The sequence below is a fragment of the Melanotaenia boesemani genome, chromosome 10 (genome assembly GCF_017639745.1).
Source record: "Melanotaenia boesemani isolate fMelBoe1 chromosome 10, fMelBoe1.pri, whole genome shotgun sequence".
NCBI lineage: Eukaryota > Metazoa > Chordata > Actinopteri > Atheriniformes > Melanotaeniidae > Melanotaenia > Melanotaenia boesemani.
In genome coordinates, this window is record NC_055691.1 from 21,827,198 (window position 1) to 22,045,309 (window position 218,112).

Consider the following 218,112-nt stretch of genomic DNA (forward strand, 5'->3'; position numbering starts at 1 on the left):
ATGTCTCCTTGCGAAGCAGTCTGGTTCTGGTCTGCTGGCTGCACTAATTTGAAGTATGTTTTGTGTAGTCTGAGCTTTTTTTAGGTGTAGGTGTAGATTTACAAAGACAATAGTGCAATCTGTATCAAGACTGCACACCTGTCTGCTAAAATACATGCACAAGGAGGTTGGAGGATTGTGGTTATTTTCTCCCCATCAGTCAATGAGCTAGATTTAAATGAGCTAGAAGCTGTTGTATTTTATGTGAAATAGTTTAGAGTTAAAATGGTATATTTGAGAGCAGGTGAGGTGATGATGTGGAGCAGTCAGACTGAAGCAAGCAGCAGCCTTGTGAGTGTTAGGGGGATTTGGAAAAAGTGCTACAGCCACCTGGGATCAAACTTATCACACCGGCCATATGCTTGGAATGATAAGCTACTAAATCATGGCAAAAAGAGAATATCTCTGTCTTTTGTTCTCTCTGTGAGCTGATTTTACTGAATGGCTGTTTTGACCCACCTGAAACTGAGAACCTATATCTGATTGATTTGTTCTGACCTAATCCAAGAAGAGAGTGTTATCAATTTACCTTGCATCTGTTTGATACATGATAGGAGACAAAATTTTAACAGCTGTTTCCCTAAAAAAAAAAAAAAGAGCTGGGCTTATCGGTAATGGAGGACAGACTGAAACACTATCTCTGACACATATATATAGGTGCTGGTTTTGGTGAAAAATGGCTTACAGATGGAAAAATGAGTGCAGATGGGAGAGGGGTATCAACACATACAATTACTACTTGTTGCGTTTGGTGTGTGAGAGCTGCTATAACGATTTAGAACAAAAACAATCCTAAATTGCATCTTTCTAACAGATGTTTTGTTCCCAAGACATTAACGATTTATACAATTTTTTTTTATTATTTTGTAGCAGCAACTTAATACCTCAATTCTTCAGTAAACAACAAACAACTCTGTGTGTGGGAACTGAGACCAATTGCTGTAGTTTTGAAAGCAAAAGCATCATTTTTGCTTGATATATAGTTTCCAGCTGCTCGACAGTTTTAGGGTTATGTTTTCATGTTTTGTTTTCTTTTTTTTATAATTCTCCAAATGTTTTCAGAGTGACATGTTAAGGGCTGCAGCCAGGCCAGTTTAGCACTCAGACATTTTTTCTGTTAAACTATGCTGTTGCAATGGTCCCTCTTTGTTTTTGCTCAGACGATGTAACATCCATGATTTCCAAAGCAGAAATTCATATTTTGATTTTATAGGCTTTAGAAGAGCTGTTTTTTTTCTTCTTCTTCTTCGTTTATATATATGGTAGAATTGCAAGCTGTATTTATGAATATAGCATCAAACTGTGATCACTAGTGGTGATTTCCATCACAGAATCCTGTCTGTTTTTATTACTGTGTTACCTAAAATCCAGGGATTGCAGCCATTTATCTCTGGCCTTTTAGTATTCTCTGCATTTTATAAATCTTTGAATGATGCTCTGTAAAATATGAAATCCTAAATTCTTCATAATCTCCTGTTGAAAAACATCCTTCTTGAATTGTTGATCTCACACAACAAATGTCTCAGCTTCTCTGGGATGCTCCCAACATTATTACTCCCAATATTATTACTAGTAGCAAGTTGCCATTTCTTTATCTGAAAGTTTGTTGCTACGCATACCAATGAATGATGATTTGTTTTTAATTACAATATTCAGGGTATTGCAAATTAAGTATATGAAGAGCTTTAAAAACATGATATAAAACTAAAGACAAAACTGAGCTGTAGAATTTAAGAAATAAATCTATACTTGTTTGGTTTATCTCTGGCTCAAGTTGTAAAAAATCCATTTTATCTGGAGTCTATTTTTAATATGAATACCTTTACCTTTGATCCTAACCCACCTGTACAATGCTTTAAAAAAATTAAGTCCAACTTTGGTCTCATAGTAAGGTATTTTGTAGTTCTTTTACTAGAGAAAAAACAATATTTAAAAATAATCTTTTGTATTGCTGACTTCCAGTGCTCAGATGGAAGTGCTTTGAACCCAACACAGTTTTGGGTTACTGTGATATAAACATATTTCTGCAAACCTCCCCCCCTCACATGGATCACTTGATGGAAAAGTTGCTGCACAAAACAAGAAAATAAACAGCAGCTCAATATAATAGTTAACTACACCTTTTATTGTTTCTTGTTCAGCCAATGAGAGATTTCAGTTTTATCCCTCATATATGTCACTCATATCCAGCGAAGTTCTGAATTCCAGCAGACAGCCAGACATGCTGCCACAACCACCACTGATGCCATCAGATGCCAAGCATCAAGTGCACACGAGACAACATGATCATCTTTTTTTTTAACTTGACTGAGTGAGATTCCTTTAGCCAGCTGAAGATTTTCTCCCCTCCAACAGACTTCCCATGAGATGACTGGTTTAACAAAGCTTAACAGCTAATGCACACATTAGTCTAAGGTCTACTCTGTCTCTGACATAAAGGGATGCCACTCAGGAATGGAATGTATTTCATAAGACTCTGACATGTTGCTATGATGTTGGTTTTGTTGCAAAATAATGCACCACTTTGTCTCCAATTTCATGCATGTTATGTTGAGCCATTGCTTCATCCAAAATGTCTAAGTTCAAGGCATTCATGCATTTGGCAACTTTTTTTTTAATGATTTCTGGCATGAAGATTAACTGGGAAAAGCACTTTGTGGTGGAGACTGATACTGTCACAATGCAGAAGCATGACTAGCATCACTCATACATGAAATGACCCAGAGGAACTCAAATCGCAGCATTTGTTCCTCAATTAGAGAGAAATAAACTTTAAAACTGTCCAGCTAGAAATGGGTCAAGAGGACATACAAATATAATAAAAGCAATGAAAAATGACAACAATTGAAAATGTCCATATAACTCTGATCATATGTTAATAAAAAGACAAAAATAATGAATCTGAAACAACATTATGAGCTTTGGATGAACTCTTACAGCTGATATGGATGGCTTTGCTCACTTTTTGCTTATATTAAATCACAAAAAAGGAAATATACAAGATTCCTGTTACAGGAGCTCAACAAACTGTCTTATTAGAAAATATGAAGTAGCCACAGATTAATCAGACATTGCACAATTATTCAAGAGCATGAGCGTCGCTACTGTTTACTGTTACTGTTAATAGTGACTCTCACACAACATCATCCACAAGAAAAAACAAAAAATAAATGAAACAGTTTACATCAAATGAAATGCCAACATTCTTTACAAAGCACCGGCTGGTACCACTGAGGTCCTATGATACAGTCAAAACAAAGCAGGCTTAGTTTAGGTTTGTGTTTCAGTTTTCAAAATTAAATCTTGTGGCAAAGCTTTGATAACTGCACAAATAATACCAAAGACTGTAAGCAATCAATATAACCCCTGTCAGCTGTAGGTTTAACATGTTTCCGGTTAAATTCCAAATGCTTTGCTTCAGGTTCAAGTTTAAACCAAATATGCATGTGCCAAACACCCAAATATTTAACACTTTACTTTAATGTAACAACGTCAACATGCAGTTTGGAAGTGGCATTAATACAGCTTATGTTATGGTTTGGAAATAAGCACTGATTGTGGGTTAAACCGGTGTGCTTTTCTTTCTCTCTATATATAGATATCATTATAAGTATATTAAATGTTAAAACAATATCAGTTATTGAACATTGCAGCATGACATAAATTGCTCTCATCTCTATGGTTGTTAAAAAAAAATCAAGAATCCAAGAGGTTGATATTTGCTTTGACTGTATCTCTGTAAGACAGGATTTGCTTGATTAACAAAAAATCCACTAAACTGCAAGAAAAAGAAAGACATGAAGTTATTTTTATAAACTCATACACTTGCCCTTCACAGCCACTTGTTTACCTTACACTATGGAATGCACTGAAAGATTGATTTTCCAAAACATCACAGATTATATGAAGCCTATATTGTTGAAAACACAGCATCTTTGTATCAGGAAGGTCTGCTTTGAAACGTACAAAGACTGGAGAGGTGAACTATGCAAACTGTAACATTTACACTCTCAGTCATGATCCACTTTAAAACAAGAAACTGTGAAAGATAAGAGCAATCATTTATATAAGGCATTTTAAGTTGACAGAACTCCCTAGACACTCCTTCAGAGGCTTCTTGTGGATAAATAAGGAATGTCTTTGTCCATTTCCAATTTTTCCATTTCTGTGTCCATTTCCACGAACATATTCCAGAGGGAAGAGCCAGAAAGTGACATCCCAGATTACAGGGCGGAACCAAAATATTGTGGAAAGAGGCCCAATTCCTTTCAGGCGTGAACCTTAAGCAACCACAGAAGTCTCCTTCATGGGAAGTCAAGACAAGGGTGGCGCTACATTCAGAGGTTCACGTAGAGGAGTACTACTGGGAGCAAAGAGAGTACGCTGAAAGACGAGGCGACCATGACACTTCCACCTGAAAGAAAAAACAAATCAAATTTTTTTTTACATCACAAGAACAGAGACATTAGTTATCTCTCCCAGGGCTGTGGGAAGAAGTTTAAGTAACGTTTTTTCTCACAGCCATGTTTTGGAGTTCTCACAGCTTGTTATTAAAACATCATCTGGGCACAACTTTTTAGACATGTTTTGTTCCCAAGCAGGGGTGTAGCACGAAATTGTGGGCCTTGTGTATAAACAATCTTGGTGGGCCCCCATGTTCAATCAATATCTCTCATATGCATATTAGTATAAAACAGGGATAATAAAGATGATCTCACTTCCAATTTGAGAAAATGCCTAATAGCCAGCATAATACAAGTCAAATTACCAGACCAATCACCTTCCTTCTTGTTTTTAATTTTCCCTGCTTTCTCTTCTGTCCTCGCTACTCACTAACTTCAGAGCAACTTTCATCTTACTTTTCTTCAGTTCCAACATCCTCTTACTCATCTTTTATCTCTCTCTGTTACAAGGACAGGCCACATACCAAGCAAAATGGATACAGAATTACGTTAACCTGCTTATAGCTTAAATACAATAAAAAAAATTTAAAAAAAAGATAACTGATTTATATATTGCTAAGATCCTTTCAGATGAATCAGCAATTAAAAACTGAACTGCCTCCATGAGCTCACTTAGTCTCACGTCCTCAGTTCTGCTACTGCGGTGGTGGTGGTGGCTAAAAACTGAGGGCCACGTGGTTCATGATGCTTTGCTAATGTTGATATTTACCATAAAAAATTCTTATATTCTGAATGAAAGGGAGCAGAAAGTAGAATAATCCTACACACTCTGTCCCTTTGTTGAAATAATTATTTTACAAAAGCATTGTATTACTGACAAAAACTAAAGCAAAACAAACAAATGTATAAATATAAAAACCAACACCAAAAGCTAAAATCACTGCAAGCTAACATAATCTTTCACATTTCTTTCTTAAGCACTGCCTAGAAAACATATCAGCTAACACAGTTCATCATCTTTCCTTGTCATGTTGCTGTTTTTTTTCTCTTAAATGCAGTAGTAAACTTTTATTACCTTGTATGGATTGTTCTGTAGATCAATTCCTCCCACAGAGATGCAATGTTCCTTGAGTTTAGTCCTGACTCTAGATAATTTTTATATTTCTGTTCCTTACCTGCCTAATGTTGTAAGGACTCTCTCATTTTTCAAAAGAATTTTGATGTCCCTTGGTAATGCTTTACTGTGAGCTGTGAACATAATTAGTATAATCAACCAGCTTACAAACTTTAAACAATTTCTTTTTCAACCTCATTCATCATCTGTGTTAAATCTAACCCAGAGTAAAATAAAGTTTCATCATCATAAATTTCAGAAGTTTGGATACATTAACCAAATTGTTTATATACAAAATAAACAGCTTTGGCCTGAATACCAAACCCTGAAGAAAGTAAATTTATATTATGTGATCCTTATTTTACTATATTTAACTGCACATATTGCTTTCAAAAGCTTAGTAAAACCCACTGATGCACCAGCATTGTGGTACCATATTTTCCTAGTTTATTAAAAATCATGGTATGATCTGTGGTATCAAAAGCCCCTTTGAGGTAAATTAAAATGCTTACTAAACATTTTTTAATCTAATTCTGTTAATTCAATGGAATAATTCCATAAGTGGATGTGAGCAGAGTAATTTAAAAACCACAATGACCATTTAAAATATTGTATTTATCTATGAATTTGTCTGATAAAGTATTTCTTTAATATTTTTGAAAATTGCAGAAGCATAGACACTGTTCTGTAGTTAGTGAAGACGTGTTTATCTCTATTTTAACACCCTGGCTTTTTCTTTCAGCTGGTAACAAATTATTCAACCCCAACTGATGCAATGAGGAGCTTCTCATTTCTTATTCAGCCGTGCTGAAAGACATCCTGTGGTCGTGGAAAAGATGTTGGTCTGTTTACGAAGGGTCAAATCATTGGCATGCATCAAGCACAGAAAACATCTAAGGAGATTGCAGAAACTAGAAAAAATCAGGTTAAGAACTGTCCAACACGTTATGAAAAACTGGAAGAACAGTTTTTCATTTCAAGAAATGTGATCAAAAAAACATCTTGAATGATGGTGATCATTTAAATTTTTGATGTAATCAAATAGAGGAGAAACACCAGTAAAAGTCCGGGCTTTGTTTAATAGTAAAAGTAAGAACATTTTCACATGAACAATGTGAAGGGAACTCAAGGGATGGAAACTCAGCAGCTGTGTAGCAATAAGAAAACCACTAATCAGTGAGGTTAACTGGAGAAAAAAGCTTCAGTGTGCTAGGAGGGATGTGATTGGGATGTAGCAAGATTGGACTCTGGAGTTATGGGAGAAAGTCATGTGGTCTGATGAGTCTAGATTTACCCTGTTCCAGAGCGATGGGTGCCTCAGGGTAAGAAGAAAGGCAGATGAAGGGAAGAGCCATCATGCCTAGTGTGTACTGGACAAGCCTGTGGGGGCAGTCTATGATCTGGGGTCAGCGACTACCTGAATACACTGAATGAGCAGGTTATTCCATCAATGGATTTTTTCTTCCCTGATGGCACGGCCATATTCTAAGATGACAATGCATGGATTCAGGCTCAGATGGTGAAAACGTGGTTCAGGGAGAATGAGACATCATTTTCACACATAAACTAGCCACCACAGAGTCTAGACCCTAACCCTATTGAGAATCTTTGGGATGTGCTGGAGAAGGCTTTTCCCAGTGGTTGGAATCTCCCATCATCAATATAAAACCTTGGTGAAAAATTAATGCAAATCTGGGTGGAAATAAATCTTGACATTGCAGAAGCTTAATAAAAGAATTCCACAGTGAATGCTGCTATTCAATAAAATATTCCAGTGTGACCTTTTTCTTTTAAGGCAACGTTTTGGGTCAGGCAGTGTATATAACATTTTCTTCAACAAAATAGTTTAGCAAAGTTGGTTTTATTACACTATTAATTATTTCCCACATAGTCCTCATATAGATTTTACTTATATTTAATAATTTGATGTAGTATTGTTTTATATTCTGTCTATCTTCTGCCTTTGTTATCCTTTCTTATAACCATATGCTAGGCTATGGCAACACAAACACGAGTCATGGTTTGTATTGTACCTATTGTCTTACTGTGAACTTTTTCTGCTCTGTATATTATAACCACATGCACAATGGGAGCCTCTCTGATTCATGGTACTCCCTGAGGACCATTTTTCTAGATAATGTGCTGAATTAAGTAGTCAAGTGGTAATAATAAGAGAGCCCTTTTTAAAGATGAAATACAGTTGTATTTTTAAGGCATTAAATCTGACTCAAATGCACCTACAGTGAAGGTCATATAACTACACTCTGCCTTAGTCACTGTTCATAATGGCCTAAAATTTGGTATATTCACTTCCTCTGTTTGATTTGCTCAATTTTAACCCTTTGTAAAGTGATGGCTGACCATTTTATACTAACATTACTGTTCCGGTTCGTTTTTCAGCTTGACAATGGCACAGTCCTGAGATTACAAGTTATCCATTGATACTAAATAGCATATGTCATGATCCATCACTGAGAAAGGGCTGAAATATTGATAGGAAGTTTACTGTTTTCACAGTGGGGTCTGCAACATCTTAGTGTCAATTGACTAGCAGTGATAACTTTAAAGCTGGTGAATTTATGAATAATTTATGGTTAATTGATTTATGTTGTCAAAGTAAGGCCTGATGTGCTGCTTTCAGTCTGAGACAACTAATACTGATATCAGCTCACGCTGTGTATTGTGCTGCTCATCAGATTTTAAAGAAATTAGGAAGCAGCTGCTTCCCCTCACTTAAATTTCCCAGCCTCTCCTTTCTTTCTTTACTTTTTGTTGCCTGGTTTACCTACTTTATCCTGCCTCCTGCTCCTCTGGTTGCCAAATCATTCTATAAGACATCTGAATGAAGGTGTGAACTAAAACATTTTTGCACATTTTTAAAGGGGTGATAGAGACAAAGAACATCCATCATCATTGTTAATACAAAATTCTGTCTCTCAACATCATTCAGCCAGGGTAAATTTAATTTTGGTAGTAAACAGATATTTTAAAAACATGCAACACGAACTTTTTATTCCAGGCTTCCTCATGCCCCCTCCCTGCAGAGGACCCTTGGTTGACATGGGGATGACCATTGTTGACATGGTGGTGTACCCTAATATGAAGTAAACCATCTTTGTGACACTGAAACCCATGGTTGCAAATGAAGTCAATTCATCACTTTTTCAGCTTCATTGTGTCCCTGGTGAGCTGAACCTCATTAAAGACCGGAGTCAGCCCACCACACCCTACAGAAATGGGCCAACAAAACTTCTTGCATTATTTGGTCTTTTTAAGTACTATATATATTATACATTACAGAAATACACCTCCCACCAATTCTCATCCATCAAACGTAACATAACATTTGATATGGCAAGTGTGACATACCCCAGCTGGGGTGGAGATCGCCTTAAATGCCCCTCCATTTGTCAATGCCCAGCGTTTGAATTCCCTCATGATTTAAATTCCTGGTCTGTGAAATCAAGCTGTCAGGTAGGGTCTGGACTGAATGATAAGGGATATGGAAAACCACAGGAGGGGTTTCCTCTTCTCATCAAGATCAATTACAGAGGCTTAAGGCCTCCTCTATCCAGTCAGCCTGTCAGTCCATTAGCCAATGAGAGGCTCCAGTCAGTGGGCTATCGAGGCTTTAGTCACGGGCCATCTCATTTCTCCAATCTGAGGTATGAAACCTGAAGTGACAGCCCTTCTCTGGCCCATGGGAACCCTTTAGCTTTGACAAATGATAACCTACTGCTAGCTCTGAGCCTTGTCTAATCCCACAAATGAATGGCTGGTCAGAATGAATAGACACATTGTTTCACATTAAACAGTATAGATTTAAAATGTCAGTAGGTGACTGAAGTCTTTATTTGTATTCCACTGATCTGGAACTAAGCCTGAGAGAAGATAGCAAAATACTTTTCACCGGAGATTACTCTCAGTCAATAAACTTGATTTAATTAATGAGATATTGCTTTATCACACCGTATCACTCAAATGACATATAGTGTAACTTTTGTAATGTTAAACCTTTTCTCAGATCTTTACCCAGCTTGGATAAAGCCCATTAAGACATGAATGCATGTTTGGTGAAAAGAAAGAAACAGCTCAGAGACTTTTTATCCACAATCAGCACAGGGAAAAACTTACTGTGTGTCATAGGTGGGATGTAGATTTGTGCCACAGTCCCATCTCCTCCTTCTGTGTGCGCCCGGACCTCCACCACATATTCTCCATTTGACTGCCGGGGAAGCTCTATCTGTTGCTTATCAGTCGTATACAGAGTGCCTGTAGAGTTGCCCTTCCGCTTGTACAGCACCTTGTAATGCATTACATATTTCAGTATGAGGGATATCAGTTGCCCAGCAACTAAAGTTTAATATTAGAAATTAAATAAAAATGTAACGATACTCACTCGGTACCCATTTATTGATGATTCATTGACTAATGGTTTTACATGTTCCCAGGCAATATTTACAAATTGGCCCCTTAACTTTGTACGTATTATTTTTGGGGGTCGATCTGGAGCTGTAAAAGACAAATAACATTCAGGAACAGTTCTATAATAAAAACATAATTGTAATTTGTAGTTGTACAGCTGTGAAATGTGTGGTTTTACATTCAGATTTCTGAAACTCAATGTTTAAATGATTGATAGTGCAACATACGAGGTTTCTTGGTTTGGATCTTGAAGTGCTTGCTGGGTGGGCCGCATCCCGCAGAGTTGCAGCCTCGAATCTCAATAAGGTAGTTGGAAAAGGGTTCCAGGCCATCAAGTTTAGTGTGGTTCTCCCTGCTGGACACTGCAACTCTTCTGGCTCTCCCTTCACCGTCTTCATGGTTTCTCCAGTATTTCACCTGGGACACAGAAACAGAGGTCAGATGGCAAAGATTCAGTTTGTTTGGCAGACACATAGCTCAAGCAATGTGCACGATTAGGGCACTAATAGCATGCTGCTGGAGTTAAATAGAAGTCTCAACATTTTGGGAAATGCATAGTAGTTTTTGCTTTCTAGAGTTGAGTTAAATGAGAAACCACTCTCATGCCTAACTGTTGATTATAAACCCACAAGTGTAGTGGAAAGTTACTTTAGTACTTTAAGTGCTTTCTATGGATATTATTTTGAGGTCCTTGTACTTTGTATCTATTTTATGCTACTATATATTTTATAATCTATGCTACTACACTATATTTAGTTGACAGATTTTGTTACATTTATAATGATGATTTTAAGTAATTAATAATGTAACAAGGTTTTAAATGATGACACACTGTTTCCACAAGCAGTTTCCAACATTTTGACATCTTAAACATAGCAGTGTGTGGAACTGATTTTTCTCCTTTTAGCTTCTCCTGTGATTTCTTTTTTTATTATTATTATTAATATTAATAATGCAACAGCTTTTGCATAGTTGAAGTTGAAGAGTGGTTTTGTGTCTTGCATTAAAATGCTAGTTCAGCCCCCTGGTTTCTCCAGACCACATGCTGTAGTGTCTTTGGGCAAAAATCGAATGTATCGTTGCTGTGTATCCAGAAAATGCACAGCATAACCTCTATGAAATAAAAAGTGGTGTATGATTGTGTGTACATAGGTGAATGTTGCGTATAATGTAAAAGAGCTTTGAGAGGTCAACAAGACTAGACAAGTGTTAAAAGATGAAGACATATAGTCCTTTCAGCAAAGCAATACCTCTTCACATGAACTGATAACTGTTCCAAAAACTTAAAACCTAGTATAAAATCTTTGTTTTTTTCCCCAATTTCTCATATCTCAGATTTATCCATTGACCCTATGTATAAAATCATTTATAATGGTGTACTATTTATAGAATATTTCCAAACCACAATATTTCCAAATGAACAAATACACAGTTGTACTTTAAAACTTTAATTAAATTTTGCCTATAGTATTTGTATTTGTATATTTGTAATATGAAAGTATTTTTCAGGATATTCCCCCTTCCAATGGATAAGTAGTATGTTTCTGTACCTGTACTTTTACTCAAGTAAATGGTCTGAATACTATGTAACACACTGGGCTATACAGTCAGCCAGTAGTTTAAAGTTTAGAAGCACCTGATATGAGGACAACCTGGTAGGAAATGGGATTTTTCAAGCTTCATATTGCAATGACCTTCTCACCAGATATGATACTAACTGTCCTAAAAGATGTAAATAGTCTAGGCTTTACAACCGAATCCAGCAGGACTAACAGTTCTGCTAATGACTGGTTTAATATGTGGAGAGAAAATTATCCTGGAAATACTATAATAATATTTATTAGCCATCGAGAGAGAGAGAGAGAGAACAAATGCGCTCACATTAATTATATGTGCACAAGATACATTTTATTCACTCTTCCTTTTTTTTCATATTCTTGAAGATTAAGTCACTTGTGCACATGACAAGGACTGAAATACACAGAGAGAACTTTTTAGGTTGTGTCTTAAATATTTATACATTACCAATATTGTTTAGTGTCTCTTTGTTTTATGGATTATTTAAAATCAACAGTAACAGTTGAAACTGTTCCTCATGATGTGTACTACTGTTTTCCTGTTCATTATATATTCTTACTCTTAGACCCTGCTCCAGTCAGACTCTCATACCCTGTTCCAGTAGATGGGAATGCTGTCTGTACCTTCTCTATCTGGATTGAAAGCAGAAAGAACAGTCTTAATGAGCTTGCTTTACACACCTCTTTTTGCAAACTGTGGGTGAAACACTGTGAATACCTTGATTAACAAATGTAGACCTAGTTAATTAATGCTTTCTGAAATGGTGACAGTTTATTTGTGTTTAGAGGCTTTGTCCATACTGCATCAGCTATTATGGATTTTGTGGTGTATTCTGTTACTTTTTCTCTCCCCTCACCCAGCAAAACAGAGCCTTTATGGATGATTTCCTTTTCTTTTTGCACAATCCTTGAAAAATTTAAATGCAGGATAAAAATAGCATACTGTCAATAACAGCACCCTCAACGATTTACATATGAAGCACAGAGTGAGACTCACTGTAGCACTGTGCAGGCACACAAGGCATGGAGAGCACAGTGTCAAGAAAGAGACAGAAAGAGGCAGTTTTCTAAGCAAACTCTTCATGGCTGATTGTACTCATGAAACATAATCTGTCAACATTTTAAACACCCTCCAAAAATTCACACATCATATGTTTAAAGAAGCTTATGTCTTTTTAAGAGCGGCCCGGGTTTCTTGAGAAAGGCTGCTCTTCTGTGCTAATTCTGTGTTGAAACTTAGATGTACTTCATTCATCTATTGATCCCACACTGGCAAACTGCAGAAATTGCATTCACTCCTCCTGTTTCCTAAATAATTAAAACACATAAATAAAATAAAACATAATATAACATGTTCAACTAACCTGGTACCCATCTATATTTTTCTGGGAGAGTGAATTCCAAGAGACAGTGGCCATCGTGGCTGACAACGCTCTGCCTTCAAGAATTACAGGAGCTTCAGAAGGAGCTAAGATGATACACAGAATACAAGGTGGTAAATAAGTTATAGCAATAAAATATGTTTTTATGTATGCATCATTGAAGGCAATTGTTACATATTTTACTATAAATATAAACAGTATATAGTCTAAGGAACAGTAATGGATCTATTACACTAACTACATATTAATGGTTTGTTTTTTATGTTGGATTCTATTATACTTTCTGTTTTCACAATGGTGTATTTTAGTAACGTAGATTAACAACAATAAATAATCAATGAAGGGACAGATATTTTTCTTGGTTCACATTCCTTCACTGGATCATAAGACTCTTTTCCATGGCTAATGTGACAGTTACACACTCTTTATGGGCTATTATAACCCAGAAACTGTCCTGTAATGTTAAATTGTCATGCTAGCATTGTGTTGAAATAGACAAAAAAAAAAAAAAAAAGATACAAAAAGATCTAATACAGTGTAACTATCACACATAAACATAGAAATAATCACTGATTTCTTTGGCGACGGGGCATTTTGCATAACTGCAAAGTCATATGTATACCTTCCTATGGCAAATGTTCCGTAAGCGTGTTTCCATGGCAGCAGGGTATCTCTGTTACCCTTCATGTCTGGTTTGCCAGTGGTTATCTCAACTGTCTGTCACTGGAAGTTAATAACCAGGATAAGTACTTCACATCCCTAGGCGAATTATCAGCTTTCTGGTTCATGCTACACAGATCATTATAATCCCCCCACAAGGAAAGAGAGCGATAGAAGATGGGTTCACTTTCAAGGGTTATTAAAATTCCTCATAACAATATATGGGAACTAATACTAAACGGGTCCCACTGCATAGAAAACCATGGTAGTACTAAGTAGCTGACAATGACAGATTGAAATAACAGTGTTGGCATACTAAAAGATTCCTTATTCTCTGACATTGACCAGGTTGATCTTTTATTTTGTTTTGAAAAGATTTTTGCATGTTCGCCCTTTAATAATTTTGAGTGTATAGCTGTGAATGTCTTCGCTGCTCACCATCCTGTGCAGAATGAATGATGGCTGTTAAGCTGTAGGGTCCCTCTCCTTGGTTGTTGAACGCTTTAACTTTGACTTCAAACTCTGTCAAAGGAGGAATGTTGGAGTCTTTGTGGACATAGCGTCTGGCAAGGGCATCAGGTATTTCCACCCTTTTCCACTCATTTTCTCCACGAGGTTTGAAGGCCACAATGTAGCCAAATAAGGGCCCAAAGTGGTACTGTGGATGTACTGGCTAAAGAAAAAAAAAGTACTTTATTAAGCATCTTAAAAATGGATCAGTTGTATGAATTAAATGACAAGCATGGCATCAATTAAAATCTCATGTCATGACAAATAGAAGAACTCCACCCTCTAATTCATGACACTGTGATTGTTGATCTATCTCGATGTGTCTTTACAGGGATGTCACCTTATGTTCAGAGTTTAAACATCTGTCTGAAAATGGGGAAACTTTCAATAGCAAAGACTCACAAAAGTCTTTACCATTACTGACTATGTACATGTACAAGGTTGTTTCAGATGATTAGTAGTTGAGATTGGAAAAAGAGCTCTACTATTAGCTTACTTTGTTGAATTCTCTCTTGACATTGTTGTAAAAGAAGCTAATAGTGTTTTATTTGTTATGAAGGAGGAGGAAATTAGCAATTCAAGCCATCCTGAGAGAACATCACTATACCGAAGTATTTGTAAGGCATGTTTGGAGGTATTTTAGATTTTACAATATGGTAAAATAACAACAAAAGGGCTCTTCGTCAGCCCTTTGTTACTGTTATTGATTAGGACTTTCGAGAACTTATTTGAATGCATTTAAAGAAACTAAGTTTAATTTACAATCAGTTTGAAGTATTTTTTTAACTGGTTCTCTTACATCTTATTTTCTTCAATCCTTCATGAAGATGTGGACTTTTTGCTGTTTGTCTTTTTGTTTTTTCCCAATATTAGGGAGGATTTTTTTTAATTTCGTGAAACTTAGTGGAGAGATGATATAATGGCAAAAGACAAAATCCATCCGGCTTTGTTGCTGGTACAGAGAATTATGTTGAAATAATAATACAATTTCTCTTTAACCAGGAAAACTGGCATTTGTTTAGGCAGAGGATGCTCTCCAGAAGTGTCCCTCTAGTTGACACAGTCTTGTCTATTTTCTTTAACAATATATGTAAATTATGTCCTGAAAATGTTCTTTTGCTTAAATACTGATATTTCAACTTTGAACTAGTAGGTCTATATGACTGTGTGCTTACTTACGGTATTTTTATCTATATGCACTAAAACGTCATCATTACACATTAACCTAGAAATCGAAGAACGTCTTGTGAGCTTTTACATGCACTTGAAATATTTCTTTCCACTTTACCCCATGGAAAGTCCCAACTTACCGTCCATGTGATGGTCAGTTCTCTGCTGGCCCCTCCACCCCCGCCGACATCTGAGGGCGCCACCACAGGAACTACAATGAGACAGCAACAGCAAAACTCTGAGCCCACATGCTATGAATCCACACAAACAAAGCCAAGCCACACAGGCTGTAACCTAGCTGTGGCTACGCAACTGAAACATCCTTCCTTTGCAAACACAGTATCAGTGTCTTCTCCTGCGCCAAACTCAACACCTTAATGTGCATGTGGGAAACTTGCCAGCCAGAGACACAGAGGGACAGGTTCTCTTGTTTTGCCTCGAGTTTAGGAGCTTGCTTTCAACTGATGGTTGTTTTTCTAGAAGAGGTCACTGTAAGTCTGTGATTCCCATTTTATAATTGAATTTCAGCATATCGTTTCACCAAAGTGCTCATTTGTAGTGGCTTGTGTGGTGAGTTTGGCAGCATGGTTGTGCTTTGGGAAGCGGCAGCATGATGCAAATTCTGCTGACTCATTTCTACAGCGATACTTAACATAAGTAAACAGTGAAAAAAATAGAATGACGATGTATAAATTACAGAATGGAAAGCTGGACTGGATTTATTTTCCTTCTGTTTCATGACCTTTAAAATTACTGTGTTACTCTGTTTTATAAAGGAAATGGACAGTGTTCAGATCCAAAATCAGGACACAAGTTACCTGATTCCAAGGTTCTTTCTTTAGGTGATGGTTTGCTTGGATCTCCTGTCCCAAGAGTGTTGGTGGCAATGACCCTGAACTCATATTCTGTCCAGGGAAAAAGATTTACCACCGTAGCTGTCTCTGCATTCCCCTCAACATCAGCCGGAGCTACAGATAAATGCACATTTTAGTCTCATAGCACAGTGTGAAATATACAGCACAGGTTGTGTTATCCCATTATTTAACACAAATAACCTTTAACACCATGGCGTTCTGTTTTTATTTTTTTTTTAACTTCCAACAGCTTCAGTCACTGAGGTATAAATAAGTGATGTTTTAGACATTAACCAGCATGTTGGTCTGCAGTATCAGTGTGTGGCATGACCAAAATTCCTTCAACACCAGTCTCTGCTCAGCATATAGGTAGCAATGTTTATTTGACCAGCTAGCACGTTGGAGCTTACATGTAGTGGCATTCTTCCAGACATCTGTCGAGAACTCATCTCTGTACTGAATTGTATATTTGGAGATTGGGCTGCGGTTGTCTGCTCCACGGCTCCACTGCAATATCACAGTCTTGTCAGTTTGGTTTACTATTCGCACCCCACCTGGGGCTCCTGGGGGACCTAAGATGAAGAGAAGATTAACAGACAAGGTTAAAGTCTTACTCCATATGTGAACAACACAGATGTGGCCACAGGTTTGAGCAGAGAAGTAACACTTGTGTTCACATTTTTAAAAGGCCACTTTCATGCTACGCTGAGCCTCACACTTGTGTGCAAGCTGTTGACAACGAGATACACTATGAGAGTGATGTTATTGGGAGAGCTTCAAGCTCAAGGGGGTAATCTTGGCAAAAGCCTCACAGCAATACACTTTAGCATCAGCATATGAAACGCAATACATCAAAACCCATACAATTTTAGTGTCTTCAAAAAAATTGTGGTTTGAAATGATAAATGGATTCAGGCGTTAAGGTTTAGGATGCAATGACATATATGAACTAAAGCTTAAGCAAGGGCTTTGGAATGCAGTGCTTCTCTTGGTCCTCATGATTCTTCCATTACAACTGAATAAAAAATCCAAACAGCATCAGGGCTAGCCTTCCTAGTGCACAGCCTCAGAAATCAGCCAAAATGAACTTTTTCCAAACCATGAGCATGAGCAAAGATAAATGAAATGATTAGACGGAGCCACTAAGCTTATAATCGCCTCTAGTAAAGACAGAGAAGTTTAAATAAGAAACTGAAACTTAGGTACTTAGGGATTTTATTTGTTTTGCATTGTACAGCACTTTGGTGACTGAGGTTGTTTTTTCAATGTGTTTTACAAATAAACTTGACTTGAAACACAACATTATTTCATATATAGGTACTGTGAAACCTCAGAGCAATGTAGGATAACAAGTAATAGTGTTAGACATTTTTCCAATACACATCCCAAATTTCAATAAACCCTTAAATAGTTTTCACAGTTCCCATATATTGAAATTAACAGCCACTTTTCAGCAGTGTGCAAAAGCCTGTAACTATACACTACAAAAGCACTCCCACAACATATAAAAACAACTTCTCACCCTGTCTCAGATCACTCCTAATAACAAGCTACAGGTGCAGAGCTGTGTTTTTAGCTTAGACAATCTCCTGACGCAGATCTACTTCCTCATCTGCCGTGATAAATGGCTGTCTTTCATCTGTTCCTCGTTGCGCCCCAGGCTGCTGGCATTTGGCGCTCCATTAGGAGCAGCCTGGGATGGACGTGTGCTTTGGTTACACTTTGAGAAACGTCACACTCGGCCGCTGTGCGTTCACCTGGCCATCTGTCAACACCTGCTCTGAGAGCAGCAGCAGCAGCAGCACGCCCAGGACACAACAGGGATCACTGGAAACCAGATCGCAGCTAGAATTCCTGGGTGCCTATCTGAAGAGATCCTTTGTCTGCCGACACTGAGCCTGTTTCATGACCTGAGAAGGGGGCTGTAAGGCAAACTCTCAGTCATCAGGAAGCGCAAACAAACCCTGATGAATCATCCAAGAACTGCAATACAGTAGAGACAAGGCACTGCAGGAGAGTTGCAGTGTTTACTCTGTGTGTATTGATATCAAGCATTAAAATCAGCAGCTGTCCGTGTCAAAATACTGTGGAGAGATAGAAATCTATGACTCATAGCATACTCATCACATGGCATTCACTCAAAATAATGAAAACAGATGGGAACTGGCACAATTTTAAAAAATGTCTTACTGACAGCACTGCTTGTCTCATTCAGTTAAAACAACTACTGTAACTGTGCAACCACAGCAACAACTTGTTGTCAAAACTCACTACAAATTAAGAAAACTTACATTTTCCAGGCTCCTTTTCCAGGATGGACAGGACAAGCTTCCTGGATAAATACACCCTTATGTTCCAACATAAAGTGACTGTCTCTAACCCACACAGAAGGAACCACCAAATAAGTGCTTGACTGGACGTTTTTGAAAAATATTCACATTTTTTGCGCATGTTTAGTTTATTGATGTATAGTTTAACTTTTTTCTCCCGTATACCTCTGCCTTATACTGGAGGATACAAGACATTTCCTTCCAAAGCGTTTTCCAACACTTTCCCTCTTAGTTTCATTTACTTGGAGTCTCGGGGTTGACAGATTAGCTGGCAAAAAGAAGTTATAGTCTGGTTACTCTGGAGAGATTTACTTCTCCTCAGACATGCACTGCAGAAGAAAAAGCACTTGTGCTTTATCATTTTTTCTCTCTCTTTTCAGAGCCCCCCCCCCCACACACACACACATACATTCTTTCTGTACACAGCAACTGCAGGAGCATTTAAATGAGCATTCTAAGGGTATATGGTTGATGAACTGTGGGATTTTTTTCATTGGTTTAATAAGCACTGAAGACTTTAAGCTGATGTTACTTCTAATCTTATTTTCAATGTATAATGCTATGTATAAAATTCATGAATAAAAAGTGTGTGCTAAATATGTATTTATATCTATTATTAGTTTAGCTCTTTAGCTATTCTGACCCATTGGTACTGACAAAACATTTACACTCTTTGTGGTCCTTGTGACGCATGCCACACGGACCCACACCTGTGTGTATAACAGAGTCATATCTGTTGGTCTGTGCTGATGTGGAAGCCATTAGAATGAGGGAACTGTAAAAGGGCCTCTGAGACAGGATTGCGTCAGGCAGCAGATCTGAGGATGTCACGGTCAGCGGATTGTTGATATGAGTTCCGCTCCATCATGGACCTGCCCCTGTTTAAGGCAAGTGTACTATATTTTTATTCTTGTTTTTATCTCTGTCCAGCACTTTAATCCACTGTGGTCGCTTTTAAGGGCTTTATAAATACAAATTGTTGGAGTAATTGATGTTATTTGTTTCTTTCCTTTAATTTTTGAGTGCTGGATTTCAGTTTTTCTTTAAAAGCTATACCACTGTTTTATTTAGAAGCAGTTTCTTCTTTATGTAATCTATATATATATATATATATGTGTGTGTGTGTATGTTAGAAGATGGGCGTTATACAAACCAGCAAAGAAAAAGATTTATTTTTACTGCTTTGGTCATAAAACTAAACACAGTTTAATGCATCTAATTATAATATGTAACTAAAACTTTGCAAACTAAACTTTGCTAACTTATGTAACTAAAACTTATGTAACTTAGCACGGCGTGGCTCAATAGGTAGAAGCTTTTTCAGAGTGTTTAAGATCTAAGGCTTTGGACTACAACACATTTCCCTGCTGAGCCTTAGATATTTCTCAGCAAAAAAGGAGCAGACAAGAGACAGAATGTAACGTAATGTCAAAAAGCTAAACCTCTGATCCATTAAAAGAAAATTATGAGTTAATTGCTTTCTTTAAAAATACAGTACATTGCTTATAACCTACCTCTGACAACCAGACGAGCAGAGGCCGTTACATTGTCCACCGTTGTCTGTGCAGTGCAGGTGTAGCTTCCAGCATGTTTCAGCTGAGTGTTCTTAATCAGCAGCTCACCATTTGAACTTCCGTTCTGCACGAGACAATACAAGAGACAACACTTAATTCAAGCTCAGAAATCGTATTATGAAAAATTATATCTAGCTTCTTTTTTTTGTTTGTTTTTTACTCATTTTTTTTATTTTATAGTAATATACCTGTATTTCTGTCTGAATTCTGTACATGTTTAAACAAATCACAAGAGCGAGCCATGTACACATGGCACAACCGAAGGCTTAAACAACAAATATTTTCCTATGAAGTAACGTCAGGTCAACGTTTCTGAAAGTTAAAACATCAGTGAAAAAAAAAAGAAATACTTCACAGCTCTAAAATTGGGGCTAAAGAGTCAAATTGGTTTTGCTAATACCACACAAACAGCAGTGAAACCAAACCCTGATTTTACGAGGGGAAAATCCTTCCACACAAAAATAGGGCTTCATCAATCACAGTCATAATAAGGTGGTCGCTAAGTAGGCCGACTGACAAATGAAAAACCAGAAGCTTATGGTGAGAACTGCACTTGGAGAAAGTGAAGGTTATGTAAATAATAACCAACTGCAGCAGACATTGCCACTAAACTCATTGAAAACATACTATTCCTGTCAGGGAGGGAATTTGAAATGCATTTTAGAGTCATAGCCATTTACCATTTTTTCCATTTTAAGTATTCCAATGAAAATAACATTAACATCAGCCTGGCTTTAAATATGACCATGATGTTAATGAACTTTTTTGGCAAGCTAAAGTGATACATTTATGCTTGGTTCTTTTAGAAAAAAACAAAAAAGCAAAAAACCAATATGATATCTCACTAGGGTGCGTTCATAATGTTGGCTGTCCTTGTGTAAGTCAATGACTCGTCCATCAAGGGACCAGATGAAGGTGATGTCCAGTGAAGGGTCATGTGATGCTGCACACTGCATCCTTGCATTCTCCCCGGCTTTGACATCAGCAGAGGATGGAGCCAAGGTGATCTTTGTGGACTCTGAGAAAAAAAACACAAGGTGGGTTATTGAATACCAGAGATGAGAATTAATCTAGTCTAGTGCTGAATTACACAATAATTGTATTAAGCAGTTCAAGAAATTATGTTGGTAAAAAAAAAAAAAATCATTATGTACAAATGTCCAGAAGAGGGCAGAAATGAGCTGTGCATCCAGCACCACCAGAGATCATCAGCAGAGAACTAAATGCTTGACAGCTGAGACCACATGCAGTAAAAAGCAAAAGATCAAATACTCATTTGTTTTTCAGTCGAAAAATCTCAGCTGATCTCAAATTCTTTTCTTCTTTTTTTTTTCACTGAACAGTGTGAGGGCTAAGTCCCTGTCTTCTCACAGTGAATCTAAAGCAGCCCCCTCATGCATCTGCCCTTGGGGAAATGACTGAACAACCAGCAGTAGCGTGTATACTGTCTCTCTGTTCAAAGGGCTATAATTCAACAGCACTAGACATTTGGAGGTTGAGAGACTTTGGTAGCTCTGAGAGTGACAAGAACGATTATAAGCTAATGCTGGTTTCCATCAAAATGACATCATCTGTCCAAGAAGCATCAGATACATTAAAGGCACTATTAATCAAATGTTTCACTTTAGCTGGAACTTGCCTGTGACCAGCAGAGAGCCTGTGCTGTTGGCCTTGCCCCGGTTATTCTCTGCAAAGCAGGTGTACCGGCCTTCATCTGCTTGCGTCACATTCAGGATCTCCAAACTCCCATCCTCCCAGATGAACACCCTGAGGATGAACCAGAGTGAAATCCTCACAAACACTAAAGAAAAGGAGCATTTTGGCATAAAATATTCAGCACAAATATAAAAGGTCAAATGTTCAGTATTAGTTATTCCACAAACATGTGGATGATGACAAATTGATGAAACTGGTGAAACTGCATATCAATTAGAGCACTAATAATTACGCAGTCTTCAAAAGAAAAAGAAATGCATAGACTTGAAACTAGTCAGCAAGAAGCAACATTTATCTGCGCTAAAAGCAATAATATTTTATTTGTTTGTCTGCACATCTAATACTCATGCATGACAAATAGCATGCCAGCTGCACCATCACCACTCCACACCCGCTCCTGCAAAGACAGTAGCCATAGAAAGAATTAGAATTGCCTGCTGCTCTGCCTCTACAGTATGTGACTGGCACTGCGGGAGATTGGGGGTGTGTAGCATCGGGGGGGTGCAGCACTCTCAGATTAGACTTTTTTTTTGTCAGTCAGGAAGACATGGCATGGTTTTACACACCAATCTGTCTGCACTGATTTTCAAATTAAGCTTAACGTCAACAACTGAAAGACAGCAAAGCTCTGCTCAGCAGTCACAAACAACAACATTAAAGAGTTTTTCTGGCATGTGTAATATGTCTTGGAGATCTAGAGCTTATTTAGATTCCCCAAATCAACAGACTGAGTAGTACTTGTGTAGCAACTACAGTTTCCCTTCAAAAATACTTTCCTTATGACCCAGATGTGTCTCACAGTGACAGATAACAGTTGATGAATATTGGCATTGGAAACAATAGAAAACTTAAACTTGATAAACCAAACTAATGATTAAGTATTCATCAAATGTTCACTGATTAGAGAAACCAAAAGAAAGATCTTATCATCAAAGACGTACCTGCTGGAGTTGGAGAGCAGCTCAGTGTCTTTGCTCCAAAAAAAGCTCGGTTTTGGGGCCGCTTTGGGTCGACATTCAATCACCACACGACCATTTTTGGCTGCCTGAACTGTCTTTACTGGATTGTGTTCAAATGTGGGAGCACAGGCTGGAAAGTGACAGAATAGGTTACATATGAATTTCTGTAGCTGATTATACAAGAAGTTAGTACAGTATGTCCTAATAAGCTTCAATTAGTCAGCTCGAGATGTAGCCTTTTAATCTCGGGCACAGCCATTTGTCATGCAACTACTGCTAAAGTTTGACTCACCAAACACACGCAGCTCTGCGTTGGCATAAATAACTCCATGGCGATTCTCTGCTATGCACTGGTACATCCCTGAATCGTCAAATGTCAACCTTCTGAACCGCATCTCTTTTCTGTCAATCTGCAGCAAACAACATGGTCCATTAATGCATTTTCATTACACTTCATAAGATTTCAATTCCATTAAAAAAGCAAAGGACCTCAACTAAAACTGATGCTGACATTTACAGAAATAACAATGAGAACTACCTGGGTGAGGACTTCATTAGTACATAATGATGGATCCCACAACCTCCCCCACTTTACTTTTACTAGCTGCTGGTCTCTTGGGTATTTCTGGCAGTTGTTTCTAGGGAGCGTTACACAACGCACACTGGCAACTGCTGAATAACAACAGGTACTTTCTCCTGTCATGATGTGTACCCACAGTGCCAACTTCCTGTCTCTGCAAAGCCACAGTAACAACACATGGCTGCATACTGAATAGACAGGAGACCTTACAAAGCTGCCCAGTGGACTAATTATGCTATAACTGCTCAGGTTTAGGACAACTAAAAATTATTAGCTTCAACTTTACCGGTTTTCCATTCTTCAGCCAGCGGATTAGTGGTTTAGGTATACCACTGGCTATGCAGGACATAGTGTAGTCACTATGGAGGTCTTTCTCTGTGCTGCTGATGTGTTCCAGCCACTCAGGATGAGCTAAAATTGAGGATAGTCAGAATTACAATGTTTGAGAGGACTTCAAGAAAACAACAAAGCTGCAGAAAGCTAGATGAAGTGATATTTCAGTTACACAAATAAAATAAGTAAACAAAACATTTTGTAAAACTTACACTTATCACACAAGTGGAGTTACTGTTGTGAGCTTTACAAAAGGGAAAACATGACATTCAAAATTCCTCTTACCCTCCACAGACACATGAGCAGTGTGGACGTCCTCTCCTTTTGAACTATTTGCCTTACACGCATAAGTACCGCTGTCTTCAATCTGAACATTGTACAGATGCAGCTGAGCACCAGCCATCCGCACTTCGTGGCTGCGTGGCATCTCTCCACCGACTCTTTTCCAGGTAATGCCAGGTACTGGACTGGGAGGGACATGCATAAGACAGGCTTTAACTTCCAACTTTTATGAAATATGTTTCAAACCTATTTCTCCCTTTTGTCCATTGATTTCAATATCTTGCCAAACGATGCTTCAACATATGGACCAGGAAAGTTAGGCATTACAGTGACAACCCTCTGATTGAAGGATGGCCACTCAAAATCCTGAGCTGAACTTATACAGAAAAGCCTCACAAATTAAAATTATCCTTGATACTAACACAAAGGTAACAACCAGTCTCTCATACTTACTTCCCCAAAGCAAAGCATTCCAGGGTAACATTTTGTCCCACTAGAGCGGTGGTGTCCGGGAACTTAACTCTGAGGTCAGCGGGGTATTTCTTGTTGGAAACTGGGCAGAAAGATCAACAGATTAAAATTCAAGCAATGTAACAGACCCACATACAGGTTTAGCACTAAAAATACACCAGGTTAAATAGAGGCCATATAATACCCAAAAGACTTAATATACTGTGATAAACATCTGCTTCTGATGACTCAAACGACTACTTAGCTCTGCTCCAAAGCTCCTTAGAGGAACAAAGTATTCTAGCTTGTAATAAAACTTCTATCCAAGATGTGGCCATGGGAAGATGACAATGAAAGTGAAAATTTTATGAAATCCAGGAAATAACCAAAGAAAAATTTCTTAGTATTAAACTTGTTTAATTACATTTGAACAATTCACAGATCCTGAATAAATAAAGTACAGCTACAATGTGATTGAGGGTCTGCTTTGTTTTCCTACCCCAACTCGATGGCACAAGTGAGAAGGCCCAGATTGGTACTATTTTTGAGAATTTGTGGAGAATATCATAAAATATTACGTATCATAAAGATTGTAAATAACATAATCAGTCTGGTAAAAGGTAATTAAACCAACTTGGATAATGATTCTGGTTTTTATGCACATTTGCTTAGATTGCTGCCTTTAAAATGAAAGAAACTAAAGGTAGTCAAGAAGCTGAGCAGTAGTAGGTACAGAAACACTTACTTCCAGTCTGAGGCTCGAGGGTTATGTAATTAGAAAACACACTCTTAGAAATGGACGGGCTTGATGCAATGCAGGAGTAGTTGCCTCTGTCTGACAAGTCCACCTTGGAGATATATAAGTTGCCCGTTATCTGGGAAACAAATCGCCGCTTGTCCAGCGGGATGAAGGTGGGGAATTCATTGAGGATCCATCGAAATGACAGCTCGGCTGCACAGAAAAAGACATGTTAAAACACTGCCTGTCAATCAAGGGTCTAGATACATAGCAACGGCTTCAAAAACTGCCAAGAGGAGTGCATGTGAGGCTGGCACTCTTAATAACCTAAATACATGCAAAACAAAAAATAGAACAATGATGTAGTGCTGAGGGGATTTATGATTCAAGCATCCATTGACCTTTCAGATGAAATCTTTTAATTCTTTCAGCAGAGATGCATAATAGGGGTGGGCTGTAGGCACATTGTGTGTGCTGTGGTAATTGTCATGCTGTTGAGAGTTAGTGCTGTCACACTGAATGGATGGAAGCAGATTTGCATCAGCATAAATATTTAAAATGTGCGTACAGTTTTTTGGGGGGTGATGGCTGGATATCAGCAATGCTAATGGCAACAGGGAAACAGTTTTGCTAATTAATTTTAAAGCTCAGAAATGACAAGAAGGAGGTTCAATTAAAAATAACAAAAAATGGACAAGTCCAGGCAAGTCAGATGCTAATGTTACACGATGAGGGGATATTATCTTGTCTTAATATCTCAGCAGAAAATGACATGGCTGTCACATGCTGTACCTGGATAATGTGGCGGGGGAGCACAGAGCAGCACTGCTCCCTGACCCTCTTTGACTTTCACTGTCATTCTCTCCTCGGATGAAAAAAGATCAAGGTCTGAGAAAGTGAGATATAAAATGTTCAGTTTTATTTGAGGTAATCATTTGATTTAGTTCCATAAGATTTGCACTCAAAGTGAGTGTATAATGTTAAATAATATTACATTTTAACATATTGGCTGTACTGTCATCATAAAGTTAAACATGTATAAATCAGACTTTGCATACAGCTGAATTTATCCTGAGCTGCATGTGAGATTCCAGTTTTACATTATATCCATGAAATTACAGATCCAAGGCAGCTGTTTAACATCTGCATGGGGCTGTACATTCCATCCCATGGGAGTTCCCAAGCGAGTGACTTACATCCGAACTGGACAGAGGCCTCTTGACTGATGACTGTGCCAAACATGTTGGTGGCCAAGCAGGTGTATTTTCCCACATGTTTTGTTCTGATGGGGTTGCTGATGACCAGGTTGCCTCCTATTAATCTGTAGTGGCTGTCCTGTTCATTCAAGTCGATTTCTGTGTTGTTCTGCATCCATCTGCGTGAAAGACAACTTGGGTCAGTACAGTAATAGAATCTGTCATTAGCAAATGATATGGAAGTATGAAACTACATCTTCATTTACATTTTTTAAAAACGTTTTGTTTTCCAAGAACACGAAGCACCCTTAACATAGTTTATCAGCAGAATTTTGTTATAGAATGTGGCAATAATTTTTAGTTCTTAAAGGAAGGGAAAAATCTGACCAAACACTTCCTCCTCTACCGCTATTGTTACCAACACAAAACCAAAATGTCAGATGCATATATCTACAAAGGTTTACATGTAAATTAGAATGGACAATGCAAAACGCTGCAAAATTAAGTGTACACACAATATTGTGAGCTACAATTCCTGCAACAAGAAATTGATGTGTGTTTGGAAGCATTAACTGTAGAAAGCACAGTGTGGAGTAATGAGACTGGGCTCATGGGAACATATGTTACTTGTATGTGGCAGGTGGGTTGGCTCGAGCTCGGCAGTTCATGGTAATTTTGGCCTCGGGTGACTCCTCAGGGTAGATGGTGTCCGCCGGCTGCTCCTCAAACACTGGTCCGAAACCTGTGGCTTCATCCGCTGATAACAAACAAAGCAGAGCAAGGTTAATAATAGCTAGCTGAGTCAGATTATCCCACTCACTTACACCTAATATTTAGTAGCTGAGTATTAGGCTTCTGCTTTATTCCAAATTGCAATATCACACTACTTATGGTGTACTCACTCAGGTGCCAAATCATAGTGACACACTACTCTGTAGCAGGTTAATATGATATTCATGTGAGCTAATAAACAGTCTCAAACCTGAAAAGCCAACACAGCTTTGTAAAATCCTAACCTTTTCCATGCATGTGTCCTCTGAAAGCTGTAATTTTGAGAAAACTTTAAAGAGAGAAGTCTCCTTGATAAAAATGCCTTTTGAGCTTCAATCTGCTTTTTACATGATCAACACACGTCCAATTACCCCCAATTAATCATTAAACAGACAGACATCATGAGCAGTGGCATGAATAAGACATAAACACAATGCCAGGCTATGAATAAGCAATGAGGCGGAGTGTTCCCAAACGCTGATTATTCTCAAAGATCAAGAGTGTGCGTAGGTGATTGCAGGATCTCAGATGTGAAGCATGTGTCAATGTGTGTGCACAGATGTGTTATTCCCCTGCGTCTCTGGGATTTTGAGAATGCGCAGCTGATACCTCAGTGGGGATAAGCTTGTTCTTTCACTGAGTAATATCCTACTCCTTCTTCCATCCCTCAAACCAGGCTAATGCTTGGGATTCACTCACTCTGAAAATGTCATATCAACAGTCCTAAACCAGAGGCAATTATATTTATAATATCATTCCACCTGAAAATGCAGTTTCACCACTTTTAACAACCACAAAAGCAGCAAGATCATTTCTGTAGAAAGATAAGACTTGAACATCAAACATTCCCCTGCAGCTGAGTATGTGTGGCCATTTAATACAGTAAAGCACAGAAAAATCTGGGCAATATACAGTTTTCATGATTTGGTCACTGCATGACACCACAAAATGAAACAACTGAGATGTAATTAAAGTGCAGACTTTTAGGTTTAATTCAAGAGGTTGAAAAACTATCCTATGAAGCATTTAGGAATTGCAAACATTTTTATGCAAAGTCTCCTCATTTCAAGGGCTGGACAGTGAACATTACTGTAGATAAAATGCTTATTTTTAAAAATTAGTTGAGAATCCATTGCAGGCAATGACTGCTTTCAGTCTGGAATCCATGAACATCACTTAACACAAGGTTTCCTCCTTTGTGATCCGTTGCTCGACCTTAAGCAACAACTGATGACAGCTGCAGTAGTTTGTGGGTCTTTCTGCCCACACCCTCTCTGAAATTCATGGTCATGGTTGGGTTGAGATCTGATGACTGACTCAGCCATGGCAGAATATTCCACTTATCTGCCTTAAAGACTCATGGGTTGCTTTTGCAGTATTTTTTGGGATTGTTGTTCATCTGTACTGTGATGTGATATTCAATCAACTTTGCTGAATCTGAGCAGAAAGTAAATCTCTATAATTTCAGATTTCATCTGGTGGATTCTGTCTGCTGTCACATCATCAATAAACACCAGTGACCCAGAGCTGTTTGAAGCCATACATGCCCATACCATCTCACTGCCTCCACCGTGCTTTACAGAAGATGTGTATTTTGGATAATGAGCTGTTCCAAGCCTCCGCCATAGTTTATACACCCATCATTGTTAGTACAGGTTGATCTTATTTTAATCTGTCTAAAGAATGCTGTTCCACAACTGAGCTGGTTTCCTTAGAAGGGTTTGTGGTAAAGTCTAATCTGGACTAATCTGGTATTCTTGAGTGACTAATGGTTTGCACCTTGATGTGAACCTTCTGTATTTGCCCTCATGAAGTCTTCTCTTTATGGTAGACTTAGATACTGGTTCACCTACTTTCTGGAGAATGTTCTTCACTTGGGTGGATGTTGTGAAGGCGTTTTTCATCACTATGGAAAGGCTCCTGCAAACATCTTCCATGGAAGTTAAGGCACTCTGTCTCAAACTGCTCATTTAGTTACTCTTAACATTTCAACTATCTCCAACTAAAATGAATTTCTTCATTGATTCAGCCAAACGAGGTCTGTTTCACATTCACTGAGAGCTACTTTGCATGTTGTGGGTTCACAGCAACAGAGTACAAATGCAAATACCACACCTGAAATTACCTACTCGGTTGATGATGGATGCATGAGGGAATAGCCCACGAAGCCCACAAAATAGCTTTTGGTCCCTTGAAAAAAAGGCAACTACATATTAAAGAGCTGTAATTTCTAAACCTTTCCTCCAATATGGATGTGAATACACTCAAGTTAAAGCTGAGAGTCTGCACTTTGCACAGGTATTGATTAAGTAACTGTATATTGAATAGTTAAAATAATAAACTTGTGTCTATCTACAAATATATGTCTGACTGTATATGTTTAACAGCAGCAAACTTGATTTATCTCTCTCTTCTCTAAATAACTAAAGGAAATTTAAAAAGCAATGATCATAAACAAGAGCAGTTAAGGCTTGTAATCACATGAACAAGTTAGCTGTACCCTGTGAAGTGAACCAGGGGGCTGCAATTAAGATGCTGAAGAATCAAGTCCCATTCACATTCTAGCAGCCAACCATGTGAGATTACTTGACATTGATGCAAATCCCAAGGACTATGACTTACTGCTGGCTGTGAAGGAAATTAAACATTCTAAAAATGGGTCAGTGTGAGGTTGACAGAGGGGAAATTAAGTGAGAATCTATGTTTCTGGGAATGAGGGAAAGGAGAGAAAAGACCAACGAAAAAAAACAGTAGTTAAAGGAACACAAAACTCTGGGTGATAAGTAGAGTAAAGGGAATATAGTGACCCTTTTCTGCTGTTAGGCTTAAGCTGGCCTACATAAGTGTCAAATAAATTCTTTACATGTAAAAATGAAAAATAAATGTTAGACAGCCTGGTGGGGGGCAGTTGCTGAGGTTGGGGCGCAGTGCTGAAAAAGCAGTTGGAGTGTAACTCAAAGAGATGAGCACTGGTGCCATTCCCATCCTTTTTTCTGTAATGTGGGATGTGACAGATGGTGGAAGGGGGTGTTAAAGGAGACCATATACATCGCCTGGAGACACAGGCAGGCCTTTTACATTTTCTCTGGCCTGTTTTACTTTCTGTGTCTGTCTCTAACTCTCCCTGCCTTGCCTCAGCCCTTCCTCCGCCTCTCTAATGAAAGTAAACAAGACAAAGGAGATAAATTGGGATTATAGAGGGACCAGGAATAAGCCAAATACCATTTAAATAAAAAGGCAAAGGTGTGGCAGAGGGCTCCAAATACCTGGGTGTTCACCTGTGTGACAGACTGGATTGGAAATGCAATACAGAGGTTGTCTACAAGAAGAGACGAAGCTTAAGTCCATCAAACAACACAAAGTTACATAACTTCTATAAGAAACTGTGTTCACCAGTGAAGTTCTCTTTGTAGTTGTCTGTCCAGGCAATAGCATCAGAGCCAGTAACTCAAAGACACTGAACAAACTAATGAAGAGGGTTGTGAGGGAAACTCTGGATCCCCTGGGGCTGCTAAATATGAATAACACTGCACATCCTCTATTGATCAAACTTGAGTGACTTCAGTCAGAGGCCTCTTCAGCTCTGCTGCACTAAACAGGAGGCCATTCCTGTCTGAAGCCTTAAATGATGACTTTACAATTACTATTTAATTAATAATGACTACATCCTATTGTTCTTTTTAGTTATTTATCTGTTTATTTAATAGATAATTGTTTTATATCAGTCATTATTCACTATACTGCATAAACATAATTCCCCCTTTGGAGAACAATAAAGTCATATTTTATTGTATTCTAATAACTAATCATTAACCAAGCCATTTGTTTTAGTATCATTTATCCAGTATTAGTATAAACTTGCAGTTTCAGTCAGGATGTACCTTGAAAACATCAGGATGTTAGCAGTGTAATAGCAATATTAGCATATAAAAGGTGCATATGTGTCTGCAGCAATCCTAATAAAAATTTTAGTAAACCTTGGTTTAGTGCTTTCAGGCATTGCTGAGGTGCAACAGCAAGCCCACTGCTTTTGAAGGATCCACATTGTGCACACATTCCAACTTAAAAACATGTAAAAGCAGGACTTACATTCATTTTTAAGAAATGGTAGCAACAAGGGCACAAGACTGCACAATAACCTTATCTTTTACCTTAAAGCACATAGCTACAGCTTCCTAGTAGCAAACCCTAGCAGATTTGAAAACTCAAATCTCCAATCATCACTCCCTCTCTGAGACTCCCACTCTCATTCCAAAAATATCAGATATGTTTTGTCCAAAATAGTCCATCTCTTTTTGACTCCTCAGTCATTCAGTCTGCTTATTATTGGGTTTCCTAATCTGTAAGACCCACAATCTCTCCTTCTCTCCCTGCATATGACCCTTTTTTTCTTTCCTCTTTTGGCAATGTACTACGCTGCATTGACCTTTTTAATAAGCAACTAATTATTTACACCATAAACCATTGAGGTTCCTCCTACTCAAATACACAAAGAGAGTAAGATGGACAGTCATTCTCAGGAAAAACCATGTCAATACCAAGAGTACACACACAGGCAGGTGGTCTCCAGGGTGTGCTGGAAGTGATCTTCCACTGGACAGACTTCAATTTCAAACAAAGACAACCCATTCAGGATGACAGCAGGTAAGTTAGACTCATTTAAAATTGAAATATCACGGCAGGTTATTTTTGGAGCCTGTTATCTTCTCTAACATGGATTACTAACACAACATTGATTATTCATTGAGGTTTCAGAATTATTTTCGGTGCATTGTGATGACTTTTCTTTTCTTGAAGTGGCAGAATACTATGTAGCATAAAACCAAAACTCACACTTCTTAATGTTTTTGTATTATTGTTGAATATGTTTTAATGTGTTTTACTTGTTGCTGCCCCAATGTTGGATTTGATTCACGTCTAAATAGTCCCAAAATTCTTTAAAATCCCAAAGGAAACTTGTTGGAATTCTCTGGTGAGTTTTACTTTAATTACAGTGGTGTTTTAATGCATCTGCAGCCTGTTTGTGTGCATGACCAGGAGAGGGTCCAAGTGGGACAGATAGCATATTGTATCCTTGAGGCACCGTGCGCACAGTGTAGCAATAATTTCCCAAAAGCCCCCGAGCCATATAATGATGCACAGTGGCAAACTAAATTACCCCTGGAGGAAATCATCAAAAAAAAAATTTTAATTCTATGTGAAATGATATTTAATTATTCTGCCTCACTGCAGGGCTAATTATTTGTCGGGTTATGTGCTGGATGCTAAATGTGGTGACGGTTGAGATGTGGTAGATCTAACCTATTCAAACAATGAATTTGAGTCCAGTGATATTCACAGACCATTAACCTGAAACATATTTGTTCTGGTAATATAGAATGCCAAATGGTTAGTCACTGTAATCATGTATTATTGTACAGTCCACCAATAATCCAACAACAATCAGTATGCATAGTATCAAACATTTAATGCTTTGCAGCCATGTTGTTAAAATGTTTGTCCCACATGGCTTCACAGCTAAGAGTTGATTTGTGAAGTAGATATCGACATTTGTGAATGCCATGAAAAACTGAAGTCCTTTCAGAGCCCCCCTTAAAAGCCTGTAACCTTGGTACCAAAGAGCCAGACTTCAGGTGAGCTTTAGTAGGGCTTTAACACCAGAGTGATGAGTATTAATATTTCGGTGAGCTAAAGAAAAAGGACTTCATTTTTACAGAAAAAAGATGGTTCCTGTAGTGAAGCTAGAAAGCCACCTACGCAAAGTTCTGACCTTTGACGGGCTTGGTATCAATTCTGCCTCCTTCAATGACTGAACTGTCATCTTTGCCCAGATTTGGCAAAGAATTGAAATCCTGAGCAGCATTTTCTACCTTTTAATTTTAGACCACAAAGGTGCATCATGTTTCTGCAGAAAAATATAGTCCAGGAATCTTTGTCTCATGGTAAAGGGAAGAGAATAAATAGGTGAATAAAATAGCAGCAGAAAACAAAAGAGACCATCAGAAAAATAGATTACTCACTCCATCCACAAATCAATACATGCAACATTATGCTCTTGCTCCAAAGCAACAAATTAGAGAGATTTGCTTTGTCCAATTTATGCTTGTTGATAGTCTGGCTAACACCACAGAATAAAGCAACTGATAAACACCTTATGCATACAGCAAGCACTATAGTCTGATTAATCGCAATGCCTTTACATGTCATAAATTACACATAACCAAGAATATATTTTAAAAGATGTATATTTTGGAGGCCTGAAGAGTAACACATTTTTAGACTGAGAAAAAATCCTCTTGCTAACCAATAGACTTAAAGAAACTCCTATATTCAGGAAATAAAATTAAATCTCTTGACAAGATAATGAACACTTACACACATAGAATAAAACATTTCTGTTTCTGGTTTCAGCTGGTTCATAATGAGACATGCTGTCAGAGTGTGTTCAGCTTTTACTGCCCTCTCCATGCAACTTGCATATCGGTGAAGCTGTACGAGTAAAATGCTTTGGGGTTTTTTATTAAAATAAAAAAAAGCTAGAGAAAACACATTTAAGGGGATATTGATCTTTTTTAATCACTCTTCTTTTCTTAAGTATATATTTGGCTGTCTGAAATAACATTTTAGTTCAATTGTGTCTCTTTATTTGGAGGTGCTCACATTTGAAAACATGTCATTGTGTGAGCTGCTCCCATTTGAAGGGTACCATTATGGATACATCTCAGAGTAGAATTATTCCATTTTCTCATCTTTATTTCCTTCCATCCCCAACAACAAATTATGCAGCATTGTAACTTGGAAATGGGAAGTCAAAAATCTTTTTTTGTTTTTCTTACTGACATTTTATTGTTTCTGAGTTCATTGGTGGATATTTCATATGTAATGCAGTATCAACAATGTATGATCACAACAGTGTAACTCACATATTGCCAAAACTAATTTGTGAACTTTGATGAAAGCAACCTACAAGCAACAGTTGTTAACGTTAGCTTTTGACTGACTGTGAAGCTCAGTGTTTATGTAGAGAACATACAACAGAGGAATTACAACAGAATTCTTGACTGGTCTTCTGTTCTGAATGACGATAATGTGCCTCAAGCGTTATTAAAGTGTCATTTTTGTTTATATATACATTTGTATTGTGCACAAAGATGTGACACCAGTCTCATTTTTGCAGAACAGAGGAAGCTCGGCTGCGGTCAATAAAGTTGTAAACATGTTGCTGAAAAGTGAATAGTTGTGCTGTATCTTTGTGGTAGTTTGACCAAAGCATATAATTTAATTTTGACCTCAGGGAAGTGCATTAACTTATGAAAAAGGATGTATTATTAATTAAGATGTTTGATTAGATACAAAAGAACATTATCTCTCTTTCTAATCTTTATGCCATGTTCATTGTGGAAGCTATGAAAGTGTAACTGTTTTCAAACTTTTTGCAATAAATTTACTAACTTTACTAACAAAGAAAATAGTAAGTATACATATATGTATAATGTATATATGTCTTCCTCCTCTATTTCATGTATTACTCTCAAAAAACTGCACTAATGTGGAAGGTTGATAGGGTTTTCTAGCTTCACTGATCATACCACATCCAAATGGTCAGTCCACAAAAATCTGCTAATAGAAGAAATCCGGAGTGAGCAACAGTGGAAAGATACTTCTGTTGTTAAACAGAAGAAAAAAGCAAATAGTTTCTCACTCCTGAACAAGTGAATTCCTGCAACAAAATGCCATTGTATTTTCTACTTCATAACAGCCATGGTGTGGTTGTTGTGTAGCAGTAATACAGCAGAGGTGTGGCAGAGCCTTGACAACCCATTTTCACCTAGAAAGTTCTTTGTAAATGGATAGAATAAAACACGGATGAATAGTAAGTGTGTTTAACCCTTTCATTTCTATAATCTATTATTCAAAGAGGAGAGTGATATATATATATATATATATATACATATCTACCTATATCTATATCTATCTATCTATCTATCTATCTATATATATATATATATATATATATACAGAGAGAGAGAGAGAGAGAGAGAGAGAGAGAGAGAGAGAGAGAGAGAGTTCTCTTGAACTTTGAACCCTATCTGAAGCTGAATAAATTTTGGAAAAATCACTGAGCATCTGCCCATCAGGAGCCTTGACCTTAACAATGAGTCATAGCTTTCTCCAAGGCTACAGCCTCATCACAGTAAACATGAGCTATTACTGGGCCTGTTCAGTAAACTATAAATCAAGGAGAAACAACCCTGTAAATGTTGTTACTGTTCTACTAACCTATTTTTATTACCTCCGCCGGAGGTCATGTATTTGGCGGCATTGGTTTGTCTGTCTGTCTGTTAGCAACACAATTCAAAAAGAAAAATTGTGAGGAAATTACACAAATGGAATAAGGAACAAGTGATCAGATTCTGGTGGTGATCCGGAGCACCGCCAGTACTGTGTTAAAGTAACACAGAGAAATAACATTGTCTTATAGGTGAATAAAAGTGTGTTGGAATAACACTGAAAGTCATGAACAAATCTACAACTCTAATTACAAAAAATGGCCACAGTGTAAAGTAAAAATACCAAAAGAATGCAGTGATTACCAAATACAATAGACTAAAACTTTACTCATAACAAAACATAGAAAACATTTTGAACATGAGACTTTTCATGAAAAAAATATCAACTCACCTTTAATTTAATGGCAGCAACACATCCCAAAAACTTTAAACAGCCATGTGTATCACTTTTACCATCATATCTCCTTTAAAAACCAATAACCTATAAACATCTGGTAAATTTGACCTCTGTTAGAGGAATATTGTCCTATTTCTGTCTCATATAGCATTCTGGTTGCTCAGTTGTTTTGAGTCTCAAACTTCTGCCATGAATCCAAACTGCTGTAAAAGATGCAGTGTAGCATTGCTTCAATATGTTCGTTCTTCTCTGAAAAATAAAAGGCATAGAAACTAATGCACCCCCACCAGAGATTAATTGACTTATCCAATCACAAAACAATTTCACTTTGCCTCAGTCCATTTTAGCTCCACTTTGGCCCAAAGAAGTCTGTGGTGTTTCTGGATCATGCTCCTATTCGGGTTCTGTGTCACATAATAGAGCTTTAATCTGCTTTTATGGATAAGATGGCGAACTGTGCTCATCGACAACGATTCTGAAAATGTTTCTCAGCCCATGTAGTGATTTCCATGATTGAATCAAGTATTTCTTTTCACCACAGTGCAGCCTGAGGATCTAAAGATCACAGGTATCCAATATTGATTTTTGTCATGTCCCATGAATAATTTTAGGTTCTCCAAATCTTTGATGATATTATGTACTTTAGATTATGAAACCCGTAGTCTTTGCAATTTCACATTGAGGAAAACTATTCAGAAATTCCTCTTCAGTTTATAGAAACAGTTTTTAACGATTGTTGTATCACCATCTTTATTTACGAGAGGCTCTGCCTCTTTAAGGTGTTCTTTTTATACCAACAATGCTTCTTACCTGTTGTCAATTATTCAAATTAATTTTGAATAATTGCTTATTTTTATAATAGCTTACTTTTCCAGCCTTTGTTGTTCCAACTTTTTTGGCAAATGTTTTTGCAAACCATTGCATTCTGTTAGATTTATATTGTACACATCCTCCCAACTGTTTTGGAAATGGGATCATATGAGATAATACTGTGTATTGTATCACTCCACTCATATTTTCTCACAGCACAGATGTTTTTGTTTTTTGTTCCTGACACTGAATGAGAATTATTTTTGGCACTGAAACCAGTCTTACCTCCATAAAAAGCAGGCACACCCACATGGACTGATGCATCTGTAATAAAAAAAAAAAAGTCATGTCAATACATAAAATCGAGATGCAGCAAAAAACATACCAACAACATTTAAATCCTGTGCATACTATATTGAAGTTATATTTCTGTCACGACTAATGGTAAAAAAAGAAGAAGAAATTATCAAAGCAAATCATGTTCTCATCATATATTATAATGTAATTTTGTTTAGAGAGTTTTGCTGCTAAGAATGTGACAAATGAGTCTAAAGTCAGCCTTGAGCTGAAACACTACATTTGCCTGAAAGCTATCCATGTGACAACCACAGCATCCTGATTTTAATGAGTTAATGATAATCCAATGTTGCAGTGTTAGCCTTCAGAAAATGTGGGTTTAACGTCTCTGTTATGCTGTATTTATATGGTCCCCACAGTTCTATCAAGCATATAATTAAATAATAGCTCTTTAACACTATAGATGTGTGATGGTGTATTCTTGACATTTGCTTAGCTGCCACTGCATTAATGTCAAATTAACCATCAAACCTTTGTTCATGTTGGAGCTAAGACTATTTCATCCCAGTGCCCTCAATCTCCAGTGAAGGCCAGAGATTGCTGCCTGGCTGCTGTCTCTTTAGATAAAAGCAACAATATAAACCTGTATTAAGCTGTATGTATCCAGTGTGTAGTCATGTGAAAAAAAGAACACTCCTTGTAATTCACAGATTTTGCTTATCAGGATGTATGAAAAAAATTATCTCCCTCTTATCTGGTCTAAACTCCATAATGTTGTATGTATCATATTTGAAACAAATACTTTCTGAGACCTTTTGCACCATTTTATGGTAAAAACATAGCTCAAAACCCTGTTGTTTACACAATCTGATGCTTGTCTTCTGCCTGCTGGTGGATACAATAATAATACAATAATGCACTACAATAATTTTGACATCACATGCAAAAAATATTTTTGTCGATTTCTTTTTTTACATTTTGTTAAAACGCTAATTAAAGACTTTAGATTAAAAAATGTAACTTTCTCCCTATTATTTAAATGGTTAAAATACGGTAAATGTGACCTCAGATGAGCAACAAAATGGGATATATAACATTGTGTCCTTTATCAACAAAAACTAAGCCAAGATGCAGAAACAGTGTGAAGAAGAAGCCGAGACTTGGTGAGGACCAGATGATTTTTATTATTTTCTGATAGGTAGAACCTTGAAAATTAAAGGGGTTCTGTTTCCTTTTTCACATGACCATATGCACAGACAAATAGTGTGTTGGGTATTTATGCATCCTTTCTCTTTGTGAAGTGTAGTGTGACCATATTTTCAGCAGGATGTTTTTCAGCTTTAAAAAGAAAAGCCTCGTGTGTATGCATTTTTAGTGTTACAAATATCTTCCTCAGTAAACAAGACAAAAAATATAGATAAACAATATATTCGTAAGAAATATGCAGAGTGAAATCAAACTGCGACAAGTGTGAATTGCCCAAGGTATGGGAACATGGAGGGGGTTGTTTCCTTTTTCAGACAGGTCATTTTCAGGCTTGCTGTTTTCTGTCCACTTTGTTTTGTTTCCAACATAGCTGACTGCACAGCAGCATCCTGCATGGACCCCTGCAAGCTCTAAGCCCTCAAAGGCACGCAGCTCTCCCACTTGGAGATAAACAGTATCTTATATGACAATTGGTGCTTATTTTAGTCATCCCTTCGCAAGTGTACGTATCTAAAATTGACCCAACTCTGACCACATCATTACATTTTTACTGTGCTTATTAAAATCACATTTCTATTTTTGAAGCATTCCTCACAGCCAGTGTCTTCATGTTTATACTCTATCATTAAAAGCTGGCAGTTAGTTGCTTTTTCACACTTCTTTTTTATTCATAGGTGAAATAAGAACCTATTTTCAACAAGAGTGCTGCTATCCAAGCACCCTACCACCTGTCTGATGTTTGTGAAGAATTTTTTTCCATTTCATTTAGATGGTGACACTTGAAGGATGAAGGCCAGACAAGTAGCACTCAAAATACCTAAAGCCTTTGGAATTATAAGTGTTTTTTCCAAGTAATTTTTTAAAAGCAGGCTGCAAACTGCAATTAATGATCTAATTACATTTCTGGAAACCATTGCTACTGCAGTGCCAAATCTGAGTCTAAAGCATGATGTTTGTGTTGGTATTCATCTGACAAAAATAATTCAGAATCCCTATTTAGGTAATTCTGTGATTTAGTTTTGTGTTTTCCTTTGAGCTGAATGTGAAACAGACCTGCAGGAGAAAGTGAGAGGACCAGGAGATGGAGGAGCAGGACGAGGTGCAGCATGGTGTTGAAGTGAGAACCACCTGGTGGGGTTACAGCCAGAAACTCAGCTAATGAAACATTAGCAGGACCTCTTGGTTTTCCCTAAATGGTAAAAAAGAAAGAAAAGAGAAGCAGTTATAATCGGCACATAAGACAATTATTTGAGGGTTAGTACTATGCATTTTATGAGAAATTCTAAAACTGTGCCAATAGTGTTCAGCTTTAAGGAAAAAATACTGGCCAACTACACCATTAATGTTCTTATACAAGTGAACAATTGAACAATGTGGCCTCTTTTGATCCAAACTACACATAAATAAGAAATGAGAGTACTAAAGCTATACAGAAAGCAGGATTTGCTTGTGGACATCCTTTGTGAATTGTATATTTTATTTGCAACATAAGACCAAAGTAAAGTCAAAAATAATAAATAATTCTTAAATATACCCATTTACAAAACTACAAACTAGTGGATGTAATGTGTGTGAACACAGGTGGGCTGCAACCAGTGTGTGTCATAGTAATCACATGTCTATGATCATTGCAGCAGACATCATGTGACAGCATAGCAACATGTGTACATGGGAACTGTACCAGGATCAACCTGAAGCCCATGACAAGCTTCACCAACCAGTCCCAGTTTTCATGTGCACCAGAAGCAGACATGTATCTGCTTCCTGTCAGCCTCCAAGGCACTAGTTTCTTCATCGGCTGATGCCTGATGATTGACATTTGGATGAATGCATGAATATACCAAAAGGAGGCATACTCACATCCTCCAAGTTTTTAAAAGCACACCACCCAGCACGACACCAGCTCTCAGCCTTATTATCCAATAACACAGGATGAAAAGTAACTAAACCCAGTAAATAAACCCAGTGGAAGGAGGTAGATATAAGAGTAATTATAACATCTCTATAAAATCTGACAATATTTTAAAAGTTAAATTGTCAAAGAATGTTCTTTAGAGGGAGAAATATTCACACTGAAGGTAACTGTTGTATTAGTTTTAGAAAGGAAGTCTGAGTGAACTCTCAAACTAAGCACAATTTGAAAATCATGCTTGAATGATGTCATTGTCAATCCCACTTTCCTTTGATGAAACCTCATGGGAAATTATGTGGAGATAAAGTGGATCAGTTACATAAAAACAACAATCTTGGTATAAAATCTTTCCATTAACAACAGTCAGTTAAGAAGTGTCCCCAACCTGATTTTTTTTTTTTTTTTTTTTTTTGACACTGTGAAATTTATATTCATGTAGTGTCACAACACCTAACATCACATCAGGAACAGCAGGCCTGTCCTTTTTTCCCAGGCCAGGCTGGATTGGTAAGTGCTGATCAGAGTGTAATTGAACATGAGGGAAAGACAACTGATTATTTGTGACCACCCTGAGGTGCCAACTGGTAGACACTAGGAGGTCTGATGGTAGGATATAGAGCTCAGATCTCACAAGACAAATAAAGTCTTACTACAGAAAATGGATTATTACAGAAGAGGGAGTGCCTGCAACATGCCATCTTTGCATGACACAAGCAAAAACCTTCAAGTAACATGAGGCTAAACATCTATACACACATTTTGACAGGTGGAGGAGGAAAAGCCAGGCAACCTGAATCCTGCATCAAGTGTCCAGTACGGTGGACATTCAGTAATGCATGAGATGTGAAGATGTAAGAAAACCATACAGAGGGGAATTCATCTCTATGTGGGACTGTATCCTAGCAACACCTTTTAAAAGCAGCAGTTTGTGTGCTGCAGGGGGTCTTTTGTGACCAGCAATGAAACTATGCAAACATTCATTTAAATCTAGAACAACACTGCTGTTGTGGACGGAAGACGTGCGGTGCTGTGTTCATCTACAGTATTAAATATATTCATTTCTTGAAGCCAGACAAAGCTGTGAAAACATATATTAGTTGTTAATAACTCAGTCCTCCTAATTCTGCAGCTGTGCTGCTGCTGTAAGTACTGTGTCTGCTCTTTATGAATCATAAATGTTCTTAATAGATGCATTTAGGAGAATAAGGACAGAAAACAAAACCTCATTATAGCGCCATCTTTGTGAAAGAGCTAATTCCATCTCTGCCATTACGTACTGTCATTGATAAACTGCAAAATCCCACCAGACTTGCACCACACATAAAAGTAGCAAGCTCCTAAAATCAGTATTAATGCTGCCTTCTACTTCATTGGTCTTATGTCAGCAGCCTGAAAGCACGTGATGAAAGCACTCCAGCTATCCCTGTAAATCACCTGGCCCAGTCGTGAAAGCCCTCAAACAAGGCCGTTTCTTCTCTCCCATAAATCACACTCAGGATGCTGCCAGAGCTATTACTGCTGTGGGTTTGATTCTGGTGATTTCTTTTCTTTTCTTTTTTGTCAATCTTTTTTCTATCGTATGCTTTGCTTCTCTGAAATTCATTCTCTTTCCACGTCCTTCCTTCGCCTAGACTGTCCGGTCTTATTGCTCTGAAAACCCCACATCATATTACATCCAGTAGAGCTTTCCTGGGTCAGATTCTGAAATTCAACTGCTGCAGTCCTATGATCGATACTGCCGTAAGTGCTTTTTATCATGACCCCAAAACTTCCTAAAGGCTTTTCTGTGTTTGGCCCAATGGGAGTCGCATAATTGAGTGGGTAACTTAAGAGAAATGTCTTCCCTCCTGAGTTGTGCAGATTCAGCGATGTGGGGGAGGTGACGAGAGCTCAGAGTGGAGGAGAGGATGGTGGAGGGGTCAGAGTGGTAGACTTCAAAAACAAGACGTTGCTCTAGCAACCCCATCCCCCCTACCATCACCACAATCAGTCATTACCAGAAGATTTGCTGTAATCCTACAAGGAGAAGCCAAACTGGGTTTAACACTGGATTGGTCTTAATCAGTTTTAGAGAGGAAAACGAGCACTGACAGACAAGTGTCATCTCCAGTTGCATCTTGGTCATGTCAGCCTACATCAGGATGTTAGTCAAATATAAAAGCATGCAGTGAAAGGTGCTCAGTATCTCTAGTACCACAGTGATGACATAGTGATGGTTTATGACAAGCCTGCATTTAATGTCAAACCCTGCTTTGTTTTCTCTGAACCCTAACCAGATTTTCTATTTTATAAATCTAAACGAGTGATTTTGTTGCATAAACTGTACAGAACTAAAGAAAAGAGAAAGGAAGTGAAGTTAAAGGGAGGAGGAGGAAGAGTGGAAAATGTAATGGCAACATATCTTCCTGGTGACGGGGTTGATTGAAAAGGTGGAGAACTCTTTCAGAAAATTTCAGTACAAATCTGATTATTATTTTTAATCTTATTTGCTCTTATAGTTGCAGGTGGTCAGTCATTACCGACTCTAAGAAAATGTGTTGGCTATAACTTACCTATGAGATTATCATTGATCTTCTGGTTCTCAAAAAATCCTAATAAATATATTTTCTATGCTATCTGGTTCCCCTGTCCTGCTTTTAGTGTTGTTTTTTTTCCTTAATATAACCCCCAACCTTTCCAGATGATGTATTCCTCCTTATAAGGAGGCATGCAATATGTGATATGGAATCCAATATTTCAGAAAAACCATATCTGGAGACTAATCGTAAAATCTAAACATTAATAATGCTGCATGAGATTTAGCATCTTTGCCAAATCCTGCTGGGAGAAAAAACAAGTGATAAAGAGAAAGAGAGGAACATTGGCTGAGATTAAATTAAGATGAAACAGTGAGACATTGAGTCTGACATCAGCTGTGAGAGGCAGCTGGGTCTCGGTCTGCTGTGAAGGGTATGTTCAATCTCTTTAGAGTAATTTATCCAGAACCTGTGGAGCTGTTTTTCCTGACACACCTTTGTTAGGTCATACAAAACCCTGTCTGACAAGTATCCTGTAAATCCATAATGGGAGTCCACTGAAGCTGCTGGGTTATTTGACAGTAATTTTCCAGTCACTGGACGTTTCCTGGCCATGAGCACAGTTCTCTTTCTTCCAGCTAAAGTCTATGTTTAGAAGCAAAGATCAGCTTTGATATCACTAACAAATCAGTTCTCCACAGTTTCTTTGTTTTTTTCTAATATATTCTGTTATTGTAAATCATGCTCAGTTAAAAAGTGGGAAAGGCTATTAAAATAATAATTATGGAGTCCGAATTGGGCCGGTTTTTTGTTAAATAGAGTACAAAGACAAAAAGAAAGAAAGAAAAATCCTCTGATGACATCATACACCTGATACGACTACTCACAGCTTTTAACATAATTCCCAGAATTAGTCACGTGATCCATTTCTTTTTATAGGCTGAATCAGTTCTATTTTACCACAAAGAAGTGGGAATGCAATTCATCTAACCTATGAATTATTCATGACAAAATCATTGATCATACATGCACAAGTAAGCCATTGTCAGCCTGTTCGCTTTAACCTTAGCTCTGAAAGATCTACTTTAAACATAGAATGTACTGCAGCACCGCACTTGGTGACATGTAAACATGATTTTATCTCTCAAAAGACCAACAGAAAGACTCAGTTAAGAACAGGATATGCTCATTGGTTATCTAAGCCTATTCTATGGTAGATAAAGCAATAACCCCAAGACACACAGAAGATAAAAATGCTTTGTGTTCACAGATCTCCTGCTGATAGGTAGAAACTGGTTCAGTACTTGACAAAAAAGAGCTTTATTTCTCTTTGATGTCTTATGCAGCTAAAATTTACTTTTTACTTTTGTCTATTGAGTAATCTGAGCCAAAGTCACTGAAAACTGTAGTTATTTTCAGGAGCTCACATGTTTATTAATGAAACAAAGGTAAATTTAACACTTAAACTAAGGTTTAATTTACTGCAGCAGCTTTAACGCAAAAATACTACTTACTAATATTTGGTGTTTGCAGGGTTGGCAACCAAGTCTGAATTCATTTAGAGGTAGTTATCTTAAATTTAAATAGCTTTAGACTGTAATTATTTTTCTTTATCCACGGGAAAAATCCTTTACAACCCTGACAAACTTTTGTAGAGAATTCTTCATGATGTAATTAAGCTGCAGATGATGCAGCTATGGCTCTTTCACTGTGTCACCCTGTCTCGCTTCCTCTGCCGTCTTCTCTCTATCTCAGTCTCTCACTCGATAGAAACAGCCATGCTAATGTAAGCTATTTATCCCAACCCCTGCCGTCAACACAAAACCCCCCGGGGCCACCGCTTCAGCAAACTCAGCTGGCCTGAATATCAATGACACCAGTCATTCAACCCATGAGCACTGAAGCTGGACCCCTGTGTGCATAAAATTAACCTAAAATCAAGAGGTGTCTGTAAATTAATGCAAAATTGCCCTATAAACATGGTAATAATAATAATAAAAAAAAGGGTCCCTTTCCCCTTCAGTCACTGACAAGCAACAAGGTGGTCATTATTTTTGAAGCAGCAGCCTTCTGCATCCAAACTTAAACCCTGCACCAACTTTGCTCTCATCATTAACCTGACAGCAAGCCAGACACATCATCATCATCATCATCGCCACTGCCCAGGAAAAACTAAGCTGTAGAGAGCAAAAACAAGACATTCTTTGTAAAAAGAAAAAAAGAAAAAAAAAACACTTCAATAGAAACCCTTCGAGAGACTTCAGCTCCACCTGAACAAAAGCACATGCAAACAAAACAGTGATATGCTATACTCGTATAGAACCATTCTTTGTCTATACATAATCAAATCCAGATAATCCAATTCAGGGTTGCAACAAGGTAGGAGCCTTTTTCAGGCAAGATGCAGGGTACAGAGACAAATAACCAAACCTAGATCAATATAGACTCGGCAATTAACCTAATACTTGTGTTTTTGTGGGAAGAAGATACATATGCATGGGGAAAACATGCTAATTTAACACAGAAAGACTGCAGTCAAGATTGGAGCCGGTAATCTACTTGCTGTGATGCAGGGATGCTACACTTTGCCATAATACAGATCTAGATGGGGAAATTAATATAATAATGACAAATTAACTTTGTAACTTCTCAAAACAATGAACAAATAATGATTTGTTTCTACATTATAACACAACACCACAACAAAAGGAAAAACACTGATTTAAAGCCAACTGTGAACAACAGTTCCTGACAATTTATACAGCCTACTACATCTCAACCCTTAGTTTTTACATGTAACACAACTTCTGCTAAAGGGCATAATAGGCTTGCAGAGCATCTTTATGGTAATGAAACACAGAAAAACACTGACCTTTCAGTGCAACAGCCTTGGAAGAGTGTGACACATTCAACGACGCAACAATGCTCAAGAGAAAGCCTGCACATATGTGATTCCAAGTATGGAAAGTGTGTCACATCATTTATGATAAATTGTGTCATAAAGTCAAAGGTCAGAAGAGGCTTACACTCAATCAAGAAAAGAGTGCTCTGCTTAATTACTTCATGCCACATCTGTCTAATAACGATATTGACTAAGTTGTTTCACCAAGAGAGCAGTGACATGCTTTAAAAGCTACACGTCCCAGTGTCCATTCACAAATAGAGCCCACTGCCATAAATAATTGTAATTAGTACATGACAGGGTGCAGCTTATTCTTGATGCGAAGCTGTAACGATAAAGAAGAAAATTCATGGACAAGAGGACAATTGCTGTCTTGACTTATGCCATGAAAAGCTATCAATAGCTTTATATTGCTAGAAGTAAAGAAGAAAAAAAAGGGCAAGGAGAGTGTGGTGTACCTCAGCTTATTGCTTACCTTGCAGTGTAGAGCTATCATGGCAGTAGCTATGTGACAGGACAAGCTACTTAGCAGCCCATGTCCCCCATCCCCTTCAACATGCCTACCCTGCCAAGTGTCCTAAATACGCAGCTCTATTGTCTGCCTCAGAAAGAAGCAATGCCGCTGGATGCAGGGACTCTCTCTACAAGGTGCAAAGGAGGAGGGAGAGACGATGGGAAAAGAAAAGGACAATTCCCCTGACTGGACAGGGAGCCATGCAAATGGGATGCCAGTGAGGGAGCTTCCCTGCAGCGAAAAAGCCCCATAGAGGGATCATCCAACTGTGGTCGCAGTTTAATCTCTTAAGCTCTCCTGTCCCACTCACGCACATGGAGAAAACAGCCCCCCACACCAAAAATACAAACTGAAACCATGCTCACAGACACACAGTATCCAAACTTCAACCCTGCCTTATCTCGGTTCTCATCATTAACCGTGCAGCAAGCCAGACGTATCATCAACACTGTCAGTGTCAACAACTTCTCTGCTGCTGTCACAAAGAGAGCAACTTTTCCCAGAGCAGATGACCAAAACAGACCAAATATAAGACATATAAGACAAGACAAGAAAAATATTCCAGAGATCATGTTCCAAAACTTCCCCTAATCCTATATCTGTACATCAAAAGGTTTACCCCATGCAAAAGGAAGAACATAATAACCCCAAACCATCTTAGATTTATATTAAACTCTTCACCTTGAAACATGGTTAGTTGAGTGAGATCTATTTAGCTTTTACGTACATTAACAAAACAAATCAAATGTAGACATATAACCAGTCTATATACATATATATTACATATATATAGATATATCTATATATCTATTTATAGATATATAGATATATATGTTTTATTTATTTATAAACATTTATATATATATATATAGTTCAGGTCAAACTGTGGCAGCCTTGCTCAGAGGTCCACAGTGGTTTGCTTCCATACCCAGTCTGGGGTCTTGAACCTGGGACCCTCAGATCTAGGTATGCCTCTCTAACTGCTACCATTTCCCCATACAGTACCAAATATAATGTAACTGCTATAATCATCTTTCATCATTTCACAGATTTATGAGTGTTTATCTCTATAATTAAAACCAAAGCAGAGGAAGTTTAAATACTTCAATAATTGCTAAATCAACATGTTGCCATAAAAGATTATTAGTAAAGCATGGAAAAAACCTACAACCCTGAAAAGTATACAGTCAGGCCCAGACATATTTGGACAAAACGACTATTTTTATGATTTTGGCTCTGTATGCCACCATGTTGGATTGTAAATTAAACAACTGATGTAACTGAAGTGCAGACTATGGTTTAATTCAAACAGCTGAGCAAAAATAACCAATACAGCATTAAGGAATAGCAATAATTTTGATGCAAAGTCTCCTCATTTTAAGGGCTGAAAACATTAAACAAAAACATTAGACAATCAACATTACTGTAGATAAAATGTTTATTTTTAATACTTTGTTGAGAATTCTTTGCAGGCAATGACTGCTTTAAGTCTGGGACCCATGAAGCTTGGAGGTGGGAAGACAACAATGAAAAAAAAAAGCATTGAACTGATTATGACATGTTTATGTCTCACATATTTACGTGAATCATAATAGACCTTCATTCACAGTGGGAGTCTTAAACTGGGTTTGGGACTGGGAATAACACAAACAGGATGCGGAAAAATACAATAAAAAGAGAATGTTTTCGTAACACAAGAGGCTTCATGTAAAAAAAGCGTCATCACTCATTCAAGTGATTACAAGAAACAACAGTGGATGTTAAAAGGTAAGAGCACCCTGTTTAGGTGATAAAGGATAATGCATCCATGCTAGAATGTACCCCGTAAGGTCATGAATTGACAAAGTGTCTGCACTTAACCTTTGAGCCATTACCGCTAATGGATGGGGTCAAGAGACTTACAGTTGAAGCTTGAGACCAAATCAAGTTTGATGGCTGTTATTTAGATCTACCAGGCAGGAGAATTATGCAAAGAAGCACAAATTCTTCCTTATAGCGGGCACTCTACTGCTATTCATAAAGCATGAACTCGCTGGCTAATCAAAACCAGCTCAAATGGTTTCAGAATATGCAGCATGTGGAGCAAGGCAGATTGCAATGGCAGAACATCGCTGGCCTTGTGGCTTTGAGGTTTTTCTTCCCTTCAGATTTTTCCAAGACTTCTGACTCAGTACAATCACACTAATCCAAATAAGGATGGCTTTCTCTTATTGGTGCATGTAATGAGAGGTGCAGAACATTTAGTTTCTTCTCAAAGTTCCCTCTGAACACAGCGGACAAACTAAGTGTTTGCATGCGTGCCAGCAAAACACTTAGCAAAAAGCTCTGATAACACACCTGATGCATGTGAGGAATTTTCAATCAACACCGTGACTTTCTGCTCAATAAATTTGGCAGATTTGAATACAGAAAGTCAAAATAAAAGACATCAGCCATTCTCCAGTCATTTATCCAGACTGTTTATCAGCACATTAGGATCAGCAGATGACTGATGGTGCAGATAATTGTGCAAACTAATATAACTCTTAACTCTGCTCTCATAAACATTATAAATAAACTAGATCTTCTGGTGACAACATGGATTTATTTTTTCTTAGCAACTGCAGGTACATTAGTACTATTTGTGATTTGCCTTTTTTGCTGCCATCCTCTCAGTTTCTGCTCCTTCTCACCACATGATATGGAGCTCCATCAGCATGCAATGAGACTTGAAGAAAACATGTTAGCAACTCAAATGGCTATATTCTGAGCTCTTATGAAAATCAGAATTCATTTTGTTGAATTTAACCAGCATTCATCAACAAGGGTCAATCAATCAAGGGTCCTCAACACCTATTTCTGCAATCATTCCTCAGCTTCTTTTGAGTTTTATGTATGTATCAGTGGGTGTGTAATCAGCTCCATCTTGCTTAGCATGTATAGTGTTATCTCATGTACCACAGGTTAAGAACAGGTCAGTGAAAAACAAATAGCTTGCCTCCCATATACATGATTTAAGGGGCATAACGCTAATAACATTTTGCTGCTCCTTTTTATGGTTGATTGATAATTGAACAGGCAGAACTACTGTCTCTTAAATGTTTTCGTTTAAGCCAAAGTAAATTGCCACTGATTGCCCAGATCTGATTCTTCCCTTTATCACTGCTCAGTGAGTCAGCTGAAAAGAAGAGAGGCACAATGAAGTAACCAAGCTGTGACTTAGGAGCAGAGACCAACTGGACCCAGTGTCCTAGAAAGCGCTTTTGTGTGCATGTTAATGTGAGCAGAGCCAAGAGGTTTGGGTAAAACAGGGACCTTGAAAGGCAATCAGTCCTTATTACAAATGCAAGGCGGTTGCTATGAAATAAATAGAAAAATAAGACAAAAATATTGATAAGTTATCAGTTTTACCATGTGTGATCCACGTCTGAAAAAATATTCCTAGATAAACCTTTTTACAGGTACACCACATTATGTGACTTCTTCTCTCTCAGAGCTAGTTCTTGTGGCTTTTTGTCCAGCTGGTGTTTATTGTGAACACAGCCACATTAAGGGAGAAGTGCCTTGTTCCCCTCCAACCTCTGCACAGTTGGCTGAACATTTTAGTAAATGTCAGGATTGAGGCCCCATACTCAAAAATATGGAATACATGTTTAGCAGGAGCATCAGGTTTATCTTTGTCTTTTAATAAAAATGTTCAGTAGCCTGGCAACCAATCTCTGATCAACCTCACATGTTAGATTTGCCCTGGCTGGTCAAGTTTAAGTGAGGCCTTGCCTTGTTGAACCACAGGAAAAAATCATTTAAAAACAAATAAAATTAATTAATTATTTAACATCTTTTGTAATATTTCCCATAAGATGTTGGGCAATTATTTACATGCACTATTAACAAATCCAAGTCTTTATTCACCTATAGCTGCCATTTTATTTACTTCCTCTGCTACATTTTGAACGATTTTTTGAACTTGATTAATTAATAATTTTGTCCATTTTTTTGACCATTTGCATACATAGTCTTGGCTTCCATTTGAAGATGTGGAAAGTGACCCTGAATTCAAAGCAGAAACATGTTATGCTGCTGTTGGGCTAAGTGATGTAAAATCATATATACATGAAATCTTTGTTGTGATTTATTTTACAGTAACAGTGTTTTACAGGCCCTTTTATGTCCAGTTGGAGCATGCTCTGTACAGTATTACTTCACCTCTGGTTTTTGGATTCTTTAATGGAAATTGTTCTTTTTAGACTTTTGTACAACATTTTGAGTTTAATTTCCGGGACTCCTGCTATCCAAAGATAACCACTTTATTATGAACATGATACATTTTCACAAGACATTTGATGATGAACATGGTCTTTTATTTGCCCTAATATGAGCTACACGCTGGTAATGGAACAAATGCATCAAAGGAAGCATTGATATAAACAAGTCACACCCTGAATGTGCAGGGATATGTCCTACAGTAATCACACATGAAAAATAAGCTATGAATGTTTAATGAACGGGTGCCTCTGTGATTAAAACATATGCAATACATCAGAAGAGGAAAAAAATGCAAGCATTTTTGCATGCTGACCTTGGAGGGAATACATAGATATAGATAATGTTGTAATACACATCCCCAGTATTCTTATAATAATTTACAAAGAAAAAGGCACACATACATGTACTGTACACAAATCCAGACCCACATACATAATGCTTGAATAGGCTGAGCCTTTGGCTGTGCAACACTGCAGTGTTGGGTAGAATGCTTCATTCTGAGGGGTAGATATTGAGCCATTCCCTTTACAGAGGGCAGAATCCTAAAGCCAGCAGACATATGTGGGGCCAGAGAATCTACACACACAAACACATTTGCTCACAATAACCAAAGAAAAGAAGGAGTGTTTTCCAACCTTGCACTGCATACAAACCAAAATGTGAAGCCTCTCGTTCACCCATATGTGCTCCCTCGCAAAAACCTCAGAAGTTTTCACAGATGCACTTCGACAAGCTTTCAGACACGGTCAAGTTAGAGTTGACTTGGCTGCAGGGAAACCAGCTGTTTATCACTCCGCCACAGTGGGCTTCAGGATAAAGTGTTAGTCTGTTGCTGGTTAGTGGCCGCTGTCACGGCATCCGTTCTGTGACGAGGACTGTGGCACACATGAATGTAACCACATATAAATGTTTAGCTGTCAAATTACAGGGTTACCCAGCTGTAACCTCACATCATAGCAGAGGAGGAGGAGGTGAGGAGGAGGAGGTTTTCCAGGAATACAGGGGTACCTCCAGTCCATCAGCTGGTAAAAAAAAACCAAAATCATTTCAACAAAGGGAGAACAGTCGAAATTACATACATGAAGGCAGCTACACAAGAACCAAAAGAAAAAAGACAAACAGCTGTAAGACTCACTGTCCTGCCACAATTTCCAGCTTCTTCTATTTCCACTAATCTTCTGCTCATATCCTCTAACTTTATCCTTCCTCATCTCTCCTTCCAATCTTTCCAACCTTTTATCCCTCTCATCTATCCTTTTATTCCGTTTTTCTCTTTTGACTGCTGTCTTTTGTTCATTCTTTCATTTCTCTTCTCATCTATAATGGATCATTTGGAGATAGCCTCTTCCTGTAGTGGGTCTGTGGCCCTGGAGCCAGTCAGGCTGTATTGATTCCTGCACCAGAGGAGTCATCAAGGCATAGATAATAAGGTTTAGAGTCACACTGAATTTTCTGCATCCTTCCCTTCCCCCTTGGGAAGTTGGTCCATATTCTCCTGTCATCTACTGTCTGCCCTGTCCAACATGCATCCAAATTGGCTTTGTTGGTTTGGAACTGAACATCATTCGGAGGTATACCACATAGTATTTATGTGAGGAATACTGAGCAACAGAAAGACGGTACAATGAAGAGAATAAACTTGTGCCAGAGAGAGAAAGAGCCTGTGTCTGTGCATGTGTGAAGGTTTTCATGCATGTCATTCCCATTCAGAAGGCAGTGGTCTGTACACGCACAAATACAGCAAAACAAAACTGTCTCAGCTTGAAGAGGTTCCACCAAAATCTTCCTCTTGGCTCGATTCTGTGTGCCAGAGTTTGACACATGTCACATTACTGGATGCTACATTTAGGCTAATAAGACAAGATATCTACCCTCTGCTCTAGCTAGTATTTTACTCCTTTGACCTATGCCTTCATATATAGGTCACTGTTGGCCTTAAAGTGACTGATATATGTCACAGACACAATGCTGCTCTTTTTAGGACTGGAACAACAATCACTTACACCCTGCAGCACTGGATCATGACAATCTACAGTACAATGGGGGATTATCCAGAAATGCAGAGTAAAATCTGTTGTTCACTTAAAGCTGCACCTTCTATGGAGTTAGGAGCTCTTAGAGGAAGAGTCATTGAGTATTGAGTTGTTCTTGGTGCTTCAAGAGGCATTGCATCTGGAGAGACATTGCAGAGCATCATAAATGGGGCAATTTTCATGCTGGCTGAACAAAACACGCATAATGTACACTAGGTGGCTTGATGCATAGAGACAAGGGGAAATATGTCTAGAAAACAACTTTTCAAGCAGATATGATCTAAACTGACTGTGATATGAAGGCAAAGATTGATGTTAACAGAAATAAATGACACAATCAGCTATTTTTAAAGGAATCTCAAATAGAGTGTGTAAGAAAGGGCTCAGTGACATGGATACAGTGATCATCCTTTGCTGTATTTATTGAAAATCAAGTAATATCCACCCCACCCATCCACCCCCCCACACAGAAAAATTTGTATTTCTGCGCCTTCTGGCAATCCAAGCCCTAAGATACGAGCTTTTTTTCTGGACTGGAAAAATAGGTCTGACACTTAATTAGCAAACAAGGTCATAGAACATGACCCAGGTCCCATGTTTGTGTCACCAAGTGCTGAGGCAATTTGACATTCTTCCTCTCTCTCTCTCTCTCTCTCTCTCTCGTCCTCTCCTCACGACACTTGAATGCAAACAAACAATGTCTTTCCTACACTTACATAGTGGGGTACTGAGCAATGAAATTCATTCCTTGAGATAATTATTCCTGTGCGTCAAACTGGTAATCTCAATAGCAAAAATCAATGTCCTTCACCAGCCAACCACATCCACTGTCCATTCATTTTGTATGTATAATCCCATAAATCAGTTTTCTCTATAATAACTTGACACGCTGTAAAAACAGCAGCCCTTGGATCTGTGTATTGTTTAATTTCAGCATTTGACTTCAGCAAAATCTGACAACTCAAACCTGAGTGTGTGTGGGTGGATGTGTGTGAACAAGTGTGAGTGCACTGCACTTAAAGTGAAGTCAGCTGAGGAGTACCATATTAACTCACATTAATGCACCAGGGGATTTTTTTTCACTGCCAGCGTAAAAGTCGTAGAAAAAGAGACGTGTATAACTTAGTAGCCTTTGTGACGGTCACAATTCAATCAAGGTGCTTTTCTCGATATGAAAACTACAACAAAAGCTACAGATATGTCTTTGTGGTTGTGGGTTAGATATTCATTAAACATTCATTCAATCAGGAACGTGAGAAACAGAATCCAATACGGATGAGTCTCACAGTATTGACTTATTAATACGACACTGATATTTCTGTATGACTGGACCAATCAATCAAAGATGTTTACTGAGAACACCCTGGTTAAAGTGCTGCTGCTTCTAAACATCTTTATCTAGCTATTTCTCAGAGATCCATGAGGAAGCTCGGCGGGGACAGAGCCTTCTCTGTTGCTGTGGAATAACCTGGCCTTGCACATTAGAAAGGCCCCTTCACTGACCACTTTTAAAACTTGTCTTAATACCCAAGAAAAACACCAAATACCTTCTGTTTCACCTTCATATCATAAGACAGTTTGTTTCATTTTCACAAACCCTTATTTCATAAAATTATGTTCTTTTGTCCATAGAAAGCAATGTAAGTTAGCACTCTATGGCCTCAAACTAACACAGTATAGCAACTTGTCATGCTCTAGCAATATTTTGTCTTGGGATTATTTCCCAGAAAGAAATGTTACCAAAGCTGAAACATCTGGGGTTCCACTGCTGATTGAGATGTCAGCATGACATGTAACTATATCTGCAAACAGGGATTTGTTTATTTGTTTTCTCTGCATAATATATCCCTTTAGGAAACCTGTACCAACAGTTTTACTCCCTTTCTTCTGTCAAACTTCACAGCCACAGCATATTGCAAAATAATGACTGAAAACATGAAAGTCAAGCAGGGTCTGTAGGTGCTTAAACTTTGGGAATTAATTCAATGATTCCATTGCTGCATCCAGTGTTACTTTTGCTTTGATGCAACAGCAATCCCTACGCCAAGGGTAGCATTGCACAATTTCCAGCTTCATACATCAAATCCTGCAGAAATTTGTTTACTTTTGTTGTTTCCTATTTCCATATTTTTCTGCGAGGCAGATGTGGCCAGATGACAGTTTATTCCAGGAAATGAAAAAGAGAAACAAATCCCTTGCCACTCACTGTCTGAACGGCAGTGGCGCCCGTTTGTCTGGACTTCTACTTAGTAAAAGAGGTTTTAGAGAACACACTAGCAGGCATTTTAAAAGATCTCTAGTGTACATTACACATGCTGAGTTGTTTACTTTGGTAACTCATAACTAACTGCTTCATTAAACCAACTTAGAGTCAGTGAATCCCCAAGGAAAAAATATTATAATTCCAAATTTGAGCATGAATGCATAAGTTCTATAATCCTACGGATAAATAAGTAATTAATGTGTGAGGGAATGTATTCAATGCATATTATAGCATTCCAAATGATAAGATCTGAGATTTCTCTCCCTGAAATTTCTCCAATGGCAATTTAGGGCTGTGCAGTTCAAACAAGACACTCAGACACCTCCTCCAGAGTTGAAAGTAGACAAGACAAAGCTCTGCTTTGTGAATCAATTGACTGCCATACTGTATTAGTCCGAGGCAGTGCTTTAAAGCAGCAGCATGCATATTCATGCATACCCATCAGGAAGCCTTTATGCCCCTGCAGGCTCTGCAGTGTCTCTATTTGGGTGCATTTATGTGTAAAATAATATTCTCTTTTTATTTAGCACGCATGTACTCCTTCTATGAAAGGCTGCATATGCTGATAAAAACAGTCAGTGTGAGCTCTTATTTTAATAGCCAGAAATCTGAGAATAACAGCTGAGAAACAGTGATGTCTCCTGATGTATTAAGGTATGAACACATTATCCATGCCTTTTCATTTTAGTCTTTTAGATGTTTTCTGGCCGTTAATCTTTGAATCAATGAACCATCACCACCCCCATACATTAACGTGTGGAACACAGTGTCCATGCAAACTGAGTCTGTTACTGGAGTTTACCAGTGAGCACATGGCCACAGTCAGACAGCCTATTGGACAGCATAGTGCACGCCGCCTAACAACAAGAACAGTCTGGGCAAAGACCTGAGTCATCTAGTGCATCTTAGCCAAGTCACACCGTGTGATCATGGCTCACAACATAGAACAGGTGCCAATAAAAAAAAAGGAGGAAAAAAGAAGAACAGAAAGAGTTTTTTTGTTTCTTCCCACCAGGTGAACAATTCCACATGGTTACCTTTTAAGTAAAGTCTTAAAATACACAATTAGTTCATCGTAAGTACAAGAACCTCCAGATGTGTGGGAGGGTTCTGGCATTCAGATCATAAGATTTTCCCTTTACATAAGGAAATTGAGTTTACTGTTATGAAGCTGTTTGTATTCAGGCCAAGTGCTGTTAACACACAGCTCAGACAACCCACACAGATACACTACTCAACTAATTTCTAAAGATGAACTTCCCTTACTGCCTTCAGTAGCAGAATGAAATCTAAATCAGGTTAAAAGACAATTTGTAGTTCGATTCTTCAAATAAATATTTTGTGTTCCATTTACAGGACTCTTCTGTTTATATATGTTTTGTGGGGTTTTATTCATTGCAGTTGGACAGTAAGAACAACAAAGAACTGTTGCTCATTACCTTTAAATCAGCTTCCCAATGTATAGTATTTATCTCATGACTTTTACTGACTAATTAAACTTTTACTCATCCTTTCAAATGGCTTCTTTTAGTAGCAGTTTCCATCCACCTCACTATAAATTCAGCCATTTCTTCTCTTTTTTTATCTAAATTTGGATCATGATGGCATAGCCTATCGTAAGCAACACTTTTCACATCTTACTATGTCTTCCCAGGCTGTCACCAGTCTCGATAGGATGTAAACCCTTTCTGGGGTTTTTTATTGGCCTGCCTGGAAAATCGCTAATGGAAGGTACACATGAACAATCTTAATCAGATGCTTAAAGACAGAGCAGACACAAGAGGGGAAACCCAGATGAGCAATACAACAAACAGGCATGATGGAGAGAATAATGAAGAAACTACAGTCTACAAGGACATGATGAATCCATCTAACTTTGCTTAGATAGATTCTTTGCATTTTTTATCTTTCAGTTGAAATGATTTGAGTAAAGCTTTAGGGTTCTTTTGTTTCATGAAAATCTATGAGATGAAATGGGCAAATGAGCTGTGTTAGAGAAATTCTTTTAACCGATTAACCCCCCAAAATTACATTTGGCAAATGGGCTCTATTCTAATCAAAGATGTGCATTAAACACAAAAAACATCAAAATCCCTGCCAATTTTAAACATTTCTTAATAATCTTTCATCCACACACACACACACATCTATATGCACACAAACTCAAAAGAACATGTTTATTTCAGCACAGCATGTGTTATAAAGACTAATTGTTCTATACATCAGTGAACATTGTGCTTTTGGTGTTTCACCTGGCAGAGTTTTCTTGCACTGAATCTAAAATTTTATTTTTTACTTTTTGAAATAGCTCCATACAGAACTTTTTGGCTGTGGTTTTTTGGGGGTTGTTTTTCTTACTTGTACAACACTGCATCTAAGCGCTCAGCGCCACATGTGTCATTTTGGATCCTGGGAATAGAAATGAATCACTCTGTTGTTGTTCCATGGAACTTGGTAAAAACAGCTGGGTGCTTTGCCTCCACTCAGTGCTGGTTAAAATAAAATTGCTCCAGATCAAAGAGAATAGTTGGATAAATTTCCCATCCTTTATTTTTACTGAACATAAGAAAGAAACATGCTTCTGCATACTCTCATGGACATGCATGACGCTTAGCATTACCAAAAACAATGGCAAGAAACCTTAAGGATGGTCATGTCATGTATGCTTAGTGCAGAACATTGCAATGGAAGTAAATTTGTATAGTGTTAAAACATTCTTTGGATTCCTACACTGGCTGGTCATGGGTTAAAATAAATAATACAATGAACTCCGACAGTCTGTCTCACCAAAATCATTTCCATCCTCCACAGTCATATAAGAAGTCTAATGTTTGGTTGCATCTTGCTGTGCTGTATTGTAAGTGAATTAAGAGAAGTGCAACCCATCCTCTTTTTTATCAAATGTCCTTCTGAGCATGTGTTTAACAGTGCGTATGGAAGGTTGTATGTGTGCTTGCCATGCTGTGACGCTGTCTGTCCCCCACACACACTAGAGTCCTGTGCATGCAGCATGAGTAGAGCTGTGTGTTGCAGATAAGAGTCAGAGTGTTATAAGGAAGAGGGGGAGGCATGTGTGAAAGGGCACTGGAAAGAAAAGGATTCGGCGCTCTTTCTCCCAGTCAGATTCACCTCTGGATGCCCTTTCCTCCACTCACTGCCATTACACCATCTTCATGAATAATCCATCCACTGATACTAGCTGGTACACTGACATATTTCTCCACAAGGTCCACATATAAAGTATGGAAGCTGTTTGCTATTGTGTTCCTCTGAACTCTGTATGCATGCCTGACTTAAAGTTCCCTGTGATGTGAGGAGTATTTTCATTTAGGCAGGGGATTTCTGTTGTAATCGCTGGCACATCCCTCAGTCCAGACAGCAAGTAATGACAGGTGTCTCCCTGTTTATATAGTCCATTGCAGTACAGCTTAAATGCATAAAGAGAAAATTAGTCATTTAGAAGCTAGCTTCCACAATTAACAGTTTTTTACCTCTCTCTTGGACTTACTAAAACTGCACGTTGATTCATGATCATTATAACACAAAGATAGTGCACACTTTGACTGCATGTGTTGTTTTTTATACAGAGTAGTATCAAGCACTTCCTCTTTGGGACATATTGTTGTTGCTAAGTAAAAATCAGGAAATGACGTCAGCAGAATGAATTAGCAAACTGCAACAGAAGCTCCCGCAGCCACAAACTCAGCCAAGGAAAAAAAATCTGAAGCATAATTAGTGCACAAATCTCGTGCATAAGTCACACAGATTCCCCGGAATGCTGGATTCAGACCTGAATAATGACATGCCAACACAAAAGAACAACTTCTGTTGAGGGACATTTTATGAGAGTTTGTCAGAAGCCCTCAGTGCTGGTGTATCGTCCCAATTGCAGTTTGAGAAACATGACGCAGGTCGTTACATCACCTTGCATGCTGCAGAGCCAAATGTGACAATGTCGCGCCAGCTAAAAAGTGCTGCCCTGATGTGTCAGTTGGCACGGTGAGCATATCTACAAAGAGTATTCTCCTTGGCTGAGGAAGGCTACGTTAAGAACTCTTTGACCTCTTTTTTTCATGCTCATTAGCTTAGCAACAAGAGGGCTGATTTAGGAGGATCCAGTGAGAACAGGTTCGTTAGTGTGAAATGGAAAACCAACCTGTTTGTCATGCTTGTCTATACTGAATGTTAATGTTGTCCACATCAATGGGCTCTTCATGTTTAGATGAGACTGAGGACCCAGCAGCTCGGAGGCTGACTACTGAAACACAAATTCACCGGTGGCACAGCAGATGAGCCAGGAGAGAACAGCGGCGGCCCACAGCCTGCAACAGCACCAGCTTTTATTTCTGGTTACACTGATCTGAGGAATGAAGGGAGAGCTCCAAATGTTTTGTTCTTTTCTGGTTCTTATAATACCGCCAACCCTCCCCCTCCTCTTCTTTCTCTCCCTGCCTTTTTTCCATTGCTATAGAGCTGGACTGACAAAACAACAGGCGTTTTTTTGTTTTTTTTTCAATGAAGTCTTGAATCGTTACACACAAGTTGCAGCCAGGCTCAAGTCACCACATGGCAATAATATACAATCAGCTGGTCTAGAAGAGATCACAGCATAAGGTTATAACTTTCAGCTGATACTGGTGGTGGAGATCTCTTAGCGAAAGGCAGCCTCATTGACAGCAATCAATGAATACATATTTTGAATAAGGTATTTTTTAAAATATGTAACTATGGGAATATTATGGAGTATTCGTAACTGTGTGGCAAAGAAAATGTAAATAAAAAAGCAAAATTAGATTACTGTTGTAAAATGAGTGTGGGTGGCCTCAGCAGAAACACTGCAGGTAAACAAACAGGAAGACTGAATAATGGTCAATGCAATAGCATTTGCTGAGGCTCCGAGTGCTTTGTTTCCCATCTCTGCCAAGGGTAATGGGATTTCTTGGGCCTAAATGCACTTCACTTACTGTGTGGAGCCAATAGGAAGCTAAACTATTGATCCACAAACAATTTAGCTGTCCAGCTGTCCAGAGAAAGGGAAAACAGGACGCCCCTAAATGTATAATGAGGCTTCCCAAGAGCTCAACTTTCTCAGTATTCACTCCACGTGCAGGAAGCCTTTGCCTCTGGGCAATTAGCCTCCCCATGCACTTCCACCATCACTCAGCCAGAAGTCCAGGGATCAGTCAGTTAAGGAGCAAGCACACCTCTCACTGTTTCATTAATGTAAGAATCCCAGCAGACTCTCTTATATCATCATATTTAACACACCTCTGTAAGGGGACTTTATAACTGCAGTTTTATATGCTATCCAGGTAACTGGGCTGGGTTTAAATTTAAATATATCATTTGTTATTGCCATGGCCAAACATAGAATCAGTTAGCATGAAAAGCAAAACTCCAGATATACGAAATATGGTAAAACAAAGCAGAATTAGGCTTGAAAGTATAATTAAACTTATCTGCGAGCTGAACTAGCATGTGGAGATATTTTGTGTTCTCCTGTTCGTCACATGCTCCCAACTCCATAGCAACAGGCCCTTTTCTAAGGCTCCATGATCAGCTTGGCCCCACTGAGAAAGTCACTTTCATACCTAATTGGATAGTTCCTTCCATCACTAAGCTTGTTTTTTATCCCCAGCTTTAAAAGGTAACAGTACAAGCAGTTAAGGAAAGTAAGCCCTACATGCTCATAATGAACACTGAATAAACAGGATTAAGTTCAAAACAATGCATCCCATTACAAAGACTTTAAGTGAAGGAGTATGATATTTTAAATAATGCTGAATTATAGCTATTGGGTGTAAATTATAGAATAAAACATATCAGAGGGAAATCCCACCTTTCAGTTATTAAAGACTGCTGTTGTGCTCTAAAGGTATCACAACCTCACAAACATTGTTTGGTGATTATGAAAATCTGGACTTTATGATTTGTAATGTTGCCAAAGATATCAAAATATATAACCACAAGTAATTGAAGTAATTTATTTAGATTGCAACCCTGGTAAAATCCCAGGGAACATATCAGACACACTCTGCTAACTTTCTAATTGCATAGCACTGAAAACCATTTCTTACAGAATCAAAATAACATGTAGCCTGACTGTGCAGCTTCTCTGCAGCCTCGTAAACAACTTTTTTTTTTTTTACTGCACCTACGAAGGTGCAAAAACAGATGGCTCAAGACTCCCATATGAGAAATCAGTCCATGGCATACAACAAAACATTTCGGTTCAGTGAATTGCTAAACTAATGCACAAGAGGGAATCTGACACTTTAATAATATGTTTAATGAAGACCTATTCACATTTAGGTGATTAAAATTGATGTAATTCTTTAAGTTAAGTTCACAGTGAAGCCAGATGAGATTTGTTTTGGCTAATAAGCAAGTGATTTTTCTGGCGAAGGAAGGCAAATATCAGATTGAATTTTAAAGGCTGATGCTGTTAATACATCTTACGTAGTGGAAGGTCACACATTTGTAATGTCCTTCTAATTGAGTCTATGAATCCCAGAGGGTTTACTTTGATTGTGAAGTCTAAAGATATCTCAGAGAAAAGCAAGTAAAAGATCAGAGAAAAGACACTGAATTTTTTTAGATCTGACCTAATTACTGTTTTGTAACAGTTGTAGCTAAAATGTAGCTAAAATTGCTCCCTTAAATCCAATTTCACCACACACATTAGGAAGGTCTGGACCGATATATGTGAGACTTAAATAGCAGAATTTGTTTCACAGCAAAACACCAATTAGATTGAAATATTTAATCTGATTTGAGTCTACAAATATGATTTATTTGTTTTGACTATGTGTTTTTTTTTCAAGATACAACTAAAAATATCTTTATAAAGTAGCACAAAGTCAAAGCATTTTTAAAATTCGTCCCATCTAAGAGGCAAAAAAGTCCACAACTCGAAATTGGAGGATTGAACTACACCTAACAGACAAGTGAGAAAGTCAAGCTTGAGTCCCACTATGATCATTATGACCACACTGTCACAATCAAGAGCCCATCAGACTTAATATCCCCATCTCCAACCCTAAACTGGATAAAGTGGTTATGGAACATTAAAGAATAATCCTCAAACTTTTATCCACTGTATAACACTGCAGTAACCTTTAGCACCATCATCCCATTTTTTCTGACCATGGGAGACAACATGCAATTTCCAAACCCTTCTAGCTTGTTCAGTCCACATTATTTTAATATAAATTGAGTTATCTGATTTTTACTGATACAACACTTTGGCAGACAGACAATCCAGAGTAACTGCATGAGTCACAGAGGATGCTCTGCATTTTTATCAACAGACAAAATCACACTGATAAGGAAAAGAACAGATAAAAGACACTTAAAGTTAGGCCTATATCTCAAGGATATTTGATGTTTTTACAAGTAATCCAGTTCCTCAAAACTTAGTTGTTTCCCTATATTGTACTCTGAGACCTTTAATACTATAAAAAGACAAAAAGAAAAATACCTAGTAGTCGATATCAAATACATCTGTTTTCTCTTTGATTTCTTCATTTGATCCTGGTGAGACACAAGTTAAATCATTTCTATAAAAGCTGGCTGAATAATTGTTCAAATGAGATATAAAAATAAAGTGGCAAGTGGCCTCCTGAGGTTTCAGGACCTATTATTTTAGTTAAGATCCACGAGTGAAACATTGGCTCTAGAAATATCAGCCTAAGCAAACCTATCCTTTCTCAATCAAAGTGAATGATTTAGGAGGAAAGCTCCAATACTGATAGGCTGGTAGTGGTACAAAATATGCAAGTCTTACTTTAAGTGCAAGTTGCATGTGTTGTTTCTGGTTATTGGTTTTTGCATAAAGTAACAGAAAATTATTATGAAAGCCCAAACAGATATCTTCAGATTAAATTATTTTGTCCCCATCACAGTCTAAAACCAACAACGGGGCAACTCTGGTCCTCGAAGGCCACAGTCCTGTAGGTCCTGTTCCAACACACCTACAAATCTAAGAGCAATAATGTATTTATCACAAGAGGCCAAACATAGCAATCACAAAACACCGTTAAGTAGTTAATGTTATTTTCTTTTTAATCTTTGTTTTACAAGATGGTAACAGAAAATTTTAGTTTAGATTTATAACACCGCACACCTCAGATACAAGATCAACAGGTGGGAAACAAATGAGTGCAGTGAACATGAGCGTTTGCCAGTTGGGTCTGTATCTCTACACATGATCTGGGGTGGTGAATGCATGCACAGAGCAGGGAGTAGACTACACTGGAATAATCAATGTAATGCCTGGTGCAAACTGTACGGTATTGTAGACAGCAAGAGAGGACAGATGAGGACTGAAGCTCTTTCTCCTCCTCATGCATGAACAGAGGAGAGGTCTGTCTCCAGGCAAACACAGAAGACGTCATGTGTGTGCTCCTCTGCCGTGCCAGAAGTGCATCTCGCTATTGATCGCTGCTGTGTAAATTGCTGAGCAATCCACTTGAAGCATCAACACGAGAGCATTGCATTTTTTATTGTCAGCAGAACACAAGCAAGCACTTATACAGACAGCGACGAGTGTTGCAGCAATAAAGACTCATGTCTGCGCATGTGTTTCTGCATACAATGTTCATCTGCATAGACTGTCCCTGTATTCCCTCCAGCGTGACTGAACCACACTCAGTATAACAGAGAAAACATTGTCTAACAATCTTGCCCTGCTGTTGCCAAATGCACACACTGCCAATCAGTTTAGATTCATTTAGAAATCACTCACAAAATCTGTCTAACTCTGGACGGCTAATTCTTTGACTCTTTGTCCAAGAATTCCTCACCCAAGACCAGGAAGGACATCTGGAACAAATCTAATCTCCTGCAAGGACTCTAAAGTTCCTGTAATCTAAGGTGGCAACCACCCAAGGATTTCTTTTTTGTTTGAACTGAGACATTGAGGTTAGCATGCTTATATCACTAAGTGACAGAAGCGACTAAAACTTCCAACCAAAGCAAAAGCATTCTTACGTTGTGATATTTGACTGGCGTAGAGGATGAGGCTAAAACACATCACAGAACAGCATCATCTTACAAAATGCTGAGTTATGCAAGAAGGTCCACGTCAGCCAGCTTCACCAATATGCGGCCAGGGAACAGCTTACTACAAAATTCAAAACACTATATTGAGTCTGAGATTGCTGTAAAATATGTATATATACTAGATCATTTCTCTGCACACAAAGCAGGTTAGCCTACTTCTAAGCACAGTAAATTCATTCACTTAGGATGAAGGAGGTTTGTCCTCAGGGTGTACACAGGCCAGTGCCGTTTGCATTAGCAGAAGTGAAGCTCATAAGATTTATAACGCATCACCTAACAGACGGCCATGGATTTCTCTGACATTTTGTGCCACATTATTGCGCTGAGTTAGTCAGGAGACACACTGGGTACTGACCAAAAGAATGAGGCCAAAAATTGAAATGTGGATGAAAAGTATGGGTGAAAGACAAGTACCCAGAAACATTTCTGTTGAAACTCATAGTGTATAAAGTCAAAGGAAGATAGGCCTGTTCTGTGGCATCACAAGACTTCTGTGGATCCATTAATACCAAACACTTATTTGCTTTTATTGATTATATCATAAATCACAATGGAAAGCTCACACAGAACTAAGAACTTCAGATATGTAGTTTTGCTTTCCTAAACCTCAACCCATTAGGCTATACTAGGCTGTTCAGTGATAGAGATTGAATTTGGTGATAGATATAGCAGGCAAACTTCAGACAGTCTTCTTAGTGTTTACTGGAAATATGCTGCTATTTAGTAACATTGACATGAGTGGCACAAAATTACAATCCACAGTGTTGATATTGAGGCATAGTATACTCACATAGCAGAAAAGACAAAAGAATAAAATACTAAATAAATAAAAATAAAGAAAGATAATAAAGAAATTAGTGAGATGTACACAGATTATTGCTCGGTCCAGGTGATATGTGAGATATTAAACATAATTATAATTAAGGTTATTGCACATTATATTGCAGCATGTTGTACGAGGTGGAATTATGCAGATTGTTGACCTGATGACTGAGTTGAATAGTATAATATAATATAATGAGCCTCAAACGGATGCAGAGCTCCAGTGAGACATCTTCCATGCAAATGTTCTGGCATATTTGAATCTACAAAGTATGCCTTCAACAGATTGCAAAAAGGGATAGCTCTTGAAAAGTATGCAATGGAGGCTTGAAGATTGTTGCTTTGTTTCCAGTTTTTACAGGTATCATAATAAAAAGAAACTGCCCATTTGATATTCTTCTCTATGCACTGTTCTTTTGAGCTTTACAAACAAAATCTGCGGATGGCATTACAGATGGCATGGTGTTTGCTTCCAAAAAAGCCTCATATTTAACTGAAACTTTTCATCTCTTCAGTCAAATGTTTCCTGTATTGTTCCCTGAATACAGACTCTCTCCTGTGTCTAACAGATGGAGAGGTGTCCTTTCCCTGAGACTCTGCATCCTTATTTTTCCTTCAAACATAATTCTGTTCATTGTCCATGTTTGATGACTCTTTCACGAAGGCCTTCTTTGTGCAGGTGTAGTTATTAGGAATGCACCTACCGGAAAGTGCTTTGCAATCTTCTCCATGCTTTCTCTTCTTTTGTGGGCATCAATTATTCTAATTCTCAGAATGCTTCAAGAGTAGCTGGGAAAAGGTTTGAGAAGTAGGAGTCCAAAAAGCTTTGGCATATGCTTAAACTGGTCTTTATGATGAATTTGAAAAAGCCAATTAACATTTGAAATGTAGGTTAAAGTTACCTGTGAGTTTGGGGTGCCATTTATGCTGCTCAAAATGATAAAAAAAAATGATTTAATTTAAAGTAAACGCCACTAGCTCATTAAATACCCGCTTATTCACAAAAATAACAGAAACTCTGACCACAGGTGTCACTGTAAAACCAAAAGAAACACATCTGGGTTTTTTGTAATATTCTAAGCAAATGCATATCTTTCTTTAAATATGAGACCGCCTCATCTTTATGTACTGCATGTTATCAGTGTATTAAATAAAACAAATTCCACATTTTGCCATATTTTGACGACTATCATGGAAATCCTACTAGGACCACTAAAAGTCTTTAGGCTTGACTTGGCCAACATGTAGCAGGAGCAGTTTCTTTTCACTGAAGCCTAGTCTGGCGAGTCAGGACGCGCCCATGGCACCCCTCTCCAGCACCTCAGATCCTGGAGAATAACCCTGCAATGGTCCATTACTAAGCATGCGGCTCAATCTCCCAGTAAACATGACAAAGCCGAGCCTTACGCCTCAATCAATCACGATTCAACCACTGGGACATGCGTTTTAGTTCCCTCCCAAATCAAAGTGTTTACAGTGCAGGGTGCATCTTAATCTCTTGGCTCGCTCCAAGGCAGGGAGCACTTTGAATTATCGGTATGTGGGGCGCTGTTAGGCTATGGCCTCTGGCGTGTTTTAATTCATTCTGACTTTAAAACTCTGATTTGGTGCTACAGAACACATATGAAGAGATGAGAAATATCACAAAAATAATTGCCAGCTCTGTGCATAGACTATGTTTTGGGAGGGAAGTGCCTGTCAGGATGTGCACATACACCATCCTCCCCACCACGCCGAGATAATGTTGCGCACACAGCATCTTTCAAGGCAGTAAAATGCTAAAAATAAAGATATAATTTTTTTAAAAAAATCAGTTCCTTCGAACCCAAATCGTCCACATTTCTGCAATGCGGAAGGCTACACAAGCTCCATCCCATCCGCGTATCCCACTCATCCTGGTGTAAACAAGGCTGTTTCCCAGCTGTCAAAATGCAGCGCCCGGCTTCTCCAGAAATCATCTCAAACATTCTGATTTTACTTCATCGGTGCAGCGCTGTGCTTCTCCTTACCTTCCGTAGCGGGCCAGTGCGTAGGTCCGTGTGTCCTTCACGATGCTCAGAACCTGCTCAGCTCCGCATCGCCGAGCGCTCAAGAGCAAAGAAGGAAACTGAGGGAGCCGCGGTCCTGTCCCCGTGGATTGGATGAGGGGTTATGGCTGTTAACTTAGGGGGGCGCTAGACCTACTTGCGCCACATGATCATGGAACAGTGGCGTCCAATGTGGTGTCAGGTTCACTCCAGAGCATCATCTCCAGTCCTTGTACTAAAAAGACACAATTTGATGCAGAAGATGTCCTGTTTTCTGCTGGTGGCAGTCCAGCTCTGACTGTCTTTGCCAAGGCAGAATCTTCATGTTACTCATCAAAAAGGTCTGTATGTCTTTACTTTAGGGATGTCATAATGAGACAGCAGAATTCATGTTTCATGCTGGCATTAACGTTTTCTCGTTTTCTCCAAAGAATGTAAATAAATAGCCCTCTTTGACATCTAGTAATGCTAGATATGGAAGACTTTCCTTCTTTCTTTCGTTCTTTCTTTCTTTCTTTCTAGATATAAATAACTGTAGAAATAAAACAAGAAGGAGAAATGAACATATGAATAAATGTGAATAAATGTAGAAATAAATTAATAGATAAAAATATAAATTTCAGAATTAATTACACTAATAATCTGTTGGACCACCTCTTGCTTTGATTACAGCAGCATTCGCTGTGGCATTGATTTGATGAGCTTTTGCAATGTCACAAGATTTATTTTCATCCAGTGTTGCATTCATGTTTCACCAAGATCTTGTATTGATGATGAAAAAAGTCCGACCACTGTGCAAAGCCTTCTCCAGCACATCCCAAAGATTCTCCATGGGGTTCAGGTCTGGACTCTGTGGTGACCAATCCATGTGTGAAAATGATCTTTCATGCTCCCTGAACCACTCTTTCACAATTTGAGCCCAGTATGGCCATGCCATCAGGGAAGAAAAAAATTCATTGAAGGAATAACCTGCTCATTCAGTGTATTCAGGTATTCGCTGACCTCATTCTTTGGGCACATAATGTTACTGAACCTGACCTGACCAACTGCAGCAACCCCAGATCATAGACTGTCCCCACAGGCTTGTCCAGTACACACTAGACATAATGGCTGCATCCCTTCGTCTGCCTTTCTTCTTACCCTGATGCTCACATCACTCTGGAACAGGGTAAATCTGGACTCATCAGACCACATGACCTTCTTCCATTGCTCCAGAGTCCAATCTTTGTGCTTTCTAGCAAACTGAAGCCTTTATTTCTGTTTAGCCTCACTGATTAGTGGTTTTCCCATGGCTACACAGCTGCTCAGTCTCAATCCATTGAGTTCCCTTAACATTATTCATGTGGAAATGTTCTTACTTTTACTATTAAACACAGTCCTGAGTTCCACTGTTGTTTTTCTTCTCTTTGATTTTACCAAATGTTTAAATGATCAACGATCACCATCATTCAAACTATTTTTCTGACCATATTTCTTCTAGGAAGACGACGCTTCCCCACTCCAGATTTTCATAATGTGTTGGACCTGATTTTAGTAGTTTCTGCAATCTCCTTAGATTTTTTCTCTGCTTGATGCGGGTCAATAATTTGACCCTTTTTAAACAAGCTAACATCTTTTCCACGACCACAAGATGCGTCTTTCCACATGGTTGTTTAAATGTAGGGTCGGAGATGTTTTCCAGGAGCAAGGCTTGGAGAAGTTGTAGAGGCAACAAATCGAGAGCTAGCTTACTACATCAAATTACAGCAGTGTAATAAACATACTTTAATAAATGCTTGATCATTTCTATTTTTCATTGAAAATATCTATTTACTTATGTCTGCTTATGGCATTTTAGTGCTCTATAGAGAAATGGCAATTTGAGGACATCTTTTCCTGGCAACCATATGAAGGCCATATAGTTTAATATTCACCCTAATTTAGGTTCTGATTTAAGCTCTTCTAGTACCACTAATGGTTGGATCTGTCAGCAATGTTTATTTCTTTCCACTAACTTTTTTTGCCTTAGGTATAGCCTGTATACAAAGAATTATTTATAACTGCATACAGTCTATGGCCCCGAAGTTCTGGGTAGAGTGCTGGGTAGACAGTAAACTAAAAGTTTAATCCTAATGAAGAAATAGTGTAAGAGATGCTGAAACAGCTATATGGCAACAAATGTGATGTCAAAAAGTAAAAACCACTGGAGGACAAAAAGGCTTATTAAGCTGCAGAGTTTGGTATTTATTTTCTATAATTTGACCATTTTGCTTTTGTGTTGTTCAGTATTGTGTGTTTTAATGGGGGCATAGTGTACACTAAAAACTAAAACTGCATCTTTTTTTCCACCATTTAACAGAGAAAACATTTATACAGCCTCAAAGACAATCTGTGGACTTTTCTCCACAAATATGTCTTCTTTCACAAATTAATTCCAATGCAGCATTGACAAAAAAAAAGATTTAATCTAATTAATCTCTTCTTACGTATATTTTTCTTGTTGCTCCTGCTTTTAATTGACCTTTCTGATCCCTCTGTGTTTTTCCTGCCTGACTGCCTTTACTGTAGAAAATGTGGATTAGTAAAGACAGTTATTGCCCTTCAGTGTTATTGTTGTAAAGTGTCAATGCTACATAATTTTTTCCCAGCATCATAAAACTGCATTTTAAGATGTGTCAGCAATAACTGCACTGGACTGGCCACACAAACATTGAAACATAGCCCAATGCAACCCAGTGTGGACCAGCATGTGTAAGAAATGCTTTGGTCCACAGAGCAAAATGTAACAGTTTCTCATGAAGACTTAAAACTGTAAAGTGCTACACTTTCTGGGGCATAAGATCATTATTTGTCAAATCAATGTTTTAAATTACATGGAACTGTCACCCATGCTGAAGTAGAATAAAAATATTAAAAAATTGTAAATAAAAAATGAAAAGGGGTACTTTCGTTTACATTGCCCTCTCCAAAGTCTGCACTTCGTAGTGCCACCTTTTGCAGCAATTACAGGTGCAAGTCTTTTAGGGAATGTTTCTATGAGCTTGGCACATCTAGGCACCTCATTGGAGGTAGATGGGTTCTACTAATGTACAGTAATCTAAGTCATGCCATATATTCTCATTTGGTTTGATGGACAGTATGCTCAGGGTCATTGTCTAGCTGGAGGATGAACCTCTGTCCCAGTTTCAAATCTCTGGTAGACAAAAACAGATTTTCCTCTAGATTTTCCCTGTATTCAGCTCTGTTCATCATTCAGTCGATTCTGACCAGCTTCCCAGTCTGTTCCTTTATAAAACATTCCTGCAGCATGATATCTACTATGCTTCACTGTAGATGGTGTATGTGGAGCTTTGGTGGAGTTTTTGGATTTTCAAAGTTTCATATATTGTTTTGTCACCCAACCCTGATTTGTTTTTCTCCACAACTTAGTTGCTGTCCTGTTTGGAGAGCTTATTGGTCTTCACGTATTTGCCTGCTTGGTGGTGTAGTCTCGATTGGTGGTTTTGCAATACTTTTCAGAGCAGATGTTTAGAAATTGAGATTGTGGGACACTGAGATTATACACAGGAGGATCTCATTTAATCTAAATATGTGACCTTTGAAAGTAACTGGTTGGACCCTACCATTTTGGACTATTTTTTTTTTAATTTTACACAAAGAAAAATTTAAATAATCTATTTACGTAGTATGTTGTAATCCAAAAGAATAGGAAAACTGCATACTATAAGGAGATGGGAGGGAAAGAATGACATGACATTACAGATTGTTCCAATAGAGAACAAAGCTTGAAATCTACCCAACCCAAATAATGTCCATCTGCTTTTACTACTACTACTGTTTCACTGTCAGTCAAGTTTGTTTAGGATTAGTCACACAAATTACACAGGGATAAAATCACATGACGAGGCAAGTAGGTTTATTTGTATAGTACACTCGATGTACAGTATAACACAACTCAAAGTGCTTTACATAAGGCATTAAAACCATGCAGAAAGGTGCAAAATTAAATAGGAGAATCAAAGTAAACAAAAAAATAATAAAAGGAATAAAAGTAAGTCTTTATATTGGCCTAAATACTATCATGTGTGCATGTTGTTCTTGACATATGTGCTTTAGATGCCACAAATTAAACGTCATTTCATAGACTTGGTGCAGCGGCAACATTTTCCAAGGCAAATATCTTCAGTCTCTGGCAAATAAATTGAGCCACATGTCTATGCACCAGCAGGATGAGAAACGAGTCTCCATACAGTATTAACTGTCAGCCTGCTTTTCATTAGACAGATATCAAAAGGGCACCTTTGCTAATTACAACGCCTTGTGCATGTGTCAGTCCAAACATGAGGCTATCTCAGTCCCCTGGGATTAGATTGAAATCTTCAGTGTAAACACCAAACAGCCAAATAATAATCTGCTGTGGCAGAGCCCATAAATAATGCAAGGACCTTTGAGAAAGAGCAGTCTAGAATTAATTGAAGGACTTAGCCTCGTCAAATGAATTTTAGGGAGCATATCAAAGAAGTTCACAATTTATGTGATCAGAAACTGATTTACCATTGAGGTTGCAGCCTTATATCAAGCTGAGTGGGGATGCTTTGTTCCTTGGAGGTTATTATTCAGACTTAAAAAAAAAAAACTCTTGTTACCACTGAGATTGGAATTATTGTTAATACGCAAGAAAAAAGACATTATCTTCAGCCCAGAGGGATCAGAAAAAAATATGGCACTCCACAGAAAATCAGCTAACCAAAGGGATTCAGTAACAGAGGAAAATTCATCACATCTAAATAGAGCATCATAATACACAGCCCAAAAGGATGTTATTTTGTGTGTGGGTTATCTAAGCTCTACATGTATTCAACCCTCAGACAAACACTTTTGTTCCTCTTACAACATGGCAGTGCAAATAGAGACGGATCCTGCTGGTGAATAACACTGTTACAAGGTTGGTCTCTGGGGTGGATAAGAGGAACAGCAAACACCCTGCTGTCTAGAGAAAAGAATAGGTGGCTGTCATGTATCTGCCTGGCAGAGGAGGAGGAGGAGAGACATGGCAGAGGCATGGGAGGGAAGGCAGGAAGGAGGGAGAGTAAATGTGATTTAGCCCCAGTAATCTCCATGGGGCCTCATGCAAAGGTATAACCCCCCCCCACCAATCAACCCAAACACACATGGGATATAATGGGGGTGCATCGGGAATAAAAATCCGAGTGTGGAAAGGTTATTATCTTGGTGCTATCTTTATCAAAATGGGGGAGGGGGATTTTTGTAAGGGATTGATGTTAGATCAATAAGACAACACCTTCTTTTTTTTGCACTTTTGTGCAATAAAAAAAATGCCATTATCAGAGCTCGCTGCCCCCTTGAGATGGACCCGGCTGCTTGGGTTAATAGAAACAGTAGTGCAGGAAAGGGTGATGTCCCTCCTAGTCATGTGGTTTTCCATTTCAGGCCAACGAAACTTACCATTCAGGCTCCAAACAGTCTTGTCTTGACAGATGTATGCATGTGTGTGTTTGTGAGTGTGTGTGTGTGTGTGTGTGTGTGTGTGTGTGTGTGTGTGTGTGTGTGTGTGTGTGTGTGTGTGTGTGTGTGTGTAAGTTGGTCTGTATGTTGGCAAACCGTTCATCAGCCATATGGAAATGTCACAGACTAATCATAAACAATTATCTTTGCCAGCTCTCAGAGCATCAGAATAGGGCAAATTTACATAAAGAGACACAAAGACTAACTACAGCACACACTTATAAGAAACTGAACTGAGATATACCAGTATCTGATATGCTTGACTGAACATTTTGTCTTCCAGAGAAAGTTTGTGGACTCTCATCCCCCTCACTCTTGCACCCTGCATATAATTTCTGCACTTTAAAGCTGGTTGTTTAGCTGAGACCATGTAATGATCTTTTTCCCCACTGCATGCAAGGTTGAGTTTGACTTAAAACCAGCTGTAAATCAATTCAAACCAGGGCTTTCTGCCCAGCAGTAACTGAAAGACCAGGACACAGAGGAGCTGGGAATAGTTAATGGATGCTGTGGCAGATGCACAGCTGACGCAGAATAAATTCACTGATGAGTGGAAGAGGATAGAGAAGATGGAGGGAGGGGTTGATGTGGGCTGGCAGGAAAGGGTGTGGGTGGAGTTCAGAAGTGTAATGGGGCAGCTGCTTGTTTGGTGGCAATGATCACCAGTTGAAAGATAATGTGATTCTGCTGTTGTGGGGGGAAAAAAATAGCAAAGCCTCTTACAGGAAGCCTGAACAACTGATAACGTCAGAAGGACAAATTCAGAGCTTTGCTGACTGACCTCTAAAATATAAAATCACTATATTATGTGTTTTTAAAACCCCCAGAATCTGCAGTCTATATAATGCTCATTATTTCTAAAGGTTGAAATTTAATCATAACCTATTTTATCTACAGTTTGGGTTGTGTACATATTTATTTTTCAGTTTTTAACAGCCTGTTGCTCAGTTCTTTCTTTCAGTTAACTGCCTCACAACAGTAGATGGCAGTAAAGCCAAGAGCTGAAATCTGTTAAACACATAAAAACTGAAGCATAAACCAGTAACTGAAGGTTGAGAAGTCATTGAGATAAATGCTCTGGAGGATATGTTCAGCCTGTTTAAACACAATGGTGCTCCAGCCAGTTGTAGCTCACACTGATGCACTCCTCCTTTTGGAAATACTTCTTAGAAACAGGCTTCCTTTTGGAAAGCAGCAATTCATAAATGTTTCACGTGTGCAACACACCCAGTTTAGTCAGTGCCATTATCAACTTCAAAAGCTCTCCAGAAAACTCCTCAAACAACTGCAAAAGGAATTAGTGTACCTGAACAAACAGAAGGCAAAGAAATCCTTGCCAGAGGGTATTTCCAAGACAGCAGACTTCCTTGCTTCCTGATACCGGTGCTGTGTGATAATGCACCAGATGGCAGGCTGCTCTCTCCCTATTACCCTGACAATATGACTGTAATGGAAGAAGAAGTGCCTCAAGTGAGCTCCAAAAAGCTGAAGCCCGACTGTCATGTTGTATAAGGCCTTTGAACAGATGTTTGACATTGAGGAGATTTAGGCAGGTGTAGTCATCCATATTTACAAATCCTTCACTTTCTCCTCACTCTGTACTTGAAGTATTAATATGTTTGTGCATCTGTGTCTGTAGGTTGAGGCTATTTTGGGTTTGGAGCCTTAATATTTTAATAAATAAGTACAATTCAGAAGGCAAAGCTGTTGATTATCATTATTATTATTATCATTATTTCACAACAATAATTTAAGGTATTGTTATAATTGTAATTCCTTACAAAAGACTAATTAAATGTTTCCAAGAGTTTTTGGGTTATGATATTTTCCTAAAGAAGGCTGACTGGGAGAACTTGCCTCCAGTCGGATAGCTGACTACTCTGTTGCAGTTACTGAGTCTGTTGCTGTCTTGGTGAAAAATTGTATTAATTTCTCCTTTCTATTGTGAAAGAAATTGCTGCGGTGGAGCATACTAATCAGTACATCTTTTAGTTTTATGGGGTATCATTGTCAAAGAGTGAATGTTTCATGGCTCCATTAGGAGGACTTAACATGCACAGACTGAGTAACGACATTCATACAAATCATATGAGTCAAACTCCATTCATCATCTCTACCCAGGAAAGGCTGTTATGAGTGAAGAGTCTGAAACCTTAAAGCAGATCATTATTTATTCATCCATTATATTTCCCGGAGCTTGAATTTCTTACTTACACTAAAAAGAAAGAAAATTTAAATAAACAAAAAAAAAGGGGTGGGTATCTGTTAGTACATGTCTTTCTTAAATATAAAATCATTTGCAATACTGTCACGAAAGCATCAGATTAAATGTATGATGGAAGTAAGTAAAACCATTACAAATCAGAATATACTATAAGTCCAGGTATCATAATATTGTTGCTGAATGATACCAGAGTTATGTAAATCAACAGCAAGAAAAGAAAAGGATATCTGTAGATATATTCATATAGTCTCTACATGTCTATATTTAATGGAGTTAAGCCATATCATGCACAATATTGCCACTCACAGGCTGCCATAAAAGCTGCTTGTCCCTGTACAATCAATTACGTTATTTACAAATTCAACAAATATTCTACATGTCTTTAAAAAAAAAATAAAACTTGATGCAAGTTAAGAGAAAAGAAATCTTGATCCCATCCAAAGGACCTCAAGCTTAGTTAGTACATTTGAACAGCTTCGGCCAAAACAGAACTGAATAAATTGAATAATAATGTTCCACACACACACACACACACACACACACACACACACACACACACACGGATCTCCATACATTAATACACTGCAGAAATATAATCATGCATACTACATAATGACTACAGACCTTATGCACCAGAAGAGATTTTAACTGTTTTGGTCAGATACATTGTGGTTGTTTAACTTCCTGGAGGTCAATCAAAGTCAGTCCTATGCGTCTAAGCATTGGCAGGAGCGAGTGTATGAATCATCCCTTTATCCAACGTGTCCTCAAGTTTATCTTATCCATCCTGGGATGCGACTTCTGCAATCTTATCTTACTGTTCCAGTCGACTTTAGTACTGAATCACTTTGAGAAAAAGGCACTACCTGCCAAAAGGAGCCCTGCAGGGATTGAGGTCACACTCTCTGCCTTCCTTCTGGCCTTCAAATTGAGCTGAATGGATGGAGGTAACATGCATGCAAAAGTCACAAGGTCATGTGACATGCCATGCAGCACATCAGTTTCCCCCTTTACAGGTGGGCTCTAACACAGCAGAGAAAAATGAGGACGTATTAGTGCAGCCATTCAAAACGTTCTGCATGCTGCCAAAACTCAGGTACATGTAGACTGTACACGATCTCCTGTGTGGTCTGTAATATATTTGTTATGATTTACATTATTACACTTTCCAGTATAAGTTTCTGTGTTGGAAAAGTATGTGGATTGATAGGTATTTACTGTAGACACTGAACACACTGTGAAAATAGCAGATTACATAGAACTAATTACATAAACAAAAATATAGTCCAGGAAAGCACTGCATTGTTTGTGGGAGACTGTTGGTAAGGATGCAACATTTGTTAATACCATTGTGTTAATAATATACAGATTAAGTTAATATCACTTATTTTATGGATGGTAAAAATCAAAGTCATGGATGAGCCGACATCCTCTTTGTATTCTGCTAAGTCTGTCAACGTAACACAAAACCTTTTTTTTTCTTCTTTATGGAAGAAGATGTATGATCATAAAGCCATGCAGCAGTGGGAGAGCCCTTTAAAAGACATGTTAGGATTGAGGAGATGCAGGTAGTCTGTGCAGCACCTCATACCGGTCTGTTAGGACTGATTTGCTACACAAAAGAGTTCAAGGAGTTCATGGCATTAATAGGGGATGGGGCCTCTGAACTCTCATGGCCCTCAGCTGTGTCCCTGCTTGCACTCTTTCCACTATACTGGCCGATAAAGGAGCCATCTTCGTTGAACTGTCCATCTCCTCCTTCCCCGTAGTCAACTAAACTGTCGTCGCTGTCGTCTCGCTTAACTGTCCCATTAGATGGTGTGCGGCTCCCTTTTAATGGTTTATGGTCCTCATTGTCACTGAAGGAGAAAATAACATGCAGGTGTTACAGGCGAGATGAAGAGGCAGATACAACAAAATTAGTCATCTTTTTTTTTTCTTTTTTTTAGATGGAGCATCAAGGACCAATTATTACTTTTACCATGACCTACAGAGTGTAGTAGATCAAGGCAAAATCATTGTAGAAATATGCAGTAGCAAACATTTTTTAATTACATTTGAATTTGGCTCGCTCCATGCCTAAAAAATGGAAGCTATGAATGAATTGTTGGTTTCCATCAGGCAACAGGGGAATAAAGCCCAAGCAATCATACTCTATTCAAATTCCCCCCTGAAACCAAATATGAGGTGAAAAAATGTGTTGTTTGATCAAAGCACACCCGAACCCCCTCCCCCCAGGACAGAGGCTGTGATGAAAAACAGAAAATCCAATGCAATGAGGTGAATAAAGGTTTCAGCCAAACATCCCCCAAAGCAAGCATGGTTAAAATCACAACTCTGCAAAATGCATGAGGAGTCTGCAAAGAAAGTTTTCTTTGGATATCAGATACTTGAAAACATTCCACATACATGAGTTGAACATTAATGAGATGCGATCACAAAGCCATCATAATGCTGAGAAGTTGTGCAATTCAAATGCAAAAGTGAGTAATCAGTATGCAGAAGCATTTAAGGGAGAAGAGTAGCAGGGTAAAGCTTCATGACCAGAATGGTTTTAATAAGCGCTGAACATGATGAAGGCTTTATGAACAAATATTAAACTAGATGACAGTGAGCATTTTTCTCCACAGTGACTTAAATCTCTATTGTCTCCACATACAACCCCATTGCCCTTACCTTCCTGAGACCTACACACCCGTGATCAGATGAGGAGATCCAGCTGAGATCCCATACAAACACCATTCTTAGACATTGTTGCGTACTGTATGCAACACACTTGAAATGATTTTCGATATACACAGCACTGTATTTAAACTTGAAGTATCTTCTTCTATAGTCAAACAAGAACAGTACAGCTGAGTTAAGTTATGCCTTTATTGACATATTGTAAGGTTTCCAGCTGAACAAAATGAAGCAGCATGGATAGAAAGAATTCTCTCACAAAGGCACTATGATATTTATACACTTTGCCTTGTGATCTGTCTACTCTGTTTTGGGTTTTTTTTTTTTTTTTTTATTGGTCTCCACTGGATTCCTCCACTGGAAATATTTTAGGTGGGATTCAGATTTTTTTTTTTCATTCTTCAAAAAAGATCAAAACCAAAAACCACTTCTGTCTGCATTAAATGAACATAATCCCTGCTAATAAGCTAATCCCATGTTTTCCATCTTGGTTTTTTTTCTACAAATATACTGTTTAACATGTCTAATACAGCAGAGCCTGCTAGTTTCAGAAGATATTAAGGCTTTTTTGAAAGCAAAATTACTTTGTTATTAAATATTGAGGACTTCAATGGGAACATGAAGTTAGAGAGTTAGAGAGGGACAAGAGAAGCTGGAGAGTAAGAGATGAACAGTGCAGAGAGATGAGCTACAACAGTCTTGGTTTTGATCTTTTTCAATAAAAAAAAAAAGAAAATAAATGCATAATATTAGGCATTTTGTCCTCTAAGAATTACTATAGGTACAGAATGGCTACAGATCTTTTAGAAACAGTATTTGCCATCACCTATACACTCATCACCGCTTCCTTCAAACATGCTTTTCATTTAATATATGTATGCATATGCATCTGTATATTTATATAAAAATAATAAATCCATTCAACACGTTATTGCCAACAGTGACATGTCAAACAGTATATCAGATTTTATAACCATGCATATCACATTATATATATATATATATATATATATATATATATATATATATATATATATATATATATATATATATATAGATATAGATATATATAATCTTCATAATCCATAGAACATATTTCTGATAATACAAAAATTAATATAAAATTTAATAGCATAACAATCTTATAAACTGACTTATAAAAAAAAGAGAACAATTACTCAAAAATGCTAGATATACAGACTTAAAGTGCTTCATTTTCCTTGATTCTGCGTGCGATTGGAGAAACCACCAACAAAGACGATGCTGGCCAGTATAGCTGGATAACTCCTGGAAGTGAGAAGTTTCTCGTAGTTTCATTCCTATCAGGGTCATGTAGCAATACACTAGGCAAAGTGTTAATACTTTACTGTACATACAATTTTTTTTTTACAAATAGCTTATTAGTTGGAGTGGGATTCAATGATGGGGATTGGTTCAGAATGCATTTCAGCTGAATGCAACTTTTCTTTAAACTTTTCATAACAATCTCACTTGATCTTTTAAAACACTGAAATCCCTCAAACCTGAAGAATCTTGTTACTCAAACAGCACAACAATGCCATGTCAAGCACATACAACAGAGTCCAACACAAGTAGAATCCAAAATGTCCCACAAACCAGGGAAAAAAAGAAAAGAAAAATCTTGTCCTCCAGGGTGGCAGAAGTTCAGACTGGGAGTGGGGCACTTCCCCGTGCAGTTGTGACTGTTATTGGTAGTTCTGGGTCATTTACTGTTCAGCTGTAAGGATGAAGAAGAAGGAAGGAGTGCGGAGCTCCAGCCCAGCCATAGAGAGAAGATCTGGGCCGGAAGCAGGTACAGAGCAAGGGTTGGTGGGTAAAACGGGCTCTGGGGGCTCCAGAAGCCAGGATTCATTCTCTCACCTGTATTCGACAAAAGTACAGTCATCATCTTTCATGGGCTGGAACTCTGGGTCTGTGTGTGCATCCTCCTTCTCTTTGACTGGAAAGACAGAGTTTAATTAGACAAACTCACCTTATCGGTAATTAAAAAGGTTGACTTAGCTGTGTTATTTCACAAAACAGATGTGTGCAGGGAGAATGAGAAAAAAGAGTGATATTACAACAAGAAAATACTTGTAAAAATGTGGCAAAGATGTAATTTAAATTAGAATATTCCTATAACAAAACAGTACACAGTTATTGAAGCAGAAATCTACCTCACAGCTTTGTCTGATTACTAAGCCTTGAGAGCAAAAATGGCCAAAAGTCTCATGTTAGAGCTGTTAAAGCTAGTACATACATTGCATTGTGAATTTATATCTGCATGGTGATATTCGTGTAAGTGCTCACCAGGATATTTCCCGCCTTTATTCCTCTGAATAAAGCAGATGATGAGAAGGATCAGGATGAGCAGAGCAATGGCGCACATCAGGCCGATGAACCATCCCTGAGTGGCGATGTCCACCTGTCTGCTTGCCACCGCTGGCCAGAGGAGGAAAAGACTTCACATTTATGACAGCACTCTTTTCCCATCTCTTCCCAGTACAAAGAAAATGATCCATAATTATGTGCCGAATGGGTCACTCATAGTTTGGCTGGCGAAACATTTTATTAGTTAACAGAATCAGTTCATGAGTGGCTCATTATTACTTATATGTTAGATGAGTTAGAAATCTCTTGGATTATATTAGAATGAGTTGAAGTGCATCAGTAGTAGAGCACAATCTGAGAACTCAAGTGGACACACAATAACAAACATATAGACGGTTACAATTACACACAAACACACAGCTTTACAGGGGGTGACATTAGGTTGGATATTATAACTACACACATACCGAACTTCTATATTAGAATATCTGATCTGTGTGATTCACAACTCTACAAAATAATCCTGACATTAACTGATACAACTCTAAACCATGAAATCATGCATATGATGTCTCTACATGCCTTATGTACTTTACAGAGTGACAGCAACAAGTCTGTTAAAACCATGCTTGACTAAATACAACACAATGGCACAAACTACTACACGCTCTACACGTCACAGTGTGAGGCCCGGTTCAACCAGGCTAAGGGGGAGGCCCTACGGCGCAGGAACTGCCTCACCTGGGACCGTGACCAATAGCTCCTTGGAGAAGTGGAGCGGCTGGTCGTGGTGACCATTGGCCACCACACGCACCCTATAGGAGAGGCCGACCTTTAAGTCTTTCAGCTTAACGTTCTGAGAGCCATTCACAAGCTCTTTCTGCCACTCTTCACTTTCACCTGCAGGAGGGGGGTGTTCATGGAGAAAAGTATGTTTGAGGGAGCAAACACAGCTTCATATGGGCCATGGAGATCATGACATTATGGAAGATATGTGGCTGATAAAAAACATCTACTGGTATGACATTACACTGCAGGCAACCATAATATATTCATGGCGTTCTAAAAATGTATTAAGTGAATTATTGTGGTGGCCCTCAAAGCTCGATGCACCGCCACTGCAAAAAGCCCAACTCAAATGTGTTTAGCATTTTAAAACAATGAATTGGAAAACAGCACAAGAAGATTACATGTGGTGTAGAACACACTGGAAATGAGGCACAAATAACATCATCCAGTAAGAAAGAGACAATAAAGAATGTAAAAGACCATCTCATATCTTACTATTGGTGCCAAATTATCTTTTTCTTTTGTTTGGTTAAAAATGGCCAGTTGCAGGGGAATTTCTCAGCAGGAGAAAATTAGGCAAGATCCCCCTGCAAAAGCTGAGCTTGTTCTTTTCTGCCTTTTTTGTATTAAAGTACATGAATAAAAAAAACTATTTATTTCAAATGCAAAGAACAGATACGTTCAACATTTGATTGTGAGAAGAAGAATCCAGATACAATTTTAGACACTAATCCTACAGTTTGGGGTCTGTTATCTCAGAGAGCTGGATTACAATATTGTGTCTAAACAAACTGAATTGTGACATCAACTTCACATTCTCTACTCACTTGCTCATTTAATCTCTGTTGCAGCATTTGTGTATTTGTATGGGGTTTCTCCATACTTCTAATCATGCTAGCAGAACTGCTTCTGGGCTTTTGCTTTGACTGAGGTGCAAATAACATCTCAATACAGATTCTACCAGATGCATCACTATGGATTGTGGAATAGACTTCCCGCATGTTGTGGTGATCCACTTCTAAATTTATTTGAATTCCACAAGAGGTTATATATGAGTTAGAAATGGTATATTTATTTATTTAATTTTTTTAAAGACTTATAATTCATTCCATTTAGTTGTGGGTCTATTTATTAAGCCAGCAGATATTTGAAGGACAGATAAACAGTCTTCATGTTGGTACTAGCTTAGTAGAAGAACTGATTTCAATCTGTCCTTTCCATGATGAACTGCCATGATACTGGTAATTACTCCCATTTTGCTCCAGTATCATGTCAAACCTAAACATGGCCAAATTACTTCAAAACTTTCTAGCCCTGCCACTGAGAACATGTAACAAACTGAACTTTAGATCAAAGATAAAGACTCCTTCTCTAAAAGATGTAAATGGTGGTGATGATTTCTCCTCCATTTCATTTTGGTCTTTTTTTTTGCATCTGGGCTGTCAGGGCCACCACACACACACACACACACACACACACACACACACACTCGTAATGAGCTAAATATAACGTGTGTTGTGACTAGTGATTACAGAATTATAATTTAACATTTCTATATTTTCTAAACTACTGGGTTCTATAATAATGGTTTTCCCTAACTGAATGCATAAAACAGTAGGTGTGAGAGAATCATACTACAGTGCTTTTCATCCTCACTGCAGGTGCATAAAAACAGTGGGGAGCTCTTCAGCTGAACTTGGCCAGCATAAAAATGTTTGAGCTGCTTTTGTAATGTTTATCTGCACATGTTCCATCCTCATGGACACTGGAAATGAGCACAGCTCTAGTCAATATCACCACTGAGCAATTAGAAATTCAATCACAGAAAGCCTCATTTATCACATCTGGGACTGCACTGGCAGGACCCAGAATTAACACGAGTGCCAATATTTCTATTCACCTGCAAAAGCCAATAATGAAGTAGGAGTCTCTTGCCACCTGTGCATGAAACTGAGAGAGACATTGGTGCTTTGCTTTGCTTACTGTTGTCTACTATGTATTCTACGTATACATTTTTCTCTGGGCCCCAGTACTCCCAACTGATCAGGGCCCCGTCTTCTCCAACCGAGGAACTAAGATTCGCGAAAGGACTCACAGGCCCCACTGCGCACACAAGAAAAAAAAGACAACCATCAAGACTGGTCTGTTGGTCAAAGGCCAAGCAATCAAATGCTTTGCTTTAATAATAGTTCCACTGCATGCTCTTATGGTAGAATGAGTGAATCTAGACCAACAATGACAACAACTGGGACACTATACCATAAAAAACACAATACACTATTCAGACATGCACTTTGCTAAGATGACAGCAGAGTCTGTACCCTTGTGGGTTGGATGACGTGGAGGAGACCGTGCAATGGGATGAGAGGTTTGTAGGTTCCCTGTAAACAACATCAAGAAGGGTAAAGACGGTACCACACACAATGCACACACACGGGCAAAACACACAAAGACAATTTTCACAAGGAAAGACATAACAGACAGAGTCATTATACACAGAGCACACAATTCATTAGCATGCCAAGCGAACTCTCGCCATGCAGCAGAAAAGCAGCACCAGCAACCACCGTGGTAGAGAAACGAGAGTAACAACAAGAAAGTAAAATTAAAGCAGCAGAGCACTTCATCATGTGGAGCTGAAAAGGCACATATAACATAACAACTTTATCTAAGATGCTTTGAACTTAATTAAACATTAAGTTTGTCAGAATATCTGAAAAAGGCAAAAATAAGAAGGGCATGCTTTAGCTGCCATGATGGAATCAAGGTAGTAATATTCCCTGAAACATGCATATCAACCAGTGATATTACTGGAAATGTTAAGGAGATAAACTGGACATGAAGAAACAAGGGGGACAGGGGTTGCAGTGGGCTGACCACATCCCTCTAAAACTGTCACTTTTGCATCAGCATGAGCTTTATGTGCTCTGCTATCAGCAAAGGACTTTTATAATAGCATAAGCCATGTGATGCAACAACAGGAGCTATGCAGCTAAAAATGGATGAGGGGAAAAATGTATGTTTATCATGCCATGTATAATTTTGGGGAACAAAGGAAAATGCATTCAAAGACCAGAAAACTAAATACTGAACAAAAAGAACCTTCGGATTCAACAGTAGGGTGGCAACAAGCTGTGTTCATAATCAGCTATTTTTAAACTTTATAACACAAGCCATAAAATAACACAAAGTGGTAGAATGTAAATTAAAAAGTCTAACATTATGTTTATCTGAGCAGAATTCCAGACCGTAAACTACTCCATTAAATATTAAAAATATAAAAGCAACACAGTTTTCAATTTGAAATGTTGAAAACAACAAATAATTGGCATTTTTTTATTGAAATTTGTTGCTGAATTGCCAACTGATGTTCAACTAATCAAAACTATTTTCTTAAGAAAGAAAAGAAAAAAGGTCACTCTTTCCTTATGGTAAAAAAAACATCATATTAGAGCATGTTTTTTTATTTTAAAGCAACAATCTGAAATCACACACAGCAGGGGAGTTTGAGCTTTCACAATCAAAACATGCTGAAAATCTCTCCTCAAGTAAACAGGAATTTATTCAGCAAACATTTTTGCCTCAATTTGGGTCATTTCTAGGGCACAGACTGAACATATGGAATGAATCTACTCTTCAGGGGGCAGATTTACTATAATTTTGTGCTTGTCGTAAACTCTGGAGTAATAGCTGTATCTGACGAATGAGCAGTAAGCTGCAGTGACAGCTGACTCTTTAGCCAAAAGTGTGGACGCACTTGCCCACTAAAAGTCACAAGTTTGTCAAAAAGATTTTTATTGTTTACTTGTTATTTAATGAAATGTTGGCACTCCTCACTCCAGTGTGCTGTTTGGTCCTGAACATAAAAAGCAACAGTTTTTGAACGCAGTTCAACTGAGAGGTGATGTCTGAAGACTATAATGTGAAAATATTATTTTCTTTTCTCCTTTTTTCCCCCCAAAGTCAGTCTAATATACCGTTTTTGTTTGTTTTGTTTTGTTTATTTCAACTGAACAGATAATGAGGTTAATGGCTTATGTTATCAAAAAAATAAATAAATAAAACAAGCTGGGCCTGTGTAACTGCTAAGTTACACCTCCCTGATTATTAACAGATGTGTTTATTTGCAGCTCTACTTTACTTTGTGCTGATGTAATTTGCTGGCCAGTGTTTGTAAACCAGTGCTGTTATAGGTCATTCCCATGTCTGGTTTGCAACCACACAATAATTCCCCAGTTTAGCTCTCAGGCCTCAAAGAAGAAGCCTTCAACCTTCATCTGACCTCATTCTTTTTTCCCTAGTTGGAATTAAATCAAATTGTATAAATGTTTATAAAAAAGGAAAAAAAACGGTCCAACGAGTTTATAGTCTCAGTTGCAAGTTTTAAATAATCTTCAAAACAGCATGATTCTTAATTTATAAAATATGGTTCCACTTATTTGTGTTTTAGGGTGTAGCCCCTGAGTGATACTGTCACTGTATCAGCAAGCCAGGCGTCTATGGTAGCCTTCAAGGCTTTAAAACAACATTCAACCATTACCCAAGATAGACAAACATGTTTTGTGAATAATGAGAAGTTTAGCGAAGTGTTTTCCTATTTACGATGGGGATTAATAAGAACCAAATATCTGGAAGTGATGTTTTGTTTTTTCCATGGGGAGGGATACTACAACCTAATTTTCGCTGTTAATCACCTGAAATAATCATTGTCTTCTACTTGTCTGTATTTGATGACTTACCTTCCTCCACGATGGTGACTGCTTCCTGAGTAATGGCTGGGCCTGGTCCAGCGATTGTTTTCGCATTCAAATAAAACTTGTAGCGTGTGCTGTACTTGAGGTTTGGCAAAGTAACTGAGGTCTCATTGGCAGCCAGGGCCAGCTCCTCCGTTGTGCCCAGTTCATTGGAGTTATTGACTACAGGGGTGAGGGATGGATGACAAGAACGATGGGATTGGAAAGGAAGTTGGGAAGCAGTGAAGTGAGTTGAATAAAGAAATGAGGGGGAGGCGGGTTGTAGATGGAGTGTCAATGATGAGAAAGGTGGAAATGGAAGGATTTGGATGGAGGTGGAGAGGTGGAGGGTTCAGAAATAGAAGGTAGGAGTGACCAAAGTTGACTTGTTAATTTGTGTTGCTGGAATTAAAATACAATGCTATTAAGCTAATTTAGCCTTTTCTCATTATCTATCTAACAGACTGAGCAGAATGGCATTACAAGACATGAAAAAGAGACACAAACAAAACTACATTCTACATGAAGGAGGGTGATATTTGCCATGGATATAAAATCCTTATTGTTGTCTCATAGGAAACAGAAGAACTCACCTGGCTGAAAACGGAGGGTGTAGCCAGTGATGTGCCCGTTATGTTCATGAGGAGGACTCCATTCAAGGGTTAGAGAATCCAGGTTTGTGTTAGTAACAACCAGGGAGGTTGGTGGACCAGGCACTGCAGCAAGGCATAATATGAATACAATATATATATAAAAAAGTGAATGAATAGAAAGAGACAGTGTGTAATATAGGGTCTTTGAAATTTTATGGTCTTCAAATAGTGGGAAATACTTGATTTCCTGTTCATTTTAAATCTAATTGTTGCAATTTGCAGCTTTACCACTAGATGTCACTAAATCCTAAGCTCTGATTCACTGAATAAATAGATGAAAACAAAACATATTGATAGATTTTTTAAAATGTTTAAAAAAAAAAGTAATTTCTGACATGTGGCACAATATTGTTCTAAACAAATAAATGCCTTCCTTTTCTTACCTCCCTCAGGTGTTCTGAAATGCTGTGTTGGGCTTGGGGGTCCGTCTCCTTTGCCATTAAACACTTGCACATGGAAGTAGTAGAGACTAAAAGGATGCAGACCAGGCAGCATGCCGTGTGTGTGATTCCCGCTAAAGATGAGGGTCTCATGGTTGTGTTTGTGGTCACTGTGCTTTCTCCAGTAAGACACCTGCAAAATTCAATTAACACACATGCTGAATGTGTATTTATCTTCATACATGTTGGTTAGAGGGACAGGTGTACATCTTACACTGCATGTGATCCACCAAATTATACCTTATATCCTCTGAGATGTCCTCGAACCGAATGAGGGGACACAGGATCCCAGTGTACTTCAGCCAGAGTGCTGTTTATTACTACAGCCTGCACATTTTCTGGAGCTGTTTGTGGAACTGCAGAGTTCACAAGGAATACACCACGCAAAAACAAGGAAATATGCTGAGAAAATGTCATCGGTTACGCAACCAAATACACCACCCCACATCATTGCTTTGTAAGAGACTAAAAGAGGTTACAGAGTTGGTAAGACTCACGGTCCTCTCCTGAGTAGCCGAGGGAAGTAGCCGGCTCAGGTCCATGTCCATGGTCGTTTATAGCCTGAACCTTTAGCTCATACGGAACAAATGTGGGCGTTCCAGAAACAACAAACTTGGAATTGTTGGCCACAGTCACTTGAGTCCAGTCGCTGCCTGGTCTCTGCTGCCTCCACATCACTTTATAGTGAAGCCCTGGGCCATTTGACTGGAGGCCAGACAGGGGCTACGCAGGAGAAAGTAAGAAATTAACATTTTTATTTAAAAAACTAAACATATCATAAATAAAATAAAAAATATACAGTAAAATGAACACAATAAATAAATATTTTTAAGGTCATAAAAACATATTAAGATGTGTTGAGAAAAGACAAAAAGAAAGATATAAGTTGAACAATAAATAAATGTAATAATGTGACAAAATGAGAGTACAAAGCTATTAAATAGATTATAAAAAGAAAAATAATAAATGTGGCAAAATACTTCTTGTAGAACAGTAAACAATGCTATTTATGATTTTAATGAATACCAATGATAGATTGAATTATAAAAGTAACTTTATAAGATGAGATGACAAAATCACATTTTACAAAAATAGTTTTTTTATTCTGAGAATCAGTATTTTCTGGGGCAAAATGGTTGTCTTCCTGCTTCTTTATTACCTTCCATGAGATAACAAGATTGTTATGATCTGTCCCAAATCCCTGTACACCTGTTGGGTTTTCATCTGGAGCTGGAAAATAGATTATTGAAGACAAATTAACAGATTTCCAATGAAAAAATATACCCCGTGGCTCACATTTGCCTACTGATTATAACAGAAATAAAGCAGTAGGCAACAACTTAGAATACAATCAAGCTCCCAAATAGTTTTTAATTTCTCAAAAATGTTAATTCAATTTCATTTGGATGAATTATTCATAAAACCAAACAAACAAACAAACAAAAAAGGCAGTGATGTGGAATTAATTAACAAATGAAACTCCACATAATGAAGTCAGAAATAACAGAGGCTTTACCTGCAGGATCAGTTTTGTACATTCTGGAGGGGGAGCTGGGTTCACTGAGCCCCACCTCATTGAGGGCCAAAACTCTGAAGGTGTAGTGAACGTAGGGTGACAGTTTGAGGTGAGCTGTTGTTTTGGTTCCAGGAACCTCTGTGAGGTTATGCCAATGACCTCGATGATGAAGTGAGTCCTGATACTTTATCAGAAATTCTGCGTTAAGAAAAAAGAAAGCAAAACAATTATTTTACACTTTTATTAAAGCCTGATATGTAACAGAATTAGATCAGAGAATTTTATTTGTATATTTTTTTCCAAAACACTGATTTAGAAATGTGAAGAAGATTAGTTTACTATTATTATTATTATTCTTTTTCACTGACCTAAAAGAGGAAAGCTATTGGTGGATTTTATCTTGAATTAATGGAGCGCTTCCTGTGAGGTAGTATGGCTAGTCAGCTGGAACCGCACTACTGCCTCATACTCCACAGGCCATAAATCAAACACACCCTCATATATCTGGGTTGGCTATCTAAGCTGCAAAATTCCAACCTCGCCTTCTGCCATATCTGTGTCACTATTGCAGCATCCACCTACATGCTCTGTTTTTTTCTATATCAATACATTAATGTATATATTTATTTATTTAGTTAGTTTCTTCAAGATCAATCTACAGTATATGAGGGAAAAACCTATACACTAGAGCCATGAGAAATTAATCATGTTGAATTGTAATATGTCTTCATAGTAATTAATTTAAATCTTTAATAAGATCAAAAGTGCAACTATATTTTGAGCTTTAATCATGAAATAAAAGGTGGGACACTCCATGCAGGACAGTGTTTTTATAACATGGGTCACTTTTGAGATTTTGAGGTACTGTGCTTTGGCCACTAATATAAATAAATCACAAAATGGCTCATTTTATGGTAGAAGGTGATCATAGGAATGCATTTATGATATTATTTAATCGGTTTATTTTCTAACTTTTATAAAATTGTTTTTAAAAAATAAATTAATGCATTTAAATAACACATTTACTAATGTTGGCCACATCAGCCTAAATAGTAAATCTTTAATATACATGTATATTTATTGAGTGAATGTTTGAAATTTGCCCGAATTATAACTGTGTCTGTGTTTGTTTATTGACTTGAAATCTGACAGAGCTGGGTAAAAATGGCTGTAACTCCTTAAACAACTCATCTAATGTTCAGGATTCAGCATATAGATTCATCTTCTACCATAAAAAGCTGCATGACATCAAATATTTGTGGTCAGAACCTCTGGCTGAATATCAAAATAGATCAAACAGGTTAAGAAAGGCGCAAAACACACAGTCAGCCAAACACAACACACACACACACTTACTCTGAATAGGACTGTTGTGTTCATCCCCAGGGATCCAAGTGAGCTGAACACTCCTCTTTTTCTGGTCTGTCAGCTCCAGGTCAGTTGGGGGGTCGGGTCGCTCTGGGAGGGAAAACAGCAAAAGCAGCAACATCAACACATCCGCCAGGGATTACTCACCGTCTGCCTTCATTCTACAGTTACTGAATATGAAGGGTTCATGCTGCGGCAAGATGAAGCCAAAGCAAATAAAGTAACTTAGGTCAAGTTTCGGAGATGCTAGGACCACATAAATACCAGGTTTGATGCTTAAACTCAGTGATTGTTTCAGCTACATGTTTACTTCTCAACATTTTCCATGCAAACGCTGCATCATGCCAATGAAATGACTGAGAATCTCCAACACTTCTCAATAATAATGTCTTTGACTCACTCACAGACTAAAATAATGCTCCATTTTTTAATCATGATGATGACTTGGAATAAATGAGTGGATTTTTTACATATCCTAAGCAACGTAAAGACCAGAGTTCTGCTGTGAAAATGTCCTGGTTTCATGCGTTAGAGAAAATTTCTCACTCTGGTTTGAAATTGACAAAAAGTAAAAGGACTTCCACATTTTACATAAAGAAGGAATCAATGCTGATAAGTCAAAATGAACAAATGACACAATATTGTATGAATGTCCAATACAAAAAAATAAATAAAAATTAAAAAAGGCCTCCTCAGGCACCAACATGCTGAATTTAACTGAAATATTCAACAGACAACACAAGCCCATGCTAGCAGAGCACATGTGGGTTCACACGTGTGCTGCAGGTTTACCGTAGACAACAGCTGGGGTTGGCGTGGCCTCTGCCAGTTAGGAGGACAGGAGTGAAATAGGGAGTTTAGTGATCAGTCACCCATATAAAAAGCAGAGATTATCTGTATGGCTGAGAAGGCAGTAATCAAATATTCATGCTGCTGACGTGATCACTGACTGAATCTACCCTGACTCTCTGGTAAACTCTCATCTAATTAACCTTGAAGAACTGATATGCACTCTGTTTTGTGAACTTATAGCACAGATTTAATTATCTAGGAGATCCTGAGATGGAAAGAAGTTGCATTTTAATAATTTACCAGTTTATTTATAAGTGTGTGATAATGAGTTCCTTCAAGGAGCTGCGTACCGACAACAGTGAGCTCAGCGCTGGCCGAATCCTGGTCCAGAGTGGTGTTCATGATGCAGGTGTAGACTCCTGCATCGTTCTCTGTCACATCTGTGATAGTGAGACTGTCAGAGTCTACGATTAATCTGTAAAAAATATTATCACAGATTGTTAATCTGATTATGTGCAATCAAACTTGAAATCGAATCTTATTTTACAACCAGGGAAGTCATTCTGTGGACAGAAATTTCTAGCAGCACAAGACAGAGATTTAAGGACAACACTGCTGATGAAAAATCTTCAAACATAAAATAAAAGCTCTAACCGCTCATCATCAGGCAACTCTCCATCGTCTTTGAGCCAGGTCATGGTGGGAATGAGCGTTGTGTCGTGTTTTACTTTGCACTCAAACACCACAGACCTGCCTCTCTGGACCACTTTGTACTCGGGCTGCTTTAGGATTCGGGTGGGCTCTGATGGGAAGAGCAGAGTGTTGATTTGGGACTGTAAAAACTTAACAAGGTAAATAACAAATCAATGAGCCTCATCAATATTCTACATGCACAAGTTGAAAAATGAAAAAAGGTTTACTCTCTAAAAGGTTAAATAAATAAAACACTGACATGTTAAAAAAATAATGACTAAATTGCATATTTGGTGAGCAACTTTAAGAAAAATGCAAGTAATTACAAATGCAATATTTATTACTACATAAATGCTGAAAAAATGCCAAACGTTAGAAGCAGTGTTTGTAAAACTATACACAGCTCTAATCCAAGTAGCAGCCAGGCTGTGCAAATCAAATTCACCTACTTAACTGATCATTGGTAGGTTTGATCAACTATAAAAACAGAAGTTTTTGCAGAGTGCTGCTCTGAAATATTCAACTGTTAAGCTAATTTAGACACTGAGACAACTCAAGCCTGGCTGAAACTAGGACATGAAAACTATGAAAACAATAAGCAGATCAGCAATTCTACATCAGACTGGGTGAAAAAGAAAAGAATCCAAGTGTTGCAATAGTGTTGCAGTGTGGGTGCTTATTGCCTAATGTCATTCAGGCAACAATTATTTCAGGTTATTGCTGATAAAGTCAATTTTTAAATCTACTGAATCATGTGGTGTACTTAGTACTTTTGCATTTGCAGACTGATCATTTTAACACAAAAACTCACCTTTGACCTCCAGGTAGACATGATTCTCATAAATACCAAGGATGTTCCTGGCCACGCACGTGTATTTGCCGCTATTTTGGGTTTGAGCTACACGAATCTCCAAAGTGCCGTTGTCATGCAGAATGAAAGGGTCTCCATCCAGGGTGCTAGAGCGACTGTCTTTAAACCTGAGACAGAGTTTAATGCTTTGAGCTTCTGAAGAAACATAATGTGACACTTTCCTCATTTAAAGGCTCATTAACTCACCAGGTAATTTTTGGGATGGGTGACCCAAAGGACGAGCAGTCCATCAGGGCCTGGTGATTTTTGATGACTTGGTAGACTTTGTTGGCTACTGTCAGCACTCTGGGTGGCTCCGCTGCAGTAAGGCAGCAGGAAATACTGTCATGTTTTTATCCTCCAAAAATCAGTAGAAACAGAAGATAGCTTTCAAATACAAATGATGAGCTTACAGAGGACATTGATGAAAGCGTTGGACAGGAGGTAGCCATAATCGTTTGAGATATTACACTGGTACACAGCACTGGATCCAATCTGTACATCAGTGAAGATGATTGTATCATCTTCCACTTTTCTGCTCAGATCTCCGGGTGAATCTGTTTAAAAGTAACAGAGAGGTTATAGATATTCGTATAAATCAGATTACAAATACATTATTATCTTTGTAAGATGTCTGTGGCAGTGCGGTACAAATAAAAGACAGCTAACTTTTCATTATGGCCTAATGTTAGAACCGAAAGAGCTGGGCATTTATATAAAAAAAAACATTACCGCTAGATTAAACTAGTCAGCAGCTAATTAGCTGTCACAGAGATTAGAAATGGGGGTAAACAATCACCCTGTTTACTCCCAAAAAGCAGCATTTTTAAAGTTAACAATTTAACATAACACTACTATCATTTAATACAAAAAAACAAATAGTACAGCTGACATGTTTTGGTTATTTATAGGAAGTTATGTGCTGACACTATTTCCTGCCTTGGTGCAGTGACATGGGGTGTGCTGGTAGATGTCTGGCCACTTCACAATCACAACACAACTTCCACTTAGGCATACAATGATTTGTTCTGGTACTGGTATCATAATTTATTTTCTCTCATAGGAGGAAAAGTCTAGAACAAAAGCATCTAAAAATGAATTTAGCCATTAATCAGCTGTTAAATAGCATCTAACAACCATTTATAGTGGTAATTTATACATTTCTCTCCTATGAAAATATTAGATAGGATGCTGACAACTTTATATTAATATCAAATATAGTAAAAAATAAAGACTTTAAGTGTGTATCAGTCCTTCGATGAGATTTTATAATGTGGCATCTTTGAAATGTAGATGTTATAGATCCTACCTTGACTTTAAGATGAACCAGATAATTGTATGTATGAAATGTGACAAAGACCACATACAGACAGCTTTGTAAATCCACGTGAGAAGCAGGTTGTACTTACTCTCTATGAGGATGCCATTCATAAACCATCTGATAGAGGGTTTAGGTGTGCCACTGGCCCTGCAGGTCAGCACACCATTCTCTCCTGGAGCTAGAACAAGATTCCTGGGAGCACCACCAATCCAGTAAGGAGCAGCTGTAAGAAAAGAAGAGTGCAGCAGCAGGTTGGAGAATTAATTACTGAACACTCTGCCCTCTTGGCATCTATGCATAAATTAAATCAAATGTGAAAGAGAAAGAGGGCAAAGGAAGAGACAAAACGAAATAGAGACTATGCTGCCTCATAGTACTACACTACCGCCTCAAGTACTGCAAATTTCATCACAAACTCACCTTTGACCGTGACATGAATGGTGTGGTGCACAGAGTCGATCTGGTTTTTGGCCATGCAGCGGTAATCTCCTGCATCTGATTCTGACACATTTATGATACGCAGGGTCTTGTTGTAATTCAGAAAAAACGTGCGCCTGGCAGGGAGATCGCCACTCACTTTGCTCCAGGAGATATCAGGTGTGGGACTGGATTCAATAAGAGAGATAGGGAAAGAGACTAACACAGCTGATCCAGGTGGTTGGCACTTGAAACATTAGGTCATGCAACAATAGACTTACAGTCCTTCTGCAATGCACTCTATCTCCAATACTTGTCCTCTCAACACCATCTTGGAGCTGGAGGGACCAGATGGGATAAGAAAGGTTGGCTTCCTCTCATCTACTGGGGCCTCTGTGAATAACACAAACACATACAGAATCAAAACAGCAGAGGAATTACCATCTTCTCTCCATCGGTTCATGGGGAAAAGACGGATTTTAGGTAAAATAGGGTCCTTCATGTTGACTAAGTCCCCTCTATTATACACAGTAATGAAATGACTGTGTTAGTCTGCAGTATGAAGACACTGTCAATTGACTGCCTGCAAATGCTCATGTTTTATGGTTTAATGTAAATTTTATTGCCATGTTCTATTTTAATAGGTTGCTGACAGTGGGTGTTTATTGCCAGTGAGTTGCCATCCAAACAGTAATGACCAAAATTAACTTAATATACAATTTAGAAATGATATAAAGAACTCCTTTTTTGTTAGAACTGGCAATTGGAATTACAATAAAATTATCCTTTTTTATATTAATATAAAAAAATAGAGTAAACATTTATATAGTGTTGATTATCATTAATTTGATGAGAGTGAAGGTCTTTGAAAGAACGTGATTTGGTGTGTGGGATGGCTTTGATAATGAGGCTAAATGAAGATATTCAAGGCAATGAAGAGTGAAATAAGAAGAAAATTAGTAGTGATAGAGAGATTAAGAAGTTGGTGCTTAAATCAAGTAGGGAAGCATGGAGAGTTTATTTTAGAAATTAATATGGCAGCTGCTTGTTTGACAAGAGATCATTTTAACAATTTACACTTGACTGAGTTAGATTAGGATAAAAATGTGTTGTTAATCACCCACAAAATCCTATTTTAATGTATTTATGTATTTAATGTATGATTATCTAACCACTTAAAGTCATGTTTGATCAATCTATAGTTTTTTCAAAGCTCTGTTTTGATTTTAAAGTCACATTTCATCGTCAGATAAATATACAGTAAAATATGCATGCAGGGCTTATTTAAGCATTTTATTAGAGGAAGTCAACAGTTAAGAGAAGGGTTTTGATTGGACAGAGCAGGAGAGAATAAAGGGCAAGGAATTAAGTTGGACTGTATGGGTTGATGGGTAGTGTTAGTGGGGAAGCTACAGATCAGAGCTCGATGTTAGGTTTAACCACTAGAGGGTGCCAGATATTGCCCCAAATAAACCAGTGAGCCTGTGAAAAGTCCCAGGGATGTAGGGTTGAAGGATCAGTGTTAATAGGTAAAAGCTAGAGTTTGGAGCTCTAGTTCGGGGAAGATTAGACATTAAACACTAGAGGGTGCCAAAACTCACCACTAAATAAATCAGTGTCATTGTAAAAAGCTGCCATTGTGTCATTGATAGCATCCACTGTAACACAACAGAAAAAAAAATCACACACGCCACAAGTTGAAATCATCATGACATTAAAAAAGAAACAACTTAAAATGAGTGTTCAAAATAATAGCAACACAACTGGAGATGACTCAAAAGTTAAGGATGAGGAATGATCAGCATCAGGATCTGTTGTGAACAGCCTGTTATCATGTCGACTGGAAACGCTACAGTGATGAGAGCAGTCTTTGTTGGTGCTGGAGAATGTGTTCTGACAACGTCACGTAGAAGTGACAGTGAACGCCTGTTTGGCAGATAGTGCAGAGAGCCATGAGAGCTCTGACAATATGTCTTTTCAGTGGGACGACGACCACTGGCGTCTCTGAGGATGGGATCTGAGATAGGAAACACTGTTTGCCTCCCACACAGTCATGCTAGCACATATTGTACTTCTGCCAATGAATTGCCTCTCATACACACACATTACACGCAAACACTCCGGCTCTCTTTTTGTGTCATGTGAAAGTTCATTACACCTTAAGTGAATTTTGCTATCTTTATCTCTGTTTCACGCTCAGAGGGGAACTTACGGTTGAGAACCCTGACAGTGATGGGCTGTTTCTGCTGGATGGTTTGCGTGTGTGGGAAGCGGGCGTAGCAGATGTAGTCGTCCCTCGAGTCCTCTCGATGTACATTGGAAAAGTAAAGGTCACCGTTCAGGGACTGGGACACCCTCCTGTTCTGAGGCAGCTTCTGAAAGTCTGAAATGTTTGGTTATTTAAGCACACTTATATCACAGTTACATGAAATATACAAAGCAAAGTGTTTGAGGGAGGCTATAGATGACAGAGGCATTATGCGTCGGTTTTTATATTTCCAATAAAATCTTTTCTGAAGACATGAATGTATTAAATCACAGCAGAATATTCTTTAAAAGTTCTAAATATCGAAAAGCTTGGCTTAGAAAATAACATAAAGTACATATTATTTGTTGTAAATGAGCTAATATAAAATCACTAACGATACATAAACTTTAGACTAAAGAAACAACGGCATTATAAGGAATCACATGAGACTGATTTGCTTACTATTGTCCATCCAGAATATGATAGGAGGAGGTAGGCCTGCAGGAGGTCGACACTCAAGCACCAAGGAAACGCCTTCCTGAACTATGATTGGCTTGATTCTTTCTTTTGACCACAAGGGGGATCCTGGATTATTTGTATAAGGACATAGACATCAGAGGATGAGGAGAGTCATAATTTCATATGAAATAGTGGCCATTATTGGACTGTCACGGACATGATAACAGAGTGGATGAGGCATGATGCCTAGCAGAATAACAGTATGCTAAAAGGGAAAATACAGCAGGACATAGGACTCTCTCCACTAGCGCATCCTATATAATAAAACATGCATCTTCCTACATGCAACCTTTACCTTCCAGGAGAGGTTTAAAGATGGCAAATGAGACTTAATTAATGAGAAAAAGAAAAGAAAAGAAAAGAGATCATTTTCATATGGTGTGAAGTATTTACTGTTTTAATAGAATGGAAGACAATGAAAATGACCTGTTGAAACAACACACCAGGATGCACTTACTTGACTGTCGTACGACTATATTGTTGGAAACAGCAGTTCCATGTTTGTTCCTGGCTGTGCACTGATACACCCCCTCATACTGATCCACCCTTTCCCTGCTGATGTCCACCTCAAGAGTGCCAGAGTGGGGTCTCATGTTCACATTGGGGTCCTCGTCAATGTCGAAGTGGGTCCCATCTCTCGTCCAGGAGAAACTGAGAAAACAGCAGACCATTATCTCAAGAATGTGACTAAAATTAAATGGCACTAAACTCTCCTCAAACATGAAATAGTAGAAGAAATTACAAAAAGCTATTTTCTTCAGCTACAGTAGGGGTAATAGTGATGAATATACACACATAATTTTATACCAAGGTTCTTTAGTTGTATTAAACTTAGAGAAAATAACATTAAATTTGATTGATGCTAATTTAGTCCTGAATTTTTAATGTATGACATTAGTTTTAGATTAAAATTGATCTTAAAGGGGTGTCACGATGTACTATGTCAGTGAGGTTCCTTCCAATTAAAGCAGTGAAAACGTTTGTGTTAGCGCCAGAAAATTAATAAAGTGTTACACCAATTTAAAGGATTCAAAAAGCTTCTGTCAAGAGGAACGTGCCTATAATGAAAAACCATTTAATTTATTTCATATTTTGGATAAACCAGCACTTTAAAAAGCTGTTCTTTAGACTCAGTACAAATAAACCTGCTGTCAACTAATACCTCACACTTTTTTTTTTAACCGGTAGAGGATAAATCCCAAACCGGGATATCGTTTCTTTACCAAACAGCATCACAAATATTAAACCACAGGTGACTTATTCCTACCTAGGATGCGGCTTCCCCTTGGCTTCACAGTGAATTACAATATTTTCTCGTGGGTCGATGATGTAATCCTTGGGGGATTGGTGAGTTATTGTGGGTGGCTGTGGCACTAAAAGCAATCAGAGAGAGGGCGATATTAAATCATGACCTTTACTGCATAACTAAGGCTTTTTTTGCTGTCATATTGACCACACAAGCAGTCATTATCAAACACACAGAGACTAACCATGCTGCCTGAAACCAGACAGTGGTGCTGACATGCATAAAAAAAATTGAAAGCTCTCACAACATGTGCAACAGCAAAACGGCATGCAGAACACTCAGGTGCATTTCCATTTACTGCAATTATTCAATACATAATGTATTCCTGTCAGTGTTGGGGAGAAAACTAATGGACTATGGCAACAAATAATAGAATAACTCAGACTGTTTGCAGTTTTGCACTATGGAAATTATTCTACCGCTGCTGGAAGACAGAACAAAAACAGCAAACAGTGAAATCAACGCATGCAGAACGCCAAAACCACTCCAACTCACACTCAGCATCAACAAAGAACATATTAAATATAAATAAAAAAGCAGCTAGATCAAACATAACACACAAAAAAGGTGTTCCAGCAAACTCTTGCCAGAAAATTCACATCCATTTGAGACTTACATCCTTTAAGAACTTTTAGTGTTTTTCCCCAAGTATCAGCAAACAAGAGAACAATGTGACAGTGGAGAGAACCAGACATTAGTGATGAAAAATACCTTCTTGCATTATTTCTGCTTTACTGCCATGTTTCAACAATGCCAGTTCCCCACTGAGGACTGGCAGTCTCCAATGGTCAACATTTCCAACAAAATAACAAGTTGGTACATGGAAAATAATGACAATATATCAGGAACCACAGTATCGTCAGTCAGAGGAGCGAAGAGTCAGGATGACCTTGCCTTTTCTTTTTCATATTAGTCCTTCTGGTTAGAGAGGAAACAGTTCGATTGTTAGATGATGAGCCAAACATTTGCTTGTTCTAGCAGCTTAAAGGGGAATATTTCATGTTTTTATGTGTGTGGTAAATAATAGTATGCTTTCGCTGTTTAGACTAGACTAATTGTAATTGGTTCTGAAATGTATGATAAAGTTTTCATGAAATTAATTAAGAAATATTCAGTGGATGATTTAGCAAAAAAAAAGAAAAGAAAAGAAAAGAAAGAAAAGAAAAAAGAAAGAAAGAAAAAAGAAACTGGTCATTGGTCATTAAAAATAAAAAATAAAAAGATGACTTGTGGTGAAACCACTGATTAGCCATACATAGCACAGCTGAACTTTACTAGGTTGAACATAGTTTGTTTTTAGTCACTCTGGCCATGAATTCTCTCATTCAAATAAATCTAATGACAAAAACAATTAAAAATAAAAAAAAATCTTTGCTTTTCCATTAAAAAACAAGTTTTGGATTAAGTTGCTTCTAAAGATGAAGCTTTTGACTGTAACCTGGTAAAAGACCCCTCCTTTTCCTATTGTGATGACATTTAGCCATTATTTCATCATAAAAACTAGACCGTCCTTATTTTTTTATTTTTTGTTTATTTAAAGCTATTGTAGATTTATGGCAGCACAACATGAGCTTTGCATAGGTGGACCCTTAGAAGGACTCAGTCTAAGTTACCGATACTGCACCTGACTGTAAATTCTACATACTGGCCCTTTTAAATCACAGTTTGACTACCTGTCCAAAACCCAACAGATATAGATTTCTCAGTGTTTTGTTTAATTAATTGATTATTAGAGTGGTTGACTGACTAATATTTCAATCAACAGTCTAAATTACCTACAAATCTGATGCCAGAAATAAGGTAACATTCACAAGGATTTTTACATGCTGGGTGGGTGTGTGATCTATCGCCTTACGGTCAAGTGGGACTTCCAGTGCAGTGGCGAGGTGCCCCAGAAACAGTACTAGCAGTGCTGCATCCATCCTCCTTCTCCCCTCCATCATCAGCGCGTGACACAGTCTGTCCCCCAAACAAAGCGACGTCCCGCCTCTCTGCCACTCAGTCACACTGTTTGAGGACACCTGCACAAGGAGAGCAGAAAGAAAAACTGAGCTTTAGAGACAAGACTGTAGAAGCAAGAACAGAAATGACCATGCTGCATAGCACATCCAGTGGCTGCTGCTATCAACTGTAAAACAGAGTTTGTTCCATTTTCTGCTCATCGGGGGTCAGATGGTGAATGAGAAAGGCATATACTGAAACAATAGCCGTAGATCGATGCTAGTTGCCATGTGCTGCATTTGGCTGGAAGCTATCTGTTTGATCCAGTGCAGTCCAATAGAGATCGACAGAACCCACATGGGCTCGTTTTGCTCCACTCATCACTTCTGCTGTCAAGATGCCATTAGGCACTGCTGCCATGTCAATTTCATCAGCCAGCAGATGAGATGCCAAGGTTCAAGACAAGAGGGCACACTTTACATTTTATTCTCAGTTTTAGTGGTTTGAGTGACTGACAGAGTGACCCAGTAGCAATGAGGTCAGACTTCAGAAACTGAACTATCACTCTTTTATATGACTGCTGTGATGGGAAATGTCAGGCGTGACTGGACAGATCTTAGATCTCTGACTTGTCTGGTAAATGCAGACAGATGATACACATACAACAAGATGCTCAGGGAAACCTGAGGTCACTTGTTTATATGTTTGAACACAATGGTGAAAGGTTTCTTAGCTATTGATTTAATATAATTTTTCTTTGTTTCACAATATTGTCTAAATATGTCTTCATCAAAGCATTTATGATGGATGGTAAACTGTACTTGGCCAGAGAGCGCAACAAAATGGATGTACTCATGGATCATGCTAGACGTTTTTCACCAGGGAGCCTAGTGTTGCCAAATCACACTTTACTCCAACAAAAGCAATTTCTCTTTTAGACAAAGCTGACTATAATAGAATAATAGAAAGCTGAAAATGTTGACATATCAGTTAAAAACAGAATGTGGAACGAGCTTCAGAAAATGATAAGAGGCACTGAAGTCAAACTGTCCTTGCTCAGTTTTGTTCCTACTGACATCATTCAGTGCTGTCACAAAGACGTTCTCAATATTTTGTATTAACGAAAGCACAGCTCTCAGATGATGAGTGAAAAGAATGAATAAAGTGAATTTAAAAGGGGCCTTTTTTTCTCTTTTTTTAATGACTGACCTGTTTTTATCTTGCCTTCCTGCCCGTCTTACCCGAGGCATCCACTGGTGCTATATTAAAATGTCACAGCTTCATTTAGTCTAGGCAGTCTAATTTGCTGCATTATATCAAAAGCACATTATCAAATTTGGTATATTAATGCTGGGTAGAGTATGAAAGAATAAAATAGAGGAAAGAGCTGCAGATGTGGATTGCTGCCTTTAGGCATGAGGCAGGTCAAGGCTGCAAATGTAATGGTGGAAGTTGTGTCTGGGACCAGAGGCTAAACAGCTGGGCAATCAGACCTGGTTCTCTTTGGGGAGCTGATGTATTTGTTAGTGCTGCATCGGGGTCATTATACAGTTCTGGCCCCAAAGCAGGTATCTAGTAGCATGGGAAGAGATCAGGGCTAATGTCTGCTGCCCCCAGCTTCAGCTACACCTCTCTTGGGGAGGCCTGTATTGTTCGCCCACGGCAGCCAATCACACTGCTGTGTACACCAAAAGGCAGGTCTGGCTTGGGATTTGACACACAAAGATCCGGGAGTTCGTATCAACAAGCTCATTTGAAAGCTTCAGGCTGATGTGCAGAAATTGAAAACACTCTTTCCTTTACGTTTTATTTTTAACAAACTATATGTTAAAAAATAGAGCCCATTAAAGTAAAATCCACTCGTGGCTATGACTGTACTTCAGCTATTCAAATACCACCTCAGTGCTGTTAGCAAAAATTAATGTCAAAATTACTACATTTGTTTTTTTTAGAAACATACAATGCAGCTTAAACTGAGAGTAAACCGTCATGGATAAAGATAAAAACAGCAGCCAGTGACAGCAAGAGAGTAAATGTGCTAATTAGAAATTTTATGGTGTATCCCCAAAAGCCTGGAGATTCTTATCTGAAATGGAGCCAAGGCTTCATTCAGGATTCATTTCCCAATTTAATGAGGTGTAGCAGCTTATCTCCAGCCGGACAGCACGTGTGTCTCCATGTGTGTAGTGTGTATGCCGGCGACTGTATTCACTTGAGCATGCGAACACGTACAGCATGTGGGTCTGTGTGTGTGTGTGTTATAATTATCTCTGTGCACTGCAGAAATATGGGGCCAACCGCTTGCATTCTTCTCACAGCAGGATGACAGTAGAGATTCAATTGGAGCTCTTAAGACCAACAAACCAACCACCTGAATAAAAGTTTAAACAAATTATTGGAGTATTCAATGTCTTAATTCAAACATCTTCACTTTGTCAATGCTGCTTACAGCAAAGAGAGTGGTTTTATAGCTAAAGCTTTAGTAGTAAGTCATTTCTTATTTGGGTACTATTCTTCAAGGACACACAAAAATCTGTCTCTAGTGCTGAACCCTCAAATGCATCCTTTGCTGACAGAGACGGAAAAGCCAATAAAGCTCCCTTGCTGAGGTCTAGATAAATTTGAAGTACTGGTTGGAGTGCTGTGCCAAAAACTGTCAGACAGCAGATAAAATCGAATAGGAAATGGCCTCTTGGAGATAAACATGATAGCTTGGCAACGACACATCCAGTAAGGGTTTTCTTGATCTTTTCTTTTTTTGTTGTTGTTATTGTTCAAGTTGATAAGGCTGGGAGGATAATAAACTTTGTCATCATTGCTTTTGAAACTAAATAATTATTTTATGGATAATTATCTCATAACGACTACTGTCAGAGTACTCAAAGCACCCATGAAATTGTTTACATTCAAGTGTTTTTATATGACAGAATTATCAAAATCATTGATATACACTGATATACAATTACTCATATACGGCGGTGATGTTGTCCAGTAGGGCAGGAAGTAGCAGATGATTTTATGGGCTGTTTTCATCACCCCACAATCAGCTTTCCGGTCTGCAGCTGAAAAGCCAGTACACCACACCATAAAGCAGTATGCCAAAGCATTCTCAGTGGGTAAAAGGCAACCACACTGTTTTTCTGTGCTGCATCCTATAGAAATATAATTGGTGCCAGGCGGCTCTGCCTGCTTGGTCTGCAGGGTTGCTGTTGGAGCAATTGACCTGTCTGGCTGGGGTCCTGCACTGCAGCACTATGGCTATGGTGGGGATCCAGGCCTGATGTGATTGGGTGGTTACTGTGGTGTCACCCGCTGTGGTCATGGGTCCTGGTGTAGATGAATTCTCCAGAATATTGTTTCCTCACAGCAGCGTCAAGCCAGGTGTTTATTATGTTTATTTTTATACCTACATTTAGTTAAGAGACAGATAAATAGGGGTTACACGTCTAGTTTTGGTAAAATAGTGCAGGATGGATAAATTAGAGAAATTAGTGTGTGGCTACTTGCATTATGTGTGTGTGTGTGTGTGTGTGTGTGTGTGTGTGTGTGTGTGTGTGTGTGTGTGTGTGTGTGTGTGTGTGTGTGTACACGTCTGTAACTGCGTAAAAGAAAAACTAGAAAATTTTTAAATAGCTTGTTTTATTTTAATATTCATATATTTTTATTATGTAAAACACTTTATGTTGCTTTTTTGCATGAAAAGGCCTTATAAATAAAATTTGATTTGATTTGATTTGATTTGAGAGCGGACAACCTCTTTACACAGTCATCATTAGTGTACAATGGGGTATGATCTCCTCAGTTTTGCTGGTTTGGAGCATCATGTTGTTCACTGAGCAACACTGCATGCTTGTAGACCTCCTCTCTTTACACCAACTTGTCCCCTCCAGCAATAAGTCCCACCATGTAAAAATTTCATATTGGTGCTGGTTGGGTACACAATCAGGTGTGCGGGGCATACAGGAAAGTACTCAACACACACTCTGAAGACCTTCTACTTTCATTGTTTGCGGACAGTTGGTGGGGATGTCCTTGTTCGAGGGGCTTTTGTTCAGTTTTTAAATCTGGATGTCCAAGATAATTGTGTTGAAGCAAAACTGTAGTCAATGAAGCGCATCTGGATTTAGTTACCTGGTTGTTCCAAATGGCTCTCAGTAGGACAGCAGTGATGAATCTGATGGATGCATAAGAAAACTGGCTGGTTCAAATTGTGAGCAGAGGCAGGTTTTAATGTACACGTTTTATTATTACTGATGGTAGTGTTATAAGTCTGTAGTTATTGAGGCAGTTTATGTTGGTTTTCATGGGGAGAGAGATTGTGGTGGCTGAATTATCAGTACGTTTCTTAATGTACAATAGGACAGTTTCTGTAATCTCCTGAAGCTCCACATGTTCAAATCAGTAAGCTATAACCCATTAAAGAAAGTAAATCAATGTTCAATAGCACAAATAATGATTAAATTCCAATTAACAATATAATTGTAATTACTGATATGATGTTAATTCCACAAGCCTTGCTTTTCATTTGGCCTGTGGAGAAAAGACTGCTCTGTCAAAGCTGCATTGAGCTGCCTGGCCTCTCTTTCAAACAGTCTCTTCAATTACTCCATTGTCATTTTCCCATCGCCAGCCACTTCACCATCCCAAAACTAATTGGTTTTGTACACATGTCAGAAATGCACACACATGCACCCACACGCACAAATACACAGAGAGTAAGGCACATTCACACAGGCCATCCACAGGACATGAGGATCGGGACATGTCTGAGCGCAGAGATGGAGGTGACAAGGGCACAACGACTGAGAATAAAAGCCCATTGCAGGGTAAATGAAAAGCAATCATCAGGTAAAAACCCCATGAGTTCCTCTTCCCACAGCAGATAATACTACATCTTATGATTTATGCTAACCCTTAGCAAAGATAATGCTCTTGTCTAAACCAACAGCAGTGATGCAATATTGCAACCCCATCAGAATCAGTTCTATTGCATCAGTGCTGTACAGTTTTAACATCTTTGATGAAAGACAAGCCTTTCTCTCATGCTGGGTACCCTAATTAACTCACATAATCAGTGCAATTGATGGCTCACGCAATCAGGGTTTTGTGAGGCCTTGTATGGCCTTGATGGAGCAGCAGGGATCCCCTACAGGCGAATGAATAGGGGGTGTAGTGATAACAAGGGCTACATACTCAGAAAGGCGGAGATTAGAAAATGGATATGGTTAGAAGAGTATTTTTCTGAAACTGCCTGGTTATTACACCTAAGGCTGCATGCATTTAACTGTGCCATAACTAAGTGGAAAGCAAATTTGCTTAAAAAAGCTTTTCTTTGGAAGATGAAGAGACAATCCTTCATGAGCTTATCAAAATTAAGAAAATCATAATTACGAGTATTAAAATAGAGTGAGCTATTTCATCGCTGTAGGGAATAAAACATTAAATGTGCTTAATTTAACAGATTACTTTGCTTCTTTGAGCTTTAGATTCATGGCTAATTTATTGTTCAAGTGTAAGCGCCATATTAGTTTTAGCCATATGTTTGCTGTCTTTGACGGAAACCTCTCACAGGTCTTTTCATGATCACAATGGAAATTCCATGGTCTGGCTTCAGTGTGCATTTCTCCTAATCTCTTCATTAGCCTTTATAATTGGGGGACCGCATGCAAATAATTGGTATGGTTAACGTATGAGTTGGCATCCTGTTGTTCATGGAAATCCCACAGCTCAAAAACAAACCCGAGTCATTCATCGGCACAAAACAATAACAGACAATAAGACATCACCAGTCATCAGCTCCCCTGTAAATACTGTATATTGTTTGTAGTCTCCTCTTTCAACTCTTTCTTGCTGGATGAACAATGCTGTCCAAAACTGCAGAGGCTTTGATCTATTAAAATTCTACCTACCTTGTTTGTAAATCTAAGCTTTTGTCCATGAGCAGTTCATTACTAATAATACACCCTCATGTATGATGTGGGCTCCAGCAATCATACAGTTTGGGCTTACAGACTACAAAACCTTCAAAGGAAGCTTTTAAACTGCAGGAATAGACTTTTGTCACAGCAGGCACAGGTGTCTCCTTGATGGCAACGTACCATTTGGGAGAGGTCCTGCTGGTGTGCATGCTGCTTCGCTGCTGTAATTTACTGGAACACATACTGCAAACTGAACCATCATTAATGTCATTAATGAAAAGTTAATATGTCTATTAACATTTGTATTGTGGGAAGTGTATGCTTTAAGCTTCTGACAATTCAATTTTCTGCTTCTCCTACAAGAATTTTACTATTCTTCTTTTAAAACGCTAATGCTAGCTAGCTTCATGGAAGTGTTATGTTAAATCTCTGAGGTACACCTCTATTAAAAACCTTCTCCAGATATGCAGCAACTCTTAACTCTAATTGACATCTACTGCTAATGCAACATGTCCGGTGATTTGTTTAGTTTCCCTCATTTCACAGTACATCACATTGGCATTCACGAAGCTTCCTTCACATACACGCCAACAACACTCCGGGATTTGCTCTCTGTCCCCTCTCTCCAAATGCTAATCAGTTATGGCGCCGGCACTCCTGAGAGCTGCTTCCTCTTTAGCATGCAGATAGAAGCAGCACCTCTAGATGAGATGGTGGTGTTAGCGAGGGAATCCCAGCTGGTTCAGCCTGGAAGGGACCAAATAATATTTTGCTTTCATCCTGTCACTGGTGACCAGAAATATGACATGTAGTTGTCAAATCATGCCCTCAGATTAGACTCCCACCAAGAGGCTTTTTATGACTACAGGTGCATGACACCATTCTCAGAATCGTATGCCTTTGAGCTTATCTGTTTCTTATCGATGTGGGCAAGTGCTGACAGTGCGTAAAGACTGCAAATTAGTAGCATAACATATAGATCTAGATGTGTTGTCATGAAAAAGGAATCATGGCAGAGAAAAAGAAGAAGCGGTTTAACGTATAGCAATGTTTCACTAACAAAGGTGATATCAATGCTAGCGTTCATGTCTGCAAAATTATTGCTTCAAGTCAGTGGAGGACCACCAACAGGGAGTACTAAAGTTAAAAGATCTTGTATACTGACAACTACAGGATAACGCTGTACAACTTTGCAGCAGCACTACTGCTGCTATTTACCAACTTAATGGATCGTCTCCAAAAGACTGTAAATATTCATACATACTACGTATGCCTTTTTCTTCTGATTTTAATAAAGGAAGCCCAAATGAAAAGAATATTATCTCATTTCCCCCAGTTTAGATATTTATGGACACAGTGATGTGACAGTTAACATTGAACTACCACCAGAAATGTTAAACTTGACACTTGCTATACAAGCAAGAAAAGTAGTAAATAAAATTTTAAAAAAGGTGAAACAAGTGTTACTGTACTGTCACAGCTGTTGTTATAAAAAGCTCACACCCTTTCTCAGCAGACCTCCATATCTGGTCAGTATGGTCACACAGCCCTCCATAACCTGATATAAAAATAAGATGTTCAGAAAGTACAGTTTTATGACAAGCTTTAAAACTCTCAAGTGGCCTGTTAATATATTCTAATCAGTTAAGTTATCTTATTTATATTCTCTGTGCAAAATTTACTAAACACTAGATTTTATTCTGTTTGGGATTTCAGACAGTAAGCAGTTATGTTGTCAGTGAGTGCCTATGCTCTGTACTTGCTTTTATACAAACACAAGACTAGGTAAAAAATCATGTATGTATCTTGCAACAAGGGGAATGTAACACTACTCAGAGTCCAGATGTAAATATGCCAGAATGAAATGCAAGACAAACTAAAAATAGTAGAATAATAACAGTAACATCAATATCTATAACCATAATAAAATCATAATCTTAGTTGTCATAGGAATAATAATATTGGCAATAAATAATTAATATATATAATAAATATGTAATATAAATAAGGGAAAGGAGAAAGTCAAACAGGAAGTAGAAGGCTAATAGTAATAATAATGATCAGAAGAATCATAAAAATAACAATTAGCGTAAAACTATGGTAGGTGTGGAAGGTGCATGGCTTCACTTCCTTAAAAGTTTTTGCTTTTGAATGATAGTGCATTTACATCTATTTGTATCTGCCTGGTTTATGGTTTTTCTCACTCTGGGTCAATACAGGACATCATGGACAGAGGTTGAGTTTGCTTGCCCTGACACGTGAGAGTGTCATTGGTGCGGCCATTCATATGCTGAGCAGACGTTCTTTGTGCAAATGCAGGAGAGTGAGAGGAATGCATGGTGACTAGCTTCTTAAATAGCTAAAGGGGCTCTCAAACTCCTTAGCATACAACATCACAAGACGCACTTTTACAACTGAAACACGGCAGCTTTCAAAAACGTAATCAACATAAAACCAATCTCCTGTGGGAAGACATGCAAATCCTATGAGACAGCAAATAACAACTATGCATACATACTGCACAATCTAATTTGCAACACAATCCAGCTTCATAGCCCAGCAAATGATGGAAAATGTAGGAACTCATACACTTTTTTTTTAGTGAAGGCACTCAAAATTACACTCCAAAGAGCACTGTGTATCCATGGCAATCCCCCAATGCTCTTATATCTCTATGCTAACAAAAAGATGTCAACTTCCTCATCAAACAATGACATATAAAAAAAAGTAAGCGGAACAAAGAGTCAGACAGCCATTTGTCTTCTCAGAAATAACATTGAAGCTGTACACTGGACATCTGCTTGGCCATAAAGAACCTCTCAACCTCCACTGAGCTTAACAAAAGAGGCATGATTAGAATCTCAGTCAGGCACTGTCCACCCCGGATGGCTTACTCCACATGTAAAGGGTCTCTCAAGATGGAGCCAATATGTGGAGTTTATGTTCAGCTTAGGGCTAGAGTACAACAGAAAGAGTCTGTGTGAGCCAGAGAGTGCCGGAAGTGCTTACCTTGGACTCACACAAACTGGAAGCTGTGATGTTTTGTTGCAAATGAATTGCTGTGGACCATGTCAGCCATGGTCACACAATGAAACTGTGTCTAAATTGCTATGAGTCAACAGTTGATGTGGCCAGGCCTTTCTAGAACAACGCAACTGTATAATAATAAACACTCTTCTAATGGATTCTGAATTGTGCTGATACAGTATTCAGGCATGCAGGGAGAGATTGGCCATTTAAAGCTGTCTGTGTGGTACCATTCATTCTAGCAAAATCTGCAGACAACATCAGATAACAAAGCGTGAGCAGTGACTGTGAGCTGGAACAATCTGTTACCACAGCATGTTACCAGCATATGTAATTTTAAACTGAGAAAGCAGCAGGGAGACAGTTAAGTCTACTCTTATTGAACTGAACCTTCATCCAGTGGCCACTTTAACACTCAGACTACAAAGCAGGCTGAAAAATATTCAGAACAATGCAATCAATTACTTTCTAAACAAGTCCTGAAGTAGATACCTGACATTTTAAATATTATGAATAGCACACCACCATGCTTTTGAAATTTGCTGATTTACTGTCACCTATTCACTGTTACACATATAAACTGAAATTCAAGTTTCAAACTTTGGTCACATGTATAGTGTTTTTACATATTTTGAGAGCATTAAGCAGCCCCCACAGCTGTGGATTCCCTCCTTGGACAGTATATCACTGATTAGCCAGGGTTTGATATGTCACTAACATGAAGAATTAACCCATCAACTTCTGCGGTGGTGTTAATGCTGCTTTCAGTCTCCTCCAGACACAGAACTCAGAGCTGGAAATAACATAATACCTAAGTTGACAGGGGTGGTGATGTTCCTCCCACTTTCCAAGCCTGAAATCTGACTTAGGGGTGTTCTAGCTATTTTTCTTCCTAGCTGGGAAGCTACAGTTTAAATGCAGTGAATCATAACTGATATATTTTGGGAGTAAGGTTCATCTGATGCATTTAGCAAGTTGTTATTAACTGTGAACTATCTTATTGCATTATGAACCTTTGTAATGACATCAAAGGGTAATTTGATTCATTTAGTTAATTTCTATTCAGTGTTTAACTGCTCTCCTTCTATTCCATGTGTGTTTTATCAGCTCTGATGTGTGTTATCATGGGAAAGGCAAAGTCGAATAGTGTTGACATAAACATGGCATAGGGAACAAGACAGTCATGTATAGGTTAACAGAACTTAAGATTATATTACTGTACCAAGTGCTTTACATAAAGTTTTAACCAAACAAAAGTTTGTTTTGGTCTTTTTTTCCAGCTATTACCTGAATGTGCTGCAAGCACTGTAGATCTTTTGATGGATGGTGTGAGTTTTTTCTCCTCCGACCCACTGCAGAGGAACTCTTTCTTTATTCCAGGACCTCCTGATTTACAAATTCAGCAGAGGGTTTAGCTTTTGTGCTTGACAAAACACACACTGTAGCAGTGTTGGCAGTATTTCCCTCCTTGAAACGGGTAAACAAGTGACTGAGTAAGGGTCAGAGTTCCTCACATGTACATAAGGAGATGGAGGTCTTATTTGTATATGTTTATATGTCTGTATAATAACTTAAATAAAGGCATAACAGTCAGTCAGTCTATCTTGATGGGGATCTGTGGGCCACAAGGCCAATCAATAGAGGGAAATGCACATAGAGGTTGAGTGGAACCACTCCTCATTGATCAGTACCTATTGTACTTGTTTTTATTACAATATAATGGTTTTAATGGTATCATTTTAAAATCCTAACATGCCTGTTTGGTAGCAGGAAAACTCATTCCATCATGCAAGTAAAAAACAATTCCCCATTTCTTTAAACAAATCCCTCAAAATTACCATCATAAATCTTGTAACTGTTCAACAGAACAACATAAGGGAACCAGTAAGTCATGGGACTATGGAAACCATACAACATGCCATCATTCAGTAATTATCAGGAGCAGTGGATCCGACAGACTGTTGCTGCCATTGCCAGGGGCATCCTGTTGGTGTGGCCAAAAGAAAGCACGCTGTGATAGCATGTCTATCAAAATCTACTAACAGAACCAGAGAGGCGTGAACACCATGCGCTCAAAGAATCTGTTGCCTCTGCGTGTTACCAGAACATGTCATTTTAAAGTGAGACAAACAAGTTGTGAGAAAAGTAAAGTGTGAGAAACTGGCTGCAGGTGGATGGACGCGGTGAGCTCTTGTGTTGTTGAGAGCCACCTCTATATTCACACATCACAATAGAACTCTCCTACAGTTCTCTCCTCCTCCTCCTCCTCCTTCTTCAACAGCTCTTTCCACCTGTGTTTGTGAAAGGTCAGCACAGAGGAGGGTCTCTACCCCCCCTCCCTCAATGCACAGCTCTCACTCCACAATCATCCCCAACACAGGAGCCCAGTGCCAGGAAACTCAATCAAAGAAGGGCTTCAGAGGGCTAGAGACCTCTCAAAACCCTCCATTGTCTTCAGAAGGTTTCCCCACACTGCTGCAAGTCTATATGTAACACTGTAAGAGGAGTTGCTCATTACTGCCCGTCCCCAGTTTCACTTTGTCTCTTTTGTGTTACAGACAGAGGAATCCAGTTGCCCAGCTGGGCTAATAAAAGAGAGTGCAGCTCCATAAAAAAGACAAAGAGAAAAGGAATTAATTTGCACAACGATGATAAAATATACCATGTGCATGAGATGTTTGTGCATTTGCTTTGGTAGTTTGACATAAAAAAAAACACACACACACCATGCAACAATGTTACCTGCTATGTCAGTGCAAGACACTTAAAAGTCATGTGTTTAAAATTCGGCATTCTTCTCACAAGCCTGAGTATTGACTGATAGACACACCACATCACAATGTGTGTGAATGTCAGAGCAATCCATTATCACATAAAGGAAGCACTATGTAACAGCTCCCTTTCTGTCTCGCTGCCCCTCCTCGGCCCTATTCAGATACGGCAGGTGAATACAAATCATTTCCCCTCCGCTGCTTCCCAAAAGGACTCACCATCCAATTTCAGATGTAGGGGAGACAAACAATAGTCCTTTCAAAGTGTGAGAAAATCAAATCATGGTCTTTTTTTTAATCAAAGGAAACAATCAGGAGTTATACCCTCCAAAATGGAGAACTAGTGAAAATCAGATCATATGAGTTGTAAATGTTACATTTTAAAATTTAGATCAATGAATGGCCTAAATGAATTATCCATTAACAAAACTTTAACATTTTTTAAAGTAACTAGCCAGTTAGAATAGTTGTTTAGTTTCTCTTACCTTATTTTTATTTTTACTGACCTCTCATTACATTCTTTGTTTCTAAAATTATTGCTTAGTTACAGTTTTAGCTTCATTTTAGTCATTTACAGTCTGAAGATTTAAATAATGCATCAAGTCATCAGTCACATTTATTTTGAGGTTGGTTATCTCTACATTAATTCTATACATACACTCGTAGGTTATTTAACAAACCAGTCAGCGTATGAAACCTGAATTATACACAAAACCATCTGCATGAGAAACCAGCATCACTTAAAAACGCCACAAGACATGCAGATGTGTACTCACTGGGCCCTTTCATTTTACACCTTACACTTTGCTATTTCTAAGGTGGACCTCCTTTTGTCTTCAGAACTGCCTATATTTTTCATAGTATGGATTCAATAAGGTGCTGTGAATATACCTTAGAGATTTTGCTCCATATTGGCATGATAGCTTCACACAGTTACTGCAGATTTGCAGCTGTCCATGACGTTCCACCACATTTTAAAAGAGCTCTACTGGATTAAGATCTGGTGGCTGGGGAGGCCACTGGAGTACAGTGAATTCATTGTCATGTTCAAGAAAACAGTTTTAGATAATTTGATCTTTATGATATGGTGCATTATCCTGCTGGACGTAGTCATCAGAAGACAGTTATAATGGGATAGACATGGTGGGCAACAATACTCAGGTAGACTGTGGTGTCAGTTGGTACTAAAGGGCCCAAAGTGTGTCAAGAAAAAATGCCCCACACCATAACACCACCACCAGCCTGAGCTGTTGACACAAGGTAGGATGGATCCAGGTTTTCATGCTGTCTACCCCAAATTCTGACCCTACCATCTGGATGTCTCAACTGAATTGGAGACCTATCAGACCAGGCAAGGTTTTTCCAGTCTTTAATTGTCCAACTTTGGTGAGTCTGTGTGAACTGTAGCCTCCATTTCATGTTCTTAGCTGACAGGAGTTGAACCCTGTGTGGTCTTCTGTTGCTGGTGCCCATCTGCTTCAAGGTTGGTCGTGTCGTGCTTTCGAAGAGGGTATTTTGCATACCTTGGTTGTAACCCGCTGTTGTTTGAGTTACAGTTGCCTTTCTCTCTCTAACCAGTCTGCCCATTGTACACTTACGTCTGACATCAAGAAGGCATTGTGATCAAGATAACTGCCGTTTACTGGATATTTTCTCTATGTTGGACCATTCTCTGTAAACCCTACATAAGTTTGTGTATGAAAATCCCAGTAAATCAGCAGTTTCTAACATATTCAGCCTAATATGTCTGTTAGCAACAACCATGCCATGTTAAAAATCAATTAAATCTCTTTTCTTCCCCATTCTGATGCTCAGTTTGAACTTCATCAAGTCATCTTGACCATGTCTACATGCTTAAATGCACTGAGTTGTTGCTGTATGATTGACTGGTTAGCTATTTGTGTCAACGAGCAACTGAACAGGTAGACATAATAAAGTGGTTGGTGAGTGTAGCTTAAAGTAACCTTATAGATGTAAACTCTGAATGAGTTTTGATTACACTGGCCTCCACTACTGCCACTCCATTTCAGGAGTCAGGTTTTTATAATTCTAGTAGAAGCAAACAAATCCCAAAAGACATTCCTGAGTGGGGTCTTCTGATTGAATTGATTTGAACAAAAAAGCAGTGACATGAATTTTGATTTTAAATTCCCTTTCCACAGGCTTTGATCCAATTAATTTCTGTGGCTGAGAAACTTGTGATAGTTGACCAAAAATTAAACAACAGGGAAAGATAACAGCTCCCTTAAAAGGATGGGAGTATTTTTGCCAGGAAGTAATTGGGTGACCCCATTTTTTTATGAATCATTGGATTTATGAAATGAAAGAGAGACTTTTGGAGATTAAAAATCCCTGGTGGCGAGTAACTGATGGAGTCTGCTGGCGCCTTACCAAAGGCTCAAAGTGAACAAGTTTCTGTTTGTCTCGGGGGTGTGGGTGACTGAAATGTTAGCTAATGAGCACTGATCATACTAAAGATGGATTTAGCTTTCTCATAAATTAAGTTTCTTTATTTTCTTTGAAACTTCTCACACCAGAGACTCAACAGAAGTTTTTTCCCCTACTGTGGTATTGTTTTTCTTGTATTATAAGATTTCTCCTATTACATCCATCATTCGGGGAGTTTGAGTGTATTTTGAGTAAATTTGGTGTTTTGCCCATAGAGTGTTGCTACTAGACAAATAGTGCTCCACTTCTACAGATCATCTGGTCCTGTCAGAAATAATCTTCCCAGAAAGAAATGCTTCATCAGCCCTTATCTGTCAAACATGATTCTAGAGGAAGCATCGCTCCTATTTAATGCTAACAGTCCACCCAGCTTCCACTAAGAGTCTCTGCCCTGTGTCTGCATTTAAAGGGATGAGACTAATGCAGGAAAAGTGTCTGTTGAGAGTTGGTTAATGGCTGGGTGAGGCTTTTGAGGAGCTTTTTGTCTGACTGCCTCTCTTAGTGCAGGTACTGTACAGAAAAAGGCTGACATTGGAAGTGCTGCCGGACATGGTGCATGTGACTTGCTTTCAGGGAAGGAAACCAGAGGGGTTTGAGTTTGTTTACAACCCCATAACAGGAACGAGCTGCTGCCAGGGCACATAATGAATCATTTAAATCTCTGTGCACAACCACCTCAATCCCCTGTCTACACGTAAAGAACAAATAATTGCATTTCATGATGACCTATGTGTAGTTCATGGATATTTTTATACAGTATCCGGTATTGTTATGTAACATTTAAAACAAGAACATTACATAACAATGCAGAAAAGTATTTAATGTTAATGCTCAAGGTAGCTACACAAGAACTTGTAAAGCTTATTGAATTTCCTACATTGGAAGATGCAAATGTGGTGTAATTTACCATGCAGTGGAAATTCAAAGAGAAAAGTGTGTTTACTGCTTGCGATTGGAGTTTGTTGTTTCTTTTATTGTCAGTTTCACAGCAGGTGCATACAGAGATTTCTCATTAGAATCAGCTGAGATGCAGGTGAGCTTGAGGTTACATCTAAATTCAGGCATTTGTATTCCACTGCAACACCCGGGGAGGCGACTGTTTATCGTGATGAGCAGATAGACTTGGCCTTGAACCAGGACCCCTAGCTTACCAGTCACATAAATCATTTGGTTTCTCAGATGCTATTCCAAACACACAGATCCCACCAGATTTAGACAAAGTAAGGACAATCTCCTCTGTGCTGAAGCCACATCGATATGTAGACTCAAATAAATTTGGAGAGTGAAAAAAAAGAATCCCAGGCAGAAAGAAAAAGAATGAAAACGATGAACAGAAAGATTTTCAATCATGCTGTCAATTATGGAGCGAGCAGTGACTATTGCTTGGCCTCAAATTTTCCCTACAGCTTTCCATCTAATTGAAGAATAAAAACTCTAAAATAGAGTGGATGCACCTTCTTCTAAAGCAAGCCTTAGAAATGAAGCTACCTGAGATCTTCCCATTAAAGAGATTTAGACACATATTAAGTATGTATACAAAATCTTTGCAATGAGGTGATTTACTGAACCAAGCATAAAGACTGGAAGTAGGGAAATCAGCTGGCCTGACTGTGTCCCTCAGGTAATCTGCTATTTTTTTTTTTTTTTTTTTTTTAATTTTAGTAGGTACCTACATAAAGGGAAAGAAGTGAGGGTAGAACAAGGCCTGGGGGAAGGGTGAGGAGGTGAAAAGAATAGAGAAGGCAAAGACACAACTGCAGCACAGACTCTGCAGGCTGCTGGCTAAGCAGTTCGATTCAATTGTGGGCAAAGCAAACTTTTTCACATCTGTAAAAAAAGGAGAACAGATGCATCTCAGGAGAGGCCTTACAAAACCACTTTCTCACTGCCCTGCCTGTTTCTTCCCCTAACGTTATTTGTTTTTATCTATTTGTTTATTCATGTTTTGCTTGGTACACTTGCTATTTCCCCTGCATCTCCCACTCCGCCTGTTATTCTCCCACAACCACGAGCACACAGAAAAAGGCACAAATCCACACTTAACATTCTCACATGCAGTAGACATGACATGAACGGACTCTGACAAAAATAGTCAAGCTTGTGTCAAAAAGAAACCTTAGAAATATCTTGGCATGTTCATCTGAAACTATGTGCATCAAGAATAGCCCTGGGGCACTCTTCAAAAGTATGAATCCCAGTACCCATCTTCAGCTCCTCTGATCTCTGAACTGGTGCCATAATACACCACACGTGATAAAAAAAATTTTTTTTTAAATTCTCCCCTCTCAGTAAAAAGCAACATAGTGCACGAACATGAGCACTGGTACAAAAACACCTTAAAACTTGCTGATGGTTTAGCTTATACAGCACAGTAAATACAGAAGATCACAGTAAAAAATCAGGTAAAAATTACTATAAAATTTATTGTGGCAACATTGTTTAACAGAAATGTTACAATCAAATCAAATAAAAAAATCACAGATTACATTATCCTTATATCTATCCTTATATGACGACATGAAGTCCAGGTTAACAGGTTACTAGCCATTCTTCCTGTCATTCTGCCAAGCCTGCACTGCAGCCATCTGCAGGAGGTTTTGCCCCAGCCTCGTCTTGAAACACATGATCAGCTGTGGCAAAGTCAAATGTCTTGATTCAGAAAATAAAAACTATATAAAGCTCATTGGAGGGATTTTTTTATTGCCAGTATTTGGTATTTTGCAGCACTCTGCTATAAAAATAGTTACTGTTCATCAAAAGTGCAAAATGCAACTAATGAGTGAGAAGACTAAAGCTTGCAGGATAGCAATTTAACCACAGTGAGAGCCACAACACCTTATTGATTTTTACCATCATTATTTAAACATCTGCCATATTCCGCTAACAAAGCTCAACAATATCCAATCAGAGGCAGAAAAGGGATTTGATTGATCAAGCAGGGAGGAGAGTGACTGCAGCAGAGGGAAGCATCTGATGAGGTTCAGGTATTTAACAGATTTACAAAACCTTCAAATTTACTTGCTTGATTTTTCTTTGTTCTGGTCCAGACATTTGTATTAAACATGATTCCTTTTCATTCTGTAAAATGTACTGAAATAAGTCATTATGTGTTCATTAATTTTACCAGTGAGAAATATGTCTGGCTGAATAATTTCATTCATCGCAGCTCTCTTGATTGGTGTTATTAAAATTTAGGCAGGGCTCTTGATTTGTTCTGAGTTCAAATAAAACAAATACCTTCTGATTTTACTTGATGAAGGTATCAGGTTGTAAAAGATCATATAAAGCATCTTGTTTTTTGTTGTTTTCTTTTTTAAATAAAACATCTTGGATGGTTGGTCTTTTCCCCACCCGACCCTATTTGGCATCAAAACACCTAAACAATAATAACACACACTGCCTGACAGCCATGTGAGAGAAACTGGTGAGAGACAGCAGCATGGAGGTAAACAGAAACCTCTGCGGCCTTCTATTCGAGGGCCTGGGCCCTGAATGCAATGATTCACAATAGACACTTCACGCCTCGCTGTGTTTCAAACCGCAAATTCAGTCTGCGGCTCCTAAGTGTGGCCCTCTGTGACTCGGGCCATTCAAAACTGTAGACTCAGCCTCTCTAGCTCACAGCACACATTTACAACAAGCGACCGCCTCAGAGCAATGACAAGGGAAAAACAGAAAGAATTCAACACCAAACAGGTCAATAGAAAGGCAGAGGCAACGAGGAGGTTTGAAACAGGCATGTAAATGAATAATCTGGGAGCGAGTGTGCACCCCCCCTGCTGACAAAAATAAAACAACTGTAGCGTCAACAGAAGAGGCAGATGAGCTTCAAACTGTCAGAGTCCCTTAACTCTCCGCTCAGCCGCCTTCGCCTGACGTGGCATGCTGCAAGGCCGAGGTGGAACCCTTCCTTCACACTCCAGTGGACGGTGGACAGGCATCACTCTGTGTCATGTCCACTCACAGGGCATTAGATCAACTCTCTGCTGGATCATAGACACACTTTCAGCACAATCCAATGAGGGAGTGAGCCAAAGGTCATCAAGGGTTGTTTTAAAACCAATTCTCTGAGCTGTAATGCATCCCGAGACCTGATGCTTTAGAGACCTGCTTTAGCTTTCAATTCTGCAAATGCCATTAGGGAACTTTTCTACCTCTGCAAGCTCCATTATGACACTTTATGTGTCAATAAGAGAGAGAGAGGCACCAATCCAATTCTAGGCTCTAAGTGCTATTTTGTGATTTTTAAGTATTGACGCCCACTGTCACAGCAGTGGGTGAGAATAAAGAGGGTTTTGTTACCTTGACAACTATATGCATCAAAAGGCCACTCTGAGCCTAGAAAACAGTGCTTTGTTTTAATTCCTTGCCAAATATTCCTGCCAAAATGGATGCTGACACAAAAATACTTTGCCAATGGATAAATGGCAGTCAAGCAAGTGGTGGCCTTTGCTCCACAGCTTGAAAAAAAAAAAAAAAACAGAGATTCACCACAACCAACAGCAAAAGGAAAGATAAAGGTGGGACAATAGGTAGAGGATGCATGAGCTTTGCTTATGAGAAATTGTTAATATTAACAACTTCACAATTTTGCAGTATAACAAATAAAGATGCCTAGACTGAGGAAACTTGCCAGGCATGCCAACAGACTGACATCTGTGTGTGTTTGCATCCTGAGGGAGCGGAAATGCCTCTGAGAAGAACGTTTGATTGTGAAAGGCTGGAAGTTCACACTGTTTTGGAAACTGATGATATCAGAGGAGATGAGATGGAAAAAAAAACAGAAAAAAGGATTTAATGTCACAAAGAAATGTTTTCAACTTACCAGAGAGACCTAAATCTCCTCTCTGTTCTTCCTCCTTGGCTTGTCTGCTTCTTCGTCTATAGTTTTCTTCAGTCTGTTTAAACAAAAATGGAACAAGTAACATTTAGATTTCTCACTTTGCTTTAGGAAAAATGCCAAGATTTTACACCAGCTAGAAAATAAAATCGAATCTTTGTAAGACATGTTTCACAGTATTCACATATTCCTCCACAATTGGTTTGCATCTCTATATTGGGTTTGTCATATAATCTGCTAAAAATTCTTTTCATAGTTGACGTCTCCTGCTCAGTCATCATCACGCCAATGGATGCTCCAACATGAAATCTCTCTTCATCAAAGGCTCGGTCTTACAAAAGTGAGTTTTTGACATGTATAATCATCCGTGAGTGTGCAAGCTCTTTGGAAATGCACTTAAAACACTCCCAACTGTGACACGATTTGGAAAGAAAAGAAAGCAAACACCCAAGCAAGCTGTGTAAACCAGAGTGTGATCGTGGATTTTCAGAAGCAACAGTGTGTAATCCAAGCTGATAGACATGAAGGCCTGTAGCTGAGAGCTGGAGGAGAGACACATCTCCTCCCCTCATCTCGCCCCTTGTCTTGTTTCATCTTCATGATCGCTTCTTCCCTTAACCTCTCTATTTCTCTTATTTCCTTTACCCTTCCTTTCCCTTCTACTTCTTCCTCCTCCATTCCTATCATCCTCACTCATGCCCTCTTTCTACTCAGAAAGTCGCCCTTTCAATCTTCTCCATTTTTTTTATACTGTCTAAATTTTCCTCCTCTCTTCTCAATGTCCCCAGTGTCATCTCCTGCTCTCTAACCTGCCATAACCAATCCTGTTTTCTTCCTTCATGACAGCCTTAAAGTTAAGACTCTATGTAGGGCCACATACTGTGCAGAAAGTCATGTTAGATATGCCCAAAGATAAAATAAAGACTATCTTTAACATTTCATGTTCTTCCAGATCATGAAGCTTTGGGATGATTCTTTGATGATTCCATTGCCTTTTCATTTAAATTCAAGGCAGCATGCAGGCATAATTTCAATGAGATTTTAAGATATGATAGATAAATTAAAAGAAATGTCTGTTTTTTCCATTTTTGATCTGGAAAACAGACTCACAGTTTACAAAAGGCTTTGACACCCAAGTTATAAAATGTCTTGCATCATCTCTTTTTTCTCCTCCTGCCATGGCTCGCACAAACATCATATCTTCATCCTCCTTCATATCTGCCCTCTCCTTCTAATTCTTTTGTTCTTGCAGTGCAAACACTCCTGTGAGACAATATTTAAATATGTTTTGATATTTAAAAAAGAAGAAGAGGTGCATTGTAAATGTTAATGTTGGGTCACAGGTCAGAAAAGCCTCCCATCTTTTGTCTTTCTCTTCTCCAATAGTCTCTGTATTTATTCTCTCTCAGCTTTTGTTTTATATCCAAACCTATTTTCTTTTTTCCTTAAACCGTGTCACAGTGAACACAGACACACCCAAAGGAATTGACAGGCAAAATGATTGAAGAAGCCAATCCAATTTGCTTCTAGCGAAGGCTTATCGACTTCAGTCTGCTGCTGAAAATAGGAATCTGGAAGCCCCACAGAGAGAAGCCACCGTTTCCACTTGGTTAAATAGGAACACTGCTTTCGGCACCACTTTGCAGATACAATTGTCAACTACAGGTTTACTTTAGCTATCTTACACACAAGTAACCAGTGTGTTTCTTCAGTGCAATTCTTTATCTTGCTGAATAACATTCCTGCAGCCTCAGTGTGTCCAGAACATGTTTTTTCATACTGCTGTACCAAAGTCGACATTGTTTATTTCTACTATTTGTGCAATCCATACATTTTAAAAACTGCCCCTCTGCACATAGTCAATACATTTCTTCTTACAAAATATCACAACAGAAATCTGGTCCTCCCACAGCTCTGAATTTAGGAGGATTCTGACCCAGATTTACAAACACTGACACAGATGTGATTCCCTCACATCAGATTACATTAATGCCGACACCTGTCCTGCAGAAAGCTCTACAGCTCCACTCTTGATCAGCTTTTGCACTTCAGCCTCACAAGACCAAACTCCTTTTCAGCTACTCTATACATTCCCAAAACTGCAGAGAAACAGCTGATTGTAGCTGAGATTTCTGAATAAGACACAACAGAGTGACCTTTCCACATCCTGTTTGAATGATTTGAGTCCTGATCCCATCAAAAGCAGCCTCACCCCATGACACTGCGCCAGCCACCCAATCGCCCCAACCCTACCCTCAGACACCACAGAGTCAGTCCAGATCAGCTGCCATGGTGATAAGAAGAGGGACGGAGGATTGAGATTGAAAATAGTCTAATACGATGCCAATGGTGGGCAACAAGCATGAGTACAAAACACCTCGCAGCAAGAGGCACAAAGTATCTCCAGTACCTCAGGGCACACTCGTGCCATTCAAAGTACTCATGTCACAAGAAATACAAAGCCTTATCTGTGATGATTGACAGTATGACATCTTACAATTGAAATAAATAAGTGGTTAGAGCAAATCATCAAATGTATCACCATTAACGAGAGGGATCAGCTTTCAGTTCATAGGTTTTATGTCCATTGTTAAATCTATTTATGCTTTTGCTGGCATCCTTTAACAATCACTAAACCCCAAACTAATTATGTCAGATTATACAGTAACATTTAAAAGACAGAAAATTCCTAAGGGAGTTTGTGAATACCTGAACAAAGCTACAAGAAAAGTCAAGAGTGATATTATGTACATCACATGGTTGAAAAATTGAATTCAAACCCATAACTATAATGTTTCTCCATATTTGTATAATGTTTGAATAATCAGTATAATAAGTTAATGTTTTGGTTACAACTCATCCTGCTGCCACCAAGAATCCATCATGTGAGTAAAGTTGTCCAACTGTGGAAACAACACAATAATACAAATATTCAGAGTTATCTAAACAAGTATGCACAGTTTTTATGGAGTTATGTTAAGGTCCTGATTTAATACTATTACATTTAGCAACAATGGTGAAGTAAACATAGAAATTCAGCTAAAGATGGCAAAAACACAAATTTAAGTTACTAAAAACACTGAAGTACGGACCAAATTGATCTCAAATTTTCACCTTGTCCACTAGTGAAAATCTTCCTCTAAGTGCACCAGTTTACTTTCCATTTGTCCTCTCGTATAAAATATAACAAAGGTAAAAGTGAGATGTCAACAGGTCAAGCAAGCATGGCTCAATGCAGATAATGCCAAGTAGTGTGGTCTCTAATGAGGTTGGTTTTCTCCTCCAGGCTGTCTTGTCATGATGCGCGTGCATATGTGTATGTGTGTGTGTGTCAGATAGTGGAAGGGGGCTCAACACCAGTGAAGCAGCCTGTGGGTTTAATTTTAGTCTTGCCTAATGAGAGGCTGAGCATAGCTATAGATGATACCGCTCTCCCAATGAAGCACAATTACTGCAGAAGAGGGAAGAAATAATTAGAGTAGAAACACACTCTTTCTTTCCTTATGAGGAATTTCCATCAGACGACATGGTTTGTTAGGACAGAGATGTGCTGTTTTTTTGTTACACACTGAAGATAAGCTCATCCTCAACAGAGTAAACAGCAGAATAAAGAGGATTTGTTAATGTGCATATTTTGAAAAAGTGCAAACGATTAATTCCACAGCAGACTGTCAGAGGCGACAAGCTTCTGGATGTCTCGCTGCAAACACATACTTAAAGCCTCAACAATAACTGATGATTATCATCTTGTTGTTTACAGTTTAAATTAAAGTAATGAATAAATAAATCTCAATGTGAGCCATTCCTTTAATTTAGGACAGTTGTGAAGCTCAAATTGGGAATGCTTAATAATTCAATCTATATAAACATAAAAAAATGTTGGTAAGTGACCATCACACAGTCTAAAAGCTACAAATAAAGCACTGCCTAATGCATTTTGTTTGCTGAGCAAAAATCTTAAAAATCTAAATATCTAATTCACAATTACATAAAATAAAAAAGACAAATGCATTTTAATAACAGCAATGTTTGAACAGTGTTGTTCCTTTTCTGTTTTTCATTATATAAATGATAACATACTAATCAAATAAAGAATATGTTTTTATCTTGCTTAATCTATGGACGAATTGTGTCAGCCCTGTAAGTATCCAGGAGGTTTAAACACATTAAACAAACACATTAATGAGATATAACAAGAAGTTTGTCTGGGTGACCACCTGCAGCTAGTAGAGAACATTAAAAAAAAATAAATTAAAACCATCTATGTGGCCTTTAGAAAAAAAAGAAAGTACACCTCACCTTTTTTTCCTGTATGTATCATTAAGAACAAATCCCCTCAGCTTGTACATTTGTTGCATGAGAGAAGCTCAGCTGTCATAATCCCACTGGCTGTGTGTTCCTCGATGCATCTGCTGTGACCGAATGACAGTAAAGAGAGGAGCTGATTCCCTCACAAAATCAGCCCCCCACCCACTAACACACCCACAACCCCCCCTCCCTCCCACAAACCCTCCCCTCCCCTCTCACACTGGGATTAAAACAACCTTTTGTCTCTCCACAATAGGGGTTAAACATTTCCTGGTATCACATGAACAGCTACCAGAATCCACAAAGTTACCAGGTTGGGTTTTTTTGTGTACATGTTAGCGCAAGAGCATGAAACATTCAGAAAGTTGTTTGTTTTAGATCAGACGCATCCATCTGCAGAATAAGGAGAGGACAGAGTGTTAACATCCGGCTGTTTGAACTTGGCACAACATAAAAGCAAAACTGACACCATAATTTCATGTTAAATCCAACAGCTGCCAGAATACAGCAAAATGACTGTCAGCTGTGCTGATTGTGCTCCAGTCAATGCAGCCTTCTGGATGTTCAATAGAGGGTGGAGATGGAGGAGAGAACGGGAAGCTACGTGAATAAAAAGAAACAGCCTCAAGGCACATCCTAAGGACTTCCTTTCCCATACAGTAAGAAACCAAAGTGCTCACCTACACTCCACAGATGTCCCCATACAATCTAATCTAGTTGACTCAGTGAGGGGAAGCTTATTTATTGCCGACTCCTCACTGGTATTATTGGAGCCCTTTTCAAAAGAATGGATGTGGAAAGTCTTTTGGCATCTGTTAGCTGTGGTTGCAGAGGGCAACAATGGTTTCAAAGAGTGGCTTTTCTCTGCACCCAGCCTTAAATAACACTCCTCTCCTGACAAAAGCACAGAAAATGTAACATTATCTGCATCAAAGAACACTGTCCGTCCCACCCAACAATGACTGAGACTCCTATATCCAAAAAGAACATTTATTCACATCGTTCCCTCTCAATTGTAACTATGTTATGGACATTTACGTCTACATTTCAGTAGTAATTTAGAGTATAATGTATGTCCATTTTATTGCAAATGAAATGGTTACTTTTCAGCTGCTGTTAAAAGTTACCATTTAGAATTAGTTTTAACAGCAAATGATTGATTCTCATCCTAAAATTCTTTGTAAATGTTAAAATGATGCAATGACTTGTGAAAAAAGGTATAAAGTTATTCAAATTAAGGTTTGTGTTGCTGAATTCCATTTTTCCACCTCTTAAGACCCAAAAAAATCCTCATAAAAATACCACAGATTCAGACCCTTTAAAGGGACTTCAACCCTTGTTTAGGAATCACTGAAGTGACACTTTTTAAGATGAAGTGCATGTTGTACATCCCCTTAGAAAAAGTTTAAAAATAGCACTGCACTCATTACAGCGTCTCACTTATTTTTGTTAAATTCCTGGACAGAATCTTAATTATTTTTTTAATAATCCCATACACACTTTGCGAGTGAGCCAAGGTAACACACTTTGCTGATGGACATAACCAGATGGTACTAAATACATCAATGATCAGCCTTGAGGTATTTATTGGTTTCTAACTAGCAATCAAATTTCCCAGAACTAATGAATCTAAGGTCTCATTCTTTCTTTTGACATCTGTTTTTTTGTTGTTGTTTTTTTTTCACTTGCATTCACTGAGCCTCCCCTGAAACAGTCTCGAGTCCATTCAGGAAGGTCTCTGATCTTAAGTACAGAGACAGAATTTGAATTCACAGGTGGATGGGCTGCTAGCATCAGCTGCCAAAATTTCCTTCAATCCACCATGGGTGTTTCTGTTTGGGACAATAGTTGTTTTACACTTTTTGTTCAGTGATTAATTAAATTTAGTTTTCAGACCCCTCTAAACTCTAAAAAAATAAAGACAAAAGTGGCTAGCGACAAAAACTACCCTGGCTTAATGTCAGATTTTAATGTCTATTAATGTAAACTGCAGACAAAAACATTTAGAGTTAATCTTTTTCATTAATTAATATAGTTAAAAAAAACTAGATCATCCTAACAAGTTTCTTTGTTCAATTGTTTACTGTATCTGTTCTCAAGTATTGTGAAGAAAAGGACACTTGTACAGTGATGTACAAAGGTGGCGATTTAAGTGGGTCCCTGAGAAATTCAATGGATTCCCAATTTTAAAAAATGTATTCCTTTTTATTTTTTTTTATATTCTTCTATTTCTTAAGTTGTATTGTTAAACTCCTTTGTAGGTGGTATGGTATGACATGGTTATAATTAACACACATATTCAAGTATGTATGTGAACAAATAAAATTCCAAATCTGAAAAGTTTATTACAAAACAACTCTCATGGTCACGCCAACAGTCTGCTGACCAGCAATAGGTTTTTTCTTTTTGCTTCTGTTGCATTTTTGCATTCTCCTTTTCTTGCTTACACGAGAAAAACGGGATCTCGTCAGAAGCGGGATGTATGTGTAGACGCCGCCTGAGCATAACAAAATGGCGGCCGCCATTCAAAGTATTATTCATCACAGCCACCTAGAGTATGTTTTATTTATTTCATTAAACATGTCCCCTAAACACTAAAACATCAACATGGATGAGCTGATCACAGAGGAGTAGAAACATGAGTTTACTTACCATAAAGTTTGTGTCTTTAATTGTTGAAATGAAATATGCGGTGACTTGCTAACTGTTTTGGTAGTGACTAAACTAGCATGTCGCACACTGTGTGTACAGGGATCACGTCTGTGCATTTTTTAGATGTGCAGAGGGTTGACTAGTTACTGTTCCTTTAAACACCAATTGTTGATCACAATGTTTATCAGAAGAAAAATGAGCTGCTTTCAGATTTTAATGAATAGAGATGCAGGACATGTAGGCCTACCTGGCAACAACACTGCTTGTAAATAAGTTCACTAACTAGCGGTTGAAGTTTTTTTTGTTTAGTATTTTTGGCACAACAAACAGAAGAGAAGAGCTTTGAAATAATGCATTTATTTCACAATGTTAATGTCGTTTCTAATATCTGTTCATATATTTTTATTGTATTGTTTAGGTTTTTTTGTTTTTGATTTCGAAGATCTCTTCCCCATCTACAGTACTGAAAATGGTATTGAGTACTGAGCACCATCCTCAATATTGGTATCGACTTTGAAACTTTAGTATCGTGACAAGCCTATCCTACACTGAGTCGGACATCAAGCTACGAGGCTCATGACGCTGGCAGGTGACTCATAATGCTTCTTCTATTTCACTTCCACATGATTTTTATGTATCACTCCATTTTCTAACTTGTATTTAAATGTCTCAGTGAATCTTCAATCACTGCTCGATTGTTTGCATGTTTTTTAAATGAAAAAACATTTAATAATCCTACAAATTTGCATGAAACCTGTCTGCAAGTTTCAGTAATGAATCCTTCAGCCTACAGGCTGTTAAAGTCCATCTGTGCTATAATTTCACTTTCATTCAGTAATGAACAGCTTCAGATATTCTATATGTAAACATAACTCAGCATGTAAAGCTTTCTCAGGGTCTAACTTCACCCCATGAAGCAGCATTCATTTAAAAAAATGGATCATAAATAAAAGAAGCAGGCATCTTTCAAAGACATGATGGATAGTGCTGGAGTGTATGGATTATAGTATGAAATGAGTGAAAGGGCTATATTTCTCTGAAGGAGAGGCGTGATTGACCAAGTCTAATGGGCATTATTTCTGCACACTGACTCTGTAGGGCAGAGACACTGGGCGATCCCCACTGGCCCATTGCTCCTTCAGACACACACTGAGACGGGACCGCCGCCCTCCCTGCTCTTTGTCACGACACCAATAGAAGAACAATATTTCAATGGCAACTTTTAACAGAGCAAAGTTCGTGCAGCAGTCTACACCGGGCCCTCCTAACTGGAGCTGCAAACTGCACACATTTGTGTGTGTGTGTGTGTGTGTGTGTGTGTGTGTGCGTGCGTGAGTGCATTGGTGGGTGGATGTGTGGGTGGATGTGGCAAAAACTTCTTTTGAGTTTCCCATTCAGAAATGTGAATGGGAGTGAAATATGATTGGCTCAGGGTGAGAATAAGGGGCTGGGTTCACGAGGCTATCAAGGCAGGGTGGGGTGGGGGGGGGGTCACTGGTGAAATACCTCAACAAAATAAGAAGACAAGCATGGATGATTTAGTGCTCTAAAGTTTGCTACTAGCACATCCTTCAAGTAATCTCTTTACGGTTGTTTGTTTAGGCACAACTTCTACAATATGGTGTTCTGTCTTGTTTTCAGGTCACGATGAGTAAACAACTTTTTCAATTTCAATTCTTCTCTATAGTGTAATAAGATGTGACAATGGCTTGATACAACAGGACAACAGTGTCCTCTGGCAATCACTCTGCTTTGTCCTCATCCATGTCTGAATCAATTTTAGTCTTGTTAACTCTGCCTGAACTCATTACAACACAATAACGGCGAGGAGGTCAGGAGTCCTGAGGTATCACATAGTAAGACGGTCATTGTGATGTCTGGTATCCAGTTAACTATCAAAGCAGATACATGTCAGTGAAGGAATTTCACTTTATGAAAATAAGGTTTTGCATCAAGCTGCACTGATCAAACAGGCATCAGTTTCAGCTCAGAGGACGATAAGGAAAACAAAGCGGACGGGGTCTTAAGGGAATTTACATGAATTACAGCAAGACGCCCATGGGGACGGCCACGACCTCTCCTCAGCTTTTTGAAACTAAACAACAACCCAGTCCCACCCATCGACACACACACTCTCACACAGGCACAAAGACACACTGGTGGAGAATGGTGTGACTGGTTTCCATGGTGCCATGAGGCTCTCTGACAGGGCTGGAGTGTTAACATGCTCAAAGACAACAGAGAAGATGATGGAGAGAGAAAGAAAAGGACAGACGGAGAGAGAGAGAGGCAGAGAGAGAGCAGTAAAAAAAACAAAGCAAGTGTAGTATAGGATAGATTTACCACACAGGCAGCAGACCATCCCTTAGGTTAAGGACCTGTAGGCATCATATTTCTTTTTCACTCAAAGAGTCTCACTGACAACTGAAAACACACAAGAGTTCAACTTAACAGACGCCAAAGTGGCGACAGGCGTTTTGTTTCTTACCCTTCATGTTTACAGCTTTGCTCTGGGTGACTGTAGTCTAAATTATTAAGGAAAAACTCCCCTTCATTTACATTTTTCCCACTATAAATAGCTTGTATTAAGTAGTAACATGTATAACAATGTTGTACCCAACAGACTCAACAACAGAAACCTGGGAAAGCAGACCTTTATTTCCTCTAAGGATGATCACAAGTTTTAAAGAAAGCATTCAGTAAGTAAATCCAACTTCTCAGACTAAAAAATTTAAAGGCAGAGTTACATTGACTACAGGAAAACAGTCTTAAAACCCTTGATTGCCAGATGTGCACACTATGAATTCACTTTATATTCCCAAACCAGGGAGGATGAAAATGGTTTGTAACACAAACAATAATCAGAAACAAAATATGCATTATTCTGGATGACAATGAGATGGTGACAGCATGGATGCAGAAACATGACTATGCTTAATGTCCACAGGAACTGTTGGATCAAACAGTTTCAAGGACTTTAGGTTAGCTGGAGACTTAAGTATTGGAGTAAATCCATACAAACAAAATTGTCCTCCTTTAGCTACATTTCATTCAGATTTGTTGACATCTGCTCTATAGCAGTGTGTTCTGCAAAGCTGTTTCTAAGGACTTTAAAATATTGAGGACATTAAAGATTCAAAGAGACAAAAACATCTGCAGCCCTTAATAATCAAGGCTGTTAAGAAGCAGACAAGGTTATAAAATCTACAACTTATTTTAGAGGCAACCTGAAGTCAGCACATATTAGTTCTAATAAAGTCCCTTCTTCCTCAGGAAAACTATCAGACAAGTTATAATTAACTATTTTCTCATTTTAAGTTCTAACCCAGTGGACATCACAAGCTTTGTACGCATCACTGTTTGCATTACTGTGCTTTCTAATAAGCACACAGTAAAGCGCTTGCTGTTAACACTGGTTCTGTTTATATGTAGTATTCCCAGAAGCCTCTTTATGTTTGCTTTTACCATCACTGTTTTTGTTTGTTATGTTGCACAGCTTCTCTGTGGAATGAGAAAATATTTTAATATTATTCTGTTATTTTTCAGTCGATCTTTTTAAACTATGTCCAGGCTGAATGTCTGATCAAGAAATTATACTGCAACATTACTGTTGTTTGACATGCACAATTTTATAAGAAACTGGGCAAAAACCTCTCTCATTGTTAGCTAACCATATTTAAGCCAATGACTTTGAGCAACTTGCCAACAGCAACCATAAAGCATACAGCAATATGCAACCATTCATGTGCTAATGAAGCAGGAGAGGAAGCTATGCAGCCTGCTTTGACACAATGTGCATATGGGGCTTGCCTCCAACTGCAGAGCATTCCAGCTAAGGACATGAGAGGAGGTGGAAGATATCCAAGAGTTTTCTGCAGCAGAGAAAAAAAGAGAGGCCCACTGTGCAGGTCTCCTCCTCTATATGCTCCGTACTGTCACCCATAAGAAGATCATCCTCAGCCCAGTGAGCAGCGAGCATTCGCAAGTGTCAATAAGCACACACACACTCTCTGTCTCTCTCTCTCTCTCTCCCAGTATGTATGAGTGCTGATCTCTACGTCCATATGTGTCCACAGAAGGCATAAGCATGTGTGCCCCTCCTTTGCTTTCCCACCAGGACCAATTTCCATCCGCCGTCTGTGTGAGAGTGCGCGATCGATGCTGCGCGGGGTGCTTCATCCAGGCTGTTCATTACAGTTGGCAACGCTATGGACATAAGCAAAAACAACCTGCCCTACTGATGCATTACACACAAGCCAGAGCTGGATGGATGGACAGCAGTAACTCTTTAGTTCACAAGCAGCTGCAGGAAAAACCAGAACATGCTTCACGACTGTCAGTGGTGATCTACTTTCATTAGTCCTCATTAGTTTCACTAGCCAACCACAACAGCTGAAGAAGCTTGGTCTCCAGAAGTCATCTTTGAAGTGCATGTTTATGGCAGCAGGAGGGGAATGAGATTTCTCATCTTGCCTCCTTCTTCTTGTTGTCTTCATCCTCACCCACGCTGTGTGCCCATCTCACATACCACCTGTCAACTCAACGCAAACCCAACCTCTAAAGACAGTACAAACACGTAAACAAATACAGATTCAGTTTGACATAAAAGTTTCATTCGTAGAAAATAAATCCAAACAAATACGTGTGTCATGTTAGCTAAAAAGTTATAATATACGCAATAAGAATGTCTAACTTTCAGGGAGTCAGGGCATGATAGGACAAAAGCCAATAAATAACAGGCATATAGCTTAATGTGTGTGCCACCCTCCTTGAGTATGAAGCTCTTTCAAGCCTTGCATTACACTGGCAGGCTGCAGTGAATGAGCACAAAAAGGTAACAGAGACTAGTTCTACACACTGAATAAAAGCTTCATCTCATACACACAAATCCACGCCTGTGCAGAGAACAGATGGCAAAGCAAAAGCTAAGACAAAAAATACTGGAACCAACTGCAAATACTTAATCTTCAGCTGTTTTTAACCATCAGCACAAAGACAAAATTAGCAGCTTTTTATTGATTCCAAAAACTGACAATGTGATCTTTTCCTCCTCTAAAATAAAATCTATATGGTGCTCAATGTCTCAACAGAAAAAAGAGAGTCAGAGAAAAGAACAACTTCTGTTCACTTTGTCAGAGCATGCAGAATTTTTTTTATTTTTTAATAAACAGCTTTGATATCAGTCAAACAAGCTGTGGATAGCTGGTGGGATGGGAGTGTCAGTGATATGCAGAGGTGTTCTGTGGTGAAGGAGACACCATGAAGGGTTTAATCAGCCTCTCCAATAGCAGACTGTTTCAAACACATACACACACACACACATCTGTCATGTTGCTGCAGGTGCTGAGAAAAATTGTGAAGGGGGAGAGGTAGAAAGATGGGAAATATAGGAGAGATAAGGTGTGCCAAAGGCTGGAGAAAATGAAAGGAGTTAAAGTAAAAAGGAAAGTGAAGGTGTGGAGATTTTGGCAAGGTTGCTTTTGTGTGTTTGTGTGTGTGTGTGTGTCTAGGTGGTAGTATGTATTCATGTGTGTATAATCGAGAGGGAAAAAGGGAAAAAGATGTGCACATTACTGCATGAGGCTGTCTCTGGATGGCATAGGAGTACACTGTGCACTGAAAGTTCAATCCCCTTTTATATGTGTGTGTGTCTGTGTATTATAAATTCTCAAACACTGGGATATACACCACCTGGATTTAATAAAACTATCAAAAGCATTTCACTGGAAAAGTGCTGTTAATATGTTTCAGCTGGAAACAATTTATCTAACTCTAACTGCTGTGGTGAGAATCTTCTTACTCATTAAACAACCGAGTCAGTCTTCTGGTTGTGGAAGAGATGCTACTCTGTATATATGGAGACGACCAAAACAACTAAAATTGTGTCAAGATTATTAAATCTGAAAGGATCGTAGTGAGCTGTAATCTTGGAAAAACATATCTAGTCAAAAAAAAAATCCTAGATGATCTGAGATTAATTTTCGGTGACATCAAATCACAGAAAATCGTCTCATCAGTAGAACTCGTGACCGTGTTTAATGGTGAAATTTCAAGCATTTCCACACAAAAAGCGAAGACAGCTCAGTGTATGTCCACTAAAGATCTATATCCCCTCGAGAAAATCACTCAAATGAGTCTTCAGTTTGCTGTGGGAGGACAAAAATTGGGCAATTTAAAAAGGTCATGAGGCCTGATGTGTCCACACTTAGCCTGTTCCAGTGAAACAGGTGCGTCAAGGTATATGACGTGCTGCTCCCGTTTTACCTAGTGCCTTCTGTACAAACCTGTGGGGGCAGCATTATGAGCTGGGGTTACTTTAGTTGGTCATCGGTCTACATTAGAGGGGCAATAAGCAGAAAATCTTCATTTCTAGATTGAAGGAATTAAAAAATCACTATGTGAACAACTAGAGGTGTAATTTCATCTGAAGTATAACTGTCTGTCTATCTTGATCTAGTCCCGTGTTTACAAGCCAGTCGTTGACCATGTATGTTCAAGTGAATCAGCGTCTCTCCTATCGGAGCCCTTGTTCCTCCCTCCCTACAAAAAGCTTCAGCAAGCAAGCAATGGCAGCTTATATTTTAAAATCAAAATGGTGTAGAGTGGAACGAAACATTCGCCTGCAGATGACCATGACTCGATATTACTCTAAAAGAACTACAGTTGTTGGGGAAGAAGTTGTCGGATAAAGACAGGGACATAACCCGAATTAATATTGGCCACTGTTTCCAAAGTGGAGAGCACTGCGAGAGCTAAAGAGGCTACATTTTGACTAGAGAGCTACCGCTTCTATTAGACAGTAAGAAACAACATAAATGTTATGTTACTTTGACATGTTCCACAAAATGGTGATAATGTTTTGCTGACCCATTGCACATTCATTCTCAGACAAGGCGAGTTGAGGGTGGAGGAAGAGGTGGAGGGAGGTGTGGCTCACGAGACTTTGTTTAAAAAGTGTGTAAGACTTTTTTTTCGTCAATAGATTTGTTTCTTCCTGATGGCACAGCCATATTCCAGGATGCCATTGCAAGGATTCATTAGGCTCAAACTGTGGAAGATTTGTGACCATGAGACATCACTTTAACTTACAGATTGTACCTCACAGAGTCCAGACCTTAAACCCACTGGGAACCTCTGGGATGTGGTGGAGAAGATTTTATCCAATTCCCTCATCATTTAAACAAGATCCTGAAATTACTGCAACTCTGAACATGAAAGCAATCTGACGTTGCATAAGCTTGTCCAATGATGCAAAGTGAACGTGTGTCATAATCTAAGCTATAAATGGACTCGGAGAATTTTTTTCTGTGTGTATATGTAGTGTTTGTTCAGAACAAACTAATAGAGGCCAGGTAAAAACACAGAGGTGAAATTAGCTGTAAAATATCTTGTCTGTTGTTGATTTTGACAATAATTTCCTGTGTTACTTGTGTGTTGCTGCAGTACTGAGGATTATGTACAAAGACAGTCTACTCTTACATTAGTTTTCATTCAGACTTTTCATCCAGCTATACTTCACCACTTCTGTTTTCCCACGCTTTTAAACTTGCCTTGATCTTAATTCTGTCATCACTGCTGGTCCAGTGGTCTTTTTGCTTGATACTTTTCGTGCCAATCAGTCTGATCCCCCTTTTTTTTTAACTCTCTTGTGTTTCGTTATTCTCCCTCCTGGGTGACTTTTGTGCAGCCCACCTCATCTCCATCGTAACATTTTCCTGATGTGCGATGAGACTAACTCATCATGTATAACGGGATCCAATCCCCTTCCTTTGTTCCTGCCACAGCTTCTCTGAGACTATACATCATATCATATATCTAACTGCCAAACAAAATAAATATTTTAAATTGCTTGTTTTTAAAGCAACCAGAAAGAGATGTTTTCCAACAGCCTTTACATCCAGCTAAACCCAATAAAAATATTATCAGGCCAGTCTGTTGATCTGGTAGTCAGTCCCCATATACTTTTGTTTTTATTATATGCCTCTGCTTGACAGGAGGACATGAACTTTCTGCTCAGTTCATTTACATGCAAATTTGAATTATCATTCATGGCATACAGCATGCCTTAAATCTCATAACAGTATCAATCCATGGCCACCTTCTAACATATTTAGGCTGTCAGTGCCTACCATCAGATATGGCTCATATTGTTTATTACAAACTGCACTGCTGACAGATCATCAAACAACAATATTTTTAATAAATCACTTATATTCTAAAAGAAACAAAGGTTTGTCTCTAACATAGGGTTGTTTATCTAACAGTGTGAGGTAAATACAGAATCAAACTCTCATTTCCTTTGTGTAAAACAGTAAATAACCAAAACCAGATATTTTGGTTGCCCTATGTTTGCAGAAGCCTGTGTTTTCTAATTGGCCACACAGTCCTCCATCCCTCCCAGGACTCCTCTATCCCTCCCTCACCCTCTGCCTTCATCCTCCACCTCCCTCTTTCTCCTTCATCTACCTCTCTTTTCCTTCACTGTCTTTCCCTTCCCATAGCCCTTGTTCTTTGGTGCAGGTGACATCACAGGGACAATGGGATGATATCACTGGTCGACTCCAAGCAGCTTGTCTGCCTTCTGCACAATAACAGAATGCAGCAGCTTGAGTGAGGCATGCTGCAATGTTTTGGTGACAGAAAGAGAAGAAGAGTGAGAAAAGAAAGGAAGGCAGAGGGAGAGAAAACGACAAGATGACCTGCTCAAATAATTGAGAAAAAGGGAGAGGAGACATGGAGGAAACAGATGCAGCCTTCATCTTATGGTCAACGTGTGTGTGGAAGGTATATGCTGAGCTTGTAGCCTGTGTTCCTGTACTGTAGCTGTGTGTGGGCAGTATTGCAGACTGTGCTGCCTTTTAATTACAGCACTACTCTCTCCTCTTCCTCCTCCTGCCTGACAGTCAGACAGACACAGACAACAAACAGCACATGCCACACCTGCCATGAAGCAGATTGGATTTACACTGCATTAATAATTCAACCTTACAGAAATCCCAGAAAACACACACAAACACATCAAACATGGTTACATTTAGAAGAGGCCAAAAAGAGGTCAAAAACTGTAGAACCACACAGTAATACTGAGAGAGGCAGAAATATTAGCTGTTTAATGCGTCTGCCTGCATCCTTACAGCACAAACTACCTAGCTGATCAAACCAGGTATAAGCTTTGTAAACACAAACAATACGAAGACCTTTGGCAGTGAAGCTGTTCTATTCTTAGAAACACAGACTAAAAACATCTCTCAGCTTCTTATTCTCAAAAAACCTGAAGCAGGTTGAGCTCTGGGCACACTGACGGGGAGAAGCTTTCATCTTCAGCATAGTGCTACACGTGAGCCAGAATTTCAGCCGGCCTTTATGTAGCAGCTGAGTACGAGATGCAAATGTGCTTTTGCTTTTGGTTGTTAATTTCCACAATCAGTCAGGATTTATCCTTCAGATGTGATGATATGTGGACAGATATTAGCGCTGAAGAATTCTCCACCCTGCATTTTGACCAAGATGTGATGTACGTTTGAAGGAAATATTTTATTAATTAAACAGTCAGTTTCATGGTGATTACCTTTGACTTTAACATGGTTTTAACATGATATACATTATCAGCTGGAAGCTGTGTGAGATTGGCTGCAATAACTGTAGTTACATGTAACTGAAATACAAAGGAAATGCAGCTCTTAACTGCAGTTAATATAAATATTAGTGATTAAAAATGCCAGTCCCATTCAGTAAAACGCTTACATGTAAAAGTGTTGTCACTGTGCAGGACAGCATTCTTTTGGCAAGTTTTTAAGCAGTATAGGTCAGCTGTGGGGACAAACTGGAGTGTAACACCATCAACAGTTGGTTAATTTATGAGGAGCTGCCTCTGAATATGGACGGTAAACGGTTGGTTCTCTTGTTCGAACTTGTTCATCTTGCAAACAAAAAAACACTTTGCTCCAAACAACCTCGGTCTATGCGGACATGTAACAAGCTAAACGTGCCAGGGCAGGCGGGCAAGTTCAGAAAACAGACGCTATTAAAAATGCTTATCAGGTGTTATGATGAAGGTAGTTGGTAAAAAGCCACAAGCTACCAATAAAGTTTTATTCAGACATGTTAGAATCTGTCAAAATAACTTCTCTTGTAAATATGATGTTACAAATTTCATGAGAATCCAACAGTGTTTCAGTGTAAGGGGAATGTCTTCATGTTTAATAAATAGCACTGACTTGTCCTACAGCATAATGTTGGGCTCACTGGATATTACCTGGCATAACTATAATAACTTTATTTTTCCAACTATAATACAAGGTCATTGTTTTCACAGAAGGAGATCATTCCATTAAAATAAACCTGAGTTCAGGATTCAACACTCATACAGATCTGACTGTAACTCCAATGGCTCCTGGATTAAAGTGATCACTTAATGGATTCAAATACCCTTGTATAAATGTGTTTAGCAACCTTTGGTATATACAGTGGAAAAGCTTATATATTGATCAAATGATCCCATTAGCATTTTCAGCCAAGCCTTTATTGGAAACACTTTAAAAATGTTTTTGAGAAAATGGATCCTCTGCACTGCCAGCATGGGATAATGCACTCACAGAGGATACATGCTTCCATTAGATGCAAACATAAACAAAATGTGTAACCTTGGGGAGTACAGTCTAAATATCTGGACATGTGTACCGCATTACACTGCTGTTCTTTGTGAATTCTTATGATGGGGATGTGAAATTTTTCTTGGTTGGAGTAATTTATTCACTTGGATGTTAAGCACAGAAGGGGGGCAAGAATTTTAAGGAGTGAGTAACAATCAGGCTTTTCTTTCCACTGAACTGCATAATTATTGGGGTTAATTCAACTCTAGCTTGAAAACTATTGTCTTTGAATATAGCTGCCACCGTTTAAATAAATAAATTAGTGACAAAACGAAGCTTTGCCTGAATGCACAATGTTGGAGGCACTGGCTTTGAGGATAAGAAGAAGCTCGGAAGAAAAAGCCTTCACTTGATTTGCTGGAGACAACAGCTTTGTCATTTACAGGCATTTGGGCCTGAGTTGACTCAGTGATGTGACTTCTCTGGTATCTGTACTACATGCTCAATTATTCCCGACCTAGAGGGATTTCACATAGTTTTCACTGCTTGTGGGAAAGTCTCGGTGGTCTGTATTCATTGTGACCCTTGATAAGCAAAACTAACAGTTTCTACAGTTGTGACAAGATAACTTTTGCCCTTCAGGGAAATAATATAACAAAATGAAACAGATGGTAAAATATGTAAGACGGCAGCACTCTGTCACATGATAAGAAAGGCAATGCAATGTTTTATGATGAATAGATCAAAAGTTGACTGGAGAGGATTTGTTAGGAGATGGGTGTTTTGACAGAATGTGTTTTGCCTCTTACTTAAACACAGCATACATCTTTTAAGAGAAATATGAAGTTAGTGTAAAATAGGGTTCTCTGGCATAAAGAATGAGATGTGACTTTCACTTTTTTTCCCACTTTGTTCACAATGTCAAAACTCAATCGCAACATCAAGTTACATAAATTTCCTCATTCTGATTGTGCCGATACTTTATATTAGCCTGTTTAGCGTTTATCATAAATGTTATTTTTTGTTATTTTAGAAATACTAGAAGTCTTCAAATGTCAGAAAGTTAAAAGGACATTATAGAAGTTCTACAAAATTGTGCTAAATTGAGCTAAGAGTGCTAGCAAGCCCATAATTACAAACCTCTCATGGTCTCAGGGTTTTGGTTTAGGTTTTTGTAGTCTTGTCATGTTTAGTTCTGCTTCCTTGTCTTATTTTGTAGGTATTTCATTGGGTGTTCTGTTTTTTTGTATTCTGCTTGTGTCTTTAGTTCACCTGGCTTGATTTTGTTCATTCACTTCACCAGTTCCTTATTAGTCCATCTGCGTTGCATACCCTTGGTTTTCTTTTCACTTTGCCAGTTCATGTTACCGTCTTGTTTCCACAGTTTCGTCCTTGTAAGTCATTTGGTTCTTTTTTCATTAAAACCTTGTTCCTGCACCCATCTGCCTCCTGTCTTGTCAGTCAGCATTTGGGTCCTCACATTTCACGCATGGTTACAACCAGCTATTGCTAATGGTTAGCAGGCTTGATGTTTTAGGTAAAGTTAATGAAAAAAGTTGGCATATTATAAGACTGCCTCAATTAGAATGTACTTTTTCAGGTTTTAGCATTACTTATTGAGAAAACTAACTCCTTATGTAGTCTTTTGCTACCAAAACAGAACATTACCTTAGCATTTTTTTTAGTGTTTCATTGTGCAGCTAGCATTTAGCCATGCCATTTTTGACATGTTGCTGACTGGGCTAGGTTGCAAGTTCATCTCCATTTTGAAACAGACCATAACCTTAAAAATCTGACATATATAATAACTTGTCAAATATTTGGAGCTCTATTAAAAAAGTGACACCACAAAGCAAGAGAAAGAAAAGAAGTAAAGATGGAGACTCTTGGAACAGATCACACAGCAGACAGGAGGAAACCTCTGGTTGTTCATCTCAAACGGGACAACAGCTGCTGTATCTTTATTACACCTTTCCCGACCTTTCCCTGACATCCATCTCTTCCTCCTTTCTTCATTTCCTGCTTCCAAACCTTTCTCCAGATCTACCATTGACATGCCTCACCCAATTCTCCTCTTCAACACCCCTGGTAATTTCATCTATACTTCATCTCCTCACCCTGAAACCCACCTGTCCACTCCTTTACCTTCATTCTATCACTTCTCACCCTCTTCTTCAGCCTTGTGAATGCAGCAATGTGGCTCAGTGATTAGCTCCACAATCTTGCTTCTGACAACCAGGTGTTCTTTGTGTCTCTCGGTACAGTTTTAAGTTCCAGGGTTGTAGCACGAACTTTGTTCAGAAGATTTCTGTCCAGGTTTCCCCCTACAAAACCAACACCCTTAACCTTGGATAATTAAAAATTCTATCCTATCATTATATTTCTACATGTGTCTGCTCTTCCAAATAAACATATAAAAAGCCAACACACCACAACGTCACTGGTTAATATTCAAAATGAGCTAAATTCTAACAATAATATTACAATCAGAAAACACATAGTGTAAGAAATGAAATGGTTGAGATGTTACAGCCTGAACTAAAGTTGTGCTCCTTGGAGCCATGCTGCTAAAAACGAGCAAGATAAATTGTATTTACTTAAAAATCTAATAGAAGCTCTGCAGCAGCACTAATCGAGTGGGTTCAGTTTCACATTCACCAAACAGCAACCACAGCTGAAATCATTTTAATCAAATGGTTCATACTTCCTATTAACATCCTGCGGTGAATCATCATCTGAGGTTGAACTAAGGTGTTCCCATGTGGGCTCCTGTGTGTGTCATTGTTTTTTTCTTTTCCAAGGCTCTCAACATTAACGATGTGTGTCCTTGACATGACTGATGACCAGTCGGAGGCCTCAGAGAGCTCTTGTCAGGAAGGATAATCCCTCTGAGTGGTGCTGAGGGGCCAAAGAGACCTTGGGTTCAGGAGTAGCTCTGAGTGTTCTCTGTCTCCAGCATGCCCCTTAAAGGCCTTCATTTCATCTGATGGGGCATGAGTCTGACTGTGAGAAGTGACTGACCAACCATCCAGTCTGCTTGGTTCCATCTGGCCTTTCATGGTCTCTCTCTGCATGAGAGCTTAGTTAGCAACTAAGAACATTCCCAACAGACAACCATGACGTCTGACAACAGGGCGATTTAACACTGCTGCAGTTGTTCCTTAAAGCTGGGGATGCAAAGTTGCATCACATAAAAAGGCCAGGGGGCAGAAAACTTTGAACAAGGGGAGTCTTTTTAAATTACAGCCAACAAACAGTAACTTCAGATAAGATAGGTACCAAACACGCAAAGAAAGCCAATCATTTAACTGCAGGGCTTGTCTGTTGCACCAGATAAGCCTCCATCAGTCAAGCCTTTCTCAGTTACTGTCTTTAGATCTTGATTAGTGTCAGAAATAGGTTTCAAAAGATCATTGGCCTTATCTGAGATGAAACCTGCCAGAACTTTATAGGTCAATGACTGGTAGTGCAAGAAATGCACTGAAATTAGTTTTACAGTAATACATGGCTCAGATTTCGATCTTTTTCTGCAAGAATTTAAACTGCACAAACATGGGTCCAACTGCTGACAAGCTCATTTGGTGTCACAGTAATCACTGTATTCAAAAAGTATAAAAAGCCCCGGCCTTGGAAGAATAGCCTGGATCAGCACTTTATTCTGCATTTCCTCTCTCCATGCAGTGATCACAATACCAGTTAAAGAAGTCCACTCCTTTTCCTTCCAGTGTATACTCATTATGGAGTGGCAAGTCAAAAAGCCCCACACAGTGGCAGGCATCCTGATCCCGGTGTGCCTTTCACATGGTAAACAGTTTCAGATGGGCCCAGTATTGTGCCGCTATAATACAGCATCTGCTTTATGGCATGGAAAAAATGCATTGTGACCGAGTGGCATTGAATGAGCCACTGAGGGACAGCCTGGGCCTCACCGAATTGCTGAGGCTTTGACAGTGACACAGGCGGGTGGGTGGTGGTCAGCGACCTGCATACTGGTCGGGCGCTACAGTTGTGAAGAAGAGAGCCATGCCAGAAAATGAAATATAGGTGCACACGACTTAATAGACAAAGAGCCTTTGTAGTCTGGCCAAGTTTGAGAAGACTCTACTGTAAAAACTGCACAGCATAACTTGAGTGGAGCTAGAAAGTCTCCAATGAATGTATCCATTCTCAGTCCTGCAGCATAGTGGGACAGAGTACTGCAGTGAGCACTGGAGCTTGGCCAGGCAGGAATGAGACACTATACAGACTGAGACAGAAGATGCCCCTTATCCCTTAACTCTCCATTAAACATTTAGAGCAGTACTCCTGCACTCTGCACAGCTAAGAGCTGCTACTGTGTGATATGTGGGAAAACTTTTCAGTATCACAGAAGTGTTGGTGGGTGTCACATCTACCGACACTATCATAAATCATCCAGCACAATGAACGTTTCTGTTAAATGTTTAGATGCATTTTTCATTCTGCCTTAGGAAAGCCTGAGAAAGTCCTGAGTAGGAGACAAGGTGAAGGAAATGGGGAGAATGAAGAGCATGATACCATGACAAAGGACATGTAAAACTAGGGCTTAGGAAGTAATAAGATGTTATTTTGTGTCATGGTTAATCCAGACCGTGCTATTGGCATGGTGAGAATGACTGGGCCAAACTACACCAATCTGTGATCAAAGCTGAACAAATTAGTCCTTGTCTAAAGAAATACCATAAGAGCCAATAGGCACCCACACATATAGGCCAGAGCTGGACGATGCAACATATCACGGTTTTGCGACTTTTAAATTATCCATTAAATTATCAGTTTTTAATTGTTTACAATTCTTTTGCCTTTGAATAAAGTCACAGTTTTCCATATGTGAGGATTGCATCTTAAAATATCCAAATATGCAGCTTGGCATGCTTTAAGCAGGGAAATCTTCATGTTTTATGAACTACAGGAAACAAACAGTCTGTATTTTACATATGACAAAAAAAAAAAGAAATCAGAAAGATCTAAACCAAAAGAGAAAGTGAGAAAAATGTCTGAAAGCATAGCAATTAGCTGTTTTATCCAACAACCCCTCCCTCCTCAATGCAAGGACTTTTGGCTTCTTAAATGATAGAATTGACAATGAAGTCTCCCCTGAAGTGGAAATGCTTTTATGAGGCTTATTTCCCTCATGCCATTTGTTGGGCAGTGCTTAATAGGATAGAATTATAAGTTGTATTTAAGAGTATGGTTAAATAACAAATGTTTTGACAAACTGTTTCATTTGAGCACTTGTTGGTTGGAACTCGCTGGAACTAAACCAAGACAAGTAAGCTAACTCCATGTTACAAATCCACTGAGATAAGGCTGAAAGTTCAGCTGATGATGAACCCATTTTTTGAGGTCAAGAATCAACCTTCTCTTACCAGTACCGAAAACTTACCATATAAGAATATATTTATACAAAATTTCTCATTCCTCTGCTAATCGAATTTAAGCTGAGCTTTAGATGTTAGAACAGTTACAAATACTCATACACAATTGTTTTGCCCCATTACCATATCAAGCGCATGCCTCAGATTCTGCTAATTTTAGCATCACAAAACAGCAAAATCTTGAGGTTGCTCCAGTTTGAATCAGTGGAGGCCCAGTTTGAATAAAAGAGGTTAACCATGCAGTTGTCCAATGTTATGTAAAAAAGCCACTCTTATACCATTTTACCCTGTCTGATGTGAAAAAAGAGGAGGTATGTCAATCAAATCGAAGCGCTACAACGAGCTCTTCTGGCTGGAACCTCTGTGTCCACCTTCTCCATTATACTTTAATTTCACACAATACGAGTCACCAAAAGGCATAATGGTAAAAGATGGAACTTGGTCATGCTGATTATTTAGTTTAGTGACAGGTTTTATTCAAGACTCTTTCTTTTCATTCCTTAAACCTGCCATTTGGAAGGACTTACTCCAACGGGGCGGTCAAAAAACATGGCACTGCCACCATGGCCATTGCTCTGTCTCTACTCGCAATTTATATCCAAAGTCTTATTTCGAGTGAATCACAGCTTAGATGAGCTGGCAGGGGTTTTTGTTACAAGGCAAAATGAGCATTTTCAGCTCTCACCCTGGCTGCTATTTCTTGTTAGTATGTGAAAAAAACAACTCACAAACAATCAAATCCCTGAGAGTGGGAGCTGAAATGACAAGCTCTTGTAACTTCCGTACATTTGTGGTCATACAGAAAAAAAGAAAATTGCTTGTGTAAAACCATAAGCCCTTTTCACATACACACACTTGATACCTTGGCGACATGGGGAAAGATGCATGAGGACAGGACAGGTCATCAGGCTTCCAGCAGGTGCATTGTTTCCAAGATTAAAAGAAGACAGCTATATTTCAGCTGTATCCTGGTGAAAGAGAAAGCATGTCCTGGTCACTTGCACTCCCTCGTCTCTCTCTCTTTCCCTATCCTGACCCCTCATCCTCTCCCACCTCCACCACCCTCCATCCCTGCTTCCTTTAAACAAACACCTAATCAATAATGGTCTCCTGTTGTGAGCACTTTAAAGACTGTTAAGAGGCAATGACCACAGTAAACATGCACTTTCACTCCAAAGGACACAAGAGAGTGAGTGAAAAGAAAAACCCTAAAATTGAGAAAGGACATCAACCCCACATCCTAAAGTTGGGACAAAAGAGGGGAAATTTCTCTGGGTTTTAGTTTGTCTCAAAAGCCAGATTTGAGTAGGAGGAGGAAGGGGCTTAAAAGTGCTTTCAAGGCATGTTTTCAGTTCTCTAATCTGTCTGTGTTTCCACCCATACAGACACACTTCTAATTTGACTTCAAAGCTTAGGGGGTGGGGGGGTTGTGAACGATACGGATGAAACTCTGCATGAAATCAGTTCTTCTAACATTATCTTGCTGAAACACACTTCAGCTGTATGCACACGTCCCTGCTGCGATGTTTAACACAAACTCTACTTTAGTAAATCTCAAACTGTGATGTTTGATTTGAACTTCATTCACCTGAAATGTCTTGACTCCTCTCAGGACAAAGTGGCTGATATGTTGAAGCCATCGGTGTCAGCCACCCCTGCAGTTGGATGGGTAGATTCAGTAGGAATAGATTTCATCACTGCCGCCCCCCTCTAGTCCTCCCCAGCTTCGGATTATGGGAGTCTGGTTATCACACTCTCCCAGGGTTGGGTTTTGGGTGCAAGGCCAGGGTAATCCTGGGGACTCTGACTTGGGATGCCTAAGGCTTAATTAGATCTTTTTTTTCACAACATATGACTGTGAAGAATCCAAATCAATCTGACCTCCATGTAGTTGCTCAATTCTGGACTGATTTTACACTTTATCTCTAAAGAGGGATTTAAAGGCAATGGTGGAACAAGGAAAACCATAAATTCATATATCTAAGGACACAAATACAGCCACTAATTTGTCTCAGACCATTACAAACATGGGAGCTCCATGTTTGATCCACCCTAAGCTTGGCCTAGATGACGGTAGACAACAAGAACGTTTCTGGGATAACCACAAGGGAAATCAGGGTGACAACACTGGTGGTCAACAAGAGTTAAGGTTAGCAAATGTAGATATGAGAAAGATTTAAAGTGATGTTGAAACGAGAGTGTGAGGAAAGAAATGAAATAATGAGATGAACAGAAAGAGGACTAAGACAGGGAGACAGACAGAGATCAGAGTATAATCTGCTCCCTGTGCATTGACTGCTCCTATTTTCACATAGGTTTTAATAATTCCTTAAGCTCTGCGCATTTCATGATCTCAGAGACTGGCTTTGGAAATGAAACTACAGTTTTAATCGTTATCCTTCAATCGGGGAAAATTACGATTTTCATTCAGATAGTAATTTTAACAATTATTTAAAAAGCCTGGATGTGTACAGCTTGGATAGCTGACAAGTGCTTATAAATAGCTGCCTCTGAGTACATTTACAATTGAATCCATTATTCCAAACCCAACACATTTCATGCAAGCAGCGGAGAACATCTAAAGAATGGCTTTTGCCTTCTGCATATCCCAAAATGTCAACTACAATCGAGATACTGACATCAAAACCAGGAGCTATATGAATTCCACCTCAGTTACACATTACAAATGAGCAATGGTTAAAGTGTCCTATTTTTCTCTCACAAGATCTGTGGAGGCGTGTGCCCTGTCACGCAGTTAGCCCTTTGAATAACACGTCCACCATGGTAGAGATGTGGTCATTGTACCCTGAGCCCTGAGAGGCCCAAAATCAGCCAACCTTGAAGAACCAAGCATTAGGTCAGCCCCAAACCAGAGTCTTTTCAGCTTCCAACATCACAATACTAACAAAGTCCAACTGAAGGAAGGACATTCATTCTAAGGTCTAAATATACAATGATGTGATGGTGTCAAAATGTAAAGAAAATTATTAAAAAGATTATTTTCTTTGAGACTTTGCATAAGGCTCTTAACACCACAGGGCTTTGGTGATCAACAGTGGCACACTGACAAAGACCCACTGATATTTCCACATGGACTCATTGATATTTCCACATAGACAGAGGGACAGACACAGTGAAATAGCCCAGTGTGGACTAGAAAAGCTCTCAGCCACAGCAGACATTTGATTGGGTTATCAGGCCGGCCAGCCTCAGAGGAGATTCTAATAAATGAAGTTGCCATTTGTCCACTGTCCCTTCATCACAGCAGACCGAGCGATCCCACAGCGAGGAATTATCTCAGTGACAATTAGACTTTTCCAGGCCAAAAAGATGCCAAGCACTGAGAAACCAGCAGAGGACAAAAACAAGGAGATTTAATTGATTGCTTTTGCATTGTTGCATTGCTTGATCGTAAATAGCTTTGGTTCAAAGCCTTTACACAGACCAACCATGGCATCCTGAGGTTTTTTTTAACCAATTAAATATACAAGCAGTCTCCCTTTCATTATAGTTAATGGTGGTAAACATTATGCTGTTATATGATTTGAAAAGGATTTAAAAATGCTTCTATTTGTTTAGTGGTATGTACGCGTCTCTCTGTACTTCCTCCTTCTGTGGTTCCAGATTACCAGGAAATAATCTCAGTTATGTTTTATATTAGTTTGCTCCTAACTTCGTTTTAGTCTTTATTGGACAAACATCAGTAAATAATGTTCAGCAAAACTATACAAAATACAGACATTTTTAGTTTAAAGTGACAAAACAGTTTACATGTTTTCAGTTCGGAAACCAAATGTTTTTACATTTATTCTGCAATGTGTCAAAATGTAGCCCGAGACAACAGTGCAGCTGGCATATTTCATACCTAATGTTTAAATATAGAGGCGTATACAAGCCTCACATTACAGGAAAATAGTAATTATCTTATACAGAACTTAACTGTTCCTGGAGTTAACTGCACACCAAAGTGGGATAGTATTTTTAAGAGAACTTATTGTAAAGTGCCTCTTCTGGTAAACATGCAATGCTAATTGATCTTTAACATGAACTACACATTTGAACCTGTGTAAACATGTGATCTCTGAATGGCTCAGCTGATTGGTTTATAAGAAGAAAGAGGGATTTGGTGTGAATGCTGCACTAAATTTTATGATTCTAATGGCTCTCTGACCTCAATCTTCCCTAATCATTTTGAGGCCTGGACAAAGATTATGCGGGCGTAGATTATGTTTTTAACACAAAATGTGGCCCCAGGACAAAAAAAAAAATGTTTGAAAATGTTTTTAAAAAAGAGTAGCCCAAGTCACCATTGTAGCATCGGCTCTTGGCATATGAAAGGATGTGCACATCTATCTTCTGCTGAATGGAGGAATCTCAGATCCACTCTTAGATTTGTTTACCATCCGATTTCTTTGTCTCCCTCGGGACAGTTTTTTTTTTTTTTTTTTCCCAGGATTCCCGAGGTTGTGTTTGGGGGGTTTAAGGGATGAAAAAGAGGGAAAGAAAAGCCCATTGGTCTCAGCGCCACAGAAACAGCATCTAGAGCCAAGCTGTCATCCCACTTGGATTAAGGGCCCTTCAGTGGTGGCTGCTGAACTGCTAACATGGTATCTTAACCAGAGATAGGTTGTGGGAGGGAGTAGAGGGTGGAGCAGAGGGTAAGGGCATTAGAAGGCCTGGCCTAAATAAGACCTTGAGGTCAGCGAGAGACGTGAACCACAGCAAATTTGTGTTTCCATGTCAACTTCATTCATGAGCTGACAGCTAAGTGTCACACTTTTTCCTGTTGATTCACTGTAGCATCATGTGCTTGGGCGACACGTATAATCTACGCCTTTGCTCAGCTTATCTCTGCAGACCTCTATTCTACGAGTTTACAGCATGTAGCATTCAGCAACATTAATCTTGATTTTTATGAGTAAAGAGCTCTGGCGATGTATTTGCTGAGCTATTAGACAACACAAGCGGGCTGCATCTCTGCCAAGAGCGAGTGGGATGTGGGGAACAGTTTGTCTTAAGCTCTATGCAAATAGGAGGAAGATGGAAGCTTGAGAAGCACCATTCAAGTGCACACTTTTTCCTGAATTCCCTGTAAATTTGGCAAGCCTACACCCTGCCGGCAGAGCAATGCCCACCTCCTCTTGTTCGTAGGGCAGGAAAGGGAAGCATGTTGTTATGTGTTACCACCAGGCCACCAACAACCTCTCCAACATCTGCTGCCCATCGAAAGCTGGGCAGAGCTTCAACAGGCCCGAAGCTGTCAGTGTCAGAGACTGCCTCTTCATCCATCTCCTGCAGCAACAACTGTGTGTTCAAAGAGAGGCACCAACACCCAAGTTTCTATTGTGGATATCCTCCAGCATAACCCTTGCGTCACCCCTCCCACACGCACACACACTCACACACACGCACTGCAAAGAAGAGGCAAGGAAAAAGCCCCCCGCCATTACAGACAGAGAAAACAGACCCCCTTTGTTCCCTTAGCCCCTTCTCAGCATCGGTGGTGGTACATGATCCACCCCTCCTCCCTGGAACCCTGAAAACTTCAAAACACCCACTTTTACCTCCTCCTTCTCCCTTCACTTCTTCTAGTGAGTGGCAAAAGCAGCATTCAAAAAAGTTCTAAGAGTGTACTCTGAACACATATTTAAGGCCCCTTCTCCATTCGCTCAATATCCCACCTCTAAACTTTAGCTTGGCTAAATCAAGTTTAGCTGTAAATGCAACAAATTTACCAGGAACTCCTTTGTGGCCAAAGAGGAAACATAAAACCCAGAACATTACATTCAATTATCCCACTGTCCCAATTCAAAAGAAAGTTGGATTGCTGTGGCCTCCTGGCCGTTGGTCTGGACAAAAAAAGAACATCTTTACATGTTTTGTATTCACTAAAGGGTGTAATAACCTGACATGGGTGATAATAGCGTTCCCTTGGCAACCTTGAGTGATTGGGCTTGATGACTGTCATGCTGTAAAGCTCTGGTGTAATTATTTGGTCACAGTGGGCCGTCTTGTGATGTCTGCACTGACCTCTGCTCACCCACCATCTGCCCAAAAGTAACAGGCTAATGAAACAATAAAATAACTCTAACACAGCATTAAAGAATTTCAGATTATCAAAGCCTGGGATCAGGATTTGATAAGCCTGACAATAATTATCCTCATTTTGTCACAAAAAACACCAAATGATATTCATTTTACTTCTGTAGATAGCAAATATTGCGTATATCAAGCTAGAAATGGAGGTATCTTGGTATTTCTGCATTAGGAACAACTTACTAACTAACCACTAAGTAAAAATAATTTTTTTTATCATTTTTTTCTTAGTTATGTGCCACTGTCTCTTGACACTATAACACAGGTTTTGGATGCAAGCATCAACAGTTGTGGTTGTGTGGAGTGGATTCCTGTGTCAATCTCAATTAGAGCTACTGCCTAACTTACTGTGAAACTAATTGCACCCATAGGCTTACATTCTACTCAAGGAGAGAGCTAGACAGAAAGTGAGATTTGTGTTTATATAATGAACATGTATGTATTGAATGCTCCTCTTTGGATGTATGCATACGCCCCTACATGTATTTGTCAAAATTACAACCAAGGAAAGCATTCAAGCAGCTGTGCAGCGAGGTGAGGAGGCATTCACTCCCTCTGCTCTCCTCTAATGAGGTGCTCATCAGTCCCAATGTGAAATGAACATGCTTGTGACAAGGAGGTCCAGGGTATGTCAGCGTGCTGAACTGCTGTGTGTGACTGGTCCACTGGGAAGAAACACCCAGGCTGCAGTGACACTAATGGATAGGCATGGACCTCCATGAGTCCCTGGAGATGTAGCCTCATCACAGCTGAGCAGCACAGCCCCCTTTTTATAACGGCTGCTGGATCGTCTAAGTCTCCCCAGAGCACATTCAATCATTCAGTCAATCAGCAGGAGTGACGTATGATTTTGAATTATTAAATTGGTGCTGTGCAATTTTTCATGACAAAGAAAATCTTACAGCCCTTCAATGAGGGATAATTGTGGCTTTCTTCCATAGACTGTGAGGAAATGATGCACACTTCCACCATGATGTGACTCTCTGGTGTGTAGACTATTTTCAAGCTTGAACTTGTCAGTTGGCTGCTGCCATTTTAGGATTGTGGAGCCAGCAGTGATGTACAGAAGATGGATATGACTGAAAACCTGAGGACACTAGAGCTTTAGGTAGCAGCCAATGCACTCACCTGTCACTCAAAGCAGCCATACCCTAAATTATGTATAACTTTAGGTCTTAACACAATTTAAACTGTCAGTTGAGGTAAAAATCAACCCCTCCATACAGATGCAATGACAAAGCATTGACACAGCCTGGAAACCTGTACATCTTGCAATTAATTTGCTTCTTTTATGTCTATGAATGCTACCTTGTTTTTATAGGAAGTCACAAGTGGCTATTAGAGAAAGAGTTGTTTTGTCACTTCTACATTTGCTTCCTTTTTTAGCTGCAGAGATATCAGCCATTCTCCTTCAACAATGACTCAAGCTTTACAATTTTGACCATAATTTTTACCATAAATAGTATTCTGTACTTTAAGGTACATGCAGACATCAGGAAATGTGGTATAGATCCTAAAAATAAGCTCCAAGAAAGAAATGTACTAATACAGGTTTCCCAATTAAACTTCATTCGAATTTTAATGTATTTAAACGATATAGATAAAGAAAGCAAAACTCAATAATAAATCTTAGGTTAGCACCAAGTATATTCTCATATGGTAACAAATCATATTGTAAAAGCAAATTTTAACAGTATTGTGTTTTTCCTAATAGCCCAAGTGCAACATTATGATCAACCCAGCCTCAGCAGAAAACGTATAATGTAAGAACTTGTAGCATTACAATCCATGGCTGTGAAGTGTGAGATGGTAACATATCCTCACTGTTGGTTGTACAAAACAGCAGCCACGTGGCAGGAATTGTAAATAGTCTAAAAGGTCTAAAAGTTATGTCGTATTAATTTAAACTTTTAGTTGAGAAATTATTTTGTGGTCAATCCGAAACTCTTACACTTCTAGCTGTACATAGTTCAAGGTTAAAAGACGATGTTAGATAGTCTAACAGACTGTTGTCTCAGGCTGGGGTGTTGAACCTGTGATGCTTGCCATATGGCTAACACAAAAAAAATCCTGGTCATGCTTCATAGTTTGTTAAAAACTCTGTTGAGCATTCTTATTTTAAGTTGGACTTTTCGAAGTGCCTTTTAAACCATGGAGGGAATATTATGGATATTGTGGGGAAGATGAAGAAATCGCATTATCTTTTTAAATACCTTCATTTTCCTGCCATTTCAGAGGAAGACTTTGAAGTTTGTTTTTTGTTTGTTTTGATATGTCATCAATAGTGTTGAGGAAAATGTTATGCACTGAAAAAGAGTAAATAAAGGATCCTTTTAAATCACTCTAAGTCCTAACCAAATGCAACGCGCAGTAGATAGGTGAGACATTGTGATTAAAAACTACAAGGACTGCAGAAAACACAACAACACAAGATATTTGCAAAAAAATACAAAATAAATAAATAAAAATAGCAAACTACAGTCTATGGACATTCAGAAATTTTTCTTAAAATCATGAACTGTTTAGCGTATTTGTGGCAGTGTTGATTTACTTATACTCTTTGTATTTTGCTGAGAGCTAAATTTAGAGAGCGCTATCAGGCTATAATAACAAATGTAAATTGAAGCAACCTTCAAAATGTTAACTCTGTCGCTAGTTCCTCTTTTGAAATGTCTGCTGACATGAAAATTTTCCCCATTTTAATTTCAAATTCAGTTTTTTGGGTCATTTTAGTACTTTCGATTTTCTACAGCTTACGGGAACATTTCTTCTACATAAATGAGTGTACTTGTGGAGATAAACACCAAGCGAAAGGCTCCCAGGTTTAGACCAGTTCCTCAAAGAGATGATGTCATTGTCATTGCTAGAAGTGACACAGAATGACACTCTCTATCTGTGAGGCACTTTGTTCCATCCCGCGGTTGGCGGCATCCACAAGGCCACAGACGGCTGTTCACTTGTCAGAGAATAGTCTGCGTGTTTCTTCATCCCACAGAATGAAATTGGTGGCATTTTCCCTCCAACACCCAAGCTTTTCCCACAGCCCCCGGAGCAGAGCTGCACAGCCGTCCCTGGTTTTAGGTCAGCAGTCTGACTTAGACTGTTGCTTCCTCAATAACTCTGGCCAACGTGTGTCATGATAATCCCTTAGTTATGCAAATCTCCCCGCGTAGTGCCATTTGTGCTGATGGTGAAAGTAAGGATGGCAGAACAATGTAGGTCACTATCTTGTCCCCCCGGTTTCTCTCAATTTATCAAATGAGCCTGAAAGTTCATGTTAGCATATCTCCAGGAGCTTTAGACCAATGCCACTCAGAGCTTGAGCTACTTCCTGGTCAAGAGACCATCAGCGTGGAACATTAAAGTAGTATCATGCATTTTGCCGCTTGATTCTGCATTAATGCAAACAAGACATAAGGTTGGGACAGAGGGATATTGTTATGTTCTTAAACAGATTAACTGTAGTCTGCTTGGAGTGAATAAACATTACTAGAAAGTGTGTCAGCCTTTTCAGAGCGCAGCGCAGCTTCAGACAATAAAGCAGAGGTCATTAGCATTGTATTAATTTGGCCAAGTGAGCAGAGAGCGAAAGTGTACACTCAAGGCATGTGTGTTTGGCTGTGCATATGAGCGAGGGTGTCTGGGGATGAGCAGAGGAGAGGAATAGGTGGGGGTTGCATGATGGTGAGCTCCCCCTTGACTGAAGCTTTGATTGAGGGGCAGACATAGGGAGAAGGGGGGGGAGAAAGCAGGGGATTGGGTGAGATTGTGGGGTTATTTTTTGTTTGTATTATATCAGAATTGCATGACAAGTTAAATAAATGCTGAGATGTAATTGCTGAAATCTCAGGGGAGAATATTATTACCACGTTGAGTGTGATGAAGGGAAATTAAACAATCTAACTGTTCAGACAAAACAAGAGTTGTGATATGAGCATGGCAGGAATTAAACAAGCAAATCAGCTTAGAGACATGTGGGATTTTGTGACAGCAATTTCATCATAGGACAAAAAAACAGCGGTCAGCCACAATGGAGCTTTCTTTCTATGGAGCTATACTGTACATTTAGTACAACACATGACCACTTCAGAAAATAGAGCACATCAAAAGACGAGAATGGAAGTGGCATCTTTTAAGCAGTGCACTTCTACCAGCCTCGCTTTGACAGTCTTTGACATCCACACCTGCTCTTGTGTCGCCCAGATGACCCAAAGTTATATCACTGACACGTCAATGTGGAATCCCGTAAAGTGCCGCGTGTTTCTAATGCTAAACCACTCCTGTAAAATTGATGTAAGAGCTGCAAAGACCACAGTTAATATTCCACTGGCAGCCATACAGCATCCAGCTTAATGTGGTTGCGCTGCTTCTCTCTCCACAAACTCCTGACAGGGTACTGTAAGCTACACCGCACGTGTCTATATATGGTATCATTTAGTTCACCTTACCAGTTTCCTCGGCGATGCGACACACGAAGTCCACTCCGTCTCCTCTGGCCCCCCGCGCGACACAGCGATACTGCGTGCTGTTTATTTACGTGGAGTCCCGTTCAGCGCCGAGCCTCTTCCACTTGCCTCCTCTGTCTCAGTCACTGGTCCTCTCCTCTCCTCTCTCCCCCACTACCAGTTCACAGACACACATACAAACACTCACACAGGCGGGGGCGCGCAGCGGTTCTATGAGGCGTGCGCAAGCCCGCTGTGCGCGCTGCAGCGCTGCCGCTGATGCGTGGTGGCCTGGAGGCTCTCAACCATTCCAGCAAAAAGGATACACAAATAGACTGGGTAGGTAATAGTACACTTCAGCCTGCTGCGACGCTGAAAAATCACAGATGGACAACAGCTGGTGAATTATATTATATATTTATTTTTGGGCCTAAATAACATTAAACAAATCCAAAGTTCTCATTTAAAAGCTCAGCGATGTCAATTTTCGGTTATTTAACAGCAGGGAGCTGCTTTTTCATTTATGGTGGTTGCATTTAATAACAGCGACAATGTAACAAGTAAAATAATATTCAACATTAATAACGTCAAGCATTAAATGCTTAAAATGCCTAACATTTTTATTTTCCTTTGTGCATAAAAGAGATTAAACCAAAACAAACAAACAAAAAAGTATATTAACACACACAAAAAAAACCCATTAAATCCAGATTTTAGTCAAGTATGAGTCCTTTCACCTAGACGGTGGACTCCATTTCAGCTTTTCTGGGCATTAACTGCTTAAAGCCATTTCTGTACTTTGTCACTGAGATTGCACCAATAATCACAGACTGTGGGATCAACCTTGACTATGTTGGATGTGATCATGTGACGCTAAAAGCACATTTCCTCTTAGTTCAGTCCTCTTCCAGCCATACCCTCCTCTCCCACTGACTGTAACACACACCATTATCTTAGGCTTAGCCATCTGCAGCCATAGAATCAAACATCGAGAGCAAGTGAAGCTATTACTGTAAGCTGGGTTTTGCAAAAGAGGCAGGGGTTTTTTTGTGATTTGAGAAGCCATCCAGAAGGTGGTTCACAGAGATAAGCTACAATTAGGCAGAGATATGAAGCAAGATGATAATGAGTTTGTACTGTACAAAAGAAATTATAAGGAAGTAAGTAAAACTGCACATCATAAGATGATGTAGTAGCTAAAAACAATTTTTAAAAGGGCAAATACATGCAATGTGTGATTTATTGTCTTTTTTTAATAACCGTGTTAAAAGTAAAAGTGACACAAAATTGAGAAAGTAGTTCAAATGAAAGTAATTTTACCAGAGCCATTATCATGGGGGGACCTGGGGATTCTCACCCACATGTTCCTTCTCACCGCCACACAGGTGGATGTCCCTGCAACTCATTTCAAATTGCCTCCAGACATATCTGCATATGTCTTGAATCTCATTATGATATTCACATAATTTCCTCCATCATATTATCTGTAAAATACTCAGAGGGATTTTCTTAAGTTCAAGGATACCAAGGTGATTACGTGTGGGACTTTGCAAGTTGCTGAATTAATGTCATTGGGGCTTTGAGCCAATATGCAAGGAAAAAAAACAGAAGCAAAGACATTATCTCTACCTCACTGGTTTCCCCAGCTTTTGAACCTATTACTTCAGCCGATCTTTGAAGTCATCTGCTTGCTGAGATGCAACATTTCATGCATGCCAGGGCTACTGTGCAGAAGAGACAGTCAGGTCTTGGCCTGTGATGATGAACTGCCACAGATTCATCACAGATCAAGGAACAAAAACAAATATGCTCTCATTTTGTGACTGTTTTCAATGAGCTGCAAATACAGTTACATAAATTTGACAAAGACAGAGCACCACATTATTCATTAGCTGTTCAATCTAAGAATAAACTTTTCACTGATTTATTTTGGTTATATATTAGAAAGAAACTCAATAAATGATCTCAGTTTCAGTTGAGCCCTGCAAAACTAATTTAGTGATAATGATAATGTTTTTATTTGCTGCTGCTAAATGGGAGGTGCAAATGAGGAGCAGTCACCCTGAGGATAAAACAGTTGTTGCATAAAAACAAAGGTAAGAGATCACACTGTGTATCAAAACTGCCTTGACACACGATTCCAGGATGAACCGGAGAGACATGTTTACGTTTGTGGTGTGAAGATTTTGCCAAAGGTGCAAATTACTGATGTGATTACTGCTGGGGGACAGGCTCGTGAGTCGGATCAGTTCACATCAAAGGTGGGGGTGCATTTTCTCTTTCACTGTGTAATTATATTATGTGTTCTCCATATTGAGTGGGGACAGCCTTTACCAGCTGCATAACCACGTTAACTCACAGGGGGCAAATTCTGAGAGGAATTGACTTAATACAGCACAACAACAACTGGTGGATCACCAGCACCTCAGTCAGTGGTGATGAAGTTTAATCCTTAAAACTACACTGTTTCTTAGGTATGCAAATTTTTGAGAAAAAGTAATAATGTAAAGTGACTAAAACAGAAAACATGTCACGTGTGGCTTTTTTTTCCTGTTATCATTTCATTAGGTTTTTATTACTCATGTATTTATTAAAACTCAAAGTTTTAATGTTTTGTTTAGGTGCAACTCATTTTAAATTTTGTTTCAACTGCAACTGATGACCACTGTATTATGGAGCAACCTGCTAATTACCTTCTAAACTTAGCACAAAAAGTAAGGCAAAGTGGGTTTGGTGAATTATTTGTCCCCTTTACTAAAACCAGTTGTGTTGTACTATACATTGTTGGAAAGCCTGATTGGTCACCTTTAAAACAAAGTATAAACTTGTAAGGATTGTGCATGCATGGAAAGAGCAACACAGCTAAATATGTAGGTAGTCTTGCAATATCCTCTAATTTATGTTGGTATTCACTCTTGTTTTGAGCTTCAAGAGCTTCTGAATGTGTGCAAATCTTGGACTTCCTGAAACTCTGTCTTAGAAGATAACAAAGCTCTGCCCCACAGGACCAGGATCACCCCAGAGTACCTCCAGGATTTGGGAGTGGAGAGGATGGATTTGCCTGACGGGAGTCTAGATCTCAACTTCACTGAATACTTGCAGGATCAGCTTGGGCGTACGTGCTAAAGTGACTAACACAGCCACACTTGGTTGACCATCAACAACTCTGGATTGAGGAATGGGATACCATTCCACAGCAAAATGCACACAGGCAGGTGACCGGCATGAGTAGGAAGCTCTAAGCTGTTGTGGCTGCATGCAGAGCTTCCCCAGAATACTGAGGTCCCTGACAGTGTATAACAAATTAAGTTTCAAAATTGTATTTTTTTCCTTATTGTTGTATGAAAATGCAATCGTCCAATTCATCAAGCAACTCAAAACAAGAGTGAATACCAACAGGAGGATATTTAAGGGGATTTCAACACTTTTTGGGGGGCACTACCCACACATTTAGCTGTGCTACTCATTTCACAGAATCAGTCATCACAAGTTTTCCTTCATTGTAAAGGTAATCAGGTTTATCTACTATGTATAATACAACACTAACTGGAATTATTAAAGGGGAGAAATAATTGATTAAATCCTTTGTTGTGCTAAGTTTATTGTTATTGATTGGTTTTAAGAATACTGACACAAACAAGAAGAGCTGATTTTTTTCTAACAATTGAAACCAAGTTTTCTTTTTACTCATTTGACCAATTAATGCATTAATTCACTTGAGCTGTTCCTCCTCTGTCAGTTCAATCCATTACAAAACAATTCAAGAGATTTTCAAAAGTTGTGAGAAAGAAAAATCTTGACTTATAAATAGATAAGCGTTCATACAAGACACCCCTCTGAGATTTTGAAGAAAATGTCAAGTGTGCTGAAAAAAAAGACGTAAGAATGGCTTTTGTATAAAACTTGAGTAATATATGTACTGGGTGACATTACACCACTGATTGCATTTATTTTCATGTTAAATTCAGGTAAATATGAAGCAGGTTTCTTTCCAAATATAGATTATGCTGTGTGTATTTCAGATTTCTTTGTTTTGTTCCACATCTTCTCTTGTAGCTATCAATTCACAACCAAGTTGATTTTTTACTATAAGTGCTTTTCTCAGCTTCATGTGAGCATAATTTGTATAAAAAACCAAGGCTGTATTCTCTACTTTGTAATCAACACAGAGGACAAAAAGGTGCTGTTGCAGCTTGTTATCTAGTTTTTTTTTCCAGACAGCTATCAAAGATAACATATATGAGAACCAGCATATGACCACATGACTAAACTAGTAGGAGCAATGGCATTCTCTAAATAGGACAACCCTATTCTAAGTTAAAGCCACCGTCCTTATTTGGGTACCATGGAAATGCATTTTGCTAACACTAAAGGAAATCAATTTTTAATCTATTTAATACTATTCAGGAAATTCTTTTTTTTATTCTATGTTGAGCCAGTGTCAAATTATATTGCTATGTACTGCTATGAACAGCCAACATCCAGCCATGTTTCCTCCTCCGAGCACAGTTCATGCTGTTTGTTGCATCCTCTGCCTTCTTAAGCCATCTTGGTGTTTTCATGTGTATAAGCAGTTGGTGGAGAGCTGTGTCAGTGCAGAGTGTTTATGCTGGAGGGAAATGTGATCCATCACTGGCCAGAGCTATTATGCAGGTGCCTGAGCACAGCCTTGCACAGTCGTCTTGTCTCACCTTACTCCCTTTTCTGACAGGCAGCTCAAGGATGGGCTTTGAAATTAAATTCCCCTGACAAACACAGCCCTACCTTTACAACATATATTTGAGTTTAGATGGATAAAAATTGACTCGCAAGGACTACTGAGATGTCTGGGTATATTATGTGGCTGTTGTAGGGATTCTACAAATGAGAATTTGCTAATCAAGATGCTGAACACCTTGGATGCTGTACTGAAGATGGTAGTAGGTACAGGGATAGGGTGTGCCAGTCTAAATGGAATAATCCAGCAGTTGTGATTGAAAATGATAAACTTAATAGCTGCACTTTTCCTCTTCTGGAGATGATCCACAGACTGTGTCAGAAACTGCAGCTTTACATGGATCACAATCAACTTATCTTCAAATAATTTGCAGGCAGGATGCAGCAAGGTTCAGAGAAGGGTTTTATAATTACACTCTCAAACAGACTTTACACAGGACCAACAGGAGAACACTGGAATTACATTAATCTGGCTGATATCAGTAACCATTTTACTTCAGGTCCCCCTGGGAGTAACTCACAGATCATTGTGTCCGTTATACAGTACTTGACTTGGTTAGGCATTGAAATAGATCTCTGCAGTGCATGTAGCAGCAAATGAAGACCTTTTTTTCCCCCCACCTTTCTAACTCAACACAAGCAAGCTATTTTAATAAAATCCTTCAAATATAACCTGCATGCATAGCACAGAAGAGTGGCAAGTAAAAAATGCTGCTAAAGGTGGGAAAGGGTGAAAGAGGCTTTCGAGAAAAGGCATCAAAGGAAAGAAGGGCACACCAAAGACAGAGCAGAAGATGTGAATGGCCTGCAGGGAAACCATAAAACCAAACAATCAAGCAGACATAAAAGCATCTGAAACAAGTGAACTTAACAATACAGCATCCTCATGACAGATTCCATTTAGATCCTTTCATATGTCATACATATTATTTAAAAATTGCTATGTATGTATGTTAGAATTACACATAATACTTTAATGCCTGAAGTGGGCCCTCATCTAATAATCTTACTCAGTTACAGTTTAAAATTAGCTGCATTATTAAATGTGCAAATTATAGTAATTTCAGCTGAAACATGTTACATGCACTTTAGGTGCTCAATTCAGTCTTGATTGGAACATTTACATTCAGTACAGTTTTGTTTTACAATGCTGCAGCTTGGTATCTCAGCTTAACAAATATACATTTTAATAACACACATTGTATAGTCCAACTTTGAATTATTAGTGATTAGAAACACAGGTTTGTGAGGATATAATGGTTGTATTTTCTCTCTTTTTTTTTTTTTTTTTAAAAAAAAGCTTTTAAAGAAAAGCTAATGATTAAAAAGTGCTGACTTGTTAAAAAAAAAAACAACAAAAAAAACAAAACAAAACAAAAAAAAAACTTGTAACGCCATTGTACAATATTTTGTTGTTTATGGTTCCCTTCTGAAAGAACAACACGAGAAGATATTTATTATAAAGTACTATCAGAACTCTAACTTATTAACATGGTTAAGTATGGAGTTGGTGCCAGCAGTAGGTTAGCTTCATTTAGCTTTAGGTCAATGGCAGTTTCTGCCTTGTTGTTCCTCTAATTCCAGTCTTTACTCTAAGCAAAGCCAGCGTTCTGCTGGCTCTGACTTCAGATTTACCATGCAACAACTGCACTGATCTGGGCAAGAAAGTGGTGAAGCATATTGCCCCAAATTGTGAACTCTTCCCGTCAATGCATTTGGCAGCTGATGTTTAGCTGATATTAATCTTCCGTTTCAGGAGTTTGAAATCTAGAGGTTATTTAAACTTTTTTAAAATTAAGCTAAGTTGAATATTAAATCAATATCAAGGTAAATGCTTTTGGTAAATGCTTCCAAAGTAGTTTGCAGTGGAAATTGCTAATGTGGTAAATGCCAAAGCGGTTGGCACATTACCATTAAAAATATCTGCTAATGTGGATAAACAGGGTAACATTTGGCATGTTAGATGCATTTACACAATGTTTTTTTTTTTTTTTTTAGAGCTACTGGTCACAAAGACATCAACTATGACACATGAACCAAGGCTGCATGACCTTTTTTTTTTTTTTTTGTAAATTTTGAACAAGGACGGAGTTTTGTGTAAATACAGGCAAATGAAATGTACTGGATCTAAAACTTAGAGGATAGACCATTATACATGTCAACCCTGAGCCTGGCCCAGTCAGCCATCCTCTGGATGGAGCTTTTCTCTTGAGTAAGGATGCGAGCAACCTTGTTTAGTTTTTCCTCATTCCTATCCAAATAACGGATGCCGTCTGCCTGCAGCTGGTTGAGCTTCTCCTGTCGGCTCTCGTCCATGGAGATATCTTCGTTCAGGAAGGGGTTGAAGCGGAAGTAAGTGTCTGCAGGGAGGAAGGCGTCAAGCATAGCGTGAACCTCTGGGGGGACAAAATAAAGGTGAGAGTGAGGCCACACAAGTAACAAATTCATACAAACACAATTACCTTCCCAATGGCTCCAATATATACAAACATTTATTTCAGTGTTTGGAAGGAAAAGGGCATGTGAAATGAAACCTTATGCGTCAGCACTATGAAAGCATCACATGTGACACTGAGTGTGTGTGTTGGGCTGAAAGTGTGAGGTAGCTGTGAGAAAAAGAAACAAAAAAACGTCTAGTTGTCTATCATGGCTGTTTTCGTTTGCTTTGCATGAGTGCTTTAAAAATCAACATGCAAATGCACACAAGCACGCCTCGGTTAACAAAACAGTGTAAATGTGCCTGGTGGATCCAAAAAAGGTTCCCACAGTAAGTCAGGGTTAACATAGATGTTACCTAAATTATCTGCCTCAGGCTTTGCAAGACTAGTCATTTAAAGGAGGGTATCTGGAGAGTTTTATTGATTGTCTTAATTATATCATAGTGAACAAATAAACCCAGAAAAGTAACCGCAGCTGCAAAAACACTAAGAAAATCTGGATTTTGAAGGTGCAAGGTTCATTTTAGAGTGAACTGAACAACAATATATTGTGTATATTTGTGGCTTTGAACTGCATTTATGAACAAGACATGGTTTGGAAAAACTAGTGTGCCATGATGGCATCCACAGGTGGGTTAACCATTGTGTAAATAGCTGCTATGGACTTAGTGATGTTGAAAACTGCTTAAACCCCATAAATTTCTCATATACAGAAACACTGACAAGGTAAGCATTAGGATATTATGAAGCACATAGCCAAACATGCGTTTAACGCCTGTAGCTATACATAAAAACCTCCATAACCCCACCTCTGTAATCAGGATAGCCAAGGATGGAGAATAAAATAATTACACAAGGACTCCAGGATGATTTTATTTTTGTCACAGGTGTTTACTGCACCTCAATAGACACCCACAGCACAAAAAAACAACTCCAACTGGCTCCAAGGAGTACGCTTTTAGCATCCCAATGAGTAAAACAACACATTACCTGCACAGTGTTTGAGCACTCACCAAGATTTTGTAGAAGGTTGAGACTGTGCAGCTGTTTCATGACAGAACTTACCCAAGGTCATATTCCCAAAGCACATTTTTAACATTCAGAGTAATGCTACTCCAGGCTCACACATAGTGTATGACTGCCTGTTCAACTAAAAGTTTCATGCCAATTCCATAAAAAGCTTTGTTTGCATCTAAACCCCCATTTTAGCCTTATCAGTCCATAACAAGAAACCAAGCTCCAATGATACACCCAAGACAAAGAACAGACAGCTTTTGAAAAACAGAAAATCTGTGATAAAGACTCTGACTTATCTGCTGTTACTAAACAACAAAGCCCACTACAGAGCTGGGGAGGGCTTAATCCCGAATACAGGAGGAACAAGTGCAGAGAAGCATTTAGGTCACACAATCCACCACATAAGCAACAGGGAGGGGAGAGGACCAAATTCAAGTGCAGCAGAAGTGCCCACGACGAGAGGTGATAAGGAGACGAAGAGGGCACCACCACACAGGGACACAACAGGCTGCATCTAAGATGAAGTTAACTACAACTGTAGTATTTTCAGCACTGATGATATGAAACCCCCAGGAGGTATACATAAACAAGGACTTATATACTTAGAATTCATTGTGTGCGTTCATTTTCATCTTCAAGTATAGACAAACAAAATGCAGCTAACCCAAATTTTCAGATTTTCCTTGTTGACATTTTTATCTTCCATTCATCAATATATTATCTTACACATGCATGTTTTGGGGTAAGAACTACACTAGATGTACAAGATACAAGAAAAAGAACCTGATGTAAATTAGACAAGATAAAGTGTACATTTCAAGTCAAACAAAGCCAACAATTAAACACTCTGCAGTGTGACTTACCCTCAGTGTCTGTGGCGCTGCTGATGACATTTGTGAGTTTGGTTTTCAGACTCGTATACGTGGTGCTGTTCTTCCCAGGAGTTTCAAAACGGCCTGTACCGAGTGAGACCACACACTCCAAGGGCGTGTTGGGCCACAAGCACTTACACTCATGGATTGCAAGAGCAGTGGGGTTGTTAATCAGCAGACCTCCATCCTGTGCACAAAACGGAAGAAATACCACGTTAAAGACCATATTCACAGGTTGTGCACAATGTTTTATGCCAAGACCCTGGGCAGCAAAACCAATTAATTAATGTTTATAACCTAAAATCTTTCACAGATGTTAACAGTCAATAGATGATATTTTTGAAAAAACATCTTAAGAGGATAGAAAAAAAAAAAAACAAAAAACAAAATGAAAAACAAGTTAATAAGCAGTTTCAGAGCTATTTGTATGTCTACAAAGAACAGAGCTAAATTGTTGTATTTTTTCCCCCCATTTCCCCCTTTTCTCACAGTCAGACTTGCTTTGATATCAAACAACCACCCAGAAGTGCCTTTGCTTTGGATCCATATTGTACTGGAGGCGGTGGGGGAGTAACTGGAGATGCTGTGGGGATTGTTGAATAGGCATGAGGCTGAGGGGCCGCAGGGTTGCGAGCTGGCAGCAGGATCAAACACACAGGGGCCAGTCCTCATTAAAGGAGGCCAGGCTGGGTAAGAGGAACCGCAGAGACCCGAGTGTCTTGGGACACCGCAGGGGGGGAAGACTACTTGTTTATGTGACTGTGCGTATGCGGATGCTTGATTGATATCGCATTCTTGCCCTGAGTCAATGCATCTAATAGCGTGGGTGTAACTGCAGTGAATGTCACATGGATTTACACGTTGGAGAGAGGGGTGGGAATAACCCAGCCTTTCACACTCTGGTACAGTTGTAGCCAAACAGTTATTCATTACAAGTTTGTAGGAATCCATAAAGTGAGAAATAATATGAAGCCAATATTATTTGCATCAATCCAAAACCCAGGAAAATAAAACTGCAAGTGCTACTGGCTACTGTATACTGGAGACGCAGCGCTGCAAGGAAACACGCTCATGACAGCAAAGGCTTTGTGAAAATGCTTAATATTGTTGTTTTCTCTGGAAAACAAATTGTGTGACAAAGATGGTACATTAAGAAAAAAAAATACATAAGATAATAATTAAACACTGAGAGGCTGCAAATACACTTGCAGCTGTATTAAAGCTGATACAGGCACAGAGGTAGATGGGCCATTTGTTGCCGTCTGCATGCTGACATTCTCATTATAATAATGATACAGATTCTAGTAACACAATGATAATGGCTCAGATTCAGCAAGTATGATGTTTACAGTCTGTGTTTCATATATTTCATTAATTCATCCAATCTGTCTGTGAAATTCAGTTTCCGTTTTAGGTTTGAGTCTAAATGAAAAATGTTTTTGGTAAACAAACAAAGCAAACCAAAAAACGGGGCATGGTTCAGTCTTTGTGCTGTGTGAGGTCGCTGCTTGTATTCATTATGTGCACAAGCAGAAAGAGAGCCCACCTAGAGGAAAAACAATCATCAAAAGCCTGACTGTATTCTGGTTTTTTTAATAGAAAAAAATGTTTATGAGAGACCTGGTTCAGCAGCGTATACAACAGCCATTAGCCTGTGAAATAAATAGCCTGTGTAGAGGCGTTCATTGGTCAGAAATAACAACAGTACTGTGACGAATCATCTACAATTACAGACGTTACTTCAACCAGTATCAGCTTTAACGGTAAAGAAAAATTTAACATTGAGTTCACCATCTTACATAAAATCCTGCTAATAGAAAACTTCTGAATTTTTAGTATTTATTGTATTTCAGTATAAATTATTGTATTACGCCTGTTGAAACTGTCTTATTCCAGCATCTTAAATATCTGAAATGTCTTTTTTCTTTACTTTATGGCAGCAGTCTCAATATTGGTGGGTCTGAAAGCATCACCTCAGACATTTTACCATCACTTAGTTGAGAAAATTGTGAAGCCATGATCTCACCACACAAAAAATTTCGGAAACAAAAAAGTGGTCAGTTCATCCCTTTATTACCTTCAGCATTAATTTAAAATCAGTCATGCCCAATAATATTAAAATGAATCACTAGAATCCACCATTTGAGCCCCAAATTAATAAAATTACATTACAAATGATTTAATAATCTCATAGCAATACAATCCATTAGTTAAAATATTTTTCTAAAACAAAATGTCTGACAGACTTGCAGACTGTCAGCCATGCTACCATCCACTGAGCTGGCAGCATGACTAAAAGTGAGGAAATGTGATTTATTAACAAGTGAAACGTCTTCTTAAATCATGTATGAACTCCATGAGTTAAAAAAAACAATCTGTTATAATGTATAGACAATTCCTGAATCAGCCTACAAGTTAGTTATTACATTAGTAAAATGAGAGTCAGAACCTCAAAGTGCACCTATCTAAATAAATGTGAGGGAAGACACAAAAAGAGGGTTTCACTCACAAAGCACAGAAGAACTGCTGAGGTAGCCGTTTGTCCAAAGCACATCATTATGCACCAGCAGGGTGTCTGGCAGAGCACGAAATGAATCAGAATAAGGGAGAAAAAGCTTCGATTGGACATCGTCCTAATAAAGACTTAGAGGGGACTTACAGCAGTGGGCACCAGACAAACCCAGCTGGAAACCAAACAACTAAGCAGTTTTCTTATCATTTACACCAGTGTGTGAGGCTCCATTTTCTGAACTCAGTGGCAATTATGGCAACAGCCCAGGCCCAGTTATGGCCTCTTTGTACCTAAAACTGAGGGCAAGTTTCACAGGAATAGTGACCGGCCTGTAGCATTATGAATCAACTGTGCAATGGTCTCATGAGCCGGGGACTGAACCTTATAAGATTTCATTACCTGCTCGGTCAATTCAGAGCTGGTGAACACAGTCGACACCTTCAAGGAAATCTGGTTTTTGATAGTGAATATATGAAAGCGTCTTGATTATTTTAAGAACTTTAAGTGTAGAGGCAAATTTCAATCAGTCTTCTTTATCCTCACACATCACTAAAAAGAGCACCTTAGAGAGGAAAAGTCTCTTAAAAGTAATACAAAATCACATTTACGGAAAAAAATTAAAAATAATTTTCTTCAATCTAAAACTGCAAAGACTTGGAATATCCCACCATCACCATCAACAACTCATAATATCACAGACTCTCAAATCATCCCTGTGCACAAGGGACATGGCTGAAAATCAATGTTAGATGCCTATCGGGTCCCTCGGCTGCACTACAGAAAAAAAAAATCTTGATTCTGTCATGGAAATCACTGCATGGAGAGGGACCATCTGGCTTGTTAGCAGCAGGTTCCAAAGCTGCATGTCTGATATATCATGGGGTGCCTTGAAGCCTATGGAACTGGCAACACGAACATCTGGAAAAACAGCATTATTACTGAAAGGTATATAAAGACATCAGAGCAACATAAATTCAAATTCCGATAACATCTTTTTCAGATTTTAGCAAGACTATGCTGAATTGGTGAAAAGAGTTTGATCGATAGAGAAGCTGCATCAGTAGCACCCCGGCTCTTTAAAGCTACTATTCAGTGCGATTTCCATTCTTGGCCCACTGCCACACTCACACAAAGGTTTCTTGAGACCAAAGTATATTTGGACACACACTGAAGTTAGAAACAATGATCTACTTAAGGCAAACTGCAAATAAGCTTTGCATACAAAAATTCCAAACTCAAGCTGTCTGTCAAACACGCAGCATGATGTGAAGCAAAGGTTGTCTCTATTTATATGGATCTAGAGGGCTAATACCACTCAAACTGTAATGTGCCATGTATCAACAGATAAACATCCTAATAGGACACAGTTTTATCTGATGTAGCCCTCTGACCAATGTTAAATTTCCATGATGGAGAGGAATTTTCACCTTCAGGCTTCCAAGAAGACTCAGTGCTTTCCTTTGACACTGTTTCCTGATTCTGGTAGAAGTTAGTTTATATTGTGGAGTATCAGAGATCATCTGGCCTCAACTTTGCCCTTTAACAACTAAATGTTTTATTATTTTTTCAATTTCAGTTTGTTCTAAAATATGACTTTTTTTTTTAGGCCCCATGGAAACTATATGAGCTGCAACGAATTCACAAAAGGAGGAAAAGTATGGACACCCCCTGTCAATTTTTTTCTTAGTGGGGATACCGATGTAAATACCAGATAACCTGAATTCAAGATAAAACATTTTTAATGAATATAATTAACAGAACATTATTTAAATAAGATTTTATGCAAGATTATCTTGTTATTTTGGTCTTTAACAGCTTTAAAGTAATGAATGCAGCCTTTAGCTTGGTGCACCCTGCATGGTTAGTACTAAGTTATGCCCAATCTAGCATTTTTACAGTTACGTAACACCCTTTCTGCTCTTGCTTTGTGGATTTTTTGTAACATCTTTGAATCATCATGCATGCTGTGATCATTTGGAGATCTGTCCACACATTTTCAATGCATTGGTCAGGAAACTGAAAAGGGCAACAAATACTTCAGCTCACATCTCTTGTGAGCTTGTCAGTCAATCGCTAGTTTTAAACAGTGTTTAGGACCAAAATTCTGTTGTAGCAGCCATTTTCTCCAGCTTCTTTCTTTTCAGTGATATTTGCATTAAATTATGCATCAGTTTTCCCCCAAACTTACTTGAGGCCATTAACCTTTTTTAATCAAACACAAGCACTTAAAAAAAAAAATCCTCCTCTTCAAGGCATCAGCTTGACCTCCACTGTTCTACATCGCCTTTAAATGATTGCTTTCTCCTTTTGACATTAATTATTAAAATGTCCACTTTGCAGACAGAGAAACAAACAGCTAATGCTTGTTGGGGGAAAAGGTTCAATGAGTACTTATAAAGCTCTGAAATTTGCTTCTTCTACTCTTTCCTAACAATGACTGTGAGCAAACCATGGTCCTAACAAGTTCATATCTAAGTCAAATAACATAGACACACACACACACACACACACACACACAAATCAAGGTGACTTTCTAACTCTGCTTACTGGCTACACTTCTTTCATTTATGGCAAAATCTCCAATACAATCATTATCAGAACCAGTAGAAGTCATTTCAATCCCCAAGTTAAATCGGCTCCAATTAGCAAAAGCAAACCCCGTCCCCTTTAGTCAGCCTCTGCGTCTCTCCATGTGTAAACTGTGGGTGAACACTAATAATCACCAAGGCTTGTGTCATTTTGAGCTGCTTCAACAACAACAAAAAAAAAAAAAAAGAAGAAGAAGAAAATACCTAAATGAGGTGAGACATCAGCTTACATCTGGTGTGGCATTCACGTCACAGCTCCACAGAGCAGCTGCAGTCATTACCCATTCTTCTCTCATGACAAGAGTTCAGAGCTCCAGAGGTCTTTTACAGGATTGGACTGGGCACTGAGCTCTGTCATGATTTATAATGAAGCTCTGCAAATGAGCCTCCTTTTTCTCTTATAATTAGTTAAGGAAGTGTTACATAAGTCATGAACATCTGACTATGTCTGACACAATAACTGGACTGTTTGCCACAGATGGCTGTTCAATATACGAGTAGATAATTGGGCTGTTTAAAGACAGAAAGACTTGCCTCTGTGCTCTTATTACTTTTCACATATCTTGCAAACCAATTAATGCTGTTTGCACATAAAATGTTTATAATCCGTCTTCAAGTAATGAGAAAAAGAAATCTGCTCAATAAGGAAAATCAATTGTCTAAATGGCATCCAATCCAAATAAAAGACACTATTGTGAAAAGCAAGGATGAGAGTGGGACCGGTGTGAATGCTGCTCCTATGTGGTGGCCAGGTCAAGTCAGAGGTCTTCATGGCATATTATATGATTACGTCAACTAGTTCCTCACTTGGCCTTTTAGCTTCACAGAGCTCAAAGGTCGCAGTGAGGTTCAAATCATCTTCCCAAGCTGTAAACAGAACAGGAGCACGTCTGTAAGAAGGCCAACTTCGCTCCAGGCAGGCAAAACTGAGACATACTTCAGATCGTTACCTTTTCCCACACGTTCTGCAAACTCATGACCACACTTGAACAAGCAGTATTAAAACTATTAATCATCGCTGTTGGCTGTAGCCACTGAAATTAAACTGCCACAGCTCACGGAGTGATATAAATTGGTACGGAAACCTTCATTTATATTTACTCAGTCAAGAATTTGGGGTTTCAGAGAACATTGAATTAAAAGGTGAAATTTGAGGATTTGTCTACTGGAGGTGGACAATAATCTGCAACACAAGATTTACAGCTGTTTTTATTCACAAGAGTGACATCTGGAGGCACTGCAGTAAAAAACAAAACAAAAACAAAACTGCAAAATAGTGTGAGAAGTGTTAGAGGCAAAGGAAGATATGGGCAAACTATTACACTGCAGTCAGTGAGCATATTCAGAGAGTCAGCCTAATCCCCGAACAAGTGTGCCTGTTCAATCAAGTGTTTGTGCATGTGCAAAAACATATGTATTCAACAGAGCAAAAAGAGAGGTCAGCTGGGGAAACAGAAGTAATGTGATAAAGGGACAATAACTGCGTGTGTCTCTAGGGTCCCGATACATACAAAGATAAAAAAAAATCCCCACCCCTTCCCCAAGTTTCATCACCAATTAATCCCAACATAAATCATATTCATCCAAGTCAGTTTCACTAGTCGTCTTCTCCCTTGATGAAGCTGTCTGCAGTGGGGCTAAAATGTCTGAGCTCCATCCTTTAATAATCTGTAGGGTCTGAGCTGTTTTTAGGGTTAACACAAGAGAGGATAAGAAAGTGACTAAAAGGTTAGACTGATCCTTCATTGACTTACTGAATCTACCACATCTCTTCTCTAACAACACTGTGGTGCTGAATAAGTAATTTGTCACCAATAACTTTGTCTCAAAATGCTTTAAGAGGATTAAAAGTAAAAATACAACAGAAATCCAAAAGGTTGAGATTTCTAAAAATGCACTTTATTATGTGACAGGCGCTGCTTCTTTCTCCTCAAAGCTGCCAAATTTACTGTCTTCTTGGACTAATGTATGAAATTAGAGAAGAAAAGAAAGAAGCATGAGTGTTGATCTGACCTACTCCATTTGCGGCTGTGTGAAGTCTTTCAGCTGAGCATGGCTATGTTGGGGCTCTCATGGGGTTGCAGTGGGGGTGGTGGCCCACTGGTTTAATGCCTCCTATCAAATGCTGGCAAGGGTGGGCACAGAACAAGCTCCCCATTCCTCCCTATCGCCTCAAAAGACACCATGGCAACGAGGGGAAAAAACTGTGCCCTCCTATCCATTCCACACATGCCCTGCTATCCTCTGTGAAACGTCTGAGGTCCTCTACTGCTGTGTACTTTAGAGCTGAGATAACCGTGAGAGCTTTAATGTGGAACATACACCACCTCCCCCTCTTCATCTTCTCCGTTTCTCACTATTTTGTTTTCGTTCTTTGTTTCCCATCGTTTAAGTATCCTCTCCAAGGCTACTGCAGCTACCATTGCGCTTGAGTAATGTGATGGTTGCTCCGCTACAAAGGTCTTGCTCCAAGTTATAATTTTCCTCAATGTTGCGTCTAAATCTACGCTGATTTCCATTCCAGCCCAAAGAATCACAGAAACGCTGACGAACAAGTCAACTGTCTTCAAACAGGGCTCGAGCACGGCGAGGCAACTTGCGAACGCGGAACAAAAGGGAGATTGTTCTGAGCTTGGATTAAGTGGAGAAATCTGTGGGTGTTTGTGGAAAAGACTGAGATGACTCTCTCTTTAGGGAATCCTGACATCATACAGATAGCATGTTGTGTTCGCCACTGGTTTCAAACAGTAAATAAAGTCATCAGACAGGGTGGCCTTTTGAAGACGGTCAAGCATTGATATGGATGTGAAACTGTAACAAAGGGAATGAATTATAAAGGCTGCTAAAAGCTAATTAAAGTGCACCTTGCAATTAGTGAGTTACGCTGTATATTCAACCTATTTATAAGTTAGATTTATTAATACAAAAAAATAAAACAAAACCAAGAAAAGTCCTCCTAACTTTAACACCGCAAAGTTGTCCGAGCAAGCACAAATAAATTTGTTTTTCTTTTCAATTCTGCAAGTTTAAAGCCCAACAATAGAGCTCTGATATTACCTGGGACAGCAGAGCAGAGCAAACAAATGCAGACAAAATTACTTTGAGTATGGCAAATAAAATTAAACACAGAACCCAGGGTAAACTGAGATTTTTTTTTTTTAATGAAAAACTGTTTAAGGCTAAAATATGGGCTCAATATTAAGTCATAAAGATTTTGCACTTGTAAATGAATGTTTGCAAGTGTGCAGAAAAGAGTTTTCTTGGTTGTAAAAAAGATTTGTATTTGTTGGGGGGCGGGTTCTTTTGCGAAAACCCTGTTCACAGCTGCAAAGCAAAACACTGTGTGAGACTCTGAAGTTTTGGTTGTGAATATTGTTCATATCTTTACACTTCTATCTGATTGGATAGTTTGAATTGTCACCATCCAATCAGATAGAAATGTAGAAATACTTCAGATTCTCTTTATTTACATAATGCAAACTCTGAAATTTTTTGCTAACATTCATTTAACAACTGCAAAATATTTATAACTTAATATTGAGTCCATAGTAAAGGACAACTTAAATATTATCTTGTGATTTATGAGCCCAAAAGAAGAATTCTTTTAATATTTACACTGAAACTTTTTTCTAATTTTAGTCCAATTTTTTTTAAATAAAAAAAATGGGAGCAAAACTAAAATGATTTAATGTCAAATGTGTTAAACACATTAAACTACTGATGACGTCTTATCCTCTCACAGTATGAGAGAAGGGGAACTAACTGAGCTTTGAAAGCAATTCCATAATTAGAAAGTCTGTTTCTCCAGTCTAACGAAGCAGATGGAACAGGCAAATAGCTAAGTGCGTGAAGAGGGAAGCACTGATTGAGATAATTTATGCATCTCAAGGCAGAAGGAGACCTGCTAGACGGCATGCTGGGAAAATCTCCCTCCATAGGTGGGTTTTCATCAGCTAGTCCCTTTTATTCTCTCCCCCTGCTCCTTCTCGTTCACATACACAATGAACACCACTTCCAATTAACAGTGGTGGATCCTGCCGACGGTGGATATTCCCTTTGATGTAAACACAACCCCACTCATGTATTCTTAGTTGAGTTTGTCAAGAGTCTGTACAGTACATTTGCATTTTAAATGACAGTTTGATGAGATATTGACATCCAAATATGGCAGGTTTAACACAGGTTAAGTGGAAAACAGTGATTAGCCTCTCTGCTTTTTATCCCTTCTACCAACATTACTTACATTTACCATTTAAAAAATTTAAAAATGAGTACTCATTATCTTGAATGTCTTCACTCATGTTCTTTGAGCTTTTTGAGCTCAGAGCATGTACCATATTGATCTATAAAATGCTAAAGTAGCCTGCTGCTAGCTTTCTGATGGCTAATGCATACCAGTTTACTGGTGGTGGATTAAAGTGTGTCTCAATGACTCTACCCCTCACTCTGCAGTCAAAATGTAGCTGACTGGAAATGAACACTGACAAAAAGGACATGGAGTCCCTCCCTCCCACTTGTGCAGAATTTTTCTCATTAGGCTTTGTGAAATCCTTCAAACTCTCCCCCATCAACAGTGACTGCACAAGGCATTTTAATCCAGCGGACTGACAATAAACCCTGCAGTATGACGCAGAGGACTGCCGTTAAACGGTCACACAGCATGTGGATACTGTATTTTGTGTGCAAGTGAAAGGAAAGTTGGATAAATAAAATAAATAAATAGGTAAAGCAACAGGCGTTCAAAGGAGCAAGAAATAAATATTAAATATGAGAGAAAAATAAGGCCAATCATAGTGGACACATTGAACTGCAGGGATGACTTAAGCGTTATTGTATGCATTGTTTTGTAACAGTTACTGACTAGATGTTATTGAATAAGTACCAGGACTGCTTTGCAGGAGAAAGTATGTTTTGTTTTTTTTCTGCTCATGTGAAAACAGGTGTTATTATCTGAAACCAATAAAAATATGTCAGTGAAAATCACAGGGGAGCCATTGATCTTAAATAATATGAGCCAATAGGTGAAACAATTTCAAAATTAATTATGTACTTCTGTACTTAAAGAGACCAAATGTGATTACTATCAGGATTTAAACAACTGTTAGGTTATGTTTCTTTTTGTTCTTGTATATTTTCCCGGGAGAAATGTTGCCTTGTACCAGCTGTTAATGTGACTGACCTGGTGGAGATCATCTCCTAGTGCAAACTCCTGGAAATACCCAGGAGCTGCTGATGTGGCACGGACCGCCTGCCACAGCTGGTGCTGGCATCCCCCCATGTAGTGTGAGCGCACCCCAGGCAGCAGATTGTAGTTCCTGAACACGTAGGCCTTCAGAGGAAGGCCCCTGTTCACAATGGTGCTCACAGCTGTCACCTATAAGTAGAGAAAATGGCATTTAGGAGGACTTTCTCGTTTAGTATGACACAGCATTTTACAAGGAAATGGGTGGAAAATGCAGGACTGATATCTTGTGTGACACTCTGACAGATCAGTTTATCAAACCTCTGCTCCCTGAGCCTCAGAGGAGTCTGATGACATCTGAAAACACTCAGATTTCTTTTGACACACTGCCAGAAAAACAAAAGAAGAGAGGATTAAAAAACCTAAATAAAAAAAGTCACCTTAGGACATTCAGGGTTTCTTGATGTCTCCACCAAAAGTTGAGAGCCCATTTTCTCCCTGTTGATGCAGAGAAATGATATTCTTTAGTTTAATATGTTTACAGTGATTGAGAGAAAACTTTCATCTCTTAATATTTCACATTTAACATTATGTTTGCTTATACGCTTAACTACATGCTGTTGTTACACGTTACTCTAAAAATACACGCTGAATTTCAACCCATTTCTTTCAACTATCAGGTTTATGAAAATAAACCTGAAAAATAACTACTTTTACTGCATTCAGACACGACTCTGGAAAGTCTTTTCACAGCAATGTAAAAAAAACAAAAAAAAAACAGGGAAACTGACTTGAGGATGTTCTCCCAGGCTTCGCTGTCATAAAAAGCATGGCTCCAGCCCATCTTGACCGTGCCTACAATCACGTTCTGCTTGAAAACATCTGCACCTAGCTTCCGGTAAAGATCGTCACACTCTTTCACAGGGATTTGGTGCACACCGAGCATGAACCCTAGGACAGCACCTGAGGGAAAAACACACACAAACAGCCAGAAATAGAAAGCGGCCGAGATGCTGCTGTTATAAGGAAGTATATGAGCTTTATTTACTCATTTGGGAATGCAACAAGGTCATCTGTGCAGCTAACAAAGCAGCACACTGGTGCAGTGCAGCTTGTTGCTGTGCTCTCCCTGAGACTATGTGGAACATAACACTTTTGCCTGGCTGGAACTTATAACTGGCTGAAGCTGATTGTCTGTAAGGAATAACATTACCCACTGATGAGCCAATTAAAGGAAATAAAACAGTTCTGATATAATCATTAGGCGTCTCAGTGTTATAATGTTTGTTCTCTTATGAGTAAGGATTGCTAACACAATTAGAAAAGCAAAGCACTGCTGTGAGAGCAGAGATTGGTCTACTTGAATAAGGTGGGTAATCAAACTTGACAGATGCTGCCATTGTAGATTTTAAATGTGTGAATGCTGTTTGATCCAGCAGGCAGATTCCTTTACTGTTTAACAGCATTAATTAAATCTGAGAATAAAGTTCCTACACCAGCTGGTGGAGCTTAAGCCTGAGAAAACTTCAGACAAAGAAACTCCTATTAGTCTTTACAATGATATGTGCTGTGCAAATAAAAATGCAAATTTCAACCTGCTGCTACATGAAACATTTTGAGGATGGTCCACAGCCCCCCCTTGTGGTAATTCTCCTTTCTGAAGGGCAGTGTAAATCTAACCGGCTACAATAGATCAATAAGACTTTTTATAATCTATCAATTTTTAAAACCAAATGTACTTTAAAAATAAAAAATAGTGAAATTGTACTGCTATTATATTTGCTTTGGCCCGGTTTGAGTACAAAGTAGAATGATTGCTGTGTGCGGTGCTGCTGGTGAAATTGAGGTCAAAACAAGAGCAGAGCAACAAATGGGTCAGTGAGTGATCTGTGCACCCAGTCCAGCCTGCGCTGTTTTCAGTGCTGCCCTTTGCTCTGATAATTCACATACATGCCTCTGTCCATACACACACATACACACAGAAGTAGGGCAGGAGGACGACATACCTGTGCTGACACCACAAATATAGTCAAACAGTTTGTAAATAGGTTTGCCAGTCAGGGATTCCAGCTTGTGTAAAGTCTGAAGAGCAAGAAGTCCCCTAAAAGAAAAATGTCAGACATGCACGTCCATCAACACAAACATGGTGACATTAGGAAGTGAATGTTTGAGCAAATGACAATAATGCATTCACTAACTGCTCCAACTTGTGCGAGAAACACTGTATTGTGCTTTTCTTTGCAAAACATTCAAACGTGGACCTTGGCACAGCTAACATTCTGATCCAGACATGAAATGAGTAACTTATATTTAAAAGTTAAGACAAGAAAAAAAAGCAGAGCTGAAAATGCACCTTAAACCTCCTCCATCGATGGATAAAATCCGTACGCCTCTGCCTCTAACAGGTTTATGATGGCCAACCAGTGCCAGGGCTTCTCTGACGGCTGCCCTTAAGCCCGGGTCGGTGGCCTGCTTCAGGCGGAGGAGGCAAGGGACAACCTTCTCCTGCAGAACACAAGCATGCAGCAGTCAGTAGTAGAAAAATAAAATGCTATGAAATAAATAAATAAAATAATAAATTTACTTCTACAAAGTGGTTGTATTAAAGTAAGATAGAAAATAATAGAAATAATGGAAATGGAAAAACTACATGAGATAAAACTCTTTTTATTTCCATAGCCTTTTGTAAAGCTTGTATTCTTCCAACATTATGTTGAGCCAAAACATTTTGCTGTGTTCCATAAATAACAATGGCCTTGGAATAAAATACTGAAGCTCAGTACAGAAAAATATCCTGACATTATCACAGATAAGACTGTGACATACACCACAGTTCGCAGTTTACATCTAGCTACCTAACATGGACTTTATAGAGCTATCTGCACACGACATGTTTCCATTGCTGTCATTAAGATATCTTTCCCAGACACAAGCAAAATGCTGAGACCTGTATTATTCACATGCTATAGCTGCTGAAGAAAATACACGAGATAGCGCATCATTTATATGGAACAAACATGAAAAGCAGGTTAGCAAATAATCTTTAAGTTTAGCTAGGAGGTATGTGGAGGTATATATGGGGCAAGCGACCCTTTTTAATTCAGTGTTTAAATGAGAATCAATTCTTAGTTGTCAGCAGTCAATTGCTGATAGTTTCCATTTGAAAGCTTACTACATGCAGCCATGATTGGTCAACAGTACTCAGAGTGCTTCTCTTTACACAGAATAGCTGTCAGCGTAAAAGTTCATTCTTTTTACATCTTTATATGTCAGGTTGTTCCTAATACGGATTAATAGAAAACAGATTAGCTTGTTTAGATTCCTTACCTTGATGGCAATACCACGAGTTTCTGGGAACTCCAATAAATGGTAGCTTAAGTCCTCCACCCTGCTGATGTAGACCCTAACATCTGATGCTCTGTAGAGAGCCTGGACCAGAGCCCGAGTTCGGTTGTCCACACTCACCCTAGCAATGATCTAGGAGACAGAAAAAACAATGATTCACATCCAGTTCAGTTTTAGCTGTAAAGATTTTAAGTTAAAAGTTTACATGCAGTGTGGCTCGTCACATAAACAACTCTAACATTCACACATAGCACTGATTGGTAGTAATTAGATGGTTGTTTCTTTCACTTAGTCCATGAAATACACTGAGTTAGATGAAAGGTAAAAAGATAAAATATTTAAAAAAGCTATACATCTTTAACAAGTATCTTTGCACAACTACAACTGCTTTGCAATTAGCAACAGCTTTGTTACAGTAGTATACTCAATTAACTAATCAGACAAGATGAAAAATGTGTGTTTTTATTTACACATTTATTATTGCTCCATTAATGATACCAATTGGTTTACTATATCATTGGAAAGCCTGATTAATCACTTATAGGTTTAACTTATCAGGATTGCGCTTCAGTGAAATGAGCAAAACAGCTAAACGTGGGTAGTGCCCCCAAAAATGTGGTAAAATTCTCTGCAATCTTCTCCTGTTGGTATTCACTCTTGTTTTGAGATTCAAGTATTGCCAGATGTGCGCCAGTCACAGATGTTATCACTGGCACCTGATAGGCACATAACTGATAGACAGAGCCAGTGGCGATCCTATATCTTCAGACTCTGGGACCTAACCTTCAGGATGACAACACTGTCCCCGACAGAGCCAGGATCATCACAGAGTACATCCAGAATTTGGAAGTTACAGAACCAATTGGTATTATATAAAAAGGGACAAATAACTGACCAAACACAAATTTCCTCACATTTTGTGCTAAGTTTATAGAGCCCGAAACCTGAATTAAATATTCATATGCACTAGAATATATATAAATAATAAACAAGTTAGCAACAAAAGTGCCACTTGGTAAGTACTATTAAACAAATATTTATTAAAAGTTCAAATAACATAAATCATGTTGTCACTTAAAAACATGCTTATCACATGAGCTTTAATGTTCCTAATTTCATTTTTGCTATAAACTGGATGTCAGATGTTTTCATGTCTCTACAACATATGTCTGTTGTGGAGCTAGAGGTCCACAAATGTAAGACCCCTTAAATTAAACCCCTGTTGACCTCAAACTACAAGTAGTGTTATTTTTGAAAACTGATTCCAAGAACTCAGGCAGCATGTAAGGACACTGCCTACTGACGTATGGATTGGTGATGAGTGTCAGTGAGTGAACTTGAAACAGCCTGGAATAATATACTAGATACCCAAATCTATCTAATTTAGGAAACCATGTTTACCTGAACCATAGGCAAAGATCACATCCTAGTGTCAACTATAAACACCATATGTTTACATGAGGTAGCATGACAGTGAAAGATCCTATAGTGTAGTTATGGGAGGCTCATGTAGATAATTACTCTATTTAATTTAGCTATAACACAAAAGGTCTGTGAGTTACATACAGCTCTGTGCAGACTTACCTTTTCTCGTTGAAGAAGAAGTTTTTTGGCTTTCTCCTCTGCAGCCATCTGCTCTTTACCGATTGTGACCTCAGCCTGTTTTACTGACACCTCCTCAGGCTTCCTTTCCTCCACTGCAGCACTTTTGGACTCTCCTGTTCTGAACTTAGGAACAAGAGGAGCAATGTAGTTCCCAACAAATGCCTGCACGGTGGGAGCTGAATAGGACAGGTACTGTCCTAAACTTTTTTTGGAGGACGGTTGGGTGACTGGGGCAGCAGGGTCTGTTTTATCAGACACCACCATGAGGTTTGAGGTTTGTTGATCCTGAGATGAAGCAGAGGTGTTTTCAACATTGTCCCCTTTCTTGACCTGAGCCTTTGTGCTACTGCCAAAGTAGGAGTTGATGTGATGAGCTAGGTAGTTGTAGGTTTCATCCAGGCTGGCTGAGAAGGTGCTGGGGTGGAAAAGTGCTGTGGTTTCTTTGGAAGCTGTGCTTTTATTTTCAGTGTCTTTCGGTGATAATGGGCATTCCTCTGGCTTCCTGGCACAACTAGCTTTGACAAGAGGAATGACACGTCTCAGCCTTTTCTCCTGAACTTCACGCACAGTCAAGACTGCAGCAGCGACTTGGGCAGAACTTTGAGGCTGAATGGAGGTAGTGGCACCTGCATCAAATGCAGCAGCAGAAGAGGAAAGAGACGGATTGGCAGAAGATGAGTCTATTACAGGTTTGGATGGAGTAGATGCAAGAGGGAGAGCATCATTTGTGGGAACAGAAGCTGACTCAACTTTTGGTTGCAAGTCATCACTTGCCTCAGCCTTTTTACTTGCCTTTAGACCATTAGGTTTGAGACGGGAGATTTTGGACAGAAGCTCTGTCCCACTCACAGCTTTAGAAACTGTGTCCAGTGTGCTCCTGACCCGCGACATGTGTTGACTTAGACTGACAGACCACCTTGAGGCTGAAGTGTTCAAATACAGGGCGCTGGTGTGGAGTCCCAGCCGTTGCCTAACCTGGTTAGCTTTAAAGACCCATCCCTTTCGGCCTCTGATCCTCAGGTGATTTATGTGCCTCAAGTTGGTACAGCCAGGGTTGTAGGAAACAGGTAGTGCCACATGAATCCTACAGTGAGAGGTACCAGACAAAGGAAGTGATGCTGATGACTTGTGAGCATGGGTTTGCCACATAAGAGATGCTCTGTTTATTTTCAGCCAGGTATTTGGAGCCCATCTATGATTCATATTGTTTCAGAGGAGAAAGGTTCATGCCATCCAAAGAAATATTAGGGCTAAACGCTGTCTTTCTTTTGTCATTAGCCTGGTAATGAACAACAACAACAACAAAAAAGGTGATGTTGATATGACAGAAAAAAAAAATCAAAGAACGAAAAAAGAAATGAGGAAAATAAAATTGAAATATGACATTAAATAATAATATAAACAATGAAAGCTCCTTTATCTGTCGTTTGAGCATTGTTCAGATTAACACGAAGAATAGAGTTCTCTAAGCACTTACGGCTGTGGACATAAATATCTCGTAAACGTAGAAACATATTAACACCGGTAATTAGCTTAGCGTGTCTTGCTACTAGCGTTAGCAAACAAACAGGCCACAAAAAGCATAAAATGTCATACCAGTTTTTATGTTGCCGTTTCAACAAAGTCCGGAATCCTTTAATATTTCCATTATGTAAACTTCTTTGTAAATCAAAACAGAAAATTCAGCACTGAATTATGTGCTCTTTTGACCTAACAATTTCCAGAATGGTGAGACGATGACGGTCAAAAGAAAAACAACAACCACTTGGTTCTTTAACTGCCTCGCTATTGGCTGTATGAAAGTTGGCCCATAAATGGAATCTGCTGATTGGATGTGGACATTCTTCTCACCATTGGCGGATGTGCATGGGTTCAACGTATTATATTAACCAGCACATCCCGTTATAAACCAAGGCAGGCGGTGTCAGATCTCAAGAAAAGGTCTTCACTTTTCATCAGCACTGGCTCAGGGTAAAAAAAAAAAAAAAAGAAAAAGAAAAAGAAAAAGAAAATTTAACAGTCCAAATAGTCTTTATTTTAGTTTTTCATTTTAGTACACTTGGGTTACCCAACATGACACGGCAGAGATTTAAACTTTGCACCAAATTTAACGCATTCATCTTTAATTATTATTAACAAATTTATTTATTTATTTAATTATTTATTTGTTTGTTTGTTTGTTTGTTTGTTTGTTTAAAACAACATATAGAGAAAATAATATGTATTTACATTTCATTTGTGTTTTTGTTGTTTGTAAAACGGGACTCCCCAGAAGCAACATAGAGCTTCTGAGTAGGGGTACGCATAGAAAATGTTAATATTGTGTAACAATTAATGTACAAATGTTTTCCACCCAAAACCCATATACATATATATAATACCATTGTACCTTATAACTATTTTAAATAAGTGCTATACCATTTGTACATGTCCACTTTTTATACAATATTATTTAAAAAATTACAGATATAACAAATCAGAAGATCTAATCATTCAGATGTCAGACCAGATGAAATCTGCGCATCAACGATATGGGATTAGTTATTATCATAAAGCAGTAATAGACTTTGCTGAAAATGTTTTTTTATATATATATATATATTCATAGAGGGTAGTTCTTTTATAGAGCTGTCAATTTCATTCCAGATCTCACTGGAATGAGCTGACAGCGTGTAGAATGTAATTTATAAACTACATTATACATAATACAAGAATTTTCAAATATGTTGCACTCAGTGAGCTTCAGAAGCTTGAACCTGTAAAAAAGAGGATCGGAGGGAGCGTTAAAGTTTGCCCATGCTATAACACATAACACTTTCTTCTGTGGAGTCCGCAGTTTTTCAAGGTAGCTAGGGTACGTGTTACACCATATGACATTGCAATAATTTAGATGTGGTTCAAATAGAGACCAGAGTTAGGAGAGCTTTCATTGGAAGAAAGTGTCTTAAGTTAAGAAACAGAATAACAAATTTAGATAAATTATTTATCAGATACTCAATGTTTTTTTTTTTTTTTATTTAAGAATGAATCTACAGTATATTCCTAAAAACCTGAGGTTCTCTACTCTCTTAATAAATCTTTCATTTATTTCAATCGGTATCTTATCTATATTATTCCAGCTTTTATTTGAACAAAATACGATAAATTTTGTTTTATTGTTATTTAAAGACAATTTAATACATTTGAACCAGTTAACTATTTTATCTAATTCATAGTTTACAAAATTTTGTTGGTTATTTGGATTGGTGTGTGACAACAATAAATTAGTGTCATCAGCAAAAACTACCTTAAAGAAGATATTTGATTCATTTACAAAGTCATTTGTGTATTTACATAAAAAATAGAGCCAATGAAATATAGGCCTTATTTGAAAAAAAAAAAAAAAGATTAGTATTCTATTTTCAGTGTGAATAATAAGGAATCAGAAATTTCAATATACAAATAAATCAACAAACTTCTCATTAAAGCAGACCTGAGAGAAGAGATTGAGTATAGTGCATCTGGAGTTTAGCCATGTTTTAAAGTTGTAAGAAAGAAAGAAAGAAAGAAAGAAAGAAAGAAAGAAAGAAAGAAAGAAAGAAAGAAATACTCGATAGTGTAATTAACTGAGCTTTTCCAGTCATGTAATCTGGTTTGCGTTCACTTACTTATTTTTGTACCTGGTTACGTAATCCCTATTACAGGTACATTAGTCGTTTATTTCCAGCCATTCGGGGTCACTGTTGGCGAGTTTAAGAGGAAACAATGACGTAAATGACCAGCAGGGGGCAGAAAAAGACATATTTGCGGTTTTTTGGCATTATGATACCGGCAAGCCAGCGAGGAAGAAAATTAACCGGTTTTTGATAGCTGTCGGTCGCTGTTTCAACTAATGATGTAATGTTTTCGGGTTGGATAAATAGTTAAAGACGATTTTAAATCTAAAGAAGACGTAGTCGTGTCCTCCAAAAGGTAGGTGATGTGAGTCTGAAGAGTCTGTTAGGACAGCTTGCGTTAGCAACAAAAAGCTAATGTCAAGAGGAGGTTGATTGACATGTATTATGGCCGTGATGCTGTTCATCGAAACATCAGCACTTAGCTATTTGGGTGGGGATCTTTTCCCCACGCATGTCCTTTTCAATGTAGGTTAAAATGAATGTTATTGCGGCGTTCAACCTAACCCAAAAAATTTATACAGTCGAGTAAGAACCCACATTTTCTTTGAACTGTAGCTGGCCAAAAACCAAAGGCACTTCTACCTATGCTAATACGATTTCTATGTTGTTGCTTCCTTAATGAGGATATTTAATATCTGTTTAGAGGTGATGCCATTGTGTTGTGTTGTGTGCAACTTCACTATACAATCCTTACCAACTTGTCCATTTCTCTCTTGACTGCAGGGGGACAGTGAAGCCATGGCTGCTGCACAGTCTGTCCTAACGTTTGCAGTGTGCATCCTCATGATAACAGAGCTGATACTTGCCAAGAAGGACTACTATGATATACTGGGAGTGCCCAAAGGTGCATCAGAGCGCCAGATTAAAAAGGCTTTCCACAAACTTGCAATGAAATATCACCCAGATAAGAACAAGAGCCCAGATGCTGAAATGAGATTCAGGGAAATCGCTGAAGGTAAAGTTGATTTGGATAGATTTCTCTGATATGGGAATTTTTATGTTTTGAAGCAAAATTTTGTGAAGCTAAGCAAAGCCTGTTGTTTCAGGTCAGCTTTGACATATGGTCAGGTTTGGTTTAATGTGCATGTGTCTGCCTTATATAGAAAGAAGTGAGACTGAAAAAGCAACAAGGTGTTGAAAAGAATGAACAAAGAAATTGTCATTTTTGTAATTATAACTCATCCCTGATTTGTAGAAATCCTTTACCTCTGAAGAGAGAAGTTGATTCAAATCATACCACCTGAATGTTTTATGTTGCTTAATAGAAACACTGTGTTCCTATAGGGATAAGGTTCTTTTTGCATTTCATTTGACTGTCACTTAAAAAAGATTATCTCTTTGGAACATTTCTTTTTTTATTTTTATTTTAATTTTTTTTTTTACTTTCTTAGTTTTATTTATTTTTGTAATGGGGAGTTAATGCACTGCAGTCAATCTATATATCCTTCTCCATGAGGGCTGTACAGTACAGTAAAAGTGGTCATTACAGTACTGTGTGTTGTGGAACTTATACATTGTGATTGTAAATATGCAGAAGTCACAACTTTTCCCATGCTGAAGTATAAAAAATTGACTACATCATTTCTTTCTATCCCACATGCAGCTTATGAAATTTTATCAGATGAGACCAGAAGAAGAGAGTACGATCAATTTGGTGACACTACACACTTCACTGGGGAGACACAAGGCAGACACAGAGCAGGTGCCCACCAAACCTTCAGCTTCAACTTTGATGACATGTTTAAAGACTTTGACATGTACAGCCAAAACCGGCACGCCCGTCATCGAAGACACTTCGAAGAACACTCCAGGTCCCATAAGGAGTCCCACACCAGACACAAGAGACACTTTCAAGGTGGTTTTGGAGCAGGTATCTTTGATGACATGTATGATGACATAGAGAAAATGTTTACTTTTGATAGACATCCAAAACAGACTGAAAGTCGGTTTCATGGTGTATCTAAACAACACTGTAGAACAGTAACCCAGAGAAGAGGAAATATGGTGACCACATACACAGACTGCACAGCATCGTGAAAGGGTTTCTGACTTAAAATCGCCTTAAGAGGATACAACACTGTGGCAGTGATCAAGTAGCTGAAAGCCAGTCTGTTCAAATGCTGTGAAATATAAACAGTGACACTGCGTACTGACATTCAGTTTTCAAATTACTTAGCTTTATCTATTTTGAAACTTTTCTTTGTGTATTTTCATAGATCTGTAAATTAATGTGTTATTTGCTTACTGTTGAAGTAAGCTGAATATTTTCTGTCTTTCTTTTAAGCACCTTCTCTCAGTAATTGAATCTGACAACATTAGCATTACACTAGTGAAATGAATGGTAGTCTTACTCAGAACTACTCATCCTTAACATGTTTTTTGAACAGTTTTTAGTGTCTTCATGTAGGCTCCTCTGTACTTAATTGTTGCTACAGGCAGATACAATAGCAGATTAAGGATTTTTGCTCATGGACATTAGATAGAAAGCAGTTATCACACATCTGTTGTAACTGCTTGAAATACACATGTACAGTGCCAGTAATATATTTTTTTAAAAAACCTTTAGTATTTTATCATTTGTGGTTAAACCACATCCAGCGTTATTGTAAATGTCTGTAAAACAGAAAAAATTAAGAAAGTTAGAAATAAGATTAGACATTTTTGGAGTCAGATCCTACAAAAGTGTGATGGAATATCGGTGTTAAAGATAAAAGATTTTAATCTATTACCATTTTCAAGACAAGATTTTGTTAGTATAGGTCATTCTATAATGACTGGTGTATGGTCCTCACTTGCATAGACAACAATCTACTATGTGTTTATTTTCCCATTCACACAAACACTCAAATGACTCTTCCTCTTGTGTATTCGCACTCCATATAAGCAGCAACGTGAGGGTCATTGTCTTGCTGTAGGAATGACCAAACAAACCCATGTAAGGGTATTGGCATCTGAATGTCTAACAAACTGAAGAATGTGCAAGATGAAGGGTCAATGTACCTTAGAGGGATTGTTTTGTTTTGCTTTTTGCTTGATCTGTGAGTGTACTAACTTACCACAATCTTGAAGAAATATGGTATAGGTACTTAAATGTATGGGTGCTCAGTATTCTCCATATATGATGCTGGTAATTGAATTTTCAGCTTGATAAAAGCTGCAGTATGTTGGTGCTTTTATCCTATATTAGCCTATCATTTGTTGTCTCATTCCTGGCAATGTGTTGTGCAATATTTATTAGTAAAATACCCATTGGCACTTTACGTATTGTGAATAAATTGTTAAAACCAAACCATCTTTTCTTATTCGTGAATGTCATTAAAAAGTGAGAAAGTGGTGATTGCCGTTTGAGTCATTGATCACTCAAAATTCAACTCGAAGACAATTTTCAGGCATACTTGCGCTTCTAATTTCAGTATTTCGATCTTATTGAAAAGTTATGCAAAAGTTATAACACTTCACACCGACGTCAGAATACCTTTCATTTAAATAAATGCATCACTGATATCTTTAGTAACATATTTTGATTTCTTGGTTACGGTTGCCAGGTGGCGGTTATCGGGCTTTTTATTGGTTCGGTGCACAGCACGATGTCACATATAGGAAATGTAGTTCAGCAGTATTCAAAACCGTAGTGTAGACATTTCAAATGGGACTCCCCCGAACTTCATCTCCCATGATGCAATCCTGAGCAACTGTTTGCGCAGTTGTAAGCAAAACTGAGTCGCCAGTAGCTTTAGCTGAGGGACATTGAATGACTTTGTATCCGTGTGCGGCAACATTAAGAAAGTTGTGTATTTGACAGGTCGGAATTTGTATTGCAACAAATGGAGGCCCTTATACCTGTCATAAACAAGCTGCAAGATGTCTTTAACACAGTTGGCGCAGATATAATTCAACTGCCGCAGATAGTTGTTGTGGGAACCCAGGTGAGAAACGTCACTCTGCTTAAACATTAGCAACTTAGTTAGCATGCGTGAACTTACTGTTGTGGTATTTACTTTAGTCTTTGTCGCAGTTTTTCTTTCACTTTCATTCAAGAAAAATACTCTTAATTGTCGGGATTTACTTTACACTTATGTTCAGATTTTTTGTAATTAACTACTGTATCAACTAAGTTAGCATTAGCTAAAAATGATCTAACGTAATTGCAGCAGTGTTTTGACTGACAGTTGACAATTTTATCCTGCTGATTACTATCTTAAATCTAACAGCCAAACGTTGTTTTTCTCTAACTTAATTTGATTTATGTACACAATTTACGTTCAGGTAAACTTGTGTGTGTGTGTGTGTGTGTGTGTGTGTGTGTGTGTGTGTGTGTGTGTGTGTGTGTGTGTAAAACTCAGTATTTTAATGTTGTTTCCTTAAAAATAATGTCCATTCTGCTTACACCGAAGTTACTAGTTTATCTAGCTAATGCCACTGGGATCTAAAACAACCCATCAGCCAAACTATAAACTTCCTTCTGCTGTTTTTGTTGGCAAAGTTTATGATATATTTTATAGTATCGATAAATTAAATGCGATTTTAAATGGAATTTAGCCTTCCTTCATTAATGAAAGGAATATCCAAGCTCTAAAAAACAAGGTTGTGTACTGTAATAGCAGCACATACTATATACGTTGAGTCGCTATCGTGTGTGCACATTGGAACCTAATTGGTTTTAAGTGGCAGGTTTTGTCTTAACAGGTTTACTCCCACTGGCCAGGTAATAGGATGTGACTGTCTCAGACATTTTGGCCTGTGTCCGAGGTTAAATGTGAGACAATGCGAGCTAAAAGATGTTTTGAAATTTTAATTTGTTTTGTTTGCCCTTATTATTGCTCTGTACCGGCTAGTAGACTGGTTGATTATCAGACCCATTGCTATTAGTTAGAAAAATGCTAGGTTTATGTCTGCAAACTCAATTTTAGCCCTCCCCTCCTACAGCGAAAATAAGTACCTTTCCATTCTAAGTGAGATATTTCAGATCAACAAATCTTGTTAGAAGTGGCTGCCACAAATCTAATCACACTAAGAAATCACTCATAATTTTAAAACTGATTTTTTTATAGTGTCTGTCTACTGTCAGCACTGTCTGCTTTACTGTGTTACTTCACCTGCTACCCCTAATTACAAATCCATAGTAAGGACTTGTTTGGGAACCCTTAATTGTTTCTTTGGAGCTATAATTATACTAGAGCAATTCTTCTGTGGTAATTCTTTGGAAATCTATTAGTTTGTTCAATAAAAAATTACTTAAAAGGTTTGACAAAATAAAATGCCATTGTACAGCTTCACTAATCTCCCCGTAACATGTTTGATCTGTACTTGCATGTTGAAAAGACATTAATGATTCATGTATGCTGCAGTCTCCACTTTTGGTTGTTTTGTTGATTATGTTGTTGGTGCTTTTGTTTTACAGAGCAGTGGGAAGAGTTCTGTTTTAGAGAGCCTGGTCGGCAGGGACATCCTGCCTCGAGGCACAGGTATCGTCACACGCCGACCCCTCATCTTGCAACTTGTGCACATCGACCCTGATGATCGCAGGAAAACCAGTGAAGAAAATGGTAATATCGATACCTCTTCTCCCACGTTATTTTGTCTTACAGTTTGGTTATTTTGAAATGGTCATATTTTGATATTTTTCTACAAACCAAACCTTTTAATAGTCCATATACACAATACACAGTGTGTGTTTTGTAAACTGATTAGTGTCTTATATTTGTTGAAATGCTTCACTGACCAGGTACATGGCAATAATAAAATTAAACAGATTCTCTCTGTGATCATTGCACTTTTTAACATTATTTTTATACATGATTATTTTCAGAATAGCTTTGTTTTAATTGCAGAAGAGATAGCATTTTATCTTAAAATCAGCTCTGATGTTGTGTGGTCCCGAGTGAAAAGAACAGGTGGTTGAGATGAGCCACTAGGCTGCTCTTATCTAATGCTGTCCTCTGTAAATGGCCTCAGAGTGACTCTGCATTGCAGCAGACTCTCATATAAGATAGCCAGATAGCCAGGCTAACCCTTTTGTCTCCTGTCGTCTCTATTTAACCACAGAATCAAAGAGAAATGGACGCCTTTGCAGAGGTCTCCTTTTCCTTGTTCTTTGTCTTTCTGTGACTATGTTACAATACTCCCACCTCGACTCCTACCCCTACCCCACCTGCTCTGCTTTCCTTTTACCTCTCTGCCCCCATCATGCTTTGTATTTCTGTAACTTTTCAAAGCTGCAAAACCATGTGGCTTTATTTGCTCAGTTGAGGCCCTTCTCTCCACGTAGACTGGTCTCTGTCAGAGAATATTGCAAAGAAATTAGCATGCCTCTGTCAAGTAAAACAAAGAATGATTTCAATCTGCATTCTATGTTCTTAGAATTATAATTTCAATTTTATTGGAGGAAAAAAACCCTTTAATGCCATGAAAGAGCAGCTTCCTCCAGATGACAAACAGAGCCACCCTTTTGAAGCTGTGTTTTGATGTTGGTTATTGTAGCTATAATAATCACTGTTTTGTTTTTTGACTTTCTAAATGTCTGCTTCCCAAAGTGCTCTCTTTTTTCTTTGCTTTGCCTGTAATTTGCTTCCATTACCACTGTTAAAAAAGGACAGTTGTTTATGTGAGTTATTATTGAAAACTCTTCAGCTGCGGATCTTTGCTCTGAAGAGTTTTTCCATCCCATTATTGCCCATAGGGAAAAAAAACCCTCCCATGAGAGATTAACAAGGGGAGGGTTGTCATAGCAACACTGTTCTTGTGGCCACATCTGTCACGCAACTAAAACATCTGTCCTCAACTTTGTGTTTCTGCAGGCATTGATGGAGAGGAATGGGGCAAATTCCTACACACCAAAAACAAGGTAGAGTTCTTGTTTGGCAGAAAGAATTACTCATTGGATGTTTCCCTCACTACTGAGCCGTTTACAAAAAACATTGAGATATTTGAGAAAGGGGGTTGAATAATGTTTTGTGCGTCTATTGATACATTTGTATCTGATGATCAGTTACAGGAGGGTGTTTTGTGGATCTGTAGTTTGTCTACAACAGTGAGATCTACAACCTGTAATGAGAGCAGGCACAACCCCTCAGTAGCTATTAATATCTATATGGCTGGAGGGGAAATGTCTTCCAAGGTTGAGCTCCATGTACAGTGTTTTCTAATGTCTGAACAAAGGAGCCTTGTGACCTCCTGGTAGCCTCATGACATTAATCGGTTTTGCTCAGGGGTTTATTATACATTTCTCATTTATTTATTTTTTCTTTTTTTTTTACTTTATTGTAAAAGAAACAAAAACATCCAGTGCTATTTCGGGCTTATTTTTTATATCTCTTTCAGATCTACACAGATTTTGAAGAAATCCGACAAGAAATTGAAGCAGAAACGGAAAGAATTTCTGGTATTAACAAGGTTCGCTGATTGCACTTACACAGCATGATGTGTTTTCAGACGGGAGATGATGTCTATGGAGAAATTTGACCGATCAGACTTTTTTTGTTTTGTTTTTCTTCCTAGGGTATTAGTGATGAACCCATTCACCTGAAAATATTTTCTCCACATGTCGTGAACCTCACATTAGTGGACCTTCCTGGCATAACAAAAGTAAGATCAGTTTTGCTTTCCCAGATTTCTCAGATCTTTTTCTTTGCATTGTCTTTAAAGTCACGAGATAAATGGATGGTGTTTGTGGTGCTCAACCCGCCCCTCCCAAAAAAACACAAAAAAAAATGCAAAAAACACAAGGTCACATACAGGCAAAATATCAGAGCCGATAAGGCCACTTGGCTGAATTGTTAGTATGTTTTTTGGACATGTCTGGAATAACGTGGGGAAACTGAGTTCAGTCATAATTGTTCTGAAGTTTTGCAGTATAGTATGGTGGTATCTGCTTTTGGATATTCAGTATTTGAATGTTTTTTTTTAAGTTATTGTTGTTAAGTATCCATTGTTATTGCCTTTTTCCATCTCTAAGACAATAACTGGTTCATGTTGTGCAGCAGCAAATTTATAAATTAATCATTTTCAATTGGTTAATCTACCAAAATTTTTCAGCCTCATATTTGGATGCAGATCACATTCAGTGATTCATCATTTTGTTAAAAAAAGCATCATTATGTAAGTCAGACTAACAAACTGTGCCTTAGTTGTGTCTCTCTTTAATTTTAGTTCATATGATTCTGATGTTGCTTCGGTTTGTTCTCGGTATATACTTATTTGAGTAGCTCCCTCTCTTACAAAACACATTCTCAGTCTCAAAAGACTTATTTTTCCTTCTGGTTAACTATTCTATAAATAAACACATGTTTTGATCTTTTTTTCATGATAATTCAAAAAACTTAGAAAGGATTTTTTTTAAGTAATTTGTTGAAATATGTCATGGTTTCCAGTCCACATAGATATATTGTTTTTTAACAGGTACCGGTGGGAGACCAGCCCAAAGACATAGAGATTCTGATCAGGGAACTGATTCTAAAGTACATCTCCAACCCCAACTCCATCATCCTGGCTGTGACTGCTGCCAACACAGACATGGCAACCTCAGAGGCTCTGAAAGTGGCCCGCGAAGTTGATCCTGATGGTAAACATTATCCTTACTTGTTTGCCTTTGTTATATTTCCCTGCATGCTCTTTGTATTGCTTGTCACAGCAGTGTGTTTGTTACTAGTTGAGTGTTTCTCTGTTTAGGCAGGAGGACGCTCGCAGTGGTGACAAAGCTGGATCTGATGGATGCTGGAACAGATGCCATGGATGTCTTGATGGGCAGAGTCATTCCTGTCAAACTGGGTATTATTGGGGTAGTTAACAGGTATTACTGCTGTAAATTAGTTTCATTGTAGGCTGTCATGTTAAAGCTGAACTATGACTCAAAGACCCAAGATGTCCTAATAAGTATTTTTGGTGCATTTTCTCAGGAGTCAGCTGGACATCAACCAAAAGAAATCAGTGGCTGACTCTATTCGCGATGAACATGCCTTCCTGCAAAAGAAGTACCCCTCCCTCGCCAACAGAAATGGAACCAAATTTCTGGCTAAAACATTAAACAGGTTTTGACTTAAATAGTTGTATTCTGTTGTTTTTATTTACTTTTATGAATTTGCTGTGTTGAAATTTATCCGTGAGATGTTTACTATATTGACTAAATCTTATCTTACAGGTTACTGATGCATCATATCAGAGACTGTCTTCCTGAGCTGAAGACAAGGATCAATGTGCTCGCTGCACAGTACCAGTCTTTACTTAACAGTTATGGTAACCCGGTCGATGACAAGAGCGCCACGTTGCTGCAGCTTATCACTAAGTTTGCTGCAGAGTATTGCAACACCATAGAAGGCACGGCCAAGTACATTGAGACAGCTGAATTGTGAGTTATGCAACCTTCTGAGCAGCATTTACTTTCACTCACCACTAAGCGGTTCTGCTGGCTTCATTTCAACTGAAAAATAAATTCTGTCTGAATTTTTATGTTTTCTGCATTTTAATCTTTATCTTTTTTTTGTTAATACAGATGTGGCGGAGCAAGAATTTGTTATATATTCCATGAGACGTTTGGTCGCACACTGGAGTCTGTTGATCCTCTGGGCGGTCTGACAACCATCGATGTGCTGACAGCAATCAGAAATGCAACGGTGGGTTTTCTGCTTGCCCCTCTTTGGTATAATCCTTGTCTTAACAGGCTCCTCTTTGAAAGCTCACAGTTTAATTTCCTCTGACAGGGCCCGAGGCCTGCTCTATTTGTGCCTGAGGTTTCGTTTGAGTTGCTAGTGAAGCGGCAGATCAAACGTCTGGAGGAGCCCAGCCTGCGCTGTGTGGAGCTGGTTCATGAGGAGATGCAGAGGATCATCCAACACTGCAGCAACTATAGCACACAGGTTAGAAACACTCATATATTATCTCAAACTATTGATAACTAAAGCACAAAGGTGTGTTGTAAATACACAACACTGTAGTGATGATTGTAAAAGTTGTTTGTCTTTGCAGGAGTTGTTGAGGTTTCCAAAGCTCCATGATGCCATCGTAGAAGTGGTCACCTCCCTCCTCAGGAGGAGACTCCCTGTCACTAATGATATGGTCAGGATCCTACAAAACATTCTTAATTATTTCAGGAGAAGTTTCAGTCTCATCAATGCATTTTCTTTACCTCTTTACAGGTTCATAACCTGGTAGCTATTGAGCTGGCCTATATCAACACCAAACACCCCGACTTTGCTGATGCATGTGGCCTCATGAACAATAATATAGAAGTAAGAAATGAACTTTGCTCATCTCATGATACAGTTGTTTTTCTACAGTTTCTGCGCTGCTCTGCATTGGTCCTGCCGTACAGCAGTGGCAGTACAAAGCAACTATAATGAAACTGTTTTTCTCATTTTTTTCTCCTTCTATTTTTTGTGTTGGCTCATTTGTTAAACTCTTGTGTTTGTAGGAGCAGAGACGTAACAGACTGAGAGACTTGCCCCCTGCTGTTCCCAGAGACAAGGTACCGTCCAGTTAAATGAGTATCCCTTCCTTTGTTTTCTTGTTACAGGCTTTAACAGATGTTTCATCTCACGAACTTCAGCCTGTAGTCACTGAAGTCTGAGCGAACTCAGGCTTAGTATAGTCATTCTCTCCACTTTACAGTATGTTCAGCACATGCACATCTCAACTGATAGCTCTGGCTAGCTCTCTGTCCATTCTTCTCTTCCTTCTTGTAGTCCCTTAAAAGCCCTGGTGGGCAGTCTCTTTCCCCCATTGAGCCTTTTCCTCTGGAGTGCGAGGCCACCAAGGTGTGTCCCTTTCACTCACTGCCTGCATTGTTTGCATCTGATCTCTGACCACTCCCCCCAAACCATTTTTTTTTCATTTTCTAAATAATCAAACGGTCTTTTCTGGTGTTTGGTCGTACCCTCAGTGCCCAGCATGTGTGGTGTGTTGGAAGCACAGTTCTCAGCCCCTACTTTCTGACCTCACTCTTGACTCATTCAAATGTATCTCAAACCTTTTTTGTGCATGTTTTAAGCCCTGACTGAAGAAATTCAACTCAGAATGAGATGCCTAAGCAGTTTTAATTCAGAATTTATTCTGATGATATGATGCATGTGATTTATCTTTTTAATACAAATAGAACAAATTGAGAGGTTTGGTCTTTTTGGATTATCTGGTCATTGGAATACCAGCCAATCACAGTCAAAGTTTCTTGAAATTTTATTGCAAAATATTGTTTGTTTTAAACAGTATATGATTGTGTCATCACATCCTGACCTGAGTTTAAAATATTTTTGCCTGTCAGAAAAAAATCAAAAGGATGAAAAGTCCACATGAACTCCTTTGGATTCAAATCAAAGAAGGCCTGTGGCATGTTACCACAGGAAACTGTTTTAAAATGATAAGTTGTTTTAATTCAGCCTCATACATGATTTCCCTGACAGAAACTTCCTGTATCTTTCTCCATTTGAAGGCAGCGGCCAGTGGCTCTCAGAGTGCTCCCGTCAGTGACCAGGTAGACAGCGGGACGGGCAGCTGGAGGGGCATGTTGAGGAAGGGGGAGGAGATGTCTGCAGGTGACAGGACCATGTCCCTGGCTCCACCCTCTGCAAATCCACAGAGAGGTCACGCTGTCAACCTGCTCGATGTGGTAGGTACTCCATTCTTGTTGTGAAGACATTTTACAGAATACTGGTACATGAAGGATATGGAGTGATGATTTCAGCCCAAACCAAAATCCTCATCCCTAACATAGTAAGGCGCTATGAGCAAAGACTACATCACTAGTTTAAAAAGGCAACACTGATATTTGCAGTTCTTCCTAGATAAGCCATAGTTTACATGGGTTTAAGCTCCATGGACAGAAGACACCAAAGTTTGTCTGAGAGTTTAAAAGGTGATGAAAAGGAGCAAGAACATATATCTTGGTCAAAGTTCTGTTAAGGTCTTTGGACTTTCAGCAAGAGAGTGATCTGAAGCACTAAGAGTGTTTGGAGAGGAGAAGACTGAGTGTTTAATCTGTTTAATCAGTTCAGACCTGAATTCCACTGCAAAGCTGGAGAAAGCTGAGATGTATCTGGATTACAAAGTGGTCGATTACCTATAAAGACTTTTTTTTATTTTTAACTACACAGTTGAAATTCAGGAGTCAGTCATATTCGACTAGTTTCATGCTTGTTGCTGTACAGCAATGTCATGTGAAAATCATGAGGATTCATACCTGGTGCTTGGTGTTCGAAAGTAAATTGTTTTATTGTTATTTTTGCTTTTATAAGTGCATGAATCAGTAAATGTAGTTAAATCTCTTTTATTACATTAACAACCAGATCTGATCTCTTTTCGTTACCAGCCTGTTCCAGTTTCCAGGAAGTTGTCTGCTCGGGAGCAGAGGGACTGTGAAGTCATTGAGAGACTCATTAAGTCATATTTCCTTATTGTTCGGAAAAATATCCAAGACAGGTACACGTTGTTTCAAATGTTTTTATTAAATTAATTTATTATTATTATTATTTATTTTTTTCTGTGTGAGCCAAACTCTGAAACTCTAATAAAATGAATATTATTTTGGCCTCAGTGTACCAAAAGCAGTGATGCATTTCCTGGTGAACCATGTGAAGGACTGCCTGCAGAGCGAGCTAGTGGGTCAGTTATACAAGACAACCCTGCTGAACGACCTGCTGACAGAGTCCGAGGACATGGCTCAGAGACGCAACGAGGCTGCCGACATGCTGAAGGTGACAGATTCTTTACATATCACTACAAACTGGTGAACAAGAGCCAGTGTCAATCATGTACAGCTCATAAGATAAATATTTTGTAAGATAAATATTTATATACATTTCAAAGGGGCAGTAAATCCCCACACAGGCTGTTCTAATTTCATTAGTGACTTAAAATTGTATTTCTGGGCCCCCAGCAGTTGTATTATTTAAAAATATAAATATATAGTTTACTGAAGTCCTTTTATTTTATAATTTTGTAGGAAATTGAGAAGTGTTGATTTAAAGCTTGTTGATACTACAATACTTACAATATGAGGAAAGAGACTAAGTTTACAGGATCTTTTAATTACAAAACATTATTAGGTGTTTTTTTATATGTAGTGTAAGACATCAGTCGCCCTGATTGATTAAATAAATTAAATTAATAACATTATGTAATTTTCCCCTTGGATGTCTAAGTTTTGCAGCTCACCAGAGGAAATGCAGTTTTTCATCAACAGCATTTTTCTGCTGGGCTGCAATAAACAGAAAACTGTGCATTTGGTTCTTCTGAAAGGAACATTTTTAATGGTCAGCACACACAGGTTCAGTTTGGATTCACTGATTTATGACCAGCGTAAAACCCAACTCACTTATACTAAATTCATAATGTCAGTTTAAAAATACAAAGCTGTCTCAAATAACTGTGCGATGTAGGTACCTAAAACATTGTTCTACAATAAGTTGTTCATTTCAAATTGCTTTTATCATCTGTTTCCAGGCTTTGCAGAAAGCCAGTCAGGTCATAGCAGAGATCAGAGAAACCCACCTGTGGTGAGGGCAGCCTGTCTTATCCCTCCAGAAGCAGCATCTTCATGGGACATCCATCGCCCTCAAAACCCCCCCATAGCAAGTCTCACAGCTCGTCAGATTGTAGAGACAACTCGAAAATGCACTGCTGTGGTTACGTGTTTATCAAAACATAGTTTTAATGTACAGAACAGCATGGACTGAATCAAATGAGGGGCAGTATATTTCAGTCCCTCTTTATCAGTATTAACACATGCTCCTGTCCTAGATCATTATATTTTCTTAATGTAATTAAAGCAGTGAATATAGAGATATTATACATTACCACTATGTGGAGCCTTGCTGAGGAATGTCTGCTCTTATTTGAATTAAAGCTAGAAATGACTAAACAATATTAAACATGTAGATCCTCTCTTTATTAGTTGATGCAATTATTTTTCCAAAGAAATTGATTTAGATCTAAATAACCATTTTAACCACACACAATTGTTTCTTGTTAATAATAGTATTATTTTTTTATAGACATGGAACAAAGCTAAATCACACTTTTTGCTGTTTATTTTTTATATAAAAGTGTTATTGTCCTATACTGTATGTATGGACAAATGAACACAAAGCCAGTTTATATATGGTTTGCAGAAATGTATCAGAGTGGGTGCACTGACTTATTTATTGTTTTGATCTCCTGATAATTGACATGTAGCCCAACACAACAGAACAATGATCACATTAACTGTAGACACACGGGTACGTCACAGGTGTGACCGTCTGCTTCGACTCGGTCTCGCAGCAGCTTTACCTCAGCCGGCCGCTCATCTTGCCCTTACCGCGACCTTTGGCACTGAAAAGGAAAACAGGACAAAAACACAGTTAGCTCAGAGTTCAGGATGTTACAAAGCCATTAACTCAGTACTCGGGGTATATTTTGGCATTCATAGAAGATAACACTGTTTTTAATGACTTGAGACACAATAATGTGGAAATAAAAATGTTTTAAGTGCAGAGATTTTGCAGTTTCCTTTGGCATCACCATGTTACACAATTTTATTTTCATTAGATTCATACACATTTCTTTATCCCAGGGTTAGTCCCGTTCATGGAAGAGAAATGGGTTTATTTAAATATCATTAATGTTGTACGTGACTTCTCTTCCTCGTGATGTTGCAACAAGAACAATCTTATTCCTATCCTCACACATAAGTAATGAAAACTTATGCAACTGTTTTTACTATCTTAATTAAAATATGTGCGACTGGGTGGATGCTGGTTTGTAAGCGACTAAGGTGGAGAAGAATGAGAAGGCTGTGGTGTATTTACAGTTTACCTTCTGTATGTTTTAGCATTCAGTGAAAGTACTGAAATAAATTATTTTACTCTTGTCTGATCCGTTTCATGATTGTCAGGGGGGAAAGTGAAATTTGAACATGTCTTTCAAAAGACAATTTTAGAGAGTAATAATGGACAAGTCCAGGACTCGGGCTTTATCGTTAGTTATGTACTTACTTTTGGTGGTCTTGAACTCGAGCAAGAAGCTGGTTAATCTGCAAAGACACCAAGTCTCTTAGCATTTTAAAGAGGACAGGACACCTTACAAATCCAGAGAATCTGAGAGCTATAAAACATTTTGGACCCAACACCATTAACTTCTAAAAACCAACTTGACGTATGATTTTATACAAGACACGTCTTATGTCTTGCCTTGGCTATACTTACATCATATTTCTGTCTTTTGAGTTTCTCGCCGAGATCAAACTTCTCGGCTTCCAGCCCCATCAGCCACTGCCACAGCTCACTGGCCTTCTCCCTAAACACAGACATGAATGTTAAGATGTCGGGAAAACTTACTGTTGATGTTGGGATTCGTTCTTGTATTAATGAAAGCCATTTATTACAAATAAATGTCCAATATTTTGTGATGAATGAATGAATGAATGAATGAATGAATGAAAAATACTTTATTAATCCCAAAGGGAAATTCAATATTGTAGTAGTAGTAATTTTTTAGTAAAACAATCACATGATGTAACAGACAATAAGCAGAGTTGTTTCATACTTCAGTTTGTCTTCACTCAGATGATCAATGGTGAGCGGCTTCTTGCGTTCAGCCAGGATCTTCTTCTTCTTCTCCCTCTCAGTCTGTTTTTTGGCTCCTTTCCTGCTTTCACTCTGTGTTGCCAAATAAAGAACAAACATGTCTCTTTTGGATTATTTGATGGATTATCTGTCAAAAATATGTGATTACAATGCTTAAAGCTTCCTGTGTATACACATCATTTCTATTACTGATGTTTTTTTTGCTCTTATATTTTCAATAAGTAACATTTGCATATTAAAGTTGTTTAAGATCATTTTTTTAAACTTTGCTGGATGTTTTTTCAAGTGCTGTTTGGTTTAACATTTAAATATTTTTAGCCAGACCTTCTGTCCAACCGTGTACTGCTGTGTCATGTTTGTGAGGGCCTTCTTCTTCTTGGCATCCTCATCTTGCTTCTTGCGATGCTCCTCCTGCTCCTTGCGTTCTTTCTCCTCCTGTGTGCATTATAGGTGAATTATTTAGAGAGGTACAAGGAAAAACTTTCTTGCTGCAATCTGGTAATGTCAAGAATTACATGCACAGGAACCATACCGCAAGCCTGGCCTGCCTCTCTTTCTCTCTCTCTGTCCTGATTCTCTGCTGCTCAGCTCTCTCAGCACGACGCTTCTCCTAAGAAAAGAACCCGAAACCCACAAACAAGCATACAGTTAGTGTTCATTTTAGACTAGACACTGACGCTTTGACTTTCACATGCTCACAATTCTGTTAACAAGGGCAATGAGCTCCTCTTCTTCCTTCTTTCTCTGGATAAAGTGAGCCTCAATTAGAGACTGCAGCTCAGCCAGATCCTTCTCCTGACGCTTCCTGTGGATGTCCTGTCATCACATATGCAGGTAAGAGAAACACAATGGATGGAAAATTACCCAATCAGATCAAAACAAACATAGAAGGAGGCATTTAATAAGACCGACTCACATCAAAGTCCACTTTTTCACCATCAGGAATCTTTGGGGCTGCAATGTTTGTCATAAACCTGCAGATGTGAACAATTTGATATTATGATATATTCTATTATAGGTGGTTTATTAACTTCTAACTCACAGAGAATGAATAAAACATACTTAGGTTTGGGTTTTGATTCATCTGGAAGAGAAGAAACAATAGCCATGATGAATGTTTAGTCATGAAAAAGGGACATTGCATGAAAACCCCTGTTTTTTTTCTCAATAAAGCCCCTAGATAGGTTAACATTATCTTATGACACAAGGTTTTAATTTTTTTAAATCACTTTCTTACAGAATGCCTTACTAATACATCTACTAATCCAAAAAATTAGACCCAGAATTTCTGACTAGGTGCCAAAGATTAGCACTTCTTCTGGGAGTTAAAGGCACCAATTATGTTCTTTACGTCTCTGATTAAAAGACCAGCTGTTCTGTGAAAGTGTGTGATGTCATCCTGCTGTGGTATTATTAAAGAGCTCTTTCTTAGGTCTTTGGGACAAATGCTGTGGGTGCTTTGGAGTTTACCAGGGGTCCAAATAAATTTAGCCCAAGAACATGGAAAGAGATATCTAAGATTTATCAAACCATGGCCTGCAGGAAATTCTTGCAACTGTAGATGTCAAGGAGCATTTCTTTACAATCAGAAAAAGACTGCATGAACTGACCTAAACCATTCTGAGAAAACAAAGTCTAAAATAAACATTAGTCATACTAAAATTAGCTAATGAACATATTGTATAGTAAACGCAGAATGGGCCTTTTAGGAACTCTGGCTTATTTTTTTATCCAGTACCAGACTTTTGTTTGGATCAGACCAAAGACAAAGCTTGTTATCACTTGGTATATTGCATTAACATTGTACCAATTGCAAAATATGATGGAGGAAATATGGAGGAAACCCCTTCCATTTGTTTGTCTGTAGCAGTGAGGTGTATCAGTGGCATGGATGAGAACAGTCATCTCATCTTGAATATGAACTGGAAAATGGAGATGGTAGTACATGAAAGGGGCAAACCAAACAATGTTTTCATCCTTGGAGAGGATACCTGTCTGTTCACCTGGCCTGGAAGTGTAACACTGAGCCTGTCTACAAAAGGGACAGCGTATTTTGAGGAAGTTCAGGTTTTCCAATGCCTGCAGGAAGATGTTGTATACTGTATCTTCTATAAGACTGTGGTGGAGAGTGTGGCTTTCTTTGCAAACTTATGCTTGGGCAGCAGCATCAGGATCAGTAGTCCTTTCTATGCAGCACATTAGAGGCAGGACTGATGTGTCCATCATTTTCCTATATGTATAAGTTTAGAAAAGGGATCTGAAATGAGTTTGTATACGATTACAAACTGATGAAACGAGAGGAGCAAGGACATCTTTTCTGCACCAATGGGGCACTGCCACTGTGTGGAAGAGGTTGGTGTCTCAAAGAAACCGAACAAACGAATAATGTCGACTGGCTCTGTACTGGGAATTGTTCTGTTGCTTCAAGAGCTGATTGTAGAAAGACAAATGTTGCATAAGTTTCTAAATATAATAGCACACTAATATCCTGGTAACAAAACAATATCTTCAGTCAGAGGCTTCTTCAGCTTTGCTACTAAATGTCATGCCTGTGCACAACAATTTCTTCTCATTTTGTGATTGAATGTTTTATATTGATCAATAATAAATGCTGCAGCAATCTAAATTTACTTGATTGCTTTTAAGAGTTTACCGATAATTACAATATAATAAATTTATCAGTCCTTGCCTCCTCCCATGCTAATTAACATAGATTATTAATGATGTTTAAAATTTGTTAGAGGAATAAAAATAAAGAAATTTGCTTACCTTCTCCCTCCCTTTAGAGGGACAGCAGTATCAACAGAAGAAAAAAAACCAGTTAAAAATACATTTGCATCACTTTACATTTATTAAATGAATAATTTGCTGATGTGAAAAGAACTTTTATTGGACAAATGCTGCACTTAAGATGCAAATAGACAAAAGAATAAAAAGGACTACGCACTGAACTCCCTCCTCCATGACTTCCTCTGTGTCAGACATTTTGTGATGGACGAGCTCTGCAAAATGGATCCCCATCAGACTATATTTACACTGGCGAATATTTCTAAATCACTAAACAGCAGTACATGAGGCTGCAACAGTTCATACAAGCTACAAATGGTGTCAAAGTGGGATCACCCCTGGTCCATGAGCTGGCACTAAAACAAGTAATTCAAACTTTTACTGTAGGCATAGTAGCGATAAAATGATTGACAGATACTTATTTTCCAATACCTATGAATAAGAAAAAGAGAGTAAAATAACCATTTAAGCAGTTATGATGGTGATGTTTCAGCTAGGTGACAAATGAGGCTGAGCAACATCTCAGCAGACAGAAACACAACACTTTAACAGAATGAGAAAAGTCTTCATTCAGTAATTATAAGTAAACTAAAAAAGTAGAACATATATTTATAAATAACTTCTTTATATGTAAGACTAAACAGTGCTTTAATGTTTCAGTTCATATAAGAACGTCCTTACCTGCAACCCAAATAGGAGACGAGAGACAGACTTCAGCTCCTTGAGCTTCACACACAGGTTGAGCATCAAGGATACATAACCCAACCCTTCTTACTCATGTGACTGCAACACCCTATGGCTGACCAGTCTATTGTTAGACAACTGGGCATCAGAGGCTGTCTCCGACACACTCAGCTGTGCACACACACACACACACACACACACACACATTCTGCAGGTACATTCCCGCCCTTGTAAAATATCATATATCTATTCAAGCTTTCACCAGCCACTCTGGTTTCAACAGTCCATAATTTCACAGGTGGTTAGGAGGGACAAGATTTCTCTCTGAAGGTAAAAATAAAGCAGCAAACTGGGACACAAGCTTTTATTCATAACTTTTATTGCTAAAGCCAATAATGTCAAACAAGTCAAACAAAGCATACCGCCAAAACAATACTGATAGACTCACCATACACTCTGGCAGGATTTAGCTTAGGCTATGTGTGTACTGCTCACATTTAACATCCATTTAATATTAATTACAGGCTTTATGAAAACAGAGTATGTTAGTTTTAGATGAGCAAAAACCTACTTGTCAAACAGAGCTGCTTTTGGTCACTGAGTAGCTGTTACAGCAGATACACAACTAATCATTGACTATGTTTAAGTTAATATTACAAAGCAATATAATGTTTAATGGACACATTAACAATAATCCAGATTATCTTTAGCAGAAATGCTGCACTTTGTGGTTCAAAAATATCATATTTTGGTCTGAGATGGTGGACTTTTAAATGCCATGTTATAAAACTCACTGTATCACTGCTGATAACTCAATCAGCCATTTAACAGCATTAATAAGTATAAATTGCTAACCTGACTTTTTGCCTCCTTAAAGGTTTACCATGAGAAAATTTACTTAATGGATTTTAATTCTAAACTGTCTTTTTCCATTTTGTTTTTTCATGGCAAACACACGATAATTAGCATTTAATATATTTAACATGTTTTGCAATTTAGTTTTAAATCTTCATGCAAACATTCTGCTCAGCATCACATAAATCATTCATAAAGCCTGCATTAAACCAAAATTATAGACAAATTAAAATGGTGATCTGATGATGCTGATTAAATAAAATATGAAGATCACTTGAATTACAAAAAAAAAAAACAAATCCTCACAAGAATGTCTGTACAACTTTCAATGCAATCCATACAATAAATATAGATGCAGTTCAGAATGGAAGTGATAAACCAACCAGTAAGTTGTTAAATTCACTGGCACGTCTAACTTTCTTCTTGTTTTAAAAGTGAGCTACATGGTGGCAGTGAATGATTTATTGATTCTTATTAAAGCTTTGCTAAAAAAAACAAATAAACAAACAACAACAACAACAAAAAAGATTACATACAGGCTTATCACTCATCATCCAGCTTATTGCTGGTAAGAAGAAGTATGCACAAACGTAAAGCTGAAATTCTTTTACTAAGCTACTAGAAATAACACCAAAGGCCAAATGCATCATGAGTTTGCAGGGCATGTTATTGTGGCTTGATTGCAAAATAACATTTTATTATCCTGACAGAGTAAATTATATTAATCACAAACAGAAAGAGCTAAAAAAAACAAAACAAAACAAAACATCAATAGAGCAACATGCTTTTTGAGTTTGTGCACACAGTCAAGAAGCTGATGGGAGAAATCCTTCAAAGTCTGTAACACAGTTATCTCATGTAATAAAAAAACATGTTTGTCATGAAAAAAGGTAATAACTTTGTATTTTCTAGTGAATAACAGACTTTTTTCTTATGGTTTTTAGATGTTGGACTGCAGTGAAGGATTGGCCGATATCTTTAGAAGTTACATTTGCTTTGTTTGAGCAACTGTTTGCTAGAGCAAGCAGCCCCTATGTGAAGATCTGTGTTCATTTAACAGCAGGAAACAAAACTAATTTATGGCTTGACTAGAGAGGAGTGGTCTTGTGAGTTTAAATCAGATGTGGTTAAATGAAGATAACTGACTGCAGTAGGTTTCAGCCTCTGTAAAACACACTGAAGCCACATTAAAATATTTTAATTTTCTATTTAAAAATAATCTAAAAGGATGGCTATGCAACAGAAAACTATGCAAAAAGTTACTTATACTGTAGGGGAGTAGCTGGAAGCTGATGATATCACTCAGCCTGGACCCTCTTTCTCCATCCTTGAGTGAAGAGCAGATGTGTTGGTGGAGCATAGATGCAAACAGTAGCAAGGGCCTGCCTGACCAGGTAAGGATTGGCTGGGATGTTGCCGGTTAGGGTCTTACATCTGCTGATGAACATACATCAACGATCTATTAGTCACAGCATCTATCAGCGTTGCCATGTCAACATCACTGCATAGTTTATCAGAGTTTATTAGGTGTTAAATGAGAGCTGTTTATCAAAGCTTTCACAACCAAACAGTTCTATGAATCTAGTTTACTGTGTGTGCATGTGGGTTTGTGTGCCTGTCGATCAGACTCAGAGTCAAAGTCAGAGCATGTTTCTTTGTGATTGAAAGCTGCAACACTGCCATGTGCCCTTTACTCCATTCCTCAGCTGTACATTTCTCATGAAGAAGCTGGAAGGCTACAAACAAGGACCGCTATTTAGGGCTGAAGCTGATACTCCGCAAACGCTTTTCCATTCATATTGTTCACACTCCTGCTGTACACTGATAGGTTCATGTTGCAAGAAATAAAACTTGTGAACACAGAGAAGAGAGCCAGCTATAACCTGGCAATGTCAGTCAGTTTCAAACTATGTTTTTCATGATTTTGTGTAATTTCACTTATCTAATTTAGCTGTGGAGGAACTTGTTAAGTCTTAATCATTATCACTGAGTGAGTAAGCCTGGTGATCGAGTCCGATTTGCAGCTCAAACAGCTAGTAATCCTCCCTAGCACTCACTTGTAATGTGAAAATCAAGCAGCTGCACTCTGGTATGCATGTCAGCTCGCAGACTCTCTGTATGGCATGGGACAATCCAGGTGGCATTGGGTGAATGTTGCACGACAAAAACACGTCAGCCATCCCAGGAGTCTGGAACTTTCTTTAAACTGGGAAACAAGGTCATGGTGAAGGTTTTTAAATATAGACCTTGGTGCCACAGAGTTGAGTCTGTGCCCAAAAATCTCTAGCAGCAGATTTGATTTACAGTGAGAAGCCACTGTGGTACAAAGGACAGTTGGTGGGTAGCAGCAGTTATGAGCACCCTGTTGACTATAAATCAGTTGAAGCCTGTTCTCCTTGTTCAGGAAATGAAGGACAAACACACCTCATGTAAACTCTACTCCCTGAGGACTGATCAATATAAACCCTGGTTTAACAAGTAAGCCGTGAACGAGAGGGACTTTTCTTTTTTAATGAGTACTTTTTATTAAGTAAAAGTAACTAAAATTATTTCAAGAAGTTGTACAAAACTTGGGGAATCTTTATTTAGTTGTTTTAGTTGTTTTTAGCCAATCCTTTGGATTGACTGAACTAATTTAATGTGATTTTAAATGTTAATCAAGTAAGAGTTGCTGTAAGGTGGCCTTTTGTTATCTTTGTATAAGCAAGCTGCTGGCTTTAGTTTAATGTTCATTTTCCAATTTAATATTTGATTATAGGTAGACGTAAATTGAAGTATTAAAAGAAATAAACTTATGATTGCACCAAAATAGCTGCTTTTAGTTATGTTAAATATGCATAATATGGGGGCGGCGTGGTTAAGCAAGGTAGAGCGGTTGTCTTGTTGTTGTCTTGAGGGTTGCCGGTTGGATCCTCAGCCAAGTCGAGTTCATGTCGAGGTGTCCTTGGGCAAGACACCGGACCCCTAACTGCTCCTGATGAGTCGTGGTTGAGCACCTTGCATGGCAGCTTCCGCCATCAGTGGGTGAATATGTGTGTGAATGGGTGAATGTGATGTATGATGTAAAGTGCTTTGGGTATCATTCTAGGTAAAGTAAAGTGATATATAAATACAGACCATTTACCAGTGTATAATAGTTTTGGAATGTGTTTTGGATACTCACTATTACTCACAAACTTGCTCTTGCTTCCAACCACGACCTAGAAACAAGAGGAAATAAAGAAAAAGGGGGAAATATAAGAGAAAAGAATACATACTCTTTTGCCTGAAGTGTGTTACAAGTGATGGAGGAATGTTGTGTATTAATAATGTACATATAATACAACAAGCTGGAAAACCGGTCGACACACCTAAAGGGTCAGAAACAGCGTACTCTACAACAGCCTTGCAGATGTAGCATATGTTATCTACATACAGCTATAAACTCTTGATATAAAATCTAAAGCACACAAGTAAAAGTCTTTTTCCAGCACTCTTCACTAAAGACAAACAAAACACAGCACTCCAACATAAGCACATGCATTTCACTGTTTATCCTTGTTGTGGTGCAACTAATGTCTAAAAGCTGTGGAGCCAAGATCACATTTCTGCATGACAAGATCTTTAAAATGAACAGCCACATCACCGAAGATACAATCCACAGCCAAGTTATACTATTTATGACCTGAAAGTTAGTCTGAACACTAATGATAGCATTACTTAATATAGACTGGAAATGGGAGTGTGTGGGAAGGTGGAAGAAGGGTGTAATCCACTGCTATGGCAGCCACATCCTTCTTCATATCACAATCAATACTTCCATTTCAGTTCAGCTATAATAATGAGGGGATAGAAACGGAGCATATACAATCTATTTTGAACAAGAGGCATAATGGTGAGTTAGGGCTTGTATGAAAATGATTTCTTCCACTTTCCCTTTGATAGAAATCCAAGATTCACAGAAAAAAGAAAAACTTTTCTCTTTTTACTGACTCCTATAATACTTCCAAAATATAAAATGCAAAAATCATAGTTCACTTCATAGCTTGCTGAACTGAGACAGAAATAATTGGAAATATTTTCACATTAAAAACATATTTCTATCACAAATTAACCACGTCCTGCTTGGTGTGAGGCAACAGATGCAAGTGTTGTTGCAGAAGATATGAAGATTACCTCTTTCGTCCATCTATTTGGTGGACTAATTAAAACAAACACACAAACAAGATCATCTCACTATTGATCCTTCAGAACATTTACCTCTGGCTCTTCCCTGAAGGTGTGTGTGTGTGTGTGTGTTACCTTGGCTGGTGTAGAGCTCCTTTTAGTTTCCCACATGCCACGCTTGCTACCAACGTCACCTGGTTTCGCATCCTGTCACATATCAGATCCAGAATGACAGAAGATGTGGTTAAAAACTTTTTGGTGATTATTTTGTAAATGGATGCACATGGAGAAAAAAAAGTAAATATGACTAGGAAAAGTTTTACTAACTTGTCTAATCTTTTCTTTTTTGGTTAAATGTTCTTATATCACTTATCTTCATAGCCAAATTGAACATTTAATCAAATCATTACATGCTTTACAGAGTTGTGGAGCAAAACTGACAATACATCCCTTTATAATTTGATGTAGTATAATGTTGCATCAAATAGAAATTCAAGTGCAAATTCCTAAAGGCAAAATACTTGGCTAATGCTTCCAGATATTTGCACTAAATACAAACATTCCCAGACATATTTTTGATGCTCCAGTTTATGTGTGGAGGCTGTGGTGAAATCTAGTCAAAGTTGTACCTTAACCAGTTTGAAGACAAGAGCAAGAACAGCAGGAAATGTTTCAAAAGGATAGCTGAGAAAAAAAGACACAATCGAAGAGAAAAGAAAGGCAGAATTGGTTAGACGACTCAGAAAACACAGAAAAGAAATACAAAAACATTCAGATTCAGTGATACTGAGACACACACACACAGTATATGCACCAGTCTGCTGTACAACTTTATCCCATCAGGAGGTGGTGTTGCTGCAGGAGTAAACATCAACGATTCAAACCCTTCTCTGACCAAGATGTTTGACACCAAAGATATCTCACCCATAAATTTTACTTCGAACAATGTCACACATCATCGAGATATGCTGCTGTATGCAGACATGATGCAATGTCTCCAGAAGACCTGGTAGAATAAGCAGCTGATGTTCCACCTCAAGAAAAGGACACAGTGTCCACCAAGTGCCTGATTACAAGTGGCCATTTTTATTTATTGGCACCATGTGGGAGTAAAAAAATTAATTAATTGTTCAGTTTTCACTGTTGTTTTTGTTTCTTGTCAGTTTTGTGATGTGAATGAATATGACCTTCCCTCATCTGAGGAAGAGAAGTTTGAATGTTGAAGAAGTTTAAAATTGGTTAAATGCAAACAAACAACAATGACATCAATATAGTGTTGATGGGCTGTAATATAATAATGGAGACCCCAGAGAAACTTCACAGTGATTGATTTAAAGAGGGTTGTAGAAACAGCTGTGCATGAAGGCATGTTGGTATTCAGCCACCTGCTGAGAGGCCTCTTGTAGCTAGAGTATTGTGTGCAACAGAGGGAATTATTTTTTCCTTTGCACAACGACTACAGGTAAAGGTTTAAAAACACACATTTTAATCTTTCAAAGTTACACAGAGTAATACAGAGAAGGTTTGAAAGTTGTGATAGCAAATGTTGTTAAATAAGCCGCCCATTGGGTGTCACTAGACTCCAGTCGGCAGAACTGCTCAGTCTTATTGCTCAGCTTTAAAGGTGAAAGCCAACAACAAGTTGGCATCTATTGTGCAAAAGAGCACATTAGCATGCATGGAATATCAAGGGATTACTCTCCTGAAGCAACACTGGTGTCTTATTTACAATATTGCAGGTGTTTGATCAAGACAAGGATTTACGCGGCCTTACTGCTGGCTTTGCTGCTGCTGCTGGTGATGGTGATGTTGCTGCTGCAGCAGCTGGTGCTGCTGTTTTCTCTGCTTCTGCAGGCTTTGCCATCCAGCTGTTGACACGTCCTGCCACACCTCCTTTAATACTGGCTACATCCTGGGAGAAGGGGAGAAGAGAGGGAAACCGGTGTAAAATCAGATAAAGAATTAATCTGTCTCCTTTTGTGTCTCATTTTCTCTTACCTTGTTTGAAGGGGCTGGACTTTCAGAGGAGCTACCGGCATTGCCTTTCTCCCACATGCTCTTGATGCTGCGTGTGCCTCCTGAAGGTATATCTGCCACTGGAGACTTGGGAGATTTTACTTCTTTGTTTCCCTGTGGAGTAAAAACAAACAAACAAAAAAAAGGGACTCAAGTTCTTTTACATGGCAAAAGCAGCACTGCACTGTGATGGAAATATTTTCATATGTTTACGTGTCACTTTAATTATCATTATTTTCATTTTATGAGATGAGAGGAAAATATAAAAGTATGCTGCTCCAACTTTGTTTCACTTTATAACAGATTCAGACAGGTTATTATTCAAAGACATGCATGTTAGGTTATGACATGTTATCACTACACAGCATGAGGCGTATCACTGAATAACTTAATTTGCAGCATGAATTAAAAAAAAAAAGGTTTATAAGGAGGACATGCTGTCATCCAACTGTTATTTTGTTTTACTTTTCTGGAAAGACTGCTTATAAAAAAAGAAATCAAACCACATTCAGACCTATAACACATAAATTTACTCAGAATGTGAAAAATATTTTAGATATTTTACAAAAAAAAGTGTTAAGAATTGTTTATAACATGTTACTGTTACATGCCACTACATTTAATTAAAAATGAGAATATCTTTTTCCCAAAATGCAACACAATTGGTCAATTTCAACATTTTTTATGCTGTTTTTTAAGTTCAAATAAAGAATTTTATTCACATTTTACAAGTTGAAAATGGTTTTGGTGTTGCAGTATATGGGGTTTCTCTTTTTGTTCTTGTTGTTCTATTTTAGTGTGACGTAAACAGTTTGAACCTTTGTTGAGGTTGATGTTTGTAACATGCAGTCTCACCTGAATGGCAGACGTATATTGCTCCAATCTGTTGCCAATCTTTGGGACAAATGGGGTGTGTGACACTCTGGCTGCAGTGCTGAGTGAGGGAAGAACACACTGGGTATCAGTGGAGCTAATGATCATAAATCATATAGAGTTCCTAATAAAAAAAATTAATTAATACTTTAATTTATACATTTTATGTTGCTAACCTTTTCTGGGCTGACTTGCTCAAAAATTCTGCCTTTTCCCCAATCTGTATGAAACAACATGATAAAAAGTTAGAGAGAAGAAATTGTTGTTGCTATGCAGTGATGATATTTGACAAGTTGTCCTGGTTGCTTTAAGATGACATCATAGGGAGGCAGATCAGTCCGTCCCTGGGAAGGTCTCACTGTGCTTGAGCACCATGATGGATGGTGCCTGAGTTATTGACCTGGAGAGTTAGGCTGTCAGGGAGCCAGGATACATGCAGACTCAGACATCCGATACACACACACACACACACACACATAAACACAGGGTAATGTTCTAAATAAATTACACATTCCCAGTACATACTCAGAGTTAAAAAGATACAAATAGCCTACTGGTTACTGGTCCAAAAATCCCCCAGCAAGAAAAAATCCCTGTGGTGTTACTCTGGTCAAACCAGCTCACATTTTTATTCTGTCTACTTTTTTTCTTTCATGTGGGTGAATATACAGTACCAGTTAAATGTTTAGACACACTTTCCCATCAAATCCAATGGGAAAGTGTGTCCAAACGTTTGACTGGTACTGTGTATTGTATGATAATTGCTTTTCATACAATCAACAGCCAATATCCTCGGAATTAAAGAACAACAACACTCACCTTAGAGGAGCCTTTGGGACTGACTGTGAACGCAGGTTTTGTAGGCTCCTCCTCCTTCTGTTTCTTTTTCTCTGCAGCCTCCGCTCTGCGTTTCTCTATCTCCTCCTTCATCCTCTTTCTTTCCTCCTATAAAAAAAAAAAAAAAAAAAAACTCAACATGTTTTCCATCAGCTACTAACTGAATCCTCTAAAATTGAGGTGTCTATGGCATATGACCCAAATGAACAAAATCAGGGTAACGTTTAACATTTTCCATTTCTTGGAAGAAAACAGATGTGAAATTCTGAATTTTAAAACTATAATTTACCCACCTGCTCTTTGGCTTTCTTTTCCTCTTGCTCCAGTTTCTTCTGCTTCTCCTCTTCCTCCAGGATCTTCCTCCTCCCCTCCCGCTTCTTCTTCAGCTCCTCCAGCTCGGCCTCAGCGCCCTGCTGCTTCTGCTTTATCTTCTCAAACTCCTCACTCTCTGCATTGTTTCGTCGCTGTTTCAGCTCCTGCAGCTTCCGCTCAGCTTCCTGTCGCTCCACGTCATCCTGCTTGTTGGCAGGAATATTGTCCCTGCTTGCAAACATGGGCCAATTATATGTGCATTGCTAGTTGAAGAATAAATATCATTATATCTAGCTGTCTCATCAGCTCAGGTGTTTGTAATACTATTAAATGACTAAACTAGACCGATCAAACTAAACTGACTTTAATCATATTGAATCAAATGGCATCAAATTTAGCAGCAAACATAAAGTAATCGTGTTGCACTGAAATTGTATTTAAACTTAATTTAAATTAATTAAATAAAGCTGAACTGAATCTACCTGAATTAAATGGTACCGAAATGAAACAAAGTGGAAAAAGAAAGTAATGTCTGAAAGGTTTTTAGATAAAAAAAGGAGTTTTTCAAGATTTACCTGGATGCCTTTTCTGCTTTCTTAAATTTATTTTCAACCACAGCTCCGTTCTGTTTGGCTGGTTCATTCTTGCAAAAAGAGGGAAAAGAGGTTGTATTTATATCTTCCAATAAAGACAAATAACATGAAATAATGTAAAAACTGATTGATCGTAATTCTGTTATACCTTCTCCTTAAATCCAAATCTCTTCGGTTTCTCATCCTTTGAACACATAGGACACAGATGGGAAATTAGAGAAATAAACACAGAATAACCAGATAAAAAATAATCAAACTCTGCCTGACAGAGGACAGGAAGCAGATATGAGCTGGTGACACATCCCACTGTGGGATTTGTATGAATATCTTGTCTAAAACTGTCTTTTCAAAGACACAAATCATGAAAACACAGAAGATACTGAGTGTTTTTCTGTTAACCCCATCAGTACCTCCTCTTTCTTCTTCTTCTCCTCCATCTCTCTCTTTTTGCGTTTCTCTTCTTCCTCTTTTTTCTTCTTCTCCTCCATCTCCCTTCTCCGTCTCTCTTCTTCTTCTCTTTTCTTCTTCTCCTCCAGCTCTTTCTTCTTGTGCTTCTCTTCCTCCTCCTTTTTCCTCTTTTCTTCCAGTTCTTTCCTCCGCATTTCCTCTTCTTCTTTCTTCTTCTTTTCCTCCTCTTCCTTTTTCAGTCTCTCTTCCATTTTTCTTTTTTGTTTCTCCTCTTCCTCTTTCCTCTTTCTCTCCACCGCTTCCCTTTTCTCCCTTTCCTCCTCTTCTTTCTTAATTTTTTCCTCCATCTCTTGTCTCTGTTTTTCCTCTTCCTCTTTTTTAAGTCTCTCTTCCTTTTCCTTTTGTTGTCTTTCCTCTTCTTCTCTCTTCCTCCTCATCTCCTCTTCCCTCTGTTGTCTTTCCTCCTCTTCCCGCTTGAGCTTTTCCTCTGTTTCCCTTTTCTTCTTCTCTTCCTCTTCTATTCTAAGTTTTTCTTCCATCTCTTTTTGCTGCTTTTCCTCTTCCTTTTTCCTCATCTTTTCCTCTTCCTCATTGTCAACATCAGGAGCGGCTTCCTCTTCAGCATCCTTCTGTTCTTCAGTGGGCGGCTCAGCCTCCACCTCTGTTACAACATCCACCTAGAAAATAAACATATTGTTTTTTGGGCAGTTCTATTAACACATATAAATAAAATGATTCAAAGTGAGCAGCGTATTTAAGTCGTCTCTTGTAACCGGTCCCAGTTCTTTAGATTCCTGCAAGAATAACATACAGCAACATAAAAAAAGCTTTACTTACAGTTTCAGTCTCTATGTTACCTAAAAACCAAGGGTTTATTTTTTTTCTAACCATTATATATTAGCTCAGCTGAGAAACCTGTTGGTGTAATTCTATGCAAAGTGGAAAGAAATAGAACAGAACCAGTCCGAGGACTTTCCAACTAAATCTCTATTAGGGTTTAAAAAGTTAATTAAAAGTTAGAGATAAGTAATAAGTGGCTCAATCTACCTGGTTAAATATGGTTAAATACAGTATCAGTCAAAAGTTTGGACACGTTCCCATCAAATCCAAGGAACGTTTGACTGGTAGTGTATCTTTTAACCTGCTTGAAAACATAAATCTAAGATGACTTTGTGAATGTGACTTTACCCCAAAAAAGATTTAATTTCAAGAATGCTATTGGAGGCCAGTCTGCATACTATACCCCCTTTTTTTAACAAGGGGACCCGATTTGACTTTTAGACACTTAAAAAAGAATGTGGCTTTGGTATCAGTGATGTTTTTATATTCCTTTAAATTTGTCACCGCATATCAAATATAACTGAAGAAGTTTTTTCAAGATTATACAAGAGTCTCAGAGAAACTAAAGTGACACGTACAACCTCTCTAAAGCATAAACTGGTGAAGGAATCTAACACTTACATCTCAGAGGAACAGTGGATTTCCACAGCCAACATCTGCAAATAATAAAACTTAATACTTGTTTGGGATACTGATCGTTTCAGCTAAGAAAACAATTACAAAGAAATGTCTCCAGATTCTCCAACTATAGAGGATTGGCAATTCATTAAACATTTAATATTGAAAAAAAATCACCTTTGCTTTGAGGCTTCAAAAAGTTAAATTTAAGAAACTCATATCGCACCAAGGTGCCCTTCTTTTCCTAAATATTGATTCCTGCGTGTTACTTGTACAATGTAGACCAATACTTGATTTCCTCTTTCTTTCTTTTCTCCCCACATCAACACCCTCTGGTTTGTTCCTGGAGTGTTCTTGTGTTGTAACATTTACACAAAAGTGGAAAATGGGGTCATTTAGTTAAACTTCCTTCATAAAGCTGCTCTGTGCTCTATTACAATGTTATTCTCAATAAAAAGGATCTGCCCTAATGCAGATAAATAATACATCTTCACCTTCTCATCCTCTTTCTTCTCATCTTCCTCTACCCTCCATGGGTTAGTATCATTCTCTATCACGTCTTCCTGAGTAGATTCCTCCTCTGTCTTTTCCTCTTTGTCCTCTGTATTTAGTTCTGTGCTGCTGCTGGTGATGGAGGGCTGCACCTCCATTGAGTTGTCTGTGCAGTTGTTGGTGATGCTTGTGGGGTCAGTCTCCTTCTGTCTCTCCATAGCTTCCTTCATTCTCTTCTGCCTGCGCTCCTCCCTCCTGGCCAAGCGCTCCAGCAAAGCCTGGTCATCTTCTGCTAGTCCACCAGTAGTCCCAGAGGACTCACTCTCCATGCTGAAAAAGCATGAAAAAATCTTATTCATAAACCTGGGATCTCAAAACAAGGTCAAATCTGAAAAAAATGTATACAATCAAATGTTTTTGATCACACTGAGGATCTCTTTTGTGTGAAAAATATCTGACAGTCGCTAAAGGTTATTTTAAATGTTAGACTGTACAGGAGATCATCTATACCAGGGCTACTCAATTCGGTCCTACGAGGGCCGCAATCCAGCAGGTTTTCCATGTATCCCTGCACCAACACACCTGAGTCAAATTAGGTGGCTCTAACAGCCAATCAGGTTCTATACAATGACTCATTAATTTGACTCAGGTGTGTTGGTGCAGGGATACATGGAAAACCTGCTGGATTGCGGCCCTCGTAGGACCGAATTGAGTAGCCCTGATCTATACCCTTTAAAACATAATAATGGCTCCCCTGATCATCCTCATCTATACCTGTTTGTCATGTTCACATCAGTAGTTTCAGACTCCTCTAAGTCTCTCATTTTCTTCCTCTCTTCCCTTGCACGTCTCCTTTGCTCCCGAGCTTCTTCATCGTCATCATCATTGGTAAACCCCCCCCTGAAAAACATTTAAAACAAATACGTTTTGAACTTAATGAAAAAAAAAAGTTGACCACAAAAGATCACATTTGAACTGAAAAAAATCACTAATTTAGGAAAATAAATAAATTAAAATATCACAAATAAAACAAAAATGATAAAAATTTAATTGAAATTTAAACTTAACTGTACTTCTTTTATATTTTGAACACATTTATTTATTTATTTACTTATTTATTTATTTATTTATTTTTTTGTCAAAGTTTAAAATAAAAATTAAAGCTTCAGTTTATTTCTCCAGTTTTAGCTGTTTTGTTCATATAAACATTATGGCCTAAATTTAGCTTCAAACAGATTTAACACCCACTAGTGTACTCAACAACCTTGGGAAATGATAACAACATTAAAAGTAAAATGCTGTTTTTCTAACTTTATTCCTCATCCTGTAGCACAAAAGGCCAACTTCTCCTGCTGTCAGTAAACAGGCAGATGCCACAATGTGGATCTCTTACTTCACTCAGTTCCCGTCCAGAGTAGATCGGGAGTCTGTGGCTAAAACTTCATGGGAGAAAAAGATCCTAATTATTTAATCTGGAATGGAGCATTGTGAAAAAATCTCATCAACACATTCAGCATTTTTGGCAAGGTAGCCAACAAAATAAAAATAAATAAAAATCTATCACAGAACCTTCTTGAATCTATGCCAGCTTACATGTCCAGAACATCTAGTTATTTCCAATCACATAGAAACAATCAAAGTTCATCAGAAGATCATGTTTTACACAACCACGGTGCGACAACAAGTTAATTTCAACTGAGTTTTATTAGATCAGATTGCTCTGATTAGTGTGTTTACATGAGGCATTTTCATTCTAATTGGACTATTAGTCTGATTAAAAGTGGTCCACGGAACGCAACTATTTTTACTGATCCCTTAGGCTTGTACACCCCTATTATACAGTTATATTTACTTCTAACCCCTGATCACAAACTTTTTCAACATAGTCTATATATTGTTTTTCATTTGTGTGAGCACAGAACCCCCCCGATGTCCCACCGCACTTATGGGGTTAAAGTTTTCCTAAATAGACTGAAAATGCAGAAACGTTATGGAGAATGTAAAACTGATCACTGGGTGAAAAGTAGATGAAAGTTGATGTTGAAAGTACACAGTGCAAAGCCTTGGGAGAAAGAAAAAGCAGACTCAGAGATGAGGATAAAGTCATCAATACAAGGTAACATAACCTTTACCCTGCCGTCTTTCTAATCTGTCACTAACATCCGGTCTTTGAAATTGAGCTAACTAGAGTATTGAGAAAGTATATTAATAGACAAATATTTTTGGGCACTTATTCCATTATCTTTCAAAGCATTACCAGGCTTTATGAGGCAGGAAGAGAGCTTTAAATGGTCCATTGGTAGCACACGGGTATTATTTCCCTCTCCTCTTATTGAATCCATGGTGCAATGATTTACAGATGTTGTGAAAGAAAGAGGTGGATGGAAACCACAAGAATCTGTTCTGTCTTTAAACAGACAAAAAGCCAATAAATTTGCAGGCAGGGATTCCTTCCCTTGGAAAGCCTAAGAAATCCAATAAGCTACTCCACCCTAAACTAAAGACCTGTTGACAGAGTGCTGCCAAAATGTTACAGCTACAACTCCCAAATGACAAACCAGAGGGATACATAGCATAATAAATTCAAGGAAATATGGTAAGTGCTACGTGTCTTACTGGGGTACAGGAGAACGAAATGAGAAAAGGACAAGACTGAAAAACCAAGCTGAAGCTGTGAGTCAGAGCTTTTAAAGCAGGCTATCATGTGCTGAAATACAAATGACAGTCAAAACATTCCTGTGTCTGCAGCATTTAGAGGGGAGAGGAGCTGGGAGTCTGGAGGGCAGGCAGGGTTGGCAAGGCTGGCAGGGGCTGGCCCCAAGACTGTGAGAAAATTGCTTGGAACGCTTGTTTTGCCAGGACTTTGAAAGCATAGCTGATAAGAGGATAACTTCTGGATAAGGATAAATAAATAAATAAATAAATAAATAAATAATAATAATAATAATAATAATAATGGTGGTTCTATGCAAAAATGTTTACTGTGAATCAGCCTCTTTCCACCAATAAACTTAATCTGTTCTTGTTCTTGATGGAAGATAGAAGGTTGGTGTAACTTTGCAGAGCCGTTTCAAATCATTATTTCCAAGAGAGAAATTACTTGGTATCATTCTGGGATTTTGATTTTGATCATGAGCTAAAGAAACCCAAAATAGAAAACCTCAGGGATCCATTCTCAGACCTCTGAATGTTATATTTTCTACTACATCTATGTACATTACAGTATCAGTAAATGTATACAGTCATCAGATAAATGCGGAAACAAGTCAATAAATGAACTAACCACAATTTTTAAGCAGTTCGGAAAATAAAAGGATTTTTTTTTGTCACAATAATATTAATACTTACCTTGAACATATGACCTCTAAACAAAGGTACTCTTAAAAATGTTTTAAACTGGGGTATTCTTTTTGTTCTTTCTTCACATCCTTTGTTGTTTTTCTATCTTAAACTGGCTCTTCTTTTTTCACAAGCATAATTTAAACCAGCGGTTCCAACCTGGGGTCCCCCAAAGAGCACAGGGGGTCCCCGAGGCTTTGAACATTCAGAGCCGTGTAATTAATGTCCACACACTGTCCCTGTTTTAAGAAAGAAAAATTAGGCTATATGTTGTTAATTTACCTTTGGCTTTATGAAGGGACAGAACTCAGCCAGAATACATTATTTATGGTGAAAGTCTCACTTTTAAAAGCATAAAACCAGCATGGTTTCAGCACAGGGTGGGGCAGGGGGTCCATGGCTTTTTAGTATTTACATGAAGGGGGTCCCCAAAGAAAATAGGTTGGGAACCACTGATTTAAAGCCCTTTGAGTTGTGTATAAATTTAACTACTCACGTAAACTCTTTTGCAAACTTTGGTTTGCAAACAACTCTGTTCCTAGAAACTTATACATCACTGTGGATCAATCATCACATGTGTAGATTTAGCACAAGATCTTTGAACCTGCTTTGAACCTTTCTTGAGTGGATGTCAGCACCACCTCCGTAACAGTTATATTTGAGCAGAAAGACAGAGAGGAAGGAAAACAGCAGTGAGAGAAAGATTAATCCAAAAAGCAGCACAGCTGACCAAATATCTGACGAGAAAAAAGGCAGTGGAGATCATTAAGTTGTCGTTTCTGCAGTGGAGCCACATGGGAAGTAAGTCTGCTCCACATGGAGACAGACAACCCCCATCACGCACACAGAAAGCCTTGATCACATCTCTCTGCATGATTAATGAATCAGAGGATGGAGAAAAAGATTACAAGATAAACTTGATGTGTATTTGTGATGTCTTGAGTGCTTCTAAAATGGTTCACATGGTAAAGTTTACATTAAAAAGAATGTAGAGAAGCAACCTGTCAGCTGTAGAAACAGTTGCTGGCATGGACTGCAGATGTGGATTATTAAAGAGCGGGAATGTTATCCCCTGATGATCAAACAGAATATGTGTCCGGTTTGTTTTGTCAGTGATGAATGAGAGAGTCAAATACAAAATACACAAGTGAAGCTTGTTAGAAGATGATGGAGTATAGAATTCCCCTTGATGTTTATGACAGGGTTACATGTTTTAAAAGGGTTTACTCACTTCTCAGCTTCAAGGCGCATCTGCTCTCTCCTCTGCCTCCTCAGCTCCATACGACGGTCAAAGTCATCATCCATGATGCCCCAAAGTTTCTCCTTGTGTTCTCACTGAAAGACAAAGACATGACATCAGTTCACGTGTCCTAAGTCAGTCATCGCTGTGTACAGTGAAAAAAAACCTCATTTATCATTATGATAACCTCACAGCTTTGTGAGTAACAAATCTTTGATGTGAAAAAAAGAACACAAATATTAACCACTTCTAACAAGTTTTGGCTTAGTCTGACCAACCAAAACACTTCATGATATATACGAAAGAAGAAGAAATAGAAAAGAAAACTTGAGTGGCTGCTAGCTTACAATACCTTAACAGAAGCTAAAGTTTAGTCCATGGACAACTGTGTCTCCTCTTTTGTCATACTTCAGCTTCTACTGTCTGGTTTATATCTCAGCTCTTCTGCAGCCCAAAGAATTCCTGCTTGTTCTTTCAGCAACTTTAACTACCAGAAAAGGCAAAGCCTGCCTCCCTGCTCCCCTTGTTTTCTCTCTCAGCCTCCCTCCTCCTCAGCCTGACTCCAGCTCTCTCTTCCTCCCTGTGACTTTATCTAAAAACTGTTTGACCTTATCTTACTAACTTAAGTCAATCTTATAACGCTAACCTTTCTCAGCTGTCAATTTTTTTCTATTCAAGTTTCTTTTCTGCAACACAGATCCATCTCGATGTGTTTCAGTTGAAACTTTATCTCCTCCTTTCACTTTCTTTCCATCCAACAGTTTTGTTTGACTGCAAGTTACTTTGCTTCCAGAGCTGAAAGTCATCTGTCAAAGCCATTTATTGCACAAACCACTATACAGTTTTTATCAAGGCTTCTTATTTATGAATTTATTCAATGTTTTATTGACTTGTTTGTCTGTTGTCACAGCCATGTCCTTTTATTTAACTCTTCTCCACAGAACAGAGTAAGAATTACTTCCCTTTTTGTAAATAATAGAATATCTTTGAATAAAAAAAAACATTGAGCAAACCAATTAGCCAAAGAAAAACCTCCTACATTAATATGTCAATATATATATATATATATATATATATATATATATATATATATATATATATATATATATATATATATATATATGCATCTGCAGCAACCAATTCAAAGTACTAAGCCTCTGATAAAGAAAAAAAAAAAACCCAAAACTCTGCTTTAGACTGCAGTGGTTGTTAAGTTAGTCACTGCATGTTACAAAGTTTCTGGTTGATTTAAAGCAGTGTTTGTCAAGGGGGGTACTCAGAAACTGCCAGTAGGTGCTGGTAGCAATATTCTTTAAAGGGGGGTGTTGAGGTGTTTTGGGGGGCAATCCATTGTTCAATATTAATGATTGACACTGAAATCAACTAACCAGTGTCAAGAGAAACAAGGGCTTGTTCACAAATTCACCTTAGAAATGTCAATGATCCAGAAGGAATTGAACCCAAAGATAGGATACTGTAGAAAGGTGGCACGCTCGAGCTTAAAAAACCTTTTTTTATTTACCTAAATAACCTGGACCTTCATGAGTCCTTTCCAACTATCACAGTGTCAAAGGAGTAGACCGGGGTTTCTCAATCTGAGAGCCGCAATCCAGCAGTTTTTCCATATTGTTCCCAAGAACTATTGTATTGTTCCAAAGGACTCTAGACGCCTCTATAATGAAAAACCATAGACCTGTCTCTAACCTCTCTTTCAGTTCCAAGATTATTGAGAAACTTGTATTTCACCAGCTTAATGACTTTTTAAATGAAAGCGGAAATCTTGATAAATTTCAGCTTCCGACTTCATCACAGCACTGAAACAGCTGTGGTCAAAGTGTCATTTGGTTGAATAATGATTCTGGTCAAGGATCAGTCCTGGTTCTGCTGGATTTCAGCACTGCATTTGATACTGTAGATCACAGAACCCTGTTGCTCAGGCTGGAAAACTGGGTTGGACTGTCTGTAGAGCTCTTTAATTGGTTCAGGTCCTGTTCAGTAGGCTGGAGTTATTTTGTTACGATCGGCAGCTATAAATCTGAGCGAGTGGCCATGACTTGTGGAGTCCCCCAGGGGTCAGTCCTTGGACTTCTTCTGTTCAACTTGTATATGCTCCCTTTGGGTCAAATATTACAGAGCTATAGCATTAATTATCAAAGTTATGCAGATGATACACAACGTTATGTGTCTTTGTCATCACACGACTGCAGCCCATTAGACTTACTGTGTCTGGAGCAAATAAACACCTGGATGAGGGAGAATCTTCTACAATTAAATAAATACAAAACTGAGATTATTCTGTTTGGTAGCAAAGAGAAGAGGGTCAGCATTGGTAAATCACCGACCAAGTTCATAACTTTGGAGTGTTGATAGACTCAGACCTGACTTTCAGCAGCCACATCAAAGCTGTCACTAAGAAGCTTTTAACCAGATCAGAAACATCAACAGAATCAAAAGTTTAGTCTCCCTGAAAGACCAAGAGAAACTCATCGATGCATTCATCTCCACTAGGCTGGATTACTGTAATGGTCTTTTAACAGGACTTCCTAAGAAGAGCATTAAGCATCTGCAGCTCATCTAAAACGCTGCTGCTAGAGTTTTAACCAGGACTAATAGATCTGAACACATCACACCAGTTTTGAAATCTTTACACTGGCTTCCAGTCAGTCACAGAATAGATTTTCAAACCCTTCTGATTGTTTACAAACAGTTTAGGCTCAGAATACATCTGTGATATGGTCAGAGAATATAAACCTAGCAGAGCTCTTAGATCCAAAGACTCTGGTCAGCTAGTCCAGACCAGACGTCCAGACATGGAGAAGCAGCATTTAGCTGTTATGCTACAAACAAGTGGAACAAACTGCCAGTGGAGATTAAACTTTCACCAAATGTAGACATTTTTAAATCCAGGTTAAAAACATTTCTTTTCTCATGCGCCTATGCATGAAATCTGCACGGTAACTTTTTTAACTTATCTTGCTTCCTGTTTTTTGCTGCCTTTTACTACTTTTTCATGCTTTCTTTGCATCATCTGTAATGCCTTTAATGTTTTATGTACTGCACTTTGAATTACCTTGTACATAAAATGTGTATTACAAATAAACTTACCTTGCCTATCTCTGCTCCAACACACCTGACTCAAGGTTTTTAATTTGACCTATGCACTCATTAAACAGCCCATCAAGTTCTGTGCAGAACCTGATAGGCTGTTAGATCTATTAAATTAGATTCAGATGTGTTGAAGCAGGAATACATAGAAAACATGCTGTTTTGCTGCTCTTGTAGGACTGGATTGAGTAACCCTGGAGTAGACCAGCCACATTTTCTTTTTCCTTTTTTTCCTTTTAGGTTTATGTGGTTTTAACTGTGCTTCATTTGGATGATAATGCTTGGTAGAGGCTTTTAGCTGA

At 38.5% G+C, this 218,112-nt stretch overlaps 7 protein-coding genes across 25 annotated transcripts; 2 read left to right on the top strand and 5 right to left on the bottom strand.

The window, feature by feature from the left end:
• Positions 1-2,143: 2,143 nt before the first annotated feature.
• On the bottom strand, positions 2,144-66,471 carry cntn1a (contactin 1a). Its single transcript, XM_041996434.1, has 24 exons — positions 66,345-66,471; positions 39,119-39,254; positions 36,848-36,886; positions 26,921-27,050; positions 26,294-26,472; positions 25,890-25,985; positions 25,104-25,310; positions 24,362-24,461; positions 23,912-24,093; positions 23,580-23,704; positions 23,006-23,123; positions 22,696-22,843; positions 21,678-21,805; positions 20,884-21,056; positions 19,979-20,102; positions 16,545-16,706; positions 16,099-16,248; positions 15,421-15,491; positions 14,039-14,273; positions 12,923-13,026; positions 10,209-10,398; positions 9,956-10,068; positions 9,691-9,859; positions 2,144-4,453 (listed from the first exon to the last, which is right to left on the bottom strand). The coding sequence occupies exons 2-24, from the start codon at positions 39,171-39,173 to the stop codon at positions 4,377-4,379; spliced, it is 3,075 nt and encodes a 1,024-aa protein (XP_041852368.1). The 5' UTR covers positions 39,174-39,254; positions 66,345-66,471; the 3' UTR covers positions 2,144-4,376.
• Positions 66,472-74,020: 7,549 nt separating this feature from the next.
• Positions 74,021-151,479, bottom strand: LOC121647455 (neuronal cell adhesion molecule-like). 17 transcript variants are annotated; one of them, XM_041996911.1, is made up of 32 exons: positions 151,187-151,479; positions 117,680-117,752; positions 98,605-98,770; positions 97,366-97,377; positions 96,711-96,816; positions 95,901-96,094; positions 95,387-95,509; positions 94,889-95,059; positions 94,278-94,334; positions 92,958-93,069; positions 92,680-92,864; positions 92,348-92,482; positions 91,352-91,495; positions 91,146-91,257; positions 90,900-91,066; positions 90,050-90,197; positions 89,746-89,870; positions 89,396-89,425; positions 88,592-88,693; positions 87,236-87,433; positions 86,879-86,949; positions 86,217-86,442; positions 85,960-86,075; positions 85,663-85,852; positions 85,220-85,342; positions 84,633-84,809; positions 82,215-82,274; positions 81,877-81,996; positions 79,846-80,004; positions 79,084-79,215; positions 78,655-78,733; positions 74,021-75,950 (listed from the first exon to the last, which is right to left on the bottom strand). In XM_041996911.1, exons 3-32 carry the CDS (start codon positions 98,690-98,692, stop codon positions 75,704-75,706), a joined length of 3,909 nt encoding a protein of 1,302 aa, XP_041852845.1. In that variant the 5' UTR covers positions 98,693-98,770; positions 117,680-117,752; positions 151,187-151,479; the 3' UTR covers positions 74,021-75,703. The 17 variants fall into 17 exon arrangements, with proteins under 17 accessions (XP_041852845.1, XP_041852846.1, XP_041852847.1 ...); XM_041996912.1 differs by lacking the exon at positions 151,187-151,479 and adding an exon at positions 121,994-122,109; XM_041996913.1 differs by lacking the exon at positions 97,366-97,377.
• Positions 151,480-156,289: 4,810 nt separating this feature from the next.
• On the bottom strand, positions 156,290-177,207 carry LOC121646864 (calcium-independent phospholipase A2-gamma-like). 2 transcript variants are annotated; one of them, XM_041995938.1, is made up of 10 exons: positions 177,055-177,207; positions 175,438-176,542; positions 173,836-173,985; positions 172,862-173,013; positions 172,515-172,609; positions 171,300-171,471; positions 170,949-171,006; positions 170,506-170,700; positions 160,218-160,413; positions 156,290-158,295 (listed from the first exon to the last, which is right to left on the bottom strand). In XM_041995938.1, exons 2-10 carry the CDS (start codon positions 176,347-176,349, stop codon positions 158,027-158,029), a joined length of 2,199 nt encoding a protein of 732 aa, XP_041851872.1. In that variant the 5' UTR covers positions 176,350-176,542; positions 177,055-177,207; the 3' UTR covers positions 156,290-158,026. The 2 variants fall into 2 exon arrangements, with proteins under 2 accessions (XP_041851872.1, XP_041851871.1); XM_041995937.1 differs by having other exon boundaries at positions 175,438-176,737.
• Positions 177,208-179,270: 2,063 nt separating this feature from the next.
• On the top strand, positions 179,271-182,435 carry dnajb9a (DnaJ heat shock protein family (Hsp40) member B9a). The gene is made up of 3 exons (XM_041995942.1): positions 179,271-179,409; positions 179,838-180,069; positions 180,718-182,435. Exons 2-3 carry the CDS (start codon positions 179,853-179,855, stop codon positions 181,149-181,151), a joined length of 651 nt encoding a protein of 216 aa, XP_041851876.1. The 5' UTR covers positions 179,271-179,409; positions 179,838-179,852; the 3' UTR covers positions 181,152-182,435.
• A 358-nt stretch (positions 182,436-182,793) lies between these two features.
• dnm1l (dynamin 1-like) lies at positions 182,794-193,414 on the top strand. Of its 2 annotated transcripts, XM_041995939.1 has the most exons (19): positions 182,794-183,040; positions 184,516-184,660; positions 185,912-185,958; positions 186,435-186,506; positions 186,612-186,698; positions 187,512-187,674; positions 187,782-187,902; positions 188,009-188,140; positions 188,251-188,457; positions 188,602-188,722; positions 188,810-188,965; positions 189,075-189,164; positions 189,245-189,337; positions 189,520-189,573; positions 189,791-189,862; positions 190,534-190,710; positions 191,410-191,519; positions 191,635-191,794; positions 192,543-193,414. In XM_041995939.1, the coding sequence occupies exons 1-19, from the start codon at positions 182,939-182,941 to the stop codon at positions 192,597-192,599; spliced, it is 2,166 nt and encodes a 721-aa protein (XP_041851873.1). In that variant the 5' UTR covers positions 182,794-182,938; the 3' UTR covers positions 192,600-193,414. The 2 variants fall into 2 exon arrangements, with proteins under 2 accessions (XP_041851873.1, XP_041851874.1); XM_041995940.1 differs by lacking the exon at positions 189,791-189,862 and having other exon boundaries at positions 182,795-183,040.
• Positions 193,201-198,217, bottom strand: tnnt2d (troponin T2d, cardiac). Its single transcript, XM_041995941.1, has 12 exons — positions 198,134-198,217; positions 197,613-197,667; positions 197,435-197,445; positions 195,728-195,749; positions 195,582-195,639; positions 195,365-195,481; positions 195,198-195,275; positions 194,990-195,100; positions 194,625-194,737; positions 194,285-194,375; positions 194,075-194,112; positions 193,201-193,412 (listed from the first exon to the last, which is right to left on the bottom strand). Exons 2-12 carry the CDS (start codon positions 197,648-197,650, stop codon positions 193,367-193,369), a joined length of 723 nt encoding a protein of 240 aa, XP_041851875.1. The 5' UTR covers positions 197,651-197,667; positions 198,134-198,217; the 3' UTR covers positions 193,201-193,366.
• Positions 198,218-198,498: 281 nt separating this feature from the next.
• On the bottom strand, positions 198,499-215,230 carry LOC121648104 (caldesmon-like). The gene is made up of 17 exons (XM_041998052.1): positions 215,058-215,230; positions 214,697-214,800; positions 210,901-211,026; positions 210,129-210,456; positions 208,542-208,853; positions 208,179-208,226; positions 207,917-207,952; positions 207,751-207,818; positions 207,157-207,406; positions 206,846-206,971; positions 206,203-206,246; positions 206,009-206,087; positions 205,136-205,267; positions 204,912-205,049; positions 203,273-203,344; positions 202,155-202,191; positions 198,499-200,428 (listed from the first exon to the last, which is right to left on the bottom strand). Exons 2-17 carry the CDS (start codon positions 214,768-214,770, stop codon positions 200,412-200,414), a joined length of 1,887 nt encoding a protein of 628 aa, XP_041853986.1. The 5' UTR covers positions 214,771-214,800; positions 215,058-215,230; the 3' UTR covers positions 198,499-200,411.
• Positions 215,231-218,112: the final 2,882 nt, after the last annotated feature.

What these genes read in the sequence shown, in the direction of transcription:
- cntn1a (XM_041996434.1), bottom strand. Translation starts at nt 39,173, where the DNA reads ATGCTGCACCTCGTCCTGCTCCTCCATCTCCTGGTCCTCTCACTTTCT. An exon ending in CGCAGAGCTGCGTGTGTTTG is followed by an intron (nt 22,844 to 23,005) that starts GTGAGTCAAACT and finishes GTCACTTTCCAG; the next exon opens with CCTGTGCTCCCACATTTGAA. An exon ending in CATTCATTCTGCACAGGATG is followed by an intron (nt 13,027 to 14,038) that starts GTGAGCAGCGAA and finishes GTATCATCTTAG; the next exon opens with CTCCTTCTGAAGCTCCTGTA.
- LOC121647455 (XM_041996911.1), bottom strand. Translation starts at nt 98,692, where the DNA reads ATGATGGAGGGGAGAAGGAGGATGGATGCAGCACTGCTAGTACTGTTT. An exon ending in CGCTTTCATCAATGTCCTCT is followed by an intron (nt 91,258 to 91,351) that starts GTAAGCTCATCA and finishes GCCTTACTGCAG; the next exon opens with CGGAGCCACCCAGAGTGCTG. An exon ending in AACCCCAGCTGTTGTCTACG is followed by an intron (nt 88,694 to 89,395) that starts GTAAACCTGCAG and finishes TTTCCCTCCCAG; the next exon opens with AGCGACCCGACCCCCCAACT.
- LOC121646864 (XM_041995937.1), bottom strand. Translation starts at nt 176,661, where the DNA reads ATGAATCATAGATGGGCTCCAAATACCTGGCTGAAAATAAACAGAGCA. An exon ending in GAAACCCTGAATGTCCTAAG is followed by an intron (nt 170,701 to 170,948) that starts GTGACTTTTTTT and finishes CTCTACTTATAG; the next exon opens with GTGACAGCTGTGAGCACCAT. An exon ending in TAGGAGATGATCTCCACCAG is followed by an intron (nt 160,414 to 170,505) that starts GTCAGTCACATT and finishes TTTTGTGCACAG; the next exon opens with GATGGAGGTCTGCTGATTAA.
- dnajb9a (XM_041995942.1), top strand. Translation starts at nt 179,853, where the DNA reads ATGGCTGCTGCACAGTCTGTCCTAACGTTTGCAGTGTGCATCCTCATG. An exon ending in ATTCAGGGAAATCGCTGAAG is followed by an intron (nt 180,070 to 180,717) that starts GTAAAGTTGATT and finishes TCCCACATGCAG; the next exon opens with CTTATGAAATTTTATCAGAT.
- dnm1l (XM_041995939.1), top strand. Translation starts at nt 182,939, where the DNA reads ATGGAGGCCCTTATACCTGTCATAAACAAGCTGCAAGATGTCTTTAAC. An exon ending in GAAAACCAGTGAAGAAAATG is followed by an intron (nt 184,661 to 185,911) that starts GTAATATCGATA and finishes GTGTTTCTGCAG; the next exon opens with GCATTGATGGAGAGGAATGG. An exon ending in CGGAAAAATATCCAAGACAG is followed by an intron (nt 191,520 to 191,634) that starts GTACACGTTGTT and finishes TTTTGGCCTCAG; the next exon opens with TGTACCAAAAGCAGTGATGC.
- tnnt2d (XM_041995941.1), bottom strand. Translation starts at nt 197,650, where the DNA reads ATGTCTGACACAGAGGAAGTCATGGAGGAGGGAGTTCA. An exon ending in GAATCAAAACCCAAACCTAA is followed by an intron (nt 195,640 to 195,727) that starts GTATGTTTTATT and finishes TCACATCTGCAG; the next exon opens with GTTTATGACAAACATTGCAG. An exon ending in AGTACACGGTTGGACAGAAG is followed by an intron (nt 194,738 to 194,989) that starts GTCTGGCTAAAA and finishes TTGGCAACACAG; the next exon opens with AGTGAAAGCAGGAAAGGAGC.
- LOC121648104 (XM_041998052.1), bottom strand. Translation starts at nt 214,770, where the DNA reads ATGGATGATGACTTTGACCGTCGTATGGAGCTGAGGAGGCAGAGGAGA. An exon ending in ATGCGCCTTGAAGCTGAGAA is followed by an intron (nt 211,027 to 214,696) that starts GTGAGTAAACCC and finishes AATGTTTTTCAG; the next exon opens with GGGGGGGTTTACCAATGATG. An exon ending in GACTTAAAAAAGAGGAAGAG is followed by an intron (nt 208,227 to 208,541) that starts GAAAAACAGAGA and finishes AAAGAGGAAGAA; the next exon opens with GAGAAACGCAAAAAGAGAGA.